The following is a 285,179-nucleotide window of genomic DNA, read 5'->3' as shown; positions in this document are numbered from 1 at the left end:
GACTTTTTTCTGTCCAAATATGCATAGGATTGCACCCTAAATCAGAAAAGTCAGATTAGCCGCACAGTGCCTTCTGATCATTAGCCTTCTGATAAGAAGCACCGTAACTCCCAAGTAGGTATGCATAGTCACTACCCTTTGACTCATTTTGGATCTTTTTGGTGTTCTTACATATTGTATAGATATATCTGTTCTCCCTGTTCTTTAATAATAATTAAAAATGGCTTGCAAGGGTTGTTTCCCTCATTGGGCCCCAGCACCTTAAGTAGCAACACAACAGACAACAATCATAAGATGATTTTCCCTCTAGCATGAAGACCTAGCAAAGGGATTTGATTCTGCCCATTAATCAGCAGTTAAAGGTAACAGGCCCCCTGCCCTCATAGTAAAATGAGGTTGGTGGCACCTTGCTTACTTTCAGTGCTCAAGATCAGACACTCTGCACATGCTTAATGCTGTCTCTTTCCCAGCCATCCTGAAGGAACCTGCTCTAAGACATAATATGGGAAATATGAACCTTGGTGCTGTGAATGGGTTCTTGAGCTAGATCAAATTAAGTCCTGTCTAAGTTGGGTGCAAAATATGGCTTGGTAAAGTGCCACATGTTGTATTTCTGCTTTCCATGCAATGGGGATTTCTCCTTACTCCCAGATTTTAGTGTCACTCCCCTAATCACGGCAAGTACATATTCAAAAGGTAGCTATTGACATTTTCAGGAAAATGTACTCCGTATCAGCAGAGACAATTAAAATGCTCTCCACGTAGCTGATGGGATTGGGACATCACCAGTTCCTTTGTCTGTTGCTGATCAGAGTTTTCACCCTCTTTAAACACATTTTTTGCTATCATCTGGCAGACCCCAACACCCTGTCACACCCTTAAACTGAGCAAGTTGAAGTATCTTAAAGAGACAAAGATAAGAGGAAGGTTCTGTCCCTCCAACTGAGCTGCACTCTTCCTGTCCCTCTGTCACCAATCTTGGTCCATCTGTCACTTTGTGGATCACCAGAATATTGCTTTGACACAGCAGGTCTTTTGAGGATGAGAAGCTGGCAGTCCTTATTTGGGTGGGAGATGAGGGGCCCTAGGTACCTTTCTCTTTCCCCAACCCATTCCCTAGGAACACTCCTGGGGGATGGCCTGGTAACCGCAGGGCTATTTTTTAAAGGGGCCGGGGGGAAAGTGAACATTCAATTGCATTTTAGGTTGTTCAGCAGTGGCTGGGGTAGCTGAATGGTGAGGTCATAAACCGGTCCACCAGCAGGAAGCATTTTCAGTCTCTCTCCAGGATTGCGGTTTTCAGCTAACTTTAAAGAACATTTTAATAAAAGCTATAATAACTCAAGTGATTTTTAAAATAGTTTTTGACTGAGCAGCTGTTGACAACACACTGAATTCCAAAAATGACGAGGGATCCCCATTGCCTCTCCTGCATAATGTAGGTCTGCAAACAGGGATGCTCAGTGGTGAGGCTGCTGTCTAGGATGCTCCACGTTAACTCCAGACACATATTTTGGGGATAAATACAGTGTTGTAGTGGACCCTGGGCTCACAGGTCAAAGCCCCAGGACATTTTGAACAGCAGGTCAGTTATCCCATCTGCTACCCCCACCCCCCTCAGACTTCCAGGTTGCCTCTGAAATTGGCTGCAATCCTCACAATAGCTGCAGGGGCAGAGGGGTGAGGAGTGGATTTTCCCAGCAACAATATATTGTTGGGAGCTATCCCTGTTGCAGTGCAGACTATTTTGAGGTGACTTGGTCTTGAATAGGGAATTAAGATCCATTAGCTTTACAAAAGATATGCTCCAGGTGGAGGTAAGAACTGCTAGACCTGCTTTGTTGATATGGATCAACACAGTTGCCTGCAGTTTTAGACATGAATAGACATATAACAACAGCTTAGGGAACAACGTTATGCATAGGATTGTGCCTTCCATGGCTTTTTGTCCCTACAGAAAAGTATCTTGGGGAGGGTGCAATTTGGAGTGTAGAAGTAAACCATAGTCTACAATAGTTCTACTGTAAAGAGTTATCAGTCCCCAGGTAATGTTCAGGTATCTCTCTTGCTAATTTCTGGAGCCAAAGCATTGGAGCGGCTGTCAAAGCCAATCACTGTCTGAAAGCATTAAAATACTGATGAAACCTAAATGAAGTAAGTGCCTTGGCCCATCTCTGTTTGTTTGTTAAATTTGTATCACAGCCTTCCACCAATTGTTGCTCAAGGGAGCTAACAGCAATAGCACAAAGGTAATACAATATAATACAATAAAACAACTTTTATTCCATACTTTGCATGGAATGAAATCCAAAATAAAAAAAACATAAAAGACAGGTAAAACATCAAGAAAACTAATATAAACAACCAGTTAAAACCAATTTCATCTATCAGGAATATTACTGTTAGCAGCACTTCCTCACTCGATTGTGTACTGATTCTTGTCCAGAAGGAATACATTCTTGTAACTTCTTCTGTTCCACCCGCCAGCTTGTTTTCTATTCACAAGTGTGTTTATGCGTGTTTTTGTTTTCTTTTAACTCTGCTGAACTCTGCCACCCGAGGCTATTGCTCACCCTGAAGATATCTCAGCCAGACTCCAGCCAGTGCAGCGGGAGTCTGTTGCAGCAATTTGATGCCGTATTTCTTTTACCAAATCTTATTGGGGTGGAACATGTAGGTGGGTGAGTGGACCCCAATCAACAGCAGTCACATACCTCCTGAAACATCTAGTTAGGTCCTTGAAGTTTAATCTTGAGAATTTAGACTGGATGCCTCACTTATGTGAGCTCCCTTGATTTGTTAAGTTAATACGTTAATTTGTTAAGTTGAGTTAATAACTTAACTCAAGTTATTCCTTGCAATATAGATACCTTTGGTCTGTCCTTTTGTAAACCATACAGTCTCTCAATGTTCTACCAATCATATTGCTGGAGTTAGAACATAAGAAGAGCCATGCTGGATCACACCAAGGGTCCTTCTAGTCCAGCATTCTGTTCACACAATGGACAACCGGCTGTTGACTGAGAACCCACAAGCAGGACATGAGTACATCAGCACCCTTCCACCTATGTTCCCCAGCAATTGGTGCATATAGGCATACTGCCTCTGATACTGGAGGTAGCACATAGCCATCAGGTCTAAAAGCCATTGATAGCCTTCTCCTCCATGAATTTGTCTAACCCTCTTTGAAAGCCATCCAAATTGGCCATCGTAGCCTATCATGGCTATATGGAACGTAGCCTATCACGTAGCCTATCATGGCTATACGTAGCCTATCACGGCTATATGGAAGAAGCGAATGGCGGCCACAGATGCGGCTGCCATTCACAAGACAGCATGGACGGCAGCAGGTAGGTGCTCCGTTCCGGGCCCATTTCGCAGGGTGGGGGGGCTTTGTTCTGCCACGGATTTTGGGGTGGGCCTCACCGAGATCCGTGGCGGAATTCTCCGCCATGCCTATTTTCTGCCCAGCGCTCCAGCCTATCAAGATCACTTTGAATTTTGTTTCTGTCTTCCAAGGTATTAGCTATCCTGCCCAATTCTGTGTCATCTGCAAATTTGATCCGCGTTCCCTGCACCTCCTCCTCCAAGCATGTGGAATCCTGTAGCAGCAGCAAAGGCTTACATGCCATGAGTTACGTGTAAACTAGTCCCAAGACAGAAAAAATGGGGACTTGTGAGAGAATACTGATTAAAGGGAATAGCGCACAGACAGTGGTAGACACCAGCATCCTTCCCATTCCTTTATAACAGGGGTGGGCAATGTGTGGCCCTCCAGATGTTGTTAGACTGCAACTCCTATCATCCCTAGCCAGCATAGCCAGTGGTGAGGCAGGATGGGAGTTGCAGTCCAACAATGTCTGCGGGGCCACATGTTTCCCACCCCTGCTCTCTAACCTGATCAAAAGCTAAGTCACAAAGCCGCCAGTCTGGAGCACACCAAATCTGAACTGGAGATAACAATTTCCAGAGGGTAGACATGTTAGTCTGCTGCAGCAAAAACAACAAAGAGTTTTGTAGCACCTTGAGGACTAGCAACTTTATTCTGGCATAAACTTTCATGGCTATAGTCCATTTCATCAAACAAATGGAATATTGGCGGGGGCAGGGGATTGTAAACAGTGAGGTCAGAAGGAAATCCAAGTAAGAAAGTGCTGATAGTTACAATCCCATTATCAACAGTAGCCATTCACAAAACAGTTCCTGCTGATAACACAAACGTCCTGGCACTAGGTAAGGCAATTAACACTTGTAGGGTGATTAAAAGTCCTTTATCCTGACTCAAGGGTCTGACAATAGAATTTAACCTATTGATAAACTCTAATTCAACAGCCTCTTGCTCTAATCTCCCTTTGAGTTCCTTTGCACAATGGCCACTTTAAAGTCTGTGATACCAGTGACCGCTGCTGTTTCCTACAAAGGGACACTGGGATGTTCTGGGAAAGTGGTAGAACGATCAGCTACAGCTGTGCCTACTTTCTCTGCCTTTCTCACCTCCAGCACCTTATGGTCTGAAGCGCTTAGCGCAAAACAAGTAGAAGTGCTTTTGTGCAGCGCCTAGCACAAAACAACTACTTTGCTATCACTGTTTTATTCTGCTACTCTATGATTTGCTTATATGTCAGGTTTAACTATACAATTACTCTAGGTGGTGCTATCTGCCACTTCTCTCCTATAGCCTGGTAATAGTAGTAAGAACGAACACGAAGCTGTTGGGGGGTGGGGGGGACTCAGATTGGAACTGTGGTTCTGGGGGAGAGGACTTTTAATCCTTTCCCCATACCATTTCCCTGACTGAAATCATACATACCCCAAGCTCCTATTTGCCTTATGGGAGAAACATAATGTACACATAGCAGCTTTGGGGAGGAGATTTTAATAGGGGGAAATTGCATGGTGTGTTTTTTTTAAAAAAAAACCCTCCTCCTTCTCCATGGGCTTCCTCTTCTGCAGCATCTACTACTTTGTTCTTAAAACATGGGAAATCACCAACATCACGTCTAGTTTGGCCCTAAGCCACAGAGACGCCTTGTGAATCCAGCTGTATCAGCAGAGGAGATCATATTAAGGGCCACGTGTTCCTCTCATCTTGGGAGGAATCAGGGGAAACAGAGAACTGTGGAATATCATGACTTGATTTTGCGGAACGTAGTCCTACTTTTGGGAGAGGGGCAGCATTATGCATTCTTATGTAAAATACGGTAAACAATAAAGAAGTAAGATGCACCGTCGTGTATACCCATTACAGAAGTACCTAATGCTGTTACAATGACAAGGAAAGGTTTGACAGGAGTCCAACATCAGGGAGCAGAGCGGAAGGGGTGGAATCAGCTGTTGCCGACTTCACCCTAACTAAACTTACCCAGAAGGGTAACCAAATCCTGCAGCTTTTTGGTTATGGTGCTACAGGTTTAAGTCTAAAATAAATGTCTGATCAGCATGCATGCCGAGAAAATATTGAAAATATGTCTGCAGTCAGAAATGGAAAGACAAATATAAAGATGATCAACTTTTCAGTTCTTTAATTCAGACAGTACGATGACATAATGACGGTTAGTTCCTCTCTCTCACTTGATGGCATTTGGTTCTAGACATATAAGAATGCGTAGGGTCCCTCCCACAGTTTTTACAGTTAGAGGTGTGTGGCATATAATGTCACAGCAATTACACTCTGATCCATTTTCTCATGCTAAATTGACTTTATGGGGCAATCCAGACCTAAAAATTGGTTTAAAAAATGTGTTGGTAGCAGACACGGACAGATAAAGTGATTTCTGTTTTGGCGGGTCCCGATGCTGAATTTTTGTCCATGTCTATTCTGCATGCCAAATATGACTTGCCAGCTATGGCTGAATGGCAATACTTGCAACTGAAGCATTTGTTAGTATCTAAGTTTGGCCCAGCTGCTTACAGTCTCCGTCATTACTGGAAGCACTTATTGAGGCTGGTCAGGCAACGCAACCCATGATCCATGTCTATAAATACTTGCTATTGGTGAATGAATATGAAATCCAGGGTCTAAAGCAGGAATGGAATAGGGAATTGGACTGTCCTGTTCTGCCTAATCAGTGGATCTATCCAGTAGACCTATCACATCTCTGGATCGTAGGCTGTGTCTTATTCAGCAAAAACTTTTGTTTCGTGTCTATTGGACACCACAACGTCTCTTTAATAAGGGATTGTCTAATTTGGCTACTTGCTGGTGGTGCAACACAGCTAATGTTGCTTTTAAAGATATGTTTCAGCAATGTCTGGTAGTTGCTTCTTTTGGGGAAGAGGCTATTATAAGGATAAGTTTTGTACTGGAACAAACTTTAATATTCGCTGATGTACATGCCCTTTAAAATTATTTACTTGTTTCATGGAAATTAATGAATGGTCTGCGTAAACAGATTCTTCGTGTCCTCTGAACTGATATTGCAACACTGGAAGGATTAACGCTCACCTCCTTTCATGCAATGGGTTGAGGACCCTATAACGCTTTCACCATTTGAACAAGTGGCATATAGACGACACCTTCAAATGGATACTTATTTGAATATCTGGTCTGCTTTTGTTGAAGCCTATGTATAATTGGTAGTAAGTTGTATTTTCATATATATGCATTTTGTATGTATTCATTGCTATGGACAAATACAAATTTATGTATGTATATTTTAAAAAACCTCAAAAACATAAAGAGACATAATTATTGTTAGTAATTTTGTATGACACTGTATTTGCTGTCATTTAGCACGATGCACTCTAACATCTAGGAACTTGTGCCTAAAGTGATGATGGACACTAATGACAGATCTTACTTTATAGTAACAGAGAACAGTATATAGAGAAACAAGATTAAATCCATCCAAAGCTAAATTTTTGTAAATATCAAAGATATGAAATAGGTAAGATGACACCTCTTGCTGCACCAAGGTCTATATCAGCCATTGAGGTTCACAGAGGAACTCTTCAGGCAGAAGTAATTAAGAAGAGACCCCCGGAAGCTTACATACCTTCCTCAGTAAAGTGTGGTCCAATGAAAGGTGTCACTTAAGGTATTTTCTTAGTCTTAATTCTCTGGAACTTCCACTCCCCACAGTCATCTCTACTATCTTAAGGCCATTTTATACATTATGGGGCAGGACACCCAGGTTTGGTACCAATGGAAGCTTAACAGGGAACAACAGACAATCCCAGCGATATGTGTTTACAATACATGTTTGCTGCATTCATATGTTGCATTTCAAAAATGTAACGTGTGAAGAGGTCCTGCATTTGAAGCAAATGGCAAGCAATCTATACAGTCATTATGGCATAAATTATACATTTGATCTGATGTTGGTTCTCATTCTTCAGCACGTTTGTTTTTTGGCTGAATGCATGTGACTGTGTACATTCTCTAAACAAATTCTGCAGTTCATTTGTATCTATAGTCGCTTGTAGCACTGGCTTGCCTGACCTACTATTTCTTATTTGAAAGAGCTACTGCTACAATTAATGCAATCACTAGGACAGCTCCACCAACTGAGACCAGAATGGTGATTACTATCATTCCTCCAGCTCGCCCTCCAAACATCACATCAGCTGATTCGTAATTGGTCACTGGAAAGCAAAGGAAAATGGAATTTAAGAATTAAAGCAAGGCAGATATACAAACAGACAAAATCCATTTTATATCCTGCTGAGCCTGTAGGGGGGAATCCTATGGCTGCTAGACAGCGGCTAGATGGCCTTAGGATATTGTGTTATCCAGGAACCGACCTCAGAGCCCGTGCTCCGAGGTCGGTTCCTGGAGAACTGACCTCCCCCCATTTCCACGCTGCCTCAGAGGCAGCATGGAACAGCCCCGTCTTCTACGCTCGCATCCCCTCCATGCTTCTCCTGCCCTGCTTCGGATAGGCGGTCACCTCCAAGTTTAGAGGCGGCCGCCTATCTGGATAGGATTGTGCCCTAAATTATACTCATGTATAGTAATTAACCAAGACAGCATTGAGGTACTCAGATGGGACTTGTTTATGGACATACATAACATTTTGTCAGTGTAACAGCCAGGTGTCAAGAGCTTAAATTAACCAATATTCACATATAAACAGATAGACCCAACTTTGCATGCCACTGCAATTTATAGCATCACCTTCAACAAAGCAATTTTTCTGTGGTTGGAGTTGGTAAGTAACAGAGGCTATTTGTAGAGCTGGTGTTAAAATAGTGGCTAAGAAATCGAGCCATGTTCTGAGAGATCATTAGTTCAAATCTCTCCACCACAGGCTCATTAGATGGCTTTAAACAAGTCGCTATGTCCAATCTGAGATCCCCCACATCTGCAAAATGAGGAGGCTAATACTTGCTGACCTCACAGGGCTATTGTAAGGATTACTTAGATAATGACCCGGTTCGCACATCACATGATGAAAATACAGCAGGATGACCCTGTTCCTGCTTTTTACATGATGGCTGAACCCTAAACTCTAGGTTGTTGGGGAATGAACAACCCAGAGTCCAAATCCGTGGGAAGTTTTTTTGTATGGAAGAACCATGTGATCCCCCACCTATATCTGAAGTGGATGAACAACCTCTGTGAGAACTAGGCCAGTGAATCACTTACAAAACAGATTCACAAGTCCATCCCTTTTCTTTCTCAGACTCCGGAGGTCATTAGTACCACGAAGACTGGATTCAGAGGTCACGATAACCCATGATGGGTTAAATAAGCCACGATGGCTTATTTAAACCATGGTGGCTGATTGTGTCACCTGACAGAAATTTTTTAACCCATGATGGTTTATTTGGCCAAAATAACCCATTCTGATAACCCATGGTCTACGGTTGTTGTTGTTGTCGTCGTTCAGTCGTGTCCGACTCTTCGTGACCCCATGGACCACAGCATGCCAGGCCTTCCTGTCCTGCGCTCTCTCCCGGAGCGTGCTCAAGTCCATATTCATTGCATCGGTGATGCTGTCTAGCCATCTCATCCTTGCGGTCCCCTTCTCTTTTTGCCTTCAGTCTTTCCCAGCACCAGGGTCTTTTCCAGAGAGTTTTCTCTTCTCATTAGGTAGCCAAAATATTTGAGCTTCAGCTTCAGTCTCTGTCCTTCCAATGAGCACTCAGGGTTGATTTCCTTTAGGATTGACTGATTTGACCTCCTGGCAGTCAAAGGGACTCGTAAGAGTCTTCTCCGGCACCACAGTTCGAAAGCATCAATTCTTCGGCGCTCAGCCTTCCTTATAGTCCAGCTCTCACAGCCATACGTTACAGTAGGGTTTATTTAACCCACCGTGGGTTATCGTGTCATCTGGCGGTCACCATGGGTTATCTTGGTCACCTAGCAAATTGTGCCGCAAAAGCAGTCAAAACTGCTGCCCCTCTGCTCTTCACTGGCTTTAGCGCTTAGGAACACGTTAAAGAGCTAACAAGCGGTGTCAATGGGGGGAAATGTGCAATTTCCCTAATGGGAACAAGTTAAAGCAACTAAGGCAACACCTGGGATTTTCTCTCCTTTCAGAGTTAGCGCACAGGATTTTGTCAATGGGCGAAACACTGCCACTGCTCAGGCAGGAGGACCGCACTGGGACGGTGGGCAGGGCAGGGGGATGACTCAGATGACACACAGTAGCTTAATAAGCTACTCAGAGTAGTTTATTAGCCCACTCGTGTGGCAGGGGAGTGTGGATTATTTTGAAAATAAGCTATTGTAGTTTATTAAGCCACCATGGCTTAAAGTGACATCTGAACCGTGGCCTATGACCACTTAAGATACACTGCAATGAAAAACCCCCAAACTCAATATCTTTTACAAACCAACCAGTTGGAAACTGGTTCTACTATCATACCTTTGCTTAACCAAGCAATTATCTTTTATCTGGTCAGTGTTTTGTGTTGTAAGATTCATCTCTTTGACTATTGAAACTCACCATTTCTGGTCTGTATTGCTGCTGACCAATCTGTATGAGCTCTTATTGCAGACTTGTCATCCAAAAAAAGGAAATTCACCCTTGAAATGAGAATGAAAAGGTGAGGGAAAATTTATACACATTTTAAAAGCAAGTACGAAAATAGGGCCACAGACGGTTCTGTTGGTTCCATTGCAATCTTTGGCTTATATTTGAACATGTTGGATGGCAATGTTCACCTTCCTTCCTGAAGAAGCAGCCTTATTAAAACTGACTGTGATTAAATATAACTGAAACTTAAAACTCTGGCCCAGGAGTTACAACAAAACTTCAGTGTTACACAGGAGAGAAAGTTGCCTTTATAGCTGTGTGTTAAAACTCCCAGGGGTTATGGTAATCTTGAGTTATGATTGATTTATCTACCTTTGCCCCACTATTTGCATAGTCACATACCTTTCCTTCAAATACTGCCTCAAAACCCACTACTTTGGCAATACCTTTCCTGAAATGCTACACCTAGTCTTCTGCCAGTACCAGACTTGAGACATTTTCATGCCTTGGTTCCTCCCGTATCTACCTGTGATCCAGCAAGCATCTCTTACCCTACGAAAAGTAGAAAGTGAACTCTAAAATGAGTGCATAGGGCAGAATCCAATGGGGCACTTACATCCCCACTGATTTCCTTCTGCAAGCGGTGGGTCCCATCAATTCCGTTGCGCAAGCAGGACCCACCACTTACACAAGGGAGGTTTAGTGCTTCCTAGAGGAAGCCCTGAAATGAGTGGAAACACTTGTTTCTGGAAGGAGGCAGGGTGGTGGATCTCCTTTATCTGAGCTCCACTGACCTGCCTCCTTCCAAAAACAAGCATTTCCTCTTGTTTTGGGTTGCCCCCAGAAGTAAATCTCCCTTGCATAAGCAGTGAGTACTGCTTGCGGAAGGGAATATGTGGGGCGCAGGACAATCGGTGGGGCTGTAAGTGCCCAGTGGGATACTGCCCATAGATTGCAAACATACCTCTCAAAAAAATCAGAGGCACATATATTTCAATTAGTGTCTATATTTACCTATAAAATGTAGATGGCTTAAGAGCTTGATTGCAGAAGGGACCTTTAGTTTGGCGGCAAAATTCTGCTCCCACCTGATAGCCTATAATTGTGATCAGCTCATACTGGCTATCGTCCATGTCCATGACCAGAAGATCCCTGGTTACTCTACATGAGACACTCTTGAATTCACCAGCAAAATATGTTGTGGCCTGAGGTGTTTTCCGGAGATTTTCAATCTGTTCAGTATCTGTCACACCTTCAGAAGACAGTGTAGGATATGTTAATCCTGGGTGCATTTCATAATTACAGCAAGAATCCAACTAATTTCAAATATGCAGAAACGAGAGATAGTACAGCACTCCCTGGACAGAACCAGTTCAGATGGCAGGTGGTGGACTGAATGTTAGAATGTGGTATGAAGAATAAACCTTCTGGAGAAGGTGAGCCTCCTTCTTGCCATGATGGCTTTCTTTGCTGAGGAAGTTGATTTTTTTTACTGTTTTTAAAACATGGATGTTTAAAATGGGAGTTTCTCTCTCTCCGCTCAAAAATTAGCTCTTTGAGTGGGCTGAAACTGCAGGAGACCTAATTTTTTGTCCTTCAAAGGTGTGTCAGGCAAGGATATTTCAGGGACCTTTATAAAGCCACAACAGCTAACAGAGAGAGGGCTAGATTAATCATTATGCTATGTACTCTACAAAGCAGGGCCTCAGCTAAACGGGGCTTTTGCTGATTGTCTGTACCATGGAATATTTTACAGGGGGCAATATAATGTGGATGGGAGACAGCATAATATGCACACTTCTTTGTGCCCCCCTTGCCATATGTGTGAACCCCACCAAGTAGAACCATGTGACCTAAGAGTTAATGGGGACTAAAACATGACAAAGCTCCCTACATGACATACCTAGATACCACTTCAACTGTCATGGCTTCTCCCAAAGAACCCTGGGAGCTGTAGTTTAGTGAGGTGCTGAAAATTCTGTGTTAGAGAGCCCTAGCCTTTCTCCCTCACAGAATTATAAATCCCAGCGTTTCCTGGAAAGTGGGAATGGCACTTAAGGGTGCAATCCTATCCAGATAGGCGACCACCTATGCAAAGCAGGACAGGAGAAGCACAGAGGGGATCATTCCCTCCATGCTTCTCCTGCCCTGCATTTTCGGCTAGGCAGGTGATTGTGGCTGTCTAGCTGAGGGAGGATGGAGCGGAGAAGGACACATTGAATGGTTTGTACAGGCATTTCCGCCCTCCCCGCCCCAGAACACCCCCCGACGTGCCCCTTTTTGGCTGTTCCGCGCTCCTCTTGCGAACGCGGAGGACGGGGCTGTTCCACGCTGTCTCGGAGGCAGTGTGGAAGTGAGGGGAGGTCAGCTCTCCGGGAACTGACCTCGGAGTGTGGGCTCCAAGGTTGATTCCCAGAAAACAGGATATTCTATGGCCATCTAGCTGCTGTCTAGCGGCCATAGGATTTCTTCCTCCACCACCTATAATTTAGATATGACATTTGTTCAAGCAGGCTCTGACTACCAGAGATGGATCAAGGACCTACACATTTCCCTGCATATATGAGTGCCTTTCTTTATATTGCAAATGAGTAAAACACAGAATGAAGGTCCAATTTCAAGCCCTAAGCCAATGGTTCTTCTCTGACAGATTCTCCTTGGGAATCTCTATCAAGCCTGTTCTTCAAAAGCCTCTGGTGGTGGTGAAAATTCCACCATTTCCCCAGACACTTTTCATTGCTCAGATCTAAAGCTAGGTTAAACTACAAAATGATGTTCTCATCTGCAGTTACAGGTATCAGTATTATTGTGAGCAGGAGAGATAAAGAATCATAAAACAGTTCTGATTTTTCACTCCCCAAATGCCCTTGATTATTACAAACCAAGACAAAGAGGGAAGAGAAAAAGCTTATGGAACACAGTCCCCGAATTGTCTGATTCATGAGGAAGCCCCTGCAAAACAGTCCAAGGAGCCCTGTTGTGTTAGCCATTTGAAAACAAAGCTAATAGGTACTGGGAATGCCTGCAGAGATAAGCACAGGTGGAGAAGGAATGGGGTGTAAGTAGGGTGGAGCAGAAACGCTATCTAGAGTTCTCATCTTGGGTTCTTGACCAGCAAGTTTTGCTTGTATGTCTGGTGCCACTGCCATCAGACTGATGTAAGAAGGATAAGGAAAGTATTTCCGCCCCAGGTCACATCCGCTGGTGTTAGTTCCCCCTCTCTCCCACTGGATGGCAGTTTTAAAATTTGCTTATGAGAGGACTGCCCTTAACACTTGGGGTAGAAATGGACAGAAATTTTAAGATATACACTGAAATAAATATGTTATTGGCTGTATTCCTTGTCTTTCCGGCATTCTGCATTTCAACGTCCTTCTGTCGGATTGCATGGGAGCCATGTAGAGAGAGGATTTTAAAATTCTCACAGCCACACAGACGCAACTGACACAAAGGTACATGCAAGAAAGTGAATGAACATTTTCTGTCTACTAATAATTTACCTGTATGGCTGCCTTCTTATATATTGACCTTACATAGGGTTTCTATTGGTCTCTCCATCCAGATTGATGACCAAGTCCATGTCTGCTGAGCTTCAGGAATCCTATAACATTTGATGTTCCCAGGCTGCTGCTGCTATTATTATTATTATTATTATTATTATTATTATTTGCATTTCTATACAAATAATAATAATATTGCTGCTGTTAACATCATTTTTGGTCTTATTGTTGGTTTTAATAGTTGCTTTAATTGTTGGCTTTCATTGTTTTTACGTTTTTTATCACTTTTAATATTTTAACTGTTTTTATGTATTCTATTGTTGAAAGCTGCCTTGAGAGGGCTTCTGCTCTGAAAGGTGGCCAAGAAATATTTTAAATAATAATAATATTAAATAATATTCCGCCCCATAGCCTAATCTCTCTCTTTCTCTCTCTCTCTCTCACACACACACACACACACACACTCAGTGCGGGCAGGGGCTCTTTCATTACAGCCCTTAATTTTAACTTCTGTTCAGCCTCATTCTTCCCAGACTAGAACCCACAATTCCCCATCAACCCCACATTCCCATCCAAGGGGGAGGGGAACAGTGCATTCTCTCTATAACTCAGGGGCTTGACAAAGAAAGGGGACATAGCAAAGTAGTATGAAATCCCATGTAGCCTTCACTGGCTTTAGGGATCTAGACGGTTGTGCCTCAAAAAAGGATTCGGGTGACCATGTTGAGTACCACACACCTTCACGTTGCTTGCTACTGAGTTTTGCACCAAGCAGAATTTTAAAGCAAATTTGGAGGTTCCTGTGTGCTGTGGAGAACCTCTGAGAAATTTTAACAGAAGGAAAAAGGGTTTTGATTAGACTAATCATTCTTTTTAAAGAGAGGATTCGATTCATCTCTGTCTGCTATGCACTGTTGCATCAAAAGTGACATACATACATATACATACATATCTCATACCTGGCAATGTGGCAGAGTCAGGAACAATGGCAACTGCTAATCTGACTGTGGCTGGAGAAAACTTTGAGGAGGAAACACACTTCGGAACGTTAATGATAAAGTTGGTGCTCATGTAGGTAGTTAAAAGCATGCTGTTATTAGGAAAGAAGTCCAGAGCTGAAATGAAATAAATAGGAATATCAGGGCATACGCTGGCTCTAGGCAGCCATGAGATGGGTCATTTCTCACAAAGCCTGAATAAATTAATAAAGCTGATTTAACCAAGTGCCATTTTCAAAGTGGCTTTGCTTGAATAATAGCCCCAACCTTGCAAAAAGTCATTGCTAAGCCAGTGCACAGAGCATTATTCACCAAGCAGGCTCTGTGCACAGAGCAGGCTCCCACTTCTACAACTCCCCCCACTCCCCCGTCAGCTTGGGGTAAGAGTGATTGTGAACTTTCAGTGGTATTGCTCCTGAAAATCAGCCTTCAGATCGGCCATCAGAGATTAGTGCTTTCATGTTGTCTCAGAGCCTTTCAACATGAGGCTTGTGATTGCAGGTCCTTTACATGATGTCGTCATCCTCCAGAGCTTCTCCCATGCTTTGCAACCATTATTACGGGTTGTTTTTTTCCCTAACGAGGAAAGTCTGGTATTTTTCTCAATGGCGTTATAGAAGCCTCATGTAATTGCAAATTCTGCTATACTGCAGCACCACCTAGTGGTTGTGCAATGGAACATATAGAAAGGGGGAGGGGGGAGAGAGAAACATGTGTGAAGGAGCCGATCTCAATCCCACAAAGAATCCAGAAGCAGAAGCTTCAGAAAAGATGCAGGTTAAAAACCTCAAGTAGAAAAGCCCTCAGACACAGGACTTTTCAGTGGAACCAGCACACATGTCCAGCTGCCAGCCTCAAGTGATGAGGAAGTGAGCAATGCACATGAAAGTGTGTGATGAAACAGTAATGAAGGAAGCTGGATTCCTTCAACTGAGTTTCCTTGCAGCTGTGGCTTTCAAACGTCCCATGTTCAGGGGACCCTTTCCGCATTGTCTAGTCTGCTGAGGAACCCAACCATGTTGTGGAGGATTGGGGGTGTATATTCTATAGTGCTCAGTCAGATCATGCAAGGCACTGACCGACCAGACAGGCCTCCTCGCTGACTGCCTAACGGAAGGCCAAACTAGACACAATTGGGCGGCCATGTTTGCTCTTCATGTGTCTGCCTATTCACATCCAAAATAGGTGTCAGAGGTCTATTTTTTTCCATCAAAAGAGGACATCCAGGTGAAAAGGGCTGAACCCTCGTCGGCCTTACCTCCATTGTGACCCTCCATTGTGTCAGGCAGCTGTCTCCCAACCCAGTTCCAATACCAGAAATGAGCCTGGCTGGAGCTCAAAGCAAAGGAGTGGAAGGAGGGGTGGTGGGGAGCAGGAAAGAATTCCGCTCCCCTCACCTATACACTCCTTTTGGTGAAACACGTAGACCCCCACCCCATTTTGGACATGAATGACGCAGACACATACGTAAACAAGCGTGGTTGCTCCTGCCGTATCTAGTTTGGCTGGAACGCGCCCTTCACTTTACTATAGTTGCGTACAGTGGGGGAAATAGCTGTGGGCGAGCTGTCTTCCGGTGAGCCTGTCCTCCATTACTGAGGAATCCTGCTAAGTTTCAGAGGAACTCCTGGGTTCTCTACTTCCCCAGCACCCAGCTTGAAAACCACCGCCTCTTTGTTTTTGCTACTTCATGGGTTGTGCTTTCTACTTTTACATAAGCAGGGGCTGAAACTACCACAACAGAAGCCTGCAAATGGTAACCAACGCTTTGATCACCCCATGCAAGAGAGACATTTCCAAACTAGCTGGACAGCCATCTGCCAGGGATGCTCTGACTTGGATTCCTGCATTGAGCAGGGGGCTAGACTCGATGGTCTTGTGGGCCCCTTCCAACCCTACTATTCTATGATTCAGAGGGTAGTAAGGTTGAGCATTTCCCAGGGCCCCAAGTCCAGCACATGGCCCACTGCAGTAACTATGCTACCATTTCCACTATGCCCAGGTTATCTGCGATCCTAAGAGAATTCCTGCTTGCATGTCCCGACTTTTAGAGGTTAGGAGGGGCCCATTGGGAGTGCCATGCCTGAAGGCCCCAAAAACCCTGGAGACAGCAATGGATGACAGTAATAATAGCAAGAGTCAATCCAACCTAACAGCCTAACAAAACAATACATGGGTGGTTCAGCTAGGTCATTTTAGACTGAATGGTCTTATGGGGGGTATTGTTACATGGTTCTCCAACCTTTTTGGACCCATGGGCACAATTGAGAAACTGCTGTGGGCACCACCACAAAATGGCTAATCAGTGGATCGCCGCTTTGGCATCTGCCTTTCACATCTATGGATCGTAGGCTGCGTCTTATTCAGCAAAAACTTTTGTTTTGTGTCTATTAGACACCACAATGTCTCTTTAGTAAGGGATTGTCTAATTTGGCTACTTGCTGGTGGTGCAACACAGCTAATACTTCTTTTAAAAACACATTTCGGCAATGTCCTGTAGTTGCTTCTTTTTGGAGGGAGGCTATTACACAGATAAATTTTGTACCGGAACAGTCTTTAATATTCACTCTTTTAAATTATTTACTTGCTTCATGGACATTAACAAATGGTCAGCATAAATGGATTCTCCATGCCCTTTTAACAGCTAGAAGAGAGATATTACAGCACTGGAAAGATAAACACTCACCTCCTATAATGCACGGTATTGAGGACCTTACAACGCTTTCAGGGTTTGAATGGGTGGCATGTAGACGCCAGCTTCAGATGGATACTTATTTGGAAATTTAGGGCGCAATCCTATCCAGCTAGGTTGCCGCCTCCAAACTCAGAGGTGACCGCCTATCTGAAGCAGGGAAGGAGACGCACGGAGGGGATTGTTCCCTCCACGCTTCTCCTGCCCTGCTTTTTTGGCTAGACAGATGATTGCGGCTGTCTAGCCATAGGAGGATGGAGCGGGGAAGGAGGCTGCTGTACGACACATTGGATGTGTTGTAGAGGCATTTCCGCCTTCCCTGCCCTGGAATGCCCCTTTTCGGCTGCTCCGCTCTGCTCTTGCGAGCACAGAGGACAAGCTGTTCCACACTGCCTCCGAGGCAGTGCAGAAGTGTGGGAAGGTCAGTTCTCTGGGAACCATCCTCGGAGCACGGGCTGTGAGGTCGGTTCCCAGAAAACAAGATATCCTATGGCCATCTAGCCTCTGTCTAGAAACCACAGGATTGCTCCCTCCATCTGCTTTTGTTGAAGCCTATGTATCATTGCTGGGAAGTTGTATGCAATGCATTTCATATATATTCAGTGCTATGGATATATATAAATTCATGTACACATATTTAAAAAACGGTGTGTGGGGGGGAATGTTTTGTGTGTGCCCACGGTCACTGCATTGGAGACCCCTGGTCTGGTATATTACTTCAGTTGTAAAACACACAGCTAATGTTTCGCTCCCCCTGCCCCACTGCCATTCTGTTTAAAACTGCTTCTGCATTCCTAATACGTTAGAACTACAACAAAACTGTTTGCCAACCTTGATAAAAAAGGAAATACTCTAAGCATGTGCAGTTTTGCGTTTTGAACTCATCATGACTACTGGAATAAAACTGAGTTTGTTTCTGAACCTGCTGCTCTCTAGGTGGTCAGTTGGGGCGGGGCGGGGGCCTGGGCTGCAGGCCCTCGACTTTGGCTCCAAGTTCCAGCCCTAGAGGCACCAGCGATTACATTCGGAGATGCAGAACGAAACGATAACAGTGACATTTTTTAAAAGGAAAAAAAAAGCAGCTACAGGAGGAGACAGTGTAGAATGGAAAAGCTGCAGCAGGGAGTAGAGGTTCTTAATGCTTCTCCTGCCAGCCACTTTTCCAGTCCAAATACTGCCCCTACCCCAATGCTGCCCACCAAGATGCTTTCCCCTTCAACGTTCCAAACACGACTGCCACCAGAAATGCATCTGGAACCCTGTGAGCACAAAACCTGGGCAACGAGAGAACAGCCGAACCGCAGGAGTGGCAAGAAGGAAAGGGGTGGGGCTGCCGCACTCTTCCAAAACTGCGTATTAGTCATGTGCGAGTGTGTGGCATTACTTAGGCCTCAGGTTTCAAGCAAATCACAATTCTGTGAAAATACCATCTGTGGGATAATACATTTTTCAGTTATGTATGAAGAATATGTATCTATATCCATATATTGGCCCCATGCCCCATGTCTTGCTTTGTTCTTGATGGGTGAGGTACAGTGCTTTCCTGGTCCCTCAGTGCTTTCTTAAAAATAGACATTACCAGGTTCTTATATTCTAGTTTTGATTTAGTAGTTTTATGTTTTAAAATTTCTATCAACGACCAATGAATGAGAAACCCTAGCCCACAAATGGGTTCAGCACCTTGGATAGCCCCTTTCAAGATCTGACTGGTTCTGACTGAAACCCAGAGGGGATTCATTGCCCCAGTGAAATAGGAGTCACCAGCCTCCACTGGTCCAAGCATTCCATAATACCTAACCCTTTCCTTACTGGTTACATGCTCCCTGCTTTCCCCAACTTGATTTGGTCTTGGAGCCTGGCTGGGAGGGAGACTACCTGTGGGGGCATTGCAGAGGGAAAGGTGGGAGGCAGAGGAAGGGTTAAGCACTTACCCGCCCTTTCCTTAGAGTTCTGACTAGCTCTGACTGAAGCCCGGAGCAGATTTACCACCTCACAGAAATAGGAGCCACCAGCCTGCACTGGCTTAGACCCATCATGAAGCTGGAAAAGAACTTCATACTCCCGCTTAAACAAGAACAGAACAGACACCGGAAGCTCCCGACTCTAGCCAGATAGAACTAAGTCCAGTGCCGTCTGGTGGCTAAACATTAGCCACACAGAATCCTCTACTCATGGCTTTTCCCTCCAGACACCCACCCTCACTTTGAACAGGGGAGATAACATGCAGGATTGAAAGTTCAGTGTTTGCTGCTGGATGTCTTGCTCCGGATTAAGATGTGGCTACAGTCAATCCTTTGATTAGGGACCTATTCCAGAAGATTGGTTGATTTCCTGCATGGAGCAGGGAGTTGGACTGGATGGTCTTGCAGGCCCCTTCCAACCCTACTATTCTATGATTCTGTGATATGTTCCTAGATTTGTAAACTGTCTTTCTGAAATTATTCTCCAAAAAATGTCTTAAGTTATTTTACCATATAGAGTTTTTTACATCATCAACAAATAAAGTAAAAGCAGCAAATGTAACCAACAAATGCGATGGCCAATAATACACAGCCAGCTCTTTTGTGAAAAACGTTGCAAAAATTTATTCTGTATTCCCAAGGAGCTCTGGTGAAATAGGAGGTTCCTTAATTCTTACAGTGGGATTTCTCTGGGGAGTGAGTTCAAAGAGGGAAGAACTTCACTGCATAGGTCGATAGAACATCAAATGATAGTTTGCACAACTGCAGGGCCAGATTTTTTTTAAAAACCTGGCAACCCTGCTTTGGACACAGACAAGAAAAAAAAGCAGAAACTTACATCATGCCGAAAATAGCACTTTCCCATAATGAATCAATCACCTCTATTCAAAGATGTTTCTGAATCTCAGCAAACAATTTTTTAGAAAAACCAAACCCCCATCAATATATATTTCTCTTCACCCAGCCAGCCAGACCCATTTCTGCTGCTGCTACTATTTCTTCTTCTCTTCTGAAAAGAGCATTAGAACAACTTGGCATATTTTCCTCCACTGTTCAGACGTTAGAAATTGTTTTGTGAAAAATGTGGCACAAATAATTGAATTATGATGTTGCTAACATTGCAGCATCCACAATACGGTTCTACAAATCACAGCAGGGAAAAAAAATATAGCTTATTCTCTTTCTTCCCAAACAATTTTGTTTGAAACATATCTAGATCTGTCTCTTTATAGCTCTGAATATATATTATGAACATGGTTTCTCCAATATTGCTTTATCAAACAGATGTCCTTTCTAGCCTTTTACTCATATCATGAGGCTTTCTGGTCATTTGTCATTGCTCAGCGATCATCAGTTATAGCCTTGAAGGTTCCAATCATTCGCGAGACTTAGGCAATGCAACTCCATTGAGTTATTAGTTGTGATTCTCAGTTTTCGGTAGTGCCGCTTGGAACTGCACAGGCAAGTCAATTCCATTATGACAAGGACTGATTTCTTGTAAAGTTGCCAATGTCTTTGAGTTAAGGCTCCTGTGCCTTTAACATCTGTATGAGAAGCAGAAATTCAAGCAGTGGAGCTTTTCTTGACATCCAGATATAACAACAGGAAAGCTTCACGAGCTGAATTTCTGCCTGCATACAGCCATGGAAGGCACAGGAGCCCTCCCCATAAAAAGCTAGCAACCCTTATTTCTTGCAATGGAAGATAAATACTGAATGAATCAGCAGAACCTGGTCCTGATGAGAATAGTTCATGGACTAAATATTTTACAAGCAATCATCTGCATAGACAGTACATTATCATTTAATAAGAACATTAATTTGCCCATAAAACTCCCCCCACACATATGGAATGCCATAAATAATAATCACAACAACTGAGATGAAACTGGCCACTAGTTCCTGTTCATCCAGATCAAGTTGATACACTCGTGCAGCCTTCCCCAACTTGGTGCCCACTGGCTAGGGTTATGGGATTTGTAGTCCAACTCATCTGGAGAGCGCTAGGTTTGGGAAAGCTGTAGTAGTGTGTGCAAGTTCAAAGCATCGCCAACTCACTCCTGCTCAAGTCAGAAAGTACTACTTACTGATTTTTTCGAGGTCTTCCAGTGGAATAGCCCACCCGAACCCCACACTGCCAACCAAACACAAGAACCAACTGGGCTTCATGTTGTAAATGCGCACAGCTCACGTATGTTTTATCTTCCTTATTTTGGCCTTCCTGCACCTAGCACCCAAGTCTAGCTAAAGTGGCATCTGAAAGGACAGTTACCTGGGCTGAAAGCTTTCTGCTTCGGGGGAAAAATGGGAGGGCCTTATTGATGCAAAAATGAAATGTACCTGGGAGACAAGGGAAACAAGACAATCAGGTGATGCAAGGCAGGGGTTCAAGGTGTGTTGGGCAGTGAGGCAACAAAACCAGAATTAAGGTGCTAGGAATTTAGGTTAATCTATAAATCAGATTGCAAGAATGTAAATAAAATGTTTTATGGGATCTGGGCTGAAGCAAGAGATGCTTCTGGTCGTACTCCTCACACTGTCCATTACTTCAGAAAAATACTGCAGTCCCATTAGTTCCAATAACAACAGTGCAACGGTGCAATAACAGTTTACTCAGAAGTAAGTACTGTTGAATTCAGTGGGGCTTACTGTCAGAACTCCTACCTGTGGATAGGATTTCAGGCCTAATCTGTGATCCTATACCAACTTTCCTGGGAGTAAGGCCCATTTGACTCTATGAAACTTATTTCTGAGTAGTCATGTATAGCATTGGCAAGTGGTTATCTGTAGCCACGCGCTAAAAACGCCTTTAAACTCTTGCATGTTATTTGTGTCAGGGGTGAACATTGCTTATGTGGCACAGAATACAGAAAATAAATCAAATATATTTTATATAGCCAATACTGGTTTCACATTTACGTTCTCATTGCAGCCTTGCATGCAAAAACAGCGTATGTAATCTTGTGGAACCAGATGGGTCCACAGATACTTTTTTTCAGCTGTGACTTAAGAATAGCGGTGCTGCTTCCTGATCAACAATGGTAGCAGCCAAAGAGAAAGGGCAAGAAGTACCTCACGGAATAGCTACTCCCTGTTGCAGAGGCTTAGAGCATCTGTCACTGTTTTGCCATGTCAGCAGCTCATCCATTTGGACTGGCCACCTAACAACACCAAGGTAATGGCTTCATTATTTATATATCCCTCTCATCTTTGTACATGGCACTTCACAGCATCAGCCAAGAAACAAAACTAGGTTCCTTCCCCAAGAAGCTTACATCCCCAGCTATCACCTAGCAGGCCATTCTCTTGGCTGTGTTAAGGGCTTCTCTGCACTGAAGCAAAAATCCTGCACCCTTACCAGAGCTTTGTCTTCCAGAGTCTTTGCGGGATTGCAATCGGCACAATACACGTGCTTCGCCTTTGTGGGGAGGGTGTTTCCTTTGTGGGCAAGTTTCATATGTTTCATTTATACAGCCAGCAGATGGTACTGCAATATTGTGCAATTCCGGAAACACACCACCTTTTTGATGGCAGTTTATATTTATTACTGCATTTTTGGAGATTTAAAAAAGGCGGAATAAAGCTTTAAAATGACAGGAAAGGCATCGGAGGTTGATGATGTCATGAAAAGGTCCTGCAAACTTCTGTGAGTGACCGACCACGAGTGCACAAAAAAGGCTCGTGTGAAGAGGGCCTAAGAGACCAGCTCGTTTTGGCCCCTCTTGTGCCTGAACAGTTTCCTTTCTAGGTGGTCGTTATAAGACCTCTTTAAGATCTGGTACCTGAATTTGCTCTTTTCCCTCCTCCTCCCTTTTTCCTTTTGTGTTGTGTGGTGTCTTTTAGACTGCGAACCTGAGGACAGGGACGGACCTTTTTAAAATCAGCCTTGATCTGCAAGTCACTCTGGGAGCCTTTTTGGCTGAAGAGTGGGGTAAAGATACTTCATACAAGCAAATGTTGTAGTACAAAATTTGCCATGTATTGCTCATCACACTGGATCCCCTGCAGTTGTGCCTGATCCTCAGCCCACTCAGTTGTGGTACCAAACTTAGGGCACAATCCTATGCATGTTTAGACAGAAGAAAAGGTCTTAAACTCCCAGCATTCCCTATGCTGGCTGGGGGATGCTGGAAGTTGTAGGACTTTTTTCTGTCTAAACATGCATAGGCTTGCGCCCTTATAGAACTCTTTCTCTCTGGAAGCTCACCCTCCACCCCTTTGGATCCTAACTGAGATAATGCTCTGAGATACTTTTGGAAGAAAGTGCAAAATGTTTAACATATGCCTTTTTATTGTACTTTTATTGCTGTTTCAATTCCGCTGGTTTGTACTTATTTTATAGCCAAAGTTGTAACTGCTGGTTTTTATAAACAGCATTTTTATTAGAGTCGTAAGCTGCCTCAGTCCTTCGAGGTGGGGCATAAATACATAAATAAATAGACATATAATTATTTCTCATTAATAACATTAGTGACTTGGCTTATGCTACATATCCTTGTTCTAAGGGATCCCGTCTCCTCTTTGACTGTTTCCTGACAGGCAGGGGGAAATGCCAGAGTATAACTGCCAGAAGGACAGTAAGAATGCTCAAACTCTTGAAACCTTTTAACTGTGGATTGGAAGATTATAGCTTAAGGATCCAAATGTAGGGCATTTATGCTGAAAAATTGCCTAATGCATCCTCTGATTCCTGAGGCTGAGCTGACATTTGAAGGTAGAGAAATGCAGCTGGCTTCCAGAAAGTCTTGTAAAACGAGTTCTTAGTTACTGAACATTTTTTCGCAGTGAGGTCATGCCCAATGGCACCCTAGAACAAGCCAGGATCCTCTGCAACAGGCTGGGCTTGCATGGCAGACATATAGGGGATCTTAGACAGATGAGTAGTTGACACGGAAAGTTTAAAACTGCTGGCATTGTACGTATTTTATGTTTTGCTTTGCTTCTCTCTATCTTCAGATCTTCCAGGCCTGCCATTTCTTCTTGAAAGCAGTGTTTCTCAAACGTTTTGAACTCAGCACTTCCTGCGTTGTGATGCAGGTGTGTGTGTGCGCGTGTGTGTGCGCGTGCGCGCGTGCTGGGGAGCAGGGGGTGTCCCCATTGACCTGAGTTTAATGGCCCTTTGTTTGTGGGCAGCATTGCAGGCACAGCCCCTGACTGGCAGGGTCCGGTGGTGCTTCCGTTGGTACCGAAAGTGTGTCTGCCATTTTTGTGCTGTTTGGGGATTTTCTGGTCCTGTTTTGCTTCTCCCTTTCCAGGCTGAGTGGATATAGGATATGCAGGCCATCCTGCTAGCATAGCGGTGACCTATTCTGTACCCCCATAGAAGTGTGGGACTGTTCTGCTTGCCATGATTCCAGCTGTCTTAGAAAGAGGGCCCCCCACCCCAACTGCTTCTTGTCTTCCAGAACCCACACAAGGTTCTTGCCTTCCATTCTCAGAACCCACACAGACAGGAATCGCTGCAGGGGCCCTCATGTTCAGACGCACACTTGGAGAAACTAGGCTTCGAAATGCTCAGTCCACCACACTTCGCGTGCTTGACCTTCTCAGAGCCAAGATAAACGAATATGTTACAAAACCACTACTCAAACATTTTACTATTCCCTTCACATAGACACACAGTCCTGGCAGCAAATATCTGAAAGGTCAGCGCGTTTCTCTTCAGGTTAATGTCAATAGTTGGACTGAACGCTGACAAACGTTGCTGATAATTTTGAAATGCCTCTCAGATTGGTGTATATGATCCATAGGTGGCCTTAGAAAGGTGGCCTTAAAAAAGCAGGTGCAGTTACCAGGGCTTTCTGCGTGGCTCAGGTATTGCTGCGTCCAGAGTTGTCGAACAAATTGCTGGTTGAACCAGTAAAACAGGGTTCTGTCAGGTGACCGGTACTGAGACCAGAAAAAGAAGTAAAATCCAGTTTTTGTTAGGCTCTACTCACAATTTGCCAGGTTCTACAGGGGCTTTACCTTTATCCCACCATATCGATGTCTGGCTCTGAGACCTAGTTTTGGGGTTTAGGGAGGCCCCCAGAACCAGCGAGAAGTTGAGAGCACCCCAGACTTCTCTGCTTCGATGACTTGTACAAACAATCCAAGAGACACAACAAATTATTTTCAAAAGTAATCTTCAAGCATCCATTCCTTTTATTTGTTAAATGTATATACTGCCCAAATGGCAAATGTCCTTGGGGCAATTTAGAAGCATAAAAAACAAAAACCAATAAAATAAAGAAAAACTCTTTAGACATATCAAAATAATACAATGTTAGGAACATTAACCATTAGAACACTGAAAATATTGAAAAAAACATTAAAGAGCCAGCAGTGAAATTAATAGTCAGAGCAGCAGATTAAAGATAAAGGGTGCGATCCTATGCATGTTTAGACAGAAGAAAGTCCTACAACTCCCAGCATTCCCCAGCCAGCAGGCTGGCTGGGGAATGCTGGGAGTTGTAGGACTTTCTTCTGTCTAAACATGCATAGGATCGCGCCCTTAGTGCCTGCTTGGAGAGGGAAGTCCTAACCTGGCATCTAAATGAATACAGTCCATGGTGTGATGATGATAAGATGGCGCCACCATTTTCCATGTCAGGCCCACCCAGGGTTGCTCTCCTTCTTTCCACGGATACCTTTATATTCTGCATTAACAGGGCAGAATTCGCTAGTTCCATACCCATATGCACTAATGGAGAGTAAAGACGAGGTGGTGCTTTTGCTTATAGGGTTCAGCCTTCTCCATCCTCTTCGGCATGCCCCTTGTCGGCCTCAGAGGACTAGCTTCTGCCCCACTTTATCATTCCTTGGAGCTGGCCATACTGGTTCTGTCCCCAGCTCCACCAAATTCCATCCTAGTTCTGCTCCTCCCTGCCAGCTTCCCCTAGGCTGCATCCCTGAGTGGCTAGGTTCTGGTTTGGTTCTGGCTTGGCAGGATGGCATTGTCTTGATTCCCTTATTTGCCTTGCATCGTTCCTGCCCGCCCCCTCCGGTCCACCTTTCACCTTGTGGCTCTGCTTCAGGCTGTTGAGTGATACAATTCAAGTCCTTTGGCAGGAGGACAGGAAGCAAAGATAAAGTGCTCTTAAAAGTTGAATCAAAAGCTGTACATGTTATGTTCCAGATGATGCATTGCTGTCTTTACATTTAAACTATCATCTCCAAAGGCACTATTTTTAGGGCAAAAATCAGTGCTGGACTAAAGTGCATGGGGTTCCCTTTATCAGAACATATTATTCTGAGATATCTTTTGAATGCAATTGTAGTTGTGTAGCCTGATCGGACAAGGGAGAGGGCCTTCTCAGCAGTGGCCCTCCGATTGTGGAATCTCTCCCCAGTGAGATCTGCCTGGTGTCAACATTGTCAGCTTTTCGGCGCAAAGTAAAAACTTTCCTCTAAACCCAGGCATTTGACAGCATATGATGGGGCTTTTAAATGTTAGCTGTTTTATTGGCTCCTCTTAGTTTATTGTTAATTGTTTTAGCTGTTTCAAACTGTTTTAAATTTTTGTACTTTAAGAGCAATTGTGCCCTCAGTGATCAGAAGCCCCTGAACTTGGTGGTGTCCGATCATCCAATGCAGGGCAGGAGGAATGGCAGAAGCAATCTTTGCCTCCCCATCCTTCTGCCCTGAAGATTTTGCTAGACATCTAGTGAGGGCACTTTGGGGTGGGGGGAGGAAAGGAGGCTGGAAGAGGCTCAGGACAACTCATATCCTGGCCTCTCCGGTCTCCTCTCCTCTCCACCCGCTGGAACACCCCCTTTCTTCCTCCTCAGACCTCAGAGAGCAGCTGCTGGGGTTCTTTCTGTGCCAGCTATGTGGGGCAGGGGAGGAGAGTTGGATCTCCAGTTCCACTTTCTGAGGTTGGAGTGCTTTGTCCAACCTCGGAAGGGGAAAACCGTTTTTTGCCCAGGAACCATAGGATTGCTTTCTAAAGGTTTCATATGATGTTTTATCATGTTGTATTTTAGTGTTTTAATTTTTGTGAACCACCCAGAGAGCTTTGGCTATGGGGTGGTATAGAAATGTAATAAATGAATGAAGGAATGAACTAACCTAGTGTGAAGTGAACCAAGTGACCTTCTAATCAAATATTGAACCAGAAAATGTTTCCAGGTAAATCCTGTCCAGTCCTATCACTCCACCACTGACCCCACCTTTCATTCCATTTTCAAAGTCGATGCGCTCCACAAACTGGCTTGGCTACGTGCCTTGAAGGCCTATAATTTTTAACTACATCACATTTAAGTAAACAGTGTTTATTGCTAGAGTCCTTGACATGTTCCATAGCATTCTCATCTCGATGAGATGAGGTGGGGCATGTGAATTAGCTAGAAGAAATTAGTGGAATTCTACTGGAGTTCACAAACTCTCCACCACCAGAGACCTTGATGATATAAGATATACTGGTATCAGTTGAAAGTTTTGGCTTGTACCAGGCCTTGAGATTTTCTGGTCTGTTACACACTTGTATGTGTTATAGCAGCTTTCCCCAACCTGATGCCCTCCAGATGTGTTGACTGCAACCCCCATCATTCATAGCTGGCATAGCCATTGGTTTCCAATGGATTCTGAGGGATTTTCCTGTCAGTATGGCTGGTGTTCCTGTTGAAGCCCTGGTCACTCTGTAAACTGCAGAGAGGATTTGGGCAGTTGACAGGACACCCAAGTGTCCTCTCCCTCTGAGCAGACCCTGGATAGCTCCTTGATATACACCTGAAGGCAATGAAGCAAGAGGGAAGACAGCTTGAATGCAGATGGAAGAAGGCTTGTGCCAAGACTGACCAAACATAGGTTAGAGAGACTGACAGATCCATCCCTCCCTCATTGTGCCTATTCTGTGGCATTATTGAGTCTATTCTGTGGCAAAGAGAATTCTTTTCCCTGACCATCACATCTTCTCAGTGTCATCCAGTGGAGCTTTTCCTAGAGACTCATGGCCTGCTGCGATCTGGACCAGGGAGAAAGATGGTGGAACCCTCAGTAGCATGCTGTGAGATGTTTGTGAGACACTCGGTGGATAAAAATCCAAGATCCTCAGTTGGGCAATACCTTCATTAAAAAAAGGTAAAGGTGTCCCCAACCAGTCGTGTCCGACTCTAGGGTGCGGTGCTCATCCCCGTTTCTAAGCCGAAGAGCCAGCGCTGTCCGAAGACGCTTCCGTGGTCATGTGGCCGGCATGACTGAACACCGAGGTGCACGGAACGCTGTTACCTTTCCCGCCAAGGCGGTACCTATTTATCTACTTGCAATTTCTTGCTTTCGAACTGCTAGGTTGGCAGAAGCTGGGACTGAAGACGGGAGCTCACTCCGTCACGCAGCACTTGGGTCTCGAACTGCTGACCTGCCGACCTTCCAGTCTGCAGTTCAGCGTCTTAACCACTAAGCCACCGCGGCCTTCATTAGGGCCAACCAAAATGCTGAAAGAAGATTGTACAAGTTTTAGAGTCCTCCAGGACTCTTAATCCAGTTGAGTGGTACAAAAAACAGGGGATCGGGGAAGACCACCTAGCCTGATGATTATTTCTTTTTTTAAAGCGAACCCATGCTGAAAAATGGAATAGGCATGGCCGTAAAAAATCCAACAATCTTGGCAAAGTAGAGACTGACAGATCCATCCCTCCCTCACTCCCTCCCTCCCTGCCACTTGGAGTGGTAGAGTCCATTTCACCGCCTTGTCCTGCTGCTGGTGTAGACAAGGCCTGTGATAATAGTTTCAATACGATTTTTGGGATAACCACTACGGGGTATTACTCTGTGTGCAGCCACTACTGCTGACCGAAGAAGAAATCCTTTCCATACACGTTGCAGGTAGGAAGTCTAGCACACTCATCCATGTTTGACTTGACAGTTTGTTTTCTAGAAGTTACATACATTTCATGTATATTCCTCAGAAGTATAACACACCATGCAGAACAAGTTACATTTCTTCTTGTAGCGAATGATTCAGAATTAATAGACTTAACAAAGGAGCCATGCACTTCACTCCAAGTCCTATTATTGCAGAGTTGGCAAACAGCAAATGTGTTATGGTCATCTGTAAATTTACTATTTCTTGAAGAGCACTGAAATAGATGTGGTAATGAAACATTACATAGGGTTAAGGCCTATGTCTTTCAAGTGTGACCCCTGCACAATTCTCTGCCAGCGTCCAGCTGTGTTAAGACTGGCTTACATGAAATTGACTCTTCCACGACTTGGGATTAAATTCCTGTGTGTGTGGTAGTTAAATCACCAGCAATAATCTGTGACTATATCCATGGAGAACCCAATTCTTATAGACCTTGGGCTGGTCTACTCATGGAATAGAAGTTGGAAACTGAAAGGGTACCATCCATTCCGACTGCAGAGAGGAGATGACATTTTGGAATGCTCTTAAACAAATTAATTAAACAAACAAAAAACCCACCAAGCTTCAGGGAGTTTAGACACAGGAGCTTCAAGAGTGAGCCGTGGTAGGCCTTGGGCTCTCACACTCCCCTCTCTTGCATGGAGGAGATGAAAAGCTTCTGCTTTCAATTTTAAACGGATCACTGTTACCCATGACATTGCGGAGTTGTGGTTTATTTAAACTGTGGTGAATAAGAACAAGCCAGGAGCATCCTGACTTGTTCTCATTAAACCATCATTTCCCCGAGTTCAGAGTTCCAAGGAGGGGGAGCATTCATACTGGGGAACCGCGGTTTCTGCTACATCTGAACTGAGCCATAGGCCACTGTAAGCCCGAGTTAGTTAAGACGGCTTCGTTTCACTGACCGAAATGTCACAAGAAAAGTGACAGTGGGCTAGGCCAATTGCAACTACTGTCAAACTAAATAATTAAAGCACCATTTTGCTCACTCTTCAGCTACCAGCTTTATTGCATGTATTTGCATACTCAGCATTTTTAAATGCCCTTCAATTCAACATTATTCTGGAATTACCATCACCTAACAGCCCTTCAAAAAAAGTGTTGCAGGTAAAGACATCTGGATGGAGATGTTTTTAGTGGCATGATCACTTTCCTCAAATCAAAAAGTAAATAATTTCCACCATGATTTCAAGGGAGAGTCAGAAGCAGCTCAGACAAGAAAAATGTGAAGCATATTATGAAACATGGAGTTAGACTTGATACAGATTAGACAGGCTACAGTGTCAACAAAATCACATAAAGAAACTCTTGGTAGATGGAACATGGCAGATTATGTTCTCCCATAAAAAAAGTTATCCTTGCAATTAGAAGACTGGCATGTCAGAAGTCAGCCAGCACTGGTTTTCATTACATACACACACACACACACACACACACACACACGCAGAGAGAGAGAGAGAGAGAGAGAGAGAGAGAAGCACTCCAACATATAGAAATGGGAAACCACAATTTCTGAAGTAGTTTTCAAGAACTGTTCCATGCAATACTACCAACACTACTGCTCAGCTGTTACATTTCTCAGAGTGAAGCAGCTCAAACCACAATTCTTTACAGATCTGTGGCCATAGTTTCATTTACTATCAAATTATTATACCTTTAGAAGTTTACAAGTTTGCATTTCCAAGCGACAACGTCTTCATAGACTCTACTGCAACCAATTTTAATAAAGTGAATGGCTGCTTCTTAAAAATGACACGTGCTAAATAAACGAAGTTACATCACTTCATTGGAGTTACAGCTCAAACCTAAGAAGCCATTCAGCTTCTCAATGCTAGAATATTCTTTGGGGCTATCCACTAAGTAAGGTCCTTAAGGGTGCAATCCTATGTCTGTTTAGACAGGAAAAAAGTTCTACAACTCCCAGAATGTCCCAGCCAACCAGGCTGGCTGGCAGATACTGGGAGTTGTAGGACTTTTTGCTGCCTAAACAGGCATAGGATTGCACCCTAAAAGGGGGCAGGTGAGATCAGAATCTAGTCATTTACTTAAGTGCAATTATACAAAAGAGTTTGAAAGAAGGTTAAGGTGATAATGTGAGACACCTCACGTTAAATTGTTTTGGGGAATGTTCAGCTGCAGTTTTCAAGGACATCTGCAGTTGGATCGCTACATTTCACTCTTTGAGAATATCTTCAGTGGATGGGAGAAGCAGTTAGTGTTCTACCTCAGATGTTTCTTGTACTCTTGCAACACCCTGTTGGGTAGTTCGGGATTCATATCTGGTCTCAGTAGGAATCTCTCCTGAAGGCCTAAAGGGGAAAACAAAACACAGGGGAAAAAGCTACAGGGATGGTTCACGCATTATGCTCACACCTGAAAGCATAAGCCAGCTTTATTAAAAAGCATTGTTTGAAGCCAGATGAACGCTGTAGCCATTAAATGACAATCACACATGTGTGAACCAGCCCTATTCCCAATAACTGACCAGGACAAGGTCATGGTAGCTCATCTAGATGCTTATAAGCTGGACACTTAGTTGTTCCATATTTGACAAATGCATCAGTGCCGTAAGTCACACTTAACATCCATTTTAATGGACATGTGTGAATATAGCAGCTGGAACAAAAAGGCAAGGTCAAATCATCTGGGGGTTGGGCTCGATGGTCTTATAGGCCCCTTCCAACCCTACTATTCTATGATTCTATGATCTTCCAGAGTCTTACCTTTAAGAGGTGCTCTCTATATTGTGTGATAAGGCTGACCCCCACCTATTAGGCAACTGTCTAGGACAGCATTTTTCTCTGCAGCAGATACTTTCCCAGAGCACCTTATGTTACGCTTCCTCCCAATGTGTGTGCAGATTAATTCCTCTTAACTGTGCAAAAGGACAGTTTTTCATCAGGACATGTCCCACTGTTTCACAACTTGCAGCGTAAGCCTCCACAGGCTTGTGTATTGGTTCCCTTTCGAGTGGAGCCCTCTGCTGTTCCTGAGCAGCAGAAACAGAAGCAGTGCGGGTTTAAGGCTGCAAGGGAAACACAACCAGTAAGCAGAGATCCCAGCAGCAGGGAAAGAACCAAAATGGGAGAAACCTTGCATGGAACCTAGCTCATTGCTCCTTGGCAGCCCGGAGACAACAGGTACTTTAGAAGGGGAGCAGCTTACCGTACGAGTGGGAGAGCAAGACAAAAATGGGTCAAGGAATAGAATGGAGGAAGCTGCCTTATACTGGGTCAGACCCTCGGTCCATCCAGCCCAGTTCTGTCAACACTGACCAGCAGCTGCTCTCCACGGTTTCAGGCAGGATTCTTTCCTTGACCTACCTGGAGATGTGTGGATCGAACCTGGGACCAGGTTCGCAAAGCATGTGCTCTACCACTGAGGTGCAAAGCTTGTGCTCTGTCATTGAGCTACAGCCCCTCTCCACTGGCCCGATGGCTAGTTCCAGAAGCCCCTGCCCCTAGCATTTCAGGAGGTATGATAGCACACATTTTCCCATTTCAACTACACTGGACTTTTCTACACAAGGCATTTATCGAGCACTCATCATTCCCTACTCATGGTTGTTCACAGGCTCTTTAGACAATGTTGTGACCCTCCAGTTTAGCTTCTGTGTCTAACGAGCACTTTTGGTGAGGTTTTTGTGTGTGTGTTTTAAGAACAGGGAAAATGTGGCATTTAATTCTGAAAGCAAAAGAAACTGCTTTTTTCACTTGTGTATTTTCACTATTGTGCTATACCACAGTGTGGTATACGTAGTGGAAAAGCAAGAAAGGAAACGCTCTTTGCGTAGTGCTCAGATCTCAATTCTGTGACAAAACCGACAGTACATACAGTGGATTAACAGCCAATTAACAGCTGTGTGCAGAAAAGCTCACTGTTTGTATTTGCCAATACCCTCTTTTTAATAAGGTCACATAAACGATTAGAACTAGACCAAGTCTCCAGACAATATGGAACTAGTGAAAACAACACTTAGGGTGTTTTTCCAATAAGGGCTATTAGATCTGTGTCTTAATATTGAGTGGAGACAAAGACTGCAAAAGAGAGCCAGTGTGAAGTAGTGGTTATAGTGCTGGACTAGGAAGATCTGGGTTCAAATCCCTACTTGGCCATTCATTTCACTGGGTGACCATTGGCAGTCACTGTCTCTCAGCTTAACCTACCTCACAGGTGGGGTAGGTAGGGAGAAGCAGCTATGCTGACTTGAGCTCCTTGGAGGAAAGGTGGGACATAAACGTAATAATAAATAATAAATAAAGACACTCACGTTACAGTCAGAAGTGTAGCAGCAAGGAATCCAATCACTAGGATGAACACGAACACGCTCAGGATGGAGGTGATGACTATCGCTCCACCACTTCTCCGACCCGGCCAGGTATCGATGGCAGAGGCCTGCTTTGCTAGGGAAGTATCAAAAGTAAAATACTAAAAGCCATTATCACCAGAATACCTTGATCAGGCCAGCTCAGAGGTTACAAAATACTGTGCAGGCTTTCACATTCTCCAGAACTCTTCATCAGGCTAGGTGGAGGGAAAGGGGAACCAGAACGCTGATCTGAGAAAGCTACAAATGCCACTCCAAGATAGGTACTCACGCCTCTGGGTTTTGATCGGATGAGACCAGAGAGTTTGGTCCTTCATGACACCTGTTGTTCTGTCCACAAGGAGGTATTTAAACCTGGAAAAGCGAGAGAAAACCCCTCACTGTTACAAAAGCAAAACATAACGTCTTAATGCAAGAAGCTCAGCGCAGCCCTTTTGCTTGGTATTACTCACAGAAGCCACTGTTTAGACAGGAACTGCAACCAATTAAGGGTGCAGGCCTATGCATGTTCAGACAGAAAGAAGTCTGACAGTTCCCAACATTCCCCGGCCAGCATGGGAACGTGCCCGAAGACACTTTGGGACCCACCAGACCAGCCTTCCCCAACCTGGGGCTCTCCAGATGCTGTGGACTACAACTCCCATCAGCCCCAGACATCATGGGCAGGAACCTTGGGAGTTGCAGCCCAACATCTGAAGGGCACCAGGCTGAAAAGGCTGTTCTAGATCCTAGGCTGGACGTTTGATGGAGGGGTGTGTTAGAGAAGCTGGCTCTACACTGATGCACTGCAGCATGCTCATGGGAAGGGTGGGTGCCCAAGCAGTGGCATGTGTGTGTGAAACAAGATGCTTACGCTCACCTTGGAACCCTCCTGGCCCCTGCCACTTTCTTCCGAAATCAAGGGCGGGCCACTTGTGGCCCCCCAAATGTTTGGGGCTTTAACCCCCATCAGCCAATGGTGAGGAATGGTGGGGGTTGTAGGCCAAAACATCTGAAGGGCCATACATGGACCCCCTGTGCTAAACACATCTGGACTTCCAGTGGGGGAAAGGAAAGCTGCAAGGGATAAAACAGCTGTCAAGGGAGACCGCTCAAGCATCCTCCCTCCTGCTGTCTGCTTCAAATCATGCCCTTCCATGACTGCTTTGTTCCACACTTGGGTCCCTGCTGAACATTTAATCCAGCCGTTAGTATCCGAAGCAAATTTACACTGGAAGACAAACTCTCCTGATTCTGCTTCCTGGAAGCCACTCCATAAAAATAAAACATTTCCTTCGGAAAGCAGAGGCTTCCTGCTGGCGGCTGGAGCCTCACCTCTTGCAGACAGTATTCTTCAGGGAGTCAGCCTGATCCATTTACTCTGGAGCTCTGACCCAGATACAGGCTTTGCTACGCTACAGGAGGCTTTCACAAACAGGCTGCAATAAGGCTCCAGAGGGGTAGTCAGGAAAAATGCAGGCCTCTTGAACCAGACGAAATGTAGTGTTAGGGCCCAAGCCTGCCTTTTTAAGCCACCTTTTTAAGCTGTTTCTACTAGGCTTGCTGCAACAAGAGCTAAACTGCAGGCCAAATGAAGACTAATTTTACTTTTAAAATATGTACGCACTGCTTTTAACTATTCAAAGCAACATACAAAAATAAAACAGCAGCAGGAGCAATAATTAAGACTCAGGAGCAGACGAATTTGGCATAAGTGTGGTGCGGTGTGGTGTAGTAGCTAGAGTGTTGGCCTGGGAGTCGGGAGATCGGGGTCCTAGTCCCCACACAGCCATGGAAGCTCACTGGGTGACTTTGGGCCAGTCACAGACTCTCAGCCCAACCCACCTCACAGGGCTGTTGTTGTGAGGATAAAATAGAGGAGGAGGAGGGCTACGTATGCCACCTTTGGTTTCTTGAGGGAAAAAAGTGGGATATAAATGTAATAAACAAACAAACAAACCAGTTAAAAAAAATAGCAGCTGTGTGGTAAGATAAGAATAACAGCCACTGAAAGCCTCAGAAAACAAGTTTTAACTTATTCCTGAAAGACACAAGAGTTGTGATCTCCCTTTCTTGCTGAAGGATATTCTACAAATGGGGCACTACCACCTAGAAGGCCCTCCCCCCCCAGTCTCCTTTACAAGTAGAAGGCCCTCTGATGTAGATCTTAACTCCAGCCAAGTTCAGACTTATTCCATTAAACTGAACGCTCACCTGCCCCTTTCAAAATGTCCTGGGAGCTGTGTTTTTAAAAAGGTACCTTGGAAGCTGCCCTAAGGAATTCATACCTGTAGGCTGTATCTTGGGAAAGAGGTGGATTGCAAACTCCTAGGAAATTCGGGTCATCTAGACAAGCTGCATTGTCACCCACTCTGATCAGATACTGGGCCAGGACGGCAGGTGCTCTGGCTGCATCAGCTGCATCGGAGAGCTTGGGAGGAGACGCGCAGTTGGGAACAGTAAATGCCGCCGCTCTGTACGGGCCTCTGTGTCCTCCGTTAGTTTGTTGGAAGGTGGCAAGGAGAGGTCTGCTGCTGTTGTCTGCAATGGATGCTCTTGAAGTACTTGCTGCAGCAGAAATTGACAGACATGATCGCAAAACAGTCTTTGCATGGCAGGCACCAGCATTTCCGGCTGATTGCTTGGCATAGGGCATCTGCCAGGCCTGTAGAGAGCCTCTCCCCTGAGGTTCAGGGTGCGTCCAGATGAAGCGATTGCCACGCCTCAGTCACAGAATTTTACAGGGCCCCCAGACATGGTCATCGTCTTCTGCGCTCAACCCTCCCGTGGTTTGCCGCTTCCATCTTCCTTCTTACCACGGAAAATCCATTAAAACAGACAGAATAGCTATACAAAGTTGTCCGAGTGTGAGCACTAGCCCCCCCCCCCGCCCCCCGCAATCCGGATGCACATTTGGTAAGAATTACCTCCAGACAGAAAGGCTTCTGTCAGTGGGAAGCAAGTTCATTCCACCCCCCACCCCACTTGGAAGTAGTTGATATATACCAGAATCAACTATCATAAGGCACACAGGGTAGTAAGATGTTGTGGGCTGGTATCTTTTGTGGACTTCTTTGCAAGGGCAATATAGACAAATGTATCTGTGTATATATATGTGTGTCTGCTTGGGAAGCTAAGCAGGGTCAGCCCTGGTTAGTACTAGGATGGGAGACTGCCAGGGAATCAGGCTTCCTGCATTGAGCAGGGGGTTGGACTTGATGGTCTCGAAGGCCCCTTCCAACCCTATGATTCTATACTACAGTAGCCAGGAAAATAACATGCCTTGCAGATGTCAGGACGTCTCCCCCCACCGCCAACAGTTGTAAAGCTAGCCAATGCCACTGTGGCCTACAGCTGGGGCTTCTGGGAGGAAGCAAGATGGTGGGCTACGTGAAATCCCTGCTGAGGTCACACAACTGCTGCCTATCATGTGCATCAGGGCTCCCTCACCGGGTGTCCCTTTGACGAATTAGACGATTGTAAGCCACCTCAAGTGCCATTTTTATTGGTAGAAAGGCAGGGCACAAATCAAGTAAACAAACACCCATCATTCCCAATACTTGGCCGTGGTGTCTGGAGATAATGGGAGTTGTAGTCCAACACATCTGGAGGACCCCAGGTTGGGTGCTGCATAGAAGCATTCAAGTAGGGATGGCTTCACAACACCTTTGCTTGCCGTCACAATACTAGGAGAACAGAATTTTAATAATGTTTGAAGATTTGACACAAGTGTGATTAGAGGTGGAAGAACCCACCACCACCACCTTGCATAAAAGTAGGGAGCACATTTCAGTTGTACCCCTGTTGGCAAATGTAGCTTCTCCAATAACTGCCCTTCCATCCCATATCTGGAAGCAGCATGGGAATGTGAACAGGACCATCACTTTTTAAGATTCCTGGTTGCCCTGGAGAAGGACACAGAAGTTCCCCATACTGTAATTCCAGTGTACAGGACTAATGCTTCCAAACATTACACAAGGGAATCTGAATGGGGGCAGAGAGAAGAGAACATTCATTGCTACCAAAAGCCCATTTCCAGCAGCATTCTCAGATAAGCAAATGCAGCACATGCTTGTTGAGAGTTCAGACGTGTGCATTTGTCATTAAGACTGCACCATCAGTGATGGCTTTGACATCTTCGGCTACTTTGGCTATTGGGCAGTATAGAAATAAAATGAAATAAATAAATACATCTGTAAACATATGTCACATCTCCATCTCTGAACCCTTGAGTATCTGGTTGCATGGTCCAGCCTTTGGAGAATAAGGACACAGAGCTTTTCTACACAAGGCATTTATTGTGCACCTGTGATTCCCTATGTATGGTTGTTTACAGGTTCTTTAGATGACATTGTGACCCTCCAGTTTCACTTCTGTTTTTAAACAGCACTTCCTGCAAGTATTTTTAGAGCAGGGGAGATGCAATATCATTTATGAAAACTAAAGAACATGCTTTTCCCACTTGTGTAATTGCGCTATTCTGCTATACCACAGTGCCACCTAGAGGTTATGTAGTGGAAAGGCAGGAAAGGAAATGCTCTTCATGTAGTGCTCAGATCTCAATTCTGTGACAAAACCGAAAGTAGATACAGCAGAATAAAAGCCTTGTGTAGAAAAGCTCTGTCCATTAACCCAGCCTTCCCCAACCCAGCGCCCTCCCGATGTGTTGGACTACAACTCATGCTGGCAGGGGATGCTGGGAGTTGTAGTCCAACACATCTGGAGGGCGCTGGGTTGGGGGATGCTGCATTAACCTGTGGGAAGAACAACCACTTACCAGAGTCAGCCATGACATAGAGGTAGACTTCATAGGATGCTCCTTTTGACATCAAGCCATCAAACACACAGAAAGGTTTCTCTAAAGCCACGGTTGTGAGGGTGGGATTGTTTGTGGCAAATCCGGGATTTGCAAGTTGTGGTCTCAGAATCTGGGCTACCAGAGGGAGAAAAAGTTCAAGCTTCCCATTATTTTAGAACAGGCTCAACCATCAAAGCAAGAAGGCTGTGTGCTGCCCTTTCAAATTCTGGAGACAATGTGTGTGCGTGTGCGGGGGGGGCACACATACAGCCTCCCGGTGAGGCTGCATCACACACGCTTCAAGTCAGATGCACATTGCAGGGAATGGGCAACTCTGGTGAGGTTTTCTACCTTTTAAAATCTGCATTTGTCTCATCTGTTCCGGGTCTCAGGAGGTCCATGCAAGGCCAGTATGCACTGCTCTCCAGATCCCCTCAGCACCTGTCCCCCGCCCCCTGCAACAGGTGCCAGAAACTCCAGAGCTGAAGGAGCAGCTGGACCTTTGGCACAAAGTCAGAGGCCCACATAGCTCCCCCTGCCGCTTGCTATCCCCTTTCAAGCTCCCTAAAGCCGAATCCCCAAACTGCACAAATGTGGTGTGTGGTGGTGGCGGTGGTGGAGTTGGCAAGAGGAAAACCTTTCCCAGAACATTTTTAGTACACACTGAGGTAGCCAAATGCACCTGAGGGCAGGGCTCCTGGGCCCTCGGTCACTGAGTAGAAAAGAGAACTTTGGCAGGTGCAGCTTCTCTCCACATTGCATGGCAGATGTTGCCCCTGTCTGTAGGGGGGTAGTGGAGCAGAGGCGGAGATTCCTTTGCAACCGGTTTGTCCCAGATGCACACTCACCCTTCTGGGCCAAAGATGCACTACAGAGATCCTAACAAGTAACTTGAGGGCATGTCTACAGTGTTTGCCTCAAGGCAGCCATACATCGGCACCAAAGCAGCTGGCTATGCCCTGTCAGAGCAGAAAACCATTGCTCTAGACCAGTAGTTTTCAACCCATTCTGACCTGGACTCACCTGTAGCTCAAACATGCATTTGCGGGCCCAGTTCTTAATCCCCTGCCCCATATATCTGTACAGTGGTAATGCTGCTGTTGTGACCCATGTTAGATCAGGCTGGGACTCCATAGAAGATCTTCACCCACCCGTCGAAGACTTATGCTCCAGGCATCTCTATTCGTATAGTCAGATACTACCAGGAATAACACCCAAGGTACATTTTATTAGAGGATCAGGGGCACAATCTTATGGACTGCAGCCTCAGGGCCTGGAAGCCCCCAAACCCAGAAGCTTTCGAGATTCCTATGCCCAGCAGGGTGGGAGGAGCAGCAGAGGTGATCTTTGCTTCCCCGTTGTTTTCACTAGATGGGCTTTTCACCTTGTCTAGCAAGAGTGCTTTGGAGGGGAAAGGAAAGAGGTTGGAGGAGGCTCAGGGTATCTTGTATCCTGGCCTCTCTGGCCTCCTTCCCTCCCTGCCCACCCAAACACCCCCTTTGCCCCCTCTCCAACGTCAATTTTCCGACCTCGGAGAGGCAGCCGGTGCAGTTCTCTCTGTGCTGGCTGTGAGGGGGCAGGATGGATCATTGACCACCACCCCTTCCAGGGTTGGAGCGCTGTTTCCGACCTCAAAAGGGATTTTCCGAGCCATCCTATGGACCCTGGAATGCTCACCCAGAGACCCTAGGATTGCTCTCTGAAAGACTCAGCTACAAATAAGGAAGTTCCTGCCTACAAATCATGCCTTTCTACTTCTACTAGAAGCAAGTTAACTTCATAATAAGTTACAGGGATTGGTGATATTAGGCTCGAAATACCCACTTAATGTTGATCTATATGGCCCTGTTCCTTTAAGTCTTAAAGTTTAACAGTTGCTGCATACAAGCATCTTTGGACACCAGCACACTTTGCCCATCCTTTACAACAGCTGCCATCAATTGTAGCCCAGCCCCAGGGAGGTTTACTCAGAGGCAGGTCCTTAAAGGACTATTGGAACACACACACAGTAGCAGGGGAGGTCCTGCACCTCTTTTCCCCTCAGTGACTAGTGCATTGTTAGTGCTAAACTGAAGGGCATGACCACCACCAGAAAGTACTGCAACAGCTTATGCTACTAATAACTTGTGGCGTTTGATAGCATTAATACTCAAGGCACGCATTAACACCATCAGCGTTATATTGTTAGAAGCCAATAGCAAATATTCTTATTGATGCAAGACTTTCAGGTGTCAACACATAACTATAAAAAATGTGTGAACAACAAATCCTGTGAAAGGAGGAATAATTAACAGATATTTACAATGCAATTCTATGCATGTCTACTCACAAGTAAGTGCCATTGAATTCCATATAGCAGGGGTAGACACCAAGGCACCCCCCAGACACCTTTCTTGTGCCCACCAAGGTGCCCACCCCTCCCACTTTAAAAAAACACACACACATTTTCTTACTGGCAATTGAGATTGCTGTGAAATAGGTTTCTGGTGGTGCTGAAAACAGGATTCGAAGGAGTTGTTTAGTGTGTTGGGGCTCAGGCCTCACTTCTGCCCTTTTTTGGGGCAGGTTACTTGCTACATCTCCCATGGCAGCCATTTTGTGAAGGTGCCCAGGACACTTCCTCAAATTGTCAAATGTGCCCATGGCTCAAAAAAGTTGCCCACCCCTGGTGTATAGGACTGCAGCCTTAGTTTATCCAAGTTAGTATCTAGAACTTTCAGCATCCAAGTTTACCAAGACTCATAGAAAAGGATGCAGTAGGAAACTCAAGTCATACTTGGGAGTATGTCCTATTGGATGAAGTAGATAAGCAGTAAATAATTATCATGAAAAAGGAGAGCATGCTCCTAGTGTGCCAGGAGTACAGCTGTCTATACATATACAGTCAGGTATTGAGGTGGGCATGGACAAAGTTGCCCTCTTGCATTCCACCCCTGAGCACTTGATGCCCTTGGGACATATAGCAAATGCTACAGTCGAAGGAGAAAACCAGGTACCCAGGTGAGTTTTCTGAACTATGGGTGAACTTGACAATTCCAGATATACTTACTTGAAAGTAAGCCCCATTGACCCATTCTTCTTTTCCAGAAAGAAAGAACTTGACAATTGACAAAGAAAGACAAATTTGAAATTGACGAAGAAAAGAAATTGACAAAGAAATTGACAACTTGACACAGAAAGAACTTGACAATTCCAGACATGCTTACTTGAAAGTAAGCCCCATTGACCCATTCTTCTTTTCCAGAAAAGGAAGAATTGTCACACAGGAAGAAGCTGCCAAGGAGAACATACTACCACAACTGTGTAGCAAACATAGTCATAGGAAACAGGCCACAAACAAACACAGTCAATGACTTACCTACACTTAGGTGCCACAAACCGCAAAAAATCAGCCCAGTCCAAGGAGCTGTCATAATCAGACAATACAGGGGAGTAAAGTTACAAGGGATAGCCCTCGTAAAGTTATTCCACACTCAAGTCACAGCAATCACACCTTCCTCCTCTGCCCACCCCTACCAGCCTCCTCAACTCCCTTCACTAGGTGTCGTTCTCTAATCCACCAGTTAGCTACTGATGCTCTATGCTCCCTCTCAAGCCATCTTTCATGTGCCCTTCCCTCTCCCTACCCACATGCAGGTTATCATCTGCATCTAATTTATTGGGTTGGGGGGAGGCAGTGACTGTCCCCACCCAGTATTAGCAGATTCCAATCTTTCTTTCCCACACTCATAGCAAATAGCCATCATTTCTGAAGGGTGCTAGGACGGATGTTAGTAGAACTTACTCACGTGGACGTCTGTTTATTTTCCCATTGGAAGCAGCAGCTTATTCTAAAGTTGAAAGGCAAACCAGCTTGCATAGGATGTTGTGCAATGATAATGTACACAGTGAATCAGGAAGGAAAAATAGCACTGTGAATTTCACAAGGAGCTGGTGTAATGGCTACGAGACCGAGCGAGGAATGAGCAAGTCCCTAATTATCTTAGGCAGCCTTTCCTAACCTGTCTCCCCACCACCACCACTCCGCATATCTGGAGGCGGTCAGATTGGCGAAGGCTGACCTTAGGCAAGTCTCTAACCCTCATCTACCTCCATCCCCACAATTTGTTATATGGGGATGATAATACTCCCTTACCTTGTAGGGCTTTTGCAAGGATCACCCCAATATAGAGTATACACACCTCAAACATTCTAAAGCACAATAGAAATACTAAATGTATTTGCCATTGGAAAAATACAACTCATAAGTTTATTTGAGGATTTGGATCAGAGGTAATTGGTTTGTGGATCATGGCTCCCATCTACACTCTTCTCTAAAACTTGGGAAGGGAAGGTATCAGAATAAGAAGCTCATTCTGAGGGTTGCTGACTTTTGTTAACCTCTCCTGCTCTTCTGTCTTTCACAGACTCCTGACAGGCTAAAATTTAACAGGGGAAGCTTCCCCGATGCATCTCCATGTTGGGAAACCCTTACCAAGTTCCTAGTTTGTTGTGGAAACATTGTTTGATTGCAAACTGCATTGACAGAACAGGAATCAATACCTCTGGTAAAACCACAGTTAATGCTTAGCAATACTGCTACTGACTTTTGTCATGGACAACATTTCCTGCTTATTACAGCAATTGCAACAGCAATGATTCTTTCACCTGTCACTGCACCTCACTTCTCTTCAAGACAGCTGCAATAAATTTACAGGGCAGAAGCAGAGCGGGTCAGCCACACTTCAGCAGCTATGCCTTTACTATTTACGATGGCCTTGTAGGCCCCTTCCAACCCTACTATTCTATGATTCTATGATACTAGTGGTTTCTTCTGTGATAAACAGTGGTGTAGTGGAGGCAGGGCTCACAGTGACGCAGCCCCGGCTCTTTTTCATGAGCAGGGACTCTGAAGTCATCTGCCACCCTGCTCAGAATTCCCTGTTAGGCCTTCAGTTTGGTGGCCTGTGGGAGTGCCTGCGTCATAAAGCAAATGGCCAGTAGTATGACCAGTGGTGTAGGGGAGGTAGGGCTTGCAGGGACGCAGCCCCAGCACTTTTTCATGAGCAGGGACTCTGATGTCATCCGCTACCCCCCTCGGAATTCCTTGTTCCCCCTGAGCTTAGCTGTGATCCTCACTCTAGCCATGGGGGGAATGAATTTTCCAAGCCACAATATATTGTTTCATGTTGAAATGCAAAGTCTTTGGGATGACTTGGTCTGGAATGGGCAATTAAGACCTATTTGCTTTACCGAAGATGGGCTCCTGGTGGAGATGAAAACTCCTAGAACTGGTTTGTTGATATGGATTGACACAGCTGCCTGAAATGTTTCGACTGCCCTTGGAGACTGTCACAATGAGCTCCTGCATCTCCAAATTTACCACTACACCACTGTGTGTGTGTGTGTGTATGTGTAGTTCAATCCAGCTGGATGTGTGGACGTTTCTGTTGGAGGGGGAGGGGGGAGATATAATGAAGGAGCTTAGGGAAGGCTAGTGGGTAATGTTGGGACGCTATGGGAGTGTGCAAGGGGGCTGTTTCAATGAGAAAGGATCTGTCCATGAGGGCTGAGTTGAGAGGGTGAAGCTTCCATAGAGTATCATATTTTGAAAATCTAAAATGTTTGTGTTTGTTGGAGTGAGTGAGTGAGTGAGTGAGAGTGAGTGGGTGGGTGAAAAAGATTAACACCCCTGCATTTTTTTTCTCCAACTGGAATGCCACTGCCTTGCTCTCAGCTGCACTGTTCTTGGATCCCACTTGAAGGCTGCATATCTTACAAGGTTGTACAATCTTAGAAGGGGTGTGGCTGTGAGGGGATGTGACTGTGGCTGTCATGAAGGACCTTGCCCTTCTGGATTTGCCATTGCACTACTGGTGATAAACACTTCCCTCCATTAGTTGATTATTAATTATTACATTTTTATCCCATCCTTCCTCCAAACAGTTCAGTGGGGTGAACATGGATCCTCTTCATCCCCTTTTATTTTCACAACTAGCTGTGAAATAGGTTAGACAGAGAGATAGTGACAGGCGCAAGGTCACAGAAGGATGTCCAAAAGGCACAATACGGCAGAAGATTCACTATTGGACCTCCTGATCGCTAATGTGGCTGCATTCCCTTGCAGGAAGTTGAGGAAAGATTCCACAATGTGCCCAGGCCATGTCAGTTATGTCCGTTTCGTTGCAAGACAGTAGAAGATGGAATTCACTTTCTGCTAAATGAGTGTGCTAAATACGATGACTTGAGATTCAAATATATTTTCCTGCTCCTGAAGAAGAAGAGGTTGGAAACATCAAGGGATAAGGTGCTTATATTATGGTGGGAGCAATCCTATGAGGATCGACCGTCGCCTCTGAGCCCGGGGGACAACCACCTATCCAGTGCAGGGTGGGAGGAGTGGTGAGGAGTGGATCACCCTCACTCCCACCACCCTGCTTTTGTGGCTATACAGCCAATTTTGGCTGTCTGGCTGTGGGACCTCGGGGTGTGGGAAGATGTGGCCGGACAACACATAGGATGTGTCGTACCAGCATTTCTGACCTCCTTGCCCCGCCCCGCCCCGCCCCGGGAACACCCTGTTTTCACCGCTCCGTGCTGTTCTTATGAGCGCAGAGTGCAGGGCCGATCCGCACTGCCTATGAGATGGCATGGGAGGGGGTGGGGGTCGGTTCTCCAGGAACTGACCTCAGAGTGTGGGCTCTGAAGTCAGTTCCCAGGAACCGACCTATCCTATGGCCATCTAGTCGCTGACTAGCGGCCGTAGGATTGTGCCCTAAATGGATCAGATTATTATGCTGGTTTTAGAATGGAAAAATATATTAATTCTGCCCTGAAAGTGAGACAAGGGGCTTTGAATTCAAACCCCCAAATTTTGTTTAGTTCAATGTTTTGTTTAGACAAGCCAAGATGGTTTGGCCTTAGGGTTTAAATATTACATTTTAAGGGTTGTTGGTTTTCTGGATGTAACCAGTGGCTACATTTTAGTCAGTTATGCTTTAGTGAACCAGTTATAGACTACTTCGCTTTTCTGCAAATGACTGGCTGCCAACGTGACACAACTGAACTGATATAGCTAATATTTGTCAAGCAACTGCAAGAGGGGCTTTGGTTATGCGACGAGCAGCAATGCTGGGGGAGGGCATATCCTTAACCCTTCCCCAGTCCTGCTTCCTGATCTGTGCCTCTCTTTCAAAGAGAAAGTTCTAGGCCTGAAAGATATAGGCCTCTCTTTGAAGGGCTAACAGAGCAAAGTCCTCTGTTTGGAAGGCTGTCCAGTCCAAGTCCGGTTTAAAAGAACCATGGGAACGGAGAACTCGAACCTTGAAGTTGCCCAAAAGCAGTTAGCACCTGGAGAGCAGACTGGGCAGACCCAGAGGCCACCTGGTCACAGTCACTAGGGCGAGATGTGTGGTATTTCTATTTAAATTATAGGAAGTACAAATGTGCATCTATACATATAAATTAACAGAGTCAAATTTTATGCAAATCCTTGTCCTCTATTTGCGACGTGTAAGTGGCCCCAAACGTCTTCAGTGATCCCTGAAACTGAAATTATTCTTGTGGGGGGCAAAATGCAGGCACATTACAGCACTTCGATTTTTCTGCTGGTTGGCTAAAGCAGCCATTTTGTTCAGAGGAATGGAGTGGGGGAAAGGGGCTAAACATCCCCCCCACACACACACACTGCTGCTCCAACCAGAAGCGGAGCCTCCGACACTCCTTTCAAATTAAGAAAACAACCACACTGGGATGTCTCCTGAACACAGATCTCCCATGCCATATCCAGTTTGGGCCTGAGGTTTGTGGCTGCACCATGGTTTGATATTATGCCTTTTTGTTCTAAGTCCAATTCTCAGCCACTGCACTACACTACATTGGCGTCACCCACTAATTCTTCCAGATCTGACAGTTGTTAAACGCACTGTTGCAGGGCCTGCTTGAAAAGTTGGTAACTTTATACAGGGTCCCAGTCCCCCTTTCCATCTGGTCACCCTATTTCCGATTTTTAAAAAGTGTGGCCCCATGAGGTCTAGAATCTTGACTCAGTGGGAACATTGCTTAACTAGGACACTGCGAGTACTGTCTTCAGAGAAAGGTATGTTTCCTTGCCTCATGAGTCACATAACAGAATCTACAAACAGTAGGAGGTACGCAAGATATATTTTCGTAAAGTCAAGATTTGGAATGTGGCTTCAGCACAAACCTTTCATTCTCACTCTTTGTCACTTCTCTCTCTCTCTGACATCCCCTCCCCTTCTCATCCTTCAGTGAGTTCCTGTCTGCCTGACTCCATAAGGGAAGGGAGAAAGATAAGCAGGGAGAAAAGGACATACATCGTCCATGGATGCCCTGCTGGTGTGTGTGTGTGTGTGTGGATAAGCCATAATCCCCAGGTTATAGAACCTAAGATATGAGAAAAAATGCACAGCGTAGGAGCGAAGAGGCAGGGGCTTGGAAGTCCCTAATTCAAATGTCTTCTTTACCATTGAGCTCAATAGATTATCATTCTTTCTCAGCCCCTTCCCTGCAGGATGGCAAAAATAATACTGACCTACCATGCAGGGTTGTTGTAAGAATAAAATAAATTGTTGCAGACCATAAAAAAACTTTTTGAATACAGGAGGCAGAGGTGTGGTTCTCAGTTGGCATACCATGGTATCTCTCTAAAGCATGTATTTGTACAAATTAAAGAAGTAATTCCAGCCAGAGGAACCCTTTGTTTCCATTACTGAATTCACCTGCGAGATCTTATCACTGCAATAGAAACTGGAACTATATTGAACTATGAAAGACCCCTGCACCACAAAACAATGAACGTACTTGCGCTAATGCTGTGGTTTGAAAATGGAGGGGGAGTTTGGTCTTTGGCTTCGTCTATTATTTTGAGTCTTTAAAAGAAGTGCTTTGAGCAGCACACAAAAGAGGTCAACCCCACACCTCCATTCCCACCAAGATCAAACCCCTGTAGTTGCTGCTGAACCAACCTTCTTCAAGTCTGAGCACTGCATGGCTGACATTTTGCCTCAGGCAATTCAGTTCAGTCTCTCTGTTCCACTTTCCTCCTCTAGTAAACAAGGCTTTAAAACCCCTCATAATGTTGCCCCCAGACAGAACATTGCAAATTTGCTCCTGAAGAGTTGACATTATATATGGTTTAGTGTTCTACGGCTAGTCAGGGAGAGAAGCAAAAACCAAGCAGGCCACTGGAAAAAAAGCATTTGTTAGGGCTGTTGCCCAATTAAAGATCAGTTGATTAGCCATATGAGTTGATCGTTAAATGATGATTGCAGCCATGGGAGGAGGGGAAATGCCTCCTGGAAGGTGGCACCTGCTGGCCACGGGTTTTGAAACGACGTGTATTTTTTAAATTGTTAACTTTTTTAAAACTGTGGGTTAAATCAATTTGCTCTCCTCCCCTGAAGCCTGCTGTGTGCACCCCAAAATGTGCTCTAGAGGGACCCTGAACCCCAGGGCAGACTGAAGGTTGCGGGAGGGTGGGGAAAGGAAATCTGTGTCGTCAGCGGTTTCTGATCTACTGGTGAATGGCCAGCACTGGACCCCATTCTTTGTTGCTGGGGGCCCTTTTATTCAATCAAAACATTCTGATTGATGACTCTAATGATGGGTTAGATGAATTGATTAAAATCCTTTCGATCAACTAAAAAGACGGCCCCATTCCGATTAACAGGGCAGCATGTCCTTGGAAGAATGGCAAGATAAAATGCAGTAGAGAGCAAAGGGCTGGATGTGCCTGATCTCAGAAGCTAAGCAGGGTCAGCCCTGGTTAGTACTTGGATGGGAGACCACCTGGGAATCAGGCTTCCTGCACTGAGCAGGGGGTCGGGCTTTATGGTCTTGTAGGCCCCTTCCAACCCTATGGTTCTATGATGTCGAGCAAAGGGCTGGATGTGCCCAATCTCGTCTGATCTCGGAAGCTAAGCAGGGTCAGCCCTGATTAGTACTTGGATGGGAGACCTCCTGGGAATCAGGCACTGAGTGGGGGGTTGGACTCAATAGTCTTGTAGGCCCCTTCCAACCCTATGGTTCTATGATCCTGTGAAAACTATAGTAGGGCTACCATTTATTGAATGCTGGAGTAAAAACCACTGAAATTACCAGGAACTTTGAGAGCTCGTTCAGTACCAAATGGTGATTTCCACATGCATCATCATGAATCATACCCCACGGGCATACCATTCACATCACTTCATTCAGCTACAAGTTATCAGGGATTGAGAAATCAAGCAAATGTACATGCATGAATGAACTACCTGTAACCCTTCTAAATACAAGTGTATTTGGATTTACGATGTATTCCAAGTTGCCCTTGAAGACGACTCAGAAGTCGCAGCTAGTGCAAAATGCAGCAGCTAGACTGCTGACGGGAGCATCTCATAAAGATCATGTAACACCGGTTCTAAAGGAATTGTACTGGCTGCCTATATGCTTCTGGTCAGAATTCAAGGTTCTGGTGATGAGATTTAAAGCCCTAAGCAGCTTGGGACCTCAATATCTGAGGGAGCCCCTCTCCCTATATAAGCCTGCCTGAGGACTGAGAGCTGTTGGAGGGGCCCTCCTCTGCATCCCACCAGTGCGAGACATACACTATGGTGGGAGAGGGCCTTTTCTGCTGTGGCACCCCAGTTGTGGAATGCCCTCCCCTTGGAGGCCTGATTGGCATGTACATTGGTTTCATTTTGGCACCAAGTAAAAACATCACTTTTTACCAAAGCCTTTGAGGGCTAAATGCATTCCTAAAGTAGCACACTGTTTTAATGGTTTTATTGTTTTAGCTTTTTTAATTGGTATTAGCCTGTTTAATGGTTTAATATGTTTTTAACTGTTTAAATTATTTATTGTTTTATACTGTTTACATTGATTTTATCTGTACGCTGCCCTGAGATCTTAATGATATAGGGTGGGAAACATATGTTTTTAATAATAAATAAATACATTTAGGGATGACATATTCCACTGGTGTAATTAGGATAAGTGGACCCACGAATTTCTCACTTGATGCCTGCACCTTCATGTGGTCACATGGGGTAGTATCCAACAGTGCCGTTATTTATTTTATTTATTTATTACATTTATTAATCGCCCATCTGGCTGGTCACCCAGCCACTCTGGGCAATGTAAAATAATAGAAACAGTTTAAAACAATAAAATTCTACATTAAAAACATCATATTTCTAAAGATACCCTAACCCACCCCAAATGCCTGCCTGAACAACCACATTTTTAATGCATGATGGAAGCTCATTAAAGAAGGAGCATGGCGGAGTTCCCTAGGGAGGGAGTTCCACAGAGTGGGGGCCACCACAGAGAAGGCCCTCTCCCTCATCCTCACCAGTCTAGCTGTCTTGGCTGATGGGAGCTGTCCTGGCTGATGGACATGGCGTTATGTTCCCGCCAATTCTGTTGCACAAGTGGGACCCCCTGCTTGTGCAATGTAGATTTAGCGCTTCATAAAGCCAGCCCCCAAACAGGCAGAAACACTTGTTTCTGGGTCAGGACCAGTCAGCGTAGGTCTGTTTTCCAAGCTCCGCGGACCTTCCCTATTCTGGAAACTAGCATTTCCGTTCCCTATCTGAAGCGCTAAATCCCTGTTGCACAAGCAGCAGGTTCCGGTGGTGCTTGGATGTGTTGGATACTGCCCAACATCTGGATGTGTGAATGCGCCATCACTGATCAAACACCCCAGACAGAAGGTTCAAACCACTTCCACAGCACAATGCTTTTCAATCAAGTTGATGCACACATTCAGCTGTGAGTGATTAAGTGTTAAATAATCAAGTGATATGTATATGCCAGAGTGAATAGCTTTTACAAAACAGTGTTGCTGCAATATCTGTTCTGCTTTGTACACTCTTTTTGTGAAGGCAAAGGTGAGAACAGCAGCAAGAAAATGTATGCCATGATAAATCTTTGGATTTGGTCGTATTTCATAGAAAGTGAAGTTACTGCATTGCTATATTAATTTGCTACATCAAACGGTAACTATGTCAGAAAAACACTCCTACTTTTAGAATTCTTGGTTAGTGCTTAATCAAAATAGAAATCCTGTGCGTCCAGGAGACTGGAATGTCACTAACCCCATTCTGAACTATTTGGAACTCTCCATTAATGGTGTGAGAAAAAGCACAGTTTCAGAAAAGGAGCTGTATTCTTGGTTGGTATGGATTCACAGCCGTTTCTCAGAAATCTCTTGTACCTGGGAAAGCCTAAAGCCTTGCATGCTCCTTTGATACTTTTGAAAGATATGTAGGATTTGTGTGGTCTGGTAACTTTCAAGTCCACTGATACTATCTAGCGCACAAATTACATTTACATTGCAGCATGGAATGTAAGAAGAAGGGGGCGTTGTCACTTATTTTCTTGGCAGCTCATAACATTAGATTTCACATTATAAGGGTGCAATCCTTTGCATATTAAGACAGAAAAAGGTCCTACAACTCCCAGCATTTCCCAGCCAGCATGGCTGGCTGGGGAATGCTAGGAGCTGTAGGACTTTTTTCTATCTAAACATGCATAGGATTGCACCCTTGTAGGCTTTGGCAAAAATTCTGAACGGAATTAGTTCTGAGAAGACAGGCAAACTTGACAGGTTTATATTTTAAGAATATCTGGAAGAAGGACTGGAAAATACACCCCCCCACACACACCCCCGATGGGTAAAATGGAAAAAGGAAGACAATCGATGGATTTAAAACAATAGTCTTGTGGCCCTGACAGATGGAAGCTACAATCTTATATACACTTACCTAGGAGTAAGTCCCATTGAACTCAGTAGGACTTACTTCTGAGTAGACATGCATAGGATTCTACTGTTATGGTGGCATAATACCACTGAACATGTTTAAGCTAAGAAAATGGCTTTTTCCCCAGTGGGTTGAATGTCACACCATGGAAACTTTTTGCGGTGAATTTTTTTCCTGGCATAGTGGTAAAAACATCAGCTGCTGAATGTCAGTATGGGAGGATGCTACTGTACTCACCCCACCATATTATGTTTATACTCAGGATCCTGAGATATTAACTGCTCAGATGACTTCACCATGTCCTCAACCGCAACTATAAGATAAGCTACTGGGTAGGTTGTGATACTACCTTTGATTAGATCAATGGACAAAAGATGAAAACGGCCCCCCCCCCCCCAACAGCTCTTACTGGGTTAAAATATTCAGTAATGCAGAACCAGAAACTTGCCTCTAGCATTTGATTTTTGACACCCCTGGAATCAAGTTTCCATTGGGGATTCATCAGGCCTCTTCTTTGCAGGTCTTCAGGAAAGACCCACCTGTTTTCAGCGCTGTTCCATAGTTCTTGGGCTGATGGCTTTATTGGCAACGCCTGTTTTTTATTGAATGTTTATTGAATCTGTATGTATTGATTTGTACTGTATTAATTTTGTATAGTTTTTAATCTTGTGTGCTGTCTTGAGAGGGATCTGCCCATAAAGGCAGCCTAAAAATAATTGTAAGTAACTAAATAAACATGTTCCAATAATCCCTGTTTACCAGTTCTGATTTTGGGGAACCTGTCCCTGGTAGATCACTGTTGCTATTTTTGTTTTTCAGGTGGACTTTTAAAAAATTAGTGTGAGTTGCTGGAATTGTTATTCTTCAGGCTTCATCAGTGTGAATCAAAGCCCGGCTTCCAATCTAAAATCTGACACAAGGCCGGAGGGTGTGTGTGTGGCAAATGAAAGCAATGGTAGAAAAGGGAAGGGCATGCCTTCAGTTCCATTATATAGGCCAGCCTACATATAGCAATGTAGCAATTGTCCATGTAATTGTCCTAAATGCACAAGTAATCTGTTAACTCAAAAACAGTGCAACACAACCGTAGTTCCTCTTTGTCAAAAGAGAAATATGTAATTCTTGCTTGCAAAACTTTGCAGACTGACAGCCCACTCCAGTGTTCCTCTGGTTCACCAAGGAGTTGGACACTTTAGTTACTTCACTGCAGACAACTTGAGTCCCAAAGCAACAGCACAACTATCAGGTGGATCCACAGTTGGCTACAGAATCGGACTCAAAGAGTGCTTCTCAACGGGACCTTCTCAAACTGGGGAGAGGTAACGAGTGGGGTACCGCAGGGCTCAGTCCTGGGCCCAGTGCTCTTCAACGTTTGTATTAATGACTTGGAGGAGGAGGTGCAGGGAATGCTCATCAAATTTGCGGATGACACAAAATTGGGCGGGATAGCTAATACTTGGGAAGACAGAAACAAAATTCAAAGTGATCTTGATAGACTGGAGCACTAGGCAGAAAACTGGAGCGCTGGGCAGAAAACAACAGAATGAAATTTAATAGGGATACATGCCAAGTTCTGCACCTAGGAAAGAGAAACTAAATGCATAGTTACAAGATGGGGGATACTTGGATCAACAATACTACAAATGAGAAGGATCTTGGAATTGTTGTAGATCACAAGCTGAATATGAGCCAACAGTGCAAAAAGGCACATGCTATTTTGGGCTGCATTAATAGAAGTGTAGCTTCCAAATCATGTGAAGTGCTAGTTCTCCTCTACTCAGCACTGGTTAGGCCTTATCTGGAGTACTGTGTCCAGTTCTGGGCACCACACTTGAAGAAGGATACAGACAGCTGGTTGGCCACTGTGTGAACGGAATGCTGGACTAGATGGACCCTTGGTCTGATCCAGTGGGGCTCTTCTAATGATAAAAGCCCAGAATTATTATTCCGCTCCCCAGCAAATCAGCCTCTCTTCTTCCTAGCTCTCCCTTGAGTGTTGACTCCATCCCTACAGGGCTAAACCAACCAGTTCATGGAGGTTACACAAGCTGATCAGAATGAATGAATTTGTTACTCCCAAAACGGACAATGTGTGGCAGCATACACAGTCATGGTTTGCATGTTCTACATTTCACATGTAAGCTTAAAAAACTAGCTATCATCTTTATCACTGAATCTGGATTATTGTTGTTGTGACCAAAAATATGACCAATTTCATATTTGTATGTGATTTTTTTCCTGCTTTTTTCCCTCTAATAAGCATAATAATTATTTTTTCTCTAATAATTTTTCTCTAATAAACATAATAATTATTAATATATTGTGCACCTGGATAAAGACTGGAGGAATTAGCTCATTGTTAATTATGTTTTACAAGCACTTTGTGCCAGTATTTAATTGCATTCATGCAAATATTCAGTAAATGATGCGCAGGCTCTTAATGTGATAATGTTTGCTGTGGTTAACTGTAGCTGCTTCCCCAGTAATAGCTGTGAACTGAGTTACCTGGTTTCCTGAGCCTATATGTATATATATATATATATATATATATATATGGACTATAAAGTTCTTCCCACCATCGCTCTCCTTCATGATTGGCTTGGTCATCAGCATTAATGAAGAGACTGGTGGTCTCTTGTACTGTACATTATATCAAAGTTCTGAAATGTACTCTCATACACACATAACAGAGTTCATATATCAAGGGACAGTCTTTTGATCCACAAAATGTCATCTTATGAATCCTCATTTGTTCATGAGGGAAATGACTCCAAATATCATGTTCCCCAATAAGGAATATGTGTCTTCAATGTGTGCCATGTTGAAAGAAAGTCAGACAGACGGACAGACAAACTGAGGGGAAGGGATATAAAAGAAAACCCATTTGAAGCCTAAAACCAGTACAGTTGAAGACCAAAGAAATGGCAGAGATAACATACTGAACACCGACAAGAATTATTTGCTATTTTTCATATTGCTACTTCTTTTGAAATTAGTGTTGTTCCTTTTCCTCAAGAATATACATATATTATTGCATACAATGTCAGCAAGCATGTTCTTGATTTCAGAAATATTAAAGAGTAGATGATTTGGCGCAAGACAAGGTTTCTTTGCCTTTGTTTTGGGTGCAGCAGGAGAGAGAGAACCACTATCCTGAGAAGTAAAAGTTAATGGTGCCCTCTAGTGAAACCCACACGAATGCATATAGACAGTCCAGCTGTTCACTGCATCCATGGAGCAAAATGAGTAAGACATCAAGGAGCTTATTGTGGCAACAATATAATCATAGGCATACCACTTCCCGTATCAGAAGCAGTAAGCCTGTGTACACCAGTTGCTGGGGAACATGGGAGGGAAGCTGCTGTTGCACTCATGTCCTGATCGTGGGTTTCCCTGTGGGCAGTTGGTTGGCCACTGTGTGAACTGAATGCTGGAACATAGGGACCCTTGGACTTTCTTCACACGGAGCTTTTATCCTGTGGTTGAGATTGCTCCTTCATGGAAGTTTGTGGGCTCTTTACATGACTCTGTGACCCTCTAGGGCATCTCCTGCACTAAATGCCCTTTGTTCCATTTTTAACTAGATTGCAGATAATGAGCTATCAAATTACCCCGTTGTGTTCCACTTGAGTTCCCGCCGTGAAAAGAGGAACAGCGGCAAGAAGAGGAGCGAGATCCATGAAAGATATGGAAGACTCAGATACAGGGAGAAGGAGAGGGAAAGGGGCGTGGGGAAAGGAGGTGGGTGACAAAGGGAGTCGTTGTGATCCTGCATTTAAAACAGAAGCAGAAAGACCCATTTTAAAAGCAGGCTTTTAGGCTCATATAGAGATGCCCTTGGTCTGATCCAGCAGGGCAGTTCTTATGCTCTTATGGGTACCTTTGTATTGTCTGCATTTGTCCTGACCAAACTCGCAGACCTCTGTGCATATCTCTTGCACATGCGATTCCTACCCAGCCCCATCAAGCAGCTTGGGCTGTCCACGCACAGCCAGGTAAAAATACATGAATGTCTGCAGTTCAGCTGATTGGGAGAGGAAGAAGGGGGCTGTTGGATCAGGGCCATTATTCTGATTAAATATGGAATGGGGAAATAGATTACTAATGGCTATGAGTTAATGCTCATTACAGCCTCCTATCCCACATGGCAGTGTCTGTTTTAGTACGTATATGTACACCAGCCTTCCTGAACCTGGCGCCCTTCAGATGTGTTGGACTACAACTCCCAACATCCCCAGTCAGCAAATCTTTGTGCAGGGCTGGCTGGGGATGCGAGGAGTTGTAGTCCAACACATCTGGGGAGCGCCAGGTTCAGGAAGGCTGGCATACACAGTAAAACCAACAACTTCTTGTGCCACCTTAAAGACTTATGAGGTCATCCTGGCATAAGCCTTTTTGGACTAGAGTCCACTTCGTCGGATGCATCTGATGGACTCTAGTCCATGAAAGTTTATGCCACAATGAATATATTAGTCTTTAAGGTGCCACAAGGCGTTGGTTTGTTTAATTTGTGCCCTGCCTTTCCTCCAAGAAAATGGAGCTCAAGGCAGCTAACAATCATAAGAAGGAAAAGACTTAACAATAAAAACTTGGTTGAAACAAGAATAAAACAAATACATTAAAAACAGTCAAAAATCATAACAACAACAGAATAAAACAGTACCCAACCCAACAGACCAGCTTACCTGCCAAAGGCTTTTTCATTGGTTTTGCTGCAACAGACTTAACACGGCTATCCCTTTGGAAACGGTAAAAGCACGATGCATTATATTTCTACAAAATGATTTAACTCATATTAACTCTTCTTCCCTTTTAAAAAACATACTTGCTTTAATTCTGGGCTATCTTCAGAAGCCTCCATTTCCTCTAAGGAAACGAAAGAATATCAAAGAAGTCGCAATGAAACAGAGCAAAGATCCATCTCATAATAATGCAGCATCTTGTCTCCCTCAGTGGATAGCCAGGTGTTTCCAAGAAACTCACCAGCACCCCGTGAAGGCAGCCGCCGCCCTTTCCTGTTGTTTGTTCTCAACATCTGGCATCCAGATGCACATTGCCTCTGAGCATGGAGCTTCCAATGATCTATCACTGGTAGACCTCTCTCACATGAATTTGTCTAATCCAGCTTTAAAGCCTGTCAGTTCCACCGGGTGACCAAATTCTAGGATCATGAGAGTGTAAGGAGGTGGGGAAGACGGAGGGAAAAATATCTCTCAACTATTTATAATGGCATGAGCTAATATTATGTATTCTGTTAGTCATTTTTTTTCTAAATTCAAGTGCCGTAAATGTTTTGAGCTTTTCCTCATGCCCCCAGGGGCCAAACCCATCCCTCCCAGGTTCCCTCAGAGGCCTTCCCCCAGCCCAACCCCTTCTCCGTGACCACTGGTGGTTTAGCGATTTCCCGCCTTCGTGCTGTTTTTCCCCGTTCTGGAAAGTTGACAAGCTTGAAGATACAAAAGGCTGGCATTTTTGGCCCCACCCCTTTTGCCCTCAGCCCCTCCCACCACTGGAATGCAGCCCCCGAGAGCTTCTCTGAAATGGAATTTGGCCCTTGGACTGAAAGGGGTTCAAAGCCCCTGCAAGCATGGGACCTTCAAGGATCACCAAGGCAAGAAAGGGCATGTATTGGGCTTCGGATCCTGCACCAGCCCAGAGGAGTTCTGGCTCCCCCCATGGCTAGAACAAGCCTTAGATCTGTTGGAGGTCCTCCAGCCCTTGTCTGATGGACACCCACCACGACTCACCTGAGCTGACTGGCTGTCTACTCATCGAGTTAACTGCCACCAACTGGTGGCTCAAATAGGGGGCTTGGGCCATTCCTGGAGGGCTTCAACTTGCCCCACAGGCCCTCACCCATTGCCAGGACATGACACTTCCCAAAGATATTAAGCAGGTGGTGTTTATCTCCAAACTTTGAAAAGCATCACCTGCTGACTTCTTCCGATTAAAATGCTATTCAAGCCACAAAAGTAGCCACCTTGTTTATTTTTTCCTCGTCAGTTGGCAGCCCTATCACCAGCAGGCCCCTTGTTTCTTTCCTTCAACCCTGCACAAATCCTGGCTACTCTCCAATCCCACAGGGATATCTCAAATAGGTGCTTTCCATTTTGCATATGCCATCAAATGCTTAATTTTGGCTGGATAGCCCTCTTTACTTTTTAAAATGTGATGATGTTCTATGCCTAAGAATAACACACCCATCACGGGAGAAGGAAGTGGCTCCCTACAAAATAGAGCTGATTATCTAAAGCACCACCTGCCAAATACTCAAATGAGAGCATTTCTACACCAGCCTAAAATCCCATATTTAAAACAGGGCTTTCTACTTCCATTTTAAATGCAGGATCATGACAGACTGCCTTTACACGTGCTCCCGCCCCACCCTGGCAGCCTTTTCCCCCTTATGTGAGTCTTCCATGTTTCATTATTACAGCCACTAGATGGCGCTGTGGTCTAGCTCCTTTTATTGTGGCTTTTCCTTTTTCACAGAGGGAACTCTAATGCTGTAATTTGATAGCTCATTATCGCTGATCTTTTAAAAAATGGAAGAAAGGTCATGTAAAGGACCCACAAACTTCCATGAGTAACCAATCTGAATAGCAGGATAAAAGCTCCATGTGAAAAAGCCCTGAGTTTCACGTTTAAGGGGTGGCAGTTCCTAGTAACATCTGTAGGTTGCCTGTGTGGATACAGCCTGCACAGTTTAGAATCAATAATCATATCTGCATCCTATTTTTTTTCAGGGAGCTCAGGTGTTATCCCATTTTAGTCTCACAACAGCCTTGTGAGGTAGGTGAAGATATGGTAACTGGCCTGTGCCTTGCCCTTTCAACGTTATAAGAAGCCTCGCTGGCCAAATGCACAAGTGACTGCCTTTGGCCAGCGAGGCATCTGCCATAATATACAAAGCCTAAAAGATGGAATCCAAGATATAAATGTAAATGCTGACTATCTACTAACAGGAGAGTCTCTGTGGACAAACTTTTGTAATTGGTTTAATGGTATTAAGAGAACCCAGGCTGTCATCAACATGCATATGAGGGGTACATATGTGGAACGATAATTTGCCTGGGCTTTTAAATTTTTCGAATGGCTTATTGAATCTGCTTTAAGTATTAACCAATTTCATTCCTGTCTTATCTAATTGGAATTTCAGTAATGGAACATCCCAGGGCTTTCACATCTCATTACACCAGCAATGTATCCCTGGTGTGGCAGGATGACGAAGCCCATTGTTCAAAATTTCATTCTCAGAAGGCTCTCATCAGCTGCTGCTGGAGCATGTTTTTAATAGTGCCTAACCATCTATTTACTGTAAAGAATTGATCTGCCCTCATTTCATGCCAGTGGGGTGTAACAGGATGCTGGGAATACACGTTTAAGATCTGCTCAGGCTGTTTTCCCAGACATGGTTGGAATGAGCAGTGCATTTACAATAATGTAATGTTACTGGGATGATGCTTCATACTGCTGTGTGCTTGGGCAGTTTGCTCACTATGAATGAGTAGCTGGAGACCTAGCAAAAGAATGTGCATGTTTCTTGATGCCTCTACATGCTTTTCTGAATGGACAATTCACTTCCAGGGTGGAGATGAGAACACATGAAAGAATCAGCTCATTTTGACCTTTTTAGCTGACTGATACACTGATGACTTTTGGGGGTGGGAGTTGATTTTTAAGCTTTATTTGAGGTGTTTATTTTACTGCAACAACTCAGAAAAAGCAGCAGGAACCCCTCATCCCCTAGTCTACAAATTCCAAAAATGTATTCTGATATTTGGATTGCCACTCCAATAAACATTTCCAGTTGGTGGCACCACAAAATCTGAGCCAGAATTCAGCAGAGGCTCATTCTGTGAGCATCCCTGATGTGGATCTATTTGTTACAACTCACACAGGAGCCCATGAACCATTCTCTACATCGCAAGATGCCTCCACCTGACAGCTGACAGAAGAAAACAGCCCATAGAAAGCAGCCCATAGAAAGCAGCCAATAAAAAGGCTTGCCTGTGTTAGGTGTTGCCTGTGTTAGCTTGCCTGGCTAGAAGACTGGCTTTGCGGGGAGGCAACCTGGCTCATATCTCTATTCAGCCACAAATCGTACTGGCTGGGTGGCCGTGAGCAAATCACCATCTGTCGTCTAATCCACCTCACAGGGTAGTTTTGAAGGTAAAATGAGATTACCTTATTAATGTCGCTTCGAGGTCCTTAGGGGAAGGGCAGGATGCAAATGTGTCTGTCTATGGTAGCCAGTCAGCAACCCTTCGTCAGCATGGCCACTGGCCTGGGATGGTGGGGGTTGTAGTATAACACATCAGGAAGGCCCCGGGTTGGGGAAGGTTGGCTAAGGCAGGGGTGGGCGACTTGTGGTGGCCCTCCAGATGTTGTTGGCTTATAACCCCCATCATCCCTCATCATGCTGGCTAGGGCTGAAGGGCGCTGTAGGCCAAAGTATCTGGAGGGCCACAAGTTTCTGTTCTGTTCTATTCTATTCTATTCTATTCTATTCTATTCTATTCTAATCTAATGGAACCAATTACCTGGGGAGGCGGTGGGCTCTCCCACACTGGAGGCCTTCAAGACGAGGCTGGACAGCCATCTGTCAGGGATGCTCTGACTTGGATTCCTGCATTGAGCAGGGGGCTGGACTCGATGGCCTTGTAGGCCCCTTCCAACCCTACTATTCTATGATTCTAATTCTATGAGGCTGGACAGCCACTGGTCGGGGATGCTCTAACTTGGATTCCTGCATTGAGCAGGGGGCTGGACTCGAAGGTCTTGGAGGCCCCTTCCAACCCTACTCTTCTATGATTCTATGAGCCTCATGCCAGCACCTGGTGTGGGGGGGTGTCTTTTAATTAATTCAGAGATGTGCCACAGATCCTGTTCATGAGGCCTTGCCCCAGTTTGGGGGGCACTGTAGCCTCTGACACCAATTCTGCGTCCGAAGGGAGTCTTCCAGGGAGTGTCTCCTTCCTTGCGTTATCAATTAAAGAGGGCAGAGCAGAGGCGACCCGTGAGACCCAGCAATCACCTAAGAGGCAGGTGTCCCTGCCAGGATCTCAGTGGTCACTCCCCTGTATTTAAGCCAGAGCCTTTAGCAGCAGACTTTGCTAGGAACAATGTTTGGACAACCCGCAAAGCTTCCCTACGTTGCATTGGACTCTCTGAACTTATTTATTCCGCCAGCTTGATCCAGGGCTGGCTGCTCAGGGTTTGTGCTGGTGGTCATGAACTGAACCGGGTCTAAGTCTGATGTTGTGAGCCGTTATCTGTGGACCTTCACTGGGGCTGTAAAGGCATAAAACTTTTCACTGGAATTACAGCGATAAAAGGCTTCACTGTGAATTGGGCCTCGTCTCTGGGAAGCCTCCACCTGACTGTAGAATCCAGGGTTTCCAGAGTCCAAACAAATCCCCTCCCAACCCTCCCTTAGTGCTGTCATTGCAGCCACAAACTGACTCGTTCACTTATGGCAGTGCACGGCTTTTTCCGGGGAAGTGCCTGGCAGCATCCTTGTTGCTCTCTGCTGCTCCGAGCCCAAGAAGAAACCAGTGCTGCCAAAGGGAGATGCACAAGCCAGCAGGCGTGGGGGTGGCCTCAGTGCCGAGCGAGGGGTGGAAGAGGGCTTTCCCCAGGCGTCTGTAGCAGCTCTCAGAATCCCTTGTTGCTTTCCCCCCTCGCCCCATGGAGCTCTGTCAATGGGCCCTTGCATGCATTGGGTGTGTACAGTGGCTCCACATTCATCTGAGACTATTGCAAGCAAGTCCTTGAAACTCTTCTATTGGTATGTGTCCACATGCAAGCTTGTGTGTGGTGCTGTAGTTCAGCCTTACCCCAAGCTGGCTGGGGAGGATGGGAGTTGCAGTCCACCACATCTGGAGGTCACCAGGTAGGGGAAGGGTGCGGTAGTGTAAGTTTCCTTCACCGCATTGACCTTAACACATACAGCTTCTCTTGTGGTACATACTACGCCTGTACGATTGAGTCACAAGCAGCCATCTACTTGGATGGCAGCTCTTGTGAGCTGAGAAGCGTTTGCATTGTTTGTCTGCTTTGCAAAGGCATTGTGTGACTCCCTTTAATGTTGAAAGGGCTGGTTTGCAATGCAGGATGAAGGGCCTCAGATCTGAGAGGCGAGGGGGTTAAGTGATCTCGGAAGCTAAGCAGGGCCAGCCCTGGTTAGTACTTGGATGGGAGACCACTTGGGAATCAGGCTTCCTGCACTGAGCAGGGGGTTGGACCCGATGGTCTTGTAGGACCCTTCCAACCCTATGATTCTATGTCTACGTTCTATGACACTATAGGAATATGATCCATAATTTATGTTATTTGGGTCTCGTGCGTTCATTTTTGGAGTTCATTGAATTCAGCTGTTTGCATTGTAGTGTCCTTGACAAAGCTCCTGTGATATATTTGCTTAAAAACCGAGGAATCTGCAGTGAGAGTGTAAAATGAAAGGGCTTTCTGGAACAGCAAAAGAATAGTTCATCCATCGTACTCTGCTGCATCTTCAGATAATGTCTCAGAGTACGCTGCTTAACTGCTCCCGTGACCGTAAGAATATTATTTTGTGATTCTATCTCACCTGTCTTATTTCCTAAATACGAAATTTATGTGTCACAGCAGGATCTCTGCCTGAACTTGAAGGTAGCAGAAGGGAAATTCTGATGTCATGTTTTCCCTCTTTGGCCACTAAACTGCGGTGGAATTCCCTGCTGTGGTGATCTCAGCTCATAGAGCCAGGAGAAACCGGCAGAGTTTTCTCTCTCCTTGGCTCAGATTCTGGCCACAACTAAAAAATAAAAATATACATCAACAACTGTTTTATTATAGCTTTGGGTGGATTCACTGCACACCAGTGCTTTGTCCTTTCGAATACTTGGAAATGAGACCCAAAGAACGAGAGACAAAATTGGATAACAAACATTTTGGAATAAGGTTACAGACTACTGCAGGGGGTTCACTCTCCATCCTGTAGCTTCATCCTGTTACCAAGGAAACCTACCAAACATTATGCCCTGCACACATTGAAAATTATCCTTTTAGTTATCCAGGCATATAAAATGCTGCTGAAATGGTTCCTACAAAGAAGTCAAGGGCAGGCCGAACTTGCCAGACATACAGATGGATGTCTAGAAAGGTGTTGGAGGCACAGAACCAAAATGTGGCATCGTTATGAAAACAGGGCAAAGTAGCATTCATGCTGGGTTGGTTACATAGTCCCAACAATGATGACACAAAGTTAGCATCAGTTAACACTGACATAACGGTACGTGCTGATGTATATTAAGCAGCATGATGCAATCCCTGCTGAGAAAGAAATTCTTGACCCAATTACAATGAATTGGTTCAGTGCGATAATATCAAGATCTCTGAAGGGAAGTAGGTTGCGCCAGGAAGATCCAGATTTTATTTTATGAAATAAATTAACAAACTGCCAGGTGATTTGGAAGGGATAGGAGGTTTTCAAAATCCATGGTCCTGCTAACACTTCACAGTTTGATATGAGAAATGATGCAGCACAGTAGCGTGCAAAGTTACATGCGGCCAGATCTCCAGTTATTAAAATTTGGCTAACCTTTTATGCACATTAGTGAGATGATATTGAATCCATTTAAGCTCAGCCCATGCACACCGTCAGCATTTCAGGCATGGCTTTAATATATATCTGTTTAAAAACTATCAACAGTGATTAATGTTATGCCTCCAAAGGGCTGCTGTTAATCTGTTGCAGCAGAAAGAACAGAGAATCTTCATCCACCTTAAAAACCAACACATTTATTATGACAAAATATTCTGTGGTCTAGTATCCACTTCATCAGATGTGGGAAAAGTTACCCTAAATTGGCAGGTGCAAATACACAAGTGTGTGTGTGTGTGTGTGTGTGTGTGAAATGTAAGCAGGGAGGTTAGAGGGGAATTCCCACCCATCCCCAAAGCATGTGAGTATGTACCTGTAAACTGAGGGTAACACTTCATGGGTGTGATGCAGAGGCCTCTCGTCCACAGTTGTTGTTGTTCAGTCGTTCAGTCGTGTCCGACTCTTCGTGACCCCATGGACCATAGCACGCCAGGCCTTCCTGTCCTGCGCTCTCTCCCGGAGCGTGCTCAAGTTCATATTCATTGCATCCGTGATGCTATCTAGCCATCTCATCCTCTGCCGTCCCCTTCTCCTTTTGCCTTCAGTCTTTCCCAGCATCAGGGTCTTTTCCAGGGAGTTTTCTCTTCGCATTAGGTGGCCAAAATATTGGAGCTTCAGCTTCATTATCTGTCCTTCCAATGAGCACTCAGGGTTGATTTCCTTTAGGATGGACTGATTTGACCTCCTTGCAGTCCAGGGCACTCGTAAGAGTCTTCTCCAGCACCACAGTTCGAAAGCATCAATTCTTCGGCGCTCAGCCTTCCTTATAGTCCAGCTCTCACAGCCATACATTACTACTGGGAAAACCATAGCTCTGATTAGACGGACCTTTGTCGGCAAGGTGATGTCTCTGCTTCTTACTATGCTGTCTAGGTTGGCCATAGCTTTCCTCCCAAGGAGCAAGCGTCTTTTAATTTCATGGCTACAGTCACCGTCTGTGGTGATCTTGGAGCCCAAGAAAGTAAAATCTGTCACGGCTTCCATTTCTTCCCCTTCTATATGCCAGGAAGTGATAGGGCCAGATGACATGATCTTAGTTTTTTTAATGTTGAGTTTCAAGCCAGCTTTTGCTCTCTCCTCTTTCACCCTCAACAAGAGGCTCTTGAGATCCTCTTCGCTTTCTGCCATTAGGGTGGCATCATCTGCGTATCTGAGGTTGTTGATAATTCTCCCGGCAATTTTAATTCCGACCTGTGATTCATCCAACCCGGCATTTCTCATGATGTACTCTGCATATAAGTTAAATAAGCAGGGTGACAATATGCAGCCTTGTCGTACTCCTTTCCCGATTTTGAACCAATCGGTTGTTCCATGTCTGGTTCTTACTGTTGCTTCTTGACCCTCGTACAGGTTTCTCAGGAGACAGGTAAGGTGGTCTGGTACTCCCATCACTTTCAGAATTTGCCACAGTTGGTTGTGATCCACACAATCAAAGGCTTTAGCGTAGTCAATGAAGCAGAAATAGACGTTTTTCTGGAATTCTCTTGCTTTCTCCATGATGCAGCGAATGTTGGCAATTTGATCTCTAGTTCCTCTGCCTCTTCTAAACCCAGCTTGTACTTCCGGTAGTTCTCGGTTCGCATACTGCTGAAGCCTAGCTTGTAGGATTTTGAGCATCACCTTGCTGGCATGTGAAATGAGCGCAATTGTGCGGTAGTTTGAACACTCTTTGGCGTTGCCCTTCTTTGGAATTGGAATGTAAACTGACCTTTTCCAGTCTTGTGGCCACTATTGAGTGTTCCAGATTTGTTGGCATATTGAATGCAGCACTTTAACAGCATCATCTTTTAGGATTTTAAATAGCTCGGCTGGAATACTGTCATCTCCGCTAGCTTTGTTGTTACTAATGCTTCCTAAGGCCCACTTGACTTCACTCTCGAGGATGTCCGGCTCAAGTTCAGTGACCGCACTATCATGGCTATCAGGGACATTCAGATCTTTCCTGTATAGTTCTTCTGTGTATTCTTGCCACCTCTTCTTAATCTCATCTGCTTCTGTTAGGTCCCTGCCTTCTTTGTCCTTTATCATGCCCGTCTTTGCACAAAACGTTCCCTTGAGATCTCCAATTTTCTTGAAGAGATCTCTAGTCTTTCCCATTCTGTTGTTTTCCTCGATTTCTTTGCATTGTTCATTTAAGAAGGCCTTCTTGTCTCTCCTTGCTATTCTCTGGAACTCTGCATTCAGTTGGGTATATCTTCCCCTTTCTCCCTTGCTTTTCGCTTCCCTTCTTTCGTGAGCTACTTGTAAAGCCTCATCAGACAGCCACTTGGCTTTCTTGCATTTCTTTTTCTTTGGGATGGATTTTGTTGCTGCCTCCTGAACAATGTTACGGACCTCCGTCCATAGTTCCTCAGGCACTCTGTCTATCAGGTCTAATCCCTGAAATCTATTCCTCACCTCCACTGTATATTCATCAGGGATATGATTTAGGTCATACCTGAACGGTTTAGTGGTTTTCCCGACGTTCTTCAATTTCAGCCGAAATTTTGCAAGAAGCAGCTCATGATCTGAGCCACAGTCAGCTCCAGGTCTTGTTTTTACTGACTGTATGGAGCTTCTCCATCTTTGGCTGCAAAGGACATAATCAATCTGATTTCGATATTGACCATCTGGTGACGTCCATGTGTAGAGTCGCCTCTTGTGCTGTTGGAAAAGGGTGTTTGCTATGATCAGCATGTTCTCTTGGCAAAACTCTATTAGCTTTTGTCCTGCTTCATTTTGTACACCAAGGCCATGCCTGCCTGTTATCCCGGTGATTTCTTGACTTCCTACTTTAGCATTCCAATCCCCTATGATGAAGAGGACATCTTTTTTTGGTGTTAGTTCTAGAAGGTGTTGTAGGTCTTCATAGAACCGATCAACCTCAGCTTCTTCGGCCTCAGTGGTTGGGGCATAGACTTGAATTACTGTGATGTTGAATGGTTTGCCTTGGATTCGTACTGAGATCATTCTATCATTTTTAAGATTGTACCCCAGTACTGCTTTTCCCACCCTTTTGTTGACTATGAATGCTACTCCATTTCTTCTAAGGGATTCTTGCCCACAATAGTAGATATGATGGTCACCTGAATTAAATTCGCCCATGCCTGTCCATTTTAGTTCGCTGATTCCCAAGATGTCGATGTTCAATCTTGCCATCTCATGTTTGACCACCTCCAGCTTACCTTGATTCATTGATCTGACATTCCAGGTTCCTAAACAATATTGTTCTTTACAGCATCGGATTTTCTTTTCACCGCCAGACACATCCACAGCTGAGTGTCCTTTCGGGTTTGGCCCAGCCGCTTCACTCTTTCTGGCGCTACTTGGAAATACCCTCTGCTCTTCCCCAGTAGCATATTGGACACCTTCCGACCTGAGGGGCTCATCTTCCGGCGTCATATCTTTTAACATTGTGATACGTTCCATGGGGTTTTCTTGGCAAGAATACTGGAGTGGGTTGCCATTTCCTTCTCCAGTGGACCACATTTTGTCAGAACCCTCTGCCATGACCTGTCCGTCTTGGGTGGCCCTGCACGGCATAGCTTATGGCTTCACTGAGTTACGCAAGCCCCTTCGCCACAACAAGGCAGTGATCCATGAAGGGGCTCGTCCACAGGGCTAACCATACATGCTTCTAGTATCTTCCTTTTAATTAACCCAACTTTTAAAACAACTTCTTTCCCCCTTTCCAACTCATGTAATTTTTGGCAGAAAAATTCTTCAGGTTTTGTTGTGGCATCTGGATGTTTGGTTTCCAAGTATCATTGTAACTTTTGGGGCTTCAAGCTCGTGTTAGATAAAAACTCGCACCATGAACAGGCCCAGCACAATCTCTCCTGCTGCCTGAGGTGTGAGAGCACACACACTGCTGCTACCACCTCCCACCCCCTTCTCTTTACTGCCTCAGTCCCCTCCGTCCCTTCCCCTTACCTTGTCATGCACACCCACCCCCTCCCTTGTCACATACCCTCATCCCTTCCCTCATCACGTGAGCCCTACCCCTTCCCCTTATCTCATCGCGCATGCACCCCCCTTCCCCTTACCACCACTGCTACACTGGCTCTCTAGAGAGTCACATGGCCTTAAGAAGCAGAGGGTGGGCGGCTGCTCGGGAGAGCCCCACCAGCTGCTCTCTCATTGCCACAGCGGGATAGTAGAGCTGGCGGGCTCTCTGGAGCACCCACTAGCATCACTGAGCAGGTAGCTGCTCCAGAGAGCCCCACTGGCCCTGCTCTTCTGCTGTGGCAAATGCCACGGTCGGGGAGCAGCTAGTGGGGATTTCCAGAGCACCTGCAGGAGGTGGAGGCAGTAGTGGCTTCACCCCACCTCATGGGTGGGCTGGACCTGACCATAAAACACATTGTTCCTTTGGTTTGTTTCTGTCACCAGTGCGAGTAAATCCCAGCACCAGGGAATTATCGTCATATTTGTGACAATATTTTCTCCTTGCTTCACCAGCTTTAACAGCACTGTTGACACTTTTCCACTTCACATACCATTTCACTCCTTCCGCTTGTGATATCCTATGTTTTCCTTTTCAGACTCCCAGTTTGAAGCCCCTTCACCATATTATCAGAAGTCCACCAAGTTGAAAGATTGAAGTGTAAAAATCCCTTACTATTATATTCATAAATATTGGGTTTGAATATATCATAATCAGTTTTTTTAAAGGGAAAAAGTATTGTTACGGGGGGGGGGGGTGATTGACATCCATTGTCAAACATCACTGAATCTCATTAAAATGTTTTAATATTTTCCCTCTCCCCTCCACATGTCACTCAGTGGGATGGGTATCGGAGGCACTGTGTTACAGTGGTTCCCATCCTACCTACGGGGCCAATTTCAGAGAGTATCATTGGGTGACCATTCCTTGGCACCTTGGCAATTGAGCTATGGGGTGCCGCAGGGTACCATCTTGCCTGCAATGTTGTTTAACATCTATATGAAGCTGCTGGGAGCAGTCATTAGGGGATCTGGAGCTAAATGCCACCAGTATGCTGATGACACACAGCTCTACCTCCATGTGACATCTGAATCAGGAGAGGCTGTGTAAGTCCTGGATCAGTGCCTGAACTCAGTAATGGGCTGGATGAGGGCCAATACACAAAAACTGGATCTGGGCAAGACAGAAGACCTGTGGGTGAGTGGTTCCTGGGTCTGGGGGACAGGCTCATTGCCTGTTCTGGATGGGGTTGCACTCCCTCTGAAAGGTCAGGTTCGTAGTCTGGGAGTACTCCTAGATCCATCGCTCTCGCTGGAGGCCCAAGTGGCCATGGCAGCTCGGAGAGCCTTTCACCAGTCCAGCTGGTTCGCCAGCTGTGGACTCTCCTGGATAGGGATCGCTTGGCCACGGTGGTCCAGGCGCTAGTAACCTCAAGATTGGGTTACTGCAAAGCGCTGTATGTGGGGCTGCCCTTGAGGCTGCTCCAGAAGCTGGAGCGAGTGCAGAACGCAGCAGCTCAGCTGTTATCGGGAGCCACCCCTTTTCAGCATGCAACTCCTTTGCAGAGGGAACTGCACTGGCTGCCTATTTGCTACCCAGACAGGTTTAGGGTTTTGGCACTAGTGTGCAAAGGCCTAAACACCTTGGGACCAGGATACCTGAGAGAGCGTCTTCTTCTTTACCAACCTGCCTGGTCACAGAGGTCATTGGAGGGCTTGCTCCTGGGTGGTTCCATAGGGACCTATGGCCCAGTCGGAGTCCACCAGAAGAAGAGCCTTCAGCGTGGTGGCCCCCTTTCTTTGGAACTCCCTGCCCCTGGAGGTCAGGCAGGCACCAACATTGTGTTGTTTCTGGTGCCTCCTGAAAACAGCACTCATCCAGGAGGCATTCCTTAACTGACCACTTAGGTTTTTTATTGGCACTGTTTTTTAAACAAGTGTAATTTTAATGTGGCATTCTAACCTTTTTATGCTCGCTGTCAGGATCCCTTTTGCCCCCACTGAACTTCACATGCCAAATCAAACACAGACAAGAGGCTTCAGTCTAGAGCTTTTAATCCATTACTCCACAGGGTCATACAGATGCAAATTCTCAGTGACTCTCAGTCTACAAGGAAATGCCTTCAGGGGGTTCAAACGGTAGCTACGAAAGTTGCCTGCCGTTTGAAGAGGAAGGTGGGCTCACTAGCCTAACTTAAGGGGTGGGGGGAGGTCTCTGTCCCTCTCGTGAGGCTTCTAAGTGCAGCTGCTTGTGCAAGGCCAATCGGGAAGACCGTCTAAGTTCCGCCCCGGAACAAGAGCTTCTCTCTCTTGGCTCTGCATCTGCACCTGGCATCTATTAATTCAGACTCCCCAAACCCCACCTCTCCCTGTTCGCTGACCCTCCTCCTCCAGCTGTACCTTTGAAACCTGAGGAGCCTGCCTAGCCCTGTCTGGACTAGCCTGGGAAAATTCCTCCCCCATGTCTGGTGGTTCTTCTTCAGAATCTGGACTACTATCCCACTCCCTGTGCTCAGAAACACTCCTGACACTCTTACTGTTTTATCTTTTGCGTTCACCACTCCAAAATCTGTTCTAGATATGGAGTGCTATATAAATATTGTAAATAAATAAATAAACACATTTCCACACTTAACTTGTACCTCATCCCACCGCCACCCCCCAACTGCCAGTTTCTTTCATCCGTCCTCCCTGCTTCTTCAAGCTGGCATGGAAACTAGGGACCAGTATTTTCATTATGTTTCTTGCAGCAATATCCTAGAGATGATCCCTTGATTCCTAGAGCTTTCAGGGCAACCTTCCTAGCCTGGCAACCTTATTATATAAAGAGATCAATATTGAATGAGTGTCTCTTTGAACAGATTTCCTTGTACCTTAACTCTTAAATTCCAGCATTTCTGAGAGAACCAGCCTTCTGTTCATTCTGCTACAGCGGCTTTATGAATATTTATCCATGTGCTACCCTATTAAATAATTCACTCATTTGCTTCCAAGCCATCACAGTGTTAATTTTTCTACAACTCCTTAGAGTAGAAACGGTTGAATTGCAGCTATGGGGAAACCCACTGTTTGCGAATGAGCAGCTGGAAGCACCAGGACCAAATCTGGCCATGGGGAATATCAGCTCCCCGCCCGCACCCTGCCAAGCCAGAGGAAGGGTGTGCAGAGAGACGGTTATATGGGTCTCTCCACACGTTACATTTTTTAACATGTACACCTGAGATGTTTTAAGTATACCTCAAAAATGTAATACGTGAATGTGGCAAACAAGTGTATTTTACAGGTACACTTGTCCGGATTGGTGTGGTTCCACGGAGGTTACTCACCTGGCTTTGCATCATGGGAGAAGAGGATCTAACGCAGCAGAACATGCTGGTAGCCCACACTGCAGGTTGGAAGCAGTACTTGTGGGAGACGTCTCTCCTACAAAGTACCATTCCTATAATGCTAGGCATGCTGACTCGGGAGTCCAAAGGAATTGTGAAGAACTGATACATGTGAGTTTGCTATAGGATTGCCGTGAAGGAGTCAGGGTGGGACAAAATAAGATTAAAGGCGCAATCCTATCCAGGTAGGCGGCTGTCTCCAAACTCGGAGGCGACCGTCTATCCAAAGAAGGGCAGGAGAAGCACGGAGGGGTTCATTCCCTCTGCGCTTCTCCTGCCCTGCTTTTTCGGCTAGACAGCTGATTGCGGCTATCTAGCCGCAGGAGGACGGAGCAGGGAAGGAGGCTGCTGTACGACACATTGGATGTGTCGTAAAGGCAGATCTGCCCTCCCTGCCCCCAGCTACAGCCCTTTTCAGCCACTCTGCGCTCCTCTTGTGACCATGGAGGACGGGGCTGTTCCGTGCTGCCTCCGAGGCAGCGCGGAAGTGTGGGGAGGTCGGTTCTCCGGGAACTGACCTCGGAGTGCGGGCTCCGAGGTCGGTTCCCGGATAACACAATATCTTATGGCTGTCTAGCTGCTGTCTAGCGGCCATAGGATTGCTCCCTACAGGGGCCAGGATGACTGCTTAAAATTCCTTAATGCTCAGTGGCCAAGTGTATCACCTGTCATAAAAATGGCATGTAAATGGGCGAGAAAGGCAGGGAAATAGTTGGAGAATATGACTGATTTCGCCTCTCCCCCAGCTAAAGATGATGTAATCTAGGTGTGTGGGGGTGCGCACGCACAAAGCAACGAAGAAACTGCAGTTTGCATCTGGCTGAGACAGAGGCGAGACCTAGTTTTGAGCTCTAGAAGGCACATTTGGGGGGTTCTGGACTGGCTTTTGGGGGATCTGATGTGGGGCAAGACAAGAGCTTTTAGGAGTGCTATGCTGTGTGTCTCAATATATGCTCAACTTGTGTATTTGTAAATAAACCCAAATATTACAGAAATACAACAAGCCTCCAGGGAGTTCTACTTCCAAAGGAAACCAAACCTGGGTTAGTGCTACCCCTAAAATATTTTTCTACCAGGGAAAGAGAGAAGCTCGTAACACCTTCCCCCTCCTTCCCACACACATAAGTTCATAACATACATGTGTGTGTGTATATCTATTGGTATAGAGATAGAGATAGATACAGACACGCGCGTACACATGCACAGAAAAAGATACAGGCGACATTGTTGGGGAACACAGGTAGAGAAGGAAAAATAGCATTAGCAGTTCCATTACTTATATGACAGCCTAATTAACCGGTATTATGATGGTGCTATATAAAACTAACAAGACAACAACAAAAGCAAATTATTAAACTGCTTTAAGCTGCTTAGCATCTTATATATAGGGCAAGAAAGGACAAATTTCTTGTGCTGGCCTTATCCCAGTTTTGAAACATGCTGCTTTGATGTCAGCGGAATGCTGGAAAATCAGGGTGGCTTGCCAGATGTCTCCATTTCAAAACCCTGGTAAACAGTCTCTGAGCCTTCGGCCTTCCTGATGAGGAAAACAGCACAAAGCAGACCAAGCGTATTCGACAAATCCTGACACTGCCAAGTGCAGCGGGAAGAGACAAGGTTTAGGACAGTAGCCCTCCAGATGTGTTGGACTACAACTGCCATCATTGGCAGCCAGCATCTGGAGGGAACCAAGTTGGGGAAGCTTGATTTGATCCAGGATGCCAGAGAATTGAAACTGGAACCTTATACATGCAAAACATGACCTCTGCCACTGGGCTATGGGCCCTCGGGCCTGGCATTAGATAGCAAATGTGGTCTGCTGCCTACGAGACTCAGCTGTGAGCCAGGAAATACCCAGCTAAGACCTACCATGAACATGCGTAGGGCATTTCTACATGAGGCTTTTATCCTGCACCTTTACCAAGACTTCTGCTTCTGGATTCTCTGTGAGATTAAGGGAGCAATCCTATGGCTGCTAGTCAGCGGCTAGAAGGCCATAGGATATGTCAGTTTCCAGGAACCGACCTCAGAGCCCACGCTCCGAGGTTGGTTCCTGGAGAACTGACCTTTCCCCCCTCCCGTGCTGCCTTGCAGGCAGCTCGGAACAGCCCTGCGCTCCAAAGAGGAGCACGGAGTGGTGAAAATGGGGCGTTCCAGGGGGTGTTCGGGGGCAAGGATGGCGGAGATGCTGGTACGACACATCCTATGTGTTGTCTGGCAGCCGCTTCCCCTGCTCTGCCTTCCCGGGGCTAGACAGCCGAAATTGGCTGCCTAGCCACAAATGCAAGGCAGCTGAAGCATGGAGAGGACGATCCCCTCCACGCTTCTCCTGCCCGGCATTGGATAGGCAGTCGCCTCCAAGTTTGGAGGTGGACGCCTACCCCCATAGTATTGTGCCCTAAGATCGGCTCCTTTACAGGTGCTTTTTTCCGGGGGGGATTCTTTCTCGGCCTTTCTATATGTTTCATTACACAACCACTAGATGGTGCTGTGGTACAGCTGAATTGTGCAATTCCATGAGACTGCCATTTCTAAATAATACCAGACTTTCCTTGTTAGGAAAAAGTCAGCGATAATGATCGCAAAGACGGTGTCGTGTAAAGCATCCGCAAACTACCTTGAGTAAGCAATCACAAGCACACACAAAAAAGCCTCATGTAGAAAGGGTCTTAGAGTGGCCTTTGGCAAACCACTTCAGCTTCACTCTGCCACATAATAATGCTGACATTCCTTCCAGAAAGTTTAATTATTTTAATGATTTGAAAATACGTATGAACTGCTTCCCATTTTAAAACTGCTGAAGCGGTTTATAGCAAATGATAAAACAATCCATCGTTATAAAGGGACAACAATATTATGGCAAGATAATGGTTGGGAAAAGCCGGCTAAACAATTAAGTTTATAGTCATCGTTGAAAGCACATGATTGTCGGTGCCTGACATATTGGACATGGGAGGTGATTCTAGAGGGTGGGTGCCAAAACAGAGAAGGCCTGTTCCTATGTTGCTGCCAGAGGGGACTCTTCAGGATGTGGCATGGACAGCAAGGCCTCCCCTGAAGAAAGTAGTAGTATAATGGATCTATATAGGGGGAGACAATATTTCCCCCCCAGTTTTTTATTGTGAGTTTTAACAAACCAAACCAAACCGAAAACATAACAAAAAATCCCAAAATATAAAAAATACAACAACATATTCTAAAATCCTCAGTTTCAAATATTACAATATTTGAGAAAGAAGAAAAAAAAGGGGGAAAATAGGTTATACATACACTTCAGTAAACGCAGACCAAATATCCACATATAAATCCATCTGCAAGTTACGCCTATATACCACTCTTTCAAATGTTGCTAGTGTTGTTAGGTCTTCAGTCCATTGTGTTATAGGCGCTGGGCTTTTATCCTTCCAATATCATAATATCAGTCTTTTAGCAACCAAAAGGGCACAAAAAATCCATTTATGTTGACCATGTGTTACATTCCAAGAAGCAGGTAAGTAATTTAAAAGAACACTTACATCAATTAATATTAAAGAGCTTTCCAATACAAAATCCTAAAAGGAGGCAGCCATGGGGGCATTTCCAAAACATATGAATAAGAGAATCATTGACTGCATTACACCTCCAACAAATAGCCAAATTTGACAAGCTTTTATTAAAAAGACGTTGCGGCGTCCAATAGACCGGAAACAAAAGTTTTTGCTGAATAAGGTGTAACAGAAGATCCATTGAAATGTCTGATACAGATGCCAAGACAGCAGTCCATTGATTAAACAAAATAGGATGTTCCAATTCCCTGTTCCATTCCTGCTATACCACTTGCATCATATTTATTCATTGATAATAAATATTTGTAAACATGAATCGTAGGTCAATATAGCTGATCAGCTTCAATAAGTATTTCCAGCAGCGAAGGAGACTCTGAAGCAGTAAAAGCAGCAGGACGCTACGCTATTTGCGTTCCCCTTATTTTCGCCATAGTCTACGTAAATGTTTACGTAGACTAGACGTGCCAAAATAAGGAACGCAAATGGCGGCACCCATGGGCACCCATTTGCGTACGCGCGGTTTTTTTTTTTTTAACTCAGCCGTGATAGGCTATGTAAACATTTACGTAGCCTATCACGGTATTTTTTAAAAATCTAGCCGTGATAGACGTAAATCTTTACGTAGCCTATCATTTTTTTTTTTTTAACTTGGAAATGGCAGCCGCCGCCAGGAAGATTCGCCCAAGGTAAGTCCTGTCCCGGAGGGGGTGGGGGGGTGGCAGACCGTTTCGCCACCGATTTCGGGGGGCCGAATGCGCTGGCATTCGGCCTCCCCGAGATTCGTGGCGAAATTCTCTGACATCCCTAAAAAAAAAGGTAAAGGTGTCCCCAACCAGTCGTGTCCAACTCTAGGGTGTGGTGCTCATCTCCATTTCTAAGCTGAAGAGCCAGCGCTGTCCGAAGACACTTCCGTGGTCATGTGGCCGGCATGACTGAACACCGAGGTGCACAGAACGCTGTTACCTTTCCCGCCGAAGCGGTACCTATTTATCTACTTGCAATTTCTTGCTTTCGAACTGCTAGGGTGGCAGAAGCTGGGACTGAACATGGGAGCTCACTCTGTCATGCAGCACTCGGGTCTTGAACTGCTGTCCTGCCGACCTTCCGGTCTGCAGTTCAGCATCTTAACCACTAAGCCACCGTGGCCCCAAGAAGATGTGGATAGGGACACATTTTTCTCCATCTATCAAAATTCTATAACCCGGGGTCATCCTATGAAGCTGATTGGTGGGAGATTCGGGACAGATAAAAGGGAGGACTTCTTCACACAGCGCACAGTGAAGCTATGGAATTTGCAACCACGGGGTGTAGTGATGGCCACCCATTCAGATGGCTTTAAAAGGGGGTTGGACAAATTCCTGGAGGATAAGGCTATCGATGGCTACTAGTCCTGATGGCTGTGTGCTACCTCCAGTACCAGAGGCAGCGAGCCTGTGTGCACCAGTTGCTGGGGAACATGGGCAGGAGGGTGCTGTTGCGCTCATGCCCTGCTTGTGGGCTCCCGGTAGACAGCTGGTTGGCCACTGTGTGAACAGAATGCTGGTCTAGATGCACCCTTGGCCTGATCCAGCAGGGCTCTTCTTATGTTCTTAATCCATCCCCTCACCCCTAGCTGGAGCTCTCAAGGTAGGAGGGGCCAGAGAGCGACCACTGCAGCAAAAGGTGGCATATGCAGGCTCTTCAGGGCCTCTGGCAGTTGTTAAAAGGATGATAAGACAATGGCCCTGAAGCGCTTTGAAATTCTAAAGTGCTGGATACAATATATAATTATTATAATCTTCTATTTTGCAAAGATATAAGCCTGCATTCAAAAATATTACCTTTTCCAAACAGGAAATTAATTTTGGCTCTTCATTTTCCCATAAGAAATGAGCCAGGTGCACTTTGGCACACATAAATCTGACATTTGCTTCTAAACAACAATGAGGATTGAATAAAAGACTGGGCACGAACCCAAAATCTTTCCCATTGCTTACTACAGATACAAAAGCACACTGGGTGCAATCCATCTCCATTATTATCAATGGGAGTTCTCCCATTGATTTCAGTGGGAGGCAGATTGTTTCTTAGGGTGCAATTCTATGCATGTTTAGATAGAAAAAAGGCCTGCAAAATGGCTGGCTGGGGCATGCTGGGAGTTGTAGGCCTTTTTGCTATCTAAACTTGCATAGGATTGCACAATTGTCCTATTGCCTATGCCCAGATATTCTCCAGAGGAGAAAATAGATAATTATTCCAAATTGGGTCAGCGGAATTATAACATGAACTGAAATTTCAGAGGTTTTCACTTTTACAAGGTTCCCAGCAAAGTTTCTAATTGTTCAGAAGCTCCAGACATCGTAGGAAGCCTCTACCAAAATAGGCCAGCTTGAGAAATAACATTTGAAATGACATGTGTTTCAACCAGATAGCTTATTGAGCTGACAGAATGTAGGGATGGTGGAGAATTTCTCCCCGAATCTTCGGGGGGCCGAGCGTCAATGCATTCGGCCCCCAAAATCGGCAGTGAAATTCTCCGCCCCCCCGCCCCCCCCAGGATGGGACTTACCTTTGGCGAATGTCCCTCCCGGCGGCGATTCGTTGGCCTTTTGGGGGGGTGGGGGCGGCAGCCGGTCTTCTGACCGGCTGCCGCTGCCACCATTACAAAGGTAAAAAAAAAACCAAAAACCCGTGATAGGCTACGTAACGATTAACGTAGCCTATCACGGCTAGATTTCCAAAGTCAGCCGTGATAGGCTATGTAAATCGTTACGTAGCCTATCACGGGTGACTTTGAAAAAAAAAAAGCGCGTACGCAAAGGGCAGCGGCCTATGGGCACCACCATTTGCGTTCCTTATTTGGTCCTGGTAGTCTACGTAAATCTTTACGTAGACTACCGGGACCAAATAAGGAACGCAAATGGCGGCACCCATAGGCCGCCGCCATTTGCGTACGCACTTTTTTTTTTCCCAAAGTCACCCGTGATAGGCTATGTAACGATTAACGTAGCCTATCACGGCTGACTTTGGAAATCTAGCCGTGATAGGCTACGTTAATCGTTACGTAGCCTATCACGGGGTTTTGTGTTTTTTTTTTACACTTTGTTTCGCGGCCGGGGAGATGGGGTGCTTCTCCCTGGCCTGAATTTCGGCTGGGCGAGGCGGGAAGCCTCCCCCCCCAGCCTGAATTTCGGCCGGGCAAGGCGGGACGGCTCCCCCCCCGCCTGAACTTCGGGGGGAGAAGCGAAGCGCCTCCCCCCCACCGCGAAGCACCCCTGCGAAAAGGTAAGTGACTTTCATACATCCCTAACAGAATGCGATATTTCTATTTGAAACCTCCTTAATGTTTTTATCATTTGTTTAATTACACCCCATTCTTTCTAAACTTTACTTTTTGTTTTATAATGACAAATTTTGCTTACAAATTACATGTTTCCATTGTAAATATAGTATCCTCCCATTCTGCCATTGTGTGTCATCTTTCTTCTTTAATCTCTTTCACCGGTATATTGTTTTAAGCTAATAAAAGAGTCCTTCCCACACAAGAAAACAGTGGGATAATTGAAGACTTGTGTATTCCGCCTGCCCTGTATCCTCCCCACATCTGCAGCACATCCATCCTGATCCTACAAAGTTCAGAACGGGTTTAACACTCAGTCCCTTTCCCCAGGAGCCCTGGGAACTGGTTCCATTGTTGTATTGCTCTAACAGTCAGGAAGTTTTTCCTGATGTTCAGCCAGAATCTGGCTTCCTGTAACTTGAGCCCATGATTCCGTGTCCTGCACTCTGGGATGATCGAGAAGAGATCCTGGCCTTCCTCTCTGTGACAACCTTTCAAGGACTTGAAGAGCGCTATCATATCTCCCCTCAGCCTTCTCTTCTGCAGTCTAAACATGCCCAGTTCTTTCAGTCTCTCTTCATAGGGCTTTCTTTCCAGTCCCCTGATCATCTTTGTTGCCCTCCTCTCAACCCTCTCCAGTTTGTCTGCATCCTTCTTAAAGTGTGGTGCCCAGAACTGGACACAGAACTCCAGATGAGGCCTAACCAGTGCTGAGTAGAGGGGAACTAGTACTTCCTGGGATTTGGAAGCTATGCTTCTATTAATGCAGCCCAAAATAGCATTTGCCTTTTTTGGAGCCACATCACATGGTTGGCTCATACTCAGCTTGTGATGGACAACAATTCCAAGATCCTTCTCGCTTGTACTGCTGTTGAGCCACGTATCCCCCATCTTGAAACTGTGCATTTGGTTTCTTTTTCCTAGGTGCAGAACTTGGCATTTATCCCTATTAAATGTAATTCTGGTGTTTTCTGCCCAGCGTCTAGTCTATCCAGATTACTTTGAATTCTGTTTCTGTCTTCCAAAGTATTAGCTATCCCGCCCAATTTTGTGTCATCTGCAAATTTGATCAGCATTCTCTCCACCTCCTCCTGCAAGTCATTCATAAAAATGTTGAAGAGCACTGGGCCCAGGACTGAGCCCTGCGGTACCCCACTCGTTACCTCTCCCCAGTTTGAGAAGGTCCCATTGAGAAGCACTCTTTGAGTCCGATTCTATAGCCAACTGTGGATCCACCAGATTCATCTAGCCCACTTTGAGCTAGTTTGCTCATCAGGATATCATGGGGCACTTTGTCGAAAGCTTTGCTGAAGTCGAGGTATATGATGTCTACAGCATTCCCATGGTCCACAAGGGAGGTTACTTGATCAAAAAATGAGATCAGATTCGTCTGGCAGGACTTGTTTTTGACAAATCCATGTTGGCTTCGAGTAATCACGGCATTGTTTTCAAGGTGCTTCCAGATGGATTGCTTTATCATCTGCTGTCATCATTGCCATGTTCATAACATCTTGAAGCACCATTTTGAGATGCTGCAGCCTGTACCTTCAGTCACATGGATCAACGCTCTGCCGTCAGGGATCGGCCCTCTGGATCTGCTGAAGGGCATTTGTCACCTGTTCTTACTTCCTGTGGTCGGAGACTGAGCGCTGGCATGGAACAGGGAAGCCAAAGTGTGCACTTAAAACACGGTGCCGTTCAGTGGGCTCAAGTTACAGGAAGCCAGATTCGGGCTGAACATCAGGAAAAACTGAACAGTACAACAATGGAACCAATGACCGAGGGAGGTGGTGGGCTCTCCCACCCTGGACGCATTCAAGACGAGGCTGGACAGCCATCTGTCGGGGATGCTATGATTTGGATACCTGCATTGAGCAGGGGGCTGGACCTGATGGTCTTGCAGGCCCCTTCCAACCCCACTATCCTGTGATTCTATGAGGCTGGACAGCCACCTGTCAGGGATGTCCCAACTTGGATTCCTGCACTGAGCAGGGGGCTGGACCCGATGGTCTTGCAGGCCCCTTCCAACCCTACTATTCTATGATTCTATGAGGCTGGACAGCCACCTGTCAGGGATGTCCCAACTTGGATTCCTGCACTGAGCAGGGGGCTGGACCCGATGGTCTTGCAGGCCCCTCCCAACCCCACTATCCTGTGATTCTATGAGGCTGGACAGCCACCTGTCAGGGATGCCCCAACTTGGAGTCCTGCGTTGAGCAGCGGGCTGGACCCAATGGTCTCGCAGACCGCTTCCAACCCTACTATCCTGTGAGTCTATGAGGCTGGACAGCCACCTGTCAGGGATGCTCCGACGTGGACTCCTGCCTTGAGCAGGGGGCTGGACTCGAGGGTCTTGCAGGCCCCTTCCAGCCCCACTATCCTGTGTTTCTACGCACAGTGCCTTTGTTAGAGACACGAAAGCGGGCGGGCGGGCCGGCCTCCAGGGGCGAAGCTCCGCCCCGGCCCGGCCTCCCCCCGCCCCCCCTGCAACACACGAGCGCGGCTTCTCCATTGGCTGCGGCGAGCGAGGCCGGGGGCTCTTTACGCCGCCCCCGGATGGTGTTGCAGGAAGTGTCATCGGTGAAAAACGGGAGAGGGCGCGGACAAGCCGCTGCCCAGCTGATCGGCTCAGGCCGGGAGGCGGAAGCGCCTCCCAGCCGCGGTCGAGGCCGGAGTTCTCAAGGGGGAATTCTCGCGCGCGCCCGCAGAGCGGGAGAGGCGCTGTTGCCGGTCGCGCTGCCGCCCCGTCTGCTTGCGGGGAGGACCGCGGGGCGGATGGCTGAATGTATTATTTTGTGACGTTGCTTTAAAGGACCCCCCCCTCCCCATCAATTGCTGCGCTGGAGCCCTTTGGCCAGAGAAGCAGCAGCCCCCGCTCGTATCTTCTTCCCACAGCGCGGCTCTCATCCGTCGAGGGCAGTTCAAAAAGAAGAGGAAACCTTCGGCTGCGGAATTGCGCAAGAGCTGTGCCCCCGCCCCGGCCCCGGCCCCGCTCCGCGTCGCCGTGGTTTGCTTCGCGCAGGGAAAGGAGGAAAAAATCAATGTTTTCCAGCATCGGGAGAGGGGAGGAGAGAGGAAGGGGAAGTCCTGCCGCAGCCGCCTGCCTGGCTGTGCCTTCGCGGGCAGCCTGAGATGCAATCACTTTCGGGGGCGTTGGCATGGCATCCTTCAAGGCTTTCGGGCAGGCCGGGCAGCGAGACGACGAGGAGAACGGCGGGGGCCCGGATCGATCCCTCCAGCAGATGCTCCGGGCGATAGTGGAGGAGAGAAACCGCATCACCATCCGCCACGAGATCAGCGGACACGGTGAGTGGGCGGCGGCTTTTCGGGGCGGCGGCGGGCGCCCTGGGGACCGCTGCGGCTTCCTTCGCGAACGGGAGGTCTCTGCCCCGACGCCGCTCCGTCGCGGAGCCCGATGGCGAGGTGGGAGGGGAAGGCCGCGTTTCGCCTCGCCTGGGGCTTGCCCCTTTAAAACTGGCCTGGCGCTTGTCTCCTTAGCCAAGCAACCTGGTGTACGCAGAAGCTTGGAGGCTGAAGCTTTTTAACGTCATGGCGATAAAAGGAGCGGGGCGGGGGTTCGTATATTAAGTTTCTGTGTGTATGCCGGAGTGGTGTTCAAAGCAACAGGAGAAAGGGCCGCTTTTTACAAAGTGGTATCTTGGGCTTCTTTAGATCTTCAGCTTTGATGATGAACGGCTGTAGCGGAGTCGGGCTTAATTCATAGAAAAAGAAATGCCAAGGCTCAAGTCTGGGAACGCCATCTTCTGATGTGGGAGCTCTTGCCCTGCTCCCTGGAACGGAGACCCTCTGATGCGCTCTGCACCTGCTCAAGGGCATGGCAATCTTTTCCGGCTTCAAACGTGCCAGGGGTTAAACTCTGGCATTGGAAACAGCTGCTAGAGGTGATTCGTGGTCCAAATTCAGCCCTGCAAAGGAACGCCATGCTCCTTGTACTTTTTCTTTGTTTTTCTTTTTGAAATTTGAAGGGGGTTTGAAAAGAAAAGGAAAAAAGGAATTTCAGCAGGTGCACTTGCATGGCAAACAGCCCCTTCTCAAATTTTAACTTCTGCACAACTCATAAAGATGCAGTCCCACTTTGCATCTGTTTCCCTTATTAAGTTTGGATCTGCTGTATCCAGCATTCCCATTTATTGTGTTTTCTTCCTCTCGGTTGATTAGTCCATAATAACAGCCACCACTTTTACAGTATCTGCAATTGTTAGCAACTGCTAGAATCTCTGCTCCATTGATAAGTGTGTGTTGAAAGGGAGGGAGTGAAATCCACTCTATGGCTGCTGGCAGTTTGTGAATATAACAGTGTGCTTAAGGGCTAGCTAACTCACATTAAATACTCTTCTGTACATGACCTTAAGTGTTAAGTTTCTAGTGTGCTAAGTGAGTCTTAGAAACCCAGCACTTGTCAAAAGAAGGTGACCAGGCCTAATTAATTCACAAGTCTGGGGTTTCAATATACCGCTCACAGCTTCCCTATCCCTAGTGATGCCTATTGCTTCCTTGATAATGTCAAAAATTGCAATACAGCAGTATGTGAATGACTCATAGCCTTCGAGTTGTTTTGGTAAACCTAGATGAGAAGCAAAGTTTGTTTTATTTGCCTGTGGTTATATTGATCAGGAGTCGATTCCTTGGAGGGATAAAAGAGTCACTAGGCTGGTCACCTATGACAAGTAAGAATTGTCTCCAAGAAAGGATGCCTTTGTAAACCGTAAGGGAGTCAGGTTTTTAAATTTTTCCCTTCAGTCTGTCTTTGTGTCATGAATGGCTAGCATGAGTATGTCTGAGCTACTAGAAATTTCTTTGGGCTTGTAACCAGGCTGATATAGAAAGACGGAAGGGGACAGCCAGGAGATAGGAAGTGGTACAACTGGGTCTTCCTGATGGCTTATTGGAAAGCGGTGCAGCATCATGCTTAAAATGAAATCTACACAGCTTGGTTTTTAGTCTTTGCCTACTACCTTGGATTCCTGCATTGAGCAGGGGGTTGGACTCGATGGCCTTGTAGGCCCCTTCCAACCCTACTATTCTATGATTCTATGATTCCTTCCACTTGCTCTGATTCAAAATAACCAGTGTTTCTTCTGCTTGAAGTCCTTTTCATCATTGTCTGTCTTGTCAGACTGATGGCCGTAATATATGGTGCATGGATCCTATTGTCAGAATAACCAGAGAGCAGGCATATTGGACTGCCTGAGATCTCATGTCACGTGGAAACAATCCATTGCCATCTGTGAGGGAATTTCATAAAGCACCATTGGCTTCATTTCTTTGGAGAAAAACAAGCAGACAAAGCTGAATCTTTATGCAGAGAGAGGATAAAGCTTACTATATACTTCAATTTCTACAATGCAGTGTAAACAAGAGTATCTTCCCCCATCCTGCTCCAAAAAAGAAATAAGGCCTTTGTACACCAGACTGGAATCTGTTGTATTGTCCCTATGTTGGTCCAAGACCTATTGTGCATTCTGAGGCTTTATGTCTTTATAGGATCTGGCCTGATCTCAGTGTAATTGGGTTAAGAGCTTAAAAAGTAATGTTTTCTATTTCTTTGAAGAAATCAGTTGAAACCTCACACAGACATGTTTTCCTTATGCCCAAGCCCTATATTTAAGTTGCTGTAGAACAGTCTTTTTTTAAAAAAAACTGTGTGTCCCCCATCCTAAGGAATCTTGAGGTTTCTTGGGGCTTATCGGGGTTTCCTAATGACGAGATCAGTCATGTCAGGCAAGTATTCCTGAAGAGGTTGCTTGCCATGGGCAGTCAAAAGGCAAAGCTGACCAGGTGCTTGGGGCCCTCAACGTTCCCAGAAGGTAATACTGAGGCCCAACAGCCCCACATGAAATGAGTGGGCACCCTAGAATGTTTCTCAGCATCCTCTGTAATGCACACAGGTTCCTCTGTAGTCGATGGTATTCTCCAAAGGCTTAGAGTTTGAAAGCCAGTGGCATAGAAAAGCAGCGTGTGCCTCGTGTCTCTGCAACAGTGTTTTATTTGAATGGAGTGTGTGACTTTTCTGTAACATGGCCGTTTGGTTGCCATCCTGTTGTAACTGCTAACTTATTGCAACAGGTCGGACATCCAGCGTGGCCAGCTCATAGCAGGCTTTGAGGCTGTGTTCAGTTCCACCTCTGTCCTCTGTCGCCCATTTCTCAGTTGTCTGCTGTCACTGCCTTGTCTGATGGCAATGGCTATTCCTCCTACCACAGTAATGTCAAGGCAACATCCTGGGCTGGCTTTCAGTTCTCATACAGCAGATCTTTGACCCTGATCCTTTGCCATTGTTTGCTGGTGCAGCTTACTGTAGGATTTAGATTTTTTTTCCCTATTGTGGGGAGTGTGTGATTGTTTAGCTGTAGGGGCTGCTGTTTCTTACAATCACATGGTTATTAAATTATATGATCCCCCTTCGTTGAGATTTTCTTCTCACCCTAATCCCCATCTCAGTTGGACCCTCCCTGGTCAGAATCGGTGACTTCACTGTGTCTGTCAAGATCTCCTAAATCCTCTGTGGAACTGCTGTTGTGTGTGCAGTGTGTGTAAATGGATAGTAAATATTCTGTATGCTTGTTTCTAACTGTTGCTCATACTAGGAACTCATACTTAGAAAATACTAAAAATAGTAAGAGAAAATGTATGTGGCCTAATACATTTCTTTTACAAGCATCTTGTGAAATAACTGCCAAGGAAGTAATTTGGGATTCTGAAAGCAATACTGTTCTCTGTCAAAGTGACTCAGGTTATATACTCATTTTTGCTCTAGTTTAAGGATGGCAATTTTCCAGTGCAAGAATGTTTGAATCTGCATGTGATCACTTGGGTCAAATGTGTGTAGGCATTCATTCATTCATTCATTCATTCATTCATCCAATATATTTCTTAGCTTACTTTTAAGACCATGGTCTTCCCAAGGCAGCTTACAACTTAAAAGCAGCACAAATATCTGACAAATTATAAAAGCACCCTAAATTCAAACAACAATTGTAAATCAAGCCAGTTAGAACAACATACCTTTATATAAGGTAAAAATGAAGCTGTGTCTTAAATGGTATATATGTATTTATTTATGTATTTTATTTACAATTTGTGTATACCGCTCCATCTTCAAAACAGATTTCAGAGAGGTGAACATAAAAGTAAAAGGATAAAAAGATTAAACCAACATATTAAAATTATGCTTTTAAAAAATAGAATGCCAATAAAACTGTGGCTAGACAGTTAAAGAATGCTTCCTGGAACAGCGTTGTTTTCAGGAGGTGCTGGAAGCAACACAGTGTTCGTGCCTGCCTGAACTCCAGGGGCAGGGAATTCCAAATAAAGGGGGCCACCACACTGAAGCCTCTTCTCCTGGTGGACTCCAATCAGGCTATAGGTCTATGTGGAACCACCAGGAGCATGCCCTCTGATGACTGGGTAGGCTGGTAAGGGAGAAAGTGCTGTCTCGGGTATCCTGGTCCCAAGTTGTTTAGGGCTTTGTACGCTAGTACTAAAACCTTAAACCTGGCCTGGTAGCGAATAGGCAGCCAGTGCAGTTCCCTCAGCAAAGGGGTTGCATGCTGGAAAGGGGCAGCTCCTGACAACAGCCGAGCTGCTGCGTTCTGCACTAGCTCCAGCTTCTGGATGAGCCTCAAGGGCAGCCCCATATAGAGTGTGTTGCAGTAATCCAGCCTTGAGGTTACTAATGCCTGTACCACTGTGGCCAAGCTATCCCTGTCTAGGAGAGGCTATAGTTGGCAAACCAGCTGAAGCTGGTAAAAGGCACTTTGAGCCACTGTGACCACTTGGGTCTCCAGCAACAGTGATGGATCTTGGAGTACCCCCAAACTATGGACCTGATCCTTCAGTGGGAGTGCAACCCCATCCGAAGCAGTCAATGAGCCTATCTCCTGGACCTGAGAACCACTCACCCACAGGGCTTCTGTCTTGCCAAGATTCAGTTTCTATGTATTGGCCCTCATCCAGCCCATTGCTGAGTTCTGGTACTGATCCAGGACTTGCACAGCCTCTCCTGATTCAGATGTCACATGGAGGTAGAGCTGTGTGTCATCAGTGTGCTGATGGCACTTGGCTCCAAATCCCCTAATGACCGCTCCCCGCGGCTTCATATAGATGTTAAATAACATTGGGGACAAGATGGTACCTCACAGAACCCCATCGCTCAATTGCCAAGGGGCTGAGGAATCGACACCCAATGTTACTCTCTGAAATGGCGCTGCAGGTAGGACCGTAACCACAGTAGCACAGGGCCTCCAATACCCATCCCTCGGTGTTGATCCAGGAGGATACTACGGTCAGTGGTATCAAAAGCCAATGAGAGATTGAGCAGAACTAACAGGGTAAATACGGTTCTTCACCCACAGTATGAGGCAGGCTTCAACGCAACTCCATACTTTACATGACAGATGTACATTTTCTCATGTCAAAGTCTGGGTCAGCCTTCAAAAAACCCCTTTTTGTTTAGCGTACGTATATTTGTATGTCGTTGTCCCCGTCTCGTGAGAGGCGGCATTAAACACACTTTAAAAAAAAATACTGTGATAAAGTAAAGTTTGGCCCTTGCTCTCTGTTATGGGAAGGGCAAAGAACTACGCATGACGAGGGGTAGTTACAGATGCACCTGCAAATGGGAGTTGTAGCTATGGATGTCAGAGAATCCTGCCACGGATCTTGGGGAGGCTGAATGCCAGCGCATTCGGCCCCCTGAAATCAGTGGCGGAACGGTCTGCCCCCGTGGCCCCCCCCGTGGCCCCCCCGGACGAGACTTAGCTGGGGCGGATCTTCCTGGCGGCAGCGGCTCCGGCGGCGGCTCCGGCGGCGGCTGCGGCGGCTGCGGCAGCCAGTCTTCTAACTGGCTGCTGCCGCCGCCGCCGCCATTTCCAGTTAAACAAAAAACCAAAAACCTGATAGGCTACGTAAAGATTTACGTAGCCTATCACAGCTAAGTTAAAAAAAAAAAAACGTAATAGGCTACATAAATGTTTACGTAGCCTATCACGGCTGACTGCAGGGATGCAAACGGCGGCATCTGTGGCCGCCGCCATTTGTGTCCCTGCTAGCCAGCAGCCGGATGTCCGGCTGCTGGCGGAGCTGGCTGGCGGCTCCGCAGAATCCCTGCGGAGCACAGCCGGCCGGCCAGGATTCCGGGAGGGGGAGGAACGGAGCACCTCTCCCCCATCCAGGATTCTGGGGGGAGGGACGGAGCGCCTCCCCGCCATCAACATAATCCGCGAAAGGTAAGTGCCTTTCGTACATCCTTAGTTGTAGCGCATTTTTCTCACAGGAAGCAATCCTGACTTCTGCTCCCAACCCTGCGATGCACGCAGCCCACATCCTGGCCAGTGAATTGAATATATCTGTGTTGGTCTTTCTCTCATGTTTCAGGAGGGCTGTCTGCTTTTCTAAAAAGGGGGAGTGGGGGTAGCCTCATTATGTCACAGATGCAGGCAACGTTGTGCAAAGTCTCTTGGCTGCACCAGCCACAGGGGATTGTACTCAGCCCTCTCTTTCTGACCTGTCACCGAGCGTCACACCCCCCAACTCACCATTTGCTATCTGACCGGCTAAAATTTGCTCTTCAAAAAAAGAGAAAAGGAAAGGAACTTTTTCTGGACGCCAAGGGCGCCTCTACACCTGCAAATTATTGCACATTCATGATTGGCCACTCATGGAAGTTTGCGGGTCCATTACACGATGTCGTAATCCTCCAGCAATTTTCCTGCCATTTCCGCCCGCCTATCCCGTGTTATCCCCAAATGGAAAAAAATGCAGTATTTTTTCAGCCTGTGGAGCAGAAGCGCCATGGCCTGCCCATGTGCTTCTCCTGTGGCATGAAACATCAGCTTTGTTTGGGGTTGTTGGGGGCATGGTCCTGATGATGATGGCAGTGACGTCGGGGTGGTAGGAGTGTCGGTATGCTGACGCACTGGCTTGCCACCATGCTGGCTTGCTGCCATGCTGTGACTAAATGCCATGCACCGCCTTTCACTCCCAGCTTTGGCTGCTTCCTCCAGAAGAGAGCATGGCCGGCAAGCCATCGTTCCAGGAGTTTGCTGGAAAGCTGGTGCCTGCGGGGGCAGGGTTCGGGCAGTTAGAGGGAGGTTGCTGTCCACCCACGTTGCGTGTCTATCACAACCAAACCACAATAACCTGCAAGGGGAAAGAAAAGGGCAGGAGCCAGGGAGCAAATTTCAGGATGCCCCCAGTGCGTGTATTGGCTTTTCACGGAAAAGCAGCCACCCTGTGAAAAAGTAAGGAACGGCATATAACAAGATAGATCAGGTCCTTTACACAGATTTTTCTAATTCTGTGATGAAACTGGATGCTCTGGTATTGATGTGGATTTCTGCCCCGAATGATGAAACCTAAATCTGGTGTCCAAATGCCACCTTCTGAAATAGTAGCGTTCATGTTGCTTGCCCAATAAGCCTTGGCCCATAAGCCTCCCAACTTGGCTGCACCACCTGAACCCCAGACCAGATGGAACAGTGGAAGACTCGTCTCTTTTAAAATGAGGATCTGCCCTGTTATAAACAGGGGTGAGCAGGCCTCATTTTAAGAGCAAATGATGTGTGTGAGCGTTGCTGGGCTCTTCACCCACAGCTAGCTGGCGTACTTATTTGAAACTTTTATATCTTGCCTTTTGTCAGTGATTTCAAGGCATGCAAAACATTTAGCAGATAAATGCACAGTTAAATTCTCTTGTTTTTACTGTGTTTACTTGTTTTACTATAAACAGTAAAAATGTTTTAAAATTACTGGGTAAATAAAGAAAGGTTTTTGCCTGGTGCCTAAGAGATGGCAAAGCTGGCACCAGGCCTATTTCCCAGGACAGGCATTCCAAAGCCTTCGTTGAAACAAACCTCACCCCTTTCAGAGGCGGTGTCTGGAGAAGGGCATGGGCTGACGACCCCCATGCTATGCAGGCAGCTCGGAAGGGGAGGAGGTGCTCTTTCCCGTACTTGTGGATTTGGTGCCACAGCTGTGAAGAGGAAGCCTGCTTGCTCTCTCCCAGCCTTTTCCCTCCCGCCAGCAGGTCCGTGGAGTGTTCAGCCCTCTGCTCTGAAAATCAGGCCATGCCCGCATTCAACAGATCTGAATTCAGAAGCCAGGTCTGCTGCTGTCACATCTGCTTCAGCTTTGTTTGAGCTGTTGGAGCAACTTTGGGCTGATTATTTTTCAATGGCAGACTCCGGGCGCCCTAAAGGCTAACGCATTTATTCTGGCATCAGCTTTTGTGGACGTGCCCACCTCATCGGATGCATGAAGTGTTAGCCTCAATCTGATGAAGTGGACCATGGCCCACGAAAGTTTATGCCAAAATTATTTTGTTAAACTTCAAGGAGCCACAGCACTCCTTGTTGTTTTTGCTGCAACACACTACCCTTCTGGATGTTATCCAGTGACTAGCAAATGTGAGGTTCCGGCACCTGACTTCCTCTGTTTTCCAGCTCAGAAAGAATTCCAGGAGCCTATTAAGCATGGGATCAGGAAGTATGCATCCCAACCAATAAATTAGAAACTAAATGTAGTCTCTCATTATGAACCAGCAGCAAGATTAATATCATAGCAGCACTCCTTAGCTGGAGACTCAGGAGGATGATAATGGGCCTTCTGAATGAGTTGTATTAATTGATTGAATCGACGCTCCTCTGACTCATCTCCATGTGCTCTGACAAGTGGACATAAAGTAATAGAATGCGGTATGATGCATATATCAAGTGTCCATCTGAGATCTATACTTGGATTAAAAGAATATTACTAGGTTTGGAGATTATAGGTCAGGGTTGTATGTATATTCTGATTCTGGCAGAATAGGCAGAATTCTGCTCTTTAAGAATCCCAGCTTTCATTTTAAAAGGTTTCGGCCCCTTTGGTTGTAAATACAGGCCTGAATGTGCAGGCAATGCCTAGTGAAATCTCAGAAGCCATAGATGTGGCCAGTGAAGCTTTCCATGGCCGTATCACTGGCAGAGCAGCACCTCAGACCAGTTCTAACTCCCTCCAGCTGATGGATCTGGGGTTTAGGGCAGTTCTGATAGTTTCTAAGATATAGGAAGCATCGAGGTTGTATCTGTCTAACCAGTGTCTCAGTATATGTCTTCTTAATGTTTCTCTGCACCGTTCTTCCCCAATGTGGTGCCCTCCAGATGTGTTGGATTGCAACTCGCATCAGCTCCAGCGAGCACGAGTGAGAAGAGTAGCTGAAGTTCTGGTGTGCATGAGAATGGGCTTCTAGTTCTCCTTGGCTGCATTCAAACGTAGTGGTAAATCATTGTTTGCTGTCACATGGTGATGGGAAGTGCACAGAACTAAACATGATTATAGATATTTACAGATGTACCTGGAAATGGAGTTGCAGTGCATTTTCCCCACCAGGAGCAAGCCTGACTTCTGCTCCCACCCTCGCAATGCATTCCACCAACTCACTTGCCAGTAGGTTGAATACACCTGTGTTGCCCCTTCTCTCATGCTTCAGGAGAGCTGACTGCTTTTTAAAAATGGGCGTTGGAGCCTCATTATGTCATAGAGAAGCAGGCAGCATTGTGCAGAGTCTTTTGGCTGCGCCAGCCACAGGGGATTGTACTCAGCCCTCTCTTTCTGACACGTCACCGAGCGTTACATCCCTCAACCCTCCCTTTGCAGTCTTACCGGCTAAAATTTGCTCTTCAAAAAGAAAAAGGAAAGGAATCTTTTCTGGATGCTAAATCTTGGATGCACTTGTATTGTGCATTTGTGAAATGGTAATTTCTGGTCCATTTCCGAGTCCGATCAAAGATTAACATTCAAAGCCCTAAATGGCTTGGGGCTAGGTTATCTCAAGGATCACCTCCTCCCATATGTGCCTGCCCGGACCTTAAGATCATTCTCAGAGGCACTCCTCTGTGAGCCCCTGCCAAAGGAAGTGAGGCGGGTGGCTACTCAGGGGAGGGCCTTTTCTGCTGTGGCCCCCCAGCTGTGGAATGAGCTCCCTAGTGAGGTTCGCCTGGCACCTACGTTGTATTCCTTCCGGCGCCAGGTGAAGACCTTTTTATTCTCCCAGGCATTTTAGCATTTTAGTTTTCTAGACTTTTAGCTTTGCTGTTTTAAATCTGTATTTTAAATATCTGCATTGCTGCTAGGTTTCACGCTGGTTTTATTCTGGTTGTATTGGTATATTGTGGTTTTAATGTTTTTATATTTTATATTGTTTTACTGTGTGCTTGTTGGTTTTAATTTTTGTGAACCTCCCAGAGAGCTTCGTCTATTGGGCGGTATAGAAATGGAATGAATGAATGAATGGTAGCATTCATGTTGCTTGTCATATAAACCTTGACTCGTAAACCTCCTAATTTGGCTGTATGACCTGAAGACCTCTCCAGGAGTCTTTGCCCAGCTGTTTTGCTTCCTGAAGTCCAAATGACCCTTCCCTCCACTAGGACGAACACTTAAGTAAAAGATCGTACTGAATCTTTCAGACATGAACTCCCGCCCACCCCCTTATGATGCTGCCTGAAACAAGCTGCTTCCACCTGCTACATGGCTGGGCCGGCCCTGTGGGCACACTTGCTTTACAATAACAATGGTAACTCTAGAAATTTCAAAGGACCCCAGGCTGCTCTATGACAGCCTTTCCCAAACTGGTACCCTCCAGATGTTGTTGGACTGCAACTCCCACCATCCCCTGTCACCATGGCCAGTTGTCTGGGATGATGGGTCTTATAGTTCAACAATATCTGAGGACCAAAGGTTGGGAAACATTAGCATGAGCAGGATGCTCAGATGGTGTTAGCAGCAAAGTCCTAATTCCCCCTTTAGCTCCATGAAGAAATGGGGTGGTCCCTCTCCTTTATTTCTGGGCTCTGCTCTTGGGCTTTTAACAGTGGCCTGACAATCGGAAATTAACATAAGGGGACAATCTTCACCCACTGTTCTCTGTGCCGGGAAAAGCTCCACCTGCCTTATTTCTGCATTCAGGAGCAAAGCTAGGGGTGAAAAAAGGCAACTCTGGGTAGAAAGATTCACAATATATCCGTACATAAGGAATTTGCAGATGAATTTGCAGAAGAGAGGAGACTGGGACTGTACTTGTCCCCTGCCAGCAAAAATATAAAGTACTCTGTGTAACTGCTGTGTTATTACAAGATAATAAAATGTGTATATTTTAATTTGTATATTTAGATCTTATGTGGAGTTATTCCAAAAAGTCCAAAAAAGAATATCACATTCCTATCCATAATTGTGGCGTTGATCTTCCCTGTGGCATATAGACGCAACTCTTCAATTTATTACTGCCTCTAAGGTCCCAAACTTGAATCAACCCATTTCAGTAGGCCTACGTAACTTTCCCTGTCGTTTGTTTGCCACTATATCCATGCAAAAACATGATGCTCCCAATTCACTTAGAGTTCGGAGCCCTCTACCTATCCTATGCCCTGCTAGCAAAAGCCAGGCAGGGCAAGAGGAGGACGGAGGCGATTTCACCTCCGTTTAAAATACAAAAAACAGCTAGATAGGCCTCTTCAGTGGGTGGAGAAGGGACTGGAGAGGCCATAGGATACTGCATATCCTGGCCACTTATCTCCCCTTGCCGCCCCCCAGCATGCCTCCTTTTCTCCCTCTCCAACTTTGCTTACAAGGGCACAGTTGCAACCTTGTAAGAGAAGCTTACTGCAGCAGCTGGGAGGGGATAGGGGGTAAGGGAGGGAAGATCCACAGTCGGATTGCCTCCTGTGTACTCATAGCTCTGTCTATGGCTGTGGAGGAGGAGGAGACCCACAGCATCCTATGGTGTGCCAGACGCTGTCTAAGGGTCATAGGATTGCTCTCTTAATCTTTTAATAGATCTAGAATAATTACTCCTGGTAACAAGGGAAGGTTATACATAATAATCAGGTGAATGTTACCATTTCCCCCCAATAAGGTTGAATGTTGACATGTTGCGACCAAATGTGCAAAAGATGAATATTGCTGACTTTCCATCTCCAGCAGATATTAAGATATTCTATTTTACGCAGTGTAGCAAGTGTTCATTCACCTGGTGTGAGGCTTTAAAGTAACCTCTTTTAAATTAGCACAAACTGAAGCATAATATCCTGTTTGGTCAAATAAAACCATTCTTCAGTAGATATGATTTTGTTTAGGCCGCTTTCCCTTCTGACTCTAGCTTTTAATCTTCCCCAAGTCCAAATTCATTTTTAAAAAAGTATATATATTAGCAGGGCCAGCCCAAGACACCTTGCTGCCTGAGGTAAAGGACAAGATGCCTCTCCGCCCTGCCCCGCCCTGCCCCACCTCCGTCAATTCCGTGTACAGAAGCCGCCGGACTGGCAGTTGAATCTTACTTCAACACTGGCGATGGGACAGGATGTTCCACCGCACCTGAGGACAGCAGGCTAGTTTAAGGGTGTGGGGCAGACTTCGCTCCGCACACAGTTCTGTCCTCTAGCATCTTGCCGCTACTCCAACCTCCCAAGCATCTGCAACCCCACTCTGCCTAACGGCAGGGCCGGTCCTGCCCTGTATAATAATATAATAATTTAGTTTTATTCGTCTTTGGGTTTTGTTCAAAAGCAGACCATTGCCATATTTCCTTTCACTTGCTTGAAAACTGATTAGTTCTAAGGGATTTTCGCTGCAGATATTTTGTAACGGAGGGCCTTTTTAGTTCCAGTCAGGCATGATTGCTCCTGTGCAGAGCAATATGGCAGCCGGGAGCTGGCCTGTGCTGGCTCTGCTCCAACCGCGCAGCAGTCCTAAGCATAGTTAGAAGCAAGTGCCACTGAGCACTAGAGGTCTTACTCTCTAGTAAGCATGCTTCATGTCCTATAACCTGGTTCATCTTAAAATGCAGAATCTGCATCTTGGTAGATGATACTTAGGATAACAATAGTGAAATCAATGGAGACGGATCAGGAGATGCTACTATGACAGTTATCCCAATTTAAAACAGGTTTTGGACAAGAACATTGTTTTTGAACATTGACAAGAACAAGGGTTTTGAACAGCTAAATCATAGCAGAAGTTCAGCAGGGACGAAAGGGAATCCTGACAATAGCATGACCTTGTTCACATGTCATGCTGCAATTCCTGGGTTGTCTAACCCAACAATTGCTCATGGTTTGTTGTTGGGTTAACTCTGGATTGTTTAACTTATAAGCAGCCTGGAGTTTCTGGGTTCGCATGTCACAAAACAAACCAGCAACAGGGTGTTCCTGGGTTGTTAATTGAAAGCGGAAATGAGTTGCACAGGGGAGGCAGCGTGCTTGTCGCTTCGCTTGGCCCAGGTTGCCTTCGCCTGTTGTAGAGGCCCAGGGGAAAAGGCTTAGTTTTGGAGGATTCTCTAGAACAATGTGCTGACAAAATGTTAACAGCAGCCCAGAACCTCTCTAAATGGCAAATAAGGGATCGTTTTCCACACCCTGGTAAGGGGCAGTTGAATCCTATCATATTGTTTCCTTTGCTGTCTGTGCCTCACATAATAATCACTGATTATATCCATTAGAGGCTACTGCAGTAGAACTGGTAATCATTGTTCCATGCCTAATTTGTATATGATTTATCTTTTGTTAGAGACACTGTCAATCAAAATTTTGATAATAAAGTTGTGAAGAGTTTTGTGTGCAAGTTGCTGTTTGTGAAAAGCCTTCATGGGGCTTACTTTGAGACAAGTCCCAGCCCTAGAACCTTAATTCATTGTCTGGGCCCAGTCCTAGAATATATGGAGAGGAGTCTCTGAGCATGTGAGTGTGCATGTTGTGGGGGGGAAGTTATTTCCTCAGGCTACAAATAATGAGCACTCAACACTAACTTCACACCTGACCCTTGCTGTGTTTAATTTTAGAAATGGGAAGCCCTGGATTTCCAAGGAATATCAGTCCGTTCCATCTGAGTAATAATAATTTTATGTCTAGAGCCTCCACATACTTTCTCAACTGCTATAAAGCCACATCATCCTTCCACATGAGGCTGGGTCATCTGAGAGCTTATCTGGGCAGATGTATGGTCTGAAGCCTGAGACTCTGTCCTTTGAAAAGTGCCTATTCTTTTGTAATTGATTGATTGAATTTCTTAATCGCCCATCCGGCCGGTCACCCGGCCACTCTGGGCGATGTACAGCAATACAGTTTTAAAACAATAAAATTCTACTTTAAAACATCATATTTCTAAAAATGCCCTAACCCACCCCAAATACCTGCCTGAACAACCATGTTTTTAATGTGTGGTGGAAGCTCATTACAGAGGGGGCATGGCAGAGTTCCCTAGGGAGGGAGTTCCACAGAGTGGGGGCCACCACAGAGAAGGCCCTGTTCCTGGCCCTGGCCCTCACCAGTCTAGTTGTCCTGGCTGATGGGACAGAGAGAAGGCCATCCGAGGCTGATCTTGTTGAGCAGCCTGTCTGGTGTTGCTGGAGCTGCTCCTTGAGGTAGGCTGGGCCGGAACCATATAGGGTTTTAAAGGTATTTCCTTCTCAATGTCTTCCATGATGCCACCCGCTAGTATACCAGTGGTTCTCCATTGCTGAAGTGGTTGGCAGGTAGTTTCAGCAGAGAGTTTTGCCACCACTCTGAGGTACTCCTCTTGCCACCACTCATGACTAACCTAAGCCCCTTTGGTTTTAGTGGGTCTGCTCTAAGCATGACTAAGGCTTTCTTCACCCGGAGCTTTTATCTTTTATCCTGGGATTGAGATTGCTCCTTCACGGAAGTTTGCGGGCTCTTTATATGATGACTTGACCCTCCAGGGCGTCACCTGCACTAAATGCCCTTTGTTCCATTTTTAACCAGATCACAGATAATGAGCTATCAAATTACCCCAACTGCTTCAGTTTCCTCCGTGACAAGAGGAAAAGTGGCAAGAAGAGGAGTGAGATCAATGAAAGATATGGAAGACTCAGATATGGGGAGAAGGAGGGGGAAAGGGGAGGGGGGAAAGGAAGCGTGTGAAAAAGGGAGGAGTCGTGATCCTGCATTTAAAACAGAAGCAGAAAGCCCAATTTTAAATGCAGGATTTTAGGCTGATGTAGAGATGCCCTAAACCTGGACCCAATCGTTAATGTCTGATAATCCTTAATCAGTAAGCAAGGGCACAAGAAAAGGCGTCATGGGCATGTTTATGGAGAGGAATCCCCAATAAGTAGGTGCACACTGGCTTATCTAAATACCCAGATGGGGTTTGTTTATTTATAGGCCCCATGGAAAGGGTTCAGGTAGGAGAACAAAGGATAACCATACCAAGCAGTCCTGTTAAAAAAAAAAGGGGGGGAATATACCTACTAAGCTACACTGTCACTCTGGTTTCCTCTGCTACAATGGCAGACATTGGAAAAGCCAAGCAGCAATATGAACAGGGACCAGGGTTTGTACGGGATCGTTTGGCTCCTCTCTGAACGCCTCTCCCCCAGAGATCTGCCTCCCCACTGCACCAATTGCTGAAGAGCTCGCTGTCCATGAGGGCTGCGTTCTCTTCCTTCTCTTCTCCCGGGTTCTCTTGGGGGGCCTCCCCCTTGGCGGACAGCTCCTAGAGCCAGTCTTCCTAGCCAGTCTCGCTGTTCATGACGGAATCCGTAAGCTATGTGGGACAAACAGATGATGCTGGTTTAATTTTTAACCTCCAGGATACATTGTGAAATAATAATAGTGCTTGTTGGGGGGGGCGGTAATTTTTTATCCCAGAAAACCACATTGTTACCCTTGGCAAAGATGCCAGGAGCCAGCATCCCCCACCCTTTGCTGCAAAAGTGTCCTCAGCTTGAAATTCAGACATGCAGGGGCTTCTTGAGAGAGGTCATGTGGGTGGGGGTCATAGTGTAGCCTCTTGCTCTGCTTGTTCCTTTGCTGTTCTGCAGGATTTGCTCTTCTACCAAGGGAAGATAGATAGATTTGTTCAGTCATGTCCGACTCTTTGTGACCCCATGGACCATAGCACGCCAGGCCTTCCTGTCCTGCGCTCTCTCCCGGAGTGTGCTCAAGTCCATATATATATATATATATATATATATATATATGGACAAATATATATATATATATATATATATATATATATTGCAAAGGGCAGTGGTGAAGCATGTCATGCAGAGCAAAGGTGATGTAGCCGTAACAAGACCTTGCATCCTGGAAAAAGGGGTTATCAAAAGGTGATTTTGCAAAGCAGGCTGCACAGATGGCTATCAGTTCGTAAGCATGGATAACTGACAGGTCTGGATGAACCCTGATCCTAAAGTTGTATCAATCCAAACTGTTCAAGGCTATCCAGCAAGTCTTGTAAGCCAAAATTAGATCAGGGTTACCTCATATGGAAAGACTCATTCACATCTGGGGTCACATATTACCCTGGGTGGTTTTTCATCTGCAGAGAGCAAACTTTTTATGTGAGTGACCGTGACTATATCCTATTATGACAAAGCCAGAGAAACACTAACCTCCGGCTAACTGCAGAAAATGTGCCTGTGGGGTCAGATGTTATCCCATATGTGAGCTTGAGGACTGTTTTAGTTCTGCTTCATTACTGTAATAGCTAATGAAAAAAATATTAAAGATGGCCTTTCCATCTGAGAATGTGTAACTATAATTTTATAAACAAAAGCTATCTTGCACTTTCTTCAATATCTCAAAAAGACACTTTGGTAATGTGCACATTTATTTAAATGAAATAGATTTTAATTGATTAAAAAGCAGATGACCAAAATTATTTATTTGGGCCTATTAATTTTGTATGCCAAATATATTTATGATAGAGCAAAAAACTGCTGTTTAATTTATTGGAACAGTGTTAGAGTTCTTACGAGCATCCAACTACACAAAGGTATTTTGCATCCAATTTCAAGGGGGGTCGAGGGTCAAAAGCTTGCACCTCTCAATTGGTGGAAGACAGCCTAGAAAGAAAAGAAAAGAAAAAAGGAAACGCAAAGATTGCCTTGCCCGCTTTGTCTGTGATGGCTTGCAGTCTGCTTTTTATTTTTAAAGGAATGTAAGCAGGAAGTTAATAATGGATTCTCCTTGCCTGTCAATAGGTGTCTATACTCGTGGCAGAATGGTGGCATAAAAGCATGCCATGTCTCATTCCAGAGTCCTGACTGGACAACATGATTTTAAATCATCACATTGCTCAGTGGACAAGATGATGTCACCGTATGTCCTGGCTGCCCACTGAAGTGTTGGCTTTGTAGTGTGCATTCTGCTGTTGCTCAGAAATGTAATTAGCCATTCCTCAATATCAGTTCTTTCTCTTTTGTGTGTTTCCTCAGATAATGTTGGAGCCAGTGGTGACAGGCTCTGCATTCTCGTCTTTGAATTAAAGCAAAGCTTAGGAATATACACAGCCTTTTTCTCCTCTGGGACCTATAGGAAAGCTATCAACCCACTATTATTTTCACTCTTAGCACGATCAGCCTTCAGAACACCAGCCTATTTTTCTGTGGATTTAAGAGAAACATATCTGCCCCTTAGAGCAAATATAATCAATAAAGACTAAATTATTTCTATTTTATAAAGTCCTTTCTATTTTCTCACATCCCTTTCTCCAAGGAGTTCAAGTTGATGCTTATTATGAGGGTTATCTTGTTTTATCTTCACAACCACCTTATGAAGAATGCCATGCTGAGTCAAAGTGCCTGGCTCAACATCATCCAGTGAGCTGCATGTGTGATGTTGAGCAAAGATTCAAACCCGAGTATTTCTGGTGCATTGTGCAACCCTCCATCCACTCACTTGCATAGATTCATAGAATCTCAGGGTTGGAAAGGGCCTCCCTTCGTCTTGTAAGACTAGAATTTGGGGTCACCCAGTTAAATTGATTGGGAGTAAATTTAAGACAGACACAAGAAAGCACTTTTTCACACCATGCATAATTAATACCGGATTCACGGTCACAAGATGTAGTGGCCGCGAGCTTAAATGGCTTCAAAAAGGATGCGAGAATCCCATACAGATAATGTCTATCAGTAGCTTGTACTCATGATAGCTAAACTGAAATTCTGTGTTTGGAAATTATCTATCGCTGAATTCCAGGTGCTGGAGGCAAATGATGGGCAAAGGCTGTTGGTTTCATAGAATAGTAGGGTTGGAAGAGGCCTACAAGGTTTCATGCCCTGCTTGTAGGCTTCCCATTGTCATCTGGCTGGCCAGTGTTGGGAACAGGATTCTGGACTAGATAGTCCAAGTCTGATCCAACAGTCCTGCTCTTATGTTCAAGGACTTAGAACTGAAACAAGGGTTAAGGAAGTGGCCTGTGGCACTGTGTGCCCTCCCTGCTCTTCCCTTCTAATGGATGAATCCCTCCCCGCCCTGTTACTTCTATCTGACTGCATCACTGGGGCCCCATCTACATGGCACCGCTTTGGCCCCCCACTCCGTCGCAACTGTGCAGCAATGCGGCTTCAAATTGCCATGCCCTGCGATACACTTGCGATGTACTGCGCACTTCCGTAAGAGACTCGCTGGGCCCTCTTTTTTGCCATTATACCGAAGTGCGCAGCTGTGCAGTCCCGTGAGTGTGGGGGTGCAACACTTCAGTGGCTGTTTTATATTTGAGGGGCTCTGCTGTGTCTTTCTGACCCTGTTTTAGGTAAAAAATGGGTATTTTGTGCTCCTTCATTTCTGCACCATCAGTTTGTCAGTTCCCCAGCCTGAGACTCTCGCGATGGTTCGCACTCACAAGCATGAGCACTACGTGCCTAGCCATCACTCCGAAATGGTGCCCGGAGCGATGTTGGTCCTCCCCCAAGACCCGCCCCCAGCTCTTGGGTACTGAGATCAAAAGGAACCATTGCAAAGATACGAAGCTGCAAAAATGTGTGAAAGTGTGATTAAGTAAATGAAAACGCCTCTCTGTGCCTCTGTAACTGCGCAGCTGCGAAGGGATAGAGGAGCAAAGGGGCATCACAGAGTGATGCAAGCACTACGCACGCCTACTACATGCCCACTGTAAGATGCGAAGTCAGTTTGGGGAAGGAACAGATGTCCCACAAACACAGCGGAGCCCGCAGCAAACCTAAAAAATCACAGTAAAATGACTCTTTTGAACTCCATTTTTTCTGGGCGAAAACCACAGATGGCTGTGAAGTCACGACTGCATCATCTATCATGAGGGACCTCGACTCGCGCCTTCCCTGGAGTAAAAGCCCCGTGTAGATGGGCCCTGGGTGTGACATTGGATTGGGTTTAAAATACAGCCAGGCAGGCGCCTAACCTGACTTTGATAACCCGCCTTGAATCAAAAGGAGCGTTTGTATTTTCTTTTTTTGATTTAGTTTTAGAAATTAATATAATACTTGTACCCTGGCTTTTAGTACAAAGACTCCTAACTAAGCCTGTTAACAATATCAACAATTTTTCAAAAAATTCTAAAGTAAATAAAAAAAGTAACATAGCCATGGGAGAGATCCTGAGACATAAAATATAAATGGAGGGAAACTGCAATCAACTATTCCCAAATGCCTCCTGAAAAAGCAAAGTCTCCAGTAGGAAGTAAGCAACGAGGAGAAAATTCCACAGCACAATTGAGAAAGCCCAGTCTTGTGTAACACCCACCATTTTTCATACATACATATATATATATATATATATGTATGTATGTGTGTGTGTGTGTGTGTGTGTTTGTGTGTGTGGGGTGGGGGGAGGGGGTAAACACAGAGCAGGGTCTCCAGGACTGGTCTGAGTAGGTTCATATGGAAGGAGGCAGTCCTAGCCTTAAGGTATTTATTTCATTTGGGCAGCATCCAATGGGAGATGAACACTAACATAAATTATGTCCCACTAGCGTAATGTCCCACTAGCATGAGGTGATTAAGCATGGAAATGTGAGGTGCTTCCACCTTCCAGACAAGGCTTTTTTGGTGCCATCATCCTGCCTCATACATGGAATTTTATGGGAGATCCAGACATTATCATCTTCCACTTGTAACCCTCCCATGTTTTTCCTACCAGTTTTTCCATCTGTTAAGGAGGAATAGATGGAAAAAGCTGCATGGTGCCTTCTGTGTGGAACATAGGAAGCTGTCCTATACTGAAACAGACCATTCGTCCGTCTAGCCCAGTATTGTCAACAGCGACTGGTAGTGGCTCTCCATGGTTTTAGGAAGGATTCTTATCTAGCCCTAACTGGAGATGCTGGGGATTGAACCTGGGACCTTCCGCATGCAAAGCAGGGGCTCTATTACTGAGCTACTGGCCCTCCAGCTCATGCTTTGTAGCACTAGGAGCTCACCATGTGGGCTTTCTTCACATGGATCTTTTATCCTGCTATTGGGAAGGCTCCCTCGCGGATGTTTGTGGGCTCTTTAGATGACGCCGTGACCCTCCAGGGTCACCTGCACTAAATGCCCTTTGTTCCCTTTTTAAATAGATCGCAGATACTGATCTCTCAAATTACCCCCTTGTGTTCCGCTTCAGTTTCCTCCATGAAAAGAGGAAAAGCGGCAAGAAGAGGAGCGAGATCCATGAAAGATAATGGAAGACTCAGATACGGGGAGAAGGAGGGGGAAAGGGGTGGGGGAAAAGGAAGCGGGTGAAAAAGGGAGTCATTGTGATCCCGCATTTAAAACGGAAGCAGAAAGCCCCGTTTTAAATGCAGGATTTTAGGCTGGTGTAGAGATGCTCATAATGTGGAAGTAACCCTTATTTCAAGATTTGTATGTGTTTTTTGTTTCTTCCCTTGGGGACCAGTGTGCCATAAATCACTAGCATGGATGTGTGTGGGCAGGCAAGTGACTAAATCTTTTTGTGGGCTGGTGATTTAGTGGACTTACTAGCAAGGCTTCTGAAGTGCATTTCCAGTGCTCGGACTGTTTAGCACATATTTGCCTGGTTCAGAGTATTTAAATAATGTTTACCTCATTCCTCAGCCAAAAAGCCTCCCTGAGCAGCTCACAAAGATCAGAGATGAGATCTTCCCACAGGCTTACAACCTATATCTTGGCTTAATACACTGAGATATGAACAAGCCTATTGCCCATGTACTTAGTCTTTTTCCTCCTCCCTTCTTGTGTGCCATGACTAACCCTGGAAGTCCTCCATTAACCATGTTTTCCCATTACATCCAAGCCAGGAAACTATGGTTACCAGGTTCAGAATAAGCCAGGATCTTAAACCAACTCTATACTGTGGTTTAAGATCTTGGTTTGTTGTGAACTTTGTAACCATAGCTTCCTAGTTCACATGTAATTTGAAACCATGGTTAATTGTGGACTTCCAAGCTTATTGCAGTGGGTCGAGAAGGGAAGGAGTGGCATGAGGATGGGGCATATGGGTAAAGGCTAATGCATATCTCTGCTTATGAAGCTGAAATACGATTGTCTGAACTGGACCATTGTTTGCTGTTTTTTTATTCATTTTTATTTATTTTGAATCCTTCCCCATATTCCAAGAGGTCAGGATGATACAGTAGAGGAACTGTTGGACCTGCACCGGGGAGTCATGAGTTTCATTTATCCTCACAGCAACCCTATCAGATAGTTTAGGTTGAGAAATGGTGAGGATGTCAGCTGGTGAGCTTCATGGCCAAGCAGGGATTCCAAAACTGGTGTCTCCAATTTAAGTCCAATACCCCATCCACTATAACACACTGGCTGTTATCGATCCTTACTAGAACCCTCTAAGGTAAGCTGCTGTTACTTGTTGTATCCCCATATTGTAGATGGGAACAAGAGACTGAAATTGGATGATTAGTGGCTTGCTTAGGACCATGTAGTGAAATTGTGTTTGAGGTGACAGTTGAATTGGCAACGTCCTGGCTCTTAACCTCTACATTATACCAGCTCGTTGGAGCTCTAGTGTAGCTTTGGCCCAAATTGCCAATGACCTGTGTGGTACAGAACTGAGTTCTTAGTCCTTTGAGAATGTCACAGCCTGCTCAGCCATTTGGCAATATTTCCTGAAGTTAACCCAATATATGAAACACACCGTACGGGATTTCTTGAAGATAATTATAACTGCTTGCTGCACTGATTGCTGCATTATAGATCCAATTATCCCAACTGCTGTGAAGTTCTTAGAGGTAATACCTCCCTTTTAAAATGGTGGCTCATCTAAAATTATTGTGAGTTGTTGATTGTAATTGTCCTATTGGTGCCACTTTAGGTATTGGGCTCTTGGTTTTGTAATTGTGCTTGCAAAAATGGCTCATGACAGCAAAGATTACGCTTGGACAATGTATGTAGTAGTACTCGTTTGAAGCTAACAATTGGATAAGAACCCCTGTCTGGCTGTTGTTTGCACAACTTTTGAGAAGTAGCCCCCCCCCCTCTCTCTCATGCACATGCACACACCAATAGAAGTAGTCTTCCAAATGCCTTTCTATGTATATTTCCTCTCTTTAGAAGTAAAATGGTTAAGTCTGCAGTCAGATGCCTGCTCATATTAAGAGATGCCAATTTTGATTTTAAAATTACTTGCCCCTTGTGCAGGGCCAGCACACAGCGTGGTAGGGAGATTAAGCATAACCTGGCAGGACAGGGGTAGAGTGAATGTAAAAGCTGGAAGGCTGGGCACAGCCTGGAGCGGTCTTGGGAAGTTAAGGGAGGAGATAGGACAGAATCTGGAGGGCAAGGGGAGGAGCCAAGGCAGAATCCTGTGTGTCAGAAATTGCAGTCAGAACAGAATCCTGATGAGTTATGGGTGAAGCCTGATAGAATCTGGCACAATCTGGAATTTTATTGGCTCCTCAGACCCTAGTACTGATTTCTTCTGTATGATATTATTGTACAGTAACAATACTAATTATTTGACAACCCCTGTCATGCAACTGTAGTTTTAGAAGTTTTTATTTTAGAAGAATATCCCCCCTTCTGTGATAAAATTTTGCTTTATTCCTTGGCACAAAAAAGTGAATAAATGTAAGCACTTTAAAATATAAAATTAATCTTAAAATATCTGACTTCGTAAGTACATAAGAAGAGCCATGTTGGATCAGACCAAGGGTCCATCTAGTCCAGCATTCTATTCACACAGCGGCCAACCAGCTGTTGACCAGGAAACCATAAGCAGGACATGAGTGCAAGAGCCCATGTTCCCCAGCAACTGGTGTACATAAGCTTACTGCCTCTGGTACTGCGGGTAGCACATAGCCATCAGGATTAGTAGCCATTGATAGCCTTCTCCTCCAGGTATTTATCTAACTCCCTTTCAACGCCATCCAAATTGGTGGCCGTTAGTACATCTTAATGTATTGAATTCCATAGTTTAACTATGCACTGTGTGAAGAACGACTTCCTTCTGTCTGTCCTGAATCTCCCACCAATCAGCTTCATGGGATGACCTCGGGGTCTAGTATTTTGAGAGAGGGAGAAAAATGTCTCCCTATACCATTTATATCATTATCTCCATACTGAGGAGTCAGGGCCCTGAGGCTGAGAGACAAGTTGCCTGCCTAAGGCCTTCCAGTGATGGCAGTTACCAAGTCAATTTTAGAAGCAGTAAAAATGTACTAGCTAAGGTTTATTTAAACCTTCCTCTCACCAAACAAATGTAGTGATGTTGTTACCAGGTGAACACCTCCTAACCTTCCCCCGTCCTACTGTTGACTCAGTAATAAATTTTCTGACTATCTGGACCTTTTGTCAACACCACAGATTTTGTGTGTAAATTCCTACGCTATGTGAGCAACAGAATCCTGAGATGGGGTCTGTCATATTACATAAGCATGCTATAGGAACATCCCTGCAGGAATGCTGCAAAAAAGAAGACCCTTCACTTTATTTTATGGCACAAACTATCTCTTCTGGTGTATACAATTGTGGATTTCTCATGCTCTAAAACCAGCCCTGCATCCAAATTGATGTTTCATTCGGCTGTGGATTTGTCCAAATTTTCCCAGTTGTGGGGATTAGATGAATAACAAATGACCAGGAAACCATCTTGGATTTGAACAAATGAGTAACTCAGGGTAATTATATTGTGTCTTAACTTTTAGCATTTGTTAAAAGGCATTTCAGGACCCAATTCTTGTGTGTACATCTACCAGGTAAACTTCACCCTCTCTATGTTGGATCAGTGATGATCATTGATATGATATCTGTGTTGAATGTTGCTGTAATGGCTCACCCGGCAATATTATTAGATGCATGGACCAAAACATCCACCCTGCAATGTTTGTGTTGAAAATGGAATCCAGGGAATAGCTTAAATAGCTTGAAGGGGATGCTTTTGAAGGGAAAGAGCTATGTAAGAGCTAAGTAATTGGGCAAGGAGGTCTATTACTGAGGCTCTTTAGTTTTGCACATAGAATAAGCCATTATTAGCTGCTGTTTCCTCTACTGGATGTGAGCAAAGGCTGCTTCACAATTAATTTGGTAGTTTATTGCCTAGCTTGGAAGCAATTGCCAAGATTTCTCCCAAGTTCCTTCCACGTTAATGAAACCTGACCGTGGACTTTATACTCAATAGGGTAGGCACTATCTCGCACAGATATTATTTGCCTGGTGGATAGAAAGGTGGAGGGGTAAATTTGTCCCTCTTCCATGTGAGGATAGTGTTGGCTTTTTTGAGTATATGAACCAGGGCTTTGGGTATCATTTAAAATAATGCATCATCAGGTGTGTGTGTGTGTGTGTGTGAGTGTGCGTGTGCATGTGCGTGTGCTGAAATTCCAGCAGATGCAAAGGAAAATCCCAGCCCAGAGAATTTTGATACTGGCTGCTGAATTCAGCATCCTAAAGATATAAATGTTAATTATTATAATCATTGTTGGTGGCCTTTGGTCCTATATCTGTAAACAATGTTGTGCTATGGACACATGGTTTAGTTTGGCTTCAAAGGCAAGGCTACATACAAGCCTTTCTATACTCCCAGCTTAACAAATGACAACAAAACCTCTCAAAATTCCTTATAGATGAATGGCTTCCATTCATTCCTCTTTGAACAATTAAAGCACTGTATTTGGGGATGCTACCATAGAGGTGGAAATGCCCCTCATCCGTCCTCTGTCCTTGTACATTGATGTGTCTGCAGTTGTCCAGGCGCTCCTTGCATATTAAGTTAACAGAATGTTTTGCCAGCCTGGATACATTGGGTGTATATAGGCTGCTGAAGACCAGAGGCCTTATATGGTTCTTCTAACATGAGTTGCACATTAAATGAGTAGGTCGTCTTCAATGTGTATTAAATGTCACTGTGGATTCATTCATTATTCTTCAGAAGTATATCTGTTTCAACTGCTGTCAGTTCAAACAGGAAACCAGAGAAGCTGAGTAATCTGTTTTTAGTATGGATAACTGTTGTGTTAATAAGGAGAACCTGTGGTTTGCTTGGGTTAATTCTTCTTTTTTGAAACATAACAATTCTGGGTGGTTCTTTTGCAATGGCCCACACATCACAGTGAGACTTAACTCTATAGCTCTTTGAAAGCTATCTCTGCCTTTCAGAATTTGTAAACGATGATCCATTTTTAAATATAGGGATCAACCGTACATGGTCAGACCTTTGATCTGTCTAGGCCAGTACTGTCTGTTCCCCTTGGCAGTCCAAAGTCTGAGGCAGGGGCAGGGCTGGCCCCAAACATTTTGCTGCCTGAAGCAAGGAAGATGGTGCCACCTCCCATTCCATGTACAGAAGCTGACTGGACTGGCAGTTGAATTTTCTTCAACACTGATGATAGAACAGCACCCTCAACCACACCTGAAGGCAGCTGGCTAGCTTAGGGGACATACGGCAGGACACGTGTCACACAATTCTCTCCCCCTGCGCCTTGCTGCCTGCCAGTCAGTATTTGCCACCTGAGGCCATCGCCTCACTTTGCCTAATAGTAGGGCCATCCCTGAGCAGGGATCTTTCCCAGAAATGTTACCTGATGCCAGGGGTTGAATGGAAGACCTTCTTCATGCCAAGCGTGTCCTCTGCTGCTGAGCTACAACTATTCTTCTTCTGCTCTAGTTCATGAAAGCCTTTATGATAATGCCATTTTTCATTCTGTAGGAGGACTTGAAACCCTTCCTGGCAGTGGATTGCATTTTCTCTCCTATTGGTGCAAGTTGCCGCAAGTCTGAAGAAAAGCTCACATATACTTTTGGCTGCAATTGTGTATTTTTAAAAAAATGCAGTCAGCTCTATGGCAGAACGTCCTGGGCTGCATTTGGAATAACTCCAGAATTTAAATTATCATTATTTAGATTTCACTTCTATTATTAGTAATAGAAAAGTGCTGAGTAGTGTTTCCAGGGGTACGTTGTTGAAGGATTATTAAGCCGCCTTTAAGCTGGCAACGAATTGATTTAAGGGGAAGGCAACTGGACTTGCAAGAGCCCTTGCAAGTCCAGTTGCACTAGATGACAGCTTTGGGTGACTCTGAAAATCAAGGGAAATGATAAGCGCATGTGCGTCATCTCTGGGAGGGTCTTACTTTTAGATAGTGCCAACTTTAGTATTGATCCAAACTGTTCATGGAAAGTGGCAAAATGCACTTCCAGCCACTGGAAGAATAGAGAATAGAAGCTTGCCATTCTTGATTTTAAATAAACAAACAAGTAAACAAACAAGGTGGGGCTACCTGGGACATGTGCCAGAAGAATTAGCCATTGCCTTGAAACTGGATATGCTTCCTTTGCATTCATCTGCCTGTTTAAACTTGCTTCCCCTACTATGATCTCAGTAGCAAGCAGAAGGGGTCAGAGAAGACTCTACTGGGCCAGGTACCATGAGCTACACCAACAGAGGGAAAGAGGCTGACACTTGTTGTGGGAATAGGCTGGTGGCAGTGATGGAGGGAGGAATGACTGGCAGGCCAGGGGACTCCCAGGTTTGATTGGGGGGCACTGCCATTCTCACATACCAAAATGAGAACCAGAGTGTATATTACAGCAGCCTTCCCCAACATGGTGCCCACCAGATGTTTTAGACTACAACTCTCATCATCACTGACCATTGACCATGCTAGATGGGGCTGGTGGGGGTTGTAGTTCAAAACATCTGGTGGGCACCAGGTTGGGGAAGGCTGCATTACAGTCTCACCAAAAGGAGGTGGTGATCCATCCCAGTCTCACTTGCCATGGGAAGGGCATTTCCAATGGAATCCTAGCAGGAACTATAAACATGTTCTCTGGTTTTGAGATTGGTGAATGCTGACAAAACTTCACCTGGACCTCGTAGTGGGTGGTTGTTCATCAATAAACATGGTGCTTTAAAGAGCAGCATAAGCCTTACACAGCTTGGGACCGCAGTACCTAACAGAGCAAATCTCTCTGCATGAACCTACCTGTATACTACGCTCATCATCTGAGGACCTCCTCTGAGTGCCTCCTCCAAGGGAGGCCCAGAAGGTGACAAAAGGGAAGAGGGCCTTCTTGCTGGTGGCCCCCTGATTATGAGGCCTGCCTTGTGCCAAAGTTGTCCTCTTTTCAGTGCCAGGTTAAGACCTTCCTCTATCCTCAGGCATTTGGCAGCATATTATAAGGTTTTTCAGCAGGTCCTGGGTTTTCTTATTGTTCAGTGTGTGTGTGTTGTGTGTGTGCGTTGTCTGTTTATGTTTGTATTTAAATGGTTTTTATATTATGTACAATATTTTATTTTAAGGTTTTTAATCTTTGTAACTGCCCAAAGACCTTTGGCTGTTGGTAATATAGAAATACAATAAATGAAATGAATGAATTAAAAGGCAATCCCATTTCTCAAGGAGTAATATACTTAGCCTTTGTTTCAGTTGGACATGCATGTATAAATCAGCCTTCCCCAACCCGGTACCCTCTGGATGTGTTGGACTACAACTGCCATCATCCCTAGCCCATGGCCATGATGGCTGGAGAAGATGGGTGTCATAGACCAACACATCTGAATGGCACGCGGCTGGGGGACGCTGCTCTAAATACTTTTGATTTTAATGTTGGTTTGCTAAGAGGCAGAAATCTGAAGCCTGTTCAAGATGTGTTCATAATTGCTTGTACTGGGAGATATGTGTATGTGTTTTTAGCTTAGCAGTATCCTCCCTTATTCTAATTATTAGATTCTAATAATTCAGTCTGGCAGTTCAGCCTCTTGATGATTGTGAGATTTGTGCAAAGTGCTCATTTGAGAATGGTGCAGAGATTGGAAGGCGTTGAGTAATAATCGGGGGTGGGCAGACAATGGCAATTAGACTGAAATGGAAACCATTTGAAGAGGGGCTAAGGAAGAAGAAAACTTTTATCTCCATCCCCAAACAAACCCCAGATCGGCCGGAAAGGGGACAGTATGGCATCAAAAAGAAGCATTGCCAGTATTGTGATTCCATTGCATAAATCTATGATGCAGCCACACTTGGAATACTGTGTATACACCTTGTTGCCACAATTCAGAAAAGACATTGCAGTGGTGGCAAAGGTGCAGAAAAAGGCAACTGAAATGATCAGGGGGCTGGAACATCTCTCCTGAGAGGAAAGCCTACAAGGCTACATTGATTGTGACTTCTAGTTTGGGGGCGGGAGAGATGAAGGGGAACATGATAGAGGCTTGTAATATTATGTGTAGTGTTGAGAAAGAAGATGGATAGGCTTTTCTCCCTTTCTCTTAAAAGTAGAATTTGTGGTCATCCAATTAATCTGATTGGCAGGACATCCAGGACAGACAGGAGGAAGCACTACTTCATATGGTGTACAATTAATGTATGGACTTCACTGCCATGAGATGTGGTGATGCCCACTGTCTTAGAAGGTGGCTTTAAAGCCACCTAAATTCATGGAGGAAAACTCTGGCAATGGCTGAATGGCCCAGGACTGGGACAGCTTGACCCAGCGTCTTCCACATGAAGCTGTCCAAGTCCTAAGATTGGCTTCAGAGGCTCTCCTCTCATCCCGTCACTGTTGAAGATCCAGCAGGCAGGTACAAGCAACTAGACCGTTTTGGCAGTAGCACCAACATCCTGGGGGACATCCACTTTCCACTTGAGTTTTTAAAATGTTACTGTTGAATGTTTAATATTTAGTTATCTGCTTTTAAGTCTGGTGCTGCTTTTTTAAATAGTTTTAATGCAGGTTTTTGTAAGTGTGAGCTTTCAGTTTGGTGGTTATATTCGTATTCTTTGTATCTTCTAAGCTGCTTTGGGTACTAATGTTTTTAGAAAAGCAGGATGAAAATTAAATAAGTACATTCTTTTTCTCTCTTCAAATTGTTTCTAAGATATTTTTTTTAAACTACCCTGCAGTGCAGAACCTGCTTTAGGAGTCCCTTTAAATGACTCGTGTGTGTGTGTGTAGCTGTATTATTAAAAAGCTGAAACATTTTGAGCCAACATATAATTTAGGAGTTCAAAGCCTGCTGGTGAATAAAGAGATTGAACAGCTAGATGTCCTTTTTGTTGGAAATGTTCTTAATTGCCTTTTGAGGAAAGACAGGACAGTAAATGGAGTACTGTTGTAGTGGCTAAGAGCCTGATTTGAAAAGTGGAGAGTCCCTGGTTCAGATTTTGACTCCGCCATGAGCTCATTAAGCAAGCTACCCCCTCACGGTCTCTTCTCTCTCGCATTGCTCCCCACCTCTGCAGTTAGGGGATAATTATGATGGACGTACCTTGCAGGGTTGTAGGCAGGATTACAGTTTGTACTCTGAATACTCTAGTTATATAAATGTCAAGTATTAGCAGTCACTATAGTTACATATCTATCAGTAAATTTAGAACATGGAAGGGCTTGGCTGTAAAACTTTCAGTGGCTTTCTCTGTATGGTTGCTATTCTTAAACAGGTAGATAAATAACTCCTTTATTGAATTCACATCCAATTATTTCAAATGGGAGACTCCTTTATTGAATACACATCCACAGGGATATGAGAAAATCCCAGTTCAATATATCATTTGAGATGTTGTTGAGAACAAATAAATAGCTGTACCTTCAGTTAATTTGCTTATGAACCAGGATCAGTGGACTGGGGGCCTGTTTAGATTAGCTTTTGAAAGAGCGTTGTATAGTATTTAGTTTGTTGTTGTTGTTGTTGTTCAGTCGTTCAGTCGTGTCCGACTCTTCGTGACCCCATGGACCATAGCATGCCAGGCCTTCCTGTCCTCCGCTCTCTCCCGGAGCGTGCTCAAGTCCATATTCATTGCATCGGTGATGCTATCTAGCCATCTCATCCTCTGCCGTCCCCTTCTCCTTTTGCCTTCAATCTTTCCCAGCATCAGGGTCTTTTCCAGGGAGTTTTCTCTTCGCAGTAGGTGGCCAAAATATTTGAGCTTCAGTTTCAGTATCTGTCCTTCCAGTGAGCAGTCAGGGTTGATTTCCTTTAGGATCGACTGATTTGACCTCCTTGCAGTCCAGGGCATTCGTAAGAGTCTTCTCCAGCACCACAGTTCGAAAGCATCAATTCTACGGCGCTCAGCCTTCCTTATAGTCCAGCTCTCAGAGCCATACATTACTACTGGGAAAACCATAGGTTTGATTAGACGGACCTTTGTCAGCAAGGTGATGTCTCTGCTTCTTAATATGCTGTCTAGGTTTGCCATAGCTTTCCTCCCAAGGAGCAAGTGTCTTTTAATTTCATGGCTACAGTAACCATCTGCAGTGATCTTGGAGCCCAAGAAAATAAAATCTGTCTCTGCTTCCATTTCTTCCCCTTCTATATGCCAGGAAGTGATAGGGCCAGATGCCATGATCTTCGTTTTTTTTATGTTGCGTTTCAAACCAGCTTTTGCACTCTCCACTTTCACCCTCAACAAGAGGCTCTTTAGATCCTCTTCACTTTCTGCCATTAGGGTGGTATCGTCTGCGTATCTGATGTTGTTGATAATTCTCCCGGCAATATTAATTCTGACCTGTGATATTATTAATTAGCCTAAACCTGCCTCACAAGCCCTCTAAATCCTCCCTCCCCATCCAAGATGGTGGTCGGTTGAACTCCAAGCCCTGTCTCCCTCAAAATCGAACTACTAACTAACTAAACCGAAAACAAACCCTCCTCACACATCACTCACTGACCCCCTGCCCTCAGGTAGAATGAAAACAGCCGATCACACACAAGCCCCATCCTGCACACAGTTAACCCTTCTTACCTGTACATACTTTCCCTGCACAACTAAACACATTTATACAATAAAACAGAATGACATAACAAACAGGTGATTTTGTCACAATTGACCTTCAAATCAAGGCACTGCTGTCATGTTTGTAAGGAACCTCAGGGTCCCCCAGCCTGAAAACCACTAGTCCAGAAAAAATTCTAGGAACATAAAATGCATAAAAGCCCCTGTCAAGAACTGCGCTCTCTGTCAGGTACTCTGGCTGGGAGATCATGTCAAAAGTTTCATCGTGTTGCTCTGTCCATTGGGCCAAGCAGTGATGCAACCACCTGTGAATTTGTTACCTCGAGATAGGCCGGGCTGCTCCAGCTCTCAAGGCCAACTTAAGGCTTTATTAATTGGGCCAAGCAATCTCAGCTGTATTCTTGTGAGAAAGTACTCCCTCCTTCTCAGGGCTGTGGAGCAGTGCTGGGGACTGGTTGCATGAGATCTTCCCTGAGCTGCCAGGTTCTGGAAGAGAAAAAGGGAGATTCAGAGTGGCCCAGTTGTCTCCACTTACCTGTGTCACCTTGTTTCAGGATTGTAAGTTCTTGGATTCTGGGTGAGGCCCTGACCTGTTGGGAGATCCTTACTTCGGTAATATGTAGGATAGGCTCAGCTATTGTTTTGCTATTTTGCTTGGGGTATTGTTTTAAAGGTTCTCTGTGATTCTCTGTATAACTTTTGATCCCATTCCCCATCTTAATAAACTTCATATCTGCCTTTAGACCTGCCTGTGCGCCTCTTTTCGGATAAACCTCAGTGCTAATTTCAGTGCCTTTGTGCTGTGTACTTTGCTACTCTGTATTGTTTTGGGCTTGGGGCTTAAAATAGAGGGTGCCAACTTGAACTGCTATTTTAGCGGCCCCAACTCTGTCCTAGAAGGTCTGAGAATCCTACAGCGAAAGTTTAGTTTAGGTTATATATTTGTCCTTAAAATATGCACATCTTATCATTGTTAATAGCGTAGATAACTTGTAAATTGTTGTACAATTTATTATGCGTTTGTTGAACAAAGTTGTACAGATAGATAATGTACATATATTGTAATGGAAATGAGATAAAGAACAGCTAAAATCTAAAAGAAAGAAAGAAAGAAAGAAAGAAAGAAAGAAAGAAAGAAAGAAACAGAAGGTCCAAGAATCCCCTGGCTTGGGTTGGTGTGGACATAAAAGGGGTGGTGACAGTCTACTGACTATTTGCTGTCCCTGCCTACCTTGCAAGGAGTTTCGGCAATCCCCTTTCTCCCTTCACTGCCCCAATGGCTGGAAGCAAATTAGAGGCTGTACAGCAAACATTGTTTTCTCTTCCTATCAGCATACATGTCTAGACCAGGGTATTCAAAACAGAAGTGCCTAAATCTAATCTGCTATCTCAGTTGTTTTCCAAACGGTGGCCCTTATTATCTGATCAAGCGAGATGGAGGAGACTGTCTCTTTGTTACTTAACTGATGAATTTCCTGTTGACTAAGTTTCTTGGCCAATTCTTGAAGTGTGAACTGTGCTGTGAACATCAGACTATTTGGAGAAGTCTTGCACATCTCTTATTGCCCCCTAAGGCTGTCCTGGATTTTGTTATTTTAAGCCTTGTCAGTATAGGAGACACTAAAGGAGAAGTTGAAAACTGGTGGAGCAGAGCTGTATTGGCATTTTTCTTTGTAGAAAAGGAAAGCGAAGGATGGGTACCGGAAGGGTGTGCCAGTGGGATAAATTGGATGGAGTGCTAGCTTGAAGCCATGAAGCTCACTGGGTGACTTCGGGTCAGACGCTCTCTCTCTCTCTCTCTCTCTCTCTCTCTCTCGTGCCTGACCTAGGCCCAAGCTAGGAGATCACCCCCTCAGATCAAGATTCCATGGCCGAAAACCCTATGAGGTTCCCTGACCCCAGCACTTCCATAGACACTCCTCACATCCCTGGAGAAGCCACACCGGGCCCTCTGACAACAGTGGGCCTTGAGGGATCTGCAGTTAGGGCCCCTGATGAACCTATCCTACCCTTGGAGTCAGAGGAGGAAACTGTCACCAGCCCTAGAGATCATCCACACTAGAAGTAGCAGGCGGTGAAGCACCTGTCAGAGAAGCACACTCCTTAGAGCCCAGAAAAACCAGGTTCCTTAGTAGTGTGACCCCCATGCAGTACTCTGACTTGGCTCCTCCCCTGCATTCAGGCCAGGGATCAGGCTTTGACCAAACTCAAGCAGGACTCTCTCTCCGCCCCCCCTGCTCTTTTTGCCTAACCTACCTCACAGGATCATTGTGAAGATAAAATGGGGGGCACCCTACATATGCAGCCTAGAACTCCTTGGAGGAAGAGAGAGATGCAAACGTGATTACTTGAAACCCGATTAGTCACTCCGTTGAGATAAAACGTTGGGTTATGTTATCCATCTATGGTTCCAATCATCCTGTTTGAAAAAGAGTATGATGGAGCTGAACAAGGGGCACAAAGGGGCAACTAAAATTATCAAGAGGCTGCAGTAGTTGCCCTGTGAAGGAAGGCTACCACGTTTGAGGCTTTTTAGTTTAGTTTAGAAAAAAGATGACTGGGGTGGGGGAAAGACATGCTAGAAGTTTATTAAACTATATATGGTGGATAGGCAGAAGTCCCCTGCCCCAATAAAACCAGAATTCGGGGTAATGCAACGAAATTGGTTGGCAGTAGGTTCAGGACAAGGAGAAGAAACTACTGCAGACAATACATAATTAATGCACGGGATTTGCTCCCATAAGATGTGTTGATGGCCACTGACATGAATTACTATAAAAAGGCATTAGACAAATCCATGGTCTCTCTGCAGGCCCATCATGGCTATGTGAGTCCCCTGGATTCAGAGGCAGTATGCCACTGGACACCCGTTGCTGAAGGGCAATAGGGGAAGAGTGCTGTAGTGTTCAAGTCCTGCGTTTCAGCTTCCCAGAGGCATCTGGTTGGCCACTGAAGGAAGCAGGATGATGGATCAGACAAGTCATTGGTCTGATACAGCAGGGCTGTTATTATGTTACGATTTAAAACATGTTTGATGGTTGATATATCATGTCTTAATGGCAATTTGCTTTGACAAGAAGGCCACTTAATCGTCAGGATTCAATTTTCTGCTTAATGTTTCCGTAGGTTTTCTATTGGTCTTTCAGATACCAGTTGCACTAAGGCATATGTGCAGAACCTCAGGCCGGAGAGCCAAATCCAGCCTCCTGGGGTCCCACTCTGGCCCTCCAAGATTCTGCAGATGCTTGTGGCCCCTTCCCCTGGCACCATCCCCCTTCCCCTGACCACTGATTGTTTGGTGGTTTCCTGGCTGTTTGTGCAGTTTATCCCCATTCTAAACTTAGGAAACACCTCCTACATGCTGGTATTTCTGTTACCCTTGGCTCCTTTGCCTTTTGCCTTACCCTGCTGGCCTTCGGTTGTGCCCACCACTGGAATGTGGCCCCTGAAAGCTTCTCCGAAATGGAATTTGGCCCACAGGCTGAAAGAGGTTCTGCACCAAGGTGATATTATTGGCTGGATATGGGTAAATGTTGGGAATGGTAATTCTCCATGACATTCAGAAATAAGACTTAGCTGTCTCATTCTGGCTGTGCATGAAGCTGTGGGTCCAAGACAGAGCTGGGTCTTGGAAAGTTGGCAAAAGTGGAAGGCCAACGGACATTTGGGTTGGCGCAGACATAATGGCTGTTGCAATCTTGTGGCTCACTCCAGAACTTTCAATATCCCTTCAGTACCCTGAGTGCTCATTGGAAGGACAGATACTGAAGCTGAAGCTCAAATACTTTGGTCACCTAATGCGAAGAGAAAACTCTCTGGAAAATACCCTGATGCTGGGAAAGACTGAAGGCAAAAGGAGAAGGGGACGGCAGAGGATGAGATGGCTAGATAGCATCACTGATGCAATGAATATGGACTTGTCACACTCCGGGAGAGAGCACAGGAAAAGGAAGGCCTGGCGTGCTATGGTCCATGGGGTCACGAAGAGTCGGACATGACTGAACGACTGAACAACAACAACACTGGCAAGCCTTGACTGTGACCAAGGAATACAGCGGCAAGAATGCAAACTCTCACTATGGCTAACCTGTGGGGGGACCTTCGTGACAATGGAATGAGAAGTGAGTTGGAGTATTACCTGGATTTTCATGGAATCGGCTTTGCTCTGTCAGGGACACACAAAGCAAGATAAGCCGAGTGTACAGAACCTTTAAAATCTGGTTTTCAGGGGTCACACAATGCTTGAAAGGAACATACTTCTGGGTGGGTTGGGGGGAGTAAAACTGAACGTCATCAAACTGGCAGGGGCTGCTCAACCAATGAGAGAGGCTCTCCCCACTGCCCCCTGTCCAGGCTCCCCCTTGCTACTACATTATTATGAATGGAGAGCAACTAATCTTCCCCATGTGTGCAGATTTCCCTGAAGAAGCAAAATCCCCAGTTCTTAAGTGCAACATCTGAAGGGTTCCCCTGAGAGCTTCCCCCACCCCAATTTTGCCGCATTCCAGCAATCTGCCCCGGAGTTATTGCTCCCATCCCATTTTTCCCCATGTGCGCACTTTTGCCTTGAGAAGCCGAAATCCCCAATTCTCGAGTGCAGCATTTGACACGCACACCCCGCCCTGAGAGTAGCTCAGCCCCTCAATTTCATCCCATTCCAGCACTCTGCCCAGAGTTATTGCTTCCAACCCCCCTTTCTCCCTTTTTCCATCTCCCTACTCAGAATGAGCTGCTCCCATAAACCTAAAAGAACATCCCTGTGATAAAGTGGGGAAGGGACTTTACATAACAACAGAGAAACGACTTGAAATTACAGAACATCAAAGAAGCACAGGATCACAGTAGGGATTTAAGAGCGCATCTACGAAGCAAAAGAGCACTTTAGGGCAAGTTACTAAAGTTAGCCTTTAACCCTTTCACTGCAGGGGAGCGAGATTTATTTCTTACTTCTGAGTAAACATGCACAGAAGGGGGGTATGTTAAAGATTAAAAGCAGGCTAGCTAAGGTGAATGAGTGTCCCCACTACTGCAGTAATGTGAGGGGCCACTGCTGCACCCCTGGGGATTTTTTCAATGGGAAAAAACTACCACCACTGGGGAAACAAGAGGGAATGGGGCGTCCCACCCTCTTGACCACATCACTGCCAGATCACAGAGGCACACCCAGGATTTAATGTGTGTGTGTGTGTGTGGAGGGGCACACATGGCACACTGTAGTAAAACCGCCACGGAGCCGCTTTCAGCAAAAAAAATTGAGTAAAAGGAGTTTCAGACAATGCGGCTTTTCAGGAGGGAAGTGGCTGGTTGGCAGCGGATTGGAGACGATGTCATCTGTCATGAAGAAATTCAGACTGCCCTAACTTCACACTAAATCACTCTTGAAGACAGCCCCCAGGATTCTTGTTCTGCTTAAGAAGAGAAATGTGTTAGCCTTAACTGTACTTCAGAGGAGAGGGAAACTGTGATTCTCTGTGTGTGTGTACTGTATGTAGTGTATATATATTGTATATGTATATAATATAATGCATATAATATTTGGCTAGTGCTATAACTCCTGCTGGCCAGATCTGTGAGCAAGGCATTCCGAGAACCATGGATAACTTTAAGCCGAAGTGTAGCTGTCAAAAGATTTCATTTTGAAGTCCTCCTCTGGGATATTTGGATTCATAATCTTTAACTTCATCATCCTGGTTTCTGCCTGATGACTTCTTCATGTGCGAGTAATGGGCTTGGAGTGAGGTGTGGGAGTGTGTTTGCCAGTGACTCATACACTACAGACGGGTGAAAATTGGGTTGGCATGCTAAGCAGTGAAGAAACAGAGCAGGTCAGTCTACTGAAGGGCGGTGGAATGATGAGTTGGTGTGTAGCCAGATAGGCAAGCCTGGCATATACTGGAGGAGTGAGAGCCTCCCCCAAATCGAATGGCAGACACAGCCCTCTTCAGAGCAGTGTGCCTCTCGTGTCCTTAGAGACAGTTGCTTAATTAGATAATGAGGATGTTCTTGAATCACTATCCTCTTGCAAACGTGCATTTTAAACTTGCTTTAGCAGTCATTTGCACCTTTTGTCTGAGAGGGTTTTTTAATGTGTTACTTTTAGCAGGGATAAGTGTTAAGATAAAATATTACACAGTAGCGCTCTCCAGAATATTCTCCTGTTTGGATTTTGGAGAGTGAAAAGCAATACTTTCCCCCCAAATGTAACTAGGAAAATATTCACCTGTTTTACAATTCTGCTTGCTGCTATTGTTGCCCTCGGTCGCTGCTTCACCTCTTTACCCCTCCCCTTTTCTGGTTATTACTTCTTTTTCTCTTCTTGGATTAGTCATATAAGGGCACAAGCTGGCTGGGGAATGCTGGGAGTTGTAGGACTTTTTTCTGTCTAAACATCCATAGGATTGTGCCCTAAATGATCCCAGCCAATTGGGGATCATGTAGGGCAGGGTTGGCAACTTTTGGCCCTCCACATGTTCTGACCTATGAATCCCACCATCCCTCGCCATTGATTATGCTGGCTAGGGCTGATGGGAGTTGCAGTCTGGCAATATCTGGAGGGCTTCCTGTTCCCCATCCCTACTGTAGCACTACACAAGCATTTGGACAAGTGAGGGAATTGCACAATGGTGTTTCTGAGTAACAGCTGAAACTCCTGAATGTGCATTTGGAAAAATGAGGAAGGAAGGGGTCAAAAGGAAGTAAGCAGACTTCAGAGTAAAATACATGTAAGAGATCATGAAGCTAGCCTAGAACTGAGCAAGCTACAATTTCCACTTACATGTCAGACTTGCATGGATCTCCATGATGTTCAAATGAAAACAAAACTATTGGGCATCACCCCATCGTTATCTTGAATGTCAGGAAGGTGGATGATGGTTTGAGGAAGCCTAACCAATTGGAAGGTGACCTGGGATACCATGTATGAGTGTCGTATACTCAGGGTCCCTTTGGAGATGGGGTGCTTATGGACAATTATCGTTTTGCTTATTTGGGCGGGGGTGGAGGAGGTCAGAAGCAGATGCCGTTTCTTCCTTGCTTCTGGGCTAGACTGTCTCTTAGCACCTAATCCTCGCCCTAGGATTACTTGTGACAGTCCCAGATAATGGAGTGGTAGTCATTCACTCCTGTGAGAAAAGTGCAGAGCTTAACTTGAGGATACCGTTGTGGGAAGGGCAGCTGACCATTTGTGGCCCAGCTTTCACTAATGGAAGTCCTGTAAGGGCTTGCCTTGCCCTCTCCGGAGGACTTGCTCTGCACATGTCCCTTCTGCCATATTGTTAGACATTTTCTAGGGTTTTTCCTATAGATTGATAGGAGTTAGTTGTTAAGACTGATTCTGAGCATTCTTTCTCCTGGTCTGTTTAGGTTAGGCTAAAATTAGCATTAGTTGCATTGTTATTAATTATAATAATAATAATATTAAATTTATATCCCATCTTTTTGCTCTTGCAAGGAACCCAAGGTGGCTTACATGGCTCTCCGCTCCATTTTATCCTCACAACAACCCTGTGAAGTAGGTTAGGGTGAGAGTTGGTGACTGGCCCAAAGGCACCCAGTGAGCTTCATGGCCCAGTGGGGACTACAACTCAGATCTCCCAGCTCCCAGTCCAACGCTCTAACTACTACACCATACTGGATGTCCTGACAGTTTTACTGAGAGTTCTGTCATTCACATATATGGATATTCCTGACTTTAGAAAATGATTGACCACTTCCTTTTCCTTTGTAAATCTACTTACCTTCTGGATGAAGAAGAGCAAAATATTTTACTACTTCAGTGGAAGCATACTTCCCCCTAAAGTTCCTTATCTCAAAAACACCATACAAAAGTCCGCATACTGTCATTTTATGCAGACTAACATGGAAATAAATCCCACTGAAATCAGTAAGGCTTCCTATCAATGCTTACTGAGAAATACTGAGATGTAAAAGCAGTATGGACCAGGACCCCATCTACATAGGGCATTTACTCCAGTCCTACTGTGCTCCGAAGGTGATTGCGGCACAGGACGCATGTCCTTTTCCATAGCTAGTGTGGTTTTTCATGCTGTAAATGCTGCTTTTTTGCAAACTCATTTTGTGATGGATTCCCATCGCAGCATCTTTAGTGCAATTTGCGAGTCTGTATGACCTCAACTGGCTGGGGGAATGGTGCAGATTGGTGGAAGGGAACGTTGCATCCACCAAGAAAGGGAGGGCACGAGGAGAGGAGTGGGCTAAACATGTCTACGCAGAAGTAACTCATTGCCTTCAATTACTGTTCATTGAGCACAGGACTGGGAAGGGATTGGGAGAATTCCTTTGCCTTTGGTTTCAAAACTCTACTCATCTGTAACAGTGGAGATGTGGAGAAGTTTAATGAGTTTAAAAGCTGATCGCACTCAAATAGAAAGGGCGGGCACAAGGAGAGGAGGGGGCTAACATGCCTTCTCAAAAGTAACTCATTGCACAGGAGTAGGGAGAGGGGTAGGGAGCAAGCTTTCGCTCATTTGCTGCACCACATCTACACATTTGATGATGTTCCGTTCTACTCATAGGACTCTGCCCACCCAACCCCAAACTAATGTGGTTTCAGGTGCTGTTTGCCCAGTGAAAGTGGTTTTTAAAATGCATACGCTGCTTTACTGGCTACGCATGGCACAGTAGGAGCAAATTCAAATTCATGAAAATTCGGCTTTAAATGGAATTGCATAAAAAAGTGTCTCTGTGTAGATGGGGCCTCAGTCAGTTGGGTCTGTCTCTTTCTAACATACATTTTATATTTCCGCTCAAATGCTTTTAATATCATATTGTTGCTTGCTGGTTCGTTCTCTCTCTCTCTCTCTCTCTCTCTCTCTGTGTGTGTGTGTGTGTGTGTGTGTTTGCTTTGTGAGTATCTGGTGGTTTGTGTTCAGACCGATGGGTCAACCTGAATACAAACCTGTGTTCAGTTTTCAGATTCTACCATATTTTGCTGTTCCATTCTAATAACAGAAGTGCCAAATTTTACACATGTCCACAACATGTTAATGTGGGCTGTTGCCAAAATGAAAATTTTGCCTATTTTCATGGGGAAGTGATTTTGGGCCCTCCAACATTTCAGGGCTGGATGCCATAGATACTTTCAACGTTTCACAGGGATATGCTTGTTGTGGTGACAATGCCTTAGTCTCCTCCGATTCTTTAATGCTGACTGACTGAATTATAATAATGCAAGTGTGTGAATAGCCATCTGCTCGATCTCGTGTGGAGAATAAGAGTTACCTCCAGGTGAACAGGGAAAGCAGCTTCCAAAATTTAGTTCATTTTTCCCCACAACATAGGTTGGTGGATTAGTATACTGCATTTTTGGGTGCTAATAATGCACCCCAAAATGCGCGTACACACACACATGCTTGCGCGCGCACACCCAGTGTTCATCAGATGCCACCCCTAAAGCATTAGGCACAACCAGGCTCTTCTCCTGACCAGCCAGGTGCCATTGTCTGCCCCAGCCAGGGATCACTAGGCCCAGCCCCTGCCCTACCATTCACCACACGCTCATCTCCCAGGCATCGTCCTCTTACAGGGTACAGTCTGGCAGCTAATCTCAAAGTCTGAGCTTCAGAAGACTTGGGTACTCTTGGCCAGGGGTAGGCAACCTTTTTGGGGCTGTGGGCAAATTTGGCAATCTGAGAAACTGTCCTGGGCACCACCACAAAACGGGCACACTGCAGATGAAAGCATCGGCCTACAGCCACCTGCCATCTTCATTTCCTAAGGATGTCTCTGAGGCCCACGTGTGGCTGAGAGGCATTCATAGGAAAGGAAGATGGGAGCAGCTAAATGTCCTGACTTTGCTTTGAAGCAAACCCAGTTGCCAGTAAGAAATTTGGTTATAATATTTAGATAGATAGATAGATAGTTAGATAGATAGATAGGAGGGCATCTTGGCAGGCACCAAGAAATGTGTCCAAGGGCAGACTGGTGCCCAGCCCTGCTCTAGGCCCTATTTAGAGGCTTAATCCTCTTCTGTTTGAAATAGGTAGAACTTAGAAATGCTTTAGTTTGCCTGGATCATTTCTCTTCAGGTGCCACTGGAGTATATGGGGGAGAGCCAAGTACATGCTTGTGGCTGACATTTTAAGCTCACTAACTGAATTCATTCCACTTAGAATGAGTTCAGTGGTGGGGTGGGATGCCTGGAATTAATAAGCATGCACAGGATTGGGCTGCAACATTCCTACTGAAATCAAAAGAGCATGCTATTGCCAGACTGAAACACTAAGGGCTCGATCCAGTCGACCGCAGGCACAGCACCCATAGGAAGCTAATTTGGGGTGTCATGAAAGGCAGCAAATTGTTTATTATTTAATGAATTAATGTATTTTTTACTGCCAGGGACTGGAGAGGCACTTATAGGATTTTCTGCCTCAGCCCTTTGAGGGGCCACGTCATTCCCTGCTCTGGCTCAGGCAGCAAAATGTAAGCAAAATTCAGGTTGGCCCTGAGTAAAGGCATACAGTGTAAAGAAGGCAGAGAAGAGCCTTCAGCCATTTGTAATTGTGGAGGGAGAGGTGTGTGTGTTAGTGACCTTTGGCGTGAGAAAAGGGGTACTACAAGTACATAAGAACTACCACTGTTTTCATGTGTGAGATGCTGGAGGGTATGATACAAGGTGAATGGTATTTAACTCTGCCTCGCCTAACCAACAAATCAGTAGCTTTGCTTGCTCATGTTGTAGTTCACATAAGCTAGCCTATTACTGCCCTGAAGCTGATGTGAATGTGCAGAATAATTGCTTGCCATGCTTCATGAAATATCACAGCATTGCCCTCAGAGTTTAAACTGGGAGCTCAGCTGAGATGCTAAGCCCCAAGTAATAATTGCTATTGATTCTTTCTGTGCCTGTATTTGCCCATTATTAGCATCTTTCCTTCCTCCTTTAAACTGTACTGGATGAACTGAGCATCTGTTCTGCAGTAGTTTCTCTCTCAACACATTTTTTCATAGGACAGGAAATATATTATTTTATTCAGGTGATGTAGACTGAATTTTCTTGAGCAAGGGAAACCAATTATTTTAAAGCCTTTTTAAGGTTCTGTTTTCTTTCCAAGTATTTTATTTATTTAATTAATTAAACATTATTTTTGGGCTGCCTTTAAGGTTGGAACTATCTCCAGGCAGCGTACAAAATAAAAACCATACGAAGTCAATACAATAAAAGCAATAAGTACATATAGGAATAAAGATCCAAGGGGGGTTCTGGATCATTGGCTACTGAGAATATTTTATGTCATTTTATACCAGACTTTCTCTAAGAATCTTGTACCTGCTCTGATTTCTATCCACCCACCCACCCACCCTATAATCCCCACAATAATCCTCACAATAATCCTGTGGGGGTAGGTAAGGCTGAAAGAGAGAGTGACTAGCCCACAGTCACCTAGTGAATGGAAATTTTAGGCTGTACATGTGACTGGCCCTGTTGAGGTATAATGCTAAACCATGGTTTTATTTAGCATTATGGGAATGTGCCATGGTCACTTGGTCTCCCCTCTTTTGTCCTCTTCCTTTGCACATCAGGGAAGGAGATAGAAAGTGTCACCTTCAGGGTTTAAATAAACTGTTTTTCCCTGTTATGTCCAAACTGGTTTATTCTAACTGTGTTTAGTTTAAACAAGCCAGGATCAAATTATGGTTTCAGATCCTGGTTTGTTAACTGTTCCGAGGTGTGCTAGGGTTTATTCTCCTAATACCATTGTTTTAACATTGCATCTGAAGTAGGTCTCTCTTTGAATCTTGACTATGATTCAGTCTCTACAGAGATGTTGGTAATGTATTAAACAATGTTGTATACAGCTCCTGGCAGGAACCTTAACGAAGGCCTGAAGCAGGGTTCAAAGAGGTAATATGTATGCTGGACTATACTTAAGGGGAAGATAATTCACTATCTCTGAACAGAATGCATTATGCTGCTTTTCTGTTTCAAAGGGCCCATGGTGCTTAAGGCAGAGAAAAGTAAAGTGGCAGAAACCCTTCTCAGGTCTTCTGAACATAGGGGTGTGGCCTGAGTACTCCCAGCAGTGGTGTGAGCAGGAGGTTTCAGTCTGTTTCTTGCCTCCTAGCTGAGCAGAGCAGAGGAAGCTGCTCTAGCTGGTCTAGGGGCTATACAAGCAAGCAAGCTCCCAGACAGCGAGTGATCAGGGCGAGCGAACAGGAGTTCGGCAGGGGAGGTCAAGGGAGAGGCCCCTAACATTTTTAAAAAATATATTTTTCTTGTAACTCACACTTCCATACCAGTGGGACTCTGTTGTTAACCTCCAGTGAATAGAGGACAAAGCACAGGCTATTCCAGTACAATCAGAAAGCTAGAAACATAAAGGGAATAGAGACTATGGAAGGAAAAGACTCTCCAGTGGTGGTGACCTGCAAAGTCTGTGCAATGTTTGTTTTCTTGCCTGAGATCAACATGGCCTACATGTGCAACAAGTGCAAGTTGATCACACTGCTGGAAGAAAAAGTAAGAAGGACTGGAGCAACGAGTGTCGCTCCTCCAGGGAATAAGAGAACATGAAGAGTTCTTGGACAGAACAGTGGAACTGCAGCAGCAAAGTGAAGAACCGAAGCTTGAAGAGCAACAGCAAGCTGAGGCAGAAGAGGAAAATGCTGAGGTGTGCAAAAGTGAAGTAGAGGATACTCCTTGGAAAAGGGTGACAGTTTGGAGCAGAAGAACTAGAAGCCACTCTACACCAGTGGAAGCAGTGGAGCTATGGAACCGTTTCCAGGTACTTGAGGATGAGACTGGAGGACAGCCTGCAGAGGAAGAATTACAGGGGAACCTCCATGAGAGCGAGCAAGAGGCTGAAGGTCAGTCAAGCAGAGACAATGAAACCAAGGCTTACAACAAGAAGAGTAGTAGTAGTGGGAGACTCCTTGCTGTGTGGGATTGAGACTTAAGTATGTCACAAATACCCCTGGACTCGCCAGGTATGCTCTCTCCCAGGAGGACAGATTAGAGATGTCACTGAAGGGTTGTCTACACTCACAAAGCCCACTGACAGGTATCCCTTTCTTCTCATCCATGTGGGAACAAATGATACCGCCAAGCGGAGCTACGAAGAAATCGCATCAGACTTTGAAGCTTTGGGAAGGAAACTCAAGAACTTTGGGGCCCAGATAGTTTTCTCATCCATACTTCTAGTAGTTAGAAGAGGGATAGAAAGGGAAAGAAAAATACTCTGGCTACGAGGTTGGTGCTGACGTGAGAGATTTTGATTCTGGGACCATGGGCTATACTTCCTGGAAGATGGACTGCTGGCAAGGGACGGGTTGCACCTCACAAAGGCTAGGAAGAATGTGTTTGGCCACAGCATGAAGAACTTCATCAGGAGGGCTTTAAACTGAATCCTACAGGGGAGGGAGACGTAAAGTTGGGGGTAACAATGGACGAAGGCTCATGCACCACAGTGGAGAGAACAGCTCTAATAGTGCCCAATAATAGTCTTCAGAAACATGTAGGAAGAAAGCCAGACTATAAAGCACATGGTCTTCAATGTCTGTATACTAATGTCCAGAGTATGGGAAATAAACAGAACGAACTTGAAGTCTTAATACAGGAGGGAAATTATGACTTCATAGGTGTAACTGAAACTTGGTGGGATGACTCCCATGACTGGAATACAGCAATTGAAGGATATAACTTGTTCAAAAAGAACAGGAGGAACAGAAAGGGAGGTGGAGTTGCACTATATGTTAAAAATACATATCTCTGCACAGAAATACAGGAGCATGAGCTTGGTAGCCCCATCGAGAGCATCTGGGTTAAAATAAGTGGAGCAAAGAATAAAAGGAACATGGTGGTCGGAGTCTACTACCGGCCACCCAATCAAGGAGAAGACGAGGTTGAAACTTTTGAAAAGCAAATCACCAATGTTTCAAGGAAGCATGATGTAGTAGTAATGAGGGACTTCAATTTCCCCAATATTTGTTGGGAGACAAAATTCTGCAAAACATGGCCCCTCCAAGAAATTCCTGACTTGTGTTGCTGATAACTTCCTCCTACAGAAAGTGGAGGAAGGAACTAGAGAATTGGCTATCCTTGACTTGATCCTAACCAACAGAGATGACTTAGTGGATAAAGCAGGGAATTCTGGGGGAAAGTGACCATGTTATCCTTGAGTTCTTGGTTCTAAGGGAAGCAAAAGCCGAATGTAGCCAAACGCGTACCCTGGATTTTAGGAAAGCCAATTTTAATGAACTCAGAACAATGATAAGTAAGGTTCCATGGCAAGCAACTCTAATAAGAAAAGGAGTCCAAGATGGATGGGAATTTTTAAAAAAGAAATTCTCAAGGCACAATTACTGTCAGGGTGGAAACTGAGCCAATAGAGCCGCAGAGCAGTTCTGATTCTGAAGAGGAACAGCAATCCATGGGAGAGGAGCTCGCTCATCTCTCACAAGCACAGCAGCTGGCAGAGGTTCCTCCTGCCAGCATTCCTGGGATAGATAGTTACCCTGGCAGTGAGAGAGCGTTGGAGGGGGGCTTGGTGGACGCTTGGTGCCAACGCCGGGAGCGAGGACAGCTGGAGGGCGCAGAAAGGAGGCGTAGCACTCGTTTGGCATGCAAGCAACAGTCGTGTCCCGAGGACCCAAGAGAAAGAGGGAGGATCTCTCCCTAGCCCATAAGTTCAGGGTCTTCGCGTGATTCTCCTTCGAACAGGGACCAACTGCCTTACCTGGAGCTTAGGCTACTCTGCTATCTTTCCCCAGTGCTGTTCCTTGCTTTGTCGCTAGTGATTAGTATTCTGAAAGAGTCATAAGGTAATAAAGGAATAAAGACTCAGAAAGAATTCCTCGTCGTCTGTGACCTGAGTTGGCTATTGGTGGGGACTGCAAGAGGCAGCTAGGGCGCTCCTGACAATTGCAAACAATTTCAACAAGAAAAAGAGGTGGAAGACAACAGAAGAAGCCAATGTGGCTTCACAAAATGCTTAGTGATGACCTGAAAACAAAAAAGGACACATATAGGAAGTGGAAGGAAGCCCAAGCTACAAGGGAAGAGTACAGGCAGGTAGCACACAATTGCAGGGATGGCGTCAGGAAGGCTAAAGCTGAGAACGAGCTGAGGTTAGCGAGGGATGCTAAAAGCAACAAAAAGGCTTTCTTCAGCTATGTGCAACGTAAAAGACATTCAACTACTAAATAAGGATGGCAAAATGATAACAGCTGAAAAAGAAAAGGCAGAAGTGCTCAATTCCTACTGTGGCTCAGTCTTCTCTCGAAAGAAGGTCTATGATCCCCCTGGCAAAGGCGAAGTACAGGCTGAAGGGGAAGGATTGCAGCTTGAGATCGATAGGTAAGGAACCCCTAATTAATTTGAATGAGTTCCAATCTCCAGGGCCAGATGAACTTCATCCAAGTGTAATAAAGGAACTGGCAGAAGAGCTCTCAGAACCACTGTCTATTATCTTTGAGAAATCATGGAGAATGGGTGAAGTGCCAGATGACTGGAGGAGGGCTATGTTGTCCCTATCTTCAAAAAGGGCAAAAAGGAGGAACCTGTTCCCAGTCTGACATCAATCCCTGGGAAAATTCTGGAGCAGATGATAAAGCAATCCATCTGGAAGCACCTTGAAAACAATGCAGTCATTACTTGAAGCCGACATGGATTTGACAAGAACAAATCCTGCCAGACTAATCTGATCTCATGTTTTGATCAGGTCACCTCCCTTGTGGACTGTGGAAATGCTGTGGACATCATGTATGTCGACTTCAGCAAGGTTTTCGACAAAATGTCCCATGATATCCTGATGAGCAAACTAGCTCAATGTGGGCTAGATGAAACAACAATTTGGTGGATCCACAGTTGGCTACAGGATCGGACTCAAAGAGTGCTTCTCAATGGGATCTTCTCAAACTGGGGAGAGGTAATGAGAAGGGTACCGCAGGGCTCAGTCCTGGGCCCAGCGCTCGTCAACATTTTTATTAATGACTTGGAGGAGGAGGTGCAGGGGATGCTGATAAAATTTTCAGGATAGCTAATACCCTGGATGACAGAAACAAAATTCAAAGTGATCTTGATAGGCTGAAGTGCTGGGCAGAAAACAACAGAATGACATTTAATAGGGATAAATGCCAAGTTCTGCTCCTAGGAAAAAGGAACCAAATGCACAGTTACAACATGGGCGATACTTGCCTCAACAATACTACAAGCGAGAAGGATCTTGGAATTGTTGTAGATCTCAAGCTGAATGTGAGCCAACAATGTGATGTGGCTGCAGAAAAGGCAAATGGTATTTTGCATTAATAGAAGCATAGCTTCCAAATCCTGGGAAGTACTAGTTCCCCTCTACTCAGCACTGGTTAGGCCTCATCTGGAGTACTGTGTCCAGTTCTGGGCACTACACTTTAAGAAGGATGCAGACAAACTGGAGAGGGTTCAGAGGAGGGCAGCGAAGATGATCAGGGAACTGGAAACAAAGTCCTCGGAGGAGAGACTGAAAGAACTGGGCATATTTAGCCTTGAGAAGAGAAGACTGAGGGGAGATATGAGAGCGCTGTTCAAGTACTTGAAAGCTTGTCACAGAGAGGAAGGCCAGGATTTCTTCTCGATCATCCCAGAATGCAGGACATGGAATAATGGGCTGAAGTGACAGGAAGCCAGATTCCAGCTGAATATCAGAAAAAACATCCTGACTGTTGGAGCAATACGACAATGGAACCGATTGCCTAGGGAGGTGGTGGGCTCTCCCACACTGGAGGCATTCAAGATGAGGCTGGACAGCCACCTGTCAGGGATGCTTTGACTTGGATTCCTGCAATGAGCAGGAGGTTGGACCCGATGGTCTTGTAGGCCCCTTCCAACCGTACTAGTATGTGATTCTATGATAGAAAGCTACCTTATTCCAAGTCAATCTGTTGTCTCTATCTCATCCAGTGTGACTGGCAAAGTTTCCCATTACCAAGTACTTGTTCCATTTAGATGGAGATGCCAGGGATTGAAACTGGAATTTGCATGCAATGCATGTGCTCTACTCTTGATTTATGGCTCCTCCTCCAAGTTGTATATGGATCCCTGTGAACAGGCAAGTGGCTCTGTAGGCGGGAGATATGGCATGCATAAGTGGATCATCATGTATACTGCAATTTGACCCAGTGTTTGTTCTTGGGCAATCTACACTATTGGTTCTGCTAGCATCAGACATATTACCAAGGGCTTATGTGTCGTTGAATCCACTAATGCCCTATTTACTAACATCCTTCACTGGTTTTTAACGCTGGGCTGAAAATGACCTCCCTTTTGTGGGGTCATTTGTCCCCTGTGTAACTAAGGCACATTAGTGGAAACTTTGGCAGAGGGATGGCACTGAATTCTAGCCATTTTTGTTGGGTGAGTGGGGAATTTACCGTTAAGACGAGGCAGCAGAGGAAGTCTGTTCTTTCTTCTTTCACAAAGCTTTGCTGCCTCTTTAGAGTAAGTCCCCATCCCCAAAGACAATTACTAGAATTTTGCCCACACCTCAAAAGCAAGGCAAGCTTTTGCTTGCCCTTTTTGCCCAACTGCCCCCCTCCAAAAGACTGCTGGAAAACACTAGCTGTTTTGCCTTAGCCAAGTAAGATTATTTCCCCTTAAGGAGGGCACAGTGAGGACGTTGAAAGTGCTCTTGGAATTGCTTTCTGGATTCTCAGTCTTCCTGGACATTCTAAATCTGATGTAGGAATACCTAACAAACTCACCTGGTTGAGGATTCTAGTGCAACACCTGTGGTGGAGATACAGGTACTCCTCTCCCCTCTCTACAAGGTTTATATGGTGTGGGCATTATACCCACAGGTTCCATTGGTACAATCCCTCTCTCCCCCCTCACTTTGTGGGGCATGATAGGAATTTTATTCACATAGCAACTTCATTACATGTTGCCTTGTACTGTAGGGGTACATATGCTCACATCTCTTCCCCTGTGTACATTATATCCCCAGTGGGTGTGAACCAATCCTTAGGGTTGCGCTGGAGAAAATATCAAATCACAAATGCAATAGCAGTTAGCATGTTTTATTGCACTTCTCATGCTTTGGACAAAGATTATACTTGTTTCCTCACCACAAAATCATTGCCCTCAGTTGCTTAACCATATTATGAATACAAGGCAGTTTCTCCTGTGTTCCTACTGTCTTCAGTTCTTGCCCTCTTGACTTGTTGCATCCTGTACCTCACCTCCACTCTCTCTGTGTGCATCCCTCTCATTCTGCAACATGCGTCACGTACAAGCTAAGATAGATTTACTGGGGCTGGAGTTTTTGTATCTATCTGAAAGATGCTATAATGTTATTTATCTCTCTTCTAAATGTTTCGCTGAAGCAGGTTTTTAAGTCTTTCCCTGTATTAGAGGATCTCAGTTCTTAGAGAGTCCCTCTGATACCCAAGAATGGTTAGTTGTTTGACATTTCAAAATACAGTGAGCATGCAAAGATGTATGGCTTGTATGTAAATTTAAAAGATTGGTTTGGAGCAATGCTATGCAATATACAGACACTGATAATATCCAAGCCTTTTGTAAACAAAATCATAGCTATGTGTATAGATTGTATTAAATGCATATATGTTTGCATGCTCACAAACGTACAGAGGAAGATGGTGAGGGGAAGTTCCTTCTTGTACCTCTTATCTCTGAAGCATTTCACAGAAGTTGTCAAAATATCAATTGTATCTTTTGCTTCATTTATCATAGACTATCCTCTCCTTGGATGAAAGGTCAGTTCTCCTGTTTCAACAATAAATAACCTGAAGGTATGGACTTGGGATTCCAGTTTGCTAGGAATTCTTTTAGCTATGACTACATCTCTTGCTATCCATCTACTACAATGATCTAAGACAGGGCTGTGCATTCTTAACCCCCACCCCCCGCCAAGGCAGTCCAAATTCTTTCCCAAGAAAAGCAAAATTCAGAACTAAGTTTATACATTTAATCTTTTTTCAGAAGGGTAAAATAATCCTTGCAGTATCAGTTGTTGTTGTTCTTGATATTATTAATTATATTTCTATACTGCCCAATAGCCAAAGCTCTCTGGGCTGTTTACAAAAGATAGTTCAGAAGGCAGCTGCCCTTAAAGTAAAGGCAAAAATAATGGTGTATAAGGCTAAAGAGAGCTTTCAAAAGGCAAATGTGGCATTGCATACACTGTTTCCTGTTATCCCGTGAAATTTGTCAGTGCATTTTTGGGGTTTCACCTTTTGCGTGCCATATGACTAATGCCCGTAATTCCACAATGCATCAAAAAAAGGAAAGTGACTTTCAGTAAATGTAGCCACTTCAGGAGTTTGCCCTCAGCATAGACTGTCGTTATACAGACGGTGCTTACTTCGGATAGCTTCCTGGGATGTGAAGCTGTTTGAAACAGTTTTATTTTCCAATGTGATTCCTGCAACCCACCTAGTTGGGGGATGTTACTTACAATAAGCACTTTGCACACATTATCTTGTTGTAAACCTTACAACAGTCCCGCAAAGTAGGTCCATATTGTTATCCCCTATATTGTAGGGGTGTGTGTCAGACACACACGGGTTGAACTTGTGGATTTCCTAAGGCCACCAAGTGAGTCCATCGCAGAGGTTAGACTTGGACCAGGCGCTTCTTGATTTATAACTTAGTCTCTAAGTCCCAGGGATGGGGAGCTGCCAGCCTCCAGGCCAGCCACAGCAAGTTCCTCTCTGGCCCATGGCTGCTGGTGCCTTCCCTCTCCTTGGTCATGCTCCTTCTTGGTCACTCCCCCTCCTCAGCAGAGAGAAACAGAGAGAGACAGAGGAAGAGAGATGTGGGCAGCATGGGCTTGGAGGCCCAGTCACAGAGTGCAGAACCTGGGGTTGGGGCAGTGTCGTTCAGAAAGAAGCTCTAGCTGCCATGCTCTGTGGTAGGACCTTCAAGCTCGTGCATGCACATGCCTGCCTGCCTACTGGCAAAAGGGGAGAAGGGGAGCTCTTCTTTTTGCTGGCTGCCCTGCTCAATACAGTCTACCAGGGAGCAGCAATATGAAACCAATGCTGTCCAGGAGAAGGCCAGCCTCTTGTGCGATAATCTGGTGCTTGAGGAGGCTCGGGGAACCTCTGCTAGAACCAAAGGGTAGCATGGGACTTGTGGGCAGTTGAGAGGAGTGCATAGAGTACTGGGAGCTGCCTATACCAGCTCCAGTCATTTGGTTACGAAGGGCATCTCCACACCAGCCTAAAATCCTGCATTTAAAACGGGGCTTTCTGCTTCCGTTCTAATGCAGGATCATAACGGACTCCCTTTACACGTGCTTCCTTTCCCCGCTCCCCTTCCCCTCTCCTTCTCTCCATATCTGAGTCTTCCATTTATCTTTCATGGATCTCGCTCCTCTTCTTGCTGCTTTTCCTGTTTTCACTGAGGGAACTCAAGCGGAACACAGCGGGGTAATTTGATAGCTCATTATCTGCGATCTATTTAAAAACAGAACAAAGGGCATTTAGTGCAGGAGATGCCCTGGAGGGTCACAGCATCATGTAAAGAGCCCACAAACTTCCGTTAAGGAGCAATCTCAATCGCAGGATAAAAGCTCCATGTGAAGGAGCCCTAAGAGAGGTGGGATGGCAGAGGGAGAGAGTTGCCAAATTCCTATTACTAAACTGAAACAAGTCTTTGAAATAACTGCCACCGGCCCTTCCCACCTTGCTGGCTTTAGCTCTGCCTGCATGTACCTCTCAACATACTACCCCCAAGATGGCGGTAGCATGCATGCCCCAAGAGAAGAAGGCTCCCTACCCGCCGCTCTAAGCATTACACTACGCCAGCTCTCTCTCATAAACTAAAGCAGCCTTCTCCAGCCTGGTGCCCCCTAGATAGGCTGGACTACACCTCCCAGCATCCCCAGTTGGCAGGGCCATTGGCCATGCTGGCTGGAGATGAGGGGGTTATAGTCCAGCCTATCTAGGGGGCACCAGGCTGGAGAAGGCTGCTGTATTAACAAAGATGGATAACTTGTTGATAACTTCTGGGTCCTGAGCCCAAATCAGCCTTATGAAAAATCCCATTAGCTTCCTAACACTGGCGAGAAAGGCCAGCGGGGAAGTTAATTTGGGCACTGCTGCATGTTCTCTGTGTGTTGCTGTCAACAGGGTAGTAGCCTTTGTTGACCATGAAATATCTGGGTACTCCAGGGTAATACGGAAGAAGTGTATGGGCTTTCTAGAATAATGTTTAATATCAGCTTTTATGTAACACTGTGCCAAGGGTTCAAACCATTTTCCCCTCATTCGTAAACTCAGATGTGCTGTCTTACCTGTGAGGCCTTCTAGGTGCCCATTTCTCATTCATTTATTCATTCTTAATCTCATGCTGCACACACCCCCTATGCACATATTTATCTCATACAAACACAACATTCACGGTGCAAGCCGTGCTGCCTACCCCCTCTGCCTACTCCATTCCTACCTACAGCACACAGCCATATTGGTCCGTAAGCCTTGTGTGCCAAGAGTTGGAACGTTCATAACATTTCGCAACATCTCTGCATCTGAGCCAATGGCTTGCTTCAGCTGAAACCACTGTTGTCGCGGCGTTGTTTACTTCAGGTTTTCTTCATCTTTTGTCATGTTTGGCCAGGTTTACAGGTCAATTGGCTAAACCACTTTCCCCCTGTTTTGGCCTAAGGGCCAAAATATACGAGATGTGGGAGATCCGTGATCAGAACCAGGAGGGATCCTGGTTCATGTTAACCGTGGCTGGTGTACATGTTATGCAAAGCCATGATTAAGAGAAACAAGCCACAATGTTTGTGTGGGCAATTCAAGAGGGAGGGGGAAGAAACATGACTTCCAAGTTGCAAGCCGTGGTTTGCAGGGAGGTCAGTATTACATCCCACGTTTATATTTCTTTTTGTGTATTAACTTCAGCAAGATTTCTGACAGATGCCTCATTCTAAAGAGCACAGTAGAGGCAGTAAAGTAACAGGCTATGTCTTTCACTCCTCCTGGTCAGTTTTGATAGCCTGCATGCTTCAGGGAATGGTATATCTGAATGCAGAGTATGCAGTGGTGAATGAGTATGACACAATTTCTGCTGTCAATGTGAATCTACAAAATTAGGAAGTAGAAATGGGATGAACTAAAAAGCTACCATTTAGATTTTAAAGCACCAGAGATGCAAGTCACCCTAAAGTTGAACTCTATGGGACTTGCAACCTGATCCTTTACACAGAAGGAAGTTAAAACGCTCTTGTTTTCAGTGGTAAAATGCTATATTCTAGCTTTTACGTTAGCAGAAAGACTCGCAGTGCCATTCTATGCATGTCTATTCAGAAGCAAGTCCCCAGCTCAGTGGAGCGTACTTCCAGCGAAGTGTGTGTGGGGTTGTGGCCTAAGTGGGATGGAGGACAAGATAGAGGTTTATCAAGCTCTGAGTCGGAGGACATTTTCCTCTCATGATACTAGACCTTAGGAGGCCACCTACTGAAATTGGTTTGCCGTAAGTTCAGGACAAAAAGAAAGAAAGAACTTCTGCACACAGTGCACAATTAGCTTATTCGCTGCTACAAGACACGTATGTCATTTGCGCCAATGGCTTTTAAAGGGGGCAAGGGGAGTTCACGGAAGATGAGTCAACCAACAGCTATTAGTTAAATAGAACCACCCTGTTCAAAGGCAGCATACCGCTGAGTACCACATGCTAGGGGCACGAAACAGGAAAGGCTGCGGTTTCCATGCCTTGTTTGTGATCTTCCCAGAAGCATCGGGGTGGTTGCTTTTGGAAACGGAATGCAGAATGGATAGCGCTTGGGTCACATCTGCAACTGCAGGATAGTCCTTTAGCTTAGCAGATGGGAGAAAATAAAGGAAGCTGCCTTATGCCAGGTTGCGTCTGCCCCAGTTGGCTGTGTCTCAGGCAGAGCTCTTTCACGTTACAGTAACCAAGCTACACAAGTTCCAAATCTTGCACAAGATGATTCTGCGTTTTGAAGACTTTTAAGGGGAAGATGACCAGAAATGGTTGTATGTAGAAAGGAGCAAGTTAAACTGAAGCGCAGGTTGGCCCTTTGGCTGCAGCCTTGTAACCTGTTGTTGTAATTTGCTATGCTTAATGAAGGATGTCTTTTTTCTAAACCGTGTATGCTTTCTCTGCCACTTGTTGTGATATCAATAGTAATATTGCAGTATTATGGCAGTATTATGGCAATGAGCCATCTCAAAACCAGGGAGCAGTTAAGTCTGGAATTAATGAAGGAGAAGGTGAAATATGAGAGGCTTATGAATCACTTGATGGAAAAACTGCTTGTCAGACCTTGTTCCTGGCAAGCTGGGGGTGGAGCAAGGCAGAGATGAAGAAAAATAAAGGCAGTGTGTAGAAAGCGCAAGGGCCGGCAAGAGCGGAGCCCCTCGTTGTTTAGGCCAGCAAAGAAGTCTGACTCAAAACCTTTCTAGGGGTCAGAGGAATGCGTTACATGACCCACTCTGGCCTATCCTTGCTGGTGTGTGGGTTCCTGCCTTTGGCCATAGCTGGTGCATGGGCAAAATTTGACCCTGATATTGCTCAGGTGTGATGTTCAGGACTTGCTGCATCACTGGTTTTTAGAAATACCGCAGAAATAGATAATAAATTGAAGATGGCTTCATGCTTATGTTACTGGAAGAAGAGCATACTATAGGTTGGGTTTATTCATCAAAGAAGTGGGTTTTTTTTAGTTCCTCTGCAGTCTGTTTCAGGTGTCCTTCCTTTTTATTTTTATTTTTAAAAAGTGTTTAAAAGGTTTCTTTTCAAATAGTCTCAGTAAAGCTGTGAAGTTATGGTATCCTGAAGTGGAAAGTAAATGGTAGCAGCCAAAGGTAACAATGAGAAATTCCAGAGGAGGTGACCATCTTTAGACTGTTGCAGCAAAACCAAAAGAGAATCCCTTGTGATGCTTTGAACCAGGCGCGGGGAGCCTCTTGAACCCAGGGTGAATTTAATTTCAGAGAAGCTCCTGGGGGCTGCAGTCTGGTGGTAAGTGGGGCTGGTCAAAGGCAAAAGTGGTGAGGGCAAAATGCCAACATAAAGCTCTTACTGTTAGTCATGAAGCCTTAGGAGAGGCATTTTCATCTTTTTGAATGGGAGAAAACTGCCTGCCTGCAGAAAAGCTGGGAAATCATCAGCAGTTGGGCTACAGGGGATGGGGCCAAGGGAAAAGGGCACGCCCATCTGGGGAAACCCTTAGGGCCAGTTTTGGCCCACGGGCCTGAGGTTCAACACCCTTGCCTTAAAGGCTAACAGATGACCTATGTTGTCAGGTTTCGTTTTCTAGAGTCCACTTTATTAGATGCATGATCTGGTCACCCATTAGGGTACTACATTAGATTTTTATCTCAACTTTCCCTCAAATAGCACAGGGTGGCATACATGGTTGCCGCCTAATCCTCAGAACAGCCCTGTGAGGTAGATGAGGCTGGAGAGCATGACTGGCCCAAGGTTGCCTGGCAAACTTTGTGGCTGAGTGGGGATTTGAATCCGGGTCCCCCTGGTCTATGTCCAGCACTCTATACTGTGAGTAGGTGGGGTGTTTTTCTTTTTTACAGAAGCAAAGCCAAAAGGCCCAGCAAAGCAAGGCACTATTACAGGGCACAAATGAACAGGGCAGGTGTCAGGTGAGAGCCCTCCCTGGCAGGCTTACCAACGGTAGGCAATAGCGCCATGATCTACTTGTGTAAGAACTACAGCTATGCGCAAATAGCCTCTTGAAATTCTCTACCTTAATTGCAGGCAGAGAAATTTGGGACACAATTTCATTGAATTTCTCCAGGGGGAGGAGAAGAAATTCTCAACGGTTTCTCCCAGCTAGGGCTCCCCATTGGCAGAGTTGTAGCTCAGCTTCTTTCTTTTTTCTTAAAGGTTTTGGGGGTCTTCATGCTGCAATAGCATCAACTGGCTTGGCAGGCTGGTCCCCAGTTTGGATCCACCGCAGTGCAGGTGGGGGCAGCGTTGTGTCCAGCTCCAGGGATGAGGGGGAGCTTGTGCACTGCCAAAATCTGCCTTCCAATTTCCGGAAAGCTTTCTCCCCCCATGAAGGAGGCTTCCCTTGTTCTGCCTCATTCAGGAAGTTTTATAATTTATTTTTGTGGTGTTTTTGAGCTTACCTAATCACAGCCAGCCTCCCAGGCTGCCTGCACCTCCTGATCTGAGAAAGCCCATCCATGGAGGCTCAGGTGTCAGCTGTGAGCCGGACAGCGCTGTATCAACTCCATCTGATACGGCGGCTGCGCCCCTTCCTTCCTGACCATCTGCTCCCATCAGTAGTACATGCCCTGGTCTCCTCTTGTTTAGACTACTGTAATGCGCTCTACCTGGGGTTACCCTTGAAGATGGTTCGGAAGCTGCAGCTGGTACAGCTCGCCTGATTAAAGGCAGACGCCAGCGAGATCACATCACTCCAGTGCTGAAGGAGTTGCACTGGTTACCAGTTGTTTTCCAGGCCAAATTCAAGGTGTTGGTTTTGACCTTTAAAACCCTACATGGTTCCGGCCCAGCCTATCTTAAGGAGCGCCTCCAGCAGCACCAGACAGGCCGCTTAACAAGATCAGCCTCGGATGGCCTTCTCTCTGTCCCATCAGCCAGGACAGCTAGACTGGTGGGGACGAGGGAGAGGGGCTTTTCTGTGGTGGCCCCCATTCTGTGGAACTCCCTCCCTAGGGAACTCCGCCATGCCCCTTCTTTAATGAGCTTCCGTCGTGCATTAAAAACGTGGTTGTTCAGGCAGGCATTTGGGGTGGGTTAGGGTATTTTAGAAAATGTTTTTATTGTAGAATTTTATTGTTTTAAACTGTTTTACTGTACGTTGTATATCGCCCAGAGTGGCTGGGTGACCAGCCAGATCGGTGATTAATAAATTTAATAATAAATAAATAAATAAATAAACTGAGGAGGCCACAGGCGGCAAGAGAGGTGATTGTACAATGAAAAACAGGACACTGGCGCTCACTCTTCAGCTACCGAAGTAAAGCAAGCCCAAGGAACCCAAACCCAACCCATGAGAATTTTTCTGAAATTTCTTCACCGTGGAATGTCTTTTCAGAAGCAATTTCTCTTCAATCCTGTTGAATGAGAATGGTCAAAAAATGTGGGAGAAATTTTCGGCACAGCACTAGTAAGAACTTTGGGAAAAGCTCAGACCCTTATTCAGCAGTTTGAAGCACCATGAGGTAAATAATAAAGTGTGCGTATGGATGGGGTGGGATGAGCTTGTATTTTACATCACGCTATTGTGTGTTTGAATGGAACATGATATTTTTATTCTGTGCCTGATCCTCTTGGCTCTCTCTTTACTGAGTTAGTATAGCATAAACTAAGAAGCAGAGCTGCACCTGTCAAGAAGTCTCCAGTGCAAATTTCGCCTCTGCCATAAATTCATGAAGTGACCTTAGGCAAGCAACTCTTCTCTCCAGCCTCAGCTCCCCATCTGCAATATAGGGGATAATTGTGACCCAATATTGCAGGGTTGTTGTAGGGATGAAAAAATGTATATGAAGCCTTTTGGATACTCCGAAGCGCTATCTGAATGGTTAACTATATATTTTTTTGATAACAATTGCTTAGTTCAAATGAAGAAAACACCATGCATATAAAAAACTGGCAGGGAGATTTTCTGCAGGGATGAGCACTCAGATTTGCAGCTGTCCCACCCCATTCAACCTTCAGCCTGAAGGAAAAGCATTATCACTTGAGCTTGTGCCTTTGCCAAGGAGAACGGGCCAGGGGGTTCTGCTGCTGTTCTTTCAACATGGGTGTGTTTCCTCACTCACAAGATTGTCATCCTCATTAATCCTACAAATGATCTTGTTTCTCTTTCTACCAGATCCTGGTTTAGTTGGAAGAAGGGGTTGGGTGTACAGCTTTTCTTTTCCCTCTGCCATGCAATTTTTGGTCCCTCAGAGTGATCAAGAGGGGACCTTTTCAAGGTAGATATGTATTTTATGCAGACGTGATGCAGGAGTGGTAATGAAATGATTTGCTTATGAAGGGTCCTGCCAAACTCACTTGACAGGAAGCTGCAAGTCTCTGTCACTGGCTGACAGATTTAAGCCATAAACTGTAGTAAATAGCGGTAAAAACTGCATTTAAAATGAGCTACACAAGGTGCGTTTCTAATGACACTTAGCCTTTCTGCTCTGTCTCCCTCCACCCACCCCACCTTTATGATAACAGGACTGGAGCACATGAACAAATAGAGATATACTTCAGGGAAAAGATGCGCATCTGGTGGTGCTGGAGAACCTTTTATGAATTTTACAGCAGTGGGGATCTGGCCACTATTGCAAACTCAACTGTTCTGATAAAGCCAGTGCAGCCGTATTTTTTCAAAAATCTGTCCTGAGGAAAACCCCACCCTCCAATCTTCCAGATGTTAAAGAAGCAGCTACATTGTCCTTCTCTGCTCTGCTTTTCTCTCTCAAATGAGCATGCCTATGGCAGCTGAAACTCTGGGTAGCTGCCTACTGAAGCAGTATATGAAGTTTATAATTTCCACCAAGGTGATGCCAAAAATTGCTGAGCAACTATAACTTCTCATCAAAGCAAGCAAAGACGGGTATAAAATGTGTTCTTAGATGTTAAATAGTCTGCAGGATGGTACCTACGGCTCTGCCCCTGACAATGCATAGCTCCCCCTTACCCGGACCCTGCTGTCTATACATTGGTGGGGATGTCCGGGGTGAGAAAGCCTATATGCATAGACTTCCTTAGATTCCGGAACCCTGGTCATGCAGGGTTCTAGGTCCCAGCAATCTTCCAAGAAGCAGCCTTCCAAGAAGTAATCTGAGGCTTAGTTCCTGACGTGCTAGGCTTCCTCCCGACATGCTAGTTTTCTTTGTGAAGGGAAAGCTTCTGAATAGAACAGCATTCAGTCCTGTGAGCCCCTATCTCCAGTGGTATCTTTCGATGCAGGCTTGCTGCCTGAGAGAAAACTAGGCCAAACTTCCATGGCTCTGATGGGTTCTCTCTTTGTGTTCGTTAATGGCTCACCCAAATGTGGCTGCTGTTTAACATGTGAAAATCCATGATGAGAAAAGGGAGACTTAATTGTGGTTATGAAGTTGAACCTTTTAAGATCACTTCATGTGGCAACCAGGGAATACTTCAATACTGTGAAGGGAAGATGTGTATCCCTAAGGCCACATTCTCTGGCATGTGTTTAGGGGCAGGTTCTTCCCCTTCCCTTCATGCTTTGGGAAACGCTGGCATTAACCTGGTTGCCACCTGGTGTGAGACAGGCCTTGACCAAATAGGATCTGATTAGGAAACAAATGCAAAGAATTGGCAAGTGCTGCCAGTTTATGCCTTGGTATTTAAAGAAAACAAATGCAACAGCAATTCTTAATTTTCACTTTATCTCCTTTTAGGGTGTTTCAAAGATGACCGCATTGTATTCTGGACATGGATGTTTTCCACGTACTTTATGGAGAAATGGGCCCCCCGGCAGGATGACATGCTCTTCTATGTCCGCAGAAAACTGTCCTATGTTGGTGGCGATAATGCGGATGGGAAGAAGGTGAGTTGGATAATAATATATTATATCTAAGGGGCATCTATTCCGTCTTCAGGTTAATGCAGAATGGGTGTACTGGCATTGCCTGTGTGCTTAGAGATACTATAGAGAGATGCTGTACAAATTGCAGTGTGCACTATAGTAAGTCCATGATGTGAACGTAGCCGGCAGGTTTATAGAAATTAAAAATATTTTTAAAATAAATATTTCTTTTCATTCTTGTGGGGTTTTAGAAAAGAAAATGGATAAAAATACAACAACAGTGTACTCAAGTGTGCTTTCACACATTACACCATTTTGAATCTTGGGGCCATTTGGTATGACACTTGAATTTGCAGTCATGGGGCACAATGGAAGTTAAGTAGTTATTAACTCATGCTATAAAATTCCAGTGCAAATGTAACTACCCACTTATGCACTGATCACCATTTTTTCAACGTTTCCTGAATTTAAGTACTATGAACTTTTCAAACTGTTCATAAATGATCTGGAATTCGGAGTGAAAAGTGAAGTGGCCAAGTTTGCTGATGATACCACATTATCTAGAGTGGTTAAAACAAAAAGGGATTGTGAAGAGCTCCAAAAGGATCTTTCCAAACTGGGAGAATGGGCATCTAAATGGGAAATGTGGTTCAATGTAAGCAAGTTAAAGTCATGCACATTGGGGCAAAAAATCCCAACTTCAAGTATAACCTGATGGGATCTGAGCTAGCGGTGACTGACCAAGAAAGAGATCTTGGGGTCGTGGTGGACAGCACAGTGAAAATGTCAACCCAGTGTGCAGCCACTGTAAAAAAGGCAAAAAAAAAAAAAAAAAAGGCATGATAGGCATAATTAGAAAAACATTTGAGAATAAAACTGCCAACTGTATACTGCCCTTATACAAATCTATGGTGTGACCACACTTGGAATACTGTGTACAGTTCTGGTCACCATACCTAAAAAAAAGATATTGTAGAGCTGGAAAAAGTGCAGAAAAGGCAACTAAAATGATCAAGGGGCTGGAGCATCTCCCCTGTGAGTGAAGGTTACAACAGCTGGGATTGTTTAGCTTGGGAAAAAGGAGGGCAAGGGAGACATGATAGAGGTGTACAGAGTGATGCACGGTGTGGAGAATGTGGATAGGGAGACATTTTTCTCCTTCTCTCAAAATACTAGAACCCGGGGTCATTCTGTGAAGCTGATTGGTGGGAGATTCAGGACAGATAAAAGGAAGTACTTCTTCACACAGCACATCATTAAACTATGGAATTCACTACCACAGGATGTAGTGATGGCCTGATCCAGCATGGCGCTTCTTATGTTTTCAACTTGGCCATGGTTGTTCTTATGTTAACCTGATTGGGAACCATTTTGTGATGGATGAAAATTGTCTTAAAAACCTGGAATGCACTTCTCAAAAAAAGTGATTGTATGATGTGCCTTTTTTATTCTCATAGAGAAAACAATTCCATTTCTAAGAGAGAAGCAAATGAAATGTATGTTATCTCAAAACAGATTATCACAGTGTGAGGAACTATGTGGCGGTGAGACAGGAAATTTCATATATGTAGAATCATTTCCCTGCCTGATGAAAAGCTTAAGTCAGGAAAATAGTGTTTTAATGAGAACATCAATTCCAGCGTGTTCTGTTGCTGCTGCAGTCCCTGCTACATCTGCTAGAGAAGCTTCTGTCTCTTCTATGGTAATTTCCCAAGGCAAGGGGTGAAATCGTTGGTGTCCATACCTGAATACAAACCTGGAGTGTGAATTCTCTAAGCCAGATTTCTTGACAAGACCTACTTGGGACTGAAGACTTGACTTTTGTGGGTTGGAATTGCAACTGCAGGCAGTAGATTCACCAGGAAAGAACTGAAGGACAGGATCCTAATAATTATACCAGGCCTGGCTAATCCAGGGACTTCACACTGTCTGCCAATGGCAGGGGCCTGTGCTGTGAGCACCTGTTTCCTTCTATGCCTGACTCTGTGTATTGTGATGCGTAAGCGCACACAATTCCAGGCAGCTCAATAGGATAGGACCCAGTTTTGGACCCAGAAGTTCTTGGTTCAAATCCCAGAGTCCCTGACACCTTCCTGCCCAAAGCACCACTTCCATTGGTCTATTCAGAATTTACATTAAATAACACTTCATCGAGCTGAAATAACACTATAAAAGAAATCTCAAAATGTTACATATTCCCTGAATTGTAACATTTCAGATAATATCCATTTAAAAATGTTCTTCATACAAATGCTCTAGATACAAATGCTTATCTCCCAAAGTGTCAGCTTTAACATCCACATTTAGGTTTTGTTCAAGGCATGCAATTTGCTACTACATCAATTTTAAAAAAAAAAATTGGATCCCCAAATTTCAACAGCATGTCATTCTGATGTGCAGGTTAGGAAATATGAATTTGAATGCTTTACTTGGGATCCAGTTGTGCTCAAATGGCTTATTTACTTGGCCTTCGATGGACTGAACAAAAAATATGGGAAAAGAAGATAAAATATTATTTTATCTTACCTTTAATACTTTATTCATGGAATGTAATATAAGATTGGAGCTCCATTTTAATCTAGTAAAAGCTTGTGCCTTTTGACCTTCTGTATTTTTTTTTCTAGTGAAAAAGATAAAAATCTACGTTAATCTTGCGGCTTAATCCTATGTATATTTATTCAAAATACTGCATATTCCTTAAAGGTTTAATGACTAGTCATTAGAAAAATGAAAAATTAAAGTTTAAGGGGAAAGTACGCTTACCAGCAGAATAGCACACAGCCACCATTTTGAAATGCAAATTTGAGAGTATTTGCGTGCTTCGATTTTGGCAGATCTTGGATATGTTAATCAGCTACCATTTCTGAGTGGAAAACACTTTGAAATACTTCTGTTACAATTTTGCCCACATTCTGTGGTTTTTTCCTCTTATCTTTCCTAGACTATTATACCTTAGGTTCTAATCTATTACATTAAATCCACTGGCCTCAGCTAAAGTAGTTCTCTGAATCCTGGCCAAAGGTCACAGCCTAGCAAGTTAGTCATGACTAATTGGAACAGAGTTTGCCATTAGTTGTGCTGTTGCTGCGCTTGTGTTTTACTGCAGTAAATGCACAAAGTGTGGAAGGCAAGTGTGTGTCCCAAACACTTGGTGGAAGCAAAAAACCCAGCCAGGTTTTTTAAACTTCTGGGCCATTTGTCAGAACGTTTTGTGTAAAGAGCCAGCAACGTGGCCTACTTGCGGGAATATTTTTAGCCCAGTAGTTGCACAAAAGAAATCATCGTAATAAAAGTCAAAATAACCCAGATAATTGGGAATGGAGGTTCAGTTTCTTTCTTTCTCCTCTCTCTCTCTCATTTATTTATTTATTTATTAAATTTATTAATCGCCCATCTGACTGGTCACCCAGCCACTCTGGGCGATGTACAACCCACCATAAAACAATTTAAAACAATAAAATTTTACCATATTTTTTTTTTTTAAATACCCTAACCCACCCCAAATGCCTGCCTGAACAACCACGTTTTTAATGCACAACGCAAGCTCATTAAAGAGGGGGCATGACGGAGTTCCCTAGGGAGGGAGTTCCACAGAGTGGGGGCCACCACAGAGAAGGCCCTCTCCCTCATCTTTCTCCTCTTCCAATAGGTATTGGAGGGGAAGAGAAGTTGTGTATTAAAGGAGATACGTGAGGCCTGTCCATGCTGTCACTAGGGGTGCTCACACAGCGCCTCCTCCCATGGAAGTCAGTGAACATGTGGAGGGTGGAGTCTGCTGTCTCCACCTGTGATGTTGAACACAATGCGCATACGTTCCTCTTCTCATATGTCACACTGAACACACAGACACTGAGGGCAAGGCAGAGAGATGTATAATTCAGGGGGCATCAGGCACAGTCCCCTCCCCTTCCCTCCTCCCTCCACGTGTTCACTGAATGTGAACAAAGTGTCTACAAAGGGCTACTGAGTGGAGGAAATTCAGTTAGTCATGGCAAACCTCTGCAGGATTTTGGCCACGAAGCCTACCTTCCAGCATCTTCACACATGAAAGCAGGACACTAGCAAACTGGGACTGTCTCTAATCAATAGAAAGACCACTGGAGCATGGGTATAATATTATTCAGCTATGGCAGAAGCCATTTTCATTCAGAAGCTTAAGAAGACTAACCTGGGCCCAATCTACATGGGAATGGAATGAGAAGCACAATAGATATTGTGAATGGGGTTTTCATGAAATCACTTTGGTCCGTCAGCAGCACACGAAGCAAGAAAAGCAAAGTATGCACTGCCTAAAAACACGCTTTCCCAGGTCACACAGCACTTGAGACTTCAGGGTTGAGTGGGCGGAGTCCAGGGAGTAGAACTGAACATCATCAACCTCGTAGGTGCTTCTCAGTGAACCCCACCCCTGTCCACGCTCCCCTGCTCAGGGAAGTTTAATGGAAGTGCTGAATTAAGCCCCTGTAGTTCACCACACACCTCTTCCCTCTCATCCACCATTGGGGTGTTGTGAATGCTTGAAACAGTGCTACTGCGCTATTCCGAATAGGAAAAGCGGGCTACATACTGTGAATGGGTAAAGCAGTTATTGTGCTATTGCGAATGCCTGAAACAGCGCCACTGCACTCTTATGAATGGGAAATACAGGCTACAAACTGTGAATGGGTAAAGCAGTTACTGTGCTACTGTGAATGCCTGAAACAGCATTACTATGATATTCTGAATGGGAAAAACAGGCTACAAACTTAATTGGTAAAGTAGCTACTGCGCTATTCCGAATGCGTGAAACAGCACTACTGCACTCTTATGAATGGGAAAAACAGGCTGCATACCGTGAGTGGGTAAAGCAGCTGCTACGCTATTGTGAATTCCTGAAACAGCACTACTGCAGTCTTCTGAATGGGGAAAACAGGCTATGTACTGTGAATGGTTAAAGCTGCTACTGCACTATTGTGAATGCATGAAACAATACTGTTTCAATACTTCGATACCGCGAATAGCAAAAAGAGGCTAGATACTGTGAATGGGAAAGCAGCCCTACTGTGAATGGGAAAAAGAGGGAGGGGTGGAAGAGGGTGGCCCCACCCCTTGACCAGGTCACTGCCAGGTCACAGAAATAGGTGCACCTAGGACTTAATGTGGCGGGATGGGGCACACTGCAGCGGAACCGCGTGGGAGTCGCATTTAAGGAAAAAAGACGCACTAAAAGATGCACTAAAAGGACTTTCCGAAAATGCACCTTTTCCAGAGGGAACCTGAGGGGTTGCTGTGGATTGGCGGCAGCATCATCTGTCGTGAACGACCCTGATGTGCTGTTGCTCCGCACTAAATCGGCCATGTAGATTGGGCCTTGGCTTCTTCATGAAATAATTTGGCTCTGGAAACATGGCATTCATGAGTCATGCAGGGACTAGCTACAGAGGACAACCACTATTGCTTTTAAACTTCTAAATGATGTTTTATCGTGTATTTTACGGTTTTAATTGTTGTGAACCGTACAGAGAGTTTTGGCTATTGTGTGCTATAGAAATGTAATAAATATAGAATACAATTAAAATCAATTAATTTAACATTATACAGCTAAAACAGCAGTCTAAAGCCCTTTATAGTCCAGCACAGCAATCCAGTACAACAATGTGGAACACTTTGAGAGGGAGAAAGGAGCTGGAGCTGGGCTTGACTGGATCTGGGAATGTGGTAGCCGAAGGTAGCGTTCTCTTGACCAAGCCAGGTAGGCCAGGCTCTTGGTATTTTTAGGAGGCTTGGCCGATCCAGGGGCTTCATACTTCCTTCCAATTGCTGGGGTTTGTGTTATTTATTCCATTTATACCTCTTGCTTCCTCCAAGGAGCAAAGGAAGTGTATGTGGGGTATGCATGTGTCTTCCTCGCCCTTCTCCATTTTATCTGTACTGCAACCCTCTGAAAAAGACTATACATGGAGACTCGATCAGGGTCGCTCAGTAGGCTTCTTGGCGTAGTGTGAATGTGCTGCATATCACTGTTCCCTTCTGAACCTGAAGAAGACTTTGAGGGCATACAATCCCAGGTAGCCCACTAGGCTAGGCCCTAGATTTAGGTGTGAGGTTCCTGAACCCTGGCATGCATTCTGAATGCTATCTCAGCAACAGGAGCTTCCAGTATTACGATTACATGTTGGAAGCCACCTATTGAATAGCTACCTCCAGCACCCTCACTGTTTCAGAGTTGGTGTACTGCGCCCTACGGACTCACACAGACTCTTGTCTTCCAAACCAACCTACGTTTTATTCAAACAAAGCTTTTCCACTGAGCTCTCTCAGGCAGCAGCCTCTCGCTCTTCAGGCCAGAAGTGGTAGGGGATGCCCCAAATCATTTCCTGGTTCCTCCCAGGAAGCACAACCCACTTTGGCCGAATCCAGTACTTCTTTTATATTGTTACACCCTCTTCTGGATGTTTTAGGACCTGAAAGTGTTATGTATTCCTTGACACTGGAGGTTCTCTTTCAGTGAATGTGACCTAACTGGGTTTTGTTGCTGTTCTGCTTTGTGTAATTTTCAATAAAACTCAAGTAAATATTTCCTCTTGGAAACTGGGTGTTGTTGTAGTTTCCCCTCTAGACCCTTGGAAAAGGTCGAAATTTGTATTGATTCAGCTTCTGTTGACGTGAGTGCACTACTTTTTCATCCTGACCACTCTTCTTTAAGTTAGAAGAAGAAGAGTAATGGAAAATCTGACAGTTGTACCAATAAAGGTGGTTCAAATAGCAGACCATCTTAGTCTATCTTATTGCCATAGAAATAACCTTCCAGACAGTTAGATCCTATTACAAGTATTGATGCAATTTAGCTTATTGTTTGTGCCTTTCCCTTCAGTACATCTATAATGTTGATGAATTTTGTTATAGAGGTATAGTGATCATAATAAACATACATTAGCGCCAGCACACACCCTAAAAAGTAGTTTTTCTCTCTAGACCTTGTCTTCTATAGTGGGATGTTATGGGTGCTATGGCATGTTCAGCCATAATTTCCTTTATTAGTGATGCTCAGGGGTGAGTGTCCAATTCCCATGTAGCCAAAACAGCACCACCCATGCACAAGAAGGAGGTAGCAGCAGTTGCAGAAAATGGCAAGGTTTGCAGAAGTACAAAAAACTTAAGGAAACAAACCTAAGAGGGAACCATCCCCTATAAACAGCCCAGTGAGGACTGAGCCTGCTCAGAAGCCATAGAATGCTGGGTGGTTGGCTAAAGGGAGAGCAGAAAAGCAAGGAGGAGCAGGAATGGAATAGAGGACCATTGAATGGCTGTTGGACAGCAAAACGAAATGTAGTTGTCTCTGTATACTCAGGGGTTTCCCTAGGTATTCAGAAATATATTAGCTTGTAAATTGGAAGAAAAAAAAACATTTAATAACCCTGAAATGGACCTCACAAAGACATATGTTCAGTTACTTCCAGAGCTAGAAAATGTTGAAATAGTTGAACCGTGAAATCAGAGTATTGTTGGGTGCAGGAGGAAAATCAAAGAGATGGAGGGAATCTGTCTACTTCATTCCCAAAGACCTGAAGGGAGATTAGGACTGGCAAAGAATGCATTCCATGTGGTTAAAATTCTCTTCCCCATGCTTGGGGGGCGGGGCGGGGGAGGAAAACGTCACCACCCCCACTATCCAGAAATCTCCTTCACCTTGCTATATAGAAATAAATTAAGAAATAATCTAGAATGCATTCAGCCCAAACATCCCTATTCTCCTCTTGGACTGATCTTTGAAAAAAGCACGTTCTGTGAGTCAGAAGCAAAAACTGACTGTGCACAGTGCTGATTGGCTAGCTCCTGTGCTGCTGCCACCTCCCAGTCCCCAGAGCTTTAAAAAACATTTTCTTTTCATTTTGTGTTTGTGAAGGTTTGAATGATCAAATAAGAATATGAACGGTTCAAAATTTTAAAATGGCAAAAGGCCTCATTTTGAAGGAGGGGCAAGACTGATATTTGAGTCAGAGTTATGCTTGCTGATATGCATGCCTCATTTCGGTTGTGAAGCTAGTCTTTTCCTATGGCTGAGAAGTGTGCTGTGAACTCTCTTTTGATCTTTGTCTTCACCCGAGAGAATAGCGATTTGTTAAAATCATCAAGCGATTTGAGGTGAGGATTGAAACTGGGACTTGCTTAGCCACTTCACTACCCCAGAGCTCTTATGTAATGAACCAGGTTCCATAAAAATAGAGAGAATGAGAGAGAGAGAGAGAGAGAGAGAGAGAGAATTTCAAATAACAGAATGTTTGGGAACCCCATCAGAATACTCCCCCCTTGCAACATCTGTCCTGCTCTTTCTCCATATTTTACAACAAAAATCAAATGGACGTTTTACAATGCAGCTCTTAGCTCCTTCCATGCTGTAAATATTTTATATCACCGCACACTTCTCTTGCCCTCTATATCCCTCACCATCTTACCTGAAATTATGACTGTCATTTTATATATTTCTTCCAATATTGAGGCTAATAACCGTATAGAGCTGGTGCCTTTTTAGTGGTGTGACTGCAAATGGGGTTATAAATCAAGAAAATTATAGTCAGGCACAATAATAAGGATCCTTTCTTTTCCACTGAATCATTTTTGCGACTTCCAGCACTGGTGAATTTGCCCAGAGCCAACATTCTGCAGCAGCATTTTTCGAACCACGTTCTGGGAACCCCTTGTAGTTCCCCGGAAACTTTCTTGGGGTCCCCCATGAAAAGTTTGATAATGATGAACGACGTTCTCTGACAAAGAACGTGCTCACCGCTCCCCTTCTTCCGCAGCAGTGTGCAGCTACCAGAGAAAGTTCATGTTGCTGCATTCCAGTGGTGGGTGGGGCCAGAGGCAAAAGGGGTGGGAGGAAAATACCAGCATATTGCAGCTTAAATCTCTTTCTGCCAATAACTAAGCCAGTTTGGATCGGGACCATCGCACTCTGGGAGGGGGGATTTGACCCCACCCCCCAGTTTTCATCTCAAAATTCCACCCCCAGGGGAGAGTTTAAAAAAGCAACAGAGTCTCAATTGATTCTAATGGAGATGGTCCCCCCCCCCCCGTTTTTAGTCCCTGCTGTGTGTGTGATTTGAAGAATGCTTAGTTTGGTCCTTGGTGATGGATTACAAGTGGATGAAATGTTTCTTTCTTTTTATGTGTCACTGAAGGCAAAGTGCACCCAGATGCTTATATCAGTGGTCTCCAGAGTGGGGTGTGCGCTCTCCAGGGCGGGCGCAAGAAGATCCATTGGGGAATCTCACTGGGTGACTTTGGGCCAGTCACTGCCTCTCAGCGCAACTTACCTCACAGGGTTGTTGTTGTGAGGATAAAATGGAGAGGAGGAGGAAGACAATGTAAGCCGCCTTGGGTTCCTTGGAGGAAAAAAGGCAGGATATAAATGGAATGAATGAATGAATGAATGAATCGAGGGACTTCCTGTTTCACACACTTAGCCCCTGTTGCTACACCAACTCTTTGGATCAATCCAAAGGAGAGTAATGCATCTAAAGCATTTGCCTTCCCAACCCTAGCATCTGTCATTAACATCCGTCTGCAAGATATGACTACTTGCTTTTCATCTGTATCTTCTAGGTGGTCAGCTCTTTGTGGCTGGGACTTCTTTGTTCTTACTCTGGGTGCTTCCAGATGCAGGGCTCTAGCATTACTAACACAAAAGCCATTGTGCAGCAATGTCATTGTCCTCTCAATTATTTTTTGTGTGGTTAAAAATATAGATGGTGGGAAAACATGGGAGGGGATTACAAAGGGAAGATGGATCCCCATAAAATTATCTGAGTGAGGGATGGCCATTTCCTTATCTGGTGAGACCCTCTGTAAAATGCCATGCACACTGATGGTGGTATATGAATAAATAAAAACAGGTGAAAACAATCATTGCCCTATTGTTCATCTCTCCACACTCTGTCTGTCTGGCTTTTGCCTCCGCTCTTGATGAAGGATGTGTGACCAAACTTAGTCAAGTCATACCTTAATTGCGGATTGACCAGGGATGTGCAAATCAGCAAAACCCAAGCTCGTCGAAGTTCTCCGAATTCCATCTTGAAGCTCATTCCGACTCGAGTCTATATCAGATTGCGAGCTTTGTTTTTGACTTTTGGCATGAAAATCCATGCGCATTTTCATGCTTATATTTCCAAACATGCACATCAATTGTGCGCATCTTTGAAATCTATGTATTCTTCCATTGATTAAAACGTATTTGTGTGCATTTTTCCAAAGTATTTTTATGTGCGTTTTTCAAATGCATGCATGTGCTCATCTTTGAAATCTGTGTATTCTTCCATTGATTAAAGTGTATTTGTGCGCATTTTTCAGAAGTATGACTTTTTCATGTGCATTTTTCAAATGTACGTATGCTGTCGAATGCATTTTTTGGGGTTCATGAATCCCATTGCAAGCTTGGAAAGGTACAGACTTCGACCTCAGATTGCATCCAAGTCCATGTTCAGTCTGGAAGGTGCGAACTGGTTAAATCCTGATCAAAAACGAACTGAAGCAACTTTCTCATACACCCTTAGGATTGACTGGGGAAAAGGCACCTTAGCGAATGGCTCCATCTGGTGCTGTTTTCTGGAATTATAAGCACAGATTATTTGTCACATAAACTTTCATGGACACCAGATGCATGGAGTAAAATGCAAAGTTTCAGGTTTGTTATATAGTACATATGGTGTGTGTGTGTGGGGAGGAAGAATTGTAAACGGTGACACCAGAAGGAAATTTAATGCAGAAAGTACTTATAGTTGCAATCACATTGTTAACAGTGGTCATGTACAGTGCAGTTGTTGCTGATAATAAGAATCCTGGCTCTAAGTAAGCCAATTAACACATGTAGTGTGATAAAAATCTAAAATTTCGATTCAAGCATAGAATTCATCAACAGGTTTAATGCTAACTCAGCAGTCTCTCGAATTCAGCAACAGGTTTAATTCTGTCGCCAGAGGCTTGAACTGGGATTGCAGATTTTAAAAAAATCATACTACAGGCCAGTTCACACATCATGGCAAATCGTGGGTTTATTACAATTTGTCTTGGGTTGAGCACACACCCTGAATAGATGATGTGGAATCAACTTCTTAAGCATCCTTAAATCAAGCTTGCAAATAATAACTTACCTGGCTGTTGTTAAGAAGGCAGGAAGCTTTTGCCAACTGGAAGCAAGTTTTGTTTCATTTTTTTTTCTTTCAAAGCACCAATGTATTTGTTTTTTTTGATGGCTTAATATAGATAGGTGTTGGCAGAGGGAGTGGTAAAGCATCTTGTGAGCTAGTACGTTTTATGGACTTATTTGCAAGATTGGTTTAAATCTCTCTCCTGACTAGTGATAGGTAAGTCTCCTGCAGCTTGCATCAGGTTGGTTCAGAAGTCACCTGTTTAGCTCCTGAGGGATAATTACATTTCCCAGGGCTACTTGCAGCCACGGCATAACCAGAAGGGGAAAGAAACCTCCCTTTCCGGGTACTGCATGCAAGTGGGGTTGAAGGGAAGGGAGGAGAGTATTTGAGAGGTGCTCAAATTAAAATTCAAGGAGAGAAGAATTTGGGGGTCGCAATATTCACCTTGTATTTTAGTAGCGGTGGCACCACTACTCCGTATCGCTCTCCCTCTCAGTCACAGGAAAATGGAGTGCCCGCAAAAGAGTTGGAGCTCAAACCCAACTTTTAGAAGCAACTGCCTTGACTGATTACTGCTTTGAATGACCTTCTCCCTCTCCTTCACGGCTTCTTGTGTTTCTTGCCTAATTAGACCATGAACCTGGGCAGTTGCTGTCTCTGTTTTTGCCGTAGCAAACTTGTGGGCCCTCAGATTAGTGGCCCTCCTGCCACTAATCAGCATTTACCTGAAGACCTCCTGGGTTTTCTCTCAGCAGGTTGAAGTTGAAGTGTACCGCAGAGATTCCAAGAAGCTCCCTGGCCTGGGAGATCCAGACATTGACTGGGAGGAGAGTGTCTACCTGAACCTCATTCTGCAAAAGGTGACATAAGCCTGTCTATTCTTCCAGTGTTCACTTGTATGAATCCATGGAGAGGCTGCGATTTGTGGGACGTTCAGGGAAGGGAAGTTCCCCTTTTCTTCCTACGTATGCAGGCTTTCCATCCGCCATGAGTGTCTTGCACCACGACTACTGGCTCCTCAGCATATGAACCCTTAGCTGAGCTGTGGGGCTTGGCCAGTAACTTATGGATTGACTGTCATCTGCACTGCAGCCCTGGATACTTGGTGCATTGGTGTGGAGGGAGAAGCTTAAGGGATCAGGGCCAGCGATGCTGAATCATTCCTAGGTGCAACCCTGCATCCTAGCCTGGTATGCAGCAAGGCCAGTGTTTGGGAGATAACTTTGGAGAAATATCCTCCTTGTTCTTAGTGTATATAACCCATTACAATGGAAACTGACCATTGGGCACAACTGAGGAAAGAGATAACTTCTTAATGTGCAAGATTCCACTCCAGTTTGAAGAGAAATCAGCTCTGCCTCAGAACTGGCATGTGAAAACTTGTTCCTCTCAGGAATATATGAAGAGAAAAGAGAGGGCCCTGAGTTTGAACTTCTGCTTGCCCTTCACTATTGAACAGAAAGGCAAGTAGTATAGCACAAAACCAGCCTCCTGGGTTATGTGGAAAAATAATTCCCTAACTTGGTCCTGACCCACCCGCTCCTGTGTCACACCCACTAACATGGGGCTGCCCAGAGGGTGTATGGGGCCTGAGGCAGGTGTGATGTTGGGGGCCCTGCTGCTGCCCTCTGCAAGGAGGGGGGGGGTCCGATGAGCAATGTGGCAGAGTCCAGCAGTACACACAGGAGCTGAGGTGTGTGGGGGCTTTCTGAGCTCTCCCTTCTTGGCAGCCCTGAACACAATGAAACCTCTGAAAGTCCAGCTTTGCAGCATTCCTTGCTGTCTGTGTGTAAGCCTTGCCCATTTTTCCTTGTGATATAAAAGTTTAGTATAGGGGTCCCCAATATTTTTGAACCTGTGAGAACATTTGGGAATTAGAGAAACTGCTGTAGGCACCACCACAAAATGGTTCCGGTGAAGGATATGGCTAGTCACATAATGGCTGCCATGTGGACCTGGCTAGTAAAAGTGAGGTAAAGAGGGGCAGGCAGAGAAATTGTGAGACTAGAGGCTGTGAGGAGGGTGGGGAACTAACAATGCAATGGGGTAGAGGAGAGAAAAAGAGCCAGGCCAGAGGCTAGAAAGAGAAAGAAGACTGTCCTAACATTTTCCAAGGTTTTTCTTAAACTTTTTTTTTGGGGGGGGGGCGGGGAGAGCTCCGTGGGCACTGTTGGAGGCCCCTGTGGGTGCCGTGGTGAGGACCCCTGGATTAGTAACTGTCCCCTCCCCTCAAAAAGATGTTCAGATTTTCTTAAAAAAAACCCCAATATTATGCTAGCTAGCAAGCACCGTGGGAAGGGCTTTTCTGTGGGTTTATCCCACAGCAATAACAAACTGTATAAAGGCCCTCAGCTATATGGGTGGGGATGATCCCATAGAGCTTTCTCACACTTCCTCCACTGGATCAACATGCTGAGATTATTGTTAACACACAGCAGCTGATGTAGCTCCCCTTCCTCCTCCATGTCTGTCCTCAAAGCATGCACTTTTTTTTCTCGATGGCGGGGCCGGCCCTGCCATTAAGCAGAGTGAGGTGGCCGCCTCAGACAGCAGGTACTGGGGGCAGGGGGAGTAGAAGTGTGTATGCGGTATGACTTGCCCTGTGCTCCCTGCTGCCCTCAGGCATGGTGGAAGACACTGACCTGTCACCAGTGTTGAAGCTGCCCATCTGGTCAGCTTCTATAGATGGGAGGGTGCCATCTTGTCTTTTGTCTCAGGCAGCGAAACATCTTGGGCCAGTCCTGCTTGATGCATATTGATGTGCAGTTTACTGTACATTGGCTGAGCACCAGTTAACAACCATGCTGTGCGAAATGCACTGGGAATGCAATAACTGTGTCAGAAGATGCAGGCTACCAGGATGGACCGCCACCTCCCATTTCTGGCCTAGAAGATAATCATAAAGTGTTTCCATGCTTCCTGTTGTGTCGGGCTAGTAGCTCTCCCTGTACAAACACTGCCTTAGCTGTTGAACATTATGCGAGAGTGCAAGAAGACTGATATTTTGTTCCAGTTACTTGTAGGGATGTTAGAGAAATCCGCCGCGGATTCAAATGGGCGGATGCCAAAGAATCCGGCCTCAGGAATCCGCGGCGGATTGGCCCCACTTACCTCCTCTCCTTGAGGATTCCGTGTGGGATGGCACGGCTGCTTGTTGCACCGGGAGCCCTCCGCCTCCACACCGATCGCCATTTTTTTAAAATGGCGATCGGCAGGATGTCCCCATAGACTTGTGCGCAAAATAGAGCTGTGAATCTTGTGTATAAGTCTATGTGTCCATAGGCTTATATGCAAGATTCACGGCTCTATTTTGCATATAAGTCTATGGGGACATCCTGCCAATCACCTATTTTTTAAAAAAATGGTGATCGGCGTGAAGGCAAAGTGCTCCGGTTGATTCAGGTAAGCGGCCCTCGGCTCTGTGGAATTCTCGTGGAGCGGAATCGCTCTGCGAGGATTCCAGGAGGGAGGAATGGATCGCCTCCCCCCCCCCCGTGGATTCCCCACCGGAACGGGCGGTGGGGCATCCGTACATCCCTAGTTACTTGTTAGTCTAGATTTGTCTGTAGTTTCATTACTCATTTAAGGTGCTAGACATGTGGTTTTGTTTTCTTTCTAAAATCCTGATTCTTTTTTAAAAGATTATTTTTTCTTGACCTTCTATAAAGAAAAGTGTTGTTTAGTTTTAGGGAGCTATTTCACTTACAGGTTCTTGGTTGTTTTTCAAAGGCTGTTAGGTTGCTGATTTAGATTTGGGGTTGGTCTATGATTTTAGCTGCCTTGAGCACTTCATCGTTGAAGTGAAAAGCCTGAGAAGGCTGCAGGCAAAGGGAAGTTAGGAAAATAGGGCTGGAAGAAGGAATGGCATGAGAGAAGGAGAAGGCCCAAGGGGGGAGAAATGGAGGAAGGCTTGTAGAGAGAAAAGTGGGCAAAGTGGAACGAGCACGAGGCCAGGAGCTGAAGAGGTGAGAAGCTACTGCATATTGTTTTGACATCTATGGTTGCAGAATTCTAGCTTGACAAAACTGCTGCTATTGGATTAGACTGTACCCTACAATGAGGATATGTGCGGAGCAATTGAGGACTGAGAGGGGAAGAGAAGAACAGTATGAATTGCTTTTAAAGTGTAGCCTCGGGGCATATAAGAATTGGGCTCAAAAAGGAAAACAGGATAACGTATTTCTGGGTGGGTGGAGAGAGAAGCTTAATAGAAAAGCTTTTAAGGCTTTAACTCTGCTTTTTTATGCATACCTATTAACGTTTCAGTTCCAATACCTTGGTTTTGTTTCAGCTGGATTACATAGTGACGTGCGCTGTGTGTACTCGTTCAGATGGAGGGGATATCCACATTCATAAAAAGAAATCCCAGGTGAGGAGAGGCACTCATTGCGAAGCTGGAAGGGCAGCCTCCTTTGGGTCAGCCCCTTTCCCTTTCTCTCCAAAGAACTTACAAGAACCACGGGTACTCCTCAGAGCATCATTGTCTTCATTTCACAGTAGAAATGTAGATCTCAGGCGAATTCTAACTAGTGATGGTTCCAAACATCATCCAAGCACAGCTTGGAAGACAAATAAATTCAGGTGGGTTCGTAAAGCTTGCCTCAATACAAAGCAAACGTTACAATACCAAAAGTTCAGCCTCGATTAAAATCTGAACCAGAGAGGAATTTAAGCCTGCCCTCCATCCACTCCACCCCCACCCAACCTTATTCGCCGCTCCATCAGCCGAGGGAAAGGGATCTTTCTTCCCTCCCCTACCCCTGCCCCTCAGGCCTAGCGCATCGTAACCATCCATTGTAATGTTTCCTCTCCCTGCTAGTTTTCATAGGTATTTGTGGTGCTATCTGTGAAGCAAGTTACACGATATCTTCCAAATGTTTTCTTTCAGCAAGTTTTCGCATCTCCAAGTAAACACCCTATGGACAGCAAAGGGGAGGAATCAAAGATCAGCTATCCAAACATATTTTTTATGATTGACAATTTTGAGGAGGTAGGTCCTCCATCAGAACAGATGTCATTTCTTGTGCTCGTCTTCCATTCTAGTTTTTGTGGTGTTGGTTCATCTGGTTGGGTTCCAGCCAAAAGCCCTGCTTCTTTTAAGCACACAGCATGGAAACATCCAAACATCTGGACAAATCTTGGGGGGGGGGTTGTATCTGTATCCCATTTTTCCTTGAAAAGCTTGGAGCAGCTTATGTGGGGCTCCCAGTGGTCTCCCATCCAAGCCTTGATCCGCCCACATGGCCTGAGCTCCACCACTGCTATAGGATCAGTACCTGTAAATGTACAGGAACCTTTCCTATATATGTTAATCACGTCCAGATTTAACACCTGCAAAATGCTGGAAAGAAAGCTCAAAGGTTAAAGAAAAGGAATGGCCTGGATTTTTTTTTAAAAAATGTATAAGCCCTTTAACCTGGTTAAATAAACGGCATGTCAGAATTCTGTTATATGATATCAAGCAGTATTAGAGGGTTGGAGAGTTATTGCTCAATATATGTTAGGTGCCGTTTCCATTCTCAACACTAATTATGATGATTTGGAATTCTCTCTCTCCCTCTCTCTCTCTCTCTCTCTATATATATATATATATATATTCATTTAGGGTACAATCCTATCTAGATTGGTGTCTGCCTCTGAACTCAGAGGCGACCACTTATCCAAAGCAAGGCAGGAGGGGCACGGGGGGATCGAGTGGGAGCCGCAGGGGGGGGCGAGTGTCTAGTCACGGGGGGCGGGGTAAGTGGGAGAGGAGGCTGCTGTACCACACATAGGATGTGTCATACACGCAGTTCCGCTGCCTTGCCCCAGAACGCCCCAGCCACGCCCCCTTTTCAGCTGCTCTGTACTCGCCTTCCGAGCATGGAGGACGGGCTTCTCCGCACTGCCTGAGATGCAGCGCGGACATGAGGGGAAGTTGGTTTTCCAGGAACTGACCTTCGAGCACGGGCTCTGAGGTCGGTTCCTGGAAAAGAGCATATCCTATGGCCATCTAGCCACTGTTTAGATGTTAAGGGATTGCTCCCTTAACCTGTTACAGGTCCCAGTGCTTCCAGGCCAATTGGGAGTTTGCTTTTCTAAAACACAAATCCCGCATCATGTGCCTTGAAAACCCAGTTTGTATTTATTTGGCAATCCATGCCTTAAAATAGGCAGTGGCAAATAAGCTTTAGGTTATCTATGACTACTGTTTTTGTTTTCTTTTTCTTACTGTTCGATTTCCTTGGATGTCGTGCTAGGTATTCAGTGACATGACTGTAGGGGAAGGTGAGATGGTGTGTGTGGAGCTGGTGGCCAGTGACAAAAGCAACACCTTCCAAGGAGTGATCTTCCAGGGATCCATCCGCTATGAAGCCCTCAAGAAGGTCTATGATAATAGGGTAAGACTTACTTTGGCAACGGTCACTTGGCTGTGTTGATGTCTCTGGACCAAACTAAATTATACACGGGACAGCTTGTTGTTCATGTGTCTGCTTCGCTAATGTATAAAGCAGCTGGTGAGGCAGTCTTCCTGCAACAAAATGGGTGTATGGGGAGCTCATCCTTGCCGTACCTTGCCATGTTCCATTGAGGCAGGCACTTTTCTCCCTGTCCTCACTTCTGGTATCAGAATCAGACCGGGAAAAAAGTCCCTGAGGGAGGGGACGGTTCACACACACACACACACACACACCCCTACTCTTAAATCTATGGTTCTTAGAAGGCAAGGTAAGGTTTTTGGAGTCATGAACTGTTACTAGAAGAGGCAAAATCTTCATGATACTTCGTACCCTTGCCTAACAGATTTGGAGCCCCCCCCCCCCCCATCCAAATGCATTTTCCTGTGTAAACTTTGTACGAAAAGCCGTGTTCAATGCACACTTTCAAAAACATTCTAGATCTTTCCCTATGTTTAGCCATGTTCTTAAACAGAAGTGTAGCTAAACACAGAATACCTATTTTGTCACATTTACTCTGCCCTTCCTCCAAAGAGCACAGAGACTTCGAATTATCTCATTTTATCTTTAACCATAGTCTGTGAGATAGATTAAGTTGGTCCCACACTGAGATTTAAAATGACCTGGGGATATCTTACATTCACACTCAACCCTCTGTCCACTACACCAGGTGTCTGGGTAATTGAAGTCCCTCCTTCCTCTAACTGATGCATGTGATTTGGATACTGTGATGTTCCTCTCCAAGGTTCCACCTTTTCCCCAGCCTCCTCCTCAGAAACTGAGATTTGGGTTCTGGGACCATGGGCTATACTTCCTGGAAGACATACTGCTGGCAAGGGACAGGTTGCACCTCACAAAGGCTGGGAAGAATGTGTTTGGCCACAGCATGAAGAACTTCATCAGGAGGGCTTTAAAATGAATCCTACGGGGGAGGGAGATGTAAAGTTGGGGGTAACAATGGACGAAGGCTCATGCACCACAGTAGAGAGAACAGCTCTAATAGCGCCCAATAATAGTCTTCACAAACATGTAGGAAGAAAGCTAGACCATGAAGCACTAATGCCCAGAGTATGGGAAAAAAGCAGAACGAACTTGAACTCTTAATACAAGAGGGAAATTATAACTTGGTAGGTGTAACTGAGACTTGGTGGGATGACTCCCATGACTGGACTACAGCAACTGAAGGATATAACTTGTTCAAAAAGAACAGGAGGAACAGAAAGGGAGGTGGGGCTGCACTATATGTTAAAAATTATTTTATTTATTTATTTATTTATTGCATTTATATCCCGCCTTTTTCCTCTTGCAAGGAACCCAAGGCGGCTTACATTATCCTCCTCCTCCTCTGCGTTTTATCCTCACAACAACAACCCTGTGAGGTGGGTTGGGCTGAGAGTCTGTGACTGGCCCAGAGTCACCCAGTGAGCTTACATATCTCTGCACAGAAATACAGGAGGATGAGCTTGGTAGCCCCATCGAGGGCATCTGGGTTAAAATAAATGCAGCAAAGAATAAAAGGAACATGGTGGTCGGAGTCTACTACTGGCCACCCAATCAAGGAGAAGACAAGGATGAAATTTTTGAAAAGCAAATAGCCAATGTTTCAAGGAAGCATGATGTAGTAGTAATGGGGGACTTCAGTTTCCCCGATATTTGTTGGGAGACAAATTCTGCAAATCATGTTCCCTCCAGGAAATTCCTGACTTGTGTTGTGGATAACTTCCTCCTACAGAAAGTAGAGGAAGGAACTAGAGAATTGGCTATCCTTGACTTGATCCTAACCAACAGGGATGACTTAGTGGATAAATTAGCAGTTACAGGAACTCTGGGGGAAAGCGACCATGTTATACTTGAGTTCTTGGTTCTAAAGGAAGCAAAAGCTGAGTGTAGCCAAATGCGTATGCTGGATTTTAGGAAAGCTGATTTTAATAAACTCAGAACGATAAGTAAGGTCCCATGGCAGGAGACCCTAATGAGAAAAGGAGTCCAAGATAGGTGGGAGTTTTTAAAAAAGAAAATTCTCAAGGCACAATTACAAACAATTCCAATAAGAAAAAACAGTGGAAGACAACGGAAGAAGCCAATGTGGCTTCACAAAAAGCTTAGAGATTACCTGAAAACAAAAAAAAGGACACGTATAGTAAGTGGAAGGAAGGCCAAGCAACAAAGGAAGAGTACAGGCAGGTAGCACAGAATTGCAGGGATGGTGTCAGGAAGGCTAAAGCTGAGAACGACCTGAGGTTAGGGAGGGATGCTAAAAGCAACAAAAAGGCTTTCTTCAGATATGTGCATAGTGAAAGACAGAGGAAAGAAATGGTGGTTCAATATAATAAGGATGGCAAAATTATAACAGATGACAAAGAAAAGGCAGAAGTGCTCAATTCCTACTTTGGCTCAGTCTTCTCCCGAAAGAGGGTCTATGACCCTCCCTTGCAAAGGCGAAGTACAGGCTGAAGGGGAAGGATTGCAGCTTGAGATCGATAGGCATATGGTCAGGGAACACCTAATTACTTTGAATGAGTTCAAATCTCCAGGGCCAGATGAACTTCATCCAAGAGTAATAAAGGAACAAGCAGAACAGCTCTCAGAACCACTGTCTATTATCTTTGAGAAATCATGGAGGACGGGTGAAGTGCCAGATGACTGGAGAAGGGCTCATGTTGTCCCTAACTTCAAAAAGGGCAAAACGGAGGAACCTGGGAACTACAGACCAGTCAGTCTGACATAATCCCCGGGAAACTTCTGGAGCAGATGATAAAGTGATCAGTCTGTAAGCACCTTGAAAACAATGCAGTGATTACTCAAAGCCAACATGGATTTGTCAAGAACAAATCCTGCCAGACGAATCTGATATGTTTTGATCAGGTCACCTCCCTTTCAGCTTTCGAGAAAGTGCCCCCTGATATCCTGATTAGTAAACTAGCTCAAAATGGGCTAGATGAAACAATGATCAGGTGGATCCACAGTTGGCTACAGAATCGGACTCAAAGAGTGCTTATCCGTGGGATCTCAAACTGGGGAGAGGTAACGAGTGGGGTACCGCATGGCTCAGTCCTGGGCCCAGTGCTCTTCAACATTTTTATGAATGACTTGGAGGAGGAGGTGCAGGGAATGCTGATCAAATTTGCAGATGACACAAAATTGGGCGGGATAGCTAATACTTTGGAAGACAGAAACAAAATTCAAAGTGATCTTGATAGACTGGAGTGCTGGGCAGAAAACAACAGAATGAAATTTAATAGGGATACATGCCAAGTTCTTCCCTAAGAAAAAGAAACCAAATGCACAGTAATAGATGGGGGAGACGTCGCTCAACCACTCTACAAGTGAGAAGGATCTGAGAATTGTTGTAGATCACAAGCTGAATATGAGCCAACAATGTGATGTGGATGCAAAAAAGCTAAATGGTATTTTGGGCTGCATTAATAGAAGCATAGCTTCCAAATCCTGGAAAGTACTAGTTCCCCTCTACTCAGTACTGGTTAGGCCTTACCTGGAGTATTGTGTCCAGTTCTGGGCACTGCACTTGAAGAAGGATGCAGACAAGCTGGAGAGGGTTCAGAGGAGGGCAACAAAGATGATCAGGGGACTGGAAACAAAGCCCTATGAAGAGTGACTGAAAGAACTGGGCATGTTTAGCCTTGAGAAGACTAAGGGGAGATATGATAGCGCTCTTCAAGTACTTGAAAGGTTGTCACAGAGAGGAAGGCCAGGATCTCTTCTTGATCATCCCAGAGTGCAGGACATGGAATAATGGGCTCAAGTTAAAGGAAGCCAGATTCTGGATGAACATCCGGAAAAACATCCTGACCGTTAGAGCAATACAGCAATGGAACCAATGACCTAGGGAGGTGGTGGACTCTCCCACACTGAAGGCGTTCAAGACGAGGCTGGACAGCCATCTGTCAGGGATGTTCTGACTTGGATTCCCGCATTGAGCAGGGGGTTGGACTCGATGGTCTTGTAGGCCCCTTCCAACCCTAATATTCTATGATTATAATTTAGGGCGTAATCCTATGCATGTTGAAGATGCTGGCTGGGGCGTGCTGGGAGTTGTAGGCCTTTTCTCTGTCTAAACTTGCATAGGATTAGATCCTTAATTAATTTCTAGAATATCTATTGTTCCTAAGACACGCAGGCCATGTTTCCGTGACAATGGAAGGAGAAGCTAATGGAGGAGTACTGGATTTTTAAAAAAGGAATCAGCTTTGCTGTGAGCAGGGCTCCACAAGCAGATTCTCTGCAGCAGTAAAAATCGCTTCACAGAACATGCTTCCTGGTGGGGGTGGGGGTTGGAGTGAATATCATCTGACTGGCAGGGGCCACTCAACCAATAAGAGAGGCTTCCTCTTCCCCCCCTTTCTCCCTTCCCCTGAAAGCCCAGATACGCCTGCATTTCAGGCACAAGCCTCATTGAGCACAATGGGAGTTACTTCTGAGTAGACACACATATGCTTGTGCTGAGAAAGGGGGGGGGAGAACACAAAGATGGAAACCAGCCCTCATTTTAACCCATAGGACCTCACTGACCACAAAAGGAGTTACTTCTGAGGAGACAGTAATGGGTTTGTTGTGGCAAAGAGACCAGTAAACACAAAGGCAGAAACCAGCCCCCATTGTAACCTGCAGGATATATATAATGAAGCTGTGAAGTACGTCCTAAGGCAATGGATTGGGGCCTCGAGATCGTGCTTGATCACTTAATCGCGCGTAAGGAATTGGGCTTTAAAGTGTGCCATTTCAATTGAGGGGGAATCTCTGTAAATTCTGAAGTGGGCATTCAAAGACAAGCCTCATTGACCACAATTGGAGTTACTTCTGAGGAGACACTAATGTTTTTTTTTGTGGGAAAGAGACCAAAACCAGCCCCCATTTTAACACGCAGGATCTCTATAAGGAAGCTGTGAAGTAGTTACTTCCTAAGGCAATGGATTGGAGCCCCGTGATATGTGCCATGTCAATTGAGGGGCTTCTCTGTTATTTCGGTGGTCATTGGGTGGGCAAGCCTCATTCATCACAATGGGAGGAAACACCCCTTGCCCGGGGTCAGGGTGAAAGGCACACCCATGGGCAGGGCCAGCATACCCGAGATCAATGCGGGGGCTGGGGCACACGGCAACACGGCAGGGAGAACCTTACTTAAGGAAAAGAATCAGACTTTTAGCAGTCTCAGGAAATCTGGTTTTGCCCTGATATGCTCCAGGGTGGCGTGGGATGGCCACAACGTCATGTATCCCTAACGACTTCAACACGCAGCCGGCTCAGAGTACATCGCTGGTGGAAACACCCCCCCAGTCGGTATTGGTTCCAATATTTGTTCAGACCTTTTAACACTGGCAAGATATGTTTGGATAGGTGAGCTCTGGTTAACAACCTGGCTGCTATATTTTGCGAGTTGAACTTTCCATGGTCTTCAAAGGTAGCCCTAGAGTGACCTAAACCGGACAGTACCAGAACATCGATAATGGTGGCAAGGAAGAAGGCCACAGTTGGCGCACTGACCTAAACTAGTGAAAAGTGCTTTGTCATACAGATGTGAAATGGCACAGGGGACACAGAAGAATCTTGTGTTGCTCTGTAGCGTAAATGCCACAACACTGAGCTAGTCCCCATATAACACTTTCTGGAACCTGCCTGCTATGTAGGAGTAGAACCAACAGGGCATGGTGCGTCCAAATCCAGAAAGTCCAGAAGGGTATGCTGGTTGATGGCAACAAAAGTTGCTGAGATGTCTAGAAGAATCAATAGGGTTGCACTTGCTCTGCCTACCTCCAAGAAAATTTCAGTGCTAAAAGCAGGGTGGAAGCTGGATTGAAATAGGTCCTGATAACTAGTGTCAATGTTATAAGCCGCTTATACTTTTACTGTCCTTTCTAGGTAAGCGTTGCTGCGAAAATGGCACAAAGGATGTCCTTTGGCTTTTATAAATATAATAATATGGAGTTTGTGCGAATGAAGGGGCCACAGGGAAAAGGACATGCGGAAATGGCAGTGAGTCGTGTTTCAACGGGTGACACTTCTCCCTATGGTACAGAGGAAGATTCAAACCCAGGTTCACCTCTACATGAGAGAGTACGTCAACTGTATATTGTCAACTCAGATTTAACCACACCTCCATTGCAACTTGGTAGGGTTGCCAGGGGCCAGATAAAACTGTTTTGGGGGCGCGACATGGCTCATATGCTTCCAAGTGGCCATCTGTGGATTGAAATATTGAATATTGGTTAACTGTGTCATAATATGTCAGCTGATGGGTCAGTGTCCATAAATGGAAGTTTGTTCACATGTTTGTACAGGACACTGAAGTAAATATGAATATTTAAAAACTATATTCCCTGAACAGAAAGTAGTTTTTTCTGTCCATTGGACTGTAGTTCAGATCAGATGACCATTGAGTGATATTCAAAATAGAATACAACATCAATCAAAACAGAGCTATTGATATAAATCTCTTAACCTTTCTTTCTAAGCCATTGCTGTTTTTCCCCCCCTTCAGGTCACTTCCTTCAGCACTCCTCCAACTCCAGAACGCAACAACCGCCCTTCTTTTTTCTCCCCATCCCTCAAGAGGAAAGTTCCCCGGAATCGAATAGCTGAAATGAAGAAATCCCATTCTGCCAATGATAGCGAGGAGTTCTTTAGAGATGATGGTGATGGAGGTGAGGGAAGGGAAGGGAAGGGAGAACCTGGGGAGTGACTTGGCTTAAGAGATGTCCGGGGCCCGTGCACATTGGTGTGGCTAAATCAAGCTTGGATTCTCTCGGTCCAACTATGTGACGCACAAAAATCAGAAAAGATGGAGTAAGATGGTGGTCGCGTTGGGAACAGGCATTCACGGCCAATGCAGGAGTTTGCAGACTTCATTTAGATGTATTTGCTTAGCATCAAATCAGCACTGTGACCCATATGTCTTTGTTACATGCCATTACCTCTAGGGGCTTCCCTATTGGGTCAGATTGTGGCATGTGCAAACACGTTGCTGTGGAAAACGCTAGATTATGATGGCAGCTTACTTTGTAAGATCTGCATGTTGTTGTAAGAGATAAGTAGGATGAGACAACAGATCTTTCTGAGGGTGGATCTATTCATTCAGCAGAATGGACTGTTACCATTTCAGACTGCAGTTGGACAGGGCATCACATTTTTTAATGCTTCCTTGTGTTTGTCTCCCTGCGAGAAGAACATTAGCACAGTAGGGAAAGGGCTGGACTGGAACCTTTTCTCTTTCCTGTGCATGTTTTCTTCTTGCAGAGAGCTTTTAAAGTGGGAAAACATTCCAGAATGGTTCCCCTTCCATCTGAAATCTGAACTGAGATGTCTGATCTGGCCAGGGTCACACAGCCTTTAGTTAAATCCCATTTGGACTACTGTAATGCACTCTACATGGGGCCACCTTTAAAACTGTTCAGAAACTTCAGCTGATCCAGAATGCTGTGGGCAGACTGTTGACCAGGGCCGGTTACAGGGAGCACGTGACTCCCTGGTTACAGCAGCTTCACTGGCTACTGGTCTGTTTCTGTTTCTGAATTCAAAGTGCCTGATGACTACAACCCAAGATCACCAACCAGAGCCAGGTTCTGTAGAACTGAACAGCAGAGTGCCTCTGAGCACATTCTGAGCCTAGGGATTTGTTTTCAGTACTAGAACTGGACAGAGTTCACAGTCCTTTCACACACAAGTCTACTTCTCCAAGCTTTCTTCTTTCCAGCAGCCTAATTCAGGTGGAAAGTCATTCTGTTGTTGTTACCATAATTGGAAGTCAGAATCCCTTGCCAAACTACTGCAAATCACCCAGGGATCTACCGGTAGATCCTGATCTACCTTCTGCCAGTCCTTGTTTTAGAATAAATCCACCATTGGCAGAGTACATGCATTTAGTACAGACAATCCCAGGTTCAGCCCTGGTATCCCCAGCTAAAGAATCATGGGGAGCAGAGCTAGATAAGGCCCTTGCCTGTGATTCCCATTCCCCTCCTGTGAGCTTCCAACAGCATCTGGCTGGCTACTGTTGGGAAGTACAATGTGGGACAAAGAGGGCCTTCTGGTCTGTTTCAGCAAGGCACCGGTCATGTTCGCTGTAGGGCAACAATGTGGGTAGTAATGTTCTGTTTCCTTCCTGCAATCTTCTTCTACTCTGACAGATCTGCACAATGCAACAAACCTACGGTCCCGGTCTTTATCTGGAACAGGGAGGTCTCTCGTGGGCTCGTGGCTGAAGCTCAACCGAACAGATGAAAACTTTCTTCTCTATGCACACTTAACTTATGTCACGTTGCCATTGCATCGAATCTTATCAGGTGAAGCCTAGACTGCCTTGCAGTGTCGGAGAAACCTAAAGTTTGCCAGGGGCTTCTCCTGCACGCACACCTTGCTGAAATGAATTTGGGCCCCTCCTGCACGGCCCAGGGCTTCTCACGTTGCCCTGGTGATGGATGGGAGCAGCCCTGCCATGCCTCCCGTGTCGCCAGGATCACAGAAGATTTCTGGTCAGGCCCGGATGTGCAGTAAAACCTCTTGCCAGTGGCAGGGTGTGACAGACAGACCGCTTACCAAGTGGCTGTGTTCCATGCCCTTGTTCTTTGTTTGTAGTTTTAATATAAATGTTGCCATTGTATCGGATTTGATATGGCAGGGGCACTGAAGTTCCTAAGACTGGGAGGAACATGCAACACAAGTCTATTGTGGCTCAGTTTGGAGGTTCCTACAGGTTAACCGCTGGGCAAATGTGCTGTGTGTTTCACCTTACATATGTCTGTCACCTGTGTGACAAGCTCTTGTATAACAAGCACATAATGTTAGGTTAAGCACATACAGTGTATAATATTGGTTTATGTGCTGGATAGGCTTGCTTACTTCTTGCTAGCAAATTCAGCCTTCTGCATGCCTGGACAGATGTTCGTGGCTGCTTCGAGAAGTTGCTCCCTCAAGCCTCAAAGCCAGATCTGAAGAGGCAAAGGAACTCCCACAGTCCAGCATCCCACCTCTTGTGGAGCTCTGCCTGGTCTGTGCTAAAATGCTGGCCTGCGTTATGAGGTAACCTCATTGTGTTGGAGCCAGACGAAGAGTCAAACTGCATGATGCATTAAATATGTAGCCTGCAGCTTCCCTGCTACCTTTTCTTTATGTACAATTATGCATGCAGGGGCCCAATCTGGATTGGGACCAGTGCACCTGGGGAGATGTGGTTTGAACTTCATCCTCAGCCGCTTCCCTCCCCAAATCCCACTCTCTCCCCCCACAGCGCACGCGCATGCGCACACGCACACACACGAGTAAAACAAAGGGGGAGGGGGAGCTTCCATTGGTCTAAGGAAGGCTTAACTCCCTACCCCCACCCTATTTCAGAAGGGAAACAGCTTGGATGAGGGGGAGGTTTAAACCTCCCATCCCTGTGGTGGTCCTGATCCAGACTGTGGGCCCATATGCTTACGCGTGAAGAAAGAAAAAGTAGAGGGGCAGCTGAATATCACATATTTAATATGAGGTGCCTCTTCACACTAAGTTAGATGTGCTTAAGTGCAGTTGAAATCAATGTGAAAAGTTAGTGATGACTTAAGTCCCACTGAAATAAATTTATTTATTTATTTATTTATTTATTTATTTAATTTCTATACTGCCCAATAGCCGAAGCTCTCTGGGCGGTTCACAAAAAAAATGGGACTTAAGCGTAACTAACTTAGGCATACTAACCTAGTCTTGATCCAGCCCATTATGTCCCATGCTTTGATAGTTACATGTACCCCATTTTTAATCTTTACTAATAGCCAATGTGCTTTGGTCTGTGTGTCTACCAACTTTCAGCTTTGGGGGCAGTAAGCTTTCTGGCGCATATTTCACGCTCCCTATTTCAAGAGCGAAATGTACAAATTTTCCGCTTCTAGACTTTTCCTATTAACTGGGGTGCCTTGGAATAAGTGTGTACAAAATTTCAACTTTGGGGGCAGTGTGGAACTATGTTAACCATTTCTGAAGTACCCTTCATGCACCTTGGTTTGAGGGGAATGTGTACTAATGTACCCTTCCAGGCTCCTTTAGTAATCAGGGAGTGTACAGGTCCCCAATTTCAGTGCTCGAGGCCATGTGGTGGTATCATAATTATTTCAATGCCTCTGTGAATGAGAGGGCCCCAAGCATTTTCATGTATATTATAAATAATATTTCACATTCTTATATTTCTAGATAGCAAAAGAAAGTGTGACCCAGAATCCTCACCACCATCCTTGTCATTTTGTTTTTGCTTGTTTGCTCAGATATTCTGGAGGTGCGGCAGAAACCGATTCTGATGACATAGCAGAGAACTGGGCACTGCCTTGGAAACCTTGCAGCCAAGTGCCTAAAAAACTAACTACAGTGGTCTTCTGTCACAGCACCACCATCTAGTGCAGGAACTTAACATTACACTAAAAAAGGGATGTCTAGGAATTACCAGCCAGCCAATCAAGAAGTGCCTCTTCCTTCTTTCCTTCCTTCCTTCCTTCGGTCCTCTGCTATAATACTGTATGCTCACTTAAAAAAGCAAAAGACTACATCTCTTTATAGATATGACTGGCAGAAGAGTTCCAAAATTAAAATACGCCACCACCACAAAAGTAGGGGCTGTGTTTAAAATCAATGCTTTATGAACAATTTGTTACAGTGTTTACTTTGTAACTGGAAACCAACCAACCTGTACAGAATGTATTAATCTTTATATACTTTGCGAGAAACGTCCATAGGATTTCATACTGATGTACCAATGCGCATTGTTTCATCGACAGTTCAGAACCCGCCCTGTTGCATAATAAAAAAAAACTTTGTGTATGTGTGTTAAACTTGATAGGATAACAGAATATAGGATAACAGAAAAGTGTAACAGCAAAGGGAAGCTAAAGACTTGGACCGAGTGCCATCTGGCTCCATGTAGTAGTCCAACTGGAACTAGATGGCTTGATTTTTCCACTTCTGTCAATGGTATCGTTTTAGAGCTTGCAGCACAAACTGATTCTACAATGACATCTTCTTCATCTACCAAAGATCAGCAAAAAGCCCAGCCAAAAATGTCTGAAAGAGCGAGGTCAACGTTGAAGAAATGTGCTTGCTAAGTGTGATTTGGTTCCTGTATGGCGAATAAATCTGTCTTTACTAATGTAAGTGTAAGTAACGGAAAAGCAGGAAAACATGAACATAACAACTCTAGTACCAAAAAAGCCAGCGGACCTCAGCCAGTTACAATATCCTGGATTATTGGAAATCGGAGCTAATTGAAGTGGGCTACTAAAAACCTTTATACTTTAAACTTTTAACTAGTACTCTATAAATTGCCACCTCAACCAGTTTCCCTAGATCTTGGTTGTATTAGGTCTGTGACTTGCTGTGCTTTGGTATACAGAAGCCTAACTATTATTTAAAGTTCTCAAAAATACCCTGACAATTTTTCAAAAATTATGGATGTCGGGGGGATTTGACATGTGTTTATGGATGCTGATTGTAGATCAGGTCTGCTGTATTTATAACAGAGGATGCATAGAAAATGCCATCTTGAGCGTAGCGGAGGCAGTTTTTTTTTAATAGTGCATATGCCCTATTCTTGGGTGAGCTATTTAAAAGGGCAAAAGATTCTTCAGGTTTGGGCTTAAAAGGAGATCTGCCGATGGAGAGTTGGTGCTTGTAATGTCACGATTCCCCTTCCCTGTCCTTGGAATAGCTTTGCGACTTTATTTTAGATGTTTGTGATTTTTTTTCTTTGTTACATTGCAAGGATCAACACATTTACAAACAACTGTGTCTGTGATACTTTAAAATGAAAAGGTGGGCAGCTTGGCTAACTCACAAGGGGAAAACAGAGTGGTGGCTGATCCAGCATTGTGTTTCCTGCTCTGTATGGTTGTCATGCAAGTTGTGATGCTGGTGTGAGCCAGGATCTCACCGCAGGTGAAAAACTCTCTGTTGTCCTTTCAATTATGATACACCTGGCTTCCTCCTGTAATTCAGCTTGCTCAAACACGAGCTATTGAAACTGCTCCTTGAATCAAGGCTTGTTCACTCTTCACCACTGTCATACCTTTTTAATAGTGCATCTTTGTTAGAACCTAATCGAACAAATTTGGTTGGCAACTATAAAAGGTGGGAAGAAAATTATATATGTATGTGGGTGGGTGTCCTATTTGTTTGTTTTAAAAACCCAGAAGGGTGTTGCTTCTCTTCTAGAACAAATGCAACAAAGCCAGTGACTAAAAATTATCCTTTGGCAGAGAGGATGCATACAAGGGTCAGGAACATAAACAAGCAGGTGCCACTCAAATCCTTTGAAGTTGCTGTCTGTCCTGAGATTACTGGCACACAATTAAACAAGAGTGTTTTTCTTCCTTTCATGCCTACATTTTGTTGTAACTTTACTAACAGCATGAAGAGGTTCAGTCTATCATGCAACTTGATTTCTTCAGACATGCCTATATAACTGATTATGGTTGCTTTTATTTTCTTCTTCCCCAAAGGCATAACTGGATAGTTGTTGTGGAATCTCTGCTCCAGGTTGCAAACATGCCCGAAGACCTTAATTTAAAAACATGACGACTTTTCTCGATCCCATTCTTGCCCTGATTAGAGGTGAGGGTGGAGGTATTTGATTAGCAACCTCAAATATTGTATCTGTGCCTGGATTGGACTACTGCAGGTGGAGTACTGAATGTTTGAATTCTATCGTGTTAAGAAGAAACTGAAGCACATCTGAAAGCCAGCATATTGGATAGGAGGCTAGGCAAAAGCCTTCGTTGTGCCATACCCATTTAGTAAGTAAAACTGCACGTTGAGAAGGAGAGGAGAGAATATGGCATACCTGGAAATCAATCTTAACAGGAAGACCCTCAAATGAATACCCCTGCCAAATCAATACTACAAGTAATGTGAGGGTGAAACAATCTGCATGCATTTTGAAACTTACAGTGCAATTCTGTGTACATTTCCTAAGAGGTAAGGCATACTATATTCAGTGGGGCTTGCTCCTAGGTAAGTGTGCATAGGGCTGTAGCCTTAAGATCCATATTTTGGAGACGGCCTAGTGACTTTAATGCAGGTGCCACTGAACATATTAGAAGGAACTGACGTCTTAAGAATTCTTGATGAAATACTTTCAGTGAAGTCTTAATATTCAACGCATTAATGTTCCTTGTTATGCTGATGAGAGATGGATTTAATCTGTACCTTTCAAAGACTGGCAATGTATATGTAGCTTTCCGGTAAGCTAAACATCTCCATTTCCTGTTACAAGCACCTTTTAATTTCAGTTACCTAATGATTAAACAGGGAAGAGATTATGTCACTGCTAGAGGCAACAGTTTAAATTTTTCTGAATTTTGCAGATTAATAAATGTCGTAATTTATCCTAGTGGAGTTAGGAAGCTTGGCTACCCTTCTGCTAGGTTTTTTGCTTTGCCTACTAGCTCAGGAAGTTAAGACTGGGTAAACTAGTCATTATATGCTGTGTATGTTTGATGTGTTGATGGTGTAAACAGCTTGATGCTAAAGGTATGTAGAAATGTAAAGGTGCTTCTAAGATAAGAATGGTCAAGGTCTACAGATACTTTCCACTTTCAGTTAGGCTAATGTTCAAGCTGTGCTCTGGGGTGCCCTGGCATTCCTCAAGGGCTTACAGGAACTCCTCTGTGAGATTAGAGGTAAGGGCTGGCTAACTCCTTGGAAGACTTGCCAATCTTCCTATGTAACATGCAGATGGAAAACCTAGGGGTAGCCTCAGTTCAAATGGGTCAATGGGGGTGCAACAGGCCTTCTTGTATGACCAGGTCATGCAGTGACCCGGGTACTATAGAACAACCCTTTGGTTTGAGTAGAGGTTTTTCTTTAGTTAAAGGAAGTCAGTTGTCCCTTTGCAGGCTGTAGTTGGCCTGTAATGCTGTGCCTTTGTACATGTACCTCTTAATGGTAGAACATACATTTCAAATAGCTTTGCAATTATATTCTTCTTGCCTAATGCCCATTCCTCTAACAGCTGTGTGCAGAGGGTAGGGGCTTGAATGTTGCAAGGACCCCTACACCCAAGTGTATGTTGCACTCCTGAGAGTTATATGTTCATGTGGACTGGGCTACTCAGTGCTCAGTTTTGGAGGACAAGCTTTTGCTCTCATTCATAGCCATTTCCTCAAGTGCAATCCTTTTTCCTATAAGGCGAGCGCTCCCTTACAGGAGATATTATATTTGGGTCCGGGGCCAAATCTGTTTTCTGGTGCTGTCCCTGAGCCAGTGAGAACCAGGCCTCCTCCTGTGTGCACAGCTGCAGCCAGAGCTCAGTTCCTTGTTCACTCTTGAGCAAAGAGGCAGACTGGAGATCAGGCTGTAAGAGTAGATCCCTGCAGGACTTGTCATAGATCAGCAAAGGTTTGATTCCCAATTGTTTAACATGGGCAAGTTTTTATTTTAAAAATTCTCACTTGGGGCTGGCCTTGTGCTAAATCGCTTATCTCTTAACCTTGGGGATCCTTCACCTGTAAAAATGAGTTAGTTGGTTACCTTTGTGCAGTCCACGCCAATTTTAGGATTGTTTTAGACAAAGGCCTGGGCTGTTGTAATTGAGATACAGATGTGTACTTGTATATGAATGGTATTGTTGGGTTGGATCAGCTGCACTGGGGAAGTGGGCTTCCTCACCACCTCAGTCCAATTGCAGCCCCTCTGGAAATACTACACAGAGTCAGATCTTGCTGGATGTGGTGAACTGTGGTGTGGGGATCACTAAAAATTGGGCAAAGGGGCCTGTTAGCAGAGCCCTTCCTCTTGTGGAAGGCAAGTCCTGGATCCACCCCCAGTATACAGGAGCGTAGTAGGTAACTGACTCTATCTTCTCAGCTATTTTGTGCCGGGCTCATCCTTCTCTCCTTTTGCAGAACCTAGCAATTGACAACTAGTTAAACTCTGCTATAAAGCAGAGTTTAGCCACCCCCTCTGTTTTTTTACTGGAACCCTGAGATCCACCAAGCGGAGCCAGTTGTAAGATGGTGATGCAACATGGACCATACACTCAATTAAGGAATGGGCCCTGTAAGCCCATGCTCGGTTTTAGTACTGAGAATACTCTCTGTGCAGCTCCCCGCATTTCCTGGTGCAATTGGGATGGTTACTGTGGTCATGGTGTAGCTGTATGTGTCATTTCACATCTTGGGGGAAGCTCTGGCAACTCCATTAACTGTGGATTGAAGCTCACATTCTCAAGATGAGCAGACAAGCTGATCATGGTGCAACCCCAGTTCCTCCTTAAGCAGGCAGCACAATCAAAACACGTATCCATAGACTAGGTAAGCGCACTAAGACTAAGCAGAAGAAATGGTGGGGAGGCCGGGGCTTTCAAACAGCACGCCCAGCTTTCTGTCAGAATCTGCTTCACGCTGCAGTTGTATAAATGAATTGAGTCACAGGGCAACTGTAGGGGTGGAAACGCACGTTTTCTTGTAGCTGCTTGAGAGTGAGACAGGTACAGCTCTTCGACTGTATGTTTTGCTTTAGAAAAGGGGAAAAGCAAGCTTGGCAGTGACGTCTTCTCTCCCATCCTTTATTTTCTAACAAACGTAAGCACTCTTAAGGTTGTGTGTGATGAAAACATCTGCCCTTTTGTCTCCTTTATTCTGCTCCTCCTTTGCCCCCAACAGGAGAATGGTCTGCTCTTCTGTGTTAGGTCAATTTCTAAGGTTAATGTAAACGACAAAAATGCTCATTAAATACCTGAAAATAAAACTCTGTTCGGTTGTCACCATCCTCTGAGGGGCGGTGTCACCCGGGGCATGTGTTCCCCTTGCTCACGGCCCCATCCCGTGGTGAGACTCGAATGTTGCAGTGCAGGTTTTCACCACAGCTTTTAATTTTTTATGTATAGATTTTTTTTTTCATTTATAATTAAACAATAAACGGCACAACATACAGTGAGAGATGGGGAGAAGGAAAAGGGGAAGGGGTTTGGAGAGGGAAAGAGTATAAATGAAACCTCATCTTACTGGTGAAAAACAAACAAGCTACCAAGCATTCCAGTCTGTGTAAGCAACCTAGATGTCCAGAGAAGGGTTCAAACAGTGTCGCCAATGAGCGGCTGCATGTTTAAATCCGGAAAGGGAAGTGAGGTCCTCACTCCTTTGGCTGTGGGGACTTGTTCTTCTGATCCCAGCCTCTTGGCGGTCAAAAGTGCTCTTGTCAGCTACCTGTATCAGCTATCTGGCAAATTCCAAAGTGCAGGAATGTAGGCACAGCTAAGTTATCTCCTTTCAGCGACAGTGTAAATGCTTTTCAGTAGCAATAGCTCACCCATTCAGCTATCTGCCAGCAAGCTCAGGAAGTGAGAAGCGTATCTGTGCAAACTCTTGCACTTGGAGCTACACTCTCCAGAAAAGGAAGGTGCCAAGAGGCAGGCGTATCTGGTTTCCGAGGAGTTTCTGAGTAGGCAAAAGGAACCCCTCCAGTTGAGTTTGCCAAGGAGAGGAAAGGATCCAGGCAATAATGAGAGAGACCGGAAGTTTATGGTCATCCGTTACTAGCAAGCCGTCCAATGCTTAGGAAAAGGGTGTGTGGGACACAGAGGATTTGCCTGTTGGAGCCCTTTACATGGATCCCTGTGCCAGTCAGGGCTAGAGCACCCACTGGGTCTTGACCTCACTGAAAGCAGTTCCTTGCCTGCAGTGCTTTGCTTCCCCCACTTCGGAGTTAAGCGAAAGCATTGGCTGATATAGGAAAAGGGGATGCACTGAGACACCAGTAGTGTGTGGGCTAAACCAGCTCCCTGCGGCTCCTGCAACTGAGAACCAAACCTATTCCTATCTTCATAGCACAGTTGTGAGTTCTGTTTCTTGATCATGGTCATTACACTGAGTCATGGTCATTACACTTGGCTTTTAAAAAGTAAAAAAGAGTGGCCAGGTGACCGGCCAGATGGGCGATTAAGAAATTCAGTAAATAAATTAAGTAAGTAGAAAAGCATACTGCTGGCATGGGAGCTCTTAATAGCAGACAGGAAGCCCAAGCACAATCTTTTGGAGCACAGTACAAACTTGTAACACTTGCCCCACACATATCATAATCCCATCCCCTACATATAATCTCATGAAAAGTAAAGTTCCTATTTTAATTCTGAACTTTCATTTTCTACGTTTCTGCTATCACACCATCTGGGTACACATTACTGGGACATTTCTAAATTGCCCCCAAACATTCTTTTGCTATTTTTGTTTAAAATAACATCAGGCCTGGAAAAGAGTCCTACAAAGCTTGCTGACTGTTTAGTAACTTTTTGGTTGGTCCTAGTTAGTGCATTTATTGCCTGAGCCAGACTAAAGCAAGGGCATTTGTTTTGAAAAACTGGAGGATTAATTGGTGTCTCTTTGCTTCTTTTACTCTCTCCGTTTTTTAATCACCTTACATCTCTGGTTACCTGAATTGTATTATAGGCAGACATGGCAGTGGAGGGGGGGGGGGTTACATTTAGGGAACAATCCTATGGCCCCTAGATAGCAACTGGGGGGCCATAAGATATTTTGGATTACTGGACCCAAGGTCGGAAACAGCGTTTCAACCTCAGATGCAGGAATCCACGCTCCTCCTCCCCCTCACAGCTGGTGCAGAGAGAACCACTCTGGCTGCCTCTCTGAGGTCATAAAAGCAACCTCGGAGAGGAAGTAAAGGGGGTGTTTCTGTGGGCAGGAAGGGACTGGGGAGGCTGGCTTATGAAGTATCCCCAGGCCACTCAAGCCTCCTTCCTTCCCCCTCTGCAGTGCCCCAGCTAGATGGTTAAAAAAGCCCATCTAGCAAAAATGCAGAGCTGCAGGAGCACAGAAGTGAAGAGCGCCTCCACCTCTCCTCCTGCTCTGCTTTGGATGCCCGTAAGCCTCCAAGTTCAGAGGCTTATGAGCACTGGGATAGGATTGCACCCATACTCGCATATATTTTTGCCCTATATATCAGCATCACTAGCTCTTATTGGCTCCCACTGTCCCTGGGATCAATATTCCTCCCTGATTATGATGCTTTCTCTCTACCACCAGCTGTCCCTCCCTCCTGCACAAAGAACTCTGAGACTTGTAGTTCCTGAGAGACATTTTACATAGGGAAGCACACATTTCTCTGTCTCTCCAACTACAAATTTAGAGGGCAGTCCTATGGCCGCTAGATGCTGTCTAGATGGCTCTAGGAGTTTTTGGTTTCTGGAAACCAAGGTCATCCAACCTCAGTTTTCCAGGAACCACGCTCCCTGCCCCCTCGTAGCTGGTGTGGTTCTTTCCACGCTGTCTCCATGCTTGTAAATGGAGCACAGAGAGGGCAAAAAGGGGGCAGCACCAGGAGTGGGGAGGGGACTGTGGAAGCCACTTTAGACAGCTTCCTATCAGGTCCCTCTTCCCTCTCCCTAAGCCATAGCTAGACATGTGAAAACATGTGTCTAGCCACAAATTCAGGGTGGCTGGAGCACGGAGGAGAGGATCCCCTCCGTACTCCGTCTGTCCTGCACTGAATAGGCATCAGCCTCTGAGTTCAGAAATAGAGGCTGACATCTATTTCGATAGGCTAGTGCCCTTAACTGCACGTCGAACACATCCTTTGGGTTCTAGAGAATGCCCCGGGCCAGCAACATCCTGTTCAGAAGATAGCTTGTTCTACTCTAACACTGCTTCAGATTCCAGCAAATCTTAGAAGACCTTGATAAAATGCACATAGCTCTAGGAAAATATGTTTCCATAAATATCCTCAAGCATGATCTGCAGTTTAGCCTCATCCCCTCCCCGCTAAATGGTAATGGGGTCGCAGCCTGGGCTGGACTGCCCTAGATCTCCAGGCCCTGGTAGAAAGCGTAGCCTTCCCCACCACCATGCTTGGGCCCTGAGCAGGTAATTTAATCCCTACAGGACAACCTCCTAAGAACGAAGATATGCTTCATTAAACAAACACTGAGCCATCGCTTAGGGACAGAGCTACAGATTAATAAGTAACGAGCATCTCGACTGCTATCACATTGGATGGGAAAACAATATCCGCAAGCACACACACTTCCCAAGGGTTATTTTGGAAAGCAGCCATTGGCCATGAGCCTAGTTTTGTGCACCTGTGTATTCAGTCACTGCAACCCCCTGAAGGATCCCCCTCCAATGAGGGTTGGGCCATGCAGCCTCCGGGTGAAGAGCAGGTCTCTTCTAAACTACAGTAGTGCTCTCAAGGGCACCATTTCAGTTATATGGGAGAAAGAAAAGAGATGCACTTGCGGATTCCATGGAAGGCGGCCAAACTTTCTCCCTGCCCCGATGCTCCCAGTAATTCTGCTCTGTTTCTTGGTCATGCCAGTGAGCTGGGTTTGTTTAATGTAGAGTTAGTCAACATGGGAAATTTTTTCAACTCATTGGATGGAATAACTGAACACTATTTGCTTTTTTGTATGTATTTAGTTTCTTATCCCATTTTTCAGGCAGAAATTGCTCCCCAAAACAGCTCACGATACTTAAAATCCATAACAAAATGCAATTAGGATACCATCCTATTAAACTCAGTAGTAAAACCATAAAAGCTAATACAAAAAATAACCCATTCAGTCGACGTTTGCACTTCCTGCAAACATTTCTTATACTTCTCAGCAGTGCCAGCATAGAGAACGATAGCCTAGCCATGAAGATCTTACTACTTTTTATTTTAAAAAGTTCACCTGTTGCTCTTGTACGCTTGGAACTCGCTTTCTCAGGCTACAATCCTAAACACACACAGCCCTGTTGAACATAGTGAGACTTGCTTTTGATTGAAGATGGGAAGCTGCCTTACGCAAAGTCAGAGCCTCGGTCTATGTGGCTCAGTACCGACGACACCGGCTGGTGGCCGCTCTCCAGGGATTCAGGCAGGAAACCATTTCCCTGCCCTACCTGCACTTACCCGAGATTGAACCTGGGACCCTCTGCACGAACTCTTGTGTTCTGCCAGCGGGTTATAACCCTCCCCATGCCCAGGTTCTGTCAACTGCTGTGCATTTCTAGAATGAGTGTGCAATGTATATCTGACTTGGGATACTGCCCCACAGAAAAAGAATCATGAGGCCTACTGACTCAGGTGGCCATTCTATAGAAGGTTGTGGCACAATCCATTTGTTTGTGGATGTTCATAACTTTTAAATGAGACAGTAAGGCTGTGCCAGACCATGGGAATGGCTTTTTAAATCAATGGAATGCCGTTGAAAATGCTTTTCAGAATGTGTGCAGTTAAGTCAAATGCTTTAATCACATCGTTATTAAGGAGCTTCGGCTATTGGGCGGTATAGAAATGAAATAAATAAATAAATAATCGTTATGAAAATCACAAGAGCCTTGAGCAACATTTTTGGTGGAAAAGGAGGTAATAAATACGTAAGTTTCCCCATAGTACCCACCACATAATTATGTGTGTATTATTTTATACTTGCGTTCAACTACAGGGTTTTCCTTGCCCCGATAGTGTGCATTATGCCTGTTGAGATGAAGTATGATGCAGTTTTTCAAACTGCCCTTTGTATAAAGCCTGTTCTAGAAATTAGTTGCCGATAGTAAATGCTCATTTACTTTTGAATTTACTACACTTATGACAGCAGTATGCAAGTATGTACATCAGTGGCTGGAAATGTACAGTACAGTGAAGCTGCCTGTACCGAACCCTGTAATCATAGTTTGTACATCGGAAGGTAATTATGCTGAAAGGCCAAGATCAAGAGACCAATATGAACACTCTGGTCCTCATGCTACACATACGATATACAGTCAGGGCCAGAAATATTGGAACAAGGATAACTGTTTTGGCAGTTGGCCTCTGCACACCACCACATTGAAGTTGAAAGGAAACACACCCAGATGGGAGCGAAGTCAGGACTGTCAGCTGTAATTCAAGGGGTTTGACAAAAGTGGGGCACTAACCATCCAGGAAGTACAGCTAGTGGCATACACACAACCCTGTTGTTGGTGGCTCATAAGTAATGGAACAAACCAACATCATTTCAGACTTAAGGATCGCCTTTAATACCTAGATGAAAATCCTTTGCAGTCAATGACTGCCTGAAGTCTAGAACCCATGGACATGACCCAATGCTGAGTTTCCTCCCTCGAGATGCTTTGCCAGGCCTTCACTGCAGCTGCCTTCAGCTGCTACTTGTTTGTGGCTCTTTCTGCCTTCAGTTTGTCTTCAGTAAGTGAGAAGCATGCTCTGTTGGGTGGAGATCAGGTGACTGACTTGGCCATTGAAAAACATCCCACTTCTTTGCCTTGAGGAACTCTTGGGTAGCTTTTGCTGTATGTTTTGGGTCATTATCCATCTGCAATATGAAGCAGCATCCTATCAGTTTGGCAGCATTCGGCTGAATCTGAGCAGAAGGTATAGCCCTATACACTTCAGAATTCATCCTGCTGCTTTTATCAGCAGTCAGGTCATCAATAAACACCAGTGACCTGGCTCCATTGAGAGCCATACATGCCCATGCCATAACACTGCCTCCACCATGTTTGACAGATGATGTGGTATGCTTTGGATCATGAGCTGTTCCTTTCCTTCTCCATACTTTTCTCTTCCCATCATTCTGGTACAAGTTAATCTTGGTTTCATCAGTCCGAATATTATTATTCCAGAACTGGGCAGGCCTTTTTAGGTGTTTGCTGGCAAAGGCTAATCTGGCCTGTCCTTGAGCGTTACCAATGGTTTGCACCTTGTTGTGAACCCTCTGTATTTACATTCATAAAGCCGTCTCTTGACTGTAGATGTTGATAATGACATGCCTACCTCCTCAAGAGTGTTTTTGACCTGGCTAGATGTTGTGAAAGGGTTCCTCTTCACCATGAGCAGAATTCTGCGGTCATCCATTGTCTTCCATGGTCTTCCAGGCCTTTTGCTGTTGCTGAGCTTGCCAGTTAATTCCTTCTTTTTCAGGATGTTCCAAACTTGTGTTGGCCACTCCCACTGTTTTTGCTATCTCTCTAATGGGTTTATTTTGTTTCCTCAGCCTAATGATGGCCTCCTTCACTTGCATCGACACCTCTTTGGACCTCATGTTGGGAGTTCCAGTGAACAGCTACCAAATACAAATGTAACACTCAGAACCACTTCCAGGCCTTTTATCTGCTTGATTGGTCATGGGGTACACAGAAAACAGGCCACACCTGGCCATGCAGCTGCTTGTCAGCCATTCATTCCATTACTTATGAGCCACCAATGATGGGGGGGAGGGTGTATGCCACTGGCTGTCCTTCCTGAATGGTTAGTGCCCCACTTTTGTCAAACCCCTGGAATTACAGCTGAAAGTCCTGACTTGGCTCCCATCTGGGTGTGTTTCCTTTCAACTTCAATGTGGTGGTGTACAGAGGCCAACTGCCAAAACAGTTATCCTTGTTCCAATATTTCTGGCCCTGACTGTATATGTGTGTGTTGCATGGGTCTGTCAGCGTTGTAGTACAATGGATTTCTTAAAGCTATGTAGCCGAGACCACTGAGTAAGGAAAATGCAATAGGCACACTTTTGTACATGAAAAGAACACTAATCTTACATAAGCCTATGATGAATAAACAGCAGGTTTTACTACCAATAAATGTTTCTTAGAAGTCTATGTGTGCACGTGCATGCTAAGCTGTGAGAAATCATTCAGAAATAATTTCAGTTCAGAATCCTTTAGAAGGGTGTGTGCGTTCGAAGTCAGGAAATTAATGAAAGCAGTCTTTGCTGCTTCTAATGATCACACATCAGCTGTGCCATTTTTCTTGGTAGAAAGGCGAGGTAACAAATAAAATACTACTTAATTTAAAGTTACAGAAACGCTGGAGCCAAAGAATGGTGTGACTAGCTCTACGCACGTGAGTGTTTTGGACTTTTGCTTCTTGCGCAGCGTCAGAGCAAATCTTTCAAAACAAAGGTCATTTGTGTTAGGACACAGAGAGGCTGACCGTTCAATGACAAGTAGCACGTTAACTACTAGGCATACCCAAGCCTCTAGGAGTGCTGATGTAGCTTTAAGTTCCCAACCTCATAAATGAGAAAGCGGAGCTAGACTGCCACACACAGGAGCAATTTGAGCAGCAGCAGCCGCTCCAGTTTACCAGGATGTGTATTATAGGGAAGCAGTATTTGTGAGCATGAGGGAAAGCAAACTCAAAACACCTTTACTTTAGTAGGATTAAGAATCATGTCTGGAAGGTATCTGAACATGGTGTGAGCTAGACTCACTAGATGGAACAGTTAAGGCTTCCAATCTGTTCAATCCCCAAAATGCAGGGTTTGGGGCAGACAGGCATACAGGGGCTTTGCCAAGGCCACCTTCAAGTTCCTGAGATGGGACTGGAAATCTTGGGTGGAAAGTACCTGCATGATTAGCCCAGATGGGTAGTTGAATACACACATTTCCCACCATGGTGTATGTGTGCATGAATGGGGGGGGGGGCCTTTAATGCTGGGTTATTACTTAGTTCCTGCTAGAGTACATCAACAGCCAGGATGCTTGTTGGTCTTGTTACCTCCCCTCAGATATTTTATGGTTCTGTCAGGACCAGGTGTCAGGTCAAGATCAGAGATTAAAAGCTACCTCGCTCAAAATACATGTTATCTTGTCTCCTGCAACGTGAAGTCCACAAGATAGGGAGCCCTGCACAGCTGCTGACAGACATAGCATTTTTAGATATGGGAAGGGCTTCATGAAAAAATATCGAATTTTGAAATTTATATAAAGCTACTCAAATTAACCCCTTCATGGATCACTGCCTTGTTGTGGCAAAGGGGTTTGCGTAACTCAGTGAAGCCATAAGCTATGCTGTGCAGGGCCACCCAAGATGGACAGGTCATGGCGGAGAGTTCTGACAAAATGTGGTCCACTGGAGAAGGAAATGGCAACCCACTCCAGTATTCTTGCCAAGAAAACCCCATGGAACGTATCACAAGGCTAAAAGAGATGACGCCAGAAGATGAGCCCCTCAGGTCGGAAGGTGTCCAATATACTACTGGGGAAGAGCAGAGGGTATTTCCAAGTAGCGCCAGAAAGAGTGAAGTGGCTGGGCCAAAGCTGAAAGGACACTCAGCTGTGGATGTGTCTGGTGGTGAAAAGAAAATCCGATGCTGTAAAGAACAATATTGTTTAGGAACCCTTCTAGAACTAACACCAAAAAAAGACATCCTTTTCATCCTAGGGGATTGGAATGCTAAAGTAGGAAGTCAAGAAATCACTGGGATAACAGGCAAGCATGGCCTTGGTGAACAAAATGAAGCAGGACAAAGGCTAATAGAGTTTTGCCAAGAAAACACGTTGATCATAGCAAACACTCTTTTCCAACAGCACAAGAGGCGACTCTACACATGGACATCACCAGAGGGTCAATATCGAAATCAGATTGATTATGTACTTTGCAGCCAAAGATGGAGAAGCTCTATACAGTCAGTCAAAACAAGACCTGGAGCTGACTGTGGCTCAGATCATGAGCTTCTTATCGCAAAATTTTGGCTTAAATTGAAGAACGTAGGGAAAACCACTAAACCATTCAGGTATGACATAAATCATATCCCTTACGAATATACAATGGAGGTGATGAATAGATTTAAGGGCTTAGACCTGATAGACAGAGTGCCTGAGGAACTATGGACGGAGGTCCGTAACATTGTTCAGGAGGCAGCAACTAAATCCATCCCAAAGAAAAAGACATGCAAGAAAGCCAAGTGGCTATCTGATGAGGCTTTACAAGTAGCTGAGGAAAGAAGGGAAGCAAAAAGCAAGGGGGAAAGGAGAAGATATGTCCAACTGAATGCAGAGTTCCAGAGAATAGCAAGGGGAGACAAGAAGGCCTTCTTAAATGAACAATGCAAAGAAATCGAGGAAAACAATAGAATGGGAAAGACTAGAGATCTCTTCAATAAAATCGGAGATCTCAAGGGAACGTTTTGTGCAAAGACGGGCATGATAAAGGACAAAGAAGGCAGGGACCTAACAGAAGCAGATGAGATGAAGAAGAGGTGGAAAGAATACACAGAAGAACTATACAGGAAAGATCTTAATGTCCCTCATAGCCATGATAGTGCGGTCACTGAACTTGAGCTGGACATCCTCGAGAGTGAAGTCAAGTGGGCCATAGGAAGCATTACTAACAACAAAGCTAGCGGAGATGACAGTATTCCAGCTGAGCTATTTAAAATCCTAAAAGATGATGCTGTTAAAGTGCTGCACTCAATATGCCAACACATTTGGAACACTCAACAGTGGCCACAAAACTGGAAAAGGTCAGTTTACATTCCAGTTCCAAAGAAGGGCAACGCCAGAGTGTTCAAACTACTGTACAATTGAGCTCATTTCACATGCCAGCAAGGTGATGCTCAAAATCCTACAAGCTAGGCTTCAGCAGTATGTGAACTGAGAACTACTGGAAGTACAAGCTGGGTTTTGAAGAGGCAGAGGAACTAGAGATCAAATCGCCAACATTCGCTGGATCATGGAGAAAGCAAGAGAATTCCAGAAAAACGTCTATTTCTGCTTCATTGACTACGCTAAAGCCTTTGATTGTGTGCATCACAACCAACTGTGGCAAATTCTGAAAGAGATGGGAGTACCAGACCACCTGACCTGTCTTCTGAGAAACCTGTACGAGGGTCAAGAAGCAACAGTAAGAACCAGACATGGAACAACCGATTGGTTCAAAATTGGGAGGGGAGTACGACAAGGCTGTATATTGTCGCCCTGCTTATTTAACTTATATGCAGAGTACATCATGAGAAACACCGGGTTGGATGAATCACAGGTCGGAATTAAGATTGCCGGGAGAATTATCAACAACCTCAGATACGCAGACGATACCACCCTAATGGCAGAAAGCGAAGAGGATCTAAAGAGCCTCTTGTTGAGGGTGAAAGTGGAGAGTGCAAAAGCTGGTCTGAAACTCAACATTAAAAAAATTAAGATCATGGCATCTGTCCCCATCACTTCCTGGCATATAGAAGGGGAAGAAATGGAAGCAGTGACAGATTTTATTTTCTTGGGCTCCAAGATCACCGCAGACGGTGACTGTAGCCATGAAATTAAAAGACGCTTGCTCCTTGGGAGGAAAGCTATGGCAAACCTAGACAGCATAGTAAGAAGCAGAGAGATCACCTTGTCGACAAAGGTCCGTCTAATCAAAGCTATGTTTTTCCCAGTGGTAATGTTTGGCTGTGAGAGCTGGACTATAAGGAAGGCTGAGCGCCGAAGAATTGATGCCTTCGAGCTGTGGTGCTGGAGAAGACTCTTACGAGTGCCCTGGACTGCAAGGAGGTCAAATCAGTTGATCCTAAAGGAAATCCACCCTGATTGCTCATTGGAAGGACAGATAATGAAGCTGAAGCTCAAATATTTTGGCCACCTAATGCGAAGAGAAAACTCCCTGGAAAAGACCCTGATGCTGGGAAAGACTGAAGGCAAAAGGAGAAGGGGACAGCAGAGGATGAGATGGCTAGGTAGCATCACCGATGCAATGAATATGAACTTGAGCACACTGCAGGAGAGAGCGGAGGACAGGAAGGCCTGGCGTGCTATGGTCCATGGGGTTATGAAGAGTCGGACACGACTTAACGACTGAACAACAACAACACTCAAATTAAACTGCTGTCCCAACTTGCATAACTTATTTTGCTTCTACTAATCGTAGCACAGAATACAAACATACACAAACCAGAGTTAACATCTCCCAATTGTTTATTCACATTTCCATGGATTTTTGTACATTTCCTCAGAAAGCACAACTAGCAAATGACATGTGAAAAATGTTACAAGGCAAGTCCAATTCTCAAATGATTTATCCCTTAAGATAGTGTCCTATAGGGTGGTAACAAACAAACAAATATTATTTTGACAGTTAAATGGAAAGAAGAGTTCATATTGATTGTTCAGACAGCTGTTCATTAAACTTTTATACATTATGACCATGCACTGTGAAGTATATCAAATATTACAGGTAAGGTATGCAATTTAGAAACTTCTGCTAAAAGTAACTTAAGGCATTCGAACAGAACAGTCTGAGATTTGATGTTGCAAAGGGAGTTAGAGCAAGACCTAACACTTGATTACTCTTTATACGTAGCTACATATTTTCAGTTTAGAAACATTTTGTTGCAGATTGAGAATAGAGCAAAGGTAGCCACATAACATTTACCCCAATCTTCTGCTTTATAAAAAAGCTACGCAGATTGCATTCTCACTGTGGTGGTAAGCCTGTGTCTGAGCTGGACTGCAGGTGGAAGTTCACAAGACTGAATGTTCCTCCCTACGAAATAATTCCTTATACATAGAATACTAGATGTCATGGAGAAGGCTACACTGTAACCATTCTACCCAAAATACATTCAATGGTCCAAGTCTCCACTGGTAATGTAAAACCATCTTCTCCAACCTGGTGCTTCCCAAAGGTGTTGGATTACAACTGCCATCAGCTCCTGACAGCATGCCCCTGTTGACTGGGATGATGGGAGTTGCAGTTCAACGTATCGTGAGGGCACCCAGTTGGGGAAGGCTGGTCAAGAGTGATAACACAGCCCAGACAACGCTTTGTTACCTCAGCGAGAACCAGGTCCGAGAAGACCACGCACGTGCAAAGGAGCAGTATCTAGCACATCATTAGATGAACTTTTTGGGCTCTCTACTTGTCACAATGCAGAAGTGATTTTGTAAATTCAGCTGGAAATCTTGCAAACAGACAACAGAACAGCAGTGACTTAACTTCACCGCAGTAGTCAGGCTACATTGTGTCTACAAGGCGACAAGAGATTAGACTGCAAATTAAGACAGTGTCCCTTCATTATACAGCACACAGCAATAGCCTAATTTCAATTAAGATTTTTCAATATGATCAAAGCTACATCTTTGTGCAAAGGGAAAAAAAAAAAAGATCCTCCAGTTTTCTAGACTTTTAAACCTACTTCAAGATCCTGCAAAATCATCACAAAAAGGATATCTTACCTTTCAGCAGGAGCAAACCAATATGAGCTATGTCTGGACCCTACAAAATTAAGTCTATGCACATGTCCTTCTGCTTTGCAAGACATAGTTCTGATCCACTTAGAAATTCAAATTGTGATTCTTGTAATAACGTCTTATTTAAAGTGATATGGGCCAATAATGAAGTCAACATTTTGGATTTAAAATCGACTAGTTTATATATTCAATTTACATGTGTAGGGATGGTGGGGGAGGAAGAAAGAGTGCTCGTTAACCATTTGCTGAAACTGGTCATCTTGCTTCAACCCATCATAGCTACTGTAGGCTCCTGTGGCGCACATGGCAGAGATCCTGGCATTTTTAAAACACAAATATTCTTAAAAGGTGTGAGAAATACTGTCAACACACATATCCTACAGGTCCCAATGCATTTCAATGGAATGCCTTCCTTAGCAGCAATGTAGAATCATCCCCCTTCTGCTTGCTCCAACAGAGGAGCCAGTACCACTAACGTAGTTTATGGCTTCACTCATCTTTGCACAGCCAGGATGATCTGACATGGCAGGGTTGCTCTTCACGGCTGCGCGCTCCGCTTACAGAGTCAAGATAGGCCAACAAAGTGCAGCCATTCAGGTACTAAGGTTGTGTTAGTAGCTCCTTTTTGCAGCAAGGTGAATTGCATATAATATAGGTCCCAATGTGTTTTGAATTAAACCCATTTCCTGTACCTATTAAAAAACCTCTCTTGCTGCCTTGGATTCCTGGCAACTTCTATGACTTTTTAAATCATCATTCACAGCACGCCACACACTGCTTTTGAGAACTCCAGAGTTCCAAAAGCAGCTTGGTGTGTGTGCTTGTGCATGTGTATATTGCACCCCTTGTATAATCCTTTTGCTGGACTAGCCTAATTTTCTCACTGTATTTTTGCTGGCTTTTTGGTACTGACACCTAGGATTCACTGTGTTTTGTAGCAACTGATTTCCCAAAATGACACAAAGTATATTAGTTTTATTTGCTATACTGTGCATTGTGGAGTCTAAAGTTTCCAGCAAAGCTGAATACTAACTGCCCCCTTAGCTAGCATACCCACCCTCAAGCACACCCTCAACCTTTCGAATAGCTCTTGCAAACATTTAATGGATGTTACGAGCACTCATCCTTTCTGTATGAAACTTCAAAAAGCAAGATAAAAAAGCAACGTGAGTACGTTGGATTTCTTATAGAAACAGCATCACGTAAGACACAGCAAAAGACATGAGAATGAACGGCATTCTCAATGAACTGCTATATGGTTTCTTATTCTATTCAATAACTGGAGAAGTGTTACACACACACAGCTGCACTTTAGAAATCAGACAAGTGCAAAATACACAATAAACCTGTAATATTAACAGTTTCTCGATGTAAAAATTGTGTTTGGTGTGTGTGGGAACTAAACTAGTTGTCTGCTTACTAGAAAAAGCAGGCTAATTGCCCCCACAGGGTCCAGACACTTGCAGTAAACAAACGGAGGTTTTTAAGACACTATTTCTCAAAGAGAGCGAGCAGCGTTGAATCTTGGCTATTCAACTTGAGCCTCCCATTGTAACACTGGGCTCAGTGTGCACGTTCCCATTTATAACATTAACATGCAAGCTAGCATTTCTGGTTTCTCACCCACTTGAATGCTAAAGGGCATAATCCAGTGGCATGTTCACTGGCACAGGGCCCCTAATGTAAATGGGAGCTCACCCTCACTTCAACAGGGCTTGTGTAAGGTAACTCCTCACTATATTGTACCCGAAGCTATTTCAGTATGTGGTGGTGGGCTCTTGAAATAACCTTATACGTACATTTTAGGAGGTTCAGTGCTTAAACCTGATGCAAAAAGGCACCAATTCATATTTAAAATGGGTTCTGCTTCTACAACATCCCAGTTCCCTTCCAGTTTAAAACACCAATATACATTAAAGATTCCAATGGCTCACAACCTGTGGCAATCAATACCTTTTGGAATACTACTACACATTAGTAAGACACCTATTCAAATAGCATGATATCCAAGGTCTGACGGCTGATCCCGTTAAATGCACACACACAGAATGTGAGCACAATTCACAGCACTCTTGCACAAGCCCCCTGACATTAACGGGGACTGCACAGGATTTTCAAGCCTAAACACTGCAACAGGAAGCTGGCAGGTGAGTACAGTGGGTAAGAGCCCACTGAAGCATCACAACACAGGATGCTCATGTTGTGACAAAATCCAATAGACAGGATAAACAGCCTTCCCTGACCTGGGGCCCTTGAAGTGTCTGGCTACAGCTCTCCTCATCCCCAGTCAGCATAGTGGAAGCTGTAGTGAAACACATTTCGAGGGTGCTGGCCTGTGGAAGGCCAAGTTGTGTGCAATGGGAAGAATACAACCCCTCTACCTTCCCCATCAACTGTTTCTCAATGGAATGAAAAAACATAATGGAATCTCCAACTTTGGCCTCTGAGGCTCTTTGAGAGCACTTGAACAAACACAGAGGAGACACAGCTGTGTAACTGGAATAAGTACCATGATATGACAACTATTTTCAGATGAACTCTGCAGACAACATGCAAACATTTTTTCTGCTAAACGTCAGCCCCAAATTCAATCTTAAAAACCAGTGTTCTCCAGCAGCTGTGTTACTCAAAAACGAAGTTATACTGTTCAGTTTGAAGCACTTCAACATAATTCTAACAGTGATTTCACCTTGAGGAGAAGGATCTGAGTTCAAACTTGGGACTAAGACGCAGGAGTTTATATCCGTCCCTTTCTTCCCACTCACACCACTTTTTCTTACACAATTTCTGGTGTGATATTTTACACAATGTGTGCTTTCAGCAGTTTTGCTATGTATAATTAAAAATGTGTTATTTTTTATATGCAAGCTTTATCCAAATACGATTCACTCATTAGATATTTCAAATTAGAAGGGAGGAAAGATTGACACTTGTGTTAAGTTAAAGCTTTTATTGGCCATCTTAGTTATTTCCCTCACCCAAACCTTTCAGAATTCCTAAGACAGTCCTTAGAATGTCGGAGAAACAAGTTTAAAAGTTACTAACAGAGTCACGGGAAGAAAAAAAGAGCAGCAGCAGTTTGGCAAGTTTCCCTCATAACATTCAATAGCCCAGATTTCAGTCCTCTTTCTTCTCCAGTAAAATGTTGTGCAACTCATCTGCATCTTCACTCGTTTTCACCCTTATCAACATAGGTACAGGGACTGTGGCATTCTTCTCATCAACCGGTGGATTTGGAACACAAACAATGAGAACGTTGTTCTTCCCTGTTCTTGAGCATGGCATCTTAGGGGGCACCAAAATGTTCAGCAGTATGTTTCCTACAAGGGCGTAGGGTTTGGGAAAGCAAACATTTATATACTATACACTTACAAGACATAGATATTTAGGAAGTACTGAAGAGTTATGATGGCATGGGATATAAACAAATCAAACTGCCTTTTATCAAGTCAGCTTACGGAGAAACCTAGTTAAGCCGTCTATTTCATCTAGCAGCAGCTCTCCACGGTTTCAGGCAGAGGTTCTTACCAGCCTTGCTACCAGAGTTTTTTTAGCTGGAGAAAGCTTGTACTTTGCTACTGAGTTACAGCTCCTTCCACAGAGTTCCCTCACTAGTTCTCTCATCACATCAGCTATTATTCCTAAAAAGGGATAAGGTCTCCAGTGAAAAACACCATGCTTGTACAGTTTCCACTTAGCAATTAAAATAAAGGACACACATTATAGAGAACCAGTGGTCAAGTCCTGCTAGTGGAAAAGGCCAGAATGCCTATCCATACTGGTTTGCCTCAAGATTCCACACACACACACACACATTCTGAGACGTCAATTAGCTATATACTAGCAAATGCATACATCCTACTGGCACACAAAGCACAACCACGGGTGAAGGAATGTTGCTCACATGTGTAGCCCCCAGATTTTCTCAAACAACTGAGCAAAGTGCTAAATATCTGTTCTAACTGAAGGGAATCAACAGCCTTCAGCTCAGCAGTGATTTTTATGACAGGTTTACAGAACTAGCTTAAGAAAAGTCACATACCTAAATTAGTATCTGCCCGTATTAAGAGCTGAGTCTTCTGATTTCCTGCAGGTTTTAAGTGCAGCGTTCCTACTCCTTTTTCTTTAAATTCATTATCTTTCTTGTAAAAGACTTTGCATCTGAAAAAGTACACAATATAGAATGTGAGTAGACAAGGCAGGCTAAAGATGTGTTTCACAAACCTGCATATATGGAGCAGGTTAATAAAAGCATTTTTCACATTGCAGTTGCATGTATTACAAATTGCTGAAGATTTTTACTTGCATATGAACAAGATTTCAGAAATCCAAACTCAACTCCTTACTTCATATTAAGAGCATAATAATGGTCACAATGTCAAAGGACACAACTCACTTCTTTGAGTAGAAGGCGTCCTCTTCCTTTATTTCATTAACTACTACTTTCGGTGGCTCCTCCTCCTCTTCATCAGCCCCTACAGGAAGAATGATTTCCAACCAATATTACACACATAGTAAGAAACTATACTGTTCCCATACAAATCACAATATAAGATACATGGAATGATACGAATATATACAGAACTTTTGACGTTAAACATCCGTATTATTAGATGGAAGATATGATGCATGTTTAAAAGATAGGTGGACTGTCAGTTTGACAATATTCAAACAGAGTGAGGGTGGGGGAAGAAGTAGTAAAATTCTAGGTGTTATATTTTCACCTGCACTGATTAACAATGCTACTACTTCTGCATCTCCCACCCTAATTCTTCCTCAATGACTTTTACTTTGCCAATTATTTAGCAGCCTTCAGCATTTTAAAATAATGCTTGTAAACTTTCCAAAATACATTTCTTACTAAATAAAGTTCCGGTACACTTGATGACGTTCTACTTGGTAGTAACCGTATGAACATGTTTTAATTTTTTTCTATTTGCCACAACATAAAAATCTAAGCATTTTGTAATTCATCAGATGCTAGCCATGTTCCCACATATAGCGATAAAATTAATATATGAGTGTAGAATTGCTCCTACCCCTTCCCAGGGTCTGCATATAACAGCAAAGTCATTTAAATGATTTTGACATCCCCCCTTCTCTCGCATGTGAAGAGAACTCCAGGAAGGGACTGGGTCAGTCTTTCACTTCATGCCGGGCCCTGGAGACACAAAAGCAGCAAGAGATTCTTGCTGCTTCTGATTGTCTCCAAAGCCTGGCGTGAAAAAAGGCTGATACCTCCCACAAATTCTCCACACCTGCCAGAAAACTCACTGGAGAGGTGGAGCCTCCCATGAGGGCCCATCCCATTTCAAATTCTTTGCAATGCATGAAGACCTTGGGGAAAGGGCCTTACTTTGCCCAGAGCATCTAGGCACAGGCAGCTGCTTGGGAGATTTATGGTTGCCGCTAACCTCCACATCTGTGAACCCCTGAAAGTCCCTACAAACTAGTAAAAGCAAATGTCCAAGAACTATTAACAGCCACACTCAAGCATATCATCACCATAGTCTGCAATGGAAGGCAGATGGTACCCAGTTTCTCAACTTCTAAAACAATTAATGTTTACCTTTATCTTCATTGCCACCACTTTCTGTATGAGTATCGAATGAATTGCTGGAAAATGAAGGAACAACCTTGCCCTGGTTTGCATCTTTTCCAAATAAACCTGTGCTTCCAGGGGAGAATGAGAAACTAGGCAATGCACCAGAATTCACGCCACAGCTGTCAACACTCTGGCTAAAAGTAAACGAAACAGTTGATGCAGAACCTAGTTTGGGTTCCATTTTCTTTTCCAATTCCGTTTTCTTTCCTGATGTATCCTCAGATTTGTTGCCGTCAAAGAAAAACGTTGAACCTTGCTGAAGATTTGAACTCCCAAACGAAGAGCCAGCCTGAGTTCCAACTGCCTTGTTATTGTCACTTTCAGAGTCACCGCTGTCACTACTCATTCCATGTTGTTCTATCTCAGCTAAATATTTCTCATAGTCTCGGAAGATCGGCGTCAGGTCACAGAGTGGATTGGCATTTACATGCTTTCCTATCCAGTCATGCACTGAAAAATTTAGAGCAGCTAACTGTTTATGATAAATATCAGAGCTGCATGCTTTACTTTGAGTGAATCCGGAGGACAAGGGCTGCCGGCTCTCACCATTTGCTTCCATGCTTGCAGGCTTTTTCTGAACCACAACATTATTCACTGAACCACTGGATACCACAGAACCTATTAGAAAGGAACATGTTTTATGAACTCGATTAAGAGCAGCAAAGGTACAGACCACTAAGTCCAATACATGCACGCACACTGCAGGAAGCATCCAAAATCTAGGCTCTTGCTCAAACACTCTTTCTGCAGACATTGTATCAACCATATGGCCAGCCTGTTGGCAGCAAAGAAAATACTGAAGAATGTAAACAGAAAGCCTGTAGAACATAGTAGCCTGGATTTACTTCTCTTACCCCATTTACATCAGAATTACTAAAAAGCCAATAAAATCTTCAGTATCTTAACTAGATCATTACAACAATGTGAGCTCTCTGCATAGCCTGATACTGTAATACAGCCTTGTATTTAAGCACTAGCTTAGCAGCCATTGGCAACCAGGAATTCCCTGCAGGGGAATGAGAAGGCTGATGGAGGAATGATGATCACCCTCTTCTGCCAGCCCACTTGGTTTCCATAGTTGTAGCGGAGGAATGAAAGTCTCTTCCTCTACAAACATGCTGAAAGACTGGGGATGGCTTCTCCTCCTCCATGACCAGCATGGAAATGCAGGCTGCTAGTCTCTTAGCAGACTCCTGTAATGCACAGATTTTCCATCTTTTTGCTGAATTTGTTACACTCAATGTATTATTGTGTGCTTCCTACCGGACCCATGGACTGGCAGATAATCATATGGACTGGAATCTAAGCCTTCCTATATCTCACCAGGATCATCCACTGAACCCATAATTTTATGCTCATACTCTATACCCTTCAGCTACATAAGTCTGCAATATTTTCTGCTCTCAGATTATTAATATTCGTGTCTGTATCCACCAAACAGCATGGACATTTTCCATCTTGTTGGAAAACAGTATTTTGTTGGCAATCACTCTCTTAGGAGGAAGGGGGGCTGCTCAGAGCCGCTGCTCCTGATGGCTCCGCTGCTGTTTGGGCCTTGCTCTGCCGCGCCTAGGCAACTGTAGGCAGGAGGCTGATGTCACTGCTGCCGGGGAACTTGTGCCGCAGCAAGGAGCCTTTCTTTGGGCTTCTCCGGCACACCTGTGTGGCTGCGGGGAAGAGGCCAGGAAGCTGGAGCTTCCCCAGCACCTGTGTGGCGGTGGACAGGAAGCTGGGGGTGTTCCTGGATCCTTGCCCTTCCCCATCTGGCCCGTGTGCCAGGGGAGCAGTTGCCTTCCCCATCATCTTTCTTCTTTATTTGTTTGTTTGCTCCCACTGAATGACAGCTTGGGGAAAGCGGCTTCCCACCATGAGGCAAGAAGTAAAACTGGTGAGCGGGGGGGGGGGGGGGGTCTGCCTCCTCCGGAAGACCAAATTTGGAGACTGCCTTCCAGGCTCCTGAGGCGGGGCCTTCCCCAAGCTAGCTGGCCTCCTGCACTCAAGGTGAGAATCACTACCCATTGCTTCTGGACACTTGATACAGCCTGGGCTTATGTTTCTTTGGAAGTAAGGCCCACTTTCTTAAAAACGACTTGATTCCAAATAAGTGTGCACAAGATTGCAACGCTGGCCTTCAGGTAAGTGACTGTGCTCAGTATCCTTGCAAGTTTATAGAGAGCCAGAGATCCTAAGCAAACATAATTCTGTAGCGCAAAGGGCATTTGGGCCAGATGGTCAAAAGTTTTGGATTATGTTCCTAAAGTTAGATAAAGGTTCTATTTAGTTGCAAACCTATATGCTTGTTAGGATGCAACAAGTTAGTTTGCATGCTTGCTCAAGCTATCAATTAATTTAAATATAGAAAACTTGAGTTAAACAGTTCTTTTTCTTGGGTTTTAATCAAGCCACTATACAGAAAACTCTAGTTCCAGAATACCAGGACGGAAAGAGCTGAAGGGAAACCACCAAGACCAGTCAACTTGCCATGCCCTCTGTCTGGCGAGAGAGATAAAAACGACGTGCCTGGCACCCTAATTCTGGGCAAGTGTAGCAGCAGGGGACTGGAAGCAGGGGGCTTGAGCTCTTGCCAAGACATGGAGCCTAGTACTGCCTTCCTCAGCCACTGAACCAGCTGAAAAAACCCCTGCAGCAGGGGTATACAACATTTTTGGTCCCAAGGGCTGCATGCGATGCTGGCTCGGGGGTTGGCCACATGCACTGGTGCATGCATGTGCACAAATACACACATGCACAATACTGATACAGACTGGTCTTTCCTCACTGCTAGCAATGGCAATGAAAGACTGATCTGTATGAGGATCTCTGTGGGAGGGAGTGGATCTTTTTGGGAGGAAGTGGAGAGCACTGGCAGTGGGAAAATTGGTGTGTGTGTGAATTTAGCAGTAGTGGCGGTACCTTTGGAGGCCCACTGTAAAAACCTTGGAGGATCACATGTGGCCCCCAGGCTGCAGTTGTGCCCCCCTTGCTCTGTAGCACTGGTGTGTCTACTGCTGGATCAGCTGGACTGATCCATTTGCCATATAACATCTGAGTGTGCATGCTACAAAAGGAGGCAGGTGAAGATCCCTTTGACTAGCGAGTGCCTGATCAGCTGGGATTTGCCCACTCTGGTGCCACTGCACCCACTTCCCCCGGTTCAGAAAAACAAATTATCTGTGGGATTTGTTGCCACCAATTTCAAGTCTTGTTTCTTCTCCCACACACATCCCAGGCCCTGTTACATTGCATATTTAAAAGGACATGGGTTACATATACACTTCGAAACTGCTGCTAGTTGTCCTGAGCCCTCAGAATAGGGCAGGGTACAAATCAGAATAAGTAAGTTAGGAAAGGAGATCAAGTCAAGTCGGGTAATCTATTGTTGTCAGACCAGAGCAGGAGCTACCTAACATTTCAGTATTGGCGTTTGCCAGTCCTGTTACCCAAGAACCTTTCGCCGGGGGTACTGGAGACTAAATCAGAGTTGCAACGCACAGACTTTGCCATTGAGCTACATACACAAACCTTTCAGCTCCCTTTTTAACCATTCAGAACAACAAACATGTTTACAGATATCAGATGAAGAGATTTTAAGATCATGTCTGCCAAGCACAAACTCAGTGGTAAACTTACTAAACGTAGGCTGTGTTTCAGCAGCTGTCTTTACGTTGGTAAATGAAGAATTATTTCTAATGCCGCTGCCATTGGATAGTCCTCCTAGAGGCTTAGTTCCGGTGCCATTACCAAAGCCAGAAAATCCACCAACTCCGGAAGGTAGAACGAAACCTTTAAACCCCTTGAAAGCACCACCACTCTCAGACTGAAAGAGAAGAGAAGTAAGTTGTTCTCTCTCACTTTATAGCTCAGTGACTTCAAGCACTATGCACATTTACTCAGTCTCCACAATTCCATCGAGTTGCTCTCAAATAAGCACCACAATGAACTTTCTTATTGTTACTATTCACACTGGCTGCGTCCACATGCAACGGTAAGGCAGAACAAGGCGTGTAACAATAAGGCTTCTTGTTCACGACTAGCATGTGAACGCAAGCTGCCCAACTGCTCCCGCTTGACTCCTCCTGACAGCAGGACCAGAACGGAAGCAGGAGGGAAAGTTTAACATCACATCCAAACTGAGATGCTTGGCTTGTCACTGCCACACAAGCCAGGAATTAGAAACCAACTACAGTCCCTGGCTTGTTGCTGCACATCCTTGTTCACATGCACATGTGTACTTGCGTGTGTATACAACACAGGTCTGAAGGGGCCTTTAACCAGAGGTGTGGTGGGCAGATGCCTTAGGTCAGCCTTCCCCAACCTGGTGCCCTCCAGATATTTTGGACTTAGACTCCTGTCAGCCCCAGCCAGCATGGCGAACGGTCAGCCGTTCTGGGAGTTGTAGTCCAAAACATCTTGAGGACACCAGGTTGGGGAAGGCTGCCATAGGTCGTCACGGTGCAGCGGGCAGCCCCACCCATGTAGGCATTTACCCGAGCCCTAAGATCCAACTTGTAGTGCTGGGCAAACGTAGATGGCTGTAGCTGCATTGTGACAGAACACAGGACTCCTCAGGGGAAGGCTGTGGAAGCAGAGGATGCGCTGGCTAAACGAGCCCGTACAGCGTGCGGTGGTGACAGTCCATCAAGTTCATAACAGAGATGCACTGTATTCACCACCCAGACCAAGAAGTGTTGTGAAGAGACAGCACATCCCTTTCATTTGGCTTTGTCACCTGTTCAAAGGCACCCTTGTGGGCAGTGGCATGGCAATAGGGCAGGCATTTGCATGCTTTCCGTACTCACAGTGAACAACCCTTTTAAACCTAATCAAGGAGGAAGCAAGTATATTCTCTGGCTCCTGTGACTCTATGGTGGTTCGAGAGCCTTAACTCTACTCCTGGCAGCTTTGCAGGCTGTGCCTTCCAGAACCAAAATGGATTTTTGAGCCAAGGCATCATGATAAGGCCAATTAAAATCCATAAGACACAATACACATGCCAGAGATCCAGTATGTCTGAAGCTGTTCTGTAACAGGCTTCATATTATTCAGTGACAAAACAGGAGTTCTGGTCTGGATGCAACAGAAAACTTTTGCTCCCCGGTTAGTTTCTGGTTACTTTAGCCACTCCCACCAGTGTGAGAAGCGATCAGGCAAATGTGCATCAGCACACCACTCATGAATAAGCCAGGATTTTCTGCAATTCTGGCTTATCATTGTGTGTGATAGCAGCCACTGTGTAATTGATATGCATGGTGCTTTACAGAATAAGCTAAGCAAAGTACAGCTTTTCCCAATTAAAACTGACCAAATTCAGGACAATAATTTTCTACTGAAGTTACAGTAGAACCCCTCCCTCTTGTTCTATATCAGAGACAGGAAATTACCTTTAATGACCAATTCTGAAAAATCAAATAACTACTTCTGCTCATGTATGTTAGTACAAAGTCATCTTCATGTAAGAACAGTTTTGCCTCCCTTACTCAAGGCTTCTAGGGCAGCCTTCCACAAAGACATGCTCTCCAGATGTGTTGGACTACAGCCCCCACCATCCCAGTAAGCATGACCTCTGGCCACACTGACTGGGGATGATGAGTGTTGCAATCAACACATCTGGAAGGCACCAATTTGCACAAGGCTCTTCTAGGCGATGCATTACATCCATGCTCTGTCTTAGGGCCAGTTGTCGCACTTGTATTCATCACCTAACATCAACTTCAAACTTTCCAATTAACATAATTTAAGATCTGGCTTACAATCATTAAGTGCTGGGTAATAAATAAATGTAAATGCATGTTTGAACCAACCCATATTATGTGGGATCTTCATGAAAATGAGTTTTACAGAACACTTACTCACAGGGCAAATGCCAAGAGTCATCTATAAAAAGTTATGTGGACCAAGCCTGAGAATCTGAACACACAGCTATTATATGATTCACCCAAACCAAATGAAATAAAATAGCTCTTCAACATGATCCCCCCCAACCCCTTTACTATAGCTACTAACATGAACAGGGAAAATCCAGGCATGCAACAGCTACTGGCACTTTAAAAGATCGGGCTTGGCAAATGGATTACTACAGAGGAAGGGAAGGAGGTTTCTCTCCCTATCAGACTCCTAGAAAAAGACTGGTGAGGGAAATTTGTAAAGTATTTCAGTCTTGTTGCCCGCCTCAGTCTGTTTCATAGAATGCACCCCTTTGGGGCTATTTCATACAATATGAATTTCCTAGATGCAAATCACTCCAAATAGGAAATTTTATCTTGTTTCAAACTACTTCGGATACTTCAATTATATATTCAGTTGAACCTGTGCATTACTCTTTCGTATTAGAGGACCTTCTACATAAGCACTGAGTTTTGGTCTATATTTAGGTAAAACAGGTAATCTGACTGAAAACAAGGATGATTGCTACAAAATTATGCATACTTATGTACCTCAGACCCTACATTTCTACGTTTTGCCTTCTTGATTGCTCTGTTCTTCAAAACCTCTTCACTGGCCACTGAGAAAGTTCCCACCTGCAGAGAATGTTAGATTCTTAGAAAAAACAAGATAAACGTAATCTGAAAATCAGTATACTGGATGAAATCCAGAAGGGTCATGCACACCACTGGGGCTTTTTAGCAGCCTTCTCCTCACTAAAACCCTTAATGCTCCCCAATAAAAGCTGTTATTGAAGAGTGGAGGAATGACATAGTGCAAAGGTCTAGTAAGCAACTCCTCATAAAGCAGACCCATTGAAATGAAGAATTAAATTACTCATAACTTTGTTGTTCAGTCGTTCAGTCCTGTCCGACTCTTCGTGACCCCATGGACCATAGCACGCCAGGCCTTCCTGTCCTCCGCTCTCTCCCCGAGTGTGCTCAAGTTCATATTCATTGCATCGGTGATGCTATCTAGCCATCTCATCCTCTGCCGTCCCCTTCTCCTTTTGCCTTCAGTCTTTCCCAGCATCAGGGTCTTTTCCAGAGAGTTTTCTCTTCGCATTAGGTGGCCAAAATATTTGAGCTTCAGTTTCAGTATCTGTCCTTCCAATGAGCACTCAGGGTTGATTTCCTTTTGTTGTTGTTGTTGTTCAGTCGTGTCCGACTCTTCGTGACCCCATGGACCATAGCACGCCAGGCCTTCCTGTCCTGCGCTCTCTCCCGGAGTGTGCTCAAGTTCATATTCATTGCATCGGTGATGCTATCTAGCCATCTCATCCTCTGCCATCCCCTTCTCCTTTTGCCTTCAGTCTTTCCCAGCATCAGGGTCTTTTCCAGAGAGTTTTCTCTTCGCATTAGGTGGCCAAAATATTTGAGCTTCAGTATCTGTCCTTCCAATGAGCACTCAGGGTTGATTTCCTTTAGTATGGACTGATTTGACCTCCTTGCAGTCCAGGGGACTCGTAAGAGTCTTCTCCAGCATCAATTCTTCGGCGCTCAGCCTTCCTTATAGTCCAGCTCTCACAGCCATACATTACTACTGGGAAAACCATAGCTTTGATTAGACGGACCTTTGTCGGCAAGGTGATGTCTCTGCTTCTTACTATGCTGTCTAGGTTGGCCATAGCTTTCCTCCCAAGGAGCAAGCGTCTTTGAATTTCATGGCTACAGTCACCGTCTGCGGTGATCTTGGAGCCCAAGAAAGTAAAATCTGTCACTGCTTCCATTTCTTCCGCTTCTATATGCCAGGAAGTGATGGGGCCAGATGCCATGATCTTAGTTTTTTTAATGTTGAGTTTCAAACCAGCTTTTGCACTCTCCTCTTTCACCCTCAACAAGAGGCTCTTGAGATCTTCTTCGCTTTCTGCCATTAGGGTGGTATCGTCTGCATATCGGAGGTTGTTGATAATTCTCCCAGCAATCTTACTTGGGTCCTATTCATTTCAATGGATCTACTCTAAGTTGAACGCTGGAATCAACCCATGTTTCTGAATTCCATTATATTATAGAAATATAATTAAAAAATATACTACACATTCACTATTAGCACAAAAAGGCTCAACATTAAACAATAAGTAAACAGATTGTGTAAATTCAATTTAATAATGGCATTTCAGATTACTTCTGAATTTTTTGTAGATAAGAACGTAAGAGCTATGCTGGATCAGACCAAGGGTCCATCTAGTCTGGTGTTCTGTTCACACAGTGGCCAACCAGCTGTCTGTGGGAAACCCACAAATAGGACATGAGTGCAATAGCACCCTTCTGCTCGTGTTCCCCAGCATACTACCTCTGATACTGCAGGTAGCATGGATACCATAAGGCTTGTCACTTAACCCATTCAAATTATTTACAAAATGTATATAATAGGTTTTTAATAAACATTCTCAAGGAGGGGCGAGGCAAACAGGTAAAATAATTATCCACTAGTTGTAACAGAGAAGTACTTACACCAATTCTGAAAATTGTTCATTTACAAAATACATTGTTTCATAAACCTGACAGGTTTTTGAAACAACGATATTAAATTCTAAACTAATGCAGTGTATTGCTATAGGTATGAAGGATGTGCAAATACAGATGTATGTGATTATTCCAGAAATTGAACCACTGGTCTTCCCTTTATGCTGAAGCTCCAATATTTTGGCCACCTAATGCGAAGAGAAAACTCCCTGGAAAAGACCCTGATGCTGGGAAAGACTGAAGGCAAAAGGAGAAGGGGACGGCAGAGGATGAGATGGCTAGATAGCATCACGGATGCAATGAATATGAACTTGAGCACGCTCCGGGAGAGAGCGCAGGACAGGAAGGCCTGGCGTGCTGTGGTCCATGGGGTCACGAAGGGTCGGACACGACTGAACAACAACAAAACGGAACAGAATATGATCAGCAGCTATAAAGGGCAAAGCCAAGTTTTAAATGTGATTCTGGTTGTAACACAAGGCTGAGGTGTCTGCTCCTAAATGGAAAGTACGTGTATAGCTTCACTCAGCTGACTCACGATCCAACCCTCAGGTCAGTGATGTGATGCGGAAAATTTTCCATTGTCAAAATACATTGTTTCATAAAGTTACAGAGCAAAAACATGTTTACTCAGAAGCAAGTCCCATTGTGTTCACTGGGGCTTACTCCTAGTAGGTGTGTTTAGGATTGCAGCCACAACAATATAATGACTGGATACACCACTAGAAAAACTGGCAGTTTTAACTACTCAGGTGACTAGCCTAGATGCATATTCTGCGCAGCTCTTTGAACATGCTAATATTAGTATAGTAACACTTTTCAGTACTTTCATATTTTTTTCTTAAGATGTCAACAACGTAAGGGAAATGTCTAGTATTGAGCAGTAATGTTTTAAAATACACCCAAGTATTATAATAATTTGCATATAAAGCTTTGAATTAGTTCGAATATAGCATTTAAACAGTGCAAAATCTAGGTATGTCTACTCAGAAGTAAATTCTGTTGAGCTCAATTAGACTTATTCCCAGGTAAGCATGTGTAGGATTGCAGCCTAAGTGTGCTTCATTGATTTTTCCACCCTAATGAAATATTTCAGTTCAGCTACTACTTCTGGTATTAGGGAAACTTTTGAGATATTTATACAGTATGTAAGATTAACATGGGGTACTTTTAAAAAGTTTTGCTTAAATCAAATATGCTTAATCAAATCCCAACTGATTTAGAGCAGCAGAACATTTTCCAATTCAAAGTTTTCCAGAAAGCCCGCACCAGTGCCTAAGATATCAAATCACAGGCAAAATGGAATACATTCATGAAGTTCATATGTGGCTCATCTGAAAAGTCAAAGGCAAAATCTACACTGATTTTAACAGCACTAGATTTCACCTATGGTCTCTGTGATGCCATTGCAAGTTTTCCAACCCAATTAGAATGGACATCTGGAAATGCAACTAGGAGCTGATAAGCGGAACTAGAAACAATCTGGTTATTGGCATTTTAAATTATTCTGAAGAATACATTAAATCTGTGAAGTTTTAAATCAGAATGGATCATTTGAAGAGGTTTAGAGCACAATCCTATGGGTTGTGCCGTGGGTACTCGTAAGCCCCTGAACCAGGAGGCTTACAAGTATCCTATGCAGAGAGGTGCCTCCTGCATGCATTGTAGCTAGCAATTTGGCCCATCTAGCTTCAGAGAGGGGGAGGAAAAGAGGCTGGGGTGCAACAGGAAAAGGCATAAGCCAGCCACCCTGGCCTCCTCCCCACCCCAGGAATGCCTTTTTTCCTGTCTCCATGCATGGTTCTGTCCGAACCCGCTGTGAGGGGGAGGGGAGAGGAGCACAGTTTCCTGGCTCTGAGCTCAGAGGCCTGTGTTTGAGTGCTGAACCAGTGAATCGAAAAATCCTATGTCCCCCAGATGCTGTCTAGGGGAGATAGGATTGCTCTCTCAGTCCATGTAACAAATATTTTGACTGGTTAAATATTTGTGAAGACTTGTACAGAGCTGTGAAGAGGCCACAACCAAAAACCCTAGCACCAAACATATGCATGGAGTTTTAGGATTTCTCTGTTCAACTCATTTGACAAAGTGACCAGAACAACGGTCTTGGCTTTCACCTTACAAACAACTGAACTTTGACACCACACATGCTACAGAGACACAACAGAGACTTTCCATAAGAAGACTATGTGAATGTAATTACTTTTTTTCCATGAGCAGTTTTGTCCCTGGTTCTATGCAAGTACAAGAAAGGACAGACTGGCTGACACAGTGCAATTTGTTACTAAGGCTTTTATGGTTTAGTCATACAGCACCAGTGCACTAATAAAATACGATAATTTATACTTCCAAGATCTGCCTACTGATTGTTAGCAAAAGTTTCAAATTTTATTGATAATAAAAGCAACTAGCACTATTTACCTCCTCAGTTTCTTCTTCTTGATCCCAGTTCCTGTCAGTCAGTTCCTTCTCTGCCACTCTCTTAGCCATTTTACAGCACTACTGTGATGGAACAAACAAACAGTAATCAGCTGTGCTTCAGGTCTAGTGTTTTTTAAACAAATGGCAAAAACAAGCAACTTACAGAGAGCAGCCTGCATTGCGAAATAATAACTTAGTCTCATAATTGATAACCAAAGAATTTTTAAAAGCTAAAATGTATTAACTGTTTTATTATGAAATATTTTAGTGTCACTATTAAGTCACAAAAAGAGTGATAAGATTTCATCGACATGACAATGTAGTGTTATGAATCTCAAGGTATTACCATACCAGTTCTGTCTGTCCCTTTCTCTACTGGACCAACACAGTGATCAACAGTTTTGACAGAAGGGTCTTAACAGAAAAGGTGCCTAAATATCACCTAAGACCAATATAAAATGACGTCTCCTCAACTCTGGCAGAGCTACTTCCCTTTACATAGCGCTCCGGGCAGGGAAAGGGATGAAGACACACACTGACAGCCAAACAATGGCACATTGCTGCCACAGCAAGGGTTGCTACTAGCATCATCATTGCTACCATATAGCAGCCACTGCCCAGAGCACTGACAGGAAAGGGAAGAGCCTACCTGTTTGCGCTGGGAACTATTTCTCTGGGGCTGGCAGGGCCATCCCTTTGGATAATCAATGCGGGAAGCACAAGGACCGGGGTATTTAAATTTGATAAGAGGGTTGATATAGAAGTTATGTCAGGGGTGGGCAACTTGCGGCCCTTCAGATGTTGGACTGCAACTCTGATCAACCCTCACCACTGGCTATGTGGGCTAGGGCTGATGGGAGCTGAAGTCCAACATCTGGAGAATCACAAGTTGCCCACCCCTGAATTATGGGTTAATATCCACCTCTGGTCTAATCAGTGTTAAGATTGAAATAGGTTCCTGTCCTTGAGATATATATATTTAGTTAGCCAGGATTGTTGGGTGGCTTATTGTTTTAGCAGATCTTAAAGCAGGGATGGGCAATTTGTGGCTCTCCAGATGTTTTGACCTATAACTTCCATCAGCCCTAGCCAGCATAGCCAATGTGAGGAATCATGGGAGTCACTGGCCAAAACATCTGTAGGGCCACAGGATGCCACCTGTCTTAAACCATAGAAATGGTGGGAAAATGGTGGCTTCCCAAATTGAGGTGTTTTTGGATGACAGAGATTATTTGGACCCATTTCAGTCTGGGTTCTGACACAGCTTCAAGACACGAATGGCCTTGGTTGCCCTAGTGGGTGACCTATGCTTGGGAATAGATGCAGGGAGTACAACCTCCTGGACTTCTCAGCAGGTTATCATCAACCATGGTATCCTTCTGGGTTGCCTGGCTGGGGTAGGACTCAGAAGCATGGTGTTACAATGACTCTGGTACTTCCAGGAGGGAAGGACTCAGAAGGTGTTGCTAGGGGACTCTTGTTCCATCCCATGGCCTTAGAGCTGTTGGGTACCTTGGGATTCCATCTTGTCCTCTATGGTTTTTAACATCAACATGAAGTCACTTAAGAAGGCATTCAGAGGTCTGGACTAAGGTATCATAGGTATGCTGATGATACACAACCCTACTTCACATATCCATCTGCGAATCCTAGGGAGGCTGTGGGAGTCTTGAACAGATGTCTGGAGGCAGTTCTGGGTGTCATGACAATCCAAGGCTTAAACCAGATAAGTTGGAGGTGCTATGATAGGGAAATTTGATCTGGATAGAGAGGCATGACTGATTTTAGATGGGGTTGCATTCCCTCTTCATGATCAAGTCTGCAGCTTAGGGGTTCTCCTGGACTTGACCCTATCAATGGAGGGGCAGGTGGTATTGGTGGCTAGTTTCCCCCCTAAAGCAAAGTTTTATGGCACGTTATTGTGGCACAAGCTTTCGTGGACTTAATGTCCATTTCATCAGTTAAAGTATACCCTTAGTTCCCCCCCCCCCAAAACACGGTACTATATAGAAAAAAACAATGTGAACAACTAAGTAGAGGCCATGAAATGCAAAACTCAAATATTTGCCAAGCAAGTACAATGACCATTTACAACAGTAATAACTGCTGGCAGCAATCTTCCTTGCTTTGGTAAATTTAATTATCTCATGCACTGGGAGATAAATCCTTGGCTCAGATTCAGACCTAAACTAGGTCAGTAATTTATTAATAAGTTTGAGTGTATTTCTTTACAGATTAATCAGGATCAAGGATTCATCTTTCAACACAGCTGTTAACATAGCAAATCAAGGAAGGATGTGTTATCAACAGTTATTGATACAAACAGAAATTGTAATGGCAACTTATTTTAAATACATTTGAGCTTAGCACACAAATGTCATAAGCTCTACTTCTTGCATTTCAAGGCACTTATGTATTGCAAATCTCATTAGCTCAGCTAATAGCAGTGATGTGGGGCTGAACATTTTCCAAAACGGACATTTTCCCAGTGCTTTATTTTTCTACAGAAAAATTTCAATTTCATAAGTTAATTAGTAAAAATGAATGCCAATTGAAAATACAATATTAGGCAAGCTTGGCAGTTTAAAAGTTGTAAATAATGTTGTTCAGGTGATTCTCATCAGCATGTGAGAGAATACATATATGTCACTGAAATCCATACACATTGCAGAGTGAAATGGAATTAATAGACAGTGACAGTGAAACTGAAGGTGCCCCAGCCACCTTAGTGGAAGAACTGACCTCTGTTGAAAAAGGTGAGTGGTTGTCAGCTTATCATGCACTATTCTTTGGGTCACTAAAATTAATTAGTATGTCAACAGTTCTCAGTACTGTTTTTCCTCCTTAAATTTAAACAATGAACGGAAGCACATGCTGTTGTCTGTAAATTTTTACAAGTACTCAGATTAAAACATTCTATATAATACAACATTTAAATCACATTAAATGTGCTTTAATTTTTACCTGAAAGATTTCAGATCAAATGCTAGTGGTGTACTGGGACAGAAAAAGTCATAACATGGGGTACTTTTTTAAAGCATTGTTTACTACATACATGTAAAATAAACATGCTAAATTAGATCTCTCTAGATCAGAGGTAGGCAACTTGTTTTAGCCATTGGCTCCCATCAGCTCTAGCAGCATAGCCAATGGTGAGGGATGATGGGAGTTTTAGGCCAAAACTTCTGGAGGACCACAAGTTGTATACCTCTACTCTAGGGTATCAGAACATTTTTGCATGCAAACTGAAAATGTTCTTATGCAAATGACCCCAATTTGTACTGCAACGTTTTTCTAGAAAATTGTCTGATTCAAAATTTTCTGGAAAACCCACATCGCTGGCGAGCAGAGGATAACACTTAATCCAACAATAATTCTGTTGTCTTTAAGGTGTCACAGGATTTTCATTATTTTTGTTGCAATGTACTAATACGGCTAACCATGATTTGAAATAACTTAGGGCACAATCTTATGTATGTTTAGACAGAAAAAAGTGCTACAACTCCCAGCATTCCTCAGTCAGCCATGCTGGCTGGGGAATTCTGGGAGCTGTGGGACTTTTTTCTGTCTAAATATGCATAGGAAAATTGTGCCCTTAAGGCACAATCCTATGCATGTTTAGACAAAAAATGTCCTACATGCATAGGATTGCGACCATAACGACTTAAATTATTTTTATTACATTTGTTATTGTTTATTACTGTTAACTGCCTTGGCTAGTGTATGCAGAAAAGTGGGATATAAATGTGAAAATAAATAAAAACCCCTGAAACCTGCCCCCTCAGTTCCATAGGAAGAGGGTTACGAACAAAGGAAACAGAAGCATATACCTTGGCAAGACAGTCTGTTCTTCAAAGCATTCATCATATGACCAAGTACCATGAACTCATGTTTACTTATAATAATAGTAATAAGCCTCCTACTTACTAAACTATACTATTACAAACCAGAACTTCCTGATCTATCTCCTAATCTTTTTGGAATGCTAGTTGATGAAGCTATTTTGAAAGAAGGCAGGCTGTATCTCATGTGTGGCTGATGATGTCATAATGCAGTGACAGCAAAAAGGAGAGCATCCTCTAGATTCTGGTATAGTAAGAGTTGTTATTCTGTTCATTTAGTCTGTTCCCCCAACAACGGTCCTGTAAGACAGGTTGGCATAAAGAGAAAACTGAGAAAAAGTAGCTTTCTCAAGGAGACACCGCACGATCATGTCAGAAACGGGATATGAATGTATGCTTCTCAGGTACAAACCACACACGCTAGCCATTCAACCATCATGGTTCAACCAGTAATTTAACCCAGAACTTATTTTCGAAGATCAGGATGTAAAATATGTGAAGTAGTAATAAAGAAAAAGTCCCTAAACATGACCAAAGAATATTTCCCTCACTGCTGAGTAACTGGCCCTTTCACACATTTTGGATTACAAGGAACGGCTCCGGAGTCCGAGGCTACCTGTGACTGACTTTTTTTTTTTTTTTACTAGCCCTTCTCCTGATGCCTCTTTAACATACAGAATTTTAGCAGCTGAAGCATTTACTGGCAGGACCCTTGGCAACTCTAGCCTTGACATTGCTTCTTTTATAAATCAAACCCCAAATTGACCAAAAGCATACATACGTGACCCATTTTAGGCACTCCTTATAAGAACAAGGCCCCCCTGGTCTCATTTACTCTTATAGCTGTAACCAACCAAACACACATACCTTTGACCTCAGGCACCACACATTTATGGCACAAATTAAGCACCTCTTACGCAGTACACACACACATCTTCACATGGGAATGTGCTCTAGGCAATGAATAAACAAAGAAATAAATATCAAAGTAGGCACAGGGAGAGAACCACAGTGTGTCACCCCATGCTTGCCAGATTTACCACTGGCCATGCCCCTCTGCTTTTAACAGGACCCCAACACCCAGACGTTCAGCAGGATGGGTGTTTTTCTGCCACTCATCTCCATGCCAAGAAAAAGCATCACCTCCCCAACTGACCATAAGAAGAGCCCTGCTGGATCAGACCAAGGGTCCATCTAGTCCAGCATTTTGTTCACACACTGGCTAAGCAGCTGTTGACCGGGAACCCATAAGCAGGGCATGAGCACAACAGCACTCTCCCACCCATGCTCCCCAGCAACTGGTGTACATAGGCTCAATTGCTTTTGGAGTGCTCAGTCTGCTCCCAGAAGTACAGGAGCAATGACAGAAAAACATACGGTGGCAACCCTAGCAGTTCTCCCCTCCCTTTATTTATTTATATTGAATTTCTTAATCACCCATCTGGCTGGTCACCCGGCCACTCTGGACGACGTACAGCAATACAATTTTAAAACAATAACAATCTACTTTAAAACATCGTGTTTCTAAAAATACCCTAACCCACCCCAAATGCCTGCCTGGACAACCACGTCTTTAATGCATGGTGGAAGCTCATTAAAGGGGGGGCAAGAGGGCGGAGTTCCCTAGGGAGGGAGTTCCACAGAGTGGGGGCCACCACAGAAAAGGCCCTCTCCCTCGTCCCCACCAGCCTAGCTGTCCTGGCTGATGGGACAGAGAGAAGCCCATCCGAGGCTGATCTTGTTGAGCGGCCTGTCTGGTGCTGCTGGAGGCGCTCCTTGAGATAGGCTGGGCCGGAACCGTATAGGGTTTTAAAGGTCGAAACCAACACCTTGAATTTGGCCGGGAAAACAACTGGCAGCCAGTGCAGCTCCTCCAGCACTGGAGTTTGCCATATTATACGGCCCCTTCAGCTCCTGCCCCCTCTTACTTTATTTATTTATCACAGTTACATCCCTCCTTTTTTCCTCCTCAAGGAACCCACGGCGGCGTACATAGTCCCCCTCCTCCTCTCCGTTTTAGCCTCACAACAACAACCCTGTGCGGCAGGCTGGGCGGGGAGTATCCGCCCGGCCCAGTCGCCCAGCGAGCTTCCGGGGCCGAGCGGCGACTAGAACCCGCCTCTCCCGCCCGGACGCGCCGCCCGGCCCGCTCCCCCCCCCCCCGGCGCGTCAGGCTCGCTCCCCGGGGGCTGCCGCTCCGTCGCCTCACCGGTTTCCTGGCGGCAGGGAAGGGGGCGGCGACGAAGACGGGGCCGCCGCGCTCCCTAGAACGGCAGCCGCTCTAGGAAGGAACGCCGGCTCTATCGTTCACCGACTGCCTCCCCCCAAACCGGAAGGGGCCGCCGGCGCCCGAGGAGAGGCCGCGCTCCCCTCCCCCGCCGCCTCGCGCGCTGCCGACGGGCCGCGCGGCCCGCGCCTCCCAGGGGGCAGCGACGGGGCTCTCACAGAGCCGACCCCCAGGGGGGGGCCTTTCCGAAGCAGCCCGTCTCCCGCCGCCCAGGGTTACCGTTGGCAGGCAAGCCGCTCGCGTCGCGCCGCGGCCCTGGCCCAGAGGCGCGCGCGCATCGGTGCGTCGCCGCCACTTCCGCTTCCCGCCCGACGGGGAGGCGGGGCTCCCGCCCGCGGCCTTCCATCGCAGCTGCGCTCGCCGTCCCCCTCTCGCGCTGCTTTCCTAACAGCCGGGGGGAGACCGTTGGCGGAAAGGGGGAGGAGCCTGTTTCTTCCCTCAGCGCGCCGCCCCAGGCCTGTTTCGACGGGGGGGGGAGAGGCCTACAACTCCCAGCATCCCCCAGCCAGCTACGTCCAGGTGTCCTGCTGGCTGGGGAATGCTGGGAGTTGTAGGCCTCTCTCTCTAGGCAACCTTAGAATGGCGCCCTCAGTGAACTCCCCACCCCTGAGGGCCGTGCCTCGTTCTTTGATATTTATTTCATTAGACGTCTGAGGAAGCCACTTTCCAGCAATTATGACGGAAGCGCTTCTCCTGCCTTCTGTGGCGCGAGGGAGGCGCGGGGCGCAGACCCTTACGGGGTGTGTGGAGCGGTTGTTGTTGTTGTTATTATTATTTTTATTTTTATTATATTTATATGCCGCCTTTTCCCCAGTACTGGGACTCGAGGCGGCTTTACAGCGTTAAGACTTATGCGATTAAAAGCGCAAGGGAAGAGGAAGGGCGGTCTCTTCGGCACGCAGGAGTAGCGGCGCCTGGTGAGGAACGTTGGCCGGCTGCTCGGCGGAGATCCAGGCTGCCTTTACGCTAAAGAAAACCCCACGGTCCTCCCGTTCTGGAGCCTTTCCGCGTTTGCCGCGGGCTCCCGGACAGCGACCCGGTGACTGCTGAGAGGGGGAGCTTTCAATTTTCAAGGGTCCATAGAGCGCAATGAAACAGCCCCATCTGGTGGCTGTTTTAATCGCGTAACTGTCTGAGTTAAAAACAGGTAGTTTTTTTCCGGGTCTGTTTGAGACCAGAATAATCTACATGGCACCGCTTTGACCCCTCACCCCATTGCAACTGCTCAGCAATGCGGCTTCGAATCAGCGTGCCCTGCGATACACTCGCGATGTACTGCGTGCTTCCCTAAGAGACTCGCCGTGCCCTTTTTTTGGCCATTTTACTGAAATGCGCAGCTGTGCAGTCCCGTGAACGTGCGACACTTCAGTGGCTGTTTTGTATTTGAGGGGTTCTCCTGTGTCTTTCTGTCCCTTTTTAGGTAAAAGTGGGTGTTTTGTGCTCCTTCATTTCCGTGCCATCAGTTTGTCAGTTCCCCAGCCTGAGACTCTCGCGATGGTTCACACTCACAAGCGTGAGCACTACGTGCCTAGCCATCACTCCGAAACGGTGCCCGGAGCGGTGTTGGTCCTCCCCCAAGACCCCGGCCCTTGTGTACTGAGTCCACAACCACTGTGAAGATACGAAGCTGCAAAACTGTGAGAAAGTGTGATTAAATAGATGAAACTGCCCCTCTGTGCCTCTGTAACTGCACAGCTGCGAAGGGATGGGGGAAGTAAAGGGGCATCACAGAGTGACGGGGGCACTATGCACGCCTACAACATGCCCGCTGCAAAATGCAAAGTCGGTTTGGGGAAGGGACAGATGGCTCACAAGTGCAGGAAAACCCACAGCAAACAAAAAACATTGCAGTAAAATGACTCCCTGGAACTCCCCATTTTCTGGGCGAGAACCACGGATGGCTGCAAAGTCGCGGCTGCGTCATCTATCACGAGGGACCTCAACTCGCACCCTTTCCTGGAGTAAAAGCTGGGTGTAGATGGGCCCCAGGAAATACCTCTGGATGTGCCCTGGGGGTTAAAGACGTCATGAAAAGGACCCACAATCTTCAGTGAGTGAGCAATCTCAATAGCAGGATAAAAGCTCCGTGTGATGGAGCCCCTAAGGTCTTGTTCAGAAGGTGCTGTTGCGTGACTCGCTCTAGCCAAGACATAGTTGCGGCGGAGCGGCCTGAGAATGTCGAATGGGCTGCGCCTCTACAGAGCAGCCGTCCCCATCCTGGTGCCCTTGAGATGTGCTGACTACAACTCCCAGCATAGCTGGCTGTGGTGTGCTGGGAGTTGTGCCGAAACTTCTGGAGGGCACCAGGTTGGGGAAGGCTGCTCTAGAACGTCAGTATCTCAAAGGGCTGCTCTATTCATGCACCACGATGCAGTAATGGCAGAATGCTAGGCAGAGCAAGAAGCATCGCTTCATTCTGTACGATGCTCAAGTCAGTTTCAAGCTCCCAGTTCCTTATATATATGAAAGTTCAGAACAGATCTCAATCTGTAAACTCAATACGGACCTAAAGTTAATAGGCCCGTGTACCCAAAACACCCTTTGGACTAGCACATAAGATATATCTCCATGATTGGGGGACTCTCCCCTTCAAGATAAACAATGTTTATCTTCAATCTAAACCGTTGTTTTTGTGCAATGCACATTAAGGCATGATGACCCCAGGTGACAGTTACAAATAAGGAACTGGAGGTATGAACCCCACAATACACTTTGGGCTATCCCAAATGCTACACTAGCACCTCAAGGACAGCGTCTTCTGCCAAATGGCATTGAGTCATGCCTAGATCATCAAACCTTTCTTTGGGCACAAAGGACTGTCAAAATAAGTATAATAGAATAAGGAACTGGGTGTATGCACCCCCAAATCATACATCCTCATGTCCAGCAGAGAGCCCTCTACATAACGGCATTGAATCTCATCTGGCCCAGCACTCTCAAGCATGGCACCCCCATGCCAATAATAGCTAAAATCTGTGGGAAAGAATAAGAAATGGGCTGTGCACCCCATATTAAGCTTTTGGTTACCCCAACTCATACACACACACACACACACACACACATCTGGGAGCGTATCCCCTAAGCAGTAGCACTGAACCATGTCTGGCCCAAAGCCTTCTTTAGGTGCAGGGTACTGTTAAGCAAGGCACCACCATGCCAGTAAGCAGCCACTTTTCCCACTGGCCCTTCCTTCCGGAAGAGCGTTTGTATGTTGTGTTTCATGCTGCTGCCTGAAGGCTGTGAGGGCACCTTCAAAGAGTGGCACCCACCGACTCTTCCTGCAGAAAGGTCCAGTGGAGAGAGCTCGCCTAGAGAGGAGGGGTATGTGGGCTGATGACTACAATTTTTGGCTTGACCAGCAAGGCCAGCCAAGCATTACAGAGCTCTGATTCAGTGGTATGCTGCCTATAGCCATCATTACTAGTAGCTATAGATAAACCTATTTTCCATGAATTTATCTAATCCCCTCTTTAAGGCATAAGTTCATAAGGTATTGATATGTCACGACAATTCCTGAGTTGTTTAACCCAGGAATTGTCAGGGCTGAGCAGCAGCGAGCAAGCATGCTACATTCTGTGCGCCTGTCGCTTCCGCTTTCAATCAACAACCCAGGAACCCCTATGGTTTGTTGCTGGATTAACTCTGGGTTGTCTAACTCCTAAAGAACCCAGAGTTCCGGGTTCGGATGTAACAATAACTACCCAGGAACAGGGTATTCCTGGGTTGCTGATTGAAAGTCGAAGTGATAAGTGTGCAGGAGAAAGTGCATTTGCTCGCTGCCACTCAGCCCCAACAGTTCCTGGATTAAGCAATCCAGGAATTATTGTGATGTCCAAAGCAGGTTACTGTTGTGAAGGTAGGCCTGACTAGGCCTTGTTAAGTAGTTTGGTTCAGGCGAGGTGCCTGATGGGATTGGGAGAATGTATATGTGTCTGGCCATGAGAAGGTAATTTTAACTTGCTCATTATAGGCAGGCAATTTCTTTTTTAGGGACTAGCTTAGGACTTTAGAAGAGATAATAATGCACTGTGCTGATAAAACTGTTGCTGAGCTAAATTAGCTCTTGAGCATGCACAGTGTATTTTCTTTGTTCTCCAACTTTCAGTCTGTATAAATGCATCCTGTTTCTTTTTATTTGGTGAGACACAGTTTCATCTGTCTCTCCCACAGCTGTAATGTGCCTTAATACATTTCTGACTGTTCAACCTAACCTGCCTTGGATATTTCCTTAACACTGTGTTATTAGAATTCTTATAAGAAGGAATAACTTCCTTTTATATGTCCTGAATCCCCTGTTATTCATTGGATGACCTAGAGTTCTAGTATTATGTGAGAGGAAGAAAAACTTACCTCTCCACTTTCGCCATACAATTCACAATTTTAGAAACCCTTAACGTGTCCCCTGCCACCGCCACCACCCTGCCACCTTTTCCTATGCTCCCCCTTGCATAGTCATCTTTTTCAGGACTAAAGAGTCCCGAATGCTTTAGTCTTTCCTGGTAAGGAAGGTGCTCCAGACCCTGATCATTTTGGATGCCCCTTTTTGTATCTTTTCCAGGGGTATTATATCCTTTTTGAGATGGGGCACCCAGAATCGTACATAATATTCCAGGCATGGCCAAACCATATATTTGTATAAAGGCACTGTGATACCAGCAGCTTTCTTTTCAATCCCTTTCTTAATAATCCCTAGCGTGGACTTTGTCTCTTTGACATTTGCTACGCTCTAGGTCACCATTTTCATGGATCCATCCACCACTGACTGGCTTGACCTCCCCACTGGGACATCTGTACTCTGCATGCACTTCATTTTCCTCTGTTCTGACTGTGGAACATTTTATCTGGATGGTGTTAGGTGGATCTGTGCGGCCCTGGTATTGTGTATCACTGCATGCTAGCAGGTAACTTGTACAAATATGTAACAGCCTTACCTTCTGCTGCATGCCATCTCCTCCTGACCCCTCTCAGGAATTTGAATGTTTGAAATGAAAAGTATGTAACCCTCCCTTGGAGAGCTGTAGGGATGAAGATGTTCTTCTGCTTGAACCTATCTTTTCCAAAATTATGCTTTGATGAGAAAAGTGTCTTGTTTGATTGTTTTAGAAGGAAAGAAGACAACGCCTACAGTCCACATTACTCTCGCACTCACATGCACTATAACCCAAGATTCTAGAGGCTGCTATGAAATGCATGGTGAGAGATAACAATTATACTTTGATTTTCAGCTGATGTACATTATTGAAGTACTTCTCTGGCAATGCCACATGATTCTTTTGGGATTATTTCTTCCCCATAATACCAGCTCTGTTTGAGAGTGAGGAAAAATACACTTCAGGTTTGAATTATGAAGGATCTGTATGTCTCTAGTGAATTCTGTGAATGGAACATTGTGTGACACTGGCACCACTGCATACAATTATATTAATATTTTGAATATTCTTGCCAATAAATAATCCTTGGAAGAACTTGTAAACAATTTTCAGGTGAACAATCTTTCTCATGTAATGATATCAGCTTATTTTATTTGTTTGTTTGTTTACTTTTTAAACTGCCCAATATAATCAAAGTTCCCTGGGCACTGTACAAATTAAAAACAAAATACAGAGCAACAATAAAACAATAATAAAACAAGACAGCTAAAACTATCAGCAGAACATGATAAAACCAAAACATAAAACAAACAACAGGGGTAAAATAGTGCAAAGATCTAAAAGCACTAAACACAGATCCTTAAATGCCTGGAAAAATTAAGGGTGCAATCCTATGCATGTTTAGACAGAAGAAAGTCCTACAACTCCCAGCATTCCCCAGCCAGGTGGGGAATGCTGGGAGTTGTAGGACTTTCTTCTGTCTAAACATGCATAGGATTGCACCCTAAAAGTCTTTACCTGGTGCCAGAAAAACCATAATGTAGGCACCAGGTGAGCCGGGCCAGGAAAGGCATTGCACAGGTGGGGCACCAGCACTGGAAGGGCTTTCTCATTGCCCTCTGCTTCTCCTCATTTGGCAGGGGCACCTTGCCAGGGCACAGACTGCTTTAGGCAACTTGGCCCCAAGCCATTTACTGTTGGCCCCCAGCAGTTCCTCAGTCATGACACCACATAGTCCTAACCTTCCTTTTGGAATAATTTGAGTTCTACTGCAGCTATTTAGGAGAAATTAAAGTGGAGGGGGAGGCTGTCTGGATCCTTTGCTGTACTGAAGCTACTAAACTTCTGCAGAAGCCAAAGTCTCCAGTTCGGGGCAGTAAAATCAGATGCTGTGTGAAATACCAGTATTTCACATGGAGCTCTTTCTTCCCTTCCTTCTTTCTCTTCAAAATGTCTTTGCAAGCAAGCTCCCAACAGTGGGCATGTAAGAGCAGAAAAGTAGGGGGAGAGAGAAGAAACAAGGAGCAGACTGTGGAAGGAAAGGTGGCAATCTCCCCTCTAGTTTAAAAGGCTGGTAACAGCAAGGCTACTGAGCTCAGAGGGAAGAAGCAAGCATGTATTCTGTTCACTGGTTCAGATCCAGATCCAAATTCTGAACTGAAGCAGGGTGATTCAGACCGAATTTGTGCAGATCCAAAGTGGGTCCAGTTCAGTCTGAAGTGGGGCAGATCAGTCTGAATCGATTCAGATTGCTTTGGACAATTCTGAAGCCCAGACAGCATGTCTGGGGAATGTAACAATTTGCATAAGAGTAGGGAGGGGGAGAGGAGGAGTTGGGATAGGGGAACTGAGCCTTGACAAGTGACATCTAGCTGCCAATAGGGCTGAACCTGTAACCCAGCAGTCTCCAATCACAGTGGGGTGACTGAGAGTGAGGTGCAATCATTACTCTATAAGAAAGGGCTTCAGTGTTTGGGCTATTTAATTTAGAAGAAAGGCTAATATGGGGGAGGTTTATACAATTATATGGAGTAGTGAAAGTGGAGCAGTGCAATAAATAAGCTGAGTTCAGTGTGACTTTTTCCCAGGTAATGTGTATTGCAGCCAAAGAGATGTTTAACTTTTCTTCTTCCCTTAATGAGGAGCCTCAGGTTATCCAGTGAAGCTGAATAGTGGCAGATTTAGGACAGACAAAAAGAAAATACTATTTGCGCTTCAAAAAAACCTACACCAGAGATTAGGAATAATGCCCTCCTAATGGTCACCTTAAATACCTTCTGATTAGGTTATCTAATCCCCTGTGTGGCTTGACAGTTTTTACTTTTTGTTTTAGTCTTTGAGCAAAGGAAATTTTATGCATGGCTAGCACAAAAGCCACTGGACCCAACTGTCTGAAATTTGGCAGGTTCAGTCAACTCTATTGGGGCTACCTGGTCCCCAAATTCCATGCACTGATGTGGAAGCACAAAAAAAAAACATAGCTCGCTGCTTTGAAATATTTTCTTGAAAAAAGCAAATTTTACCTATGACTAGCAGAAAGGCACTGGACCTAACTACCTGAAATTTAGCAGATTCAATCAACTCTATGAGGGCTGCCAGGTCTCCAAATTGGGGACCTCAGACCAAGGCTTTCTAATTTATGACCATCTGGCCTTCACCCAAGTCAACTTGAACTGACATGAACAATTCATGCTGAATATATTTTAGCTACATGGGACTACTGTAATGTGTTCAAAGAAATGGTCCATTGACAGGGTGTTACAGAGTTTGTAAGTCACCAGTAATGAGAAACCAGATTTTCCTTACAATTTCCCAGAAGTATATGATTTGATTCAACATCTTTCATCAGTTTAATATTGTGTTTACCTGCAAAATTCTTTCTGAGTTGGGGAGGAAGATTAAAACTAGCACCCTACTACTAAACACCTTATATAGAAAGCATTTTCTTTGAAATCCATAGTGCGTGTTTCCTCGTAATGGACACAACCTAGTCAATGCAAACATTTCCAAACCCCACTGATTTCAGTGGAAGATATTTAAGCACATGTTTAACTTTCCTATTAAAAGCATTGAAACGCCAGACGAGTGTCTTGCGTGTGATACTGTGGCTTTACATTTGGCTATATCAACAACAACAACAACAAACATCTTTGGGTTTTTTCTTCCACCCCACAAAAAATAATAATATGGGTTAGGTCTAATATAGTCGATGTAAATATTTGTGAATAGTGCTGTAAATGTATTGATCTGAATTCAGTTTTTATGCTGTCCCACAAATGTGTTCAAACTGTATTGTTTCTGACACATTTCTTAAAAACAATGTGTCAGAGACAAGTTTCTTCAGAGGTCCTTATTTATCTAAAAGTGCAGTGCTATTTCAACATAGGCTTGATCCACATTATGTTTCGATTTTCATGGCTCCAACTATTTTCTAAAAAGCGTGCTCTGCTACATGGTGCATGGTGGTGCATGCCAAGGCAAACACATCTTCATCCAAAGAGTCTTCATAGGTCAGGGGTATATTTTCATCCCTCAGGGTGCTGGCTTCACTCAGTCTGAGACCTGGAACTGCATCCAACAACACTTTCTGTCTAAGTGCTGAATGTAAAGATTATAGCTTTGTCTCTGCAGGGAGTCAGAGGGACATAAAAAGGAATGGAAAAGGTAATCCAGAGCTGCCAGGGGAAGGCACATTCTATTGACATTGAAAAGGTTGCTACCCACACTATTGTCATCAGCCATCACACCAGGGCCGCTGAAAATCTTAGGTTTCCATAGGTGGTCTCTGACTTGGGGCAAGTTATTTCAGGAGCAGTTTTTCCTTGCTCTCAATCAGAAAATAAGAAGAACCTCACACCAAACAGCCATGCTGAGATCTAATAGAGAATACAGAGGAAACGTTATGATGCATTTTGGGGGTAACAGAGATGCATTATCTTTCATATTTGTGTAATTTATTTTCTGGAACTAGCTTTTTAAAAAATTCTGAGTGCTTTTATTGTCATCTCTTTGTATTATCAAGATCAGTTGCAACCAGTTTCACTCTGGCCCAGATTTCTGCCTTGCTTGTTTTTCAGCTCTCTGGCATTAATATATTTCTCCATCCAAACTCTTTCTGTGATCCTTAGTTCTTCTGCATTCAGGGCGAGATTTTGCGATATAAACTATACCTCCACAGGCGGCTGTATTCTGTAAAGCTGGTGCCATCTACCAGTAAGGGCTTCGCAATTACCCCTCAAGAGCGACTGTGGCATTGCGTATGCAAAGAGAGGTGTAAACATTAAGGGCTGTATGCAATGTTAGTCCTACTTAGAGTAGACACATTGACATGAATGGTACTTAGGTTAGTCATGACTAACTCAACTACCATTCATTTCAATGGGTCAACTCCAAGTAAGACTAACATTGCATACAACCCTAAGGGCACAATCCTATGCATGCTTAGACAGAAAAAAGTCCTGCAAGAATGCTAGGAGTTGCAGGACTTTTTTCTGTCTAAACGTACATAGGATTGCACCCTAACATGCGAATATCTCTTACAACCTGGGGAGGGGGATCCCTTCTAAGTGAAATTGTTGGTAAATTTTTCCATACCTTGATGAGAGCCAGTGTGGTGTAGTGGCAAGAGTGTTGGACTAGGAGCTGGGAGATCCAGGTTCTAGTCCCCACTCGGCCATGGAAGCTCACTGTGTGACTTTGGGCCAGTCACAGACTCTCAGCCCAACCCACCTCACAGGGTTGTTGTTGTGAGGATAAAATGGAGAGGAGGAGGATAATGTAAGCCGCCTTGGGTTCCTTGCAAGAGGAAAAAAGGCGGGGTATAAATGCAATAAATAAATAAATTAAAATGTGGCAGATAAAATTGCTTTGGGGAACCCAATTTGAGTGCCACCAGGTGCTTTCCGGGCCACCTTTGCTGTTGTTGGCAATCTATTTCATGACTATCCTGGCCCTGACCCTCTTGCTTTGACCTTTAACTTTTTGACCTTTTTCACCGCTTGGTCTGTTGCTACCATTTTTTGTTGGCTTGTTTCTCCCCATCACGACCCCTTAGTCTGAACTAGTGATGAGCAAAGTCGCCTCAGCTTGATTGGGAATCACCTCTGTATTTACAAGCATCCTTGGTGAGCATTTAGGGGAAAAAGCTCATCTGTCACCAAAAGTTTTCCCCCAACTTGTAATGTCGGTGCATGCACACTTGATAGCGCCACACACCTGCACTTTGATTTATTATATGCACTCAGTTGTGAATTCTCACTCCCAGCACTACCAGCCCAAATAAAGTCACCAAGAACAAGATGTGGTTTTTAGATCTGAATGGGGGATGGCAATCACATAAAGCATTTACAAGAAGCAATGGAAAGAATGTCATAAATCTAGAATATACTCACCACACTAAAGGTTGCTTGGACAGGTGGGGCTGAGGTGGTACGGTCAGGCAGTTCATTGTGATCAACGAGCCTTTCATTGAGAGTAGGAGAATATTAAATAACCTGTGCACATGCACTGTCAGGATTCCCTTTGCCCCCACTTAACTTCAAACACCAAAGCAAACACAGACAAGAGGCTTCAGTCTGCAGCTTTTAATCCATTACTTCACAGGGTCATACAGATGCAAATTCTCAGTGACTCTCATTCTACAAGGAAATGCCTTCAGGGGGTTCAAAAGGTAGTTATGAAAGTTGCCCGCCGTTTGAGGAGGAAGGCGGTCTCACTAGCCTAACTAAAGGGGGGGAGGAACCTCTCTCTCGTGAGGCTTCTGAGTGCAGCTTCTCACACAAGGCCAATCAGGTAGACTGTCTAAGTTCCGCCCCGGCCTTCTCTCTCTTAGCTCTGCGTCTGGCATCTATTAATTCAGACTCCCCAAACCCTTCCTCTCCCTGTTCGCTATCTCTCACGGGCGGGTGGTAAAGAGGGACCCTCCTCCTCTACCAGCTGGACCTCTGAAACCTGAGGAGCCTGCCTAGCCATGTCTGGACTAGCCTGGGAAAATACTTCCCCCATGTCTGGTGGTTCTCCTTCAGAATCTGAACTACTATCCCACTCCCTGTGCTCAGAAACACCCCTGACATGCACATGCAAAGCAGCTGCCTCTGTAGGTCATGTAATTTCATGGCGATCAAGCATTTCATTGAGAGGAAGGGGCTAACATTAAAAAACTGTTGCACATCTGCCTTCTAAGCAGCCCAGTCAGCCTGAACTAGAGACGTCAGAGAAATCTGCAACAGATTCCAATGAAATCGGATTTCTGTAAATCCAATTTGCAGATTCCGCAGCGGACCAAATTCTGCGGACTTGTAGACCATTTTTTAACCGGGGGGGGGGGATTTGCAAGAATGCACACTTGCACAAGTGCACATTATTACTACACGCATTAGAGCAAATATGCATTCTTGATTTCTTGAAGAAATCCAATTCCGCCAATGAGTGGACGATGGAACAAAAGGCACCTGAGATTCTGTGGAACACAGATGGAACTGACTTTATTCACTCTGTAGATCCCCAGCCTGAGCACACACCTGAAGAATCTTGCCGTACATTCCAAATGAGAAAAATGGCAATTGGTAATACAGCTGAGCGTTATGGGCTACACAAGTTAATATTTTGAACCAGGCAAGTCTGAACTGTAACAACAACACTAGTCTAAGCCATAAGCATGGCAGGGCTGCCTGGTGATACAGTTTTAGACTTGCTCTGGTGTGGACTCAGTCTGTCTTTCCACGAGACATTTATAGCGCGCTCATGATTGGTCACTCACGGAAGTTTGCAGGTCATTCACGTGACACCGTCTACCTCCAAGGCATATCCAACTGTTTTGATGTTTATCCCCCCCGCCCCGAGATAATCCACTATTTGAACGTAAATCTGCTTTAATGGCTGTGTGTAAATGTGTGGTTCCACCATAACCACAGCCTGGGAAGAAGAAGCCATTGGGTGGAGCAGGAAAATCACAATTGCCCTCTCTCCCCTCCTCCAGTGTGCTTGCCTGTTGACCTGGGCTGGGAGGAGCTTTCTTGGCTGGACTAGGAGAGGCTCAAAGCAAGCACGGAGCTGACCAGGGAAGGAAGAAGAAGATGGCAACCCCCCCCCCATGTAAACAGCTGACAGCAACGAAGTTGCACACGCACTCATATACACACATGCTACTTTGCAGAGAGAGTGCGTGAGCAAGAGGTACTTGAATCCTTCGGGAGACCCACTGATTCACCGCTCACTCTCCTCCCCAAGGCTGCAGAGAACTTGCCTGTGTAAAGAGCTGATCTTTATTTTGTTTATGAGAGCCAGTGTGGTGTAGTGGCTAGAGTGTTGGACTGGGGGCTGGGAGATCCGGGTTCTAGTCCCCCCTCAGACATAGAAGCTCACTGGGTGACTTTGGGTCAGTCGCTGCCTCTCAGCCCAACCTACCTCACAGGGTTGTTGTTGTGAGGATAAAATGGAGAGGAGGATGATTATGTACACCGCCTCGGGTTCCTTAAAGAGGAAAAAAGGCAGAATATAAATGTAATAAATAATTGTTTAGAATGAGGAAACGGAAGCCCCGGTAAATTCCAAAATAAAAAGCCTAGTGTGGTGAACCCCTCAAGCCTTGGCTTGTTTCTGCATACACTACCTGTGTCCTAGGATGCTTCCAAATGAGGCTCACTCACAGAAGTTGGGGGTGGTGGTGTCCAGGTGACATCATCTTCCATTTGTAACCCTCTAGAGTATCTCCACCATTTCTTCTATCTTTTTTCTAACCACACAAAAAAATTTTAAGGAGGAAAAGAGCTGCTCAATGCCTTTTGATTGATAGGGCCAGGAGCCCTCCGTCTGCCTGGAAGCACCCCTAGTCTTTTTCAAGAAGACATTCTTATTCTTCTTAAGGCGCCATCTCCTATCGGAGGTTATCTGTCGTTACAGCTATTTTTGTTTTTGACGCTGCTGCTCTGAATAGTTGTACAGAAGTACAACTGAACCATTCCCTCAGATTCTTTAACCATGACGTTCGTCTTCTTCCTACTGATCTTTTCCCTTCCATGTTCCCTTGTATGATGAGTTGGGGTATGGTGTATTTTTTGCTTCGGATAATATGACTAAAGTATTGTAACTTTCTTCTTTTGATGGTCTTTACCAATTCTGTTTGTTTGTTTTCTCTGTATAGTTCTCATGTGTTACTCCATCAGTCCACGGTATTTTCAGCATGCATTGGCATTCACATTTTGAATGATTCAATTTTCCTCAGAGTGTTCCTTTTAAGTGTCCGAACCTCCACGCCGTAAAATAATACTGAGAACATGTAGCTTCTTACCATCCGAATCCAAGGAGATTATCACAAAGGGTGCACCGCACATCCTTTGGCATCCTTGTTTGTCCCTCCTCTTCTCCCACTGAATAGTGCCCTTGGGAGAAGTCCCACAATTCTTAAGGCCAGTACCATTAAGATCCATCTGAGAATGTAAACCAGTTCCTTATGGCAATCAAAATATTTCTCATTGCAGAGATTATCTTAAAATAGTCTTGCCAAAGCCTTTGAGGAATGGCAAGAGGGAATCCTTCTTAGATATGTAAATACTGGGAAGGAAAAGGAATTTGTGTGCACACTGTAAGTTGTACCTTACAGAGTGAGTTGCATTGGAGAAACCTGTTTGTTAGCAAGCCTGTTAGAAGCATCCATGTTTATCATGAAATAATTCCAAATTATGCTTTATACCGACATACATTTTATACAGGTATACAGAAATATTGGGTTTGATGAAAGCCTGATCCATTATCATGTTAAAATAGCCTATACAGAAGTGATATTATTTTACGCCTGAGAAGCCAGATGGTCACGGTGCTTTCCTGGTATGTGTCTTCCCCTCATTGGATGAAAATGAGATCTTGGAAAGTAATTTTGAAGTAACAGCAATTTTGAACAATCAAATTCCATCTGTTTCTAACTGAAGCAAAGAACTGGGAACCTCCCCAAAAGAAACATCTGTTGCTGCCTACAAACCAAAGATTACATTGATCATTTGCCTAAAATAAAAGTGCATATGGTCAACTCCAGCTTGAAAAGCAAAAGGAACCTTTGACATCTGTGTGTTTTCAGTCAGAGGCATCTGGAAGATTTCAAATGGGAGCAGATGGGGAAGGGAGGAACTGAAACTGCATTAGAAGATTCAGTAGATGCTCATAGTCCATATATTTTTACTACATTTTTCCTCAACCGCAAATCCATATAGAATACTTAGAATGAACAGAAAGAATTGCATTCAAATAACTTTCACAGGTGATTTGGTTATATGTTTGGGCAGTTTATTCATGGCTTTGGGGGGTGGGGTGAATTTAAAGCCTCCCTGTTAGAGATGTGAAGGCCTGGAGCAGATGGAAAAACAGACAGCCCCCCGCCCCAGGAATTTCCCTCCAGTTTTTCCACTAGAAGTTGGAGGGATTAAAAAAAACCCTCATATTCTTCCTCAGAATTGTGAGTAAAATAGTTTTTCAAGTAGTGTTTTAAAAGATTGTTACAGCCAATTATACTGCTACAAAACTCCCTGATCCAATGGGCTGTCTTCACGAGCGATTTGGTGCAAAGTTACAGCAGTCTGAGGTTCTTCGTGACAGATGACATCATCACCAATCCATTGGCAACCAACCACTTCTCTCTTGAAAAGCCGCATTTTCTTGAACCCCTTTTACTCTGACTTGTTTTACTTAAAGTGGCTCCCTGGTGGTTTTTCCACAGTGTGCCATGCCCCCCCCCCAATTAAATCCTGGGTGTGCCTCTGTGACCTGGGAGTAAAGTGGTCAAGGGGGTGGGATGCCCCATTCCCTCTGCTTTCCTCAGTTGAAGTAGTTTTTCCCATCCCCCCCTTCTGTGCATGTTTACTCATAAGTAAAAAATAAATCTAGTTCCCCAACAGTGTATCTTTAACAAATTCCAATGCTGGATGAGACTTTCTGTAAAGCAACCCCCTTCTGTGCATGCTTACTCAGAAGTAAGAAATAAATCTTGCTCCCTTGCAGTGAATCTTTAACAGATCTCAATGCATACAGAGCCACGGTAAATCGCTAACGGGTTAAAGCATTGAAAGGGTTAAAGGCTAACTCTAGTAACTTGCCCTAAAGTGCTGTTTCGCTTCTCCGTGAAATCGCTATCTCAATGCTGTGCTTCTATGTTCTGTAGGCTCTCTGTTGTTTTGTTAAGTCGCAATAGAGATCATTCAAGATCACGGGAGCTTCTCATCTCATTGTGAGCAGGGAGAAGGAGAAAGGGGGGGTAGAAAGGGGGGTTGGAAACAATAATTCCGTGGCAGAGTACTGGAATGGGGCAAAATTGGGGAGCTGGCCTGCTTTCATGGGAAGCCTTCAGATGCTGCACTCCAGAGTGGGGGATTTTGGCTTCTCAAGGCAAAAGTGCACACATTGGGGGAAAAGTGCGGGGGGGGGAGGGGAGATAAAGTAGTAGCAGGAGGGAGCCTTCAGAATTGTGAATTAGTTGCTCTCCATTCATAATAAGATAGTACCAGGGGGGAGCCTGGATGGGGGGGGGGGAAACTGGCCTCTCTCATTGGTTGAGCAGCCTCTGCCAGTCTGATCATGTTCAGTTCTATTCCTCCCACCCCTGAAAACTGGATTTTAAAGATACCGTGCACTCAGCTTTTCTTGCTTCCTGTGTCTCTGATGGACCAAAGCCGATCCCATGAAAATCCAGGTAATCCTCCAATGCGCTTCTCATTCCATTGTCATGAAGATCCTCCCCCCCACCACCGATGATGCAAAGTGATGATAATACTACTTTTGCATTTGTCTAAACTCGCAGCCTGCTTAGGACCAAACAAGGAGTCTGCCAAGCCTATTTCTCTGGCACTGTAGTGGCAAGGCCTTCGTCTAGCACAGCTTCCAGATGCCTCTCGCTTCCCATTTGCCCCAAATTCCCCCACCTTCTGCATCAGGTTAAATAAACTGACACGGGCTATGTGTGTGTGCTGTTTCTTTTCGATGTGATCTTGCTAGGGTAATAGGATATCTCTCAGAGTTTATTGGGGCAATATCTAAGAAGCTAACGCTTCCCACATGTGCCCAAGGTGATGTTCTCTGGCTTCAACGTATTATGGGAAATCTTACCTCAGAGTAGACCTGAAATAAAACTTGGGTAACATTCATGGACATTTCCCAGGAAATTAAGTGTCTGCATTTACACAGACAGGCATGCTGTCTGCTTAGTGACATAGTCTGCTTGGTACTGGGCGGTATAGAAATGCAATAAATGAATATATTTGTGCCCTATATATTTGTCTTTTGCTAGGTGGTCTTCTCTAGCCTATCCATCTAGCCACTGCACTAGAAAAGGCAGAAGTAATCATGCACAGTGCTAAGTAGACTACTGCTCTTGTGTGTTATAGGCCACGAAAAAGGCACACTTTAAGTGCATGGACCTCATATTACACACATTTCCTGGGGCAACTTTGGAGTACAGCTAGTTGTGGAAAGCCTGCAACTTTATTTGAGTATGCGAGTGATCCCATGGGAGCGAAGAGTTCTTTGAATGTGTGAAACATATGGGGTTGGATCTGGACTAAGAAAGTCACACTTAGTTCTCACTGAAATCAGTGGGACTTGAGTTAAGTCATGACTAACGGATCCCACTGAGTTCAGTGGGACTGGACTACAACTAATTTAGTCTGGATTCAACCCATTCTCTCCTCCCACCTTAGTCACCCATGGCAACGTCACTGTTTGATGTCCACTTTGGCTGAATAGGTAGCATAGCAGCCATTAGTTCTCTCAGTGACCTCAGTTGGATCTGTGTGATGATGTGGTACAGGGAGTGCTTAATGTTTTTAAGATGGTGGGTCATGGATGACTTTTGCTCGCTTAGCCTTAAGGCTTAAAATCTACATGACAGTTGGTATTTTTTCTATGGTCTGAGTCTCCTTTTTAGGTCCCTTTCCCCACCATTAAATGCACCTTACTCAGCTTTAGAGGGCAGTAAAGAGTAGACTGTCCCGTTCCATCAGGCTTTCAGTGTTTAATCTTTTTTCCTCTCTTTACTTTTAACACTTCTGGTAAATACTATGGTTTTGTTCCTTACCATAAGTTTGAATGTTTTTATTGTACATTGCCCCAAGTGCCTGCTAAGCAGAGGGTAAGCAGAGGTATTTATAAATCAAATAAATTAATACATTTCTAGGCTTCATTTTAGGGCAAAGCCCTCTGAAGGCAGCTTACAAAAAAAGGATAAAACAGAACCCCCCACATAATAAAAGTTAAAGTAGCAGTTGAGGGCACAATCCTATGTATGTTTAAACCGAAATAACTCCTAAGTCCTATTGTGCCTAGAATTGTTTCAAGAGCCAGCACTGCAATCATATTAATTTTCATATTAATTTGGACAATATGAGCAATTTAAAATGAGCTTGCAATGTAAAACCCACCAGTTAAAACCAGCAGCAAAATAAAACAGTAAAAACTTCAGCATCCGAATTAAAACAGTTCAGAATATATGAGTTTTCAAAGCCCATTTGAAAGTTGGCATTGAAAGGGCCAAACACATGTTCCTTGGGAGGATGTCTCACAGATATGGGGCTACTCCCAAATAGGCCCTGTCTCTAATACCCACCAATCTTACAGGTCTTAAAGGTGGGCCTGTGAGCAGGGCCTCTTGAGGCAGGGCAGGGCAGGTTCATATGGGTGAAGATAACCAAGCCCCAAACCATATAGATGGTCAATATGAGCACTTTTATTTGGACCCGGAAACACAGCAGCAGCCAGTGCACCTGGTACAATATTGGTGTAACATGGTCAACTGGCTGGCCCAAACAAGCAACCAGGTGGCTGCATTCTCCACCAGTTGAAGTTTCCGAACCATCTTTAAAAGCAGCCTCATGTAGAGTGCATTATAGTAGTCTAACCTGGATACCACTGGTGCTTGAGTAACTGAGCCCAGGTCCTCCTCTTCTAGATAGGGTTGCAGTTGACCTACCAGCCTAACCTGGTAAAAGCCATTCCTAACCACCAACACTACCTGCTTTCCCTAAATAGCGGCAAATCCAGCTGTCAACCTGGTTTTTCAGGGGCAGTGCAGCCCTCCATCCAGATTGGCCGATTTCCCAATCCACAGGACCTTCATCTTATCTGGATTATGTTTCAGCTTGCTTGTTCTCATCAATTCCCAGCCATCTCCAGACACCTGTACAAGAGTTCTGCAGCCACCCTGGGATTAGCAGGTAGAAAACAGATTTAGAGCTGCATGTCATCTGTATACTGATGACTCCGCAGCACAAACCTCTGGATGACTTCTCCTAACCGTTTAATGTAGATGTTGCACAGTGTGGGGACAAGATGTATCCCAATGGCTATGAAGTGGAACAGAAGTCTGTCAGCACTACCTTCTTGGACCTTCCAGGAGGAACTGGAGCAACTGTAACACCATGGGCAGAATCCGACAGGATGCTTATGCCCTCTCCAATTCTCTTACACCCCACCAATTCCATTGTGCAATGGTGATTTAACACATTTCTGGAAGGAGGAAGGCTAGTGGAACTTGCATCACTGAGCTCTGCAGACCGGTGTCCCGCCAGAAAAGAGTGTTTCTGCTCATTTCAGGGCTTCCCCTAGGAAACGCTAAATCTCTGTTGCATAAGCAGTGAGTCCCGCTTGCACAATGGAATCGGAGAGACTTACTGCTGGCAGAAGGGAGCTGGCAGGGTGTAAATACATTGGTGGGCGTGTAAGTTGGATTCTGTCCCATGCTTCCCAAGCCCAACATGACAACGTGGGCCAGAAGGACACCATGGGCAATAGTATCAAATACTTCTGAGAGGTCCAGAAGAACATGCTGGGTCACACTCCTTTGTCTACGTCATCCACCAGGGTGACCGAGGCTGAGGCTGTCCCAAACCCAGGCTGGAAAGTGGATTGGAATGGCTCCAGACAATCAATGTCTTCCAAGATACTGATCAATAGCTTGATTCCTAAAATGGAAAGGAAAACCCTTGTCAGCTTCATTCATAGCTATGGGACTCAAACAAATGAAATATTTTCTTTTCCTTCTGGCAAAAAATAGCAAAGTATGTACTCTTTTGTAGCCTTGGAAATAATTAGTGAATAGCTTGGGAGCAACAATTTTGAGTAATTTGTATTTTTCTTCAGAATATAACCTTTTGATACGATTATTGGAAAACTATGGTGTCCTTACATGTGCTAACTGGAATGGCTGCTGATATTTCATCTATGCAAGTAATATAGTTGAGATAACTCATTCTATGTTTGAACATCACTCCGATTCTCTCAGGGGCTCTCAGGGGCTGGGAGGTGATTCAACCTCCCCCTCTGACTCCAGAGGCAAGGCCTGTGCTGCCCACACATCAGGCACCCCTTCCACAGGTCCTTCCTGGTCTTCCTCTGCAAATAAACCTGGAGCAGGTGTCTGGGGTATGCTGGAAGTGTCTGGGGTATCTCTGGAATCCAGGCCCCCCACCTGCCTCCCACCCCATAGGATCTTCAGACTCTGCACTAGCTGGATCTTCTTCTTCTAAGGAGTCATCTTGGGTCAGACCTGGGCCAGGCAAGGCACCTTGTAGCTTGGAGTGGGGATAATGATTATTCATCATTGTGGGGGCCCAGCTGCTGTGGTCACATGAGTGGCCATCTGCGTGTGGCCTGTGTGAATCATGACACCTGAAGTCCAGGTGGCCTCTTATGCTTTGGATCCTGGCACATGCTGCCTTGCTTGACCTGTCACCAGGAATGAGTTTACATAATGCTCATGCTGGCTGTTTCGCCACAGGATGAATTCATTCTACCTTGTTTCATTTCATTCATTGTATTTCTGTACTGCCCCATAGCCAAAGCTCTTTGGGCTGTGTGTGGTATAAGGTTAGCGTCTTGAAATGGATGCTTGAGTTTCCCAAGCCCTTCTTGAATCTAGCAAGCGATGAAGTGAATGGTTTCCAGTGAGTTGGCTAAAAAATAACTTTTCTCCTGGTGGATATAGCAAACTGGCATGGTGTAGCACAGGGGTGTAGAACCACAGGCCCAGGGGCCAAATATGGCCTGGCTGGTTGGTACTACGGGGTTCCCCATATGGCCCCATCCCTTCCCCTGGCGCCACCATCTTTTCTGCAGCCACTGAGAAAATGGCTTTTCATGTTCATGGCTTTTGTGCAGTTTTTTGCCCCATTCTAAAGGTTGAAATGACTCCCCTAAGGCTTAGTTACTGGCAGTAAAATCTCTAAGCTAAAATAGGATGGAATATTTGGCTCCGTCCCTTTTGTCTTTGGTCCCGCTCTCCACTGGAATGCAGCGCCCGAGAGCTTTTCTGAAATGGAATTAGGCTCTTGGGCTGAAAGAGGTTTTGCACCCATGGTGTAGCGACTTAAGTATGACCTGGGAGACAGGATATACCTGGTTCAAATGTAGCCTCAGCTGTCAATTCACTATGTGGCCTTAGGTGAGTTCGCCTCTCAGACTCAGCGCCCTACGCATCTCAGATATTACCGAAATACACACACACACACACACACACACACACTCCAAAGTGCCCCCCCTCCTTTATCCAAGCTTTCTCCAGTGTGAGTGGGAGGATACCTGTACCCCCTTTCTCCCTCCCCCCCCTCTCCCAAACTCAATACTAGTAGAAGAACATTAAAGTTACAAATCAAGCCTGAAAAACACTTGCCTCCTTGGCATTAATGGTGCCCGTGTGCCTGAGTGGACATTCTTTCAGTGAGAAATAGCACTCATATTTAAAAAGACAGAATGGCTGCTCCAGATAATTTAGCACTGAGGACCTTCTAGGACTAAAATCGAATTTCTTACTCTCTAAAACCTTTGGTTGTCCCTGTTTGCAATAACCATTCCAGCACAGTTCACTTGCCAACAATGTTTAGTGTGTATTTTCCTTAAATAGAACTACTATATTTTCAGCTCCAATTGTGTTCTGTAAATAATAAGCACAGTTTTAAAGTGTCAGGAAGTGTAGAATATTATTTAGAACAGCATGGGAGATTTAAGGCAGAATATAATTACCCACGCTGGAACTTGGCCATGAGCTATATTTAATATGTCTAGTCTTGCAAAAATATTGTGCGATCTCCAAGGAACACAAAAGGTCAGGACTTTGGTGTCTGGTCTTATCTGAAGGACAGCAGCTCCATAATGAACTTTGGAATGTGGCTTAGCCCAGCCCCAGAAATTAATATCTGCTAATCAATTGATCCTCTTTATGGATCGCTGCCTTGTTGCGGCGAAGGGGCTTGTGTAACTCAGTGAAGCCACAAGCTATGCTGTGCAGGGCCACCCAAGACGGACAGGTCATGGTGGAGAGTTCTGACAAAATGTGGTCCACTGGAGAAAGAAATGGCAACCCATTCCAGTATTCTTGCCAAGAAAACCCCATGGAACGTATCACAAGGCTGAAAGAGATGACGCCGGAAGATGAGCCCCTCAGGTCGGAAGGTGTCCACTATACTACTGGGGAAGAGCAGAGGGAATTTCCAAGTAGCGCCAGAAAGAGTGAAGCGGCTGGGCCAAAGCCGAAAGGACACTCAGCTGTGGATGTGTCTGGTGGTGAAAAGAAAGTCCGATGCTGTAAAGAACAATATTGTTTAGGAATCTGGAATGTAAGATCAATGAATCAAGGTAAGCTGGAGGTGGTCATACATGAGATGGCAAGATTGAACATCGACATCTTGGGAATCAGCAAACTAAAATGGACAGGCATGGGTGAATTTAATTCAGGTGACCATTATATCTTCTACTGTGGGCAAGAATCCCTTAGAAGAAATGGAGTAGCACTCATAGTCAACAAAAGGGTGGGAAAAGCAGTACTGGGGTACAATCTCAAAAACGATAGAATGATCTCAGTACGAATCCAAGGCAAACCATTCAACATCACAGTAATTCAAGTCTATGCCCCAACCACTGAGGCCGAAGAAGCTGAGGTTGATCGGTTCTATGAAGACCTACAACACCTTCTAGAACTAACAGCAAAAAAAGATGTCCTTTTCATCATAGGGGATTGGAATGTTAAAGCAGGAAGTCAATAAATCACCAGGATAACAGGCAAGCATGGCCTTGGTGTACAAAATGAAGCAGGACAAAGGCTAATAGAGTTTTGCCAAGAGAACATGCTGATCATAGCAAACACTCCTTTCCAACAGCACAAGAGGTGACTCTACACGTGGACATCACCAGAGGGTCAGTATCGAAACCAGATTGATTATGTACTTTGCAGCCAAAGATGGAGAAGCTCTATACAGTCAGTAAAAACAAGACCTGGAGCTGATTGTGGCTTAGATCATGAGCTTCATATTGCAAAATTTCGGCTTAAATTGAAGAACGTACGGAAAACCACTAAACCATTCAGGTATGACCTCAATCATATCCCTGATGAATATACAGTGGAGGTGAGGAATAGATTTAAGGGATTAGACCTGATAGACAGAGTGCCTGAGGAACTATGGATGGAGGTCCGTAACATTGTTCAGGAGGCAGCAACTTACTCCATCCCAAAGAAAAAGACATGCAAGAAAGCCAAGTGGCTGCCTGATGAGGCTTTACAAGTAGCTGAGAAAAGAAGGGAAGCAAAAAGCAAGGGAGAAAGGGGAAGATATACCCAACTGAATGCAGATTTCCAGAGAATAGCAAGGAGAGACAAGAAGGCCTTCTTAAATGAACAATGCAAAGAAATCGAGGAAAAGAATAGAATGGGAAAGACTAGAGATGTCTTCAAGAAAATCAGAGATATCAAGGGAACGTTTTGTGCAAAGATGAGCACGATAAAGGACAGAGAAGGCAGGAACCTAACAGAAGCAGATGAGATTAAGAAGAGGTGGCAAGAATACACAGAATAACTATGCAGGAAAGATCTTAATGTCCCTGATAACCATGATAGTGCAGTCACTGAACTTGAGCCGGACATCCTAGAGAGTGAAGTCAAGTGGGCCTTAGGAAGCATTACTAACAACAAAGCTAGTGGAGATGACAGTATTCCAGCTGAGCTATTTAAAATCCTAAAAGATGATGCTGTTAAAGTGCTGCACTCAATATGCCAACAAATCTGGAACACTCAACAATGGCCACAAGACTGGAAAAGGTCAGTTTACATTCCAATTCCAAAGAAGGGCAATGCCAAAGCATTCCTAAAGGAAATCAACCTTGACTGCTCATTGGAAGGTCAGATACTGAAGCTGAAGCTCAAATATTTTGGCCACCTAATGCGAAGAGAAACTCTCTGGAAAAGTCCCTGATGCTGGGAAAGACTGAAGGCAAAAGGAGAAGGGGATGGCAGAGGATGAGATGGCTAGATAGCATCACCGATGCAATGAATATGGACTTGAGCACGCTCCGGGAGAGAGCGGAGGACCGGAAGGCCTGGCGTGCTATGGTCCATGGGGTCACGAAGAGTCGGACATGACTGAATGACTGAACAACAACAACAATCAATTGATATTTCCTATGCCAACATTCACTGACTACTGAAATGTTATGTACATTGAGAAATGTACATTGAGGATAGCACCACAGAGTTATTTTATTTGTTTTGGATGAGAAAAGCAAATTCTTAGCAGGTAGCACAACTGCTAATCCTGTCTCAGATTCCCAAAGCAAAAGTGTGGATCCCAGTAATCCCCCAGATTGCTTTCAGTTGAGCTAAACTTGACAGCTCTCTCTCTCTCTCTCTCTCTCTCTCTGTGTGTGTGTTTGTCTCTCTCTCTCCCTCCCCTGCATCAACCTTGTGCCAAACTATTTCTTTGCCCTTCCCATTATCTAGAGGGTGTCACTTTCCAAAGGCTGGGGAGAGATTCCAGAATATTAAGGAAAATAATAAGAAAAATTAACATCATTTTGTCATGTTGCTAATTGGTGTCTGATAGTAGGCCCACTAATCATGCTGACAAACTCATAATAATATGAGCAACTGTGAAGAGATCACATGTCTGAATGCCACCCCTGTCAAACATGGAATATTGTCATACCAGAAAGAAGAGTTCTAGTCTTGCCTTTTTCCTGGCATGGTAGCTTTCTACACAGAACAGGTTGGCCAGGTGTTATGGGAGAGCATTCAAATATGTGATTCCCCACCCTCCCAAATTTTGAAGTGGACCAATATGCAGATATGCTAAGGACTTCAACAGTACTCTTCTCAAATTCAGTAATCAGGTGCTCTGAGTTTGTGTGTGAAATTGGTGATGGTCTCAGTCTCCTTTTCACCACCCATCCTTCATTTTCTGGTTCTAGAGAACACATTTTGGAAAACAGAGTAGTGAGTTGGGGAAATTACCTAAAGTTACTTAAATAATTGCTAGATTCCAGATGCATATTTAGCTCCATGATAGATTCAGTCAACATTTTCCTGAGTACTGGTACTTGGTACTGTGAAAACCATAGTCTCTAAAATGACTTATATTGGTATAATCCACTCAATGTAATGAGTACTGCCTAAAAGTAGATTGAAGATGTCAGCCATCTTCAACCAGATTAGGGTAAAATAGGTGTCTGTTATATCCCCTGAAACCATAAAATCCACCATCTGATGTTCACTTCATAGGAAATGTGTTTGTGCAAAACTTTATAGTATGTGATGTTTGTAGACTACAGTAAAGGTGTTGTTTATAACTATAATAATGTATTTTATTAAAGGTATAATTCAAAATTAAAATATGTGTATTATTTAGACTCTAAAATATGTGTATTATTTAGACTCTAATACAATGTATCTCTAATACATTGCTTTTCTTTTAAAGTGTTTGGGCTTCATCACGAATATATGAAATTGTGTCGTAATGATTCATTGGTAACTTTAATACTACTTTTGGATTCTTTTCTCAAGACTGCCCTTGGGGAAAGGTAACTTTAGTACCTCCTATGAGCCTTGCACAAGAAATCTCACACCAGCTGACCTGAAGATGATACAGTTGATAGTTCAACTTTATTAGAGAATCGAGGGCTGTAATCATAAGTATACTTAGCCCAACACAGCCTCTATCAGTGTCAGTAGCGTTACACTGATGCACTGCTTTCCTAAATGGATGTGAAAAATGAAGGTCTTATACTGTTTTATAATGAAGGTCTTCCCTGTTTCTCAATCTCAAATATTAGGATAATTTCCATAATGAAATTGGGTTCACAGCTTGCCAAACTCTGCAGCTGAAAGGTATGATCTGTGTGCTTAGATGAGTGCAGTACAAGGTGGCCAAAATGTAATACTGCTGCCACAGAATCATTGAAAGTACACTATAGTCAAGAGGCATGCTATCTAATAAAGTTTTCCAAAGCAGGTAATAGATTCATAGTTTGCAAGGGAGGAAAAATAAAATGTAAGGATGTAGAAAATCTATAATAATAAAAGAGGATGTGTGTCTGTCTGTCTCTCAGCACCATAGCTCCAGGACCATGAAATCTAGACACCTGAAACTTGGCATGCATACCAAGGAGACCCTAGGGGTGTGCACCTCAGGGTTATTTGTTTTTTTAAAATGCATTAATTAATTACTTAATTAATTAATTAACATTAATGTAAATGTGTCTGTGTAGCTGAAGCCTACAGTACCATCTTCAGTTACTAGATGGCAGACTTCTGTAATCAGTGCATAACTTTGCAGTCAAACAATTTGAAGCTAGTGGGGAGTAGTCTGAATGAAAGAGTTATATGGGTGACTCTCCCTGCTGCTGTGGGGCAGCCCCCCCCGGGAATGGAATGGCTAGGCCCCTCTCTTGGGGGGTTATAGGGGTGCACCATGGCAGGGGCTGTGCCTGTAGGTGCCAGCAGCTCAGATGGGGCAGGCACAAAGTGTCCAACTCTGACGGCTGTGTCACTTGGCTCAAAGGCTTTGCTGTTTTGAACTAATGGTGATTCTAACCCATGAGAATCCAGGTTCGTTCACTAGTTAGTAAAACATGAAGACAGAAAATACTGGCATAATGTATTCAGGTGACATCTGTTAGGAGGCAGGCCCTACTACTCTGAACTAATGAGAACATCCTCACATACAGCATGTTGCTGTCAGGAGCACCCCTACTGCCTTCTGAAATCCTCAAGAAGCCAGAATCAACACGCAGACAAAAGGACTCCTTTCCAAGGCTTTATTTCCATTCAGCCTAATGAAGCTTACAGATGCTAATCGCCTGAGACTCAGGGGAAATACAAAGGAGCTGTCTACCAGGGGATACTAAGACTTAGGACGGCAGTTGGTCACCGTTTGGAGGAAAGCACGGCAAGTCTCTGAACTTAAGGAGTAGGAGGGGAGCTTCTCCCCCTTTCCCGTGGGGCCTTGGGATGCAGCTGTCGTTGTCGCGCCAATCAGGCTGAGCACCTCCTGTCGGTGCCTGCCACCTCTCGCTTGTCTATGCGCCTGCACCTCACATCTAGAAGCTCAGGATGTCCCTCCCTCTCCATGCCAGGGTCACTGTTGCTCCCAGGAATGTGAGCGGAGGGGGGGGGCTCTCCCTCCAGCTGCACCTTTGAAAAATGAGCTGGTTCCTCTCCCACAGATTGTATCTCTTCCTCAGAATCAGAGCTGCTTTGGGACTCTGTGGGCTCAGATCCAACCCTGACAGTTGCAATAGGCTTCCCTTGACATTATGAAGCCACTGGACAGTTTGATCCTATGCACAGTGAACAGCTGGACTTGGGCAAACCTGCCTTCAGTGCTTTTGACTAAAATAGAAAAATTAGTTAATATGCTGACAATTTTCACTCCGCTTGAGATACAGCACCCTCACCCACAAGTGATAAACAAGTGATATTTGAGGAAAAGCAGGAGACAGAAAAAATTCCTGGCAAGATGTCTGTGTGTGTGTGAAGAGAGAGAGAGAGAGACATGGGTGCATGTATCTTCAGAACTGAGCCATAAAAATAAGTGAGAAGGAGAGCATTGCGCTGACCAAAAGATTAAAGGCAGTGCTTGTATAATAAAAAAAGTAAGAAAATCTGAATGTAGCCCAGAAGGGGGCAGGGGAGAGTGATAATTTTCCAAAAACCCCATCCAAAATAAAACAAAACCCACCAGAACACTTTCTCTTTTGATTAAGGCAAATAGGCACCGTGGACACTACTGAACAGAGGAAGTCAAGCTTGTGCATGGATGTGGAACTAAATTTGATTTCAATGTTAATTTTTCAAATTGGGGCTTAATATTGTACGCCCATGCAAAACACTATCAGTTGGCTATCCTTTTTATTTCATTTTAGGGAACCTGGAAGATTCCTTTATCAAGATCATGCCACCTCTTTGCACAAAGAAGAAGTGTCCTTGAGAGGACTGTAGTTTGGGATTTGCTGACTGTCGTGTAGACAAGGACGTTTTCAGAATGAAAGCACACACCGATCCATTTGTAAATGTTCTTGAATATATGAAAGGATAATCAGGCTGACACAGACAGCTGAGCTATGGCATATCTCATTTGAATTCCCTCTTTCCCTTAGGCCTTGTCTACAAGAAATATGCATACATTGTACCACACAAAAAAGGCAGGAAACATGCGTGGGAACAATGCCCATCTCTAGTGGAGTTCTGAATGCATTTATCTTTTCATCTCCTGCTTGTCCTTCTAACATTAACTTTTTAATAGCCCCGTTCATGAGGTTTTAATGCATCCCAGTTTCCCTGTGTATTCTTTTCCTCATTATGGTTCAGTGATGCTATTTTCCACAGCAGCCCATATGCCTTAAGAACTGAACACCATAGGGTGGATCTTGCAAGCCTTACTTGCCTATGTCATCCTTAGCTGCCTTTTCATTTCAGTTATCCTCTTGATTATTTTGTCTCATGGTACATTCCATGTCAATACTGGAGGTATTATTAGCATTGGTGTAGTATTATTATTATTATTATTAGAGATCCTCCCTCTTTCCCTTGGGTCCTCAGGACACAACCGTTGTTTGCGTGCCAAACGAACGCTACGCCTCCTTTCTGCATCCTCCATCTGTCGTCGCTCCCTGTGTCTGCGCTGAGCATCCAGCAAGCCCCCCTCCAGCGCTCTCTCGCTGCCAGAGTCACTGTCTATCCCAGGAATGCTGGCAGGGGGAATCTCTGCCAGCTGCTGTGCTTGTGAGAGATGACCGAGCTCCTCTCCCATGGATTGTTGTTCCTCCTCAGAATCAGAAATGCTCTGGGGCTCTATTGGCTCAGTCTCCACCCTGACACGCACTGGCTGCTCTCCAAGGTCAGGAATCCGTCGTTGGAGGATGAGGAAAGGGGGCATTTCAGTGGGCAGGGAGGGGAGGAGACAGGAGAGGCCAGGAGATGAGCTACCCTGAGGCCTCCCCAGCCTCCCTCCCTCCCCCTCTGAAATGCAGAGCGGGAGGACGGGGAGGCAGAGATTGCCTCTGCTGTGCCCTCTGCTCTCCATTGAACAATTGTAGTTCAGAGGCTTATGATCATCGGGCGGTGGAAACAGTAGGAGTGCACCCCAAGGCATTTAATTTTGAGAGCCAGTGTGGTGTAGTGGCAAAAGTGTTGGACTAGGAGCTGGGAGATCTGGGTTCTAGTCCCCACTCGGCCATGGAAGCTCACTGGGTGACTTTGGGCCAGTCACAGACTCTCAGCCCAACCCACAACTGTTGTTGTGAGGATAAAATGGAGAGGAGGAGGATAATGTAAGCCGCCTTGGGTTCCTTGGAAGAGGAAAAAAGGCAGGGTATAAATGCAATAAACAAACAAACAAACAAACAAATAAATAAAACCCTACTATTCTGTGATTCTATGAAGCTGGACAGCCACCTGTCAGGGATGCTCCGACTTGGATTCCTGCATTGAGCAGGGGGCTGGACTTGAGGGTCTTGTAGGCCCCTTCCCACCCTATGATTCTATGATTCTATTATTCTAATGTATGTGAAGCCCTTTGAATACTTGTAAGATGCTATATAAATGCTAGTTATTATCATGATAAGTGAACAGTCCGTTGCAACTGAGGATCACATATTTTTCAAAGAGAAAAATAGACTGATTCCCTTTCCATTTGTATCACCACTTCAGGGTTCTAGCTATGCTCAGTTTGTGGCTCATGAGATGCATATGCTTCCCAAGAAAATCCCCTAATTTGTGGTTGCTGCTGGCCACTTGGAGGACCTGTTTGTAGACCCTTGCTTGGAGTGGCTTGCAGAAGGGTTGGCCAGATCCCTAACGTGACAATACCTTGTGCAAGTGCACATTAGGGACCTTAGCGTAGTTTTGCTTTTCACCTGCTGTTCCCAGGAGCAGGCAACAGCATAAGGGTGCGGGCCTGATAGCATCCCATAGTCATGCCCAAAGGCCCCCCCAGGTCAGGAACATCACAAAACCCTGCTGCCTGTGTCACTTGTGGCACCTGTACAGAAAAGGGGCCACTGAGAGCTCAGTGAAGGTTGTTAATTTGGCTGTCCTGAGGGAGAGGAGAGGAGAAGCAGGGCGTTCCACCATCCCTGTTGAGAGACTTAGGGCGCATTCCTAACTAGATAGGCGGCCGCCTCCGAACTTGGAGGCGACCGCCTATCCAAAGCAAGGCAGGAGAAGCACAGGGGGATTGTTCCCTCCCTGCCCCTCCTGCCCTGCTTTTTCTGCTAGACAGCTCTTTTCGACTGTCTAGCCGTGGGGGGGGGGGGCGGGCGAGCGGGGGAGGAGGCTGCTGTACGACACATTGGATGTGTCATACAGGCATTTCCATCCTCACTGCCCTGGAACACCCCCAGCCACGCCCCTTTTCGGCCGCTCCGCGCTCCTCTTCCGAGCCTGGAGAATGGGACTTCTCTGCGCTGCCTCTGAGGCAGCTTGGATGTGGGTGGTGTCAGTTTTCCGGGAACCAGCCTCAGAGTGCGGGCTCCGAGGTCGGTTCCTGGAAAACAGCATATTCTATGGCTGTCTAGCCTCTGTCTAGTGGCCATAGGATTGCTCCCTGAACTTTTTCCTCTTCTCTCCCCATTCTTTTTCTTTGTGTGCCATGTCTTTTAGACTGTGAGCCTGTGGGCACAGACTGCTTTGTTTTACTGATTACACGTAAGCTGCTCTGGGAATCTTTTTGGCTAAGGACTGGGATAAAAATGCTTTAAATATCAGTCCATCAGTCCATCACCTTCACTGTTCACTTTAGAAGGAAGGACTTTCCCACAGCTTGATCCAGCAGTCCTGGCAGTTGCTTGCATTTCTCTTGAGCTAGCAGCCTGGTTCACGTGTTTGAACCTCCCAGACGACTGGCTAAACTGCTTGGAAACCATTTGCATGCAGTCTGCTATGGATGAGTTTACATGAAGTCAACATGCTATGATTTCTCCCCTCTAATTCTGCTGTGCTTCATTCTTCCTGGGAAGATGCTTTTGTCTTCACTGTTATTTAGTCGTGTTTTTGAAGTAGCTTCTTTTCTCTGAAAGCAATGGAAAATATCCAGTATAGATGAGTCATGAGGGGGCGTCTTATCAAGACAGAGTGACTGTGAAAGAATGCGGGGAGGGTTAATTACCACATATAGTAACCCTTTTTCAAAAACAATGGTTTAAACTCACCTTTATCCATTGCTCCTTGTGCCAAATAGGCATTTTTGTGCTTTATAAGAAATGTTCAGTGGCATGTATTGTATAATGTGTTGTAGGGTTCTCTGAGCTTTAGGTAGATTCCTGCGCCTAATAGGTTTACTTTTTAGGCAGGGACAGGGGAATCCAACATACTGCTCTGGTTTGAGACTGGAGGAAATTCATTGAGAGATGCTCCTTAAAAGTTTCATTCTTACATAAAAATGAAATGGAATTGTCAAAGACATATGTTAAAAATGATAGCGCTGGCAAGAGAAAATCAATTCCCTTGTGCTATTTTGCAAAGCCCTTTAGTCAATTTTCTCCTCTGCACAGGGAGAAGCTGAGGTTAATTCAAAGTATGGCATGAAGTAGTGAAAATATTCCCCATGTTCGTTGCTGAAGATTGTCCTTTTTCTGAGCATGCTCATTCCTTAACTTCAGTGATGACTAAGAAAACAAAATGTTATGAATCTATTTACAACTCACTTCCTGCCAGGGGTTCACAAATTCTCTGGCCAGCTCACCAGGGTGAGTGCCCTGCTCTCCAGCAAGTACCCAACACAAATACACCTCCATGAGTTTCCTCCATATTGCAGAAAACCTGGAGGAAGAAGGGATCTCTGCGCTGGGTGCAAGAAATTAAACTCACCCCTCTGAGTTCTTTGGTGTGTGCAAATAATTCAGGGGAGGGATGGATATGGTGTCTCACTTTGCATGAGGAAGATGTGGGAAGCTGATATGGTGGGAAGGAGGGAGCAACCATTATCTGGCAACAATTCTGCAGATGCATCGGAAGGAATAGGACTAGCAGTAGCAGCCCAGATCACCCCATATCCAATCACAGCTGCAGAAGCAAGAGGGAGAAGCCAGAGACTGGATGATGGCTCTGAGCTGCTCCTGCTTCTCTCGGGACATCCAAGGAACTTGGATCCTTCTCCTCCTTTGGCCTGTTTTCTCCCTCCCAGACATTTCTTCCCCTCAACCACTCACCCACCTTCACATTTCTCTGCTGGTATGCATAGCACGAAACTACATACACATATGGAAAGAAAACTGGGGTCTGGTGTAATACGTTTTGACTTTAAGGTTGGCACCCTAGTTCTAAATATTAGCACCAGTGTGTGTTCTTCCAAATGGCATTTCAGAGCACCTCTACACCAGCCTAAAGTCCTGCATTTAAAACGGGGCTTTCTTTTTCCATCTTAAATGCAGGATCATGACGGACTCCCTTTACACGTGCTTCCTTCCCCCTGTTTGCCCCTCCTTTCCCCCCTTATCTGAGTCTTCCATGTATTTCATTATACAGCCGCTAGATGGTGCTGTGGTCTAGCTTCTCTTATTGCGGCTTTTCCTTTTTCATGAGGGAACTCAAGCGGAACTCAAATGCTGTAATTTGATAGCTCATTATCTCCAATCTTTTAAAAAACGGAATAAAGGTAATTTAGTGCAGGAGATGCCCTGGAGGTTGACGACGTCATCTAAAGGACCCACAAATTGCTGTGAGTGAGCAATCTCAATAGAAGAATAAAAGCTCAATGTGAAGAACCCACAATGTTGGTGCAATGCTGTTGTTATGACAATTTTTTCACCCAGTCTTAAGCAGTGCTGACACATCAGTCATTGCAAAAAGGAATCATCCTTGTCAAATGAACGGCATTTATTGATTCGTAAAGCTCACTAGGTCAGAACTTGGGCCAGTTGCAGACTTACACAAATCCACTTGCCAACTCACTAAAGGCACATGCTTCACAACATCAGAACTCTCTCCTCTCCTCTCCTCTCCTCTCCTCTCCTCTCCTCTCCTCTCCTCTCCTCTCCGGAAGAGGAGGGGGTTCTTCTCATTGTGCTTTGATCCAAGTTCCAGCCTCCCAAAGTTTGCTGCACACACACAGGACCTGGGAGAGGAAAGGGGTCAGTGGCAGTACTTAAGCCTAAATTTGCGGATCTCTGGCCAATCACAACCCCTCCGCTTAACCAACCAACCTCACAAGTTGGTTTGAGGATAAAATGGCACGATCCCCTATGTGTTGCCAGAAGCTCCTTGGAGGAAGAATGGCATTTAATATATGATAAACTATTTGTTTGCTTGTTTATACATAACATTTTATATCTCATCCCTCATCACAAAACAGTCCCAGGGTGGGTCACAATACACAATATGTCATTTAAATAAATAAAAATGCACAATTGGTCAATATAAAAAATGCCATATATGCCACCTGTCAACTATGTCCAGCCATTAATGTTTATACTGATAACATTAGAAGAAGTATATTTAGGGTGCAACCCTATGCATATTTAGACTGAAAAAGTCCTGCAACTTTCTCAGCTGGCTAGGCTGGGAGTTACAGGATTTTTTCTTTCTAAACATGCATAGGGTTGTGCCCTTAATGAAGGATAGAATATGCTTGCTGGCACCATTTGGGCTCCACCCTAACCCAGCCCAACTTGTGATGGCTGGGTTGTAGCCTAGCCTTCAGCATTATCTTACATGTAACTGATGTACTGTTTTAATCCTAAATTCACCACAGCAAATGTTGCTGAAATTACCATCTGTGAATGGGCATAGAAATGCTTTGGATTTGTGCATTCTTGTAGCATAAGTTAACAAAAGCAACATGGCATGGCACCTGGCAATCTCTTTAGATATGCATGTAGAAAGGCAATCGCTATTTTTTTAAAATACAAAGTGAACAAAATAAGGTTAACATGACAAATGTTTAAGAAGTTGCCTCTTTCATTTCTCAGTTATTTGAACCCACAATTTTCTTTGGCTGGAAAGAGGCATTCAGTAGAACTCAAAGCTATTATGTTACTTTTTTTATATATATAAGTCCTTATGATTCAAGTACAGAAAAATGCCAGAAAACATTATGTTTTTCTCCCACTTTTTATTTTTGAAAATCCAGGATCATGCCATCCTCATTTCATATCTAGAAATACTTGAAATAATATGCACTTCAGAGGGGAGCGGACGGGGCAGCAGTTAAGCTATTATTGCGTTCACTGCGCAAACTAATAGGCTTTGATGAAAAGCTTCTTCCTTACTATATTGCCCTTTATTGCTGTGCCTACATCTATCCTGTAGTGTTCGTCTAAGTAGGCACCATTACTGGGTCCCTCCACCCCCGTCCTGCCTCTTGTCAGACCTTAAGTAATGTTGCCTAATGTATAGAAAAAGAATCATACACATATACTTAGAGACTAAGTAATTTGCTTCTTAGTTGAACTCATGTAACTGTACGCTAGCACACGAAAAGCTAACCAAGGCTCTCTCCCTCTCTCCCTCCCTCCGTCCCCCACCCCATCTTTGTGAATAGCATCATGTCAAAATATGTTTTTCCTAGAGTAGCATTTATGAACCCTCTGGAACTTCTGATTCAGCAAGCCACAGATCATAGCCATTTTTGTAGCCAAAGTACCATGGCCATGAAAATGGAGTATTCACTAGGATAGGGTTTGCTAAAGATGCATCACCCCAGAAAGGTGCAATGACGGAGTTGCCAAAGTATTTCTTTTATTTGTGATAAGTCTCTTCGGTACTAGCAGGCCTTACCTAAAAGAGCATTGTGGAGGAGAGTCTGTGTGAAAATGCCCCAGTGCACACAGTGAACTGGAGTCGGATTTTAGTCATGCTCAAAGTCCCATTGATTTCAGTGGGTCTACTCTGAGTCTGACTAATCCAACCCAGGGAATATGATGCACACACCTCTGAATCCTGGCCGCTGTCTGCATTTCCCCCAAGCAAATATTGTACTCATTTTGTCCATGTGCAGCTCTTTTTACTTTTCTTTCTTACATATGAGAGCCTGGATTGTCCATTGAGGCTTCTTGGGGCACGTTTGGCATTTCACAACCTATTTTGCACTTTGAATCAGTTAACTCAAGCAAAAAGAAAAATACCGAAGCAGCTGGGCAGAATGCATCTCATGCAGTTCTTTGTGCGCTAACTTTTCCTGCAATCACTTTGAGGAGAACGTGAACATATAAGCATGACATACACATCCCATGACTATGATCTGATGTTATTGATTTACTTAGCATTCCTCTGTGCTACTAGGTGCTAATTTTATTTATTTATTTATTAAATTTATTAATCGCCCATCTGGCTGGTCACCCAGCCACTCTGGGCGATGTACAACCCCCATAAAACAATTTAAAACAATAAAATTTTACCATAATTTTTTTTTAAATACCCTAACCCACCCCAAATGCCTGCCTGAACAACCACATTTTTAATGCACGACGGAAGCTCATTAAAGAGGGGGCATGACGGAGTTCCCTAGGGAGGGAGTTCCACAGAGTGGGGCCACCACAGAGAAGGCCCTCTCCCTCGTCCCCACCAGTCTAGCTGTCCTGGCTGATGGGACAGAGAGAAGGCCATCCGAGGCTGATCTTGTTAAGCGGCCTGTCTGGTGTTGCTGGAGGCGCTCCTTAAGATAGGCTGGGCCGGAACCATATAGGGTTTTAAAGGTCAAAACCAACACCTTGAATTTGGCCCGGAAAACAACTGGTAACCAGTACAACTCCTTCAGCACTGGAGTGATGTGATCTCGCCGGCGGCTGCCTTTAATCAGGCGAGCCGCCGCGTTCTGTACCAGCTGCAGCTTCCGAACCGTCTTCAAGGGTAACCCCACGTAGAGCACATTACAGTAGTCTAAACGAGAGGAGACCAGTGCATGTACTACCGATGGGAGCAGATGGTCGGGAAGGGGCGCAGCCGCCGTATCAGATGGAGTTGATACAGCGCTGTCCGGCTCACAGCTGACACCTGAGCCTCCATGGACAGCTGGGAGTCCAAAATGACCCCCAGGCTGCGGACCTGGTCTTTCAAGGGTAGCCGTACCCCATTCAACACCAGGTCAACATCCCCTAGCCTCCTCTTGTCTCCCACCAAAAGTACCTCGGTCTTGTCAGGGTTGAGCTTCAGCTTATTCCTCCCCATCCAGCCACTCACCGTCTCCAGACATTTGGACAGGGATTCTACGGCCAACCTTGGTGAAGATTTGAATGAGAGGTAGAGCTGTGTGTCATCCGCATATTGATGACACTGCACCCCAAACCTCCAGATGATAGCCCCCAGTGGCTTCACATAGATGTTAAATAGCATCGGGGAGAGGATGGAACCCTGTGGCACCCCGCAAGTAAGTGGTCACGGGTCCGAAACCTCCTCTCCCAGTGCTACCCTCTGGTACCTGCCGGAGAGGAAGGACCGGAACCACCGCAATACAGTGTCTCCAATGCCCAACCCCTCCAGGTGGTCCAGGAGGATACCGTGGTCAACGGTATCAAAAGCCGCTGAGAGGTCGAGGAGAACAAGGAAGGAGCATTCACCCCTATCCAGAGCCCTCCTCATATCATCCACCAAGGCGACCAAGGCCGTTTCTGTCCCATGCCCAGGCCTGAAGCCCGACTGAAATGGGTCTAGATAATCAGTTTCTTCCAAGTGTGCCTTCAACTGCACCGCCACCACCCGCTCAATCACCTTGCCCCAAAATGGCAGATTTGAGACTGGGCGAAAGTTGTTCAGAACTTGAGGATCCAAGGAGGGCTTCTTTAAGAGCGGTCTTATCACTGCCTCCTTGAGGGCTGATGGCATCACTCCCTCCTCAAGGGAGGCGTTCACCACCGCCCTGATCCCTTCACCCAGTCTCTCTCTGCAGCTCATAATGAGCCAAGATGGGCAAGGATCAAGTAAGCAGGTGGTCGGCCTTACAGATGAAAGCACCTTGTCCACTTCATCAGGAGGAAGAAGCTGGAACCGATCCCACAAAACCTGTTTGCCACAGGCCGCCTCTTGCTCACTAACTGTATCCACAGTGTGCAGAGTAACACACCTAATCTGATCAATTTTATCTGCAAAGTGCCTTGCCAAAGCCTCACAGGAGGCCTTAGAATGCTCCAGTGGTTCCAGAGCCACAGGACCGACCAGGCTCCGGACCACTTGGAACAGCCTCCTGGGGCAGCACTCTGCAGACGCGATGGAGGCAGCATAATATTCCTTTTTTGCTGCCTTCACTGCCATGTGATAGGCTGAAGATATAGCTCTAGCCCGTGTCTGATCGTCTTTGGAGCGAGACTTCCGCCACCGGCGCTCTAGCCGTCTCACCTCCTGTTTCAGAGCTCGTAACTGCGGATTGAACCATGGTGCAGTCTGAGCCCTGTTCAGGGGGAGAGGGCGTTTCGGAGCCACCTGATCTAATGCCCCGGTGATTGCGGCATTCCAGCCACCCACCAGGGTCTCGACCGAGTGGCCGTTGGCATGCCCCAGAGAATCCCCAAGCGCATTCAGGAATCCATTTGGATCCATAAGACGCCTGGGGCGGACCATTTTAATGGGTCCTCCACCCCTGCGGAGGGGTTGTGGAACCGAGAAGTCCAACATCACCAGATAGTGATCTGACCATGACAAGGGGGTGGTGGATATACCCCCGACTTCCAGATCACTCCCTGCTTCTCCAGAAACAAACACAAGGTCTAGTGCATGACCGGCTACATGGGTGGGCCCAGTTAGAATATGGTGCAGCTCCCAGGAGGCCATGGTCTCCATGAAGTCCCGAGGTGCTCCTGTGAGGATGGCCTCCGAATGTACATTGAAGTCCCCCAACACCAGTAAGTTAGGGGACTGTACACGCACATCAGAGACCACCTCAAGCACCTCGGCCAGGGAGTCAGTCGTGTAGCGGGGTGGATGGTACACGAGCAGAATCCCGAGACTGCCCTTCGGGCCCAACCTCCAGTACATGCACTCAGCAACCTTGGTCTCCCGGAGAGGGGGTCTGGTGAAGACCAAGGACTCTCGGTAGATAACAGCCACTCCCCCTCCCCGATCCCCAGCCCTCGGCTGCTGTGCATACAAAAATCCAGCTGGACACATGGCTGCAAGGGTTGGAGCAGCAGCCTCGGCCAGCCAGGTCTCCGTAATACATGCCAGGTCTGCACCCTCATCCAGAATCATGTCATGGATGAGGGAGGTTTTCTGGGTAACAGACCTGGCATTGCAGAGCAGCAAACGAAGGCCAGAAGATGGGGTCACGCCTCTCCCAGCCATCCTTTGGCTCTGGACAGGCCCGGAGCAGGGGACAGATACTACACATCTCTCCCTTGTTCCCCTTACCTGGCATGGCCTGCCCCTAGCGCTCCGCCAGCGCCTACACTAATCAGTGTGTTTCTTTATTTAAAAGAAAAGTCCAACAGGCTATATAAAATTGACAGCTCTCAGGGAAAAAAAACCAGAGTATTTGCCATTTTCCCCTATGAAAGTGTGTAGATGTTTTAGAGCAGCTTGATTTTGTACTCTGAGCATTTGCATGGAAGGATTTGCTGTAATAATCTCTCAGAAAGAGTAATTCACATGGCAACCCTGGTAGCAGAAGGTAAAGTATATGTGCTAATCGCTTGAAGACGAAATGCGCCCTCCTTCAAGAAACCAAATATTCATGCATGGACGAGACTTTGGTTACTATTACAGCTGGATAAAGGAAATTAATGTCTGCTGGAAAAGCGATGCTGACAAGCTTGCCAGCTGTGGTACCCTTAAATGCAAATCAGACTCCCCAACAGAGGAGAGCCAGTGTGGTATAGTGGTTAGAGAGTTGGGCCAGGACTCTGGAGATCCGGGTTCTAGTCCCCACTCTGCCATGAAGCTCACTGGGTGACTTTGGGCCAGTCACTGACTCTCATCCTAACCTACCTCACAGGGGTGTTGTGAGGATAAAATGGAGAGGGGGGACACACCATGTAAGCTGCCTTGGGTTCCTTGCAAGAGGGAAAAGGTGGGCTAGAAATGTAATAATTGATAATAATAAAAACAGAGGAACAAGATACTGCCCTCTACCTTCCAGGTAGAGGAAGGGTATCTTCCTCTGCTGGTGGGCCCTGGTGGCCTGATTGGTGGTACCGGTGGGCAGACACTGTGCTCTGTGCTCTGAGCAACACCAAACAGCTGCCTCTAGCTGACATTTCATGTTCCCCCAGTGTCTCCGACATAGCACCACTCAGGGCTATTGAGAAATCTCCAGTACTGTGGAAATGGCTGTGAATCTCCCTGTTTGTCACATAATGATATTTGCTTTCTTTGACCAGTGAGATTTGCATATACAACCGGCATTATGCCTCTGAGTCCAAAGCGTTTCAGTACCATGGACAACTCATTGGTCCAGGGTCGGACGTTCCCCATTTGTAGTAGTACTTTGTAGGTTGGCCGGGGCGCTCTGCTGAATATATTATTGTAGGGTATTTTTAATTCTGCAGGGTGTCCAATATTTTGTTTTATTTCAGTTCACAAATTAAATCAAGCAACACATAAAACCATCAGTAAAACAATACGTAGCAATAAAGCAAAAATTAAGCCCAAAGATTGAACAATGAAACAGCAGTGACACCTAAAAATAGCAGTAGTGCATTACGGCGTAGTGCAGGGATGGGGAACTCATGGCACTACAGATGTTGTTAGACTGCACCTCCCTGACAACTGGCCATGCTGACTGGGGCTGATGGGAAGAGGAATCCAACAACATCCGGAGGGCTGCAGGTTCCCCACCCCTGGTATAGTGGTAGCCAGTCAAGATCTCAATCAGTAATTCCAAAGACTTTCTGAAATAAGCTTTAAAACAGTTTTGGAAGGACAGCACGGAGGAGCATCGAAAAGGAGGTCCAGACCATTGGGACTGCTACCAGACTGCCCTTAGTGGAGGTCAAGCCAGACACCACATAGGGTGGAATTTGGAGCAGGACCTTGTCAGAAGATGCAGGTGCTGGGGTGGGTGGTGGCTTGTGCCAGAGAAGGCTTCCCTGAGATAATCAGGACCCAAACCACATAGGGCTTTAAAGGCAAGAACTGGGGCCTGAGAACAATCTGGCAGTTAACGCAGATGAATCAAAATCAAAATAAATTACCAGCTCATACCTGTTAAAAGGGAATCTGCTGTATTCTTTACTACCTGAAGTTTCCAAACAGTCTTTAAATGAGCCCCACACAGAGGGCATTACAGTAATCTGATCTAAAAGTTACCAAAGCATGAATTTCGGGGGCTGTGATCAGATCGGTGGATCTGTTTTATTCCCTGGAGAAATGTATTGGTGGCCTTATGAAAGCAAATGTCTCCTAGATGACACACCAGAAACAACTGTTGTTGGCTATAGACTCAGGCCATAGAAGAATGCATGCATAGCCCCAGTAAAATATTTAGGTGCAGGCATATCTAGGATCTTGGCCAAAACAGACAATTGCAGTATAGAGATAAATGACAAAGTTGAGTTTGGCATTTTGCCCAAACTCAGTCTTCTGTGTGGATATTCAAAACAGGGTCTTGGGGGGGAGGGGGTGATGGGCAGAGCAGGGAATAGAAGCACATTATCCCTGGAATAATAATAATAATAATTAATTCTCCTTCTCCTTCTTCCTTTTTAAGTTGTTTGGGTATATCAGACCCCTGTCTCTAATTCTGGTGTGTTTATTACTGAAAACCTGGCATATAAAATTAGAGATGTCAAACAAAGGTGGTAATCTGTTTAAATAACCCACTGGTCCTTCTGTCTTCATTAACTGAGTCTTTCATGCTTAAGATATTGGCAACAGGTGAACTGAAGGGACTGATTTGTGTGCTGTTGGCCACTATCTAATATTGGTATTAAATATCAACTGGGAAACAAGGCAGTTCCCAATGTCAGTTATGTCTGTATCTTGCTAAATAAATGTGACTTTTCCATGGGAGATCACTTAACAAGCTTAATTTTGTTTCTGGCCTATCATGTTTTAGAAGCTGGGAAATCAACAAATATGCTGTACATATCTCCTGCAGCCCAGTCTTGTCATGTGCGCACACACTTTTTTATTGACTTCTGATGATTATTGCTTAAATCTGGGCTCCCCAGCCTCTTTGGATCCATGTGGACATATGGCATTTTGACAGAGTATAGTGGGTGGTCTCACAAAATGGCTGCCATGGTGGGCATGGCCAGTCACAAAACACTCATTTCCCAGAAGTCAGAAGGCAAGTGACTTTCCCAGAAAAATAACTTGCCCAGGCACTTAAATGCAAGGCAGAGATGGGGCCAGATCTCCAGGACACAAAACCACTCTGCTGAACCCAAATAAAGATGGTGCCATCTTCACTTTGCAGCATGCCAGCCCCCCAATTAAAAAATAAGAATTAAAATAATAAGAATTAAAATAAACATCAGGAGGGGCAGGGACCCTAGGAGGCACTGAGAGAGGTGTCTGCAGGCACATTGGTGTCCATGGGGGCCATGTTGAAGACCCCAGGCTTCAATGGTTGGGACATGTACAGTGATGAACTCTTGCATCAAATCTGTGGCAAGTCACCTGTGCAGCTGGCAAAGGAGAGCAATGCCAAAGACTGGAATGGGATATGTGGGCACTAAGGAGTCCTGAGTATGCATACAGCTGCAGAACGATGGATACGATCAGGTGTGTTTTTTTTCTTGCCGTGAGGTATCATGCTTGTTGGACGGACTAGGGCCACGAGTCACTTAACCTGAGCTTGAAGGGTTAACATGTACCCGAGTAAGGTGGGAGGGGATCTCTGGGTTCTGCCTTTTCCTTGTCTCCTCCCTCTCCTCTCCTATTCTTCCTTCTTCCTCCTGCAAGCAATGCTGACCATGGGGCTGAAATCAGCCGGCTTACCTTGAGATGTAAGTTTGTCATATCTCCAGTAAAGTCTGTCCCTAACCCACCACTCAAGTGTGTTTTGTCTACATCCGTGGCTACTGATGGGGGCACTGATTTGGACTTCAGTGCTTGCCTGGAAATATGAGACACGCATAAGGTGAGAGATTCCCAAAATAAAGGAACCTGCCAGTTACTTACTGGCAAAAGCCGGGGCGGCGGCATTGCAAGCTCAAAGTTGAGAATTGTGTGATGAGCCAGCATGGTGACTCAACCCGGTGTCCTCAGGAAGTGTTGGACTGCAAAAGATGCTGGCTGGGAATGATGGGAATTATAATCCAACACATCCAGAGGCACTAGGTTGAGGACAGCTGGTGTAGCATGAGAGTGCTGGACTGAGGCTGGGGAGACCCAGGTTCAAACCCTCACTCAGCCATGAAGCTTGCTGGGTGACCTTGGGCCAGTCGCTCTCTCTCAGCCTAACCTACCTTGCAGGGTTGTTATGAGTAAATAAGATAAAAAGCGATGCATTGTGTAGCATGGAGGTTTTATTGATGGAGACGGGGTGTGGGACAAGAGGTGGGATTTGGAATGAAGATAAAGAGCGTGATTCATCCAAAGCGAAACACTTCAAAGTCCCATCGTGGTTAATGGGAGATTGCGAAGCACACGCTAAGCCCTCACATTAGAAATCAGTCAGTTTCCAGTCAATGTGATTAGAAATGTCAATGTGACAGAAATGTCAAACGGAGCAAGCCGATGATGTTGGAGTGCTCCAGGAATCCAACACTCTGCCAGCCAGGGGGGAAGGAATGACAGGTGTGTTTTTGCCTCCTGTTCCTCTTTCGAATGCATTTAGAGCTAGATGGGCCTCTGATCCTGTTTAGCTTGCTTACCCAGGAGTTGGTGAGGATGTGAATGGAGACGCCTGTGGATCTATGAGAAGTTAATTTACAGCATAGAAATGCTTTGGCGTTTGACAAATTGAGACTGTGTATCTATTCCCCATTGATCTATTGGTAAACGATATCATTTCTGAAAGGATTGAAGTACTGCTACTTTATGAATGAATGTTCCATTTCAAGAAGCAGAAAGAATTATTCCAGTGGGTTCATGAAGCAGCGGTATTATGCAGAAAGGTTCCAATGCATTTTGAGCAATTAGCTCTTTGTCGAGGGAATGTAAGACCTCAGTGTTTACTCTACCCAAGTGGTTCTCAAACTCCCCCCCCCCCCGTGGACCACTTCTAAATTGCTGGGGGTCTTGGCAGACCACTTAATAATTTTTTTTGTTCTACAAATCAAAAACTGATATTTTAATATTTTTCCCTCAGTGCCAGCATTATTGTCAAAACCAGTGCCATATTATGACAATCATTTGGGTCAGACTGCTGAGAAAGTCCCTTTAACTGGTAAATTTTAAAGGAAAAATTAGTAGACTGAACCACTGCCTTATTATGAAAATCATGGGCCCAATTACCTGTTGGATAATCCAGCCCTGGTCAAACTGGCCTCAGAATCAGTGTCAGAAAAAATAAACCGAGTGCCAGACAAATACAGATATTCTTGACTTTTATGCAACCTTTCCTGAATGGGGACTCCAGACCACCGGTAGTACACAGACCGCAGTTTGAGAACCTCTGCTCTGACCAATTAATTGATTTTAAATCATTTGATTGATTGATTTTATTTATTTGTCTTTTAAATGTATATCCCACTTTTCTGCACAAGGTCCCAAAGTGGCTAACAACAAAAATAAAAAATACAATACTAAAATGCAATATAAAAAGTTTTAAAAGCAAAATAAAAATAAATCATAGAGCATTGGGTTTTTCATGGTGGAAACCAAGTGTCATCTTAGAAGAGGCACCCCTCACATCTGGGAAAGTGCCTCTCCTGAGAGCCAATGTGGTGTAGCGGCTAGAGTGTTGGACTGCGAGCCAGGAGATCTGGGTTCTAGTCCCCATTCGGCCATGGAAGCTCACTGGGTGACTTTGGGCCTGTCACAGACTCAGCCCAACCCACCTCACAGGGTTCTTGTTGTGAGGCTAAAATGGAGAGGAGGAGGGTTATGTACGCCACCTTGGGTTCCTCAAAAAGAGGAAAAAAAGTGGGATATAAATGTAATAAATAAAATTAATAAATTACATCTGTATTGATATATGTGTGCATCCTCTAGAAACACAGTGTGCATTTTCTTTGCAACTTTTAAAATGCATGTGCAAATTTATACTCATTTAATCGACGTTCTTAACTGCACCTACTAGGGAATAAGCCCAAACGTGAGAGTTACCTTTTAGCAAACATGCATTTGATTGTGCTGGAAGTTTTCTAAACACGTGACAGCCACCAGGGATATATGTTAGGTCTTGTCCTTCGTGCACTGGCTCCTATGTTAACTTCACCCCATGGCCTTAGTCACCAATCCTATGTAGAAATATACAAGGGGATCTCGTGACCTCCCGTGGCACTCTATGAAGGCAGCTTTGTTTTGATGCCATATGGCCAGCCACAAAATGAGTGCTGCAAACTCTTTTATTTTGCCAGTGCATCTAGGCAAGTGTATGCAGACCACCAAGCTTCACAACTCCTATGGATTCTGTCTGAAGAACAAGAAGAGCTCTGACATGCTGGGGGGGCATGGCGGGGGGGAAGCCGGCACTTTCTCTGTATGCCTTACCTAATTTCTTGATCTTTCGTGGCCCCTAGGCCTTGTGACAAATTAAACGTGCTGCATTTTACAAAGGATGGTGTGTATGTTGTTTCCTTATGTGATGATAATACCGATTTGAGAAGGACATGATGTGTGAAGCATCCCTGATAATAATCTCCTTCCTTCCTTCCTTCTTTCCTTCCTTCCTTCCTTCCTTCCTTCCTTCCTTCCGTTCATCCGTCCTTCCATGTTGTACTGAGTAACTTTAAATAATCAAGGGAGCTACTCCAAACTCTGCCACTAGATGGTCTCATTGAAGCCAAGGTTTTCCCCCATGGTAGAAGCCTCCAATGTTTATTCAGACCAATGCTTTCTTTCTATTCTGAGCTGTTACTGCCACCTGTTCATTTCAACTAATTAGGACAACCTCAGATAACCTGAAGTGCATAATGAGCTAGAATGGAATATATCACTCTCCTTTTATTACACAAAGCACACTCTGCATCTTTCTCCAGTACAAGTGACACAGATGAGATTTCAGCCCTGAGAGTACTCCTTTTTTATGAGCTGAACAATGAATTGCACTGAAAAGAGAGGGGACCTTGACATTGTGCTGCTCTTGAAATAGCATTAATTAAAATCCAGAGAGCCACATTTTTGGATATCTCGATAAGATTATGCAGGGAAGGGGGAGGATTCTCATTGAAACATTGTCCAACATAGAAGGGAAGTCTTGTTCACATACAAGCTTCCCCGAGGGACTGCTGCTTTTGAGGAACAAATAACAAACATGTAATTCGCCTGTGGCAGCTTGACAGAAACACCGACGAACTGTGTATAATAATAATAATAATAATAATAATAATAATAATAGATTTCTGCTTTAGCAAGTCAAATCGTAACTTCATTTGGTGGGAGCAGGGCCTACATTTCAAAAATAAGGAACGCACAAAGCCACTGAGTTAACATCACGGGTCTGTCTATCCCACTGCTTCCTGCTGTGCTACCATCCGTTCCGTGGAGTCTCAGCCGTGTCAACTGGGAACCTTTTTAACTGGAGATGCCAAGGATTGAACCCAAGGCCTTTTGCACGCAAAGCATGTTTTCTCTACCACTGAGTTAGGGTGCCTAAGGGCCAATACTACATTTAATGTCATCGCTGGTGGTGTTACGGCATACCTAGCCACCACACTCTGCCACTATTAATTGCTTTTAGCTGTTTGAAATGGTTTGAAATCTGTGCATGTTTTACCCTTGCTCTAAGATGCCTTGAGTCTTTTTTTTTTTTAGAAAGACACCTAATGCATTTAATAAATGAATGGAATGGATAACTTTGTACATACAATTATTTCAGCTTTGGGGAGAACACATAATTATGCATGGCATGGAGAAGGTGGACAGGGAGACATTTGTCTCCCTCTCTCAGAATACTAGAACCATGAAGCTGATTGGTGGGAGCTTCAGGACAGATACAAGGGAGGACTTCTTCACACAGCGCATAGTTGAACTATGGAATTCGCTACCACAGGATGTGGCCACCAATTTGGCCACCACTTTGGATGGCTTTAAAAGGGGTTTAGATAAATTCCTGGAGGAGAAGGCTATTAATGCTACTAGGCCTGATGGCTGTGTGCTACCTCCAGTAGCAGAGGCAGTAAGCCTATGTATAACAGTTGCTGGGGAACATGGGCAGGAGGGTGCTGTTGTGCTCATGCCCTGCTTGTGGGTTCCTGGTCGACAGCGGATTGGCCACTGTGTGAACAGAATGCTGGACTGGATGGACCCTTGGTCTGAGCTAGCATAGCTCTTCTTATGTTCTCACGTATCTTCAAATGGGCCCACAATATGCCAACATCTTCATGCCCGATTTAGAACTAATGCTTTCTCAGCTCCTGTTCCAAAAAGCCTCTTCTCTGCCTGAGATTCATGGATGACATGTTTATTATCTGGACTCTCCTGATGTCTTTCTTCTCTCTCTGAAAGCAACCATGGGAAGGGGTGATTTGCATGAGGTGGTGGCATAGGCATTGGCGCGCTTAACCTCAGTGCTATGTTTCAGGGGCTCATCATGGCTATCCCCATAGCCATGTCCCCAAGGAGAGTCGAAGTGGTGTTGATCCATATCAACAAACCAGTTGTAGCGGTTTTCAACTCCACCAGGAGCAGGCCTTTGGTAAAAAAATGGGTCCTAATTGCCTATTCAGGTCCAAGCTACCCCAAAATATTTTGCATTAAAACAGGGATAGCTTGCAACAAGGTATTGTTGCTGGGAAAATCCATCCCCCTCCCACTGCCCCCAGCTATTGTGAGGATTGCAGATCAACTCAGAGGAACAGGGCAGCCTAAAGGAGGTAGCAGATGACGTCATCATCCTGCCAATCGAAACGTCCTAGTCCTTTAGCCCTGTGAGCCCTGGCTCCAGTACAACACTTGTTTAACCTTTCCCCCTGTGCCGATTCCTCCGTGCAAATCCTTCCCTCACCAAGTTGCTCTTACCCACAGCAGGGAAAATATACAGAGGCACTATTATGCCTCTATGCTTCCTCTCCTTGGGTAATAGCATGAAGGGAGGGGAAGGAGTTCCATCAGGGAATTGGTCTCGGTGTGGGAAGAGTTAACCCTCCTGTGCCAGAGGTGGGCAACTGGGGCAGTCCCGAGGCCACTTTCAACCCCCCAGACCCCACACAGGCCAAAATCTTGCCACCACTGAGGCAAAACAAAAAAACGGCATTTTTTTCCCAGTGGCAACCCACTGTGGAGGTTAAAACGGGCAAATTTAACTTGATTTCAAGCTAAATTTTTATTTATTTTTATTTACTGTACTTTTGAACTACCCCATAACTGAAGCTCTCTGGGCAATGATCAATACATTAAAAACATACAGTACAAATATTACAATAAAAAATAAAAACAGCACAGGAAAAAAACAACACAGATAAAATCAGCAGCAAAGAAGGAAATAATTTCAAGATCCTAAAACCAGATTAAAACCAGCAGCGGAATAGAGCATTACGAGCAGTTCTTAAAATGCCTGGGAGAATAAAAAGGTCTTCACATGGCATCAGAAAGATGATAATATAGGTGCCAGGTGAGCCTCTCTGGGTAGAGCATACCACAAATGGTGCCACCACTGAAAAGGCCCTTGCTCTTGTAGCCACCTGCCTTGCCTCATTTGGCGGGGGCACCTGGAGGAGGGCCTCAGATGTCGAGCTTCATGGCTGGGTAGGGAAATATGGGAGGAGTCCGTCGTTCCTTCAGGTAACCTGGTCCCAAGCTGTGTAGGGCTTTAAAGGTTAAAACCAGGGCTTTCAAATGGAACAATGGAACTGGCATCAGGTGATCGCGTCGGCCAGTCCCAGTTAGCGGTCTAACTGCCCTGTTCTGAACAAAATTTGCCTTTTCAAACCCTCGGTAGCCGTTTGCTGCTGCAATTTGGTGGCAAGCCACCAGGGGGCGGTTTTGCCAGTGTCACTGATTCTGGTGGCACAGCAGCCACAGAGGTGGCATGTTGCTCATGCCTGCCCCAGGCCCGGCCCAAAGGGGGGACGCTGTACCTGCTTATCGGGAAAGAAAGGGAAGCGGAGAAATCCCATCACAGATCTGCCGCATCACGCGGAGTTTGTCCCGAAGTGTCAGAGCCAGTAGCGCAGGGGCAAGTCCAGAAGTGCCGGGTCCCTTCGTGACAGCCACAGCCACGCCCCTCATAGCCACGCCCCCTCAAAGATTGTACAACCTTGTAAGATATGCAGCCTTCGAGTGGGATCCAAAAACAGGGCAGCTGAGAGCAAGGCAGGGGGATTCCAGTTGGATGCCTGGGAAAAATGCAGGGTGTCACAATCTTTTTCACCCACTCACTCACTCGAACACAAACATTTGAGGTTTCCAAAATATGATACTCTGTGGAAGCTTCACCCTCTCAACTCAGCCCTCATGGACAGATCCCTTCTCACTGAAACAGCCCCCTTGCACACTCCCTTGGCGCCCCAACATTACCCACTAGCCTTCCCTAAGCTCCTTTGTTATATCTCTCCCATCCCGTCCCGCAACAGAAACGTCCACACACCCAGCTGGATTGAACCACACCCACCCACACGCACCCCTACTTTCTTTCTCCTCTCCCCCAACTGTTTTTTTCCCATTTCCCTCCCCTCCACTGGGGTTTGTTTGCCCAGGTACATGCCAGCCTTGTGCCAAAAAATGTGGCTGACAGAGCAGGTTGCATCTGGCAGTTCTGCTTACTGTAGAAATTAATGTTCAAGAATTAACAGTGCAATCCGATGGGTCTTTATTTCAAATTAAATTTACGGAGACCTTGGGAAGGCAGCTAAGGCTGCAATCCTACGCACACTTAACTGGGAGAAAGCCCAATTGGCCACTGAACCTAGTGGGACTGTCTTCTGAGTAAACATGCATAGGATTGTGTGATAAATCCAAAAAACTGGCACAAACCAGCCACCTGCCCTGCCCCATAAGTGAATAATGTTGGCAGCGCCCCCCCACCTCTCTTGCTGCTGCTGTGGCCAGCAGCAGCAGCAGCCCTGAACAGGTGGCCAGTGTTGCAGGAGATGAGGGCAGCGCCGGGCGTGCAGGCAGGGGGCAGGGACGGGCGGAGAAGCCAAGAGCTGGGGGGGGGGGCGAGAGGAGCTGCAGAGCTCCCTCAGGCTCCCTTTCTCGCTCGCTTGCTCCTTTTGCCTGGCCGGCTCTGCGCAGTTGACAAGAGGCAGCCAAGAGGCAGCCGCCCGCACTCCCTCTGCTCCCTCCGCCTTCCCTAGCAGACTGCGACCTGGCTGGGGGCTGGCTTCAAAAGAGGGCCGGAGCAACACCCCGGCACGACCCACCACCACCACACCGCTGGTCATAGCAAAGGCCTAAGTGTCAGATCAGTGGAGCTGTGGCATTCTGAAGCCAGAACGATCTTTTATGTTCTATTCTATGGCGCCATAAAGCTTGGGGCAAAGGCAAGGGCGCCATAGAATAGAACATAAAAGATCATTCTGGCTTCAGAATGCCACAGCTCCACTGATCTGACACTTAGGCCTTTGCTATGACCAGCGGTGTGGTGGTGGCGACATGGCAACCCTAAGAGATGAAAGATGCAGATGAAAAGTGTTGGCTTAAGAAAAATGGGTCACAATCCTGCTGAAGTTGAGCACTTCTGAGTCCCATCGATTGAAGTAGAAGAGATTGAAGCGCACACGCATCACTGCCCAACTGAAACAGAGACAATTCGAAAGTGCTTTAACTTTGGATCGTACCCATGACTTTTAGCCTTAACGGGGTTGGAAGAAACCATATAAACATGAATGTGGCCCCTCTGAGGCTGATACAAAATAAAATAAAAAATCAAACAGGAAGACCCTCAATGCAAAATGATGTGTTTATTATAGATGAGCATCTGACTCTTGTCATTTGAGGTGCCTCTTTTGTGTGCAAGCATAAATTGGAACTTAATGTACATCTATAATCACCCAGTAAATATGGATGTAATCAGTTGATTTGCCAGTTTTGAATGTAAATGACTAATTATAATGTTGGGTGAGGAGGCTCGCATGTGACATGTAGAAAGGATACAAGACCATCCTCCTTTTGACCATGGGCACGCTCCAAGTATACGTGATGGAAGCCAGCAGTGTGCACATCATACATTCCCAGCATATATGCAGTGAAATACACTGCATTTTCCTCTCAACTGTTACGGGTACATAGTTATTAATGCATGTATTTATGCCCCGCCTTTCTACCAGGAAATGGCACTCAAAGCAGCTAACAACCACAAAGCCAACATTTGAAATCGAAACACAACAAAAGCAATTGTAATGCATTAAAAACTCTTTTTTAATGGGAGCTGCTGGCATGTGCAGCTAATGAGCCCAAGCAACAAAGGGAAAAACGTAAAAGCAGACCAAAGGCAGAAGAAAGGGGTGGTGGAAGGCAGAGAAGACAAGGAGTCATGTGTGTGAAGCCGTACAACAGACAGGCAAGTTTTGTTTTGAGAGACTAGGATTATCTATGAAAAAACATCAGCCTCCATGATGAGCCAGCTATTTCTTGTTTAAGGCCAAGCTGGAAAAATACTGAGCTTCTCAAAGAACTGAGAGAGACGAAACTATCTCCGAGAGGCAGTATCTTTAACAGCTTATCATATAGGGCTTTAGTCATACACCCAATGAAATCAATGGGACAAGTTAATCATGACTAACTTAAGTACGATTGATTTCAGTGGCTCAACTCTAGGCATGACGAAGTCTGGATCTGGCATATCATGTTTCCTAATAACATTTCCCCCTTTCAGTATCACTGCAGCTTTGTCTCCTGTTTTTGTTTTCAATTCCTTGGATGCTGCCCCTTCCGGTTCCTGCAACTTTAGTTGACTGCTTCTTGTTGTTATCAACCCTTCGCCCCTGACTAGGGCAGACTGGAGAAGAATGCCCCAAAGACATCACTGCTTTTGCAGCAAGAAAAACTAGGTGTGCCCCTTGCAGAGATTTCATAGTAGAAGTTAAGAGGTGTACGGATTTAAACAGTGACTAATGGATAGATCTGCTTTCTTGGTGTAGTACCGCATACTCTTTGATATCAGTCATTATTCTATCTGGCTTTAATTGCATATGTAGATTGATACGTTCAAGACTGATGAAGCACTTAATCTCTCAACAAAGGAGCTAGTTAAGAAGACACATTTTCCACCAATGAGTCTGATGGATAATTTAATTAATGTCATTCATAATATGACCTCTGTTGCATGAGGGATGAGGTAGAGAAGAAGGTCACAGGTGTAAGAAAAATGATGATCTCTGAATGTTTTGAGAACCTTTTGTTCCAACTTCGATGGCAAGCGAAGCAGACTAGGGCTGTGCACTGCTTCAGCCCAAAGCCTGAGCTCCGAGTCAAAGCGGGCTGCTTCGGGCTGCCTCTGAGGCAAAGCAGAGGGGGCACGAAGCATCACAAAGCGAAGCGTGTCACTCAGGTCCTCTGGTGCGCTTCGAAGCAATCTGGAAGCCTGGCTGCTATGCCACTGCCACTGCCACTGCCATCGCCCAGCCCCCAGCTCCTTACCTGGGTCCTCTGGATGCGTGCCAGCAGCCGTCTTGCTGTTCTGTGGAGGGGGAGAGCCATTTTTAAAATGGCTCCCCCCCTCCAGAACAACAAGACGGCTGCTGGCACACACCCAGAGGGCCTTGGAACAGGTGGCGGTAGCATCTCCCTGGCAGCGGCTTCCCTGGTGATAGCAGCAGCAGTGGCTCCCCCCCCCCCCAGCAGAATATAGCACTAGGTACAGAATCCCAGTTTTTTTCCTTTTTAAACCAACATTTACATTTTTTTTTGCCATGTAAACTTATTCTGGAACAATTGCGGAAAGCTCAGACATCAGAGGGGTGTCTAAGACTGCAATCTATACCTATTTGCCTGGGAGTAAGCCAGACAAATGGGACTTGCTTCTGAGTAGACATCACAGGATTGTCTACTCCACTGGTTGGGAAAAGGTCTTTGCTCCACACAGCAATTCATCTCCGACCATAACTAGCAGAATAAATGACACATTGCAACAGAGTAAAGAATTGACAAATAATTTATACAGAATATAAGAAATTATGAGAAAAATGGTTAACGTTGCAGAATCCAGCCTTCCCGCCCACCCCGATAGTTTTAACTATTAAGTGCAGAGTGTGTACAGCCATCCCTTTAATATTTGAACTGACTTATGTCTGTCCATTGGCTGGTATTTCATCCTGACAGTGTCTCAGTTTTCTCACAGCTGCGTGTCAACTGTGTTAAGACACAAACTTGGATCTATACTTGTAACATTCCCCCTTTTAAATATGCCATTTCTATAAAATTTGTAAGAAGCGAAAGCTACAGTGCCCTCAGAACACCTCCATTTGGAAGTCTCCCGCTATGAGTAAACCACCCGCCCTTCGATCAGCAAAATGACGTTGTGGTGGAACAGATGAAGCAGCTGGCTTAGGTATTTATAAATGCGCAAGATTTAGAGAAGCCCAACTAACTCTTCCCAACGTGTACATGTTTGTGTTTCCTATAAAGCTGATTTTAACAGGCTGTGCAAGAATGAGCAGCCGCACATCCTACATTTTAGAATAAATTTGGACTATATAAAAAATCTATGCCATAATGTGCAAAAATATTGAATGATATCATTATGAAAACTACCCCTGAATTCATTTCTCTGATGTGAGTCACCATCATGACTTTTCCACACTAAGAAAACTTACATTGCAATCTTGTTATTGATTATGGATTTCCTAACTGAAGCCGTAATAAGTGCCTAACAGACTCTTGGGAAGCCACACAATTATATCATGTCCTTGGGAGTGTTGTTCAACTTTTTATTTTTCTTTCTGTTATGGAACCTGAGAAACAGTTTTTCCTTTTCCATCCCCATCCCCTATTCCTTTTGTGGCAAGTCTTTTTATATTGTAAGCCTCAGGGCACAAAACTCTTGTTTTTACTGATCTGTAAGCCACTCTGGGAGCTATTTCTTTTTATTAAGTAAAACATTCCCCCCAAATAGTACGCAAAATCTCACAAACCAGCAGAGTTACAAATGCAGATGTACTGAAGAGACTAAGAACATCTCTACATGAAGCAAAAATCCTACACTCTTACCAGGGCTTCTTCTTCCAGAGTCTTTGCAGGATTGTGATTGGCACCATACACACACTTTCCCCATTTTGGGGGCCGTTTCCTTTGTGGGCAAGTTCTGTATGTTTCATTTATACAGCCAGCAGATGGTGCTGCAATATTGCAGAATTCTGGAAATACACCACCTCTTTGATGGCGGCTTATATTTATTACTGCACTTTCAGCAATTTTTTTTAAAAAGGCGGAATAAAGCTTAGAAGCGACAAGAGAGGCACCAGAAGTTGATGACATCATGAAAAGGGCCTGCAAACTGCTGTGAGTGACCGAGCACAAGTGCACGATAAAAGCCTCACATGAAGAAGACCTGAGCAATACAAATCATATTAAAAAACTGCTGTCAGTGGAAGAAAGAAAATAATCTTAGGTGCCGGCAACCACTCATCCAGTTGACAGTCAATGAACATGTGGGGATAGGGGGAAAACCCCCAATGGTTTACCAAATGATGGCCATTGGGAAATTTACCACAAGGCAAGTTTTCTTACACTACATACTGTATTTTCAATTTATTTTTACATTCCCCGCTGTTGTGGGAACATGGCCAGACACTACATATTCCACCCAATGTAGCTGTATATGCCAGAGACAAGCAGACTTCAGGCCTGTGGGATCTACGTTGTTTGTTATTAGAACCCTGAGATCCACCAACCACAGCTAAGTGCCAAATAGTGGCTCAGGAACAGAGTGGGGGGGGGAGGGAAGGGGAACACATCCATATCAGCCTGTCTGCATATTAAGATCAGAAAGAGAGGCCCTTCTCAATTGCCCACCTGTGACAGCAGTCACCCGGGTGAACAGACGTGAGAGGGCCTTCTCTGCAGTGGCCCCACATCTTTGGAACAAGCTGCCATCGGAGGTCCGCCATGCTCCCTCACTGTAGTCTTTTAAGAAGGCCTTGAAAGCATATTATTTTACCTTGGCCTTCTACTGATATGACTGCTACTGTTGCTGCTGTTAACATCATTGTTGGTTTTATTGCTGGTTTTAATTGTTTCTTGTTGGCTTTTATTGTTTTTATTGTTTTTACATTTTTATCACTTCTAATATTTTAATTGTTTTTATGTATTTTATTGTTGTAAGCCGCCTTGGGAGGGCTTCTGCTCTGAAAGGCGGCCAAGAAATATTTTAAATAATTAATAAATACATACATACATACATGTAGAATTAAGGAACAAGGGTGCCTCTGAGCACATACTCAGCCCAGGAATTTTGTTTTCAGTACCAAAACTGAGCTCATAGTCCTGCCACTCAAAAACCCACTCCTGGTTTTCGTCCCAGTCTTCCTTCCATCTCTGCAGCCTAATGCGGAAGCCTTTTTGTTGTTTAACAAGAGCAACAATTGGGAGTCAGAATTCTTTGGTGATCTACTGCAAATCATCCAAATATTTACCAGTAGACCTTGATATATGCCATGTGCTGCATTTACAGCCATCTGCAACACCCTAAGAAACAATGCTACAGCATATACTGAGTTAAATGGATTCACAACCTATTATGCAGCACGCAACAGTTAACTCTGCACCTACGTGGGAAGAAATTCACATGCATCTAATCTAGACCTACTTCCTGAGAAGGCCGGTTTGCAGATTGCAGGAGAAGCTATTTTAAAAAACATTTCTGGTAGTTAATTAGATTGCTCAAAAATAGCACGGTAGCCATTCTGGATAGGATTTTGGGATGCTGGACGACTTGAGATCAGGTGTCCTTTGGGCAGAATCCAACAAGGTGCTTATGCCCTCACTGATCCTGCCCTACTAATTCTGTTGCGGAAACCCTCATTTCTGGAAGGAGGCAGGTTGCTGGTGCTCACATAAGGGACCTCCGCCGACCCACCTCCTTCCAGAAATGAGCGTTTGCACTCATTTCAGGGCTCCCCTTAGGAAGCGCTAAATCTCACTTCTGTACGTCGCAGCGGGTCCCACTTGCACAGCAGAATTAGCAGGACCCACCACTTGCGGAAGGGAATTGGCAGGGCTGAACGGAATCCATGGGGGAGTAAATGCCCTGTTGGGTTCTGCCCCCTGTGTAATTGTAGATAAAAAGAAATCCACAATAGTGTGGGATGAAAAAAATATATGCAAGATTTGAAAAACATGCTCAGCATATAAATATTATTTAAGTATATCTCACCTTTCCACTTACCAGAGTAGCGCTCAAGGTGGGTGGCTGACATTCAAAGAAGAATAAAGCAACCATTTTAATTAAGCAATTAAAATCTTTAGATTCAGCTGGTTCAAAATAGGGCAGCAAGATTGTTAACAGGGACTGGCCAATGAACTCATATTACGCCAGTACTTTTCCAGCTGCACTGTCTGCCAGTCCATTTCCAGGCCCGATTCAAAGTGCTGGTATTAACATTCAGAGCCCTTAATGGCTTGGGGCTAGGTTACCTGAAGGATCGCCTCCTCCCATATGTGCCTGATCAGACCCTAAGATCATCCTCAGCGGCCCTTCTCCGTGAGCCCCTGCCAAAGGAAGTGAGGTGGGTGGCTACCAGGAGGAGGGCCTTTTCTGCTGTGGCACCCTGGCTGTGGAATGACCTCCCTAGTGAGGTTCGCCTGGCACCTACAAGACCTTTTTATTTTCTCAGGCATTTTAGCATTTTAGCTTTCTAGACTTTTAGCTTTGCTGTTTTAAATCTGTATTTTAAATCTCTGCATTGCTGCTAGGTTTTACTTTGGTTTTATTCCAGTTGTATTGTTACACTATGGCTTTAATGTTTTAATATTTTATACTGTTTTACTGTGTGCTTTTTGGTTTTAATTTCTGTGAACCGCCCAGAGAGCTTCGGCTATTGGGCAGTATAGAAATGAAATAAATACATACATACATGCATAAATAGATGTCTGCTCAAGACCCACCTCTTACCTCTGAAGTGTGACCCAGCCAGTATGGTTCAAGTTGACAGTGATCATTTTACTGTGTTGTTATTCCTATATTTTATGGTTATATCATTTCTGTAAACCACTTTGGTAGCACACTGAGAGTGGTATATACATTTATGTAGTAAAACAAACAAACAAACAAAGAGCTGAAACCCAAAACACAGAAACAGCAAACGAAGTGTGAGAGTCAGCTTAAAATCCCAAGGTTAATAAAAACCCCGCCTGAACAAAAAGGTGGCAGAAGAGAAGCGAAAAAGGGAGAGGGCCAAATATATTCCCAAAGCAGCAAGTTCCACAACTTGGGTGTGGCCACAGAAAAGGCACCCCGACTAACCTAGCATCCACCTACGTCAGGATGCGTGCTGCCAGAGGTTTCCTAGGTCTGCAGTGGTACTGAACGGTGACTTATTTCTCTCCATAGCCAGTCAGAGAGAGAGAGAGAGAGCGCTGATTTTTCATGCAAGAATATTGAGCAGTTGTTCAGTTGTAATTGCATTTATTGTTTTTACACTCTAGACTTAATTTGATGGGGCTCTCTCCCTCTTCCACAACGCTTTTGGAAAAGCTAATATCGAACAGTTTGCAAGCAATATTCATTTACCGTATTAGAGGCATTCATTTTGCGATTGCTAACGCAGCTCTCATGACAGTAATCGTGGGAGCAGCGGCCCTGCAGAGACGGCTGCAGACCCTGAACGCAGCATCTCCTTCAGTTATGTGTCAGGCTGGGCTCTACTGGTGAGCCTTGTGCCATGGCAAATGCTGTTGGCTTTGAGGCAGCAGGCATTCCTTCACCTCTGGTGTTCGTTCGCCTCGCTCCCTGCTTTTTGAGGCTCCAGTTTGCTCACCCTCACGATGTACTAATTCTGTAGGCTCGAAGAGTGCATGTGCTAGGGTCATATGAAAGCATATTGCGTAGCAGCATATTTGGGGCGGTGGCTGGTGTCTCCAAATTCCAGAGGTGCCCAGAGGCTCCACCCACATTTCCCCAGGTGCAGACCTACTTCCCACACCTTCCCTACATCTTCACTGGGCTTGATAGGCCATTATTGTAACTCCTCCATGGCCCCAAACCAGGGCCCCATCTACACAGAGTCGGTTTCTGAGGGGATTCTGTTTAAATCCAGATTTTCATGAATTTGGTCTTGCTCCTCCAGTGACGCACGTAGCCAGAAACGCAGTGTATACATTTTTTAAAAAATGCCTCTTTCATGGGGCAAATGGCACGTGAAACCGCATTAGTTCAGGGTTGGGTGGGAGGAGTCCTGTGAGTCCTGAACGTCGTCAACTGCACAGGTGCGGGGCAGCCAATGAGCGGAAGTTTTCTCCCCGCCCCCTTCTTGCTCATGCGCTCAGTGAGGTGCAATGGAAGGCAATGAGTTACTTCATGTGAAGCCAACACCTTGCCTCTCGTCTGCCCTCTCATGACGCAACTTTCCCTTCCACCTATCAGCGTTGCTTCCCCAAGCCTGCGCTGAAGCCAACTGAGGCCACACAGACTCCTAAACTGCCACGACAGGAAAATCCGGCACAGAACAACTTTGCAGAAAAGCAGCTTTTCGGGCAGAAAAACCCATGCATGATGTGAAGTGGGGATAACGTCATCTGCCACAATTGTCTGTGAGGTGCAGTAGAACCAGAGTACATCTTTCACGCAGATAGGGCCCAGGTAAAATACTGTGTAGTGACAGATGAAATTAAGAGTGGTTTTTCCTCTACTATGGTAGCAATCTACTGGCAGGTCTCCCCCCTCCCCCAATACCCCTTCATTATTTATCTCCTGTATCTCAACATCACAGTCAAATAAGAGGGGACCTGTCACCCCTTTCTGAGCCATGGGGAAAAAAAGGACAGCCATTGAGTTCCATCCACTCTGCTCCTGCCGCTCTCTTTTTCCAAAGTCCAAAGTCCCTGGCCTGTTCCCAGTTGGGCTCTACATGCCTAGCAAAGGTATTGATGTATTATTTGTGTCCCTATTTGGTGATGACTTAAAATATATTCAAGAAACCTTTGGGGAGGGGCACCAAACAACAACAAAAACTATAGAGTCATAACCTATGCACCGGGTGATAACAATATTCCACAAATATCAAACTCCATAAATCTTGCAAGTTCCCATGTCCTACCGCATAGCTTAGCCCAACATTTCCAGTTCCGAAGTATGCAACATAACAAACGTTCCAGTTCCAATGGTGATGATGGCAAGCCTCAGGTCTTGGTGTTAGCCTTACTTGAGGAGGTTCAGATCTCATGCAGAAGTAAACATTCTAAGGGAGCAATCCGATGGCCACTAGACACTGTCTAGAGGGCCATAGGATATGCTCATTTTCTACCGACCTCCCTTGGAAGAGGAGCGTGGAGCGACTGAAAAGGGGCGTTCTGGGGGGCGTCCGGGGAGGAGAGAGGGTAGCTGCATGGACGACACATCCAATGTGTCATACAGCAGCTTCCTCTCCTGGTCAGCCTGCCCCCCCCCCCCCCGCAGCTAGGCAGCCGAAAACGTCTGTCTAGCAAAAAATAGCAAGGCAGGAGAAGTGCAGAGGGAATGATTCCCACCATGCCTCTCCTGCCTTGCTTTGGATAGGCAGTCACCTCCAAGTTTGGAGGCGGCCGCCTATCTTGATGGGATTGCGTCCTTAGCTGAACAACTTTATATCTACCTGGAACCCAGGTGAATCAAATGAATATTTGAATACAACTCCTCCTTGTACTGTACTTGTTTCAAGAAAACCTATATAAAGGGAGTTAAGAACATACTATACAAAGACTTTTCCTTATCTTTGAAGGTTAACAGCACAATCCTGTACGTGTCTACTTATTGAATTCAGTGTAGCTTACTTGCAGGTAAGTGGGTATAGGATTGGAGCCTAAGTTATGTACAGGCAACTTCAGCCACATAGCAACATTCTCCATGTCAGATATTTTTGTCTAAGAAAAGTGGGCCCAACCCACTTGTCCAAATAGCTACAAGACCCCTTCATTGTTTTGTGGTTCCTTGATTTGCAACTATAACATTTTAGATTAATTAGACTGGATTTAAAACCATGCACACATACCAGTGAATATTTGCAATTCATGAGGAATGTAGGAAGCTTGCCAAGTTGTTAATCACTGGTGGGCAGATGTGAGCAGCAGGCATTTGAATACACTGAAAAATTGGACCAACAGGTTAGTTTTGTTTGGTTCTCGCTCACAACGTAGCTTTAGCAGTAATGCTCAGAAGAACCATGGGCACGAAGAACAGCGCGTGCCTTTGGCGGTAGCTTTCTTTTGGTCTAACCTGTAGACCACACTTGTGGACACCACACTTATTATCTGCTAACATTATACTTTGGGGAAAGCAGCACATGAATTTAAGACTACAACAAATGTTTCAGCAGTATATGGCAAGCTCTTGACAAACTGAACGATAATCAAATGTATCTGCTACAATTTATCCAGTGTACATAACTAAAGTTGTGTTTTGACTCTCAAGGAAATGGGCTTGATTGTGGGAAATGAAGGATCAAAGCTCTCCTCACTTTTCAGCTATGATACTCACTGGGTAATCTTGGGCAAGTTACTGCCCCTTAGCTACACCTACGCCATACGACAATGGAACCGATTGCCTAGGGAGGTGGTGGGCTCTCCCACACTGGAGGCATTCAAGATGAAGCTGGACAGCCACCTGTCAGGGATGCTCTGACTTGAATTCCTGCATTGAGCAAAGGGTCAATGCATTGAGCAGAGGGGCCTACAAGACTTGATGGTCTTGTAGGCCCCTTCCAACCTTGCTGTTCTATGATTCTATGATTCGACCTCCCTGTGTTGTTCTGAAGTGAAAATGCAGCTCTGAGTTGCTTGACAGAAGGGGAGGATTAAAAAAGAATTAATTATTTTGCCCATAAGGGTGGTAAGTGAGTTGACCTCCAGTAGTGCAGCGGCTAAAACACTGAGCTGTAAACCAAGCAGTTCCTAGTTCAAATGTTGCCTCTGCCATGAATTTGCTAAGAGGCCTTGGGCAACCTAAAATTTCTCATCTTTGAAACATCATCTGCAATATGGGTATAATAATGCTGACCTACTTTACAGGACTGTTGTATGAATAACTAAGGGAGCAATCCTCTGTGGATAGACGGTTGCCTATGACCCTGGGGGTGGCCGCCTATCCAGTGCAGGGCAGGAGGAGTGGTGAGGAGCGGATCTCCTCTGTGCTCTCACCACCCTGCTGTCATGGCTAGACAGCTGATTTTGGCTGTCTAGCCACGGGACCTCGGGGCCCGGGAAGCGGTGGCCGGACGACACATAGGATGTGTTGTACTGGCATTTCCGACCTCCCCACCCAGGCCCACCCCTGGGAATGCCCCATTTTCACCACTCCGCATTGCTGTTACGAGCGTGAGGCGCGGGGCCGATCTGCACTGCCTACAAGGTGGCACGGGAGGGGATGGAGGTCGGGTCTCCGGGAACCGACCTCGAAGTGCTAGCTCTGAGGTTGATTCCTGGGAACTGACCCATCCTATGGTCGTCTAGCCGCTGACTAGCAGCCGTAGGATTGTGCCCTAAGATCATATATGTGAAATATTTGGTAAGCATTCCAGAAATGCTGTACTACTAATTATCAGACCATTCAGGCGACTGTATTTCTCCTATTTCATGTTATCATATGCCATCACTGAATATGATCTGGAGTACTGTACATGTAGCTAAGATCAATGGCTGGCAAAGGAAATGAAAACAAACAAAAAATTCTATCCATACAAGCTACAGCCAACAATGAGAAAACCCTTTGCTTTGCTTGTAATACTCACTGGACTGAGGCCACCCTGATGGGCTCTTCATGGAATGAAGTCATCTAGTACCTACACAATTTGAACATAGAACTTGCAGAGCCAAGCTCAACACTCGGTAACCAGCTGTTCTGGATCTGGGAGGCAGGGGGGATGACACTCCCTACTTGTGGATCCCTTCTTTACAGTGGTACTGGTGGATCCCTTCTTGACAAGTGAGCAAATTCTCACTTTTATGGGAATCTGAGTTCAACAAAAGCTGGTCCATTAGCAGAGGTTAACGCTTCTTTTGACCAGTAGTGTGATACTCTCCATTTCTGATGTCAGCGGTCTAGCCAGCAAGTTGGAAAATTACTTGCTGACTGGACCCACCTTCCTAACTACCCTTTGCTTAAATTATAAAAGAGCTGGCCAGTTCTTTTTTTTAAATATATTTTTATTTATTTTATATGAATGAAATAAATAGTACCAAAATTACCAACAACCTCATCAATGCTTCAATTTCCCAGCAATACAATATTCTGATGAGGACACCACAATAACAAAAAGAGAAGAAAAAAGAAAGAGAAAAAGATGAAGGGAAAAGGGAGGAGGAAAGGAAGCGAAGAAAAAAGAAGAAAATTATTTTCCCCTCACTCCCCCTCCCTCTGTCTCCCCACTAAAGAATTGAGTTTAAGCTCCAACACCCCCCAGTCTCCAATGTCATTCTATTTTAAAGACTATATCTATAACCTTAATCTATATTATTAAGATATTATCTATATCTTACAATTTAATAAACAACTTTACATTTCTATATCATATCATCAATCTTATATCAAAGAAAGAGGTCTAGAATTCATTCCCAAAAGCCTAGTATATTATATATATATATATATAATATAATATAATATAATATAATATAATAATAAAACTTAATATAAACCTTCAACATTCAGTAATATATTTTATACTAGATATATTATCTATTTTAAAATAAAAGCAAGAAAAAATAAGAAATGAAAGAAAATAAGCAAATATATATATAATCATTTATCTTCTGGGTTAGCCTGGATCATCTAGGCTAAATAGAAACAATTAACAAAGCTTGTTTAAAAATTCCAGTTCATGGGGTTGTAACAAGATTCTCACACATTTTTATGCTCAGCCAAGCCTCTGCCATTTCATGATTTTGAAACTTCTTAATCTGACCTTCAGACACAATGCAAGGAGTAGCAGGATATTTTAAGTAGTATTGTAAGTTCATTTGTTTGGCCATGTTCTTTGCTTTGATAAATTGCCTTCTTTTATCCGCCACCTCTTTGATGTAGTCTGGAAATAACATAACTTTATCTTGTCTCCAGGAAAGACTTGAAGCTTCTCTTGCTAAGTGCAGGATATAATTCTTTGTGGAGACTTTTGCAAATTGAGCTATGATGGTGTAATCAGTCCCTTTAGCATTTGGCACACAAAATGCCTGCTCAATATCAAGTAAATAATCAGATGGAATAGGGAGTATCTCATGCAAAAGTTTGTCCACAAAAACAAGCAATTTTACATCATTAGGCAAATTTTTAATCCCCAAAATACATACATTGGATCTCTTCGTGAAGGCCTCCAGTTGAGAAATTCTATCAGAGGTGTTTTTAAAATAGATTTCAGTCATAGTTTCATTTCCAACCACACGGTCTTCAAGCTCATTAATTTTCATCTCTATTTTTTTGCCATGACGCATTAATTAAATTTAGAGCTCCTTGCAGGGTGGTGATGGAATTTTGGATTAAATCCACCCTCTTGACTGTAAATTGCGAAGATAAAGCCTTTATCAGCATAAATAATTCCCCTATATCTTCTGTCTTTGACATTTTGGACAAAGAGGATGTGGGGGGAGTGGAAAGAGCTGGCCAGTTCTAACTGGACACACCACTGTGTAAAAGAGCTTACATTTTGGATGTGTATTGGAGAACCAGAAGTGACATCCTGCCTATTCAAGCATCCCACCATGATGCCAACTTACCAGATGCTCTAGTGAGGAGGGGCTGGTGGGTTTTTTTTTTTAATTAACTGTATTTTATTTCCATTTCAATGCATGTACATTATCTGTCTGTACAACTTTGTTCAACAAATGTGATGTGGCTGCAAAAAAGGCAAATGCTATTTTGGGCTGCATTAATAGAAGCATAGCTTCCAAATCCCGGGAAGTACTAGTTCCCCTCAGCACTGGTTAGGCCTCACCTGGAGTACTGTGTCCACTTCTGGGCACCACACTTTAAGAAGGATGCAGACAAACTGGAGAGGGTTCAGAGGAGGGCAACAAAGATGATGGGGGACTGGAAACAAAGCCCTATGAAGAGAGACTGAAAGAACTGGGCATGTTTAGCCTTGAGAAGAGAAGACTGAGGGGAGATAGGATAGCGCTCTTCAAGGACTTGAAAGGTTGTCAGAGAGGAAGGCCAGGATCTCTTTTCGATCATGCCAGAATGCAGGACATGGAATTATGGGCTCAAGTTATGGGAAGCCAGATTCCGGCTGAACATCAGGAAAAACGTCCTGACTGTTAGAGCAATACGACAGTGGAACCCATTCCCTAGGGAGGTGGTGGGCTCCCCCACGCTGGAGGCATTCAAGACGAGGCTGGACAGCCATCTGTCAGGGATGCTCTGACTTGGATTCCTGCATTGAGCAGGGGTTGGACTCGATGGCCTTGTGGGCCCCTTCCAACCCTACTATTCTATGATTCTATGAAATGCATAATAAATTGTACAACAATTTACAAGTTATCCATGCTATTAACAATGATAAGATATACATATTTTATTCTTAAGAACAAATATATCACATAAAGTAAACTTTCGCTGCAATTTTTATCTAGGGGGTGCTATCGAGCTACAGCACACCAGCCTAAAGGAATACTTCTTCTGGTTTCTCTGTATGGGAAAACTTGCCTCTCATAGCAGAAGTCTTCCTTAGAATGTCAATAATATCTTTCATGCTAAACTCCAGTGACACTCTCAGTGGAAGATCATTACTAAAGAATCAAAGTGGTAGCAGAATTATTTTGGAAACGGGCCTTCATTTTTTACTCCTTCTAGTCTCTGCCTAGTTCGGCTCTGAGCTTTTGAAAACTGATCCTCTGGCAAGTCTGTTCTTCTATAGATTTCTAATTTGGGTGCAGAATATATAGGAATTTATGGAGGACTGTTCCTGTGGGTTTGACACTCATTGTCTCAGTAATTCTTACAACCAGCTTGTAAGATAGGCCAGTATGTTCATTCCCATTACACCACTGCTGAATCTGAGGCTGAGAGATAGTGCATGGCTGGGGAATCAACAGTTCGCAGCTCCATGAGCTTGAAGGTGCACGTGTTGCCTGGTGCAGCATAGAAAGAAAACCAGAATTCAAAGCCAATGCACTCGGACAAACTCTAGACACGGGGTGCACATGCAAAGCGGTGTGCTGAGCTGTTGCAAAGCAACTGGGCTGAATCTGTACATAGCAGTTATACTGTTATCATACCATTTTCATAACTATTGGTGCCCACTGGTGTCATGTGTCAATCCTTATCCCCCTCTTCCTCCTGATGCACTCAGGGACAGATAACAAGGTGACCAGGCCATCTGTTCCATTACATCCTTCTCCACCTCTCATATGAGTGCAGTGAAGCTTGTTCTCTCCCAGCCCTGAGCACACAGGCTACCCCCAGGAAAAGCAGGTAGAAAGCTGCATGGAGGGGCATGTACAAGAACAAGCCACTGGACGCCCTGAGGGCAGCCCTCCCAAACCTGGTGCCCTCCAGACGTTTTGGATTTCACCTCCCATCAGACCCAGCCAGCACAGCCAATGGTTAGGAATGCTGGAACTCTGAAATACATAATTGTGTGAGGAGGGCACGGGAGCACTAAGGGAGAATTCTCACATGGCTTCTTTTGGTTTTTCCACAGTTCTCAGGATTGTTTCGGGGAAGCTATGGCAGTTCAACTGCTACCAAAGAACCACTAGTGCAACAGCAGTACACCGTGGAAGTCTGCTTTAGGACAGGGGTGGGCAACAGGTGGTCCCTGGTGTGGTCCCTGAAGGCCCAGCTGTGCCTCTGAAATTGCCATGGTGGCGGAAAACCCCCCCAGGAAGAGATTGGTGGTTTGCTGCTGAATTTTGGTGGCAAACCACTCTGGAAGCTTCAAAGTGACAAACGCTCGCTTCTAACCCTCTGTAGTGGGTTGCTGCCTCAATTTGGCATCAAACCACAGATTTCCCCCTAGCTTTTCCCTGTTAGATTTCAGTGGCGTAGCAGCAGGAGTGCAGCCCACTGGAAGGTCTGTGGGACAGCAGTCTCCGGATCCCCAAAGTTTCATAGAATAGTATAGTAGGGTTGGAATGGGCCAACAAGACCATCGAGTCCAACCCCCAAACCAGCCATTTCCCATCACTGCTTCAAGGCATGTAGTTTGCAAACTGTGCATCCATCTGTATGCCCTCTGTGTCTCTTGTTAATGGAACTGAGGGCAGAGAGCATTTTGAAGAAGCTTGGCTGATTCGTTGCTGCCATGCCAAAACAAGCCAGCGATGAGTGCTTTGGCACATCCTAAACTGGCTCTTTACAGAAAGCTAAGCCTACAACAGTTGTTTATGAATGTCTTTTGGAACATAATAAAGGGGATGTTCTGTATGTAAGAGAGGAATGGGTTGGGGACCCGGAATGCTCTATATAGCCTTAACAGTGGAAAGTTGCCTTAGCTTCCACATGTGCTATTTCTACAGATTTAAAATGGAGGGTGATTCAGCAAAAGCATCTAGCTCTGCTCGATACTGGAGAGGTAATGCGGACAATGCTTCGTTGGGTCATATGATGTGGGCATGTCCTGCAGTGGCTTCTTTCTGGCTGGACGTTACTGCCCACATAAATGTTGCTCTTGAAAAATCTGTGATAATTGCGGATGCTCATGCACATTTAAATTATATTGCTGTGATGTGGGGATAAACAGGTGGAAATCAACAGTGGACTGTGAGAGCATTTCTACGCCAGCCTAAAATCCCGCATTTAAAATGGGGCTTTCTGCTTCCGTTTTAAACGCAGGATCACAATGGACACCCCTTACATGTGCTTCCTTCCCCCCACTTTACCACCTCCTTTCCCCCGTTATCCGAGTCTTTGATATGTTTTATTATACAGCCACTAGATGGCGCTTAGGTCTTAGAATAGTAGGGTTGGAAGGGGCCTATAAGACCATCGAGTCCAACCCCCTGTTCAATGCAGGAATCCAAGTCAGAGCATCCCTGACAGGTGGCTGTCCAGCTTCATAGAATCACAGGATAGCAGGGTTGGAAGGGGCCTATAAGACCATCGAGTCCAACCCCCTGCTCAGTGCAGGAATCCAAGTCAGAGCATCCCTGACAGGTGGCTGTCCAGCTTCATAGAATCACAGGATAGTAGGGTTGGAAGGGGCCTATAAGACCATCGAGTCCAACCCCCTGCTCAGTGCAGGAATCCAAGTCAGAGCATCCCTGACAGGTGGCTGTCCAGCTTCATAGAATCACAGGATAGTAGGGTTGGAAGTGGCCTATAAGACCATCGAGTCCAACCCCCTGCTCAGTGCAGGAATCCAAGTCAGAGCATCCCTGACAGGTGGCTGTCCAGCTTCATAGAATCACAGGATAGTAGGGTTGGAAGGGGCCTGCAAGACCCTCGAGTCCAACCCCCTGTTCAATGCAGGAATCTAATCAAGCACTGTGATTAGTTCATTATCTCTGATCTTTTAAAAAATGGAATTAAGGCCATTTAGTGTGGGAGACACCCTGGAGGTTGATGATGTCATCTACAGGATCCACAAACTTCCGTGAGGAACCAATCTCAAAAGCAGGATAAAAGCTCCATGTGGAGAAGCCCTGAGAGCCCTTATTATTCAACGGTCTGAAGATCTTACTGCTTTTGCTCCACTTGAATTTATATCTTACAGTCATCAATTCCATCTCAATGCTCGTTTAGACATATGCTTGTATTAATACATATATCTGAAACAGAGGTGTTAAACCTTTTTTTTTTAAACCAGTGGTGTTGTGAAGAGTTATTGCGATTGGATATTCTTGCTTTTCTTGCTATCAGTGGTATTGATTGCAGGTCCCCCCCCCCATTTGTTTTGTTTTATTTTGTTAGAATTGCAAATAAAATTAAAAACAACAACAACACTGCTTTAGGACATGTAGTTTCCAAACTGTACATCCATCTCTATGCCCTCTGTCTCTTGTTAATGGGACTGAGATCAGATAGCATTTGAGAGAATCTTGCTTTATTAGTTGCAAAAATGCCAAAATGAGCCAGTGTTGTCTCTTTTTGGCAGGCGGTGTTGTAAACCAGCCAAAAAGAGAGAGAAAACCACACATACACAAGCTTTCTTTGCTTCCATCTCCCCAAAATAGCACTCCAGGAGAAAAAAAACAAGTGTTTCTATAAGGAGCGATATGTTTTCCCTCATAAGAGTACTTGCTGTTTTTCCCACCCAGGCAGCAAAGTGTATTTTGGGTTGTTGTTCTAGATCAGTTCAAAAAAGCAGATGGTCAAGCTATTCTGAAAATAATGGAACAACAGCACAAGTTAAAATACCATATAATGCAAAATGATGATAGAACAAGATTTCAGTACCTTATCAACAGTTGAAACATCTCTGGACGTTTAGTAGAAATTTAAATAATTTCTCAACCCTGGTATTCTCCCATTGACATCAGGGTTTTTTTTTAATGAACAAACTATTGAGATCCAGCATTTGGCGATGGACAATCATATGATTTCTTTTGAGGAATAAAGAAATGGAACAGATGTGTACAGACCACTGACATTCCAATATTTCCAGATCCCATCTTATATATATAATTCGAAGTCGCGGGTTAGTTGGTCATCCCTTTTTGACTGTCTTCCCATTGACTGATTCTCATGAAACACACTTCATTGGAAAGCGCTTGACATGCAGGTTCCACGAATAACAACAGTTATTATAATCCAAAGTCAGGAGTTTATTTATGTCTATACGCTTTTTAAGAATTAGATTAGCTTCTATAACAATGTACTATAACGTGTATAAAGTTTATAACAAATGTCAAGTAAAATTAAACAAACATAATTAATTGCAAATTGGAGCAAAATGAAATATGGACACAAAAAAAGTCTCTGTATGCCTTTATAAACAAAGGTGCAGGCCAAAAGTACAATGATATACCAGTAACAGATGGCCTGTAAACAAATCATGAAGATCTACATTGCCATGAGTCATATGTGCTCCCTGGCAAACCTCAAGGTTCAACTTGTTGATGAACCAGAACAGGGACTTTACAGTGGCCGCCCTGGAGTTTACACCAAGAACATTGTATTTAAGGAAGTTTTGTAAAGATGTAACCCTTTGTTTCAATAAACGCAGTTAGTTACATTAAACCTTTCATTAGATTTGATTTTTCGCCACGACCTTTGTTTGTGGGTAACAAAGTGATAAGATATATTGTAAATCAAGTTATGGTACATGTGGTTAAGAACGAAATATGAATTTGTAATATTAATTACACATTCTCCTCAACAAGATATTCCCAAATAGCATTGATAGATGTTGGAGGTGTAATTCATCTAATGCAGAATTTGTGCATGTTTTTTGGTCTTGTTCTCATACACAGTCATTTTGGAAAGCTATTCTAGAGAAAGTTCAAGAAATAATAGCAGGACATGATATTCCCCCTGGTTCAAAAAAAGAGTCTCTTGGGACATTTAAAAGGCATAACAGAAACAGACGATCTAGAGTTGATAATTTACTTGCAGCTGGACAAATCTGTATTGCTGAGCACTGGAAAGCTTCACATGCTCCTCCAACAGAAAGAAAAAAATTATATTTTATCTTTTAAAAATTATTCCAATAGTTTATATACGATAAATTGAAACAATCTTTCAACGAACCTATTATCTTGATGTGTAATGGTTTTTTTGACCACTTCAGAATTGTTGGGGAATGTAGTATCTCTTTCTACCTACAAAGAGATTCTATATGCCCCCACCCCACCCAATTCGAAAGTGGGTAAAAAGATCAGCACATAGTTTTGCCAATGAAACTGATTTAATTGGCACATTGTTTTGCCAATGGAATGGATGTATTTATCAATATGTTACTTTAGAAATCAAGATGATAGGTTCATTGAAAGATGGTCTTTGTTTATAAACGATTGGAATAAATACAACTTTTTTCTTTAACATACATGTTTTGTTTTGTTTAGGATAACTTAAATTGGGACTTTGTTATATTCATCTTCATGTTGTTTGCACTGGAATAACATGGGTTGGGTCCAGAATTTGCCTTCAATAGATGGAAGAGCTCCGAAAGGGAGCACAGAAAGGGCATCTGCACAGAAAGGGCATCTGCCTGGTTTGGGGGGATCCCCTCCCCCTACATCACGGCTCATCCCATTCAGCGGGGTCCTCTGATCCTCTGTGTAGCATTTTCAGGAAGCTGTAAGGGCTGCTGTGGGAGGGTGGGTGGGGTGGAGAAATCCACTTCTGCCAGCCCAGTTGCATGCACCTAAATCTGGATCCAATGTTATGAATAATTTGGGCTGGCTTTTCTTTTGGATGCCAACCAGTGGAGTCTGGTGGCACCAATGCCAGTGAGGTGGTGAATCTGCTCCAGGTTTTGGTCAGAACCAGTCAGAACTCTAAGGGAGTTATTCACGGTGCTTCGCATTCACCACCCCACTGATATCGGAGATACCAGCCTCCACTGATGTTAACTGTGATTATAAGTGATTTCGTATTTGTTTATTAGTTTTTATATGTAATCTGTTTATAAGTCACACACACACACACGCACACACACGTCCACATAATGTAGATAATAAACTTGTTTACCCGGTATTGCTACTGAAATGCACTATGAGGCATTTCGGGATAAACAACCATATATGAACACATCTGCTGTACAATCAACTGGCAGCATCCCATTCCAGATTGGGCACACCCTTTTGTCTGTATGAGGTCCTACATTTAGCCCTCAGTATCTCCAGTGAAAGGATTTTAGGCAGCATGAAGGTCTGAGATGGTCTTCTTTAGATTAGGGCTATGGCAAACCTAGACAGCATAGTAAGAAGCAGAGACATCACCTTGCTGACAAAGGTCCGTCTAATCAAAGCTATGGTTTTCCCAGTAGTAATGTGTGGCTGTGAGAGATGGACTATAAGGAAGGCTGAGCGCCGAAGAATTGATGCTTTCGAACTGTGGTGCTGGAGAAGACTCTTACGAGTGCCCTGGACTGCAAGGAGGTCCAATCAGTCCATCCTAAAGGAAATCCACCCTGACTGCTCATTGGAAGGACAGATACTGAAGCTGAAATATTTTGGCCACCTAATGCGAAAAGAAAACTCCCTGGAAAAGACCCTGATGCTGGGAAAGATTGAAGGCGAAAGGAGAAGGGGATGGCATAGGATGAGATAGCTAGATAGCATCACCGAAGCAATGAAGATGAACTTGAGCACACTCCGGGAGAGAGCGCAGGACAGGAAGGCCTGGCGTGCTATGGCCCATGGGGTCACGAAGAGTCAGACATGACTTAACGACTGAACAACAAAGGCAACCTTTTTGGACCATGGACCTGGGCACCACCACAAAATGGCTGCCGCAGGAGGCGTGGCAAAGAACAAGTAAGCTACCCAAAAGACTGAGTGCAAGGCAGAGGTGGGGTCTGAGCCACCACACACTAAACAATGCCTTTCAACCCCCCATTTTCAGCATCAGCAGAAAACCTATTTCACAGCAAGCCCAGCTGCCAGTAAAAAAAAGTGGTAATTCGAAAAAAAGGGAGAAGAGTGAGGGCAGCGTGGTGGGTACCAAAAAAGGTGTCTGAAGGCGCACTGCCACCCATGGGCATGAGGTTACCTATCTCTGCCTTAGGTGCTTCAGATTTGGCCCAATCCCAAACTGAAGTGGGCTAATTCAGACAGATTCAGGGGATGTCCACATTGAAGCAGGGATCCTCCAAAGTGGACCAGATCTGAATCTGAATCTTCCTAAAATGTTGTTAGCAATTCAGATTTGGAGCAACACAGAGACCTAGACTGTGTGTCTGCAAGAACTGATACATTTCTCCCCAAGCATTCCATATCAGGAAACCCCAAGGATGGTGGGAGGGGTGAGGAAGGGGTGTAGCTTTGTGACTGGATGTTCTAGCTCCTAATCCATTGTTTTACCAGGGCTCTCTAGCACTTTGGGGCAGAGATACTAAAGTCATATATCACAGGGCTGTCTTCAGTTATCTTTGTTAGTTCTCTCTCCCAGGAGCAGAGGCATTAAAAGCAGTTTGAGGGGGTCTGTGGGACCTGGCAGGATGTAGCATTAGTGCTGGGTCAGAAAATGCTGGTTGTTCAAATCCTTTTGCCTCCTCCACAGTATGTTCCACATCCACCACCCACCCCTGTTGCACTTTCTGCTACTTTGGTACCAATTGAGCAGAAAACAAACAAACTGTTTTTCATACACTATAACTCACTACCCCCTGCACCTATTCTTCTGAGACTGTGCAGGTTTCTTGCCTAGGAACACCTCTACAGCATATGCCATTTTCATAGAAGTTCCCCTCCAAAAATGGGGGTGGGGGAAGGTATTGTATTTTAATGCATTGCTTTATTATTGTTTTAATCCAGTTTCATTTATGATTGTAAGCTGCCGAGTGCCATTTTGGGGGGTAGAATCATAGAATCATAGAATAGTAGGGTTAGGAGGGGCCTACAAGACCATCGAGTCCAACCCCTGCTCAATGCAGGAATCCAAGTCAGAGCATCCCTGACAGATGGCTGTCCAGCCTCGTCTTGAATGCCTCCAGTGTGGGAGAGCCCACTACCTACCTGGGAATTGGTTCTGTTGTCATATTGTTCTAACAGTCAGGACGCTTTCCCCTGATGTTCAGCCAGAATCTGGCTTCCTGTCACTTGAGCCCATTCTTCTGTGTTGCACTCTGGGATGATCGAGAAGAGATCCTGGCCTTCCTCTCTGTGACAACCTTTCAAGTCCTTGAAGAGTGCTATCACATCTCCCCTCAGGCTTCTCTTCTCCAGGCAACATGCCCCGTTCTTTCAGTCTCTCCTCCTCATAGGGCTTTGCTTCCAGTCCCCTGATCATCTTTGTTGCCCTCCTCTGAACCCTCTCCCAAAATCTGAAGATCCCCCTTTCACTAACTCCTGGTCTTGCATAACAACCCCTGTACCTATTCATCTGAAACTTGGAAGGCATGATCCCTTCAGAAGGCTCACGTTTCACACAAGAAACAAACAGGTTATTGGCAGTTCTCTTTAAAAATACTCATACTTCAAAAGATGCCTAGCACAATCCACCCTGCACCTATTTGACTAAAATGTGCCAGGTTTCATCCCCTCACAAGGGGCTGCTATGTCTGCAAATGTCATCCAATTCTGTCAAAGAGAAAAAATTAAATTAAATTAAAAAATTATTGTCATTTCCAGTTTCTAAGTCTGAATCAGCCAAGTCAAATTGGACTGTTTTCTGAATTGCCAAATCAGGATCCAAATCAAATCTAGTGGCTACTGCACGCCCGTAGCATTCATATAACCAACCAAAGACTATGTTCCTGTTTATGGTAGCATAAAGTACAATGAACCCTCCATGAGCCAACTAGATAAAATGCTTATAGCTGTAATAAGACTAGAAGAAAATTTTAAAATGACTAAAATGCTTAAATTAGATTACAGGTACAATCCTGTGCATGTTTAGGCAGAGAAAAGGCCTACAACTCCTAGCATTCCCCAGCTAGCCACTCTGGCTGGGGAATGCTGGAGGTTGTAGGCCTTTTCTCTGTCTAAGCATGCATAGGATTGCACCCTAAGTTGCAATTCACAACTCACTGATTCTGAAGCTTTTCTTTGATTATTATAAGGTTACTGTAGAATAAATGACATCTAGATGGCAGTCAAATTCCTCTTTAAATAAACGTTTGATTAGGAGAGTCAGTCTGGGCTAACTTTTGAGTATCCTATGCATAGATTATATTCCCTTCAACTCTCTTTCCTATTTTTCTTTAGAAAGCAGACATTTCTCAATGCGCACTCAATTCCAGGAGTGGGGAATCTGCTCTTGTTGGACATGTTGGACTCCAAGTTCCATCATCCCATAGCCAATGGTCAGGGATGACTGGACCTCTTACACAGAAAACTCTCCATGTATAAGAGAACTATAAGATGGCCAGATATTTTTTTTTAAAAAAACTAAGAATTGACTGAGATACATCAGTTTAAAGGTTTTCCCTTGAAGTGTTGTTTTCACTTGCTTGCATCTATTTTTTATGCACCTATAATACACCATAATTTAACTCCAGTATTTCCTGTTGCTGGTTTAGATTCCATCAAAACTTCAGGAAAATAAACAGCCATTTGACTTCTATCAAATGGTCATGGAATCCAATTTTGCTTCTACTCTATCTTCAACAGAACTATTTAACATTTAATATTTAACATTTAATATTAGGCCTTCTTAAATGAACAATGCAAAGAAATCGAGGAAAACAATAGAATGGGAAAGACTAGAGATCTCTTCAAGAAAATCAGAGATATCAAGGGCAAAGACAGGCATGATAAAGGACAAAGAAGGCAGGGACCTAACAGAAGCAGATGAGATGAAGAAGAGGTGGAAAGAATACACAGAAGAATTATACAGGAAAGATCTTAATGTCCCTGATAGCCATGATAGTGCGGTCACTGAACTTGAGCCGGACATCCCAGAGAGTGAAGTCAAGTGGGCCTTAGGAAGCATTACTAACAACAAAGCTAGTGGAGATGACAGTATTCCAGCTGAGCTATTTAAGATCCTAAAAGATGATGCTGTTAAAGTGCTGCACTCAATATGCCAACAAATTTGGAGTGGCCACAAGACTGGAAAAGGTCAGTTTACATTCCAATTCCAAAGAAGGGCAATGCCAAAGAGTGTTCAAACTACCACACAATTGTGCTCATTTCACATGCCAGCAAGGTTATGCTCAAAATCCTACAAGCTAGGCATCAGCAGTATGTCAACCGAGAACTACCGGAAGTACAAGCTGGGTTTCGAAGAGGCAGAGGAACTAGAGATCAAATCACCAACATTCGCTGGATCATGGAGAAAGCAAGAGAATTCCAGAAAAACGTCTATTTCTGCTTCATTGACTACGCTAAAGCCTTTGATTGTGTGGATCACAACCAACTGTGGCAAATTCTGAAAGAGATGGGAGTACCAGACCACCTTACCTGTCTCCTGAGAAACCTGTACGAGGGTCAAGAAGCAACAGTAAGAACCGGACATGGAACAACCGATTGGTTCAAAATTGGGAAAGGAGTACGACAAGGTTGTATACGGTCGCCCTGCTTATTTAATTGATATGCAGAGTACATCATGAGAAACGCCAGGTTGGATGAATCACAGGTCAGAATTAAGATTGCTGGGAGAATTATCAACAACCTCAGATACGCAGACGATACCACCCTAATGGCAGAAAGCAAAGAGGATCTCAATAGCCTCTTGTTGAGTGTGAAAAAGCTGGTTTGAAACTCAACATTAAAAAAAAGCTGGTTTGAAACTCAACATTAAAAAAACTAAGATCATGGCATCTGGCCCCATCACTTCCTGGCATATAGAAGGGGAAGAAATGGAAGCAGTGACAGATATTATTTTCTTGGGCTCCAAGATCACTGCAGATGGTGACTGTAGCCATGAAATTAAAAGATGCTTGCTCCTTGGGAAGAAAGCTATGGCAAACCTAGACAGCATAGTAAGAAGCAGAGACATCACCTTGCCGACAAAGGTTCGTATAATCAAAGCTATGGTTTTCCCAGTAGCAACGTATGGCTGTGAGAGCTGGACTATAAGGAAGGCTGAGCGCCGAAGAATTGACGCTTTCGAACTGTGGTGCTGGAGAAGACTCTTACGAGTCCCCTGGACTGCAAGGAGGTCAAATCAATCAATCCTAAAGGAAATCAACCCTGACTGTTCATTGGAAGGACAGATACTGAAGCTGAAGCTCAAATATTTTGGCCACCTAATGCGAAGAGAAAACTCCCTGGGAAAGACCCTGATGCTGGGAAAGATTGAAAACAAAAGGAGAAGGGGACGGCAGAGGATGAGAAGGCTAGATAGCATCACCAATGCAATGAATATGGACTTGAGCACGCTCCGGGAGAGAGCGGAGGACAGGAAGGCCTGGTGTGCTCTGGTCCATGGGGTCACGAAGGGTCGGACACGACTTAATGACTGAACAACAACAACATATATAAAAACAACTGGAAGTCATAAAGAGTTATTCTGAGGTAATATCAGGTGCTTTCCCCTCTGTAGTTATAAACCTTTCATTGTTGTTCTGAGAGCTTATTTAAATCTCAGTAAATAATGGAGGCTTAGTGATTTTGCCAGCCATTTTTTATTTTTAAATTTCAATTTTTCAGCATTACAGTGTCACAGAAGGCTGGTGTATCTTCAGACTATGTATCATCAGTGTTCTATCACCAACACATTCCATAACATATTTTGTACATATTTTGCATTGTTGCCTACAACAGAGCAATTTGGTTGTTACAAAACTGGCCACCATTTTGTAATTTTAAATTTGAGGCTTCTAAAAACCTTTGGGATAAACATTAGGCCTGATATTAGCTTTCCCTCAAAATTTAATCAAAAATAGTTAATCAGTGTGGCTCTGAGGTCAAATATATGCTGTTAAGCACTTGGCATCAGCCATCTTGTTTGCCGCCCTTGTTTTTAGGATCACTGCTAAAGTATATTGCTTAGGTACGGACATATTTGGGTTTAAGGAAAACATTCAAGTAAACAAATTCCCCTCAAATACTCTAAAAACTGGGGAAATCTCCCTGACTAGATTCTTTTTTAAGGGAATGCAACAGATGAAGGGCCAGGCCACTGTTTACCATTTTTCAAAATAGAATAGACTTGCGTTACAATCCCTAGGAAAATGTATTTCTAATGTGTTATGGAGATTTGAAATGGAGTAAATGACTATGTTCTGATTTAAAATGGAGAGCTTTAGCTCTGGGTTACAGGCTCTTTAGAGAACGACCAAGGAAGGGACTGTTGAACAGTAGCATCTTTCATTTTGAAAACAGGTACCGATAGCTACTTCCATCTTTCTTTCATTATTTATTGTTTCATCTATTTTTCATACGAATGTACACTTCAAGTCTATTATCAGTTAAATGCTGCATGAATCTGAGCACTAAGTCCAGTTTGTGACTATCCACAGGGTATCTGACCTCTGTCTTCCAGGCCTGACTTTGCTTGGCTCTAGACCTTTTTATGGTGTAGCTCATTCATGCAAACTTTGCAGCTCTGAAGTAGCTTTTGCTTCTTGTGCTCACGGATTTTTAAAAGCCCAGCATTCATAAATTGGATCAAGCATGGGCAACTTGTGGCCCTCCAAATGTTTTGGCCTACAGCTCCCATCCTCCCTCATCATTGGCTATGGTAACTTGGACTGATGGGAGTTGTAGGCCAAAACATCTAGATAGCTACAGGTTGCCCACCACCGGATTAGACCAAGCCAGTAGAACTTATGATCACACACAACTTGTGACCTCAAACCCATCAGCTTTCAGCTGCCACATGCTTGCCAACTCTTTTGTTATTTAAGCCCCAGAGAGGTAGCAACCCCCCCACACACACCGAGATTTATCGTGAGCATTGTGGACCACCATACACAGCTCAGGGGAATGGATATGTTTGACTGGTGTGTCATATATCGTGCAGGCCTGGATTAGACCATGAAAATAGATCCAATTGTCTGTTTGAGTTCCTTGGGCCAGTTAATCCCAGCAAGAGCTAGTTAAAAAGAGCCATGTCATTTCAGTGGAACATTGTGAAAATTGAAAATGACACTTTGGAAATTTCACTGCAGCACTGTCAGCTGTGAGCGGGCCAATACCAATACAAAGTGTCAAAAAGTCAGCACTGTCAAACCTGAATTTCATATCAGTGTTTTCACACAAAATGTAAAAAAAAAAAAAAAGTACATAATGAACTGTCGTGAAAAGAACCATTACTTACAAAACACAGGTGGTGTCAAAATTTCATTTTGATGAGAACATTTCAACTGTGAGTAGCACTATAAGTTTGGAGTTTGGACTTCCAGATCTTGTCTCTAGTGCACTTCTATCATCCACAGCAGGAGGAAATGCTTGTGCTGAGTTCCCCATCTCCTGCCTTAGGGCCAAAACAGACATTACTTTAAATGTGCGTCTAGCAGCCGTGTCTTCTTTTTATTTTTACCCAAGAGTAGGCTCCAAGGGCCCAGTCCAGATATTAAAAGGCCCCCTACCCTCATGCTAGGATCCTGATCCAGATCGGGGGCCTTGCACCTACCATAGACTAAAATTGACATAGCTGCTAGACCCGTATTTAAAGACTCATAGAATCCTAGAATAGTAGGGTTGGAAGGGGCCTACAAGGCCATCGAGTCCAACCCCCTGCTCAGTGCAGGAAAAATGTCTGTTGTGGCCCTTACTGTGGCGTGTCTATTACTACACTTTTACTTCCAGGCTCTGGGCAGTGAATCTGACCGAAGTTATGTAGGTGGCTACTTCTCAGTGGTGGTGCCTTTTTATAGAATGTCCTTGCCAAGAAGGCTTGTATGGCACCTACATTGTTATATTTTTATGCCAGGTGAAGCGCTTTCTTTTCTGCCAGGTGTTTTAGAGACTAAAGAAGCAATCGTATGGCTGCTAGTCAGCTGCTAGACAGCCACTGGATATGCTGGTTTCCGGGAACTGACCTCGGAGCCTGCACCACAAGGTCGATTCCTGAGAACTGACCTTCCCCCCCTCCCATGCTGCCTCGCAGGCAGCTCAGAACAGCTCCGTGCAGCAAAAACGCAGCATTCCAGGGAACGTTCTGGGGTGGGGAAGGCAGAAATGCCGGTACGACATATCCTATGTGTCATCCAGCAGCTGCTTCTTCCGTTCCACCTTCCCGCAGCTACACAGCCAAAATCGGCTGTCTAGCCACAAATGCAAGGTGGCTGAAGCGCGGAGGGGACGATCTCCTCCGCGCGTCACCCACCCTGCATTGGAAAGGTGATCGCCTCTGAGTTTGGAGGCGGCCGCCTATCCCGACAGCATTGCGCCCTTAGGTTTTTAGATTTTACGACTTTTAAAAAATATTTTATATAAAGAATTTTAATATCGATCTCTTCCTGTGCTGTTTCACATTTTGTGTTGTATTAACTATTTGCATCATATTTTATTCGTTTAACTCTTTGTATTGTACTGTATTTTTTAATGGTTTGTAATCTGCGCAGAGCCCCTTCATGGATCACTGCCTTGTTGTGGCGAAGGGGCTTGCGTAACTCAGTGAAGCCATAAGCTATGCCTTGCAGGGCCACCCAAGACGGACAGGTCATGGCAGAGTTCTGACAAAATGTGGTCCACTGGAGAAGGAAATGGCAACCCACTCCAGTATTCTTGCCAAGAAAACCCAATGGAACGTATCACAAGGCTAAAAGAGATGACGCCGGAAGATGAGCCCCTCAGGTTGGAAGGTGTCCAATATACTACTGGGGAAGAGCAGAGGGAATTTCCAAGTAGCGCCAGAAAGAGTGAAGCGGCTGGGCCAAACCCGAAAGGACACTCAGCTGTGGATGTGTCTGGTGGTGAAAAGAAAGTCCGATGCTGTAAAGAACAATATTGTTGAGGAACCTGGAATGTCAGATCAATGAATCAAGGTAAGCTGGAGGTGGTCAAACATGAGATGGCAAGATTGAACATCGACATCTTGGGAATCAGCGAACTAAAATGGACAAGCATGGGTGAATTTAATTCAGGTGACCATCATATCTACTACTGTGGGCAAGAATCCCTTAGAAGAAATGGAGTAGCACTCATAGTCAACAAAAAGGTGGGAAAAGCTTTACTGGGGTACAATCTCAAAAATGATAGAATGATCTCAGTACAAATCCAAGGCAAACCATTCAACATCACAGTAATTCAAGTCTATGCCCCAACCACTGAGGCTGAAGGAGCTGAGGTTGATCGGTTCTATGAAGACCTACATCACCTTCTAGAACTAACACCAAAAAAAGATGTCCTTTTCACCATAGGGGATTGGAATGCTAAAGTAGGAAGTCAAGAAATCACTGGGATAACAGGCAAGCATGGCCTTGGTGTACAAAATGAAGCAGGACAAAGGCTAATAGGATTTTGCCAAGAGAACACACTGATCATAGCAAACACTCTTTTCCAACAGCACAAGAGGCGACTCTACACATGGACATCACCAG

At 44.8% G+C, this 285,179-nt stretch overlaps 4 protein-coding genes across 26 annotated transcripts; 1 reads left to right on the top strand and 3 right to left on the bottom strand.

Annotated features, from left to right (window-relative positions):
* Positions 1 to 2,264: 2,264 nt before the first annotated feature.
* LOC146340263 (uncharacterized) lies at positions 2,265 to 19,196 on the bottom strand. The gene is made up of 5 exons (XM_084811292.1): positions 19,045 to 19,196; positions 14,383 to 14,538; positions 10,938 to 11,175; positions 9,894 to 9,973; positions 2,265 to 7,584 (listed from the first exon to the last, which is right to left on the bottom strand). The coding sequence occupies exons 2-5, from the start codon at positions 14,510 to 14,512 to the stop codon at positions 7,445 to 7,447; spliced, it is 588 nt and encodes a 195-aa protein (XP_084667418.1). The 5' UTR covers positions 14,513 to 14,538; positions 19,045 to 19,196; the 3' UTR covers positions 2,265 to 7,444.
* A 9,711-nt stretch (positions 19,197 to 28,907) lies between these two features.
* Positions 28,908 to 39,155, bottom strand: UPK3A (uroplakin 3A). Its single transcript, XM_084811916.1, has 6 exons — positions 39,045 to 39,155; positions 38,001 to 38,151; positions 35,512 to 35,791; positions 33,516 to 33,598; positions 33,188 to 33,320; positions 28,908 to 31,226 (listed from the first exon to the last, which is right to left on the bottom strand). Exons 1-6 carry the CDS (start codon positions 39,153 to 39,155, stop codon positions 31,130 to 31,132), a joined length of 855 nt encoding a protein of 284 aa, XP_084668042.1. The 3' UTR covers positions 28,908 to 31,129.
* Positions 39,156 to 79,151: 39,996 nt separating this feature from the next.
* On the top strand, positions 79,152 to 169,897 carry KIAA0930 (KIAA0930 ortholog). Of its 4 annotated transcripts, none has more exons than XR_014784502.1 (11): positions 79,152 to 79,891; positions 138,842 to 138,990; positions 150,854 to 150,958; positions 154,390 to 154,467; positions 154,987 to 155,088; positions 156,338 to 156,478; positions 162,413 to 162,607; positions 163,032 to 163,194; positions 164,677 to 164,832; positions 166,786 to 167,661; positions 169,009 to 169,897. XR_014784502.1 is itself a non-coding variant. In XM_084811291.1 (10 exons), exons 1-10 carry the CDS (start codon positions 79,744 to 79,746, stop codon positions 166,824 to 166,826), a joined length of 1,278 nt encoding a protein of 425 aa, XP_084667417.1. In that variant the 5' UTR covers positions 79,152 to 79,743; the 3' UTR covers positions 166,827 to 168,880. The 4 variants fall into 4 exon arrangements, 2 of the variants coding, with proteins under 2 accessions (XP_084667417.1, XP_084667416.1); XR_014784501.1 differs by having other exon boundaries at positions 150,851 to 150,958; positions 169,009 to 169,831; XM_084811291.1 differs by lacking the exon at positions 169,009 to 169,897 and having other exon boundaries at positions 166,786 to 168,880.
* Positions 169,898 to 183,163: 13,266 nt separating this feature from the next.
* Positions 183,164 to 207,275, bottom strand: NUP50 (nucleoporin 50). 20 transcript variants are annotated; one of them, XM_084811277.1, is made up of 10 exons: positions 206,926 to 207,275; positions 205,584 to 205,669; positions 204,802 to 205,016; positions 200,875 to 200,955; positions 196,501 to 196,584; positions 193,697 to 193,883; positions 190,031 to 190,684; positions 188,858 to 188,936; positions 188,504 to 188,622; positions 183,164 to 187,781 (listed from the first exon to the last, which is right to left on the bottom strand). In XM_084811277.1, exons 4-10 carry the CDS (start codon positions 200,941 to 200,943, stop codon positions 187,579 to 187,581), a joined length of 1,395 nt encoding a protein of 464 aa, XP_084667403.1. In that variant the 5' UTR covers positions 200,944 to 200,955; positions 204,802 to 205,016; positions 205,584 to 205,669; positions 206,926 to 207,275; the 3' UTR covers positions 183,164 to 187,578. The 20 variants fall into 20 exon arrangements, with proteins under 20 accessions (XP_084667403.1, XP_084667395.1, XP_084667410.1 ...); XM_084811269.1 differs by having other exon boundaries at positions 204,705 to 205,016; positions 207,223 to 207,275; XM_084811284.1 differs by having other exon boundaries at positions 190,613 to 190,684; positions 204,705 to 205,016; positions 207,223 to 207,275.
* Between the last annotated feature and the right edge of the window lie 77,904 nt (positions 207,276 to 285,179).

Source organism: Heloderma suspectum, chromosome 7 (assembly GCF_057233095.1).
Source record: "Heloderma suspectum isolate Gila_16-S chromosome 7, 16-S_ref, whole genome shotgun sequence".
Lineage (NCBI taxonomy): Eukaryota > Metazoa > Chordata > Lepidosauria > Squamata > Helodermatidae > Heloderma > Heloderma suspectum.
This window is presented reverse-complemented; position numbering and strand designations above follow the sequence as displayed.

Excerpts from the sequence above, each read along its gene's own strand:
- LOC146340263 (XM_084811292.1), bottom strand. The coding sequence starts at position 14,512 with ATGCTTTTAACTACCTACATGAGCACCAACTTTATCATTAACGTTCCG. Across the intron at positions 9,974-10,937 it reads AAGCCATCTACATTTTATAG|GGTGAATTTCCTTTTTTTGG; the intron begins GTAAATATAGAC and ends TCTCATTTCAAG. Across the intron at positions 7,585-9,893 it reads AGCAATACAGACCAGAAATG|TGACCAATTACGAATCAGCT; the intron begins GTGAGTTTCAAT and ends TTTGCTTTCCAG.
- UPK3A (XM_084811916.1), bottom strand. The coding sequence starts at position 39,155 with ATGGAGTCCCAGCCTGATCTAACATGGGTCACAACAGCAGCATTACCA. Across the intron at positions 33,599-35,511 it reads TCCCAAGATACAGCCTACAG|GTTTAAATACCTCCTTGTGG; the intron begins GTATGAATTCCT and ends TCGCTTTTCCAG. Across the intron at positions 31,227-33,187 it reads GCTACACTTCTGACTGTAAC|GCCTTCAGGAGAGATTCCTA; the intron begins GTGAGTGTCTTT and ends TTTCCCCTTTAG.
- KIAA0930 (XM_084811290.1), top strand. The coding sequence starts at position 79,744 with ATGGCATCCTTCAAGGCTTTCGGGCAGGCCGGGCAGCGAGACGACGAG. Across the intron at positions 138,991-150,850 it reads ATAATGCGGATGGGAAGAAG|CAGGTTGAAGTTGAAGTGTA; the intron begins GTGAGTTGGATA and ends GTTTTCTCTCAG. Across the intron at positions 154,468-154,986 it reads TTCATAAAAAGAAATCCCAG|CAAGTTTTCGCATCTCCAAG; the intron begins GTGAGGAGAGGC and ends GTTTTCTTTCAG.
- NUP50 (XM_084811277.1), bottom strand. The coding sequence starts at position 200,943 with ATGGCTAAGAGAGTGGCAGAGAAGGAACTGACTGACAGGAACTGGGAT. Across the intron at positions 188,937-190,030 it reads TGGTGGCAATGAAGATAAAG|GGGCTGATGAAGAGGAGGAG; the intron begins GTAAACATTAAT and ends TTCTTCCTGTAG. Across the intron at positions 188,623-188,857 it reads GACGCCTTCTACTCAAAGAA|ATGCAAAGTCTTTTACAAGA; the intron begins GTGAGTTGTGTC and ends GTACTTTTTCAG.